At 41.8% G+C, this 265320-nt stretch overlaps 7 protein-coding genes and 2 long non-coding RNA genes across 18 annotated transcripts; 5 read left to right on the forward strand and 4 right to left on the reverse strand.

The window, feature by feature from the left end:
- Positions 1 to 5025: 5025 nt before the first annotated feature.
- KCTD14 (potassium channel tetramerization domain containing 14) lies at positions 5026 to 14434 on the forward strand. Of its 2 annotated transcripts, none has more exons than XM_027667112.1 (2): positions 5026 to 6519; positions 12658 to 14434. In XM_027667112.1, exons 1-2 carry the CDS (start codon positions 6505 to 6507, stop codon positions 13327 to 13329), a joined length of 687 nt encoding a protein of 228 aa, XP_027522913.1. In that variant the 5' UTR covers positions 5026 to 6504; the 3' UTR covers positions 13330 to 14434. The 2 variants fall into 2 exon arrangements, with proteins under 2 accessions (XP_027522913.1, XP_027522825.1); XM_027667024.1 differs by lacking the exon at positions 5026 to 6519 and adding an exon at positions 9527 to 10053.
- Positions 14435 to 16670: 2236 nt separating this feature from the next.
- INTS4 (integrator complex subunit 4) lies at positions 16671 to 49863 on the forward strand. Of its 2 annotated transcripts, none has more exons than XM_027666819.1 (23): positions 16671 to 16773; positions 17448 to 17642; positions 20011 to 20128; positions 20807 to 20913; positions 21120 to 21305; positions 23138 to 23188; positions 23843 to 23931; positions 24171 to 24291; positions 24797 to 24868; positions 25897 to 26071; positions 28203 to 28408; positions 30629 to 30771; positions 31548 to 31663; positions 33778 to 33911; positions 34718 to 34875; positions 38303 to 38396; positions 39967 to 40047; positions 41653 to 41783; positions 42692 to 42751; positions 44429 to 44588; positions 44901 to 45044; positions 45740 to 45860; positions 48195 to 49863. In XM_027666819.1, the coding sequence occupies exons 1-23, from the start codon at positions 16720 to 16722 to the stop codon at positions 48386 to 48388; spliced, it is 2910 nt and encodes a 969-aa protein (XP_027522620.1). In that variant the 5' UTR covers positions 16671 to 16719; the 3' UTR covers positions 48389 to 49863. The 2 variants fall into 2 exon arrangements, with proteins under 2 accessions (XP_027522620.1, XP_027522701.1); XM_027666900.1 differs by having other exon boundaries at positions 16674 to 16773; positions 17451 to 17642.
- Positions 49864 to 53408: 3545 nt separating this feature from the next.
- On the reverse strand, positions 53409 to 62883 carry AAMDC (adipogenesis associated Mth938 domain containing). Of its 3 annotated transcripts, none has more exons than XM_027667418.1 (4): positions 62832 to 62883; positions 59050 to 59200; positions 55796 to 55891; positions 53409 to 55056 (listed from the first exon to the last, which is right to left on the reverse strand). In XM_027667418.1, the coding sequence occupies exons 2-4, from the start codon at positions 59179 to 59181 to the stop codon at positions 54916 to 54918; spliced, it is 369 nt and encodes a 122-aa protein (XP_027523219.1). In that variant the 5' UTR covers positions 59182 to 59200; positions 62832 to 62883; the 3' UTR covers positions 53409 to 54915. The 3 variants fall into 3 exon arrangements, with proteins under 3 accessions (XP_027523219.1, XP_027523303.1, XP_027523383.1); XM_027667502.1 differs by having other exon boundaries at positions 62747 to 62844; XM_027667582.1 differs by lacking the exon at positions 62832 to 62883 and adding an exon at positions 62711 to 62729.
- Positions 62884 to 63186: 303 nt separating this feature from the next.
- Positions 63187 to 122300, forward strand: RSF1 (remodeling and spacing factor 1). The gene is made up of 16 exons (XM_027667693.1): positions 63187 to 63400; positions 87270 to 87361; positions 91682 to 91774; positions 92427 to 92632; positions 94565 to 94722; positions 98552 to 100269; positions 103712 to 103909; positions 105114 to 105218; positions 106928 to 107007; positions 108897 to 108951; positions 110239 to 110348; positions 113320 to 113387; positions 114336 to 114543; positions 116152 to 116375; positions 118436 to 118627; positions 120369 to 122300. The coding sequence occupies exons 1-16, from the start codon at positions 63202 to 63204 to the stop codon at positions 120941 to 120943; spliced, it is 4281 nt and encodes a 1426-aa protein (XP_027523494.1). The 5' UTR covers positions 63187 to 63201; the 3' UTR covers positions 120944 to 122300.
- An 8037-nt stretch (positions 122301 to 130337) lies between these two features.
- Positions 130338 to 131302, reverse strand: LOC113959521. The gene is made up of 2 exons (XR_003531846.1): positions 131104 to 131302; positions 130338 to 130492 (listed from the first exon to the last, which is right to left on the reverse strand). It is a non-coding gene; the product is annotated as an uncharacterized LOC113959521 (long non-coding RNA).
- Positions 131303 to 131317: 15 nt separating this feature from the next.
- Positions 131318 to 143472, forward strand: CLNS1A (chloride nucleotide-sensitive channel 1A). The gene is made up of 7 exons (XM_027668451.1): positions 131318 to 131481; positions 133606 to 133742; positions 136027 to 136134; positions 136885 to 136995; positions 137421 to 137594; positions 140017 to 140101; positions 142678 to 143472. The coding sequence occupies exons 1-6, from the start codon at positions 131333 to 131335 to the stop codon at positions 140082 to 140084; spliced, it is 747 nt and encodes a 248-aa protein (XP_027524252.1). The 5' UTR covers positions 131318 to 131332; the 3' UTR covers positions 140085 to 140101; positions 142678 to 143472.
- A 2735-nt stretch (positions 143473 to 146207) lies between these two features.
- Positions 146208 to 159930, reverse strand: AQP11 (aquaporin 11). Its single transcript, XM_027668323.1, is given in 5 exon segments — positions 146208 to 147069; positions 147071 to 147099; positions 153947 to 154063; positions 158916 to 159560; positions 159662 to 159930. Coding segments are annotated over 4 exon segments (852 nt in total). The 5' UTR covers positions 159511 to 159560; positions 159662 to 159930; the 3' UTR covers positions 146208 to 146958.
- A 21070-nt stretch (positions 159931 to 181000) lies between these two features.
- On the reverse strand, positions 181001 to 186507 carry LOC113959471. Its single transcript, XR_003531827.1, has 3 exons — positions 185883 to 186507; positions 184687 to 184804; positions 181001 to 182295 (listed from the first exon to the last, which is right to left on the reverse strand). It is a non-coding gene; the product is annotated as an uncharacterized LOC113959471 (long non-coding RNA).
- A 1406-nt stretch (positions 186508 to 187913) lies between these two features.
- Positions 187914 to 265057, forward strand: PAK1 (p21 (RAC1) activated kinase 1). 6 transcript variants are annotated; one of them, XM_027668137.1, is made up of 15 exons: positions 187914 to 187986; positions 231333 to 231543; positions 236808 to 236908; positions 238342 to 238489; positions 239605 to 239642; positions 241498 to 241614; positions 241929 to 242103; positions 245110 to 245173; positions 246080 to 246128; positions 248652 to 248764; positions 253956 to 254073; positions 254517 to 254616; positions 256407 to 256603; positions 258123 to 258260; positions 259756 to 265057. In XM_027668137.1, the coding sequence occupies exons 2-15, from the start codon at positions 231354 to 231356 to the stop codon at positions 259840 to 259842; spliced, it is 1635 nt and encodes a 544-aa protein (XP_027523938.1). In that variant the 5' UTR covers positions 187914 to 187986; positions 231333 to 231353; the 3' UTR covers positions 259843 to 265057. The 6 variants fall into 6 exon arrangements, with proteins under 6 accessions (XP_027523938.1, XP_027523625.1, XP_027523863.1 ...); XM_027667824.1 differs by lacking the exon at positions 187914 to 187986 and adding an exon at positions 188001 to 188346; XM_027668062.1 differs by lacking the exon at positions 187914 to 187986 and adding an exon at positions 188001 to 188343 and having other exon boundaries at positions 231331 to 231543.
- Positions 265058 to 265320: the final 263 nt, after the last annotated feature.

The raw sequence follows: 265320 nt of genomic DNA on the forward strand, positions 1-265320 counted from the left end.
AGAGAAAACAGAGCATGAGGGGGATACTGGGAGAGACCTAGGCCATTCCCACTGCAATGCCACCTCCAGGTGGGGCATGATGGAGCACTGCCTTTGGAGTTCCTCTGCCCCCAGGATGATTGCAGAGCCGGATGATGAACCATAAGAAATGGATGGACACTGGTTCCCAGTGAGGGGAGGCCAACAAAGGATGCTATGTCCCTCTGGTGGTCTACCTGTCTGGAGCTCAAGTGTGGGGATCTGTGTCTCCTGGAGAACAAGGCCAGTTGTGCTGGTTTTGCTGGGGTAGAGTTAATTTTCTTCACCGTAGTTGGTATGGAACTATGTTTTGGATTTGTGTTGAACACACAGTTGATAATATAACAATTGTTATCGCTGACATTGCTTGCACGGCGCCCAGGCCTTTTCTGTATTTTGTACTGCCATGCTGATGAGGAGGCTGGAGGTGCATGGGAATCTGGGAGAAGACACAACAGGGACAGTTGTGTGGTGATCCCAGCTGACCCAATGGATATTCCATACCATATGACATCGTGCTCGGTATGTAAAGTGGGAGGAGGAAGAAAGAAAGGGGGGATTTTTGGAGTGATTGTGTTTGTCTTTACAGGTCACTTTTACCTGTGATGGAGCTCTGCTGTCCTGGAGATGGCTAAATCCCTGCCTGCCCATGGGAAGTGGTGAATGAATTTCTTGTTTTGCTGTGTTTGCAGGATGGCTTTTGCTTTCCCTATTAAACTGCCTTTATGTCAATCCATGTGTTTTCTCACTTTCACCCTCATCCCACTCGTAGTGGGGTGAGTGAGCAGCTCTTGGTGGTTCTGGTGCCTGGTTGGGGTTAAACCACAACAGTGCCACAGCGAGGAAGGCCTGCAGTCACCTCCAGCAGTGGCTTTGGGCTCAGGCAGCATGCTCAGCAGCTGGAGAGGCTCGTGGTGCTCCAGTGAAGTGTCATACCAGGAATAGGATGAAGCACTCCCCATCACTGTTGAACACGACCAATGACAGACGCAAGATGTTCCCAGAAAAGGTCTGTGCCCTGGCACAGCTGGAAGGGTTTGCTGACGTCTTCTGCGCCACTTGCAACCCCCCAGGACTTGTGGGTCTGTCTCTAAGAGCCACTGTCTGTCCAGCTGGCCCTGACCCCGGTGTGTCACAGGAACCTTCTGCCTGCTGGGATTGCAGGGCATTGCGTCACACTGCTCCAGGGATGCGTCAAGCCCTCACGATGCCCTGCTGCTGCTGAACACCCCTGCTGGCCACAGCTGATAAGAGATGTTAGATGGTCACAGGAAAGGTCTTTGTCCTGGAAAAACCCAGCGCTGGTCCCAGCGGGACCTTTGCAGACGGGGCAGATCAGGTCGTCTCTGGCCTGGCCGGGGGTGCTGGCTCTGCGCTGCCCTGGGCAGGCTCCCGGGGCACCCGCACTGTTGCCATCCACCACGGGGAAATATGTTTTCTGTTCATATCATTGAAGCAAATCAGGATGGCAGCACTTCCTTTAAATCTGTTAAGGGGCATCAAAGCCAGCAGAGAGCAGTGACCTGGGCACAGAGGCTCAGTGTCAGGAAGACAAGAGAGAAAGTACAGCTTTGACCCAAAATGTCAAAAGAACAAGAAACCCCAAATTCCCTTCTCTAACCAGGCCCAAGAAGTCCTAATCACACAACTACCCACCCCCATGGATAGGGGGCTGCCAGCATCCCCACCCCTCCCGCAGGGCAGGTTTCCCATCTGCACACCCCTGCCTTTCAATTTGGGGTGCTCTGGTCTCGGCTGTACCTCCTGCTGCTGCCTATTGCCTGCTCAGGGAGATGCTGGAGGAAAGAACCTCACAAATTCACACTTGGGCCCCCCAGGTCTGGCTCTGCTGTCAGCTGAGTTGGCTGTGAGCCAGCAAGGTGTCCTCAGGGGAAAGACAGTGGAGGGAGGGGATCCTTCCCTTCTGCTCAGCCCTGGTGAGGCCTCACCTGGAAGTGTTGTGTCCAGTTCTGGGCTCTCCGTACAAGAGAGACACGGATGTACTGGAGGAGGTCCAGTGAATGGTCGTAAAAGCGATAGAGGAGCTGGACCATATTCCACATGAAAGGCTGAGACAGCTAGGAGTGTTCAGACTGGATAAGAGAAGGCTCAGGGGGATCCAGTCAGTGTTTATGATGAAGGTGGAGAAGATGCAGCCAGAGAAGATGGAGCCAGGTTGTTCCCAGTGGTGTCCAGTGACAGGATGGTAAAGGGTACAAACCAAAACACAGGACATCCCATCTAAATGTGAGGAAAACTTCTTTTTGTTCCTAAAACTGAAGATAATAAACATTGTCACAGGCTGCCCAGAGAGATGGCAGAGTCTCCATCCTCAGAGATATCTGATTTCCAACCTCTCCAGTCGCTGACCCTGCTTTAGTAGTGTTTGGAGCAGATCAGCTCCAGAGGTGTCTTCCAGCCTCTTCAGCGCTGACTCTGGTCCTGTCCCTGCTCAGGAGCTGGCTGCAGGCTGCTCACATCCTCCAACAGGGAGGATGCTCTGCCAGGCCTGCTTGGAGTCTGGGATACCAGCACGGCTGCTTTGGATTGGGTTCAACAGGCTTTGACTCTTGTCCAAGGACCTTCCCTCACACTTGGAACTTTCATGCTTCTCCTCTGGCTGACATCCTCTCAATTTTAAGTCTTTTTTCTCATTCTCTGGTCACCATTTAATCCTGATGGTCATATTACTCCTTAAATAACCAGTTTGGGGAAAATACCCTTCAGACAAGTATCACCTGTTCATTATCACCTTCCTCTTTTAGCAGGGGTTGTTCTCAAGGCCAGATGCCATGGTTGGGCTGGGTGAGATGCCCAGACCAGCCCTGAAGAAGTTGGATTGCCAGGCAGGGCACATAGGGAACTCCCCCTCTCTGGATAAACCCATCACTTTTTCTCCTTCCCCCCTCCTCAGAACTGTTCAAATCAAGGCAGCTTTGCCTAAAGCCTGCCTGCACTGGGGGAAGGTGCTGGACTCACTGTCCCAGGCCTCCAGGAGTGGCAAGGATAGTGGTTACAGGAAAGGATGAGACAGTATATGAGAGACCCCAGGCACCTCCTCTTCTCACTGTCCTGGTCACAGCATGGGGATGCAGTGGGACCCCTGGCCAACTTGGGTGAAGGCCACGGGGAGGCTGGGCCAGGAGAGATTGCACAGAACCAGGGACACAGTGTAGCCAAGTCCCAGCTGGGGTGGAGCCAAGCCTGTCCCTGCAGCCATCCAGCCTGGATGGGGCTGGCAGGGGAGGACAGCATTGGACAGCAGAGGAGGGATGTGCCCCGGCACTGCATAAAAAGCCCCCATCGGGGACGGGGAGCAGGAGGCACCCTGAGAAGAGCCCAGAGCAGCGCTGTCAGAGCTGTAGGAGAGGGGCCATGGAGCAGTACTTCTCAGCCACCCAGAAGATGGAGCAGGAGGTGATGTTCCCCAGCTTGCTCCGAGGGGTCTTCCCGCAAGAGGAGGGGGCGGCCCCGGCTGCAGGCAGCCACACAGACCTCTATGAGCGCTACCAGCTGCTCAAGGCCATCAAGCCCATGGTGGAGAAAGGCCTGGCCTCCGTCAACGACCAGAGCCCGACTGGCACTGATGCTGAAAAAGCTTTAGATGAGGGTGCAGACAGCAATCTGGAGGAGCGCCTCTCCCATCATGTCAACGGCTTGCAGCAAGTTCTGACAGACCTCACCAAAAACACCAACGCCCTTACCCGGAGGTACAGCCAGATCCTGGAGCAGATCAACCTCAGTGAAGATCAGTCCAGCTCTTGAGCCCGCACTCCCTGCCTCTGAGGTAAGAGCTTGGGGACACAGATTGCCAAGGAGGAGCTGGCTGAGGGGTAACATACTCTTCCTTATGCCCCGTCAGCTGTGTGGCTTTTCAATGTTTGCATCACATCCCCAAATCCCAGGAGTTCTGAGTCTGCACTTCACTGTCAACAGATACATTCTCCTGGATTTGTCTTTCTCAACTGCCCACTAATGCGAAATGCGCCACTGAACAAAGGCCACTCTGTGAGCTCCACATTGTTCCCAAGACTCCCCAGTTTACAGCATAGGCAATATCTTGCTGCTTCTGGGCAAACACAAAAGGTCCCAGGGACAAAAGGGATGTGTGATTGGTGGACCCTGAACTCTGGACTGCAGGAGCTGCCAGGCACTGTTGCTCCATCTGTTTCTCTTTTTTCTCTAATTGAAAATGTAACAGAGTTGTTTTTTGGGAGGAATTTGGCACTTTCAGGTCTCCAAATATCTAATTTTGATACAGCATCTGCAAACAGCTTAGACACTTCAATCTTATCCCAGCCGAAAAAGCAAACCCATTCTCCATGCTGGTGGGACTTTCATCCCTGAGACCCCTTGGGTAGACATCCTTGTGCTCCATCAGAGACAGGGCTATGGCCAAGATCCTTGTAGTGAAATGGAGAGTGTAGAAAGGTGACAGCAACAACAGAGGACATTAACAGGACTTTACAGTGTTAACCCTTGCTTAGGAGGAAACACAGCCAGGAATGAGGACATCATGACCAAACCATGTGCATTATCCCCACAGGGCGATCTGTTGTCTGCAGCCCAGTGGCACTTTTTCTCCTGTGCCAGGTCCCACTAAGGAACGCCTTTTGTGAGGAGCACAGAGCTTGGCCGTCTACCCGCCGAGCACTGCCCGTACCATCCGATTCGTCCTGTGGCTGATCCTGCCGGCAAGCCTGCTGCTTCATTTCACTCCTGTCCCAGGGGGATTTCTGCAGAGCGGAAATGAGTGTTTTGTGTTGTTGGTTTGTGGAAGGCAGCTGTAACTTTGAAGAGATGCCTTTTTCTGTGTGTGCCTAATCCTGCCCCCCCGCAACTGGTCTCTCTGATAATGTAAATGAAATGCAAAGCCTTGTGCACATGTGTCCTGTGTTTCCTACCAGCTGTCACTTCTGTATAGCTACTGTCCCCCAGCCCATGAGGGTGACAGGACCTTGGCCACCAAGGCCAGGGTGCAGTGCAGGGAGGTGAGCTGGGTTTCTCTGTCAGAGAGTGGGACTTGTATTTGCCTCGGGATGGATGTTCCCCCAGCCCTCTGTTTCTCACACCTTGTAAAACCTAGGTGTAATCCTGCCACCACCCTGTGCTCTGTGCTGGGATCCCAACCTGCTCCCCAGCATCCTTCATTCCCTTCCCTAACATCCTCTTCTCTCCTGGATCCCCAACTTCTCATCTTCCCAGTACAATCAGTGACTGCACATCCCTTCCCTTGGCCTATACTCATCCAGCTCCTCATACCCAGCACCATCTTCACTACACACAGTCCTGTGGACAGTCTGTCTCAATCCTCATTGGCCCCAGAAAAACCCAGGGTCCAATTCTGCCTTCTCCCTGCTTGTCCATGACACACTCTGGAGCCAGGAGTAGAGGAGGAGGTGGGGATGCTCAGCTGGGGTAAGTGGGAAGGCAGGGTTTTGCTCATCTTCAGTCCCTGTGAGCTGTGGGGAGACCAGGGGCAAAGCCCTCGCTGGGTGGGTGGGCAGGAGCTCCAAGCTCTTCACAGGCAAGTTGGAGCCTTCAGTACAGACTGGGTCCCACCTCCAGGTGACTCCTCTCCCAGACACCACCCTTGGGAAGTTCTGCCGAGCTGGACACTAGAGGGAGGTGTTCCCTTGCCTGTTCAGGACATTTTAAAACAAATTCAAGTCTTGAAATAGCACTGCTTTGGCTGAACAAACACTGGTCCTCCAGCAACCTTCCACTTTTGATTAAAAAAATGGAGATCTCTGAGGATCTATGGTGAGAGGATGGTTGTGACCATGTCCTGTGCTGCAGGCTCCAGTTGTTGTTGCGTGTTGCTAACATACTCTCTGAATCTGCCATATCACGAGTGAAATAACATCCTTCATACTGAAATGAGAGACTCATCAGCTCTAAAAGTCTCCATCTAAAATTAACAGATGTTCTGCAGATGGTAGCCTGTTTCCTCTGATCTCCTGGAAGCAGCTCCATGCCTTGATCACCTGTTCATGTTCATGTTAACCCCTTTAGTGGGGCTCTGATTGCTGAGCAGCAACTGAAAGTCCACAGCACTGTAAAGAATGAGAAAAGTAGGAACTCCATCCCTTGCTTTTATTTTAGTGAAGATCTAATTGCACAGAAAATAACAGAGAAAATTTCCCCAAAGAGAATAAGGCATTTCTGAAAGAGTGTGAACATCGGGAAATGCCCTGCGAGCTAAGCTGAACATGATATAAACATGGGAAAGAAGTCAATGAATATGAGTATAAGGAGAATAATTTAGTTTCTTGGGAATGTGGGCACTGATGGTCTTGTTGGGTTGTTTTAACAAATGGCAATATGAATGGTTAAATCTGTATCCCAGGGGTGCCTCCCCCCATTCATTCATTGGAGATGGAGCACACACTTAGTTGGCCAGCAGACATTTTGTTTCCTTGGCTTCTGATGGTGTCCTAGGGCCTGTCCAAAGCCAGCTCAGATCTCAGATACAAGCCATCAACCATGCATTCTGAGAAGGTGGGTGGAGCTGATAAAAGTCTGGAAGGCCTCAGGTAGGAATGTCTACAGTGTTTGTACAGAACATGGTGTTTGATTTAGGAGTGGCTCCTGAACTGCAGTCACCAGCCCAGCTGCAATTCCTGAGCAGATCTAAATCAAACTGCTGATGGTTTTGCTTTACAGTAAAATTTTCACAAATTGTGCAGGCTGGCCACAGGTCACCAGAGCAACCCAGCAGTTTTCAGGAATCGTAGAATATCCTAAGTTTGAAGGGACCCACAAGAATCAACGAGTCCAACTTGTGATCCTACACAGAACAACCCAAAAAATCACTCCATGTGCCTGAGACCATTATCCAAACACTTCTTGAACTCAGACAGGATTGGTGCCATGACCACTTCCCTGGGGAGCCTGTTCCAGTGCTCAGCCACCCTCTGGGCGAAAAACCTTCTCCTGATATCCAACCTACTACCCAAGCCACAACTTCTCTGGGCAACCTGTGCTGGTGCCTCATTACCCTCTGAGTAAATGTATGTACCAGCATAGAGATGTTCCAGCTCATTGTTATCTACAGATTTATAAAATTATGTTATGCACAATTTATACAATTTTACAAACTTGGTAACTTAAATCATATCCTTCATGAAAAGGGGGGAAAAAATCCAGCAGTGGGTAATTTGTAAAGCAGGACTGAAAAATGTCATCTTAAAGCAAGTCATCCAGTTGGTGGGATTAAATAGTAAAAGTCAGACTTTTCACATACATAGTAACTTCTAGTCAAAACACTTTACAGACTTTATGGGACATTCTTTGTCCCATAATGTGCCAGAAAAAGTGGCCAAGTTATAAAAAAGGAGCAAAAGAGCGGGGAGACCGGACCAGCATGTTCATCACACTGAAGGACAAGCCATGGTTGGTCTAGCTGTAGAAAAGAGTTGTGGACATCAGCTAACAAATATTCTTTCACTGAAGTGCTAAGGATCTCTGTAGTAGCATTGAAGGTTTGGCCTCAAATGCCATTAGCCACCCTTGATTCTGATTTGGGGAAACCTTTCAGATGAGCTTTTGAACAAAGTAAACTAATTTCCTGCTCTTTACCCTTCCCTAGTGAAAAGTTTGAGTGAGGAGAGAGGTGAGGGTCCACCTGTCTATCCAGTTCTGTAGCTGCAGAAGGAAAGGTTATGACCTCCATCATCAAAGATGTGATGGACGTGAACTCTGTCAGGATATTTTCTGAAGCACCTACATTAACCAGCCTGAAGAATAGGATTTGCCGGAATCAAAGGCCCAGAACATGTGGATCTTCCAGCTCTCCCTCTTTTCCATAAGCCAATTGATTCCAATTGATTTTTTAAAATTTATTACAAGTCACAAAACCTGGGCTCCCAAGCAGACCTCATTAGTGGATCCAGTACTATCACTTCTGCTGGTCTGGCAAATGGAAAATTCAAACCTTTCTATTCAAAGCAGCCAAGATACCTCAGACATAGGTTATTACTGGGGATTCCTTAGGATTTGGGTTCAATGGCAGGTTCACCCAAATGCACAAAACATTGAAAAGAGTCTGGGTCCAGCTTTGCTGGAGCCCTTGGTGAGGACAGACTTTATTCTCAAGGTGAGTGAATCAGTGCAAATTCTAACTCTTTTTTCTCCGTTCCTCAACCTCCTGCTCACCTTAATGCTGTCTTCTGGGAGGATACAGACCCAGCAAAATTCCAGGAGAACTCAAAACAACAAAGCTGGTGTCCATGAGCACGATGAAGATTTTGTGCCAATTATTTCCTTGTATATCACACTGTTGATTTTCATGAATAATATCTCCCCCTGGAAGATTTTTAGGAAGCACTCTATTTGTCTGAGATTTTCCCTTTTGTTGCTGGTACCAAGAAGCAGCTTGAAATGAAAGACAGTGAGGCAAGGTTGGTAGAGGAGGTAACACCTTTTATTAGACCAACAGAAACTGAAAAAAAAAAAATTGAAAAAAACCCAAGCAAGGTGAAACAGAACCTGACAGACCTAAGAAACAGTCCTGAGAATGGCTCATGTGCCCTAACGCCTGGATGGTTTTATCCATCTGTGTCAGCTGATCTAATAAAAGATGTTGTCTCTCATTACAAACATTAAGTTACATCTATACCACCATAATGAAGTAAAGACACAGAAGTGATGAGTGGCCTGAAGACAAACTTGAAAGCACCAGTGCACTTGGAAACACCTAGAATAAAACAAAGGAGATTCTGAAGGCCTGTGGTCTAATTCTGGAGAGGTTATTTAGGCTCACTCTGATTTGATACTCTGCATTTGATAAATTAACAAAGACATAGATTCATCATAGAATCACAGAATGGGTTGGGCTGGGAAGGAACCTTAAAGATCATCTAGTTCCAAACCTCCCTGCCATGGGCAGGAACACCTTCCACTAGACCAGGTTGCTCAAAGCCCCATCCAATCTGGCCTTGAACACTTCCAGGTATGGGGCAACCACAGCTTCTCCTGGCAACCTGGCCCAGTATCTCATCACCCTCACAGTAAAGAATTTCTTTTTACATCTGATCTAAATCACTCCTCTTTTAGTTTAAAACTGCTCCTCCTTGTCCTGTCATTTTCTACCCAAGTAAAAAGTCATTCTCCCTCTTTTTTATATGCCCCCCTTTAAGCATTTACAAGCCCACTTGCAGTACATCCTTGTGAGTGTTTTGATGTTGTAACAAATAGTTTCATTATCACTAAATCTACGGTGCTGTTCACATTCTATATTTGGTAGACATAGGATATTAGAAAACACTGTCATGCAAAGATAATAATCAAATATTTATGACCAGTTGAAAAGAATAGTTCAGGCTCAAGTAGAGATTTCAGTTTGGTTTTATTTACCTTGCCAAAATTACTCAGTGCCCAGTGACTGTATGGGTGAGAAAGAAAATGCCACCACCTTGGACAGGTTGTAGACACCCTGATCTGTCGTCAATGGGAATGACAAATGGGATCAATGAAATGGTTTGGGATAAATAGCAGCTCATGGAGGATAAAAAGCTGCAAAAATGTTTACTGGGAAATGCCAGGTTTGAGACAACCAGTTGTCGAGGCAGAGGCAGACACACAGGCACACATTGTGGGGCTCCTTGTTTGGAATGGATTGTTTGGCACTTAGTCACCACACCGATAGCATTGCAGGAGGTGTGCACTGGCAGCCAGCCCAAGTCCACCCTGCACCTTGCTGGCTGCCAGAAAACTAATGAGCAAATACTTCCGCTTTCAAGCTGTTCCCTCCCCTCTCCCTACACCTGCAACTAGTACCAGGGCTGTGGCCAGAGCTAACTGGAGCCTGCGGGGCAGCAGCTGGGTTGGGAGTGTGGAAAAGCTGACCCAACAGAGAAAGACCAAGTGAAAGAGGCTTGGAGCACAGCTGGGAGACACCCTGCGTGTAGGGTAGGACCCTAGCACTGAGCAGCAGGTTTTCCCAAACAGCTGAGCCCTCAGCTCCTGGGGAAGATGAGTATTTCGTCAGAGCACAAGCCCCTTGGGAAGCAGGTCACTGGCAGCTTGCATACGGTGAGTAAGGTACAGGCTTAAGGGCACAATCTCTTCATGCGGGATCAAAGCACCCTCTTTGGGCTACATTTGAGTGTTTTTTTCCCCCACCTGTTATCCTGAAGACACCAGGATTTGCCAGATGTATGACTAAGAAGATCCTAGTTAAACAGCTGTGTCTGACTCTGGCATCTTCGCACTTGTTTGCTTACAGAAGTAAGCAAACAAGTCCCTCACAGGTATACAAGGTCTGGCAAAGCAAACAACCAGATTGGTTCTTCTTCTCCTTAAACAAGAAGTGGAATTCAATTAATAGGAACTTTAATTGGTCAGATCCCTAAATAAAGGTCTGCTGTGGGTTTGGGGGTTTTCAACAATTCTTAAGAGTCTCTAATGATGCAAAAGCTGTCCTGTGTTGTTAACATGCAGAATCATCAGGTGGGAGCAGTAGTTTTTCTACCTATTAAGAGAATTAGTGGCAATCTCAGACAAGCAGAATATTACTAGTCAGCAATCATTGATGAGATGATTTCTTTTTCCTCTCCTCTGCCCTCAGTCTGTTGCTAACCAGTTTGTCTTCTCTGCTATAGTTATACAGTCTCTCCTTCAGACCTCTCTGCCTTTAAAAACCCAACCTTCTTGTGCTGAGCTTTTCAGGTGTAGGCTATAAAACTTTCCCCAGGGAGGTAACTGTTTTACAGATTAATAAACTGGGCAAAAATAGGGGAATGACTTTCCTAAGAGTCACCTTGCTGGCTGGTTACAGAACTGGAAATCAGCTGGTGCCATCTCTCCCAGCCTGCTGGGAACCAGTTTGGTGCCAGGTCAAAACCATTAATTATGTGAACATAAAGTTAGTCGGGCTACTGTATTAATGAAGAACATGTTATCCATTTGTATTAGTGACAAACAGCATGAAAAAACCAACCTGCCATCTGAAAAAGGAGTAAAGGCTCAAAAGCATGAGACCCTTCTGTCAAATGATCCCTGCTGGGAAGAGCTGTTAGTATCACTTGGACTAATGGCAAATCTCCTAATGACAGACTTTGCTACAGAAACAGCTTTGGGCTGTGTTCTTCAGCGCATGGTAATCACAAGACAGTCTCAGACAGAACAATATTAGTCATTGACCCCCAGGTAAATGATTGCCCTTGAGACAAAGCCACCAAACTAGTCCAAAGCAATATTCCAGCTGGGTCTTTGGCCTCAATCTTCTATTGCTTCTCTAGGTTGCTTAGGCTGTGAGCAAATTTCTGCTAAATCTTGGAGTTTGCTGCTGTTCAAAGGGAAGGTTTCCCCCTGCACCAGGTTATCTGTTCCTAGTTCCTTCCTTTTGTCAGCTCTGTTACTTGCTAAATCGTCTGTGAGCCAATCCAGCTCACTAAGATGAAAGAGAAGCAGAGCTGGCACGAGATGAGGAACAGAAGCACATAGGTAGGTACAAGGACAGAAACAGAAGAGGGCAGCAGGAGCCCCCCCTTCTCTTGACATGAGCTGTGAGATGAGCTCACGTCACCCCATGGGTTTGTACCTGTGGGATCCAGCTAAGCACTTAAGTACACACTTCACTTGAGGCATGTGACTAGCAGCACTGAGGCAGATCCTTGCATGATCGGATCCAAGAAAGCGCAGGTGAGCTCCTGGAAAATAGGGTTGTTTATTGACTCACGCCTTCCCAATGGCAGGTGTGGCCCTGGCCAGGCTTGTGACTTGCATTACAGCAGTGAGGGTGGGGGGAAAAAGAGCTGCCTTCTTTCTTCCCTCTTCTTTTCATCTGCTGAGAATTATGTGAAATGACCAAGTGCAAAGGGAGACTATTAAAATTCTTCACCACTGAACTGTCAGGAAGGTCAGACTAGACACTAGGTCCAGCTTTCCAGGCCTTCAGACCTCCTCCAATTCAGAAAATGGTGTTAATGCATAGGGAGAAAAAAAAATCCAAACAAATTCACAAACTTTACATTCTTCCCTCTTAAATCCACGTCAGTTTCATGAATTATTTCCTTTACTTCCTAGCTAAAGCTATCATATATTTTTTAGGTGCTTTGCTAAACAGCTTCTGTCCAGCACCTCTGATGTGCTGGATTTTTTTCAGCATTTGTAACTTTAGTTTTTAGTGTTTGTAGCTTTAGTTCCTCCTTTGAAGAGAAAAAAACAGCTTAGGTGGTAAGAATGAAGTGGCACAACTTTGGGTTCTATCCCTGTTCCTCTGCACACGGGGAGGATGAGGGCTCACATATTGCTCTTGCTGTAAGGACAATGGCCCACAGGGACAATGCTTGTGTGGGACTTAGGAGATCAGTGTTGAATCCTGTAGTCACTCACAGCTTCCCTGGGCAGGGTACTTCTTTTCCCTCTTCCCCCTTGGGAAAACAACATTTTCCTACGTCCCAAGATGTGGCAAAGACTTATCCATTTAGAAATGTCCAAGTCTCTGCTGCTCTGGTTGCAAGGGCTGTATAAGCATCCTGCATCTGCTTTTAATAATAAATGGGGTGGATGCTCCCATCTGATCCCCAAGAGATGGGAGCTCATACCGCTTTTCACACAATCATTCCAACTCCCATGCTGATGGCCTCAGACTAGTAATGCACATGGCTTTTTGTCCCTTTGTGATACTTGCAGTTGTCACCAATCGTGGAATTAAATGTTGGTGGGGAGATGTACACGACAACACTGAGCACCTTAAAGAAACACCCTGGATCCAAGCTGGCAGAGATGTTCACTGGCCAGCCCAAACTCAGGACTGACTCTGAAGGGAGGTTCTTCATTGACAGGCCAGGCACCTACTTCAAATACATCCTGGAGTACCTGCGCAGTAACCAAGTGCCCACCCAATGCATCCAGGATGTCTACAAGGAGGCATTGTTCTATGACATAGAACCTCTAATCAAGCAGCTAGAGGACTCCCCACAGATCTTTGGGGAGCTTGTGGCAAGGAAGCAGTTTCTGGCTCGTGTGCCCAACTATAGTGAGAACATTGAGCTGATGATCCGCATTGCAAGGGCGGAAGCGGTTGCATCCCGCCGGTCCAGCGTCATCGTATGTGTGGTCAGAACTGAGGAGGACGCGGCCAGGTGTCAGGATGCCCTGAACAGTTTGGACATGGATAAAAAGTCTGTGGTGAAATTTGGCCCCTGGAAGGCTGCACCAAGTATTTCTGATCTTCTGGACTGCATTCAAATGGATGTTGAAGCCAAAGGGTATAAAGTATCCTTTCAGCCCCACATTGCTGAAAAAGGTTTTCGCTTCAAATCACATGACTTCTTCTACAAGTTCCTGTTCACCTGGTGGTAGCAAAATGCCATCATTGGTGGGGAATGGAAGGAAGCAATTATTAAAACAAATTGGCCTGGGCCATAGAGACTAAGCCATAAACTACCAGAGAGACAGGAAGAAATGCATGGGTCAATGAAAGGATATCCTTTGGCTGTTTGCCAAATTAAATTAAGCACTTAACAGTTACTATTTTCTTGGGCTTTAGGGGATAGCTTTCTAGGGGATTTAAAAAGTACCAGGAAAAGGAAGAATTTCACTCTTTCAGTGTTGCTGACTATTCGTTAAATTCAGAGAGATGGATCTGTGGATCGAACCAACCTCACTCAACCTGAGAGAAATGAATAATCCCAAATGTGTCTCATGGATATGTAGAGTTGGTCTCTTGGTGCAAATGGGAACAGGTCACACGTGAAAATCCTGATGGAAATAGTGACATCAACACATGTTCAAATTAAATTTGGCTTCTTAATGAGAAGGCAGAAGCTCTTCTTCTCCCTGCTTTCCACACCAGAACCTGGGTTAAAAAGAAGGATTCAGTGTCTATGATCTCTTCTTATTCCTTCAGTAGACAGCCTGCTCTCTAATTGATGTATTTATTACCACTAATTATTATTTATTCTGAAGGAAAGATAGAGAACCTCAGTTCCAGGATCAACAAAAGGCAAAAATACCATCACTTATATGAGAAGTTTATAATCTAAGGACATGTACTCATCTCTCAGGCCACCCAATTTTAATTTTTTCTTATGACATTCATTATTATTATTATTATTATTATTATTATTATTATTATTATTATACTATTTCTAAATATATATCCTTCTGGAAGAATTGGGAAAATCCACCCTGATTTGATGGGAAGGAAGTGTTACTGAAGCAGTAGCCTGAAAATTCTCTTTTTTTATAGAACACAAGTTGGGTCCTAAATTGTGTTTTAAAAATCTTAGAATTTGAAAGTTTATTTTTATACTGGATATGTCTTGGTTTTAATCACTCTGAAAATCATAATGGCTAATTTGATAATGATTGTATTTCCTTCACTTCTTAGAAGATGGATTTCTTCCAGTTAAGGACAATAATCATAGAATCATAGGATGGTCCCTGAGATGTTAAATAAATAACTTTTAAAAGCTTTTTGAGTGATGCAGAAGTGCTTTATTTGTTTTTATTTACTTTATTTACTAACAGGTTCCAAAGTCCTGAAATTTTTTCTTTATGGCAATGGATTTGAATCATTCCTAATTAAGCTGAGTTTCAGATGTGCTCATCCTAGCACAGATTCCTTGACAGTGACAGTCATGAGTCGTGCCACTGACTGCATGGCAGTTCTGCTGTATGTGTGAGGAGATTCTCTGAGATCTCTCACATTCCTAACCTTGGTAAGAACAGACACAGTCAGTGTCTGAGATGACAAAAAACATTAGAAAATTGGATCTTTTGATCCTAACCAAGTGATTAGAAGAAGAGAGATTGAGGAGGCCTCCCAGTAGACAAAAGGCTGCTTTAAAGAGATCTGTTACACTTTGTACATACCAAAGGTCAGAAAACCAGCTGAAGTCACAACACAGGAGATGAATATTAGGAGAAAACCTTCTGATTATAGGGTAGCTAAAGTATCAAACCAACCAACCTCCTAAGTCTACAGGACTGCTGCCATGAGAAACTTTAATTTGCACATACTCAAATCCTATGTTCAGTTTTGGGCCTTTCTTGATAAGACAGACATTGAGGTGCTGGATTGTGCTCAGAAAAGGGCAATTGAGATGAGGAAGGGCTGGAGCACAAATCTGATGAGGTCTGGATGAGGGAGCTGGAGATGCTTAGTCTGGAGACAAGCAGGCTCAGAGGGGACTTTCTCCTTCTCTACGAGTCCCTGAAAGGAGGTTGTGGCCAGGTGGAGGTTGATGTGTTCTCCCAAGTGACAAGTGTCAGCAAAAGAGGAAATTACCTCAAGTTGTGCCAGGAAGAATCAGGAAAAATGTATTCACTGAAAGGGTGGTTAGGCATTGGAACAGGCTGCCCAGGGAAATGGGAGTCACCATCCCTGGAAGTGTTCAGAATATGTGCGGATGTCGCACTTGGGGAAATGGTTTACTGGTAGGTTTGACAGTGCTGTGTTAATGGTTGGACTCGATTACTTTAGAGGTATTTTCCAACCTTAATGATTCTATGATTCTAATAGCTTCATCAAGGATGGTCTAATAAAACAGCACAGGCTTGAAGAGACATCAAAGGATCATCTGGTAGAGCCTCTGCTGGGAAAGGGAGCCTGAATGAGATTGTTGAGCATCCTGTCCTGTCATATAGCGATATGGACTCCACCATGTCCCTGGGGAGGTTCTTCCACCGAATGATGGTTCTTACTGTATAAAATATATTTCTTATATTGAGAAGAAAATTCTCTTGGTGTAACTTGCCCCTGTGGCCCCTTGTCTCATCTACACTGCTCCTCGTGAAGAGAGAGATGCCATACATCTTTGTGGATGTCCTTTAAGTACAGAGAACACTATGCTGAGGTCTCCCCAGGGAGAAGAGACACAGCTCCTTCAGTCTTCCCTCTAAGGCAGTTTCTCCAGACCTATGATTGCCTCCCTGGCCCTCCTTTGGACCCATCAAACAAGAGGATGAAAGGACAGTTTTAAGCTACGCCAGGACAGGTTTAGGTTGGATATTGGAGGAATTTCCTCACAGAAAGGGGGATTAAACATTGGAAAGGACTGCCCAGGGAGGTAGTGGAGTCACTGATCCTGGAGGTGTTTAAGGAAAGATTGGACATGGCACTTAGCGTCATGGTCTAGTTGACAAGGTGATGTTCAGTCATAGGTTGGAACTGATAATCTCAGAGGTCTTTTCCAGCCTTACTGATTATGCATTTCTGTGATCCAGCCCTTTCCCAAATCCTCTTGTCCCAAGGATGTGACCGAACTGTGGCCATCTCTGGCTACCTCTGGTGACACGGTGTCACAGACACAGCTGCTGCCAGTGTCTCCTGTCATCTAACTAGACACATGTCTGCCGGGCAGCTCCTCAGTGCCAGGGCCTCCTTCCCCTCTCCTCCAAGGAGACGTGTGAAGGCACACACGCTTCCACGTGTGTCTAATGCAACATCAAGTCACGTCACTGATACATATATATTTTATACTTTTATTTATATTGTTATATGGTCCCTATATGGTCTAAAATCCAGTACTAGCGAAACCAGTGGGTATTCTGGAGGAAAGCTGCGCGGGGCCGACGCCCCGGGCAGCAGCGCTGACTACGCTGACCAGACCGCGGCCGCCGTGTCCGCCCCGCGTTCCCAAGGTAACAGGAGGCTGTTTGACCATAGAGCGCGGCCTCCGGCCGGAAGGAGAGGGGGCGTCTCACGGCCCGCTCGATGGTTCCCCTTCCGGGTCGCTGTCCGGCGCCATGGCGGCGCACCTGAAGAAGCGGGTGTACGAGGAGTTCACCAAGGTGGTCCAGGTGGGTCTGGACGGGCCGGGCCGGGCCGGGCCGGCCCCGCCCCGCCCCGAGCTCTGCCGTGCGGCGGGAGGTGCCGGCGGGTGATGCGGAGCTGCGGGGGAACCCGCCGGCTGAGCCCGGGGCCCAGCCTGGGAGCGCCGCCCGCCCGCTGTGCCTCGTAGGGGGGTGTCCCGAATGGGGCTGGGGAGGAGCGGGGCGGGGCGGCTCCGAGTTTTGGGAGGCTAGAGCTACCTGGAGGGGAGGGGGCTGCGGGAGGGGGACGGTGCTCCCTTTAGGAGCGAACTGGGGAGGGGCGCGACTGCTGCGGGAGGGACGCGGCTCCCCCCAGCCTGGGCCTGGGGAAGGAACTACAGCGAGTTCCTGGGCTGCTCTAGGCCGGTGGGCAGAGGAGAAATCGTGTTTGTCCTGGGTTGGTTGTTTGGCGTTGGAAGCAGAAGGGTTTGTCCCAGGCTGGGGTGGGGAGAGGCCATGTGTCCCGGGGATGGGGGTATCCGGACAGGACAGGAGCAGCCGCAGGGGTCTGAGCAGAGGTCTGAGGTTCCTTCCTGAGACAGATGAGGGAGAGGCCAGTGACTGCCATGGGACATGGGAGCTTCCTCAGGCTTCCCTATGTTCAATCTGGGCAGGAGTGGGGCAGGATTTGCTGTTTCTGAGCCGTGTCCCTGTGTGCACAGCAGCAGCACGAGGACCTATCCACCAAGAAGCTGCGTCTGACCAAGCCCAGCAAATCGGCAGCACTCCATGTTGACCTGTGCAAAGCCACCTCACCTGCAGATGCCCTACAGTACCTGCTCCAGTTTGCCAGGAAGCCCGTGGAAGTGGAGAGCGTGGAAGGGGTTGTCAGGATCCTGCTGGAGCATTATTACAAGGTGGTGAAACTGGGAGCCAAGCATGCTTGCTTCTTCTGGTCTTCTTGTCTTGGTGTGGGACGTGGAACAGGGAGTCTCAGGCTCCTATATTGCTGACTGAGTTACCAGCTGGACTGTTGGGTACCCTGTGTGAGGAGACTGAACAACTGCAGCCCCTTACCCAAGTGATTTCTGATCACTTAGTTGCTTTGCTGATGGTTTCAGGAGCCTGTGACAAGGATGTGGCAGTGTTATCCCTGACCATGGCCTGCGTGGTTAGTCATAACTTGACAAAGGACAAAAGACATGTCAAGTTTTCCAGGGAGCCTGACTGTCTAGAGCTGTTTCAGCTTTATCTGAATCCTTCCTGACTGATGTTTCTTTCCTATGCTCCTAATTTCCTCTAGCTAAAAACATTTTAGTTATTGCTTCTGCTGTGAAAAGGGACACTTTTAGAATCATAGAATCATGGAATGGCTTGGGTTAAAAGGACCTTAAAGATCATCCAGTTCCAATCCCCTGCCATGGGCAGGGACACCTTCCACTAGACCAGGTTTCTCAGAGCCCCATCCAGCCTGGCCTTGAACACTTCCAGGGATGGGACATTCACAGCTTCTCCTGGCAACCTGTGCCAGTGTCTCACCACCCTCACAGCAAAGAACCTCCTCCTAACATCTGGTCTAAACCCACTCTCTTTACGTTTAAATCCATTCCCCCTTGTCCTGTCACTCCGTGCCCTTGTGAAAAGTCTTCCTCCATCTTTCCTTTAGGCTCCCTTCAGGTACTGCAAGGCCATGGTTAGGTCACCCCTAAATTGTCTCTTCCAGGCGGAACAACCCCAATTCTCTCAGTCTTTCCTTGTAGGAGAGGTGCTCCATTCCATGGGTAATAGATGATAAAATGATGCTTCTGAAAAACTTTTCAAGTGGTGTGTGGGGGAAAGGTGGGGGATAGGACATTGTGAGCTGGTGTTGCTGTAAGTGATGGTGTGTCTTCAAACAGTGGCCTGAGGTGATCCTGAAAGTCCTTTCCTGATTTCTGAGGGTGATTCTGATGAAGGGTTTGAGGTACCTTCACTTACCAGTGTTTTGGTTGTGGAGACAGTGATCAAACCTGCAAAGTAAAAGGAGAGCTTTCACTGATTTCCTGCCCATGAGCCGGTAGGAGGAAAAATTGTCCGCTGAAGTGGAGGGCTGCTTATAACTCGATGTGGTGGTTTAGTCTGGGCCTTCTTTGGTGACCAGTTTGTAACCAAGGAAGTGCCCAGATTTACCCGGTATTCCCTACGGTTTTTACATAAGCCAGGGTATAAGGAGAAAGGAGGAGAGGCCTTCGCCCCTCTTTTCCTTCTGGCAGGTTTGGAGGTTCGGGTTCCCTGCTGTTGAGTCTGCCGTGTTGGAGAGTGAGGCCTGGTAAAGGTTGGCCGACCTTGGGAGACGGAGGTTGCTGGCGATCGTTCCAGAGTGACTTTCTGTTGTCCCAAGGAGAGTAGTAAGATTTTCTTTTGCTAATTCTTTTAGTTGCTAGATCTTGGGCTATTGATCGTGTTTATTTTATTTTGGTTTTGTTCTTTTTTTTCCTTCCCCCTTCCCTTTCCCTTTTCCTTTTGAGATTGTACATATGTTTCAATTGTATATAAATGTAATATAAGTGTAAATATATTTATATATATTGCTTTAGCTCCCTCTCTTGTTTGGGTTCTCTTGGTTTTTTTTTTCTCTTCTCCCTTGGTTTTGGGGGGAAGCTCTTGTGGTGAGGTTTGGAGACTTGGCAGGAAGCCAGCTTCAAACCACCTCACTTGATTATAACACTGCAGACATTATTCGTAAGGCTATTAAAAGTGTCTTTATAAATGCCTTTCCTAAATCACTGATTTCATTTGTACTCATAAAGGGGCTTGTCCTTTAATGAAAAGAACGTAATGGAGAACAAACACCAGATGTGTAAATAGCCCCATACTGTGGAAATCCATGAAACCTACCACTGATGTGAGCAGTCTGATGGCAGTACTTTTTGTTCAAGCACATAACTTTGACCCTGAAAAGAGAAAATGCTTCTCAGGTCAGTTGAGAAAGGAGCTACTCCCGTGGGTGTCACGTTTGACAACCCTTTAATTTAAGAAAACTTTAAGTTTTTGAACAGTATGAAGGTAATTTTGAGGAATTATGAGTAAAAGAATAATTTTGAAATGTACTGAAAGCTGCCATGCAAACATTCTGGCATAGTTGATTTTCTGTGAGGTGTGCTGTGGACATAGGGAGGAGGAAATAGTCTGACAGTAAGATTGAGACCTTCGTGTGCTGAATTATGTGTTGGTTCTGCCCTTGTGTAGCGTTGTATGTTCTTCAAACATGTAAAATGAATAAGGGTGTGTGTTGTTTCCTTCCAGGAGAATGACGCCTCGGTAAGATTGAAGATTGCATCCTTGCTGGGCTTGTTGTCTAAAACTGCAGGATTTTCCCCAGACTGCATTATGGATGATGCCATCAACACACTTCAAAATGAGAGTAAGTCTCCCTTTTCAGGTGGTGCTTGAGGTCAAGGCAGAATCGTCCCAAAGCATTTGGGACAGTGGCAAGGCCTTACATCTGAGGTGAATGATATGGAATTGCTGCTCAGGGTATTTATTTTCTGCTTTTGTGAATGATGACAGAGAAGCACATGTTCTGAGGAGAAGAAAAATGTTCCTCAGAACTGCCTGCTGTATATCTTTGTTGTAAGGGAATGCAAAGTTTGCTTTTGCATCTCCATGTGAGAGCTATTGCTTCTGAAGTTCTCCTTTCTACGGGACTGTCTTGTTTGAAGAGGAATCCTGTTTGAAGAGGAGGTTTTTTGGTACCATGCTGCAGGACAGCTCATCAGGTTGTATCAACATGAGTGTAGCCAGCAGGTCAAGGGAGAGGATTATTCCCTTTAGCTCAGCCACATCTTCAATATTGTATCCACTTTTGGGCTCCTCGGTGCCAGATTAGCGTTGGTAAAGTTGAGTGAGTTCAACAGAACCACTGAGGTGGTTGAAGACTGGAGTACGTGATGTGCAAGGAAGAGCTGAGGGAGCTGGGCTTGTCCAGGCCTTGAAAGGAGAAAGTTTCAGGATGACCTTCCAGCCTGGGTCAGTCTGTGATCCTGTAGCTGGTAGGAGCTCAGTAAAGTGGTATTTAGCATTTCACTGTTTTGTTTTGCAGAGTCTCACCAAGTCCTCGCTCAGCTGCTGGACACCCTGTTAGTGATCGGCACAAAACTCCCTGAGAATCCATCTATCAGGATGAGGCTGGTAGAGGTAGCCTGCAAGGTAAGATGGCCTCCAAGAAAAACTGCCACAAGAAAAAAAGAAAGGTAGTCAGTATTTAAATTGTTCTCATTTTTCTCAACCGTTACAGTAACTGCTTTTTTTTTTGCATTTTTTGACTGCTGGGGAACTTAATGTGATAAATTGTTTCAGAGGGGTGAGAGAACAATAAGAATCCAGTTACATCTGCTCTTTGCTTTTTTTCCCAGCATCTGACAGATTCTTCTCATGGTGTAAGAAATAAGTGTCTTCAGTTAATTGGCTGTCTTGGACCAGTGGAAAAAGGCGTTGCAAAAGAAGCTGAAAGCCAGGCTGCCAAAGATGTCCAGAAGATAATAGGAGATCATTTTAATGACCAGGACCCTCGTGTTAGGACTGCAGCTATAAAAGCCATGGTAAGTGTTGCTGGTACAGTGGAAGAAACAGTTTGAAGTTGTATAAGGAAGCTGGTGGGGGCTGCAAACTAATCCAGAGGTCTGGGTTAGAGATTATTTAATTAACTTCGTAAAAGTGCATTGAGTGTATTAAAATTACCTGGAAAAATAAACTGGATCTCAAAATGTGAGAGTGATATGAGATCTCAGAGGGCATTTGAGTGATTCATAATAACTTCTGTTTCAGCTATAGCTGAAGGAGCTTTTCTATTTGTTGACTCTTTTGAGTGTATGTAGGCTCTTTCTTTTAGTGATAAATCTGTATTTCTTGATTTAGCATTGACTTCCAGAACTATAATAAGCCACTAGTGTTTCAACATACAGTAGGTGGCTGGTTATGACAGGAAACCTGTGTGATAAGTCCAGAAAGAATTTCAGTTTGTTGTTTTAAAACAACATTTACATTTTGCCCTGTGGTCACATTCATTAGTGTTCTCTAACTGTTTGTGAGGTTTACTGTTGTTTTGTGTGGGAGCCCTTCAGAAGTTTTTATCTTTGCAGAAATGCAAGCTAAGACCATGCATTTGAAAATGTTGCTTAACGCGAGTTGCCTGTGAGTTGTGTGGGCATACAGAAGTTGCTCTATTACCCTTAAAGCTTATAACAATATCCCATCTAAAGTGATGGTCAACAAGGGTATTTGAATTAATGATATTAAACTCCAAAGAAGGAAGAAGGATGTATTTAAAGAGATCAGATTGCACTTTAACCTCTGTGGGATCTCCCTCTGCTGAAGGTTACACTTACTCTTCACAGAATCATAGAATCTTTTAGATTAGAAAAGAGCTCTGAGATCATTGAGTGCAACCCTTAATGTAGCACTGCAAAGTCCACCACTAAACCACGTCCCTAAAAGCCACATCTGCATGTCTTTGAAATCCCTTCGGGGTTGGTGACTCCACCACTGGCCGGGGCAGCCTCTTCCAGTGCTTGTCAACCCTTTCTGTGAAGAAATTTTTCCTAATACCCAATATAAACCTCCAATTTTTGTCAATACAATTTTTTTAAAGTAATTTACATGACTTTTGTGATGGTGTTCAATCAAATCCATAGCAAGATTTATGACCTTGAATTTATAATCACAGCACAGAGAAAACTGACTTTCTGTTGTCTGAAGCATGGAACATCCTGAGTGAATGCAGGGTCACTAACTACTTCTAGGATTCTTGATCGTAGTTTCCCTTGCTACTGTGTGTGGTTTTTTTTTTAATTTTGTGTTGTAGTTTGAAGAAGTGGATATAGAGATGAAAATGTTTCTTGTTGACTGTGTTCAACCAAATATTATCCCTTTGTTTATAAGTCAGATTCATGATACTGCCTTATTCCAGAGAGAAGCAAATGTTTAGTAGGACTTTTTTGCTGTTCCTCTGGTGTGGTAATTGAAAGATTTACAAGGCATGAAAACTCTTTGAGAATGCTACTATTGGATCCATGTTTCAGGAATGGGAATAAACTAATTATTTTGAGGGTTCCTACATCTGTTTTAATTGTTGTTGAATATGACTAACACTAAACAATTTTTTGACGGTTGAGAGAATGGACAGACAGTGTATTTAGATAAATTGTATTTTCCTAATCAAAGTATGAATGGCTCTGAAGTTGAAAAAAATTACACCGAAGTCAAGGATATTATTTAAAATAGTACTCTTGATAATGCCATATTTTAATTATAGCAGCAATCAAGAAATGCAAACAGCTAAGTTTACCCAAAGAGGAAAAAACTGGCGGAAATTTGGTCTGTGTCACTTAAACCTATAGTTACACTTTCTTATGGCTTTTTTTTTCCCCCATAGCTGCAGCTTCATGAAAGGGGATTAAAACTACAGCAGGCTATTTACAGTCAGGTAAAACCTTGTATTGCTTTGTATTTGTTTTGTGCTTGTTTGCATATCTTTGTTTTTAAGTTCTGTGACAGTGTGCTTTGAGAGGAGGAGGGCACTGAGCAGAGGAGGATTATTTTGCACTTAGGTTGCTGATACTCCTTCTTGTCCTATGACAGTGAAAATAAAAGTCTGTTTTGCATCCATTGTGCTTAAATGCACAAAAGCACTATATACTTGGGGGAGATAATCATGGGAAGGGCAAGGCATGATGTAATCATTACTGTCATTTGACAGCAATAGTCTTGAAGTCTTAAATAGTCTTGAAGTCTTAAACCCTTGTTCATTGGAGAGTACCCATGAAGCCTGTATTTGTTATGTCAGTAAGACTGTGCAGCTGCAGCCTGTATCAAATTAGTTGTGTTACAGACATTTAATCCTCCCTGCACAGTACAGGCAATTCTGGAGTTCTCCAGCATGTGCCTGATTGACTTTATTAGTACTAATCTACCTGATCGAACTTGGAAATACTAGGGAGTAGAAGGGAAGATTGAATTCATCCTGATTTTTAATCTGTCTTTAGTGGTTCATGGTAAGGGTGCTGACTGGACTGTGGGAAGTGAATGATAGCTCAGATGGAGACGTTTCAGGTGTATTGGACTGTGACTCTTCTTTCAGGCCTGCAAGCTGTTGGCAGATGATTATGAGCAAGTGCGTAGTGCAGCAGTTCAGCTAATTTGGGTCCTCAGTCAGCTTTACCCTGAAAGGTATGTGCTACATGCAAAGTACTCAAAGTATTGGCAAAGTAATCACCCTAATCCTGAGAGTTTTGTGCTAGTCTGAGGAGTAGCTGTTAGGAAGCTGATTTGAACAAATTGCTGATGCCTGATAAGAGTGCACTGGTGCAGTGAAGTTTTGCTTCCTGGTATTTGTTGTATATCCATAAGAATTAGGCCATCCAGTATGGAATACAATCAACAAACTGATATGTGTTTCTCTCTGTTAGCATTGTCCCAATTCCTTCTTCTAATGAAGAAATTCGCTTGGTTGATGATGCCTTTGGAAAAATTTGTCACATGGTTAGTGATGGTTCCTGGGTTGTTAGAGTACAAGCTGCTAAGTTATTGGTAAGTTGCATTCTTTTCCTCTCTAGCTGAGAGTAGTTCCTCTTTAAGTTGCTTTACTTTTCGTATATATTTGAAAAGAAATGGGAGGATGTTTAAAAACTGTATAGGTAAATTTCTGGAGATGAAAGAAATGAGAGAGGTTGAGGAAACCCAAAAGTTTCTCAGCTGAACTAGACAGTGATTCTTTCCTTGAGGGTAGATGGTTGAGTATCAAAGAAAAAAACAAGCACTTTTCATAATTCCCTACCCCTACTTCTCCACCACAGGACATGTAAACCAACTGAACTCAAGAAAAGCCATATTAACCTCAGTAGGCAAAGGTGATGTTCTGATTGTTTTAAGTACAGTTCTTTAGACTCTGATGTATGGTAGTGTCAGGCATTGCAGAAAACTGTTGGAATGAATGGGTAAGATTGAATGCTGTGTTGGGATAAGTCAGGAAATTAAATGGTGCAATTTTTAGAATGATCCTGTTTGTTTTGTTTTGTTTTGTTTTTTCCTGTAGGGTTCTATGCAACAAGTTAGCTCCCATTTCTTAGAGCAGACCCTTGACAAGAAGCTCATGTCAGATCTGAGGGTACGTAAATGTTTGTTTTTCTGTCTGTAGGTACTGAAATTGCACAAGAGGAATGTTAATGTTGAGTGTGTTTGTTTACCTTGTCCTTGCCTCAGGGCTGCTGAGAGTTAATTGATGGTGACAGGTTTTCTTTTAGATTAAAATCAATGAAGCAATTGCTAATTTTAGATTTCATTAGTATAGCATGTAATAAACAGCTCTAGGCTATCCAGGTTTTGCAACAGCTGAAAGGGAAACGTTTGTGGTTTTGTGATAGTCTTTGGGCTAAAAACTTTATTTATTGCATATGGAAAGACTGTATCCTAGTTTTAGGAGCGAGCTGAGGAAACCTCCTGCAAGATCTGACCACTAGACCTGGACATTTCAAGAGACATGAGTAGCTAAAGGCTACTGAGCCCTATGAGCAAATTTTTTAGTAAAGCTCCTTCCTTAAGCAACATGCTTGAGGTTATTATGCTCAGGTTTTTTCTGTCTGCAAAAGAATGGTGAAGCTAGAGTTGCTAGTTTTGGTGGGCTGCTTTGTAAAGGCTGTTAAAAAAAGTGCTGCACAGCTTTATTTACAGTGTTGGGGGAAGGAGATGAACTAGCAAGCATGCTGAATGAATATCCCATTTTACACACTGCTGAACTCTGGATAGCATTGATAGTCATTAAAGTATTTAATTGCAGTTTAACAAGTTGAACTGCAAAGTGATAGCATTTTTGCAGATCAGTTATTGGCTTCTTAACTAGATGAGCATTTGTTCTGACCCAATTTGGCTGTTTTTACAATGGATGTCTAAGAATATGTTGATTAAAATATATTCATTATTATCCTTTTCCAACATCAAAAGTACAAAAAGTTACTGGCAATTAGAAATAGCCATAGAAGAGAAAGTACTGCTTGCTTATCTTAGCATTTGCATGTCTTTCTATGTCTGCATCTATCCAGCTACCTTGATTTTTCAGATCCAGTAAAGCCATTTAATATTTTATTTGGTCATCTTTTAAAGTTTACATGGTTGTAACTGAAAAACTTGTTTGGACAGAGGAAGCGCACTGCGCATGAACGAGCCAAGGAACTCTACAGCTCTGGCGAGTTTTCAAGTGGCAGAAAGTGGGGAGATGATGCTCCCAAAGAAGAAATCGATACTGGTGCTGTGAACTTGATTGAGTCAGGAGCTTGTGGGGCTTTTGTTCATGGCCTGGAGGATGAGATGTACGGTATGTGTTAACTTACTATGGAATAGCTAAAGGAGATGTGTGCTGGCTAATAAGCTTTGGGTTTTAGTTGGGTTTTTTTTTGGTCAAAAGAGATCACTTGACCATTGTGTCCAGGTTTTTATAGCAAATTGTGGACTTCGGGATAATGAACTAATAGACAGGTTTCATTTTGTCAGAGGTCTTTTAGTCTCTGTTGCTATAAAAGGTTTTCTCTTGGCTCACTAGAATGCATTATTAAAAATCAGGGGCTGGATCTGTATGTTTTCAGGTACTTAAATTTCAGGTGAGATCTTGCTTACATTTCAAACCCTACCATGTTATCGGTAGGGGTTTTTGTCATAGAAATACCTGTGTCTTGAGGTCACATTTACCTGTTCCATAGGGCTGTTGTATTTGTCTCCCGTGGTCTTCCTATGATGGACTTGAAGGCCATAGTCTCTTTCCAGTAGGTTATATCTGTTATTTTAAAGAGATGAATTGTGAGTGTCAAACTGGAACACAGATGTTCTTGAGCTTCTAGATTTGGCTGTGACATTGACCAGGCTGATGGCCTCAGGGAATTCTGAGTCTCTCAGCTCAAGTTTTCCATAGATGAAGTTTTATATTTCTTAAGGCTATTGACTGTGGCTGATATTTGCATAGAATCATGAAAACTTCAAGCTCTGATTGTTATTCCTGAATTTGCCTTTAATGTTACTGGAAGGATGAGGTTAAATTAGAAAGTACAAAACCACCATAACAAAAATATTGCTGTATATTGTGTTGTAAAAGTTGGTTTATTGTTCCATGACTCCTGCAAATATAAAAGCACCTTTTCTTAATTGCTGAACTAAAGCTTGAAAGTGCAGCTTTTTTTTTTTCCTGACAAACAGTAAAAAAACTTTCACCAGTTCAGTCCACTGACCTTTGAAACATTCTCCAGTTTCTTATGCCATAGGTCTTGTGGCAGTATGGTGCTGTTGAGGGACATGGATAAAAATGGACAGATATGGACTATATACAGATCTTTGAATAATGTAGGTCTCTCCCTCTACTGCAGCATTTTTAAATACTGCTGAACTCTCCTTGACTTGCAATGCTACTTCGTTTCTTGAATTCCACATTGTAACTTAAATCTGAATTAGTATGTCAGCTTATGAGACCAATATTGGCAAAATACCCACAGAGACTTGTAGTTGTGACAAAAGCTTTGTTCCTGAGTAAGCAGGGGTCTTGCTGCATGTGCGTTTTTTTGCTTAATCAGAATCTTGAGGAGTCAAACATGTTCTTTAAGAACAATAGGCCTAAGAGCTACACACGAGTTTTAACTAAATGTTGTCAAGGTGAGCTGATTTGAATTAAAAATAGAATTATTTTTAAAACAATGTTTTAAGACATCAGATTAATTATCATTTTTATGATCCCACACATAAATGTTATGGAAGCTAAGGAGGATGGCTGTAGGAAAGAGAATCTCATATCTGCTTAAGCTTGTTATATTTGGGTATTCTTCAAATTCCTTCAATGTTTTACAGCATAAATATACTCTGGATGCTTTCTGATGCTTTTTTACTTAAATTTGAGTAATTTTATTAGGTGGCACCTTTTTTCTTTCTTTTGAGGAATCTGAAGTCACGAAGCAGAGGAATTTCATTCTGTTCACTGCCAAAATGTTGATTCTCTGGGGCTTTTCAGCAATTCATAAAGTGCTACATAGCAAGTTAAAAGTGCAGTGAAAGCTCCAAGCAATTAAAATGTCAGGAAGAATAAACCAACCAGAGTTTAATTAACTAAATGAGTTTGCTTAAGATACCAGGGTTAATGCTACACTTGCAAAACACACTGTGAGATACGTCATATTTATTGCTGGGTCGGAGACCTATTTTTCACCTGCAGGTCCCTGTTGCAGATGCTTACAACAGCAGCACAGGCTGTATTAGAGCTGAGACTTTCGATTTGAAGACTTGCCTATGAAAAGGTCCCCAATATCGTGGGTCCCCGCTTAGGCTTCATTGTCTTCAGCTTTTCTTTAGCATCTCTTGACCTTAGCCCAATCCTTGAATAATAGAAGACCTGGCCGTTGGGTGTATGGCCTTTTAAACAGGACAGTTTTAATTAATTTACAATTAATTCCCTCCCTCTCATTTAACAGAGGTTCGAATTGCTGCGGTGGAAGCCCTCTGTATGTTGGCTCAGTCCTCACCTTCTTTTGCGGAGAAGTGCCTGGATTTTCTGGTTGACATGTTTAACGATGAAATCGAGGAGGTGAGATTGCAGTCAATTCACACAATGAGAAAAATTTCCCACAATATCACGCTGCGGGAAGACCAGCTGGATACTGTGTTAGCTGTCTTGGAGGTAAGAAGTTCTAGAGGAGGGAAAACATTGCATTCCTGCTTGCTTTGAGGTGCTTAAATATGTACTGCTAATCAGTCCCTTCCTCCGAGAGCAAGCCCACCTTTTTTTTTGGTTTTTTTGCTCTTCTTTGAACAATCCCAACAGCTCCTAAGCTCTAGTAGCTTGTAATCCCCAGGACAACAGAATACTTGTGAATTAGATGAATTTTAGATTAAAACTCTTCCCTTGATTACTGTGCTGTTGCCTCACACGAGGTTCCTTCAGTCTTGTGTTGTAGTTCAGCACTCTGCACCACTTCATGTTGAGTGCAACTTCATTTTCTTTCTGTTTCCTTTGCTCAGCTGTTTTGTCTGCACCTTTGTTTACCAAAAGATCTCTCTTCTGGCTGTTTCAGAGAGTTTGCTAGCGTGCTCTTCAGTGTAATTTTGGGTTTTCCCAACCAGCATCCTCCTAGTTTGTGCTCAGCCAGGATTCAGGGAACAGCATGAGTCAGCTGCTGTTCCTGGTTGATGAGATTGATCCAGAAAGAGAGATTTTGGCTGTATAAATGGTGATGTGTTACACTGCTTCCCCTCAGACCTGATTTATTTGCTGAGCTCTAGCCTCTGAGGCATGTTTTCTTGAATCTGCTGCATGTGGTAGGCAAGTTTCTCCTTCTTTTGGGAAGTGTCCTAGGTTTGGGCAGTGCTGCAAATCCACTGTTTGTCTCTTCAGATGCTGTTTGCTTGGTCCAGGGCAGTAGTGGCTTCTTTCAGTTGTGCCCCAGGAAGAAGTAAACTAACTAAACATATTTTATCATTCTGTAACAAATGCTGTGGAACATGATCTGATTTTGCAAACACAGCAATGAGCTTTAGGTGCTTCACATTTTTATGTTGTTATTTACATTTGTTTAAGCTGGGGACATGTGCATCAAGGTATAAAAATGTGCTGATTAGACTGGGTTCTTCTGTGCTGACTTATTATATATGATAAATCCTACATGTATTATGGTTTATATTGTCATCATTATTATCAGGTATTAGGATAGATCAAGTCAAGGGAATTATTAACATTTTAATGGATTTGTCTGATTCTGAAAGGTGCTTGCTCACTTTCTGTAAAATCCATCTTCTAGTACCAAAATAAAGGATGTAGAAAATAGTATTGACTTTGGTGCCTAAATTTGTTCAAATAGTGTAAATATGGAACAGTTTGGTGCAGGGGTAACTTATGTTTTCAGCCCACTGCTTTGACTTTGTCTGAATAACTCTGCCAGCTACTCTTTGTCTTTCTGACCAGACTTTGGATTTTGCTTTCCCTGTTGTCCTTGATCTCAGTTTCTTGAGCTGTGCTCATTTCTGTCCCTTCATGGTCTTCTGCCTCGTTTGTCTCTGTAATTCCCTTCCAATGGGCTGTATTAGTGGTCTGGAGTATTTTATGTCCATGGTCATTTCATTCCAGTCCCTAGAAATTGTCTTCTCTTTGATCATAGTCTGTCTTCAACCTAGGAGAGGCTGAGCAACCCTTCTGGGTTTTCCCCCTTTGATCATTTTTGTGTGTTGACCATCATTTAAGAGCCTTTGCAAGAGGATTGCTCTTTCTTCTTTTGTGTAAGACAGTGATGAATGAGCTGTTGATACTTAGCAAATTAAAATGTAAAAAAAATAAAATCCACCATTGAAAAGCATCCAGTTCTTGTATCCTATTAAATTTTCACATTGTGTCCAGCAGTGCCATGCAAATGTTGATAGCAAGGAAGTACAATGTGTCGATATGAAATGTCAATATGGTTTTTGGCTGAAAGAATGTAATTAATTAAGGTGGAGTTCAGCCACAGCAATCCTAAAAATATTCTAGTCTGTCCAGCCATTGACATATCCTCAACACTTACTCACAGCCCCTGGAGGCTGGTGGCTGGGCTAAAGGCTTGTGGAATTGAGCTCCCTGTGTTGAACAATTAAAGGCTTCTCTGAAGACGATAAAACAACCTTTGGTGATTGTTTTGCTGCGTTACCCAGCAGCTTCCTTTTCTGTTACTGTCTATTCCTAAGGGAACAACATCACCCAAACTGAATAGTGATTTTTGCTCTGCTTGAGAAAGTCAGCAGTGAAGGATTCCCATTCATTCCAGTAATTGAAGAACGTGGGGGGGATGAGACCAGGAGACCCTGCAGCATTTACTATGCAGGCATATCTCTCTCAGCACTCAATAGTGTCTGGGTTGGGTTTTTATTTTAGGATTCTTCAAGGGACATTCGGGAAGCACTTCATGAACTGTTGTGTTGCACCAATGTTTCAACTAAAGAAGGCATCCATCTTGCACTGGTGGAGCTCCTGAAAAACCTGACCAAGTATCCTACAGACAGAGAATCCATATGGAAGTGAGTGGTGTTCAACGTCCTTGTGTGTCTACTTTTTTTCCTATTCTTTTTAGAAAGTGAGGTGCTAGGAAATACTGAGGTTGCTAAGGAGAAAACAGGCATTGCAGGTATAGAATCCTGTTATTCTATAAATATGTACATATTCATGATGGGTGTGGAAACTGTGTTGTTTTTGTTTGTTGATACTTGTACTGGGAATCCAGAACTACTGACCACTCCTGGAAATATCCCTCTGTTACAAGCTAATTATGAATTGGCCATATGGCATTGTGCTGTTGGAGAGAATTTTTCTGTCTAAGCAAAAAGAAAACCTTAGTGTGGGACACATGGTTTGAGATGGAATTCCTAGGTATTATTGGAAACACTTATTTTAGCCTGCTTTGATTTCCAGTGTACTTTTACATTGTTTTGGAATTTGGTGGAGTTTGGGGATTTGGGGGTTTTACCTCCTCACTCCCCTATTTCCGAAGAAAAAAATACTCATTTGTTAGCATCTAGTATAAAAGCTTTTCCTGTGTTCTATAACTCCAGGTGTTAAGTATTTCATGGACAGTTTAAATAAACCATTTTTATTACTGCTTGTCCTTTCAGTTTTCTTGGATCCTATCAAATATTAATGCAAATAGTTGTGAAGAAACAGTAGGCTTGGACAGCAGGATTTTCTTGCTGACCAGCTTCTCAAAATGCTGCTGCAACATAAAGTAATAAAGCTTTAAAATACTGTGTTTTGAAATGTATATGTTTACTAAGAAATATTTCAATCTGTGTATTTTCAGATGCTTGAAGTTCTTGGGAAGCAGGCATCCCACCTTGGTGCTTCCATTAGTCCCAGAGCTGCTGAGCACGCATCCATTCTTTGACACTCCAGAACCAGACATGGATGACCCAGCCTGTATCTTTTTCATGAAGCCTGTTGATCACTTTGACTGTAGTAAATTTTATTCGTATTTTCCTGATGCTCACATTTCTTAAAACCTGTCAAACTGTAGCAGACAAACAACCCTTTAGCTATTTCTGAATCCCTTTCCACTTAGGTTTTTTTACTCAGCAAGTAATGGAATAACTATTTGTTGGAACCATCTTCATAAATACCAGTGGACTATAATTGGCCTTTTTTTATGCTGTGATGAATAAACAAACAATTTGTCAAGGTTTACGCTTTGCAGATGAGTCCTTTGATGTGAAAACATATGTCTAGTTTGCACTAATTTTGAAGGTGCTTTAGCTTTTAAATAAGAAGAGTGGTTTTTCATGTTTGTTTTCTTTCTAGGTAAAACTTCTGTTATCCTCACTGTTGTGCAGTGTGTAGAAGAGCACTGTCTCTTAGTACAGCAGTACCTGAATCCCTGTAATGCTTTGAATGTGTCATTTTTTTTAAATAGCTCAATATCAGAAGTCCTTCTATTAATATTATCTCTTCTAGTAGTTTAGAATACAAACTATTATTGTTATAACAGTATCCTCAATAACAGGAGATGCCTTGGAAATGCATTTTTCCATTGTTATTCTCCTTGCTTCCCTTCTTTGCAATTGCAGAACGTAGCGTTATTTTTGATGCATGCTGAGACACATTGGACTGAAACCTTCCTCTAGAAGCTGCTCCTTATTTTTCTCATCAGTCACCCGCCATCAACCAGAAATTCTATACAAATTAAGTAAACACCTTGTGAGAATTAAAAAGTATTTGAATCGGGTGGAGAGAAAGATGAATCCATAATTAGGTGGTTTAGTAATAATTTGGGTGAAGTTGTCCTGCGAGTTGAGAATTGAAGGAACACTGCAGGGGAAAAAAGCCCGTTGTTTAACTCAATGCACCTTCCTGTCCTGAATCACAGAATATTATTTTAGAGAATGTTTTGGAGGTAACTTAGCACCAAATTTTACTGAAACATATTACGTGAAGACAGGCTTGCAAGCCAGAAGGCTACAAGGTAGACCTGAATGGTATGTTTCCAGTGCAAACTGATAATTAAAACCATGGTTTTGTTTGATTCAAAGCACTTAGCAAATTTGAATCAGGTTAGCTGAATAGCTTTAGCTGAAAATTTGTAAGGTGTTTTGAGTAAAGAGGAGAAATTGGTTTGTCAAGTGAAAACCTTTTCACTTGGCAGCCCATGGATGCAGAAGATTTTTCACAAGGTGAAACTGTAGGTTCAGTCCCTTCTGTGGCTGAACCTGCTTCTTCCCTCAGTGTCCAGTAGGGAAGTACCCTCCATGCCCAAATGATTGTAAGCTTTGCATTGGGATCCTTTCATGCTCTCCTGTTAGGGAGCTTATGCTTGGGATCAGCCCAGTTGCAGGTGTCAACCTTTGGACTGTGAAAGCCTTTGGACTGTGAAAGCCTTTGGCTGCTCTATATTTCTGAGGCTCTCCAACTGTGAAAATGTGGTTTTTATTCCAGAAAAATTTTTCTATGTTTGATTTTTTTGAGTTGCTTAAAGTCTGTATAGAGGGATGTTTTTCAGGGCACCCTGGGAAATGCAGCAATTTTCAAAGACTTGGCAGTAAATGTATAATTTTAGATTTGTTTGGGTAACAAACAACCTGAGCAACCTGCTCTAGTGGAAAGGGTCCCTGCCTGTGGCAAGGGGGTTGGAATTAGATGGTCTTTAAGGTCTTTTCCAACCCAAACCATTTTCTGATTCTGTGATTCAAACTGGTAGGCACAGTGTAAGCTTTGAGGAAGAGTGCAACTCCATCTAATGAGTATGTTCTGCATTTATGATCCCTGGCTCCTTTCCTTGTGTTGCTTTTGAGCCATTCCACATTGTTGGTAACATCCTTCCTCCAGTATGGCTCATCCTGTATTGTTTACTCTTTGTACTTGGTTTTCATCTGCTCAGACAACCATTTCTTTGGGTTTTGCTGAGTATTTTCCAACTATAAAGAACTTCATAGACAAATCCTAAGCAAAGAAAGAGTTGTTGAGTTGTTGTTTTAACTTTGCATCCCCGAGGAGCTCTTCTTGCCATTGTTTATTTTTCTTTAACAGTCCATTTTCAATAGATATTGCTGTTCTGGTTCTGATTTTTAATGCTGCTAAAAGTTGCCCAACAATGCCTGCCCTGTTCTCTGATCATACATTCAGACATTACGCGTATCTTCGGGACAGTCTCTCTCATCTGGTCCCTCCATTAAGAGTAAGTTGAACAACTTTATTTTGCACTTTGCCACTCTTATGAATGTTGCTGGTCTCTTCCGTGTCTGTGTGTAACACTTCCATTCTAAAAGTTTTTTTCTCTCAGGCACCACAGGAATTAATATTGAAATGTGCATTACGGCAGGACAGACAAATGTTAGATTGTTACAGTATGGATTTTGTAATATTTTGGGGAGAATAATAACATTATTGCTCTCAAATGAGGATAGCACATTGTTTACTGGTTAGGAAAGAATACTGGGAGAGCAGTATTCCTGAGAGCTTTCTGTAGCTCTGACTGTGTGTGGGAAAGGGGAGCTTAGCTTTTGTAGGTCTTCCAACATTTGACTTGTATCCTACCTAAATGGTTTACTTGTGGGTGAGATGTGTTCCCTGATGCTTTGAAAGATGTTTTCCTGCCTGGTACTACAGGTGGGATGGAAGTTGGTCCTAGATCTTGTCACAGCTTATAAAATGAATGGTGGTTTATGTGGTCTCGGACTTCCTTTGGCTTCACAGTGTCAAAGTTAATAAATGAGGAAGGTTTTTCCCTCAAAGAAATGTTGAAATTTAACCTGAGGATCTCTAGCTGAGAGTGGATTGTAAAATGTGTTGTATTAGCTAACAAAGATGCAGGCTTGAAAGGCTTGATACAAATTTTGAGTTTGAGAAATTAATTGGAGCTCTCAGTTGGTCACTGATAAATAATATGGCAGCATTTTACTATGTTATTACTTGTGTTAGACTTTTACCTTTTTGTGTTAGACTTTTATCTTTTTTTGTTTATGTATGTTCCTTCTTGTGTAGTTGCCAGGTAGAAAGCTGGTGTCCTCCCCTGTCTCTCCCAGTATTACCCCACATGAGGATCCTTCCCAGCAGTTCCTACATCAGAGTCTGGAGAGGGTTTACAACCTACAACACCTCGACCCTCAGGGCATACAGGAGCTGCTGGAATTTACCATCCGGTAAGATTGCAAACTGACCTGTTTATGGGAGGATGGCTTAGGATTTCCAGTTTTTCTGACACAGGTTCTCTGCTTCTGCATATGTACTTTGATGTCAGGCACTTAACTTAAGCCTTCTTCTAGAGAGTGTTGTGATTAAAGACTTCTTCTAGAGACTGTTGTGAGCCTTCTTCTAGAGACTGTGTGTGGCCTATTTAAATTAAAATGATGGTCTCAGGTCTGGCACTACCCCAGTGTGTGTTTTGGGGTCGCATCTTTTCAGAGCATGGGATAAGAGTCAGGTAAGGGTGTTCTTCTTGGACTGCTCACTTGTGGTTAAAATAAACTCTCAGTTTTTATAGGGTCATCAGCTGATGGGGGTCCTGGGATCCTGGAGGTCCCCCTTCTCTGTGCTCCCTATTTTGGCTCTCCCAGGCTACCAGGGGTCACCTTTCTCTGGGCTCCCCGTTTCATGGTCTGCGGTACCCAAGAGGATGACAGCCTTGTGTGTCATTCTTAGTTTTGTATCCCTATAAGAGTCCCTCGTTTTGATCATATTATTTGTGATGTACATGCATGAGGGTTTTTTGTTTTGTTTTTGTGAGGGGAGAGAGCTTGTCCCCTTTGGTCTTCCATTTTCCAGGTCCTGTGGCCTTTCATTCTGCAGGAGAGGACCTGCTTCTGGTGCTTTGTTGGATTGTCATTGCCAGTCCCACTTATAAAGTACTTCGGCATTCTTCATCAGTTGCAAATTAGGGAGTTTTTCTTGGAATAAACACTGTTACTGCATGCTGCTGTCTGCTGCTGTATAGATAAGGGTGTGTGGTATTGTTCTCGGTGTGTTTTATGTTGCCTCTTGCATTTCATCTCTAGACTGATTTACACAAACAAAACACTTGAAAAGGATCCTTTCAGTGTGATTCCTCTGGTTGAAAAGAGGAAAAGAGCCTTATTTTGAGAGAGAGAAAAACAATCCAAAATACTTTGTTTAGAATATGGAATTCCAAAAACGTGTTATTCTTTTTCTTCCTCCAAAATAGCTGCCTTTTCTTCTGTGGGTAGCTGTGAATCCCTTGCACACCCATCTGCAGCAGAGAATAAACAGTGAAAACCCAGCTATGGAAACTGTATGGTTTGTCCTCAGCTGTTTTGCAGCTACTGTGCACCACCTAAAATATGGTCTCAGAGGATTTAATGCACTAAAACACTTGAAACAGGTGATCTCTTGGCAGAGCATTCAGAGTTTTATAGGCATGGGATTGGGGGTCTGGGAACCTTGCAGGCTGTGATTGTTTTTGATTTTTGAGTTGATGGAAATTATTGTCTTGGCTTTTTTCCTGCTGGGATTGCCCCCCATGAAACCATACTAAACCAGCTGCTGTTTTCTGTCCTTAAGAGAAGGGAGGATTTGGACAAAACAAAAAAAAAAATGTTAATGGTTATTCTGTAGAGAGCAAGAGTTCCCTGCACCAACAATTTGGTTGCTGAGAGAAGAGGCATAAAAACAGCTCACAGCAGTGGATTCTGCCATGGGACTTAACTCCCTCCTCCTTTATCATTATTGTCATCCAAGGAAATAACACAGACCTTGTGGAGCTGGTGTCTACTTGGGACTTACAGTTTCAGCTGCAGAGCCTGGAGGGGGAATGCCAGTCTGCAGTGTGGGTAGAAATGTAAGACAGGCTTTTCAGCAAATTCGTCTGTGTGGTTTGGTTTCTCCATCTATACAACAGGAATTTTTTTGTCTTGTAGGGATGTCGAAATCTGTTTAAAATTTGTAAGGAAATAGAATTTGTGGAATTGGGAACTGTAGAAGAGTGGAAAATGGAATATCTTCCTAGCTGTTAGCTGAGAGATGACATCCTGTTCCCCATTCGTGTGTTGTGATGGATTATGACATGGGAATTAAACACCCAGGAGCTTCCTCTTCATTCTGCTCTCTGGAAAAAGATGAAATGGGGTTGCTGTGTAAGGCTGAGGCTGGCTTGAATGTTGTTGCATTGGAGGAGAGCACAACCCCTCACTACAAGAAAGACATTGAGGTGCTGGAATGTGCCCAGAGCAGGGCCACGGAGCTGGGAAGGGTGTGGAGAACAAGTCTGATGAGGAGCGGCTGAGGGAGCTGAGGTTGTTTAACCTGGAGAAAAGGAGGCTCAGGGGGACCTTCTTGCTACAACTCCCTGAAAGGAGGTTGTAGCCAGGTGGGGGTTGGTCTGTTCTTCTGAGTAACAAGCAAGAGGGTAAGAGTTAATGGCCTCAAGTTGTGCCAGGGAGGTTTAGATTGGATATTAGGGAAAATTTCTTCATGGAAGGGATTGTCAAGCTCTGAAACAGGTTGCCCCAGGAAGTGGTGGCGTCACCATGCCAGGAGGGATTTAAAAGATGTGTAGATGTGGCACTTGGGGGCATGGTTTAGTGGTGGGCTTGGCAGTACTGGATTAATGGTTGGACATGATGATCTTAGAGGTCTTTTCCAACATAAATGATTATATGATCCTCTGCTTAGGAGGGATTTTCTTTGGCTGCATATTATACAGATAATCTCATGGCTTTTTGTGAATGTCTCAGGGCTCAGCAACCTTCTGGTTTGGCAGAGCCAAAGTTTCAGAATTGCATCCTAAATGCAAAGATAAATCTAAAATAAACAAAAGGAAACGATCATCTGAAAAAGCATACTGTAATAACACAGTAGGAAACATGGAAGTAAAGTGACAATCTTAGTAGACTTTGGAGCAAAGCAAAATGCAAAGAACAGAGACAGTGAAACCACATCATCCAGCCTATTTTCATTTCTGTAACAAAAATCAGTTTTGTTCTCTTAAAGCACGCTTTTGATTTTAAAACATGCCTAACAGTAGAGAACTAAAGCCTTTTTGGGTTCCATTAGCTGACACTTTTTTTTCCTATCAAGTTAAAAGCTGCTGTATGATTTACAAGAAATACCAGACATAACACACCATATAGTTGGGCAAATATCGGTGCATCAGATTCCAGCTTGACTTGAAAAGGCAGCCCTATTTCAGATACCCTTGGTTAGGTGAACCTGACACATTCCAAACAACCTTTCCTAGCCAACATGAATAGTTTGATTTCCCAGCAGTGTAACACAAATCGGTCGTTAGCTGCTGTGGAAGGCTGAAGTGTTTTCAGTGAAATCTGGAACTGCCATGCTCTATGGTTCCCACGGGGCTGCAGAGTAATGTGGCTGCCAGACTTAGTGCTTCCACTGCTCTGCTGGTGTCAGCCTCCTGGAAGAATGGACATGCCAATTCCCAAGGTGCAAACTGGTTTGTAGTGTGTGTTTTGCTACTGTTTCTGGTGCTCTTTCTAATAAAAGCAGGAGGCAAGAAATAGCTGGTTTCATTGTTGCTGTGTTCTGAGTGTGTTTAGATTAAACTGTTCACTGTCTCAATGTTATTTTTTCTTTTTATTTTTTCACATGCTTCAGTGATCTTCAGAGGCTTGGAGAACTGCAGTCAGAATTGGCAGGGATGGCAGATTTCACTGCGACTTACCTTCAGTGTCAGCTGCTCCTCATCAAGGTTTGACTTCATCTGGGTTTTTCGGGCTGTTCCTCAGAAGTGCCCCCAGTCCATCACAGTGGTGTACTTTTGTGTTTTGATGTTCGTGCGGAAAACTGATGTACAATGAAAGCACAGGTTCCATGAATTTCTGCTAATCCTGCTTCCCTCCTGTAGCACATAATTTATGCAGTACCTTATGCCAGTGCAGATCTCTGCTGCTGTACCTAAGGCTTATGTTGGTCCATGTGTATTTTGTCTGTGCAGAGTTTATTTATCTGACAGAAATCACAATGAGAGCAATTATTCTGTAGCCTTTTTGTTATGAGAGTAACTTTTCCCTGCTAGTCGTCACTGTTTGCTAAAGTGCTGCTGTGAGTGGAGTTTTCATTAGACGATTATTTGCAGACAGTTTTTTTGACACCAATGCCAAGGAGTTCTTAAGAATTGATTGAGCAAAATATCAGTCATGCTTTCCTTTACAATGTTGCAATGATTATCTCTCTGGTATTAGCAGGTGAAGTGGTTACTTCAACACCCTGGCAGCAGCCCTTTTCAAAAGCCCTTTTCGAAGTCAGCTTCTTGCTGTAAACAGGAACTAGTTTTTTGCTTCATAGAAAAGCTTGGGTTGGAAGGGACTATCTAGTTCTAAGCCTCTACCATTGTCAGGGATTCCACATCATCAGGTTGCTCAGGGCTGTCAGCTGGCAATAGTATTTGAGTTAGTCTCCTGGCATTCTTTAGTGTTTGACTGTAGCTTATACATATGTAAAGCAAGAACTAAAGCAAGCAACAAACAGGTTTCCAGAAGGGACTCAATAAAAGCTTTGTTATGTAAAACAAGGGAGGGGTTTTAGTTGCTTTCCTAAATGCAGAGCTGCCAGTTGGCCAGGCCTCAAGTCCTTGGAATATGTTTATCACCTAAAGAAGGTATTTTAGATGAGCAGTTCAGTACAATCCCAGCTGAATCCAAAATGAAACGTGCTGTCCAGGCAGAGGACCAGCATTTGGAGATGGCTTTGTTCCCTTCTCCAGGGTTTGACTGGACTGAACCAGATGTTTTTTGTATCTGGCAGAGGAGTGCTCTGTTTGGAAGAAGGGGGTAAAAGCTGCATCAGCCGTTCTTGGCTTAAGTTGTAGAACAGTCAATAGATCCGTGATGCAGAGGAGTCAGTAATGTGCATGGAATGAAAAGTAACTCATAATACCATGGAATCACAGAATGGTTTGGGTTGGAAAGGACCTTGAGGATCATCTAATTCTAGCCCCTCTGCCACAGGCAGGGACACCTTCCACTGATATGATGTGATTAGAAATTCTGATGCTGCAGAGAGAATCCAAATGTCAGAGCAGCCCTTTTCACTACATTTCTTTCCCGTTGCTTCTACAAAAAAGCTGTGGGGGGAAAAAGTATCTTCATTTCCCAGCTTCTCAAGGCTCAAAGGGTTCCAGACCTTTAAAGGCTCTACACACCCTGTGATTTTGGGGGTAGTTAACTGGGATTCTGGGACCAGCCTGGGTGAAGGATATAAAGCTTGAGCTTTGGCTCCAGTTTTCTTCTTGTCATCATTTTATGGTTTTCTTCTTGTAGGCCTTGCAGGAGAAGCTGTGGAACGTGGCAGCTCCTCTGTACCTGAAACAGAATGCATTAGCATCTGCTGCAGCAAAACAGGTGAGGTGGAAGCAGCAGAGTCTGCATGGAGGCAAATCCTTGGGTATGAGTCCTTCCTTGGCCATGCAACAGTAATACACTTCTGTCCTTCCACTGCTATAGTCTGTCCAAGTAAATCTTAGCTCCCCAAAGTGGAGTAATTTCTCTTATCTTCAAAAGATGAATGGTGAGGAAGGGAGGTTCATGAGAACTGTAAAAAGGCAAGCATTTCACCCATCTTCCAGAAGAGCAAGAAAGATCCAGCAAATGGTGAGCTGCTTGTCCTCACCTCATAAGGAGAGGCTGAGGTCAAGCCTAGAGAAGGGTGGATTTACTACTGTCTACCCCTGTCTCATTGTAGGACAGAGCCAGACTGCTCTGGACAAGGGGCAGTGGGCAAATGATGAGATATGTCAATTAAATGTAAAGGGAAAATTTACTGTAAGGATGGTTAAATAGTGTAATAGGTTGCCCAAGGAGATGGGGGGAATCTCTGTCCCTGGAAGTGTTTGTAGTTTTATGTGTCTCTGCGTATCAGAATTTAATTAGACCTGCTCTGAGCAGGGGACCAGCCTAGATGACCTCTGGAGGTCCCACCCAGTCTGAGTTAGTCTGATTCTGTGATGTATAGATGATCTGATCCTGAAAAAACTGAAGCTAAGCCCTAAGAAAAAGAAGCAAGCAAGCTATTAAATAATCTGGAAACAAATCTAGGGTAAAAGCAAGTTCATGGATCTGCTGGGAAACTCTACTGACATTTTGAGTCTTCAGGTAATTAAGATGTAATAGGCAGGTACCACTGTGTGTCAAAGCCTTCTCTGCTGTTGATGAGTAGAAACAAAAGACTTCAGCTTTTGAAATCTTTTCTGATTGAACTGTCTGTCTTGGGTGCCCTTCTCAGTTGCATGTGAACCCCCTGGGAAGTTTTATCTATTGTGATGGTAAATGTAGATCACTTCCCATCAATGCAAGGTGAGGGAATATTTCCTGTTAGATAACTTGCAATTTCTTGGCTTGTGTACAGTCATACTGAACTCAACTGTATTAATTTGAGCACTTCCTCTTGTCTACTTAGCCCACCTATTCAACAGTTAAAGTATGATGAGTAAAACTGTGCAATGTCCTGTCTAAGCTTCTAACTACATACCTAAAGTAACCCAAGGTGATACTTATCTTGTGATAGTTCCCATCTTCATCTGCAGTACATGAAGTGTTGTAGAATGTAAAGTTGTTTGCAGGAGAACTTGTCAGATCTGGCTCCAGAAATGTAAACCTGAGTGGGACCATTGAGGTTGCTCTGTTGAGCTGCTCATGTTTGCATTCCAGAGTAGCCAGTGAGACTCATTGAGTGCTTTACACCTAGAAATTTAAAATGCAGTATCAAAAGACTGCTGGTGGAGGGAGTGTTTGATTCCAGGCCAAGTTTCATGAATTGTTTCTTTAATATAGCCAAGATAACCTTTTAATATGAGGTACCACTTTACACCATGAAGAATTTCACCAAAAGAATGAGACTCATGTGTTAATGTTTTTCTTGATACGAGGGAAAATACCAGACTGTGATCGTGCTTGTACCAGAGTTTAGCAGTCTGATGGTTTTTTATCCCTGTGGTGTCTGTCTGACAGATCTTGGAAGAAACCTACAAAATGGAGTTCATGTACAGCGGAGTGGAAAGTAGACAAGTGGTCATTATTCACCACATGAGACTGCAAGCAAAGGCCTTGCAGCTTATTGTGACTGCACGTACCACTAGAGGGTAAGGATGACCTGGTCAAAGGGTCTTCTTAGGGTTAGCTGTAAGCTTAGTTTCCTTAAGCTTTGTTTAAAAAACCAGCAAGGGTAAATTAGACACAAAACATGACAACATGCCAATAACCATTTGCTAAAGTAATTCAGGGTGAAGAGCCTTCTTTTGCCTTTGGTATAACTGGACAGTGACACAGTCATAAATTAAATGACAAAATTAGGAAGATGAGTTTTGGGGGTTGAGTTCTCTCAGCAGTGAGCATATAAATAGATTAAAAATGTTGTAGAATTGATACTTGGAACCTATTTAAATGAGAAAAAGTCAGGTATCAGAATAATGCACTAATCATGTTTGCTTCATTAAGTATTAGTTGCTGAATTTTTAGCATCAGAAAAGCATCGTCTTCTTGACTGATCTGCAACTAATGTGTGTGTGACTCAGACACAAACTGCTCCTGTGCATGCTTAGGTACACAGGAGGCTGTGAACCATTCGTTTTGGCTGCTGAAAATGAAGTGACACATGGTTTTTGGTGGCTGTAGAATTAGAACTGCATTTGGTGGAATTAGACCAAAGTAGTTGGTGTCCTAAATTGTTTGCTTTGTTTTGAGTTTTTTGCCATCAATTTACTGTGTTACCACAGAGGTCCATAATATACTTGCCTTTTAAATGCTTGTTTTATAGTTGGAAATATTTTCTAACAGTGGTTTTGGGAACTTAATTAGTGCCTTATGCAAAAAGGTTTTGTTGTGAGAGGGGGGGGATATAGATGTGAGGAACACTTTTCTGGCCTAGAAATGTTAAGATCTTTCTGGGTTTAGGAGCTTTAATAGGTTTCCAAATCATTTAAATGCTTATAGCCAGAGAGCAGTTTTTCTTTCTTTAAAACTAAACCAAGGAATATTATTTTCGTTACAGAGTTGAACCCCTTTTTGGGATGTGTGAAAAATTTCTGCAAGAAGTGGATTCCTTCCAGAGGTGACAAACTCCATTGCTTCTTCACTTTATGTTAGAAAGTTCTATCACCATTGTCAACAGTAGATATTCTGTTTGTTTTTCATCTCTTTGCATCTGCCTTCCCTGCTGTCCTACATTGGGAATTATCATGGGATAATAATAAAGCAAGAAGAAGCTTTGTAGTTGAAATACTTAACATCAGGATATTATGCTGGTACTTCAGGAACATGAATTAATTTTTTATAGAAAAACTGATTTTTTTTCTTGTATTTATAAGGATTTGTCTACCTTAAGTGGATGCTGTTGTGATACATACTTCACTTTTATTTATTACTCTGTTTTCGAGAGTCCTGATGCACTTTGACCTTTCAAGGATTAATAAAAAACCTGATTACTCTTGACATACTCTACATGTAGCAGTAAGTCAGACAAGAATTCTGCAGTATCTTTCCTGGCCCTGTCTCCTACTTTTGCCACCTCTTATTAGTCACCTTTACTTTCAGGGAGAATAAATGTATTAAATGTCAATTTTCATGAATAGATTGATTCTAGTGGAAGGTGTCCTGCCCATGGGAAGGGAGTTGGAACTAGATGATCTTTTAGGTCCCTTCCAACCCAAACTATTCTGTGGTTCTGTGATTCTATGAAATAGTGATGTGTTCTGCTGATCCCGAGACTTGATGCAAGGAAAAGATGTAAAGCAAATGAACAGTTCTGTTCTTCAGCTATCAAATGAGATAGACATTAGGGTATGGGTGAATTCAGTCCCCTTTTCTCACTAGCCACAACTGCCAAGCATATGGAATACAAATAAATGTGAATTTTATCGGAAATAGAGATTTTGCTGAGGATACCTGTGTCTCTACACTACCTATCCAAGTCCCTTCTGAGTCATAAAATCATAGAATCACAGAATGGTTTGTGTTGGAAGGGACAATAAAGATAATCTGAGTCCAATTCCCTTGCCATGGGCAAGGACACCTTCCCCTAGACCAGATTTCTCAGAGCCCCATCCAGCCTGACGTTGAACACTTCAGGAATAAGGCATCCACAGCTTTTCTGGGCAACCTGTTCCAGTGCCTCACCCCCCTCACAGTGAAGAATTTCCTTCTAAAATCTGATCTAAATCTCTCCTCTTGTAGTTTAAAATGGTTCTCCCTTGTCCTGTCACTGTCTGTCTGTGTAAAAAGTTGTTCTCCCTCTTCTTTTTAAGTCCTCTCTAAGTACTGAAAATTTGCACTGAAGTCTCCTCAGAGCCTTCTCTTCTCCAGGCTGAACAATGCCAACTCTCTCAGCCTGTCTCCATAGCAGAGATGCTCCAGTTCTCTGAGAATGTTAGTGGCCTCCTCTGAAGTTGCTCCAGTGGGTCCATGTCCCTCTTACATTGGGGGCCCCAGAGCTGGACAAAGTACTCCAAGTAGGGTCTCATGAGGGCAAAGTAGAGGGGGAGAATCACCTCCTTCAACCTGCTGGCCACACCACATAGCCCTTGATGTCAGTTTGAGCACACAGCACGGTCCCAACACAATTAGCCAAAATAATTTCTCATATATGTGAGAAGCACATCACAAGAGGAATGTATGTGTCTAATTCTGTCAGTATAACAAAATATAAGGATTAAGTAGCTAGACTGAAAATAACAGTACTGTAGAAAAAGTTGAAAAAAAGCATTTGATTTTTAATTTATTCCTAACACAGATGTTTCATCTCTGAGCTCCCACATATGCAAGGCAGTTTTGTAGATAAATTGCTGGACTTAATGCCCAGACTTGTGACGTCTAAGCCTTCAGAAGTGGTCAAGATTCTTCAGACAACACTGCGACAAAGTACCTTTCTCCACCTTCCTCTTCCAGAGCAGGTTGGTTTAACACAGAGAATTAGAATGCAATATCCTTGTGGACTGTCACAGCATCTGACTAGTTCCTAATATACCATGAAGTTTTTAGAATTCAGGTTCTTGGTCAGTTACAAGTGTTATTTCTTCAAAGACTTCATCTTCTTACTCAGCACTACTGCTAAAATTATGCAAAACTTAACAATTCGTGGCAGTATCTAAAAAAAATTGCAAGGTTCATGCACTTCTCTGTTAAGGACAGCAGTAATTACATACTTCTTTTCTTTCCTCTTTCCCCTACCTCCTTATTTTTGCCAATCACTTTGCCCCTAACAGCTCCATAGAGCTACTGCAAATATCATTGAGCCTACTGGTGAATCTGATAATCCCCTGAGGTTTACATCGGGGTTGGTTGTGGCACTGGATGTTGATGCAACTCTGGAACATGTGCAAGATCCCCAAGGAACTGTTAAAGTTCAGGTAAGAAGTCACTTGACATAAATACAAACAAGATTGTGTCTTGGGGGGAGTTTCTTTAAGGATGTCAATTCTTTTAAATTGCAAATAATTATGTGCTTTATTAGTAACAATGTTGGATTCCTGTGTTTTGACCACATGTTCAGAAACTGGCTTGTCTACAGGGTGCTCAGGTGACTTGGGTGCAGTTCCTGAGAGGTTGCTTTGAGCACTTTGATGTCATTGTGTGCTTCCACGTGCACTGGGCATGTTCCAGACATGAACACAAACAAATGCTGGTGAACTTCCAGCTGATGTAGTGGGAGAAGGAGGAGCAAAAGATGCTGTTCCAAACAGCACAGAAATATGCAGGCTCTAGTCTGTTTGTCTTCCAGCTTTTCTCCTTGCTGCTGGATCACTAGTTTCAAATGCAGCTGAGGAGGTAGGCATGGTAATATCTAAGTAAAACATGCAACATCACCACATAACAAAGGGATTAAAACCTCAGTTATGATGCAGAGGAAGAAGCTGATGTCAATGTGGGTTTTTTTCCCCCTGTACTGTGTTTCTGAATGGCTGGCATGTGGCTGTTCTGTCATGGCTCCAAGCTAAAACCCACCTCCTTGCCTTCCCAACTCAAAACAGAAACTACCTAAGTAGTCCACGTGGTGAGATCCCCAGTACAATTGTCATTCAGTTGTTTCTTTTTTTTTTGTTAGGTGTTGTATCCAGATGGACAAGCACAGCTAATCCATCCTAAACCAGCTGATTTCCGAAATCCTGGCCCTGGAAGGCACAGGCTGATAACTCAGGTTTACCTCTCACACACAGCCTGGACAGGTAATGTAAATGATACAAGTTCCTGTGTTTGTGTGGCTGCACTTTTCTAAGACAGGAGCGTGTCTTGCTTCATCCCAGTCCCTGGCACATAAGATGTACATGCCCACAGTCTTGGGGGCTCTGAGGATCCTAGAGTCTAAGCTGTGGTTGATGCTGCAATTAGTGTTGATCAGGTTTGTGCTCTCAGAGTCTTTGAGCAGTTAGGTCTCCCTGGTTGACAGGGCACTGCTGCTCCAGAGATGACTGGAGGGGCTGCTCTCTTGGGAGAGTCCTGGGAGCCTTTGCACAGCCATGTTCAAGGTGAGTTCACCTGTTTCTGTACGGAGCAGGATCAGCTGCAGGAGCCAGGTCTGCATCCTCCTGTAAAGGCAAGGAGTCATGGTAAACTGACTCCTTGGAATTAATTGTTTCAGATTTGACATGTATTTGAGCATGGCAGAGAACCTTTGGAACTGTATGTACGCAGCAGTACAATTGCACTGCTGATTAAACTTTCACCCTTTTAGTGCCCTAAAAACCCACCCTTTAGCTCTGATGAAATATGTGAATCCAACATTCATGTTCAGTCTCAGTTGGCATTCACACTTCCTCATGGAAGCACTTCAGTAATTGCCTTGTGGACTTGAAACAAAAGCAGAGTATTTCATTCACAGCTCCCTTTGTCCTGTCTTTGTTTAATCCCTTCGCGTTTATTCAAATGGGGGGGGGTCTCTGAGCATTTTTTTTTCTGAGCAGTTTTTAATTGCATTTGGTGATCTTTTCTTTTAAAACAACAGAATTTTATTTATTGCCATGTTTCCTCACATACTCCTTTTTATATAGCACTGCCATGGTGTACTTACTCATGCTGCTGTCTTTGTTTTGTTTTGGAAAAGAAAACATGGTATTGTTTCTTTGACTGGAAGTATCTGTGTTTAAAGGTTGATCCTGTACCAGAGGGAGCTGAATGAAGTCCTTATTTTTACTTCTGCAGCATCCACTGGAAGGGCATTTTAAGTATGGCCCTAAGGGATTCTGTTCTGGTGTCTCCTCTAGCCATTATTTTAATGATTAACTTTGACACTGGCACTTAAGCATATAAAACAGGGAGGACACTGAGCTGGGAGGGGCTCAGGAAACAGGGTCAGAATTCAAAGTGGAGAAATTGCCTTAATTCAAGACAATGAAACTCATTAAAGGCCAGTAGAAAGGGTGTGCTTTCCTAAGCCAAGGAGAATGCCCAGGTGCAAAGCATGGGTTAATAACTGCCAGGGTGTAGAGCAGAAGTGACAGAGGTGACTGCAAGCTGCACATAACAGAAGAGTTGGTGATGTGAAAGGTGAGCTCAGGGAGGTGTTTGCTGAACTGTGGGGTAACTGTGAAAGAGGGTCATTTCTTGTGTTCTGTCTGGTGCTGATGATGTCTCGGCTGGAGTTCCACTGCATGTGACTTAAAATCCTGTGGGCTTCAGTAGTTTCATTAACGTATTCCTGTTGTAGGTTATCCCTGGTATACAGTTAAGCCCTGCAAACCATGTGGTGCTCACTCCCCAGTGGGACAGGGAAGAGAATCAGAAGGGCAACATGAGAAAACTCATGGGTATTACACTAATCAGCAATAGCTACAAGATCCCTGTGCTGTTGGCACCATTTTGGTCACAAATCCAAAACATGTCACCATGCAAGCTTCTATGAAGGAAAATTAACTTTACCACAGCCAAAACTAGTACAAGTCCATCAAGAAAACCTAAAAGAATCTCTTTTTCAGTCTAGAAAGGAAAAGTCCAGCAGGCTGCTGAGAGTAACACTGTGTAGACTAAAATCCTGATTTGGTTGTGACCACTGTGAGAAGAGTAAAGTGAAATCATCCTATGTACAGGATTAGGAATATCCTATATGCCTAGCTGCACTTGGTGAAAGAGGGAGAGGCTGTCTTGCAGTGCAAAAGCCTCCAACAGAAGAGAATCTTCAAGTTACCTCCTGTGCCACAAGTCTTATCAGACGTCATCTGGATTGATCCTGCCATAAATCCAGTGAGCAGGCCCTGCAAGTTCTGTGGGGATTTTAATGATTTTATTATTTGGTTGGAGTTACAAATTGCAACTTTTAAAAATAACTTAAAAGTAAGTTGAGATTTTTTAAGTGATGGCAAAGAAGGCAGGGGATCCTGAAACAGTACTTAGTTTTGCTGTGCCGAAAGTAATGGCAAAGTTGTGTTTTCAGACACCAGACTGGATTCTGGGCAGACCAGAATGGCTCTACACTTACCCAGCATATGTGGTATAAAATCCATTCAGTGTTGGTTTGCTGTGCAATGACAGTCATGTTTGGGTTGTTCTGTTCTTTTTCTCTGCAGAGCCATGCCAGATCGAAGTGAGGTTGCTACTGGCTTACAATTCCAACAGGAGCAAGGCATCTGCTAGAATTCCTAAATCTACCTGGAGCGAGAGCTTGGAGACTCTCCCACCATCTGAAAATGGCATAGAGGGGACCATACCATTCAGCAAACCTGTCAAGGTGTATATAATGCCCAAACCTGCCAGGCGGTGAAGTCTATCACTAAAAGAAACCTATTTATGGGATTGCTGGGTTGGGTTACAAGAAAACAAGATGCTCTGTCCAAGAGAGCAAACCAAGCCAAAACAGACATCAAAATAAAGTTGCTGAAGAACAGTTGGTCTCCTCAGCAGCAGACAAATACAGGAGTTACTCAGCTAGTTAAGAGTGATTTCAAGAAAATGCAGGTCTTTTTACATTGACTTAACAAAAACAGGACAGTTCTCAATCAGCATTGCAGTAGTAATTTCACTGGGCTATATCTTCAGTTTTTATGTATCAAAAATTTCTCTCCAAGGCCTGTACATTCTCTGCTATGTATTTATTATGTAAATGCTTGTGCACAGAAATCAATGTTATTTTTACAGTACTCTTAAGTGAAGCTGAGGAGTTCAGGGTTTTGTGGGGGTTTGTTTGTTTGGATTTGGTCTTTTTTGTTTGTTTGTTTTGTGGAGGTTTTTTGTTTTGTTTTGTTTTTTTAGTGTCTAAAACTTGCATTTGTGCACTGGTACCTAATTTCTTAGTTAAAAAGCATATTCTAAAGTACTATTGTTCTTGTGTGGGAACTGCACCTCCGAGGGAAATTGCCAATTGCCATAGGCTAAATCTGGAGCTGGTTTACATCTTCTATAGCTGAACTGAAGCTCGTACAGCTTTGGGGAGGGCACAGGTTGTTCATGGTGCAGGAGGAGAAGGAACCTGTTTGTGCCAGCAGCAGAACTTCGGTCAGCAGGACATGGAATTTAGCTGAGTTACAGGAACAGAGCAGTTTGTTATGGCTTTTGTTCGTTTATGTGAAATGGAGTCAAACAATCTCCATCCCTGAGATGTAACTCAGCTCTCCTATTGCACATTTGTACATCTTAAAGAACAACATGATCAAGTACCAGTAGGAAAATTCCTAACGAGGTCGCACTAAGCTTTACAGGATCTGCTTCCATGTGGTGATCCGGGCCTGAACCAATACTTAGCAGGATGAGAAAAATCTACGTTTTTCAATTCAGCAGTACTTTTGGCACTCAAAGGCTTTCTGATCAGCTGAAGTACCTGAACATGCTCCCAATTAAGCAGCAGTCAAGCAACTTTTCAGTGTTCCCTTCTGGAGGTGAGCTGGGACTATGGAGGAACAAGAACTTAGTTAAAACGTGATCCATCTGGCATTCCTGTCGGGAAGTGTGTCTGTGCATCACTTCTGTGTGCCAGGCTTAGTGGACTGAGGAACCTCCTATGATTTGTAGCAATCCTTTGGTATGATTTTCTAGGGAGACTTAATGTGTGAAACATTCTAGTGCAGCAGCCAAATGCTACCTGTGTTCATAAATCAGTTGTTTTTTTGGTTTTTTTTTTTAAAGATGTATTTTTAGCAAGTAAACAAAGCTGTGAAGAACTACTTTCCGGTTATGCAGAGATTAGTGTAAATAATAACCCCTTATGTGCTTTCCTGCAATAAAATTTGAAAACTCGTGCTATTTTGTTTCCTCTTTATTATATGACTGAACATGGATGCCTGCATAGTACTTGGCTAATACAATTACTGCACATTTTTTGTGATTTTAATTTTTTAGCACTGACGTTGTGGCGCAAAGGCTCATAGCCATTAAACTTTGCTGCTGCTTTAGATATTCTTGAATTAAATATCCTTTCTTAGTGCTTCTGCTCTTACAAACTAGTTTTTGGTGTTTCACCTTCACTGTTTTGAAAATCTTCTGCACCCCTGACAGCTGAGTTGTTATTGTCTGACTTGGCTTTGGCATCCTCAGTTCAGTTCCCAGCAGGCAGGGTTGATGTATCTCTGTGTCTGGGTGGATACTTGACGAGTTGAGTGAGCTCATTATGGACTTTTTTTTCTTCCTCTCATTTTTGCACTTCACGAGTATTTCTGCAGTTTGTCGTCCCAGTAAAGTTTCTAATTTAAATGGTGTCCATATGCTCCAGGCCATAATGGATGCTGTGGTAGGCACAGCACATATTTTCAATATCAGAATTTTGGCATCTTTCTCTCTTTTTCTAAGCGCTGGATCAAATTTCTACCATTTTTCCCCTTCATGCTGTCCTTGAGCTCCTTCCATGCAACATATTAGGCAAAGATCAATTGCCTTCTGTATTACCAATGGGAATCCAATACTGAAGGGCTGTGGAAAAGAGCTGCTGTCAATCCCTTCTCCACCCAGCCTGTATTTGTGCTTGGGACTGACCGTTTCACACCATGTTCCAATATATGGGCAGTCTGAAAGGAAATTTGTATAAAAAGCACGTGTTACTGTAGTTGTTTAAATCTGGATGTTGGCTCTTTCTTCCCATCCCCAGGTTTTTCTGCTCTCAAAAATACCAGAGTTCACGCTCTTTGTGGAGCTGCAGGACCTTGTGTCATCTCAGAAGTATTTCTACCCATTCACCAGTTGCCATTTATTTTGGATAATTTTTGGGCTTCTGCCCTGCAATAGCCTATAAGATGATTGATCTCAGAATGAAAAGAAAAACAAAGGGCTGTACTCATGCTCAAAGATAATTTGCATCTTTCATCTCTGTTGAAGAGGGAACAGAGGACTTCAGATCACAATCAGCCAAGTACAGGGAGATTCTGTTCTCTCAGATGGCTCCAAGGGTAGGAACTCGGTGCCAGTACAGCTGCTGCCACAGGGAGATTGAGCAATCTACAAAGGAAGGGCAAATAATTTGCTAAAAACTAACCATGTTCAAACAGCCCTCACCTCTGCACTGTACCTCCTAGTTAGAGGTAAGGGAAGAGGGTCAAGAATCTGGCAGAGTAAGGAAAAGGCTGACCTCATGTGAAAGAGGTGTAGCTTAGTGGTGTGAAAATGTGTTGCCCTGTTTACCATTAACTTTCTGGATTTAATTACATATGGCATCTGTGTGTGGGGAAGCCCAACTCTGAATACATTTAATGGGAAATTCCTATTTAGATTGCTCAAGTCCACCAAAATTCATTAGGCCAATTTGCAAGTAAATAATGCAATTATGGAGTCAAGAGCTCTTAAAACAATGCATAAATGTATTGGGAACAAAGTTGAAGCCTATGAGACATTAACTTGGACCTGCTGTAGCTTTCACCTCCCTTATTTTAAAAAGTACAAAAGACCTAAGTGGGCAGGTACACTCCGTGCAAAAAGTACAAAGCAAGTTCTTGGGAAGACAGAAGAACAGGGCATGCATTTAAATCGGACTGTATGACATCATTGAATCATTTGCATTGGAAAAGACTGCTAAGATCATCGAGTCCAACCATTAACCCAGCACTGCCAAGCCCACCTTTAAGCCATGTCCCCAAATGCCACATCCACACGTCTTTTGAACACTTCCAGGGGTGGCAACTCCATTGATTTCCTGGGCAGCCTGTTCCAATGCTTGACACAACTCTTCTGGGGAAGAAATTTTTCCTAATTTCGAGTCTAAAACTCCTCTGGTGTGACTTGAGGCTGCTTCCTCTCATCCTGTCCCTTGCTACCTGGGAGAAGAGACTGACCCCCCCACAGGCTACAACCTCCTTTCAGGCTCTTGTAGAGAGAGATAGGGTCCCCCCTGAGCCTCCTCCAGCCTGAACACTCCCAGCTTCCTCAGCTGCTCTTCACAAGACTTGCACTCTGCACGGTACTGTGCAGGTCATCTTAGGTTCCAGCTGACAGAAATGGATTTATTGTGGAATCCTGTTTCACTTGTCTGAGTTACAATCACTTTTTTCGTTTTATTTCACTTGCATCTTCCATTTTATTCTTAGTAGCAGGCACCAGGAATGCAGAAAGGCTGTCTTTTTACTTTACAGTTTGCTAATGCCATATTAGTGGGACTCCAAAACAAAGTTGAAGGCTCTTGGATGCCACGCTTTGCACAAATCCTGCCTGATGTCCCTTAAGAATGCTGGTCGTGTTGCATTCGGTGTGTCAGTGAGCCTCTTTACAGCCTGTTTGTCCTGGCTGCCAGCTCGCACATGCTGCTGCACAAAGATAAGGGCTGGGGACTGACCCGCTGGGCGGCGGAGCAGCCAGGGTGGAATCTTCCTGGCTCCCAGCCCAGCCGCAGCTCGGCTTTAATTTCAGTGTCAGGGTGGGAGTTCACTGCCTACTGGGACATAGTTTTCCTGGTGGGAGGCAGAGCAATGGTGTATGTGAGAAATCCTGCACTATAAAACTGCATTCCCATGATTTGGGAGATGAGCCCGTAATTTTAATGAATTATTTATGGCTCTAGCTGAAAGCAGCAATTTAACAAAGACACTGGTTTGAGCTCTGGTGGAATTTTTTGATGAATCAGTCCCAGCTGTTTCCACCATGTAGCAAAGCGATTTCAGGCACCAAGAAGGAAATTGGGCTTTCAGGGATTGGAGCAGCCCAAGTGGAGCAGACGCTTTTTGGGAACTGACAATGCTGACTCAGGAAGCTGTGACGAGAGCAGCAATAGAAGACAAGGATGGAAAAGACTCGCAGCAGATAATCTCCTTGTTGACACTGAAATTTTGTACTGGTGGTGGTGAAACTTAGCAGTTTGCCTTTAAAAACAGAAATCCACTTCTTTGCACACTGCAGCTCCCTGTTTTGGAAGTGGAATCTTCTGTATCCTACAAATTGCCAGATGAAGGGAAGAATAAAGAGGCTGCAGCACAAAGCTGGGTAGGGCTCACCTCTGAAAGTCACCTAGCAATGCAATATGGGCTCTGCTCCTCACATGCCTTTTGGGAGGATGAATCGTGTAGCAGCAGCAGTGTGAGGAACCCACAGTTTTTCTCAAATGCAGAACCTGGGCTGAGCGGTTTTGGTGAAAGTGGCATCACCATTAATGTGCCACATTAACATGAAAATATGTTTTTAAAAAAATAACCTGGAGGAGAAAGATAAGGTGTTTGCTCAAGTTCTAAGTGTAATTCACATTCCAGTTTTTTAAGTACTGCACTGTCCTCTCAGCCAAAGCCTTACAAAGCCTCTTCCTATTTGAGGCTGCCTTAAGGCCCAAAGGCCGACAAAATAACGCAAATATATGACCACAATCAAGAGTCAAACCATTTTCACTGTAAGACAACAACATTTAATGCAAAAAGCCTTCACACTCTGTGATTTGGTAGGAACTCGTTCTGCTGGCATTCCCTTGGGATGACCACAGTCTTCTAGGTCAGTGGTTCACCTTCTACTTCACGCCAGGCAAGTTATTCAGAAAAATATCACAGTAGCTACAATGAGCATTTTACCAGCTGCTGCATCACAGAACACAGATGCAGCTGGAAAGGCAGTTCCTGCTGGGTTAGATAAGATTTTGCCTCAAATATAGCTACACTAACAGAAAACATTGCTGTAATTAGGAGATTGCATGATAAAACTTTCAAGTACTCACTTTCCCTTTACTTTTACACCACATTGTTTTTTATCAGATAAAAGGTTTTAAATGATTACTACACCAAATAAACAGAAAAAGAACATAGTATTTGGGGGGAGTCATTGTGTTCTCATATCAATCTAAGCCTCTCTGCTACTGCCTGAGTAGCACCAACTGCCTCAGGGCTTGTACAGCCTCATCTCTGTACTTTCATTAACACATACAAAATCAATATGCACAGAACAAGAAATAGTGACCCTGGTGGGAAAAAAGATCTACTTAATAGAAGCCCACCAAGAACAACAACCAAGAGAACTTTTTAAATTTTCAGTGTAATAATATACTTGTTGGTGCAGCATTTAAAGCATCAGATTATGACAACCAGCAATAATTCTCACAACCATCCCCAGCTTGCCAGCAGCACCTTGCTAGCAGCAATTTCTACTGATTTCCTAAGGATCAACATTTTATGCTGCTGCAAACTCTGATTTTGTAACGCATCTTTCAGATGATTTTAAGCATTTCTGAATAGATATGTATTGGACAACTCAATCCTCAGAACTGGCAATTAATAAGAACATTCTTTAGGGCCCATATTTTATGTCTATACCCTGTAGATGTTTTCCTCTTTGTCAGGTTCAATAAAAAATTCAGAAGTGTTACATTATGTGATGTTCACGAATTAGCAAATATCCTGACTGAAGTCACCAGCAGGACGCAAAGTTGCATATTCTGAGTTTACTTTTTAATTTTGTTTTATTTTTAACTACTTTATCCAGTGGTGGCAAAGTGCTTCCTTACTGCTTCAGATCTACCACTTGACTGTGCTCATCAGCTAATTTATGGCTGCATTCCAATAGCCAATAACGTAATTTTGGGACATTTTCTAATAAAAGCATTCAGAACATAACCTTCTGATTTAGTCAACAGGTGAAAAGTTAAGTAACCAGACTACGGACAGCCTTCAGAGGAAGGTTAGGCCAATCTTAAGAATATACAGAAATTATTCTGTAATTAAATAATTTCATTCCCAGCTCCATTTTGTGAGCCCTCAATTTGTTTAAATCCTGAACTAATAAACCGTCAGCGCACAAATGCCTTGGCACCTGAGTTCACACTCTGTTGACTGTAATTTGATTCAGCAGAGGTGTGTCCGTGATTTGGCTGCAGTCAGGGGAGGTGGGATGAGCTGTAATGCTTCAGCAGGTTGAGTGGAAGACTCCCCCCACTCTGACCCCCTGAGCAGCCAGGGTGTTGTACTCTGCCACAGCCTTCTCCGTTTGCAAGACCAACACATCAATCCCGTTCTTCTTCAGATAGTCCACGGTGGATACTGGAACCTCAGAAGAGAAGAGGAAATGGGAAAAGCAAGTGTTAGATTCTTTTCCCCTTACACTGGAAGGCTTGAAGAACACTCATGCCATTTGTTAAGCACCACTTAAGTAACTGCTAATAGCCAAAATGATAATATGCTCCGATATTTCTAAGATTGATTTAATTTTTTTCTCTTCAATAAAGCTACTTTTATATCTACACCTCATATATCTCTTTAGCACACTTTAAAATGCAGTCCTTTCTTGCAAAGATAAATAGAATTGGAGCTAAAGGTATTTAATCTAAATAAAGTATTACTCATCCCACCAGAAAGCTAAAGAGTTGTTTCTAATGAAGTAAAGTCAGCACTTCTGAGCTTTCTGTAGCTAGTTTATCTGCTGAAATGACACCCTGGCAACATTAGTAACAAAAATGCCGAATTATCAAAGTATTCATAGCAGGCTAGAGAGCCAGTTTATCATCTATTGCAAGAGGAGAGGACTAATGACATACTGAAAAATTCTCCTTGTTTCAGTTGCTCCTGTAGCAAGACATAAACCTGTTTACTGCTTGACATTGACACTAATACAGAGGAACTCAAATATTTTTTCTTTCAGAGGGACCCCTGACAGGAGCTCAGTCATGCTAATCCTGAATTTCTTCCCTCTTAGTAGAGCATCTTCAGTTTAATTTTTTTTTTCCCTAATCAGAGGGAGAGGAAAAAAACCAGTGCTAGTTTATGCTTCTCACAGAACAAAAACCTACCTGCAAAGCCTCATTCATTCCACGGCCAATCACCACAGTTTTAACACCCTTCTTGACGACTTCTTCAAGGTCAGCGGGCTGCACTCCTGGAGAATGCTAAGTGTCAGGGAAGGAAAATAATAGTCTGTATACTGACAGCATCAACCAGGAAAGCTGGGTCTGTGTGTTCTGAAACTGTTCACAGAGCAGCAGGGTAAATTAGCCACACCAAAATGTAACACAACCCTCTTTTCTGCGTACACAGAGGAGGTAACACTAGAAACTGAAAAAGGTATTTTATATGCAGATGAAGGATGACAGTTAATCTATTGATGGTTATATTATAATTCCTTATTAAACAGTCAAAAAAAAAGATACATTACACATTTCTAAGACATTTATGTCTAACTACTGGCATTTTATAAATATTAACAGTTAAAGTGAAATCAATAAATGGCAACATGCTGCTGTTTGATTTCAAATTAACAAAATCTTTTTGTAAGAAAGATTGTGGCAAGCCAAAGTTTACTCACTTTAAATACAAAGAGCTCCTCAAATAATTAAAATGATTAAATTATTTTCTTGTTTACTTTGCAAATCTCATTTACCAAAGAGGACTGAAATGTATTGGGTAGCTTCATTTCAGTTAACAGCTTCCATTTCTGCACTATTCTTTATTTTGAGAAAGGAATATTTGAAACCAAACCCCTCCAAGAAGGAAAGAACTTTCATAATACATTAACTGAGTTTTTAAAGAAGCACACTCATTTATTCTTAGCACACTTTAAACATATGAATCCATAAATACACCTTCAATAGTAAAATAAAATATTATTATGTCACACTAACTCTCCTGGATTCAGTTTCTCTGTACAACCTGTGGCTAGAATTTGCCCCCTCTTTGGTGTGCACTTCTATTTTTAAACCATAAACACTATTTCTCCCCCCTTTTTTAGTAGAATTCTGAAGCTTTTTAGAGGTCTGAGATGTTTCTCTACTTCAAGTGAGAGAAAGTCAAGTAAGTAAGCAAGTAAGGCTTCTCAAGCTGAAACAAATGATCTCCTGAAGCCTTCCATGGTAGAGTGCAACTTCCAATGAGTGCATTAAACTTATTCCACAAGAAAGTCTTTAGCCTGGCTGGTATCTGAAGTTTCAGTAACAGAGGTGATTCACCTCTGTGGTTCTCCAAGTTCACAGAATCACAGAATACCTCAAGTTGGAAGGGATCCATGAGAATCATTCACAGGACTACCTTAAACTAAACCATATGGACCATTAGTCTAATATGGCTATTAGTGCTTAGCTACAGAACCCTGCAGGGCCAGTTACACAATTTTCCTGATGAAAGAATGCCATATGAGACAGCAGTGTGACAGCAGAGAAGGAGAGGATGCAATTTATTTCCAACTAGAGTGTGGGACATGACCAGCACTGCTTGTTTCCCAAACTTCAGTTCCATCTACCTCAGGAAAAACACGCTCAAAGAAAGTAGGCCACTGTAGTACACCATAAAAAACCACGCAGAAAATGCACCTGTTGAATCCCACTGAGCAATTTTTTTACACTTCTTCTCAAGTTGGAGATGCAATCTAGGAAAGCTTAGTTCTATTCTTAATATCTGTTGTCTGCTATTTGTTTTAAAAGCAAATCACCTATCTCCTTATAGCTGCAAGGATAGGACTGACCTACAGCAGGAGCTTTACAGGCAACAAACCCTAAATAGATATTTTTTTACTTCCTGATTATATAAAAAGGATGGCAGAAAACCTACATCTCCAAAGAACCCAACCATATTTTTTCTCCTGCAAATTTAATTTAACATAGACTTGTTTATTCTTGTTTCATTTGCAGAACTCCTCTAAAATTTATGGATTTAAAGATTTTATCTGTGACATTAAGATATCAGTTGCTAGAAACTTCCAAAAGAAAGCACAACTTCTTAATGTCAATAAATGCTTATAATTTGAAACTGAAGTTTTTCAGTGGTTGGAATGAATATCGATATGTGACTGACCTGGAAACTAGTTGGGAACTTTTCAGCTACCCTATATGTTCTGCTTCTCAGGTCCTGTGCATATAAACCAGGAAAACAATACTGTCAAACAAACAGTGACTCTCACCACATGACCCAGCCCTTTGAACAGCCAGTCAAAACTTAGTTTTTTATAATCAGACCATAAAGGAAATACATTTTAAAAGGTTACATATACAGGTACCTTTCTCTCTGCAAGGTGCAGATATGTTTGCACGACAGCACCACCTTTCTCTTGGCATAAACTTACTCTGCATAAATTGAGCTCTGATGGCTTAAAAAAGTTCTGTTCCCCCAAATACTACAGTTGAAGTTCTGAAACCAAAGGTTCTGCACTTCAGTTGTGTCAAAATGAATTCAACAGTTGTATCCTCTGCATGGATACAGCTGCAGGTGCTGGGTCTAAGCCCTGGTCAGTACACAGTTCTTCTGTGCTTTAACTTTTGCTTTGAAAGCATGGAACTTTTTTTTTTCTAGCCAATCATCTATGCCAGTGCAAGCTCTAATACGGGGAGAATTATCAACATTGAGTTCCTAACGCAATAGATTCAATACTGCTTCTAAGTCTGGAACACCAACACTGTTCCATGCACTTTTATACAATTCTGACTGCATTTACAGATAAACTTTAAAAATTACAAGGGCAAGCACTTAGTATAAGGCTTCCAAGAGAAGTTACTGTGTGGTTAGCCAGGCTGAGCTTTTCACACAGAAACTAGTGCATGACACTGCATCTGCATATTTTTCCTCTGAAATAAGTACAAGAGACCCCAAGGAAAAGGATATAAACTAAACCACATGCATTGTTGTCTTCCAAACATGTAAGGTCAGTGACTCTTGATTTTTTTACTTCTCATAATTTCTTTTCCTATCTCACTCAAGACAACTTTTGTTTAGATGGTCTGAAGAGAGGTTGCTACTGGTATCTTATGACAATTGCCCTCTTAGCCAGATGCAGGATGTTGTTTGAAAGCTCTAAGGTGTGTGATTGTTATTTGGTCAGGATAGCTGTGAGGACTGATGGCAACAGCTGCTACATCCCTGTTGCATGTAGGACACTGTGCATCTGCAGCCCTCTGACCTCTCCACAGTCACCTCCGAAATGTACATTCAGTTCTTACCAGGAAAAGTCTAATGGCTAGATGAAAGAAAAAGGCAACTCGCTGAATTTCTGGCTGGAACTGTTCTCTGGACCATTCTCAGAGCCCTGTTTTAAACGCAGGGTAGTAAACAGTGAACTTACATTAGTCCCAGTTTCTCGCCAATCCCACGTCCGGCTTCCTCCCGGCCATACTTTGCAGTCCTTATATGTTGTAGAGCAGCCTTTCACCTTCATCTGACCCCAAGAAAGGGAAGCAATTTCAGGGGAAGACATCACAAAGTTGAAACAAAGTCTGGAAAAAGGATATTTAATATATAACATCAGGCCAACATATGCAGCACGTTAATAAAAACGGAAAATTCTGTCCTTGCCCCAAGGAGCTAGGAAGGAAACACTATTACAGACTTCATCCATGTGACTTTGTGACAACAGACTTGAACTGAGGATCAGCAGATTTGTTGAATTACCAGTCCTCTTCGGGATTTTGTGCAGGATTTTGGGCAAATCATTTTATGTGCTAAATCTGTACAAGTACTGGGTGTTCAACTTTAAAAACTATCAACAGGGATCAAGTGCCAGAATATCCTCTCACATCTGGGTTTTAATCTTCTCCCTAAAATGTACAATGAAGATGATAATAATTTCCTAAAATATCTGAGATCTACACTATTACCTTGGTTGCTTCACTAAAGTGGCAAATGAGGCTAAAAAGAAATCCCAAACAAACAAACCTAACAGAAAAGCCATGAACCAAACAGTGGCACTGCCATATTGCTACAGCAAACAAGACTTCCAGGGGTGTAAAGGGGTCAAACCTTCTTTCCCCCATCCCTCCTGACAGAGGGCAAGTCTCCCACAATAGTTATACATCCAAATAGCAACTTGTCTAATTGTTTGACCTCAATCTTCATTGTTTCAACTTAAACCCATTGTTTCTGAATTTTTCTGTTGGGGACAAGTAGAACAGCTTAATTTTTGTCCTTTTCACCATTTTTTTTTGTTTTCTTGAGGATTTCACTCAGGTTTTTTTCCTCTTCATTTGGATCAAATAAACTTCCCTTCGGTCATGTTTTCTAAATCTCTGCTTATTTCCTCCTTTTTTTCTGTGGCATCCAGCAACTGGCATGCATCTTTCTTTGAGGTCTATTGCCTGGAACTAGACAGAGCCTTATTGGTGCCGCTACAGACCAACTGCTTTTTGGTGTGTGCCGCAGCAATGTTTGGATCTGCTGTCACAGGCACTGCTGGGCACCACCAGGGCAGGGGCTCTGCCTCACAAAGTACCGTGTTATCTAATCGTGTTATCTCACCACCGAAGCTTTCACCCTCCTCACAGTCCCTCATGTTACTGCAGTCTGATTGCTGGTGTGATTGGGGCAGCAGAGGAAAAGAGAGGAATCACAGGGTGATGATATACGCTGGAAGTGTGTTAGACTAGCGTGGCAGTCCACTGACACATCTCAGGGGGAGAGTCACCTCTCCGCCCTTCCAGTTCGCCTGGTCTGAAATCCGCATTATGAAGAAAACTGGCTGTTTCTGCAGTAAAAAGAGGCTCCACCTCTGGCTAATCCAGAAAATCTCTGTGGTGGATCCTTCCAGATACACAGATTTTCATCCTTTACCTTTTAGTTGTTGAAATTTACCAGGAATTGAATTGTGTAAATTCATCATAGGAACCCTGCTGGCAGAGATTAAAGGCACTGCCCTTGCAAAAGAGGAATCTTTGGATGACCAGGCTTCCAGTCCTCCTGGAAGCCTCCCTTCCCATCTTGCACGTGTTACAACAGACACAGCACAGCTAGATGGGACATGCTCTCCTCAGATTGCCAGGAGCAGGTCTCAGTATCCGCCTAAAACATTGCATGAAGGAAAAAAGGCATTACTTTGGATCCAGCATAGGACTGAGTTTGCCAGAGGTGCTTCTCACACAGGATAGTGGGGCGATTCTTTTCCTTCTCACTACTGTGTGATGTTTGTGGCACATATGTCCTGCTGAACAGGAAGCCAGGCAAGAAGCTACAGGGGACTGGAGCTTGCTTGGATTCATATATCCTAGATTCTCTCATCACACAACCACGATGCAAGGGATTCAAACAAAGGCCTGTATGACTCTTTTTCCAAAAGTCTGCCTGAAGGGAGATTGTAGTTGAAGAAATAACCAGCAGTAGTCCCAACAAAATGAAATTGAAGAGTAAAGGTGGAACAAACCTCCCAGAACCTGGCTCTGAAGAATGAAGACAATTTTTGAGTGTACTACTTTTGAGAGGAAATGGTGGAATTAGACCTGGAGGTTGGACAGAGGTGAATGAACGATAAAATGATCAGGAATATCAGCTTCCCTAATCCAAACAGTACTACAAGACTGGAACTGTGCAATCAAACAGGCACAAACTGCAAATGGGAGAGCAAGGATTCCATGCTATCTTTTCCAAAGAGCACAGAAACAAGTAAGTAGCAGAAACGAAGAAACAAAATTTACATGGCATAAATACAAATTGGTAATCTAAAACTATTTCCCGTAATACTGCCAGAGAATATCAGTAAGGGCAGGCTATTTGAATAAATATGAGTATCTTAGACTAGAGTAAATAAGAATGAACTTATTGACAAGAACTTTGGACATTCTTTGATGAGGGGCATGGTCCAATCACCAAGGAGTAGGAAAACAGTTCTCGGACAAATTATTTTTTTAAATTACTGACTGTGAGAAATGTACAGTATGAAAACATATAGTAACACTTAAAATAAAAGAGACCTTGAACTAAATGACTTGAAAGTACAACCTAAAATAGCAATTTCTGTAAACTGTGGTAGTCGAAACACAAAGAGAAAAGGAGAAGAAATGGTTCGGGGCTCTGTAAGCAAAGTCATGAAAGTTTAAAAACATCAGAAATAAAGGAAGCAGAACTTGAAACAAGGCAAAATCCAAGTTTATGCCAGGAGACTATAGGGAAAGAGAGAAATGAAGCAGTGGCTAAGGATGGCAGAAGACAAAAGTAGCTGAGAACGAAATGGAAGAAACTTGAGACTGAAGTGCAGTTGTGCAAGCAGGTGGATTTTGAGATTGCCAGCACACCTGTCTTCTGTTCCAGAGCAGCACCCACCAATGACAAATAGAATAAAAGAGGTGAACAAGGGCAGTGCACCTGATAATATTTTATCAAGACACTGCAGAAGGAAAGAAATGTTTCATAAAATCCAAAGGGCAACCCGAGACCAAGGAAGAAAAAAGTGAAAGAGAAAACTGGTGTATGTGAAATTTGGGGCAGAACAAACTCCTGTAAGGGATCAGAAGACAATGTGGTTCTCCAGTACTGCCTGGGAACAGGGTCAGGAGGTGGAGGTGAGAGACTTCCCATTCCGGGGGACACAGCAGCTGGAGAGGCAGGTCAGGATTAAAAACAGACAGCAGAAAGGCAAGCAGAAAGGCCGGGAGAAATTTAAGCGAGCTGTGTAGGGAGGGGGAAGATCTCAAGTTTATAAAGGAGAAAAACATATTTTGGGAATTCGGCAATCCCACTTGGCCGGGGAGCCTGGTCAAGACGAATTAATCGGGGAGGTCACGGTGGAAGGGGGTCGCTGGTAAGAGAAGGAGGGGACAGCACTTTGGGAACAAAGTGGGGAGAAGAAGGAGGCGAGGACAGAGAACCCAGGGAAGCACCACGGGATGGGAGTGGGAAAAGGGAGAAGGGAAAGTACAGCTCTGGAACCCCTCGAAACATGGACTTGCGTGACGGGGCACAAGGACCGGGACCAGGACCCCGATCAGGACCAGGATCGGGGCTGGGATCAGGACCAGTACCCTTACCAAGACGGGGACTGGGATGAGGACCGGTTCCGTGACAAGGCCCAGGCTCGGCCCAGGACCGGAGTCTCCCTCCCCGCCGCCCCTCACGCCGAGCTCCCCGACGCGCCGCACTCACCGCCCCGCGCGCGCGGACCCTTTGCCCCGGCGCGCCCCGCCTCCACCCCGCCCCCGCGGGGTAGGGGCGGGGCCTCCCAGCTACCGCCCTCTCGTTGGCCAGCGCTCCCCACCCTCCCCGCCTCCGCCCGCTCCGATTGGCCAGCCCTGCGGTCCGTCCCCGCCCCGCTCCGCCCCAGCCCCGCCTTGTTTTCATTCCCCCGCGCCGCGCGCGGCGGAGGGGAGCTGGCTCGCGCCGCTCTGGCCGCCGCCCCCTGCCCTCCCCTGCCTTCGCCGTGCCCCCGGTGCATTGTGGGATAGTGGCGGCCCGGCCCGGCAGCGCCCCCTCCTCCCTCCCCCTCCCCAGCTCCTTCTCCATCCCCAGGTCCAAGATGGCGGCGGCGGCGGCTCCTCCGGCCCCATCCCCGCCGCCCCCTGCCCCGGCGGGCCCGCGGTGCCCGGGCTCCTGGCCCAACTTTGCCGTCGTCTGCTCCTTCCTCGAGCGCTACGGGGCCCTGCTGGACCTGCCCGAGCTGCCCTTCCCCGAGCTGGAGCGCGTCCTGCAACCGCCGCAGGAGCCCGGAGACCAGGGTGAGCGACCCCGACACGTCCCCCCGCCCGCCCGGGCCGGGCCGGCCGGCTGAGGGGGGCCCAGGGGGTGGAGGGGGGGGGCCGGGGCTGTTCCCCCCCCGCCTCCTCCCGGCCCCGGGGGTGGAGCGCGCCGAGGGAGAGGAGGGGCCTGGGATTCCCGGGGGGAGGGGAGCCCTCGCTCCCTGCTTTTTTTAGGGGGGAGCAGCTATTTGTTGGGGGGGGCGGTTTATGGCAGGGCACCAGAAGGAGTAGGGGCACCTCGCCCGTCCCCTCTCCTCGCTCTCAGTGCCGCCTGTGACCCCCCTCCGTCCCTCCCCCCCCCCCCCCGACGTTTCCCTGGGTTCGTTCTCGAGCTCTGTGCGGGTGGGACTCCTTGCAGAAAGGAGGGATAAGCTGAAATAACTATTTTCGTTCAGCTGGGCGCCGGCAGCCGCTCTCTCTTCCATCTCCTCCCTTCCCCCCAGCTTGGGGGTCGCTTCACAAGCCCCCTCCCCCCCATATATCTTATATATTTAATGTATCTGTCTGTTTTTGCTTGTCGGCCGAAACAAGGAGGGAACACACGAGGGAATGTCCTGATCCCCACTGACCTCCCCCCCACCCGCCCCTTTCCTCTCTGTGTATGTGGGATGAGGAATGGGGGGCGCGGGGAGGCCCCGAGCCCCCCCCCCCCCCCTGCTGTTGTGGGCCGTCTCCTCCCCACAGACACAGCCAGCCATTGTGTGCCACCTCCATCCCTCTCCTCTCCCCCCTCCTCCCTCATCCCCTCTGTAGTTGCGGGGGGGATAAGCTGTGGCTGCTCCCCCGCCGCCACCTGAGACGTGCGAGGTGGAGGGATGGGTTGTGCACTCCGCCGTTCGCTTTCGAGCTGCTCCTCCTCTCCCCTCCTCTCTCCAGAAGCAGGTTTGGTTGCCTGACTCTCTTTAATTCCAGCTCCCCGCGATGGATGCGGGAGGGCCTGGGCCGAGAGATCGGCCCGGCGAGGGAGGGCTGTGTTGGAGGCAGCCGTAGGAAGACGGAGGGGAGGGAGCTTGTTGCTCTTGATCTCTTGTCTCTGTTATTCGCTTGGTTGTTGCCTCTGCACTCTTGCCACATAGGGAGACCATGGAGCCCACGGCGCATGCCCGGCAAGGCCCCTTGGAAACTTCCTGCTGCTGGAGAAGCCCAGCTCGGGGCTGTTTTTGGTCCAACAGACCCTGCTTTTCCCCCAGAAGGCACCCGCTCTCGCCTCCTTCCCCCCAAACCCACCCTATCTGGGGCGTGTGCCATTAAATCGGCGTGTAGGTGTTTCCTCTCGTAAAGGAAGTTGCTTTCTGCCAAGTGCAGATGTCCTGCCTGTGGGTTCACAGCATCAGCTGCTGAAATAGGATGAAATAAGGTTAATGTATTTTCTCCTCGTGTCGTCTGGTGCCTAGTCAATATGAAAAAAAAAAAAAAAAGACAGCTGAAATCTGCAAACTTCTTAAAACAGGGTTAACTTTCTGGAAAGTATGTATTTATATTCAGTTCCCCACCACTCCTGTACTTTTTATGTTATATAAAGGACTCATTAGAAAAAACGTTGTTTTGTCAAACTGTTGCAAAACGTAATTGAAAAAATCACCAACACACTTAAAAGTTTGAATTTTTAACAAAAATAATCGTTTTAAAGTAACATCTATAAAGAAAACTAATGCTTTTACTGTGACACAATGTCAGTGGGTGTGCAATAGTAATTTTCTTGTGTGAAATGCAGAAAAAATTAAAAGGAAAGGATGAGATAGTAACCTGTGCTCTTGAGTGTATATACCTTTGATTAAACAAAAAATAAATTCCTGATGACTTTTAATTGCATGATGGGTGGGAGGGGTTGTCAGTAGGATAATGTTTACTGCATAACTCTCTTCCGAAAAGATTTTGAATTATTTGTGGAGTTTGCATTATGGATTGATTTGGTAGTTGCCAAGTTTTTAAACTTTTCCCTGTTTGTTTTTTCCCTTCCTGTTTGGCAGAGGGTGGGTTATTCCCCCTTCCCACCCCCCCCTCCAAAATGGGAGGAGATGCAGCTTCTGAAAATATACTCTCTGAAGTGCTGGGTTTTTTTACTTGTGTCTGGTGTAGATGATGTGTTTGGTTGCATTTTCTCATCTGTAAGAAAGAAAGTGTGGAGGTGTGAAAAACAAACTTGTATGATTCTTGATACTTTGTGTGGTGACTGGTGTGACAGGGGTTTTCTTTTCCTTTGATACGACCCGCTCCTTGGGCTTGGTCTGTGGTGCTGGTACCTGTTACCTGGAGTATTTTGTGCTCTTGCAAAAACAGCTGCAGTTACTAGATTTTTCTACGTGATTTTTACTTCAAGGTGGTGTTTTTAAGGGTACAAGTCATAAAGTTGCTAAACCTAGACTGAAAATTGAAGTGGCTTTTTTATTTCCGAACATCTCTTATTTACCAACTGTATGTAGTTTTCTTTGAAATGCAAAAGGGATTTTGATTTCAGTTATATACAGTTAGTTTCACTTTTGATACCAGCATTGCTTGACAGTAGATTTACAATGGCAGTAACACGTAACAAAATCTAAGGATATAACTACACAATGCCAAAGTATTGGGTTTTTTTCCTGAATTTCTTAAAAACTGGAGCAAGCTTTAAATCTCAACTGCCACATAACAGCTATTTGTAACTCCTCTCCATATTAATTTTGCAATCAAGAAAAGGAATCAGTAGCCTAGGGGTTTTTTTAGTTCTCTTTAAAACTGTTCTGATTCTCAGCAGTTGTAATTTTAATTATTTTTTTTTAAGTTTTGTTTGTGGTTTGTTTTTTTTTTTATCTTTTAAACATGGCCTATATTGTCTTGTCTGAAGAGTTTCTCTTGGGAGATGCCAGCAGAAGTTATTTCCTTTATATTAGGAGCCCCAAGGAGAACTCAGGGATTAAGTTTGAATGTTGTTCAGTAGTTGTATAACAGTCATATTTTCTTCCCTGTTAATAATTAGAACAAAGAACTTGTTCCTTATTAAGGCAACAAGCTACAACCTTCCCTCACAGGAAGGGATGCTGAGCAGATGTTGACAGCTAGGAAGCTATCAGTTATTTCTTAGAGGGATTTTAGATTTTTTTTTTTAGTGCTTGGACAGCACTTAAACTTTGCTGTATTGCCTCTCCTAGCTGAGAATTTCAAGACAGCAGCGCTTGGGTATGAATAGTTTTCAATAGTAGTCTGACTAGTTTAGATACCAAATTAGCCTGCTACTAATTCAGGTTAGATGTTTTAACCATGCGTACACAGGTATGGTCTTAAAGTGTACAGACCAATTAAAAATGTTCTTTGGGATTTAGTGGGTAACATAAAACATACTTGAATAGGAAAGTAAGAATGTGTGGTGTTGATTTCACCCATTGCTTTTTAATAGTGGGATAAACTGGTAGCCCTGGAAATAGTCTTCTTACAAAGGCTGTATGATAAAACAGCTCAAATTCTCCAGCTGGTGGCTCATTTGAAAGTTGTAACTATTCAAACAAAGTAATAAGACCTGTAGTTATCTGATGAAGATTTTATTTTATGAGGAATAATTATCTTGCCTTTATGAATGCTTAGTTTTAAGTACAATGTCATGACTTGGGTTGGAATTATGACAAACGTCTTGGGAAGGAGTGAAGTTGAGTGTCTGTCAAGATGGTTAACAGTGTTAACTCACAAAATTCGCTAGTTTACGTGCCTCAAAAACTAAATGGATTCTTGTAGGTTTTATTAAAAAGCTGTGTTTTAACCCCAGTCAGCAACTCAGCCCCACTCGGCTGCTTGTTGACTCCCCTGGTGGGATGGGGGAGAGAATTAGAAGGGTGAAAGTGAGAAAACCAGTGGGCTGAGATAAAGACAGTTTAATACGGAAACCAATATGAGGAATTTATTCACCCCAGCCCACTGGCAGGCAGGTGTTCAGCCATCTCCAAGACAGCAGGGCTACATCATGTGTAAGGGTGACTTAGGAAGACCAATGCCATCACTCCCAGTGTTGCTGTCTTCCTTGTTCTTCCCTCAGCTTTTATTGCTGAGGATGACTCCATATCTATCATCTGGGATATCCCTTGGGTCAGTTGGGGTCAGTTGTCCTGACTGTGTCCCCTCCCAGCTCCTTGTACGCATCCAGCCTCCTTGATGGCGGGGAGGGACAAGGAGCAGAAAAGGCCTTGTCTCTATGTAAGCTCAGCAATAACAAAAGCATCCTGGTGTTCACTGGTGCAGGTTCCCCAGAGAAGCTGTGGCTGCCCCATCCTTAGAAGTGTTCAAGGCCAGGTTGGATGGGGCTATGAACGTCTGGTCTAGTGGAAGGTGTCCCTGCCCATGTCAGAGGGGTTGGAACAAGGTGATCCTTAAGGCTTCTTCCAGCCCAAACCGTTCTAGGATTATCAACACTGTTGTGAGCACAGATTCAAAGCACAGCCCCATACTGGCTACTATGAAGAAAATTAACTCTATCCCCTCAAAATCTAGCACAGCAACCCAAAATGTGATCTTAACTGGAACTTCTGAGGGCTGGGAGATGTCATTACAACCATATTACTGTACTTCCAGGTGCAAAACTGAGGTAACGATGTAGACCATCCTGCAGTGTACCATGGTGTTGCATCTCCTTTGAGTCTGCTTGCTTCCAAAGGCAAAGCTGCAAACTGGAACAAATCATCACAGAAAACCAATACTTGTTCTCCTTGTTCTAACAAATATACTCTCTCTGTTTTATTTTTCTTCCCCTGAGAGTTTTTACTTGCAGCAGAAGAGCAATTGCAAATTTAAATGGTAAATATATGGTAGAGGGGAGCAAGAACTATATCTGTATTTGGGACTGTGTTTAAGGAACCATAATATCAAGTCACAACCTCCTTTGTGTTGGTAAATAGCTTGAGAATCAGTATAAATGTTAATTAAGCACTTGGTCTCTTGTGAATGAAAATATTAGTAGAATGTTAGCTTGCACAACAGAGATCTAATTTTACACATGACTACGCAAAACACTCACTGGTTTGCCAGGTTCCCTGGTGTATGAATGGGGGAACCTCTCCCGGAGGTAAATGGCATCTTCCAAAGTGTGCTAGACTGCATTAGCTCATTGATTTTTTTGCAGGCTTTTCTTAGCAGAGTGGAGTTTGGTTTCTTCTTCATTGAAATGGTAGCAAGTACACATGCTTTGTGTATTCTGTCAGCAAAATTGCATCAGAATCTTGCTGGTAAAGATCATGCTAAAGGTGGTCTTGAAAACAGCGTGTGTTTGGTGTGGATTTCCAGTCTGGAGCATTCTCCTGTATTCTTACTGCAGCTCAAACTTCTTTATCACCTTTGATGCCTGGCAGTCACTCCGATAGACTGACCCAACCTAGAAGTTTGTTGCTTAAATACAGCATGGATGTGTTGTGTTTGTTTGGAGTCTGATAATAAGAACAGTCTTCACATGCTGGCTGGGTTTTAAGTGATGTAAGGAAAGACATGGTGAGGTGCAGATGCCTGGTAGGAGGTTCATTTTTCTAAATCTTTTCTCCTCTTTTCTGTCTTTATAGTGGGAGTCAAGGTTAATGGCAGGCAGCTTATGGAGAATCTCTGCAAACCATTTAAAGTTTCTTTAATTTTTTTTTTTTTCAGTAGAGAATACCTGATACTACAGTGTAGACCTGAAAAAAAAGTCTTTGGAGCTACCATGCTTCAAAGCAGTAAGTTATATTTTATAAGCTGCTATATTTTTCCTAAATCTTCTAGATACATAACACCTTTATTCAAATTAATTTCGATGCTGAATTAATTTGTTTTCAGTAGGTTATGCCTGGTTGGTTTTTTATTGTCATTCCAGTTCCTCTGGAGAGCTGTACAACATTCAGCTTAAGAGTTCTTACCATTGTCTGAAGAAATTAACAATTAATGTTCGCTTAAACTGCTGTTGAATATCTGTATGGGAGAAAGATACCTGAAACTTTGTAGCTGTTTAAATACAGCAAGCAAAAGCTAAATATATCTAATGACAAGGAATTTGTGACAGACTTTCAAGCTCAAGATTAGGTATGTTCCTAATGGAAAAGGTAGTGAAATGGTGCTCTGTTAATGTGATTGATTTTTCTTGTATTTAGTGTTTGATATCAAGCATGTTTGTGTACTGTTGATCGGAAGTTATGGGGTTTGATGTGACTCTCAGGTAAAGTCAGGATACATTGCAGTAACTTGTAATATCCGCAGTAGATGGGTTAGTATTGAAAGTAGGTGATAAATGTGATATGGAAGTACTGTCAAACACTGCTTCACTTAAAATTTAATAATTCATACATGAGACTTGTACATGAGACTTATTATCTGATTTCAATGTAGACAGATTAGTTCATGTGATGTCCTCTTAGGTAAATGACCAAATTATGGCACATAACATTGGTTGTGTCTGTAATGCTGAATGAGTTGAGTTTATTCACACAACATATATTGCTCCATCTTCTTCATTAAGCATATTAAGTGTGTGGCTATATTGACATTATAAGGCTGCTTCTGCCATAAAGCTGTATCAGCTAGTCAGAGGTAGCACTTTTTCATCTGCTCTGCAGGTCTGAGTGTTCATGTGTTTTCACACCCTTTTCTTTGTGAGTAAGAAATTCAACTGCTGTTTCGAGTCAGTCAGGTAGTTACCACCTGAACAGAGGCTGACCTGACTGTGTATGTGTGCAATATAAGTAGATCTTTGCTTTTCTGCTGCACCTGGGGACTGAACCAAAACAGTTATATCAAAGCCATTAATCCACCACCTGTTAGTAAAATGCTGCATCTTTAACTTAGGAACTAACTATAGGAAAATAAAAGCATAGCTAGTAAACTTTAGAACTTGACGTATTACTTCTGTGCTGGTTTCATTTTTGAGTCTGATAGAAGTTCTACAGTCGTGTTTCTACCATCAAATTGACTCATTTTTTGAAGATAGACTCCAGTGACTTGGAGCTGATGTTCTCTAACAGCATAATGGGGTTAAATTCTGAGAAAATAAGTAGCAGGGGATCATTCTTGACTGAGTTCATGGCAAGTAAGTCTTTAATGCAGAATTAACTCTTCTTGTCTACACTTTAGTCATGGTAGATTAATCTGACTTTAAGGTCAGCATGCTGTATCCACGTATACTTTTCAGTTATTCATTTAGGAAGTTAAGTTTACCTTGGAATTAATTTCATAATAAGAGTATGGATGCATATCTTTGTTTTACCTATTGCTGTTTTGTTAGTTTTTCCATGGGGAGACTTCATACCTTTGTGTATTGAGCTGGCATGTCAGCTCATCCAAGTGTGCTCTCATATTTAAGTTGTCAGTGCCAGTTTTAACTAGACTCCACATCTTGTGATCCAACGTAGAAGACAAGAAAACACTACTTCTGGGAGAGAAGCAGTTCTGTCTCTTTCCAGTAACACTGCCCTTCTGAAAGAGATGGCAGAATGCCATATGGAATGGAAAAGAAGGAACTTGGGACTCTGCTCTCCAGGTACCTATGAGCCACAAGATATCTGAAGCCCCCTCCCAAAACTCAGCCTTCCTTGAGATTGTGCAGGTTCTGTTGGACCATGTGTCTCCAAGGAAGAGCAGTATGCTTTCAGTAGGCAGCCTTATTGAACTCCAGCACAGTTTGGATGGTACAGAACTGGAGGAAAAGCTGCTGATATTACTTCCAAGTCAGAGTCTTAAGACTTATTTCAGGACAAGTGTATAAGAACCAGGAATATTGATGGAAATTCTTCTGACCAGTCCAATATGATGTTCAGTGAAAGAAGCCCCATGGCAATGCTGTACTGTGGTATATTTGTATGGAAGAACTCTTCATGGAATAAACATCAAGTGAGTTGTGAGTTGACACCGTCATCACATGTAAGCTGGAAGTTATGTTTTGTCCAGTGATCCATCCGCTCTGTACCTTGTTCTTGGCCCTGGCCAACTTCAGAGGTCTGCAGAAGCTGTAAGCATTCCTTAGAATACTCTCCCTGCACCCATGTTTGTAATTCAGGGACTTCCTGAGTTTTCTTTGCTTACCATGAACTTTTTTCTCTTGTTTGGGATTACTTCAAGTTAGTATTGTCTAGTGTAAGAACAGTTAGCTGAACACATGTGCAATTATTACTGCTCACTGCTAGATGCCCACACTTCTCAGCTCATCCTAAAGCTGACATTTATATTGCAGAACCAGAGAATGGATATGGTTGGAAGGGACCACAGTGGGTCATCTCATCCAACTTCTCTGCTAAAAGGAGTTAATCCTAGAGCATATGGCACAGGATTGCATCCAGACAGTTCCTGAGTATCTCCAGTGAGGGAGATTCCACAACCTCTCTGGGCAGTCTGTTCCATTGTGTTCCACCACAGTAAAGAAGTTCTTCCTTATGCACAGGTGGAACTTCTGTGCATCAATTTCTGCCTGTTGCCTCTTGTTCTGTTGGTCAGCACCACAGAACCTGGACTCATCCTCTTGCACCCTCCCTTTGGATACTTATTTACATGAATGAAATCCCCTGTGAGTTGTCTCTTCCTGAGGCTGAACAGGCCCAGCTCCCTCAGCCTTACCTTGTAACGGAGATGCTCCAGTCACCCAGTCATCCTTGTTGCCCTCCACTGGGCCCCTTCCAGGAGCTCCATGTCTGTCCTTACTGAGGAGTCCAGGACTGAACTGGCAAGAAGAGGCAGATGATAAGATAAGTAGCTATGCTGATGAAGAATATTTTGGCTGTGTGCTCACCGCTGCCTCAAAGCCAGTTGTCTTGCAGTTCTTTGAAAGTGTCCATTTTATCATCAAGATCTCTCTCTGGACTGGAGCACTTCCTAGTAGTACAGCTGTGTTCCTTCAGGTTTATGGCTGTTGGGAGTGGATAGAGGTATTCAGGACTTCATGTCTATCTGCCCTAGTTGGGACAAGTGTCCTCTGGTATCCTCTCAGGACAGTCTCTGCAGTGTTCCTCTGGGAAGAAATGCAGGTGTATGGCTGGGGAGAGAGCTGAACTTGTGTTCTGGGAGTATTTTCTGGTGTAGGCAGTCTGCACTGGGACTGCAGTATGCACTGTGGAGATGGCCCATCCCACAGCAGGGGAACTGCCAGGCGGGCTGCAGCAGAGCAGAGCCACTCTTGTGCTGCAGCCTCTTCATCACTCCCGACTTAAGCAATGATGGGGCAGAGCAGTACCTTGATAGCTTTGGCTGTCAGTGTTCAGTGGCTGGCTGTTGATGTTTTTTTGAGTTTGGTAAAGTCATCTGCTTGGTTCCAGATGTTTAAACCATTGAGCAATAATAAAACTCATAAAAGGTGTGTATATTTGTTTTGTTTAGCCCAGCCTTGCATTTGTGGAATAGCAATGTCTGTGGCTGTTCATAACACTAAGGTGATCTTTCCACCCTATTTCATTGCTCTTTCTTTTCTCCCCAAATCAATGAACTTTCCTTTGCTGCAACTGGTCTACAAACCTCGACGAACATTTTAGCATTAACCAGTATTTCTTAGTAGCCTCTAGCATTTGTCAGTCTGTCATATGCAGTTTGCTGTCATCCTGGTACAGTTATTTCTCTCCCCAAGAACCAAACAAAGCTCTTAAATCTCAAGCAGCAGAGAATTTCTCAGAACTACAGTAGAAATTGTGACCATGTTGGTGTCTGTAGTGGTCTGGGGAAAACAAACAATTTCTGTAAGTGAGCAAAGGCCTGTTTCTCAAGACTTGTGTTCCAACAGCTGTGTTTTAGTATTCAATTTCTTTCCATTATGATCATTTAGATCTTCTAATACATTGGAGAAAAATGCCACTTATCCTTGAACTCAAAGGCTTGGTTGATATTTGAAGAATGGATAGCAAGTAGGTTGTACCTCACCTTGAAAATCCTCTTTTCCAGGAAAATAGTGGTTATCAGCATGAAGCTCTGCAGTTTTTTTGATTGTCTAGGGCTGTACCATTTTCCTTTTCTAGCAGTTGTCCTGAACCAGTAGTATGCTCAGTGAAGCTGGTTGTTTAAGTTTGTGTGTGACTAAACACTTTATTTCCTATTCCACTTAGTGTCCCTCTGGTACTGCCCTGGCTATTTTCCAACTTCTCTACAGCTATCTAGGAGCACAAGTGCCAGGGCATGTTTATTGCCTCTTAGTATTAATGACTACCAGGATTATAAAGGTTTCCTCCTGAGAACGAACTGCAATAGTTCACAAAAGCTGTATTAATTACTGGATGATAAAGTGTGGAAATTTTAGTTTGATCCCAGAGCTTTCGGTGTGGTGTTCTTGTAGTTATCAACAATACATTGCAGTAAAGCATCCAAGGTAGAGAGCTGTGTGATGGGGTGCAACAACAACAACAACAAAACCCACCTAAAACCCCTCCTGTGTTGCCTAGAGGTGGTGGTTGAAAGGGAACTGGCTTAAGCTGGCCTGAAGTGGCCACCTGAATGCCCTAGTTCACAAGAGATACTTCCATTAAGGGGCAAAAGTATCCCTTGAAATGTGTATTTGAGCTTAGACAAATTCTGTAGTGGACAGCATTAGCTGACCTCCTAAATAACATGTTTGCAATCTGTGTGAAAGTTAACAAAGTGTAACAGTAGGTAAGAAAAATTGATACTGCAACAAGGAAGCTTTGGGAAGACCTAACCTTTATAAGGGAGACCAGAAGGAATAGTCATAAGTCAAGGCATAAAAACACTGTGTCCTAGATGGAGCATGTTTCTAAGCTGGTAAAGGTCTGTGAACTCATATTTATCTGACAAATGGGAGTAGAGTGGCAAAGATAAGCCTGAGGGCTAAGTGTCCAAGTGGAGGGCTAATTGTTTGAAAGGTGGAAATCTAGCCCTACTGAAGTACAGGAGGAGAATGTACTCATAGCTGGCAGTAGAATGATGGAAGCTAAAAAGTTCAAGGTGGATTTACAGAGCATTGTGGTCCGAGAAGCATCTTACATAAAAAGAAAAAATCTGGGAAACATGGCTAAAATCATCAGTTACAATGCAATGATTAAGAGAGAGAACTGAGAACTTGCTGAGAACTTAAATAACCTCTTTGCATAAGGTGTGATTATTAGGCTAATTTGTGATGTCTTCGTTCTATTGCCTTTCTGGCAATAAAAATGAAATATGATAAAACTGACATGTTAGGAAATGATGTGGAACATGCTAATAATGTGGAAGCATACTGAGTTGCTGGGATTAGACATTAGTTAGGCTTTCTGAAAAAATTCAGAAATACAGCTGGTAAAAAAGTATACAGACATATCTTTGAGTACAGAAGTGGAAAACAGGGAGTAACACATTTTGAAGAGTTTAGCAAAGATTTAGGAAATCAAAAGCAAGGAACTTTTACATCTGTTTTTGAGAAACTTTATGAAATTGTAATTTCATAGTTCTGATAGTTGTAGTAGTAATTCTCCAAAGAAAAATACTCTGTTTTCTTTTGAAATCATGGGTAATTCTTCTGAAGCATAGATAAGATGGCTCATGCTCCACAGATGCAAAGTCTTTTAAGGAGGTCACTGATTAAAGTGGTTCACTTGGGTTCCAGAGTGGCCTTACCTGCCATGACCCAAATAGTAACTCTCGTGCCCAACCCTTTCTTTGATGTTATTCTTTGTGGCAGGAGGTATCCGGTGAGCCATGGAGTATGTTTTTAGCCATTGCAGGCTACAGCCAGCATGTTAATGCAAACTGATGTTGCCAGTGGTCTGTGTTCATGCTGTCGATTTTAAGTTAGGGCTAGCTGGGGCTTTGCTTTCTCTTCATCCCTGATAACCCTCCCTGGCAGAGGGTTGGAAGAACATGAGGGATTGCATCACTCGAGCCGAGTCAACCAGTGAACGTGAGTCAGCATCCAAGTGGTCATCGGTTCAGAAGGAAAACATCATCATAAACCTTAAACTGATTAAACAACTGGAAGTTGGTTAGAAAAAGAGTTGGGTTTTTTTTTTTTTTTGGTCACTGTAGTATAACTAAAGTAGAATTCCTAATTTAATTTATTTTTTTAGTATCATGGGCAATTAATCTCATTTACCAAGAAAACAGAAGGAGATGAGTTGTTTTTAAATAGATCAAGGTGTAAGATGGCTAATCCAGCCTAAGGGGAAACACTGCTGTGGATAAAATAGTATTGCAAATGGGCAACAAAACTGCAAATGAAGGAGACTTATAAGTATGTGTTAGAAGGGTAAATGTTTAGAACTAATACATCCCAGAATATTAAAATTAGCTGTTAGCTCAACAAAATACTCTAGGTAGTATTGTAGGTCAGAGGAAAGCACACCTATTAACATGGAGCTGGAGTTGTAAAATTAACAAAATACCAGATAACACAAAGAATGGGCTGAGAATCTTGGGGAACATAATATTTTGAGTATCTGTACCTACCTCTTGTTTTGTCATTTGCTTATTTGCCTGTATCTTGATTTTAGTGCTCAACTATGGCAGCTTCATCTTGAGAGACAATGCAAAAGTAAAGAGGACTGTATGAAGGCTTGTACTATGAACTCCAGAGGAGATTTTTTAAAAGTATTCAAAGCAAGGCTCCTAGAGTTTTGCATTCTTTTTATATTGTAAAACCAGAAAAATAGTGCACTGAATGAAATTCAAAAGTATTTCGCATTTAAACACCTTTTACATGTTCTGTAATTGCAATTGATTACTGCAAATTATTACTGAGGTCAGAGCTCAGAATGATTTAGACACTGATGAATATTGAGTTGTAATGAAAATATTTAAAAATAAAGCTAATAGCATGAACTTTCTTGCTTTTAAGTTCAGCCAAGCTCTGTGTAAAAAGATGGTTTAAAGCTAACCTAGGGGCAGGTAATTTTGTACGTGTGCTGTGGGTTTTCGTTACCCAAATTCTGAAACAGCAGCTGGTGGTCACTGTCAGATCGAGTGATGGATTACACGCGCTGTGGCTCATCATCTTCCTTTCCAAGTGTTGTGCATAAACATGCCCAGCTTTCTTCACCTTCATTTCTGTCTGTTTTGTTCTATATGGGAAGGGAAGGATTTGGTGTCAGAAGTTTTGTGTTTTTTGGATAGTGTTTTTGGGAAGCGGGTTCAGTGGAAAGATTCGGCTGTGGGTTACTTTGTGGCACTTTCCTTCCGTCTGCCAAGCGAGCTGCCAGGCTCTTCCTGATTGTGATAGCATCTATGAGTGGTTGTGTAGGTTGGAGGGTTTGTGTCACAAACATGAGGACTGAGCGATGGCAACATGGAAACAGCAGCTGGAAACTGAGCATCCCTTCGGGCTGTTACCCTTGTCTTACTTGGTAGCTCAGATTAAAGTTGTGTAAGAGGTGGTTGGCAGCAACACAGCCCAAGTTACAGAGTCACGGAGAGGTAACAGCGCTGCCAGTATGGCAAAGGACTGTGGCTTTAAGGCTGCCTAGACAGACAGGAGATAATGTGGACCCAAAGCTAACAGTCTTGGCTCCCTTCAGAAGCTGCAGCAGCCCCACAGTTATAACCATTCCTTGCAATTAAAAGAATCATGTTATGGAGGTAAATATTTTAATAGCGTTGACAGGTCAAAACATGAGTTTGCTCATAGAAATTTGGAATAAAGAGTTGGTTGTTTCAAGGAATTAAACTTCTGTGAATCTTCACTTTGTATGAGATTCAGTTATCAGCTCGCAAGAGGACATAAGTCGTTTGCTTTTTCTGTAAGTCCAAATAAGTCTTTATTTTAGATCTAGACTTGAGGAAGTTGGTGAAAAACCACACCGTGTTTTTATGTACTACTAGCGCTTTGTCAGGCAATTGTCTTGGACAGTTTTGCTTCTTAGATTTCTATTCTCACTTCCTTAAGTCATAATGGAAAAAAAGTTGCTACTAGCTGTGAAACCATTTAAAAGAAGCCTCAAATTCTGTTTTAATTGGATTGAAGTTATAAAATTGTTCGTTTGTGATCATGAATTCATCTGTAGAATGACTTTCATCCAGCTGTATGACTGCCACCTTTCATGGAAATCTTTGTCAGCTGCTAGAAATATTGCTTCCTTAAGACTGTTTTGCCCAAGTCTCTGAGATGGGAGGTGTCTCATTCTAGATACTGGATATTTTTTAAAACTATTTTCAATTTTCACTTGCACTGCTGATAGACTAATGAACCGATATTGCCTTAGAGCAGAACAAACATGCAGTTACTTATTCCCATCTGATGGGGAAGTGTGTTATGCATTGCAGAATGACTTGTGTTGGCTTTACCTTCAAAGTTTGCTTGTGCTGATCCTTAAAAAAACCTCATGTTCACATAATGCTGCTGTTTGTCAAATACCAAATGCTTACTGGGTAGTACTCAAATTTTTCTACATGAGTTATTAACTGCTGGATGTTTTGAAAAATAGAAAATATACATCTTTGTAACATGATTATATTCTTGCACTTCTTTAGGGTCCAGTAAATGAAAAATACTTATTATTAAAAATATTAACAGTTTGCAAGACTAGGTTTTCAAGAAAAAATGTCTGCAATATTTAACAGTTACAGAGAAAGTACTAAGAAATATTTATCGGTTGCTATTGTTCAGTAAAGTTGTTGGCAAATGCAAGATGAAATGGTGAATGGCAGAGTATAAGTGAGACTTACTTGAAGTGCAGGTTGGATCGCCAGTGACCAGAGAAAAAACATACTATTTGGCAAATTAGACCTGGAAAAGGACAGAAATGTCTTTGCAGTAGATCTCATCTGATACATGAAAGAAGATAAGTATTTGTGGAGGGGTTTTTTGTTTCGGTTGGTTGGTTGGGTTTTTTTCCCTGCTGAAGACTGAAGAATGATAACTTCAGCATTGGTAATGAAACTTGTTTTAGAAAAGCAGTTTTTATGCAACCTGCTCTGAATTTTTTAGTATTGCCTTTTTATTCAAGTGAGAGATGTGAAAGAAAGTGATTTTTTGAGTGTAATTAGTATCCTCCTTTTGTTAATGCTGTTAATGTTAACACTCAGATAGTACCTGGGAAATTTAGCAAAATTGACATCAGATTGGTGTTTCTAGCAACTAAACAAAGTAAGAGTTTAAAAAAATAAGCATTTACATTTGTCCTTGTTTTTGTATAATGAACTAAAAAAGGACTTTCATTCACTTGTCCTGTAACAGAACACATTAAAAGAAGCTTGTTATATTTGTTAGGTGAATAAAGCTAAATAAAGCTGAAGGCTTCTTAACTACTGATGTATACAACTTCATGTGTTTAGTCTTGACTTTCACTTAGTGCACTAAGGATACTTTACTTTAACATAGCAGGATATAAGCTCTTTCATCTGAAGTTAAATGCTGCCGTGCTTAGACGTTTGATTTTTGTCTGCCAGAAATGTCTGTGCATGGGTAAACTGTATGAAATAAGGTGAGGTCTGCAATGGTAATTCTGTGTCTAACAGGGAGCAAGAGAGTTTAGATAAGGGTACCCCTTCTGTAACTGGTAACACTCCTATATCTCCACCACCTTCCTCCAAGACCTTGCATACGTGGGTTTTCACTGGACAAAGTTGCCAGACACTTTACAACAGAATTAATCTCTCTAAATGTATTTAACAGAGCTCAGATGTTTTACTTTAGGATGAGCTGATTCTTCCTGAAAGTGTATTTCTCTCTGTGGGCTATAAATGGATTATATGGAATTAGCTCAGGTGTAAATATCTACATTTGCTTAGATGAAACCCACTGCTATACTGCTGCCCTTTTCTAGCTTTTTAATGGAAAAATACCTAAAAGATTCCAGGAGCTCAATGTAGGGACAAAAGCTTAGGCTCCTCTTCTCCATTCTTTGAACCCTTGAATTTTATTTCTTTTTGAGGGTGTTGTAATTTCGATCCTTCTAAGAGTGAATAAAGACACTAAATTAAATTTTACCACTTTGTGAACAGCTGTGTAACTACTTACTGTTAGATCAGAAGCTGAACGAGGTGAGCACTGCTGTCTCAACTTCTTTTGCTTACATCCTTTCTGGCAAGTGTGAGCTTCTATTATTGTAGTGGCCAGTAAGTGTCTCAATCTAGACTCAGGTCTGGATGTAAATCCTCCTTTTGCTACCAGTATTTCTGGGGGGTTGTTGCACATCCGAATATGTGCCTCTTCAGCATTTCTTATTACAGAGCTGGACCAACCCTTCTGATCAACCTGCTTCTTTTTTTTCTTAGGGCTCCTAACGTTGCTTGTGCTTTCTGTAAGACACCTTGGTGCCTAACACAGACAAAACAGGTCACCTTACATCTTTTTGCTTCTCTGCAGGGTTAGCATTCTGCAAGATGCTCCAAAGGCTGGCTCCCAGTGCCTGAACTGGGCATAATGATGCCACCCACTGCAGCTTGTCCCTGCCTGTGTTGTCTTCCAGTGGGGAAAAAACCAAGCTACTAATATTTCTCTGAAGTGGATTTATCCCAGTGTATCGTATAGCCGTGGAGATACATAGTTGCACTCAGGAGCTGTGAAGCACTCCAGAGTCCACTGTTAAAGTGTAGTCTTCCTGATTACTTTTCACCTTTGTCAAATCTGCTCTTTATTTGAGAATTATAATTACACAATTTAGGGCCAAGGAAGGAAATGAGGAGGATTTTTTGTTCATGGTCTAAAAGTCTTGGTTGTTTTGGAGACTGGAATGCCTCAGCAGGCAAGAGTCCTGGAGTCATTTTAGAAGATCTTATTTCCTGGTTTACACTGTTGAGAATGAAAGATACCTGTTCGGCCGCGTCGTTGCTTTTATAGGCTGTGGTCCCAGCAGTCTCAGAGGCAGGTGTTTGCATATGCACAAATAAAGGATCAGCAGGTCAGGTGCTCTTGATTTTAGGTAGTCAAATGCATGGTGTGGTCACTGCTGTGATTTAACTGTGAACAATGGCAATCAGTGACAACTTCAGATGTTTTCATTTCAAACAGTACCTGTTTCTCCTTTGCACATTGCTACAACCACCTGATTTTTCTCAGTTGCTCTTCACATGTCCTGAGTTTGTGGACTGGACCCCATTTTTTATTCAGTACATTTTTTGAGGCAGTAAACTGGGCTTTTATTTACAGTCTTTCCTGGGATATTTCCAGTTTCTAAAATAGACCATGTGCTATTTTTTCCTGCATTGTTTTCAAAGTAATTTTTTTCCTGTCTCAGTTTCTTCTTCATTGCACAGTACAACATGCTTTTCTTCCTGAATTTTATGCTTTATTCTAACATCAGTGTTGCTTTTTTTAACCTCTCCGCTGTTGCTTAATATATTAGTTTAAAAAGTCCCCAACATTCCTAGGAACTTAATAGCCAGAGAATGAAACAGAGGGGACTTGTGAAAGATTAAACCATCTTCTAACTACTGAAAGGCTGCTGAAAAACAACTCTCTGGAGATTTTGTTTATGTTGGTATGGTCTTTAACTCCAGCTTCAAGAGTTATGCCTATGACAATGGAAATGACTGTTTTAATCTCAGCTTTAGATATACTGAGAAAGTGACTGATGGTAGTGTGGGCATTAGAGAGCACAAACATAATCAGATTGAATTGTGGACAAGGGAAGATGATAAAGAAAAAATGGGAGGAAAGGGTACTCAATGCAATGCTGTGGTTTTTGGGAAGAGTGGCTGGGAAAGCTCCTTGGTGGGAAGGGTCCTGGGCATGCTGGTTGACAGCAGCTGAACACAAGCCAGCAGTGTGTACAGGTGGCCAAGAAGGCCAGTGGCATCGTGGCCTGTATCAACAATAGCGTGGCCAGCAGGACCAGGGCAGTGATTGTCCCTCTGTACGTGGCACTGGTGAGGCCACACCTTGAGTACTGTGTTCAGTTTTGGGCCCTGTACTATAAGAAAGACTTTGAGGTGCTGGATGAGGTGCTGCCTAGAGAAGGGCAGTGGAGCTGGGGAAGGATCTGGAGCACAAGTCTGATGAGGAGAGGCTGAGGGAGCTGGGGGTATTTACTCTGGAGAAAGGGAGTCTCAGGGGGGACCTTCTTGCTCTTTACAACTACCTGAAAGGAAGTTGAAGCCAGGTGGATGTTGGTCTCTTCTCCCACGTAGTAACAAGTGACAGGAAAAGAGGAAATGACCTCAAGTTGTACCAGGGGAAGTTTAGATTTGATATTAGGAAAAATATTAGGTTTGTCAAGCATTGGAACAGGCTGTCCAGGTAAGTGGTGGAATCACCCTCATGGAAGTGTTCAGAAATCATGTGTATATGGCACTTAAGGACTTGGCTTAGTGGTGGACTTGGCGGTGCTGGATTAATGATTGGACTAATGCAGTGAAATCAGAGTACAGCTCTGATAGCAAGGTCTATTGTGCTGGTGACACAACTTTCTAAAAGAACTGGGAAAGGAGAAAGCATTTTGGTCCCGGTTCAAAGCACTGTGTGTGTTGGTCACAATTAATTTGCAAACGGCAGTGAAAGAGGTGGTGTGCTGGGATCCTCACATGGGAAGGGGTGGAAATGGATTTATCAGCAAGATAAAAACCTTAACTTTGCTGAGTAGTGTTAGAGTGACCTGTGCTCCAAATAGTCCAGGTAAGTGGGGAGTCTTCTGATAGGTATTTGTACAGATAAGAGAGATAAAGGTACTGGGATATTTGTATGAAAATGATCTAGTTGCTGAGCATCCAGATTTCAAAGTACTTTCCTAGGATAACAGTGTCACTTTAATGTGAGCATGGTTTGTTTGTTTGTAATGCCTGCCAACAATCTTTCTAGGAACAGGATATAAAACTGCTACTTGGTGACTTGTTCATTCTGTTTTGATCTGCAGTTTAATTACAGCATGTTTAATTGCTCTTTTCATTCACTCAGGAGGCAGAGCAGTTGTATTTTTTTCCCCTTTCCTGCATGTCTTTTTTTGTGGGCATACAACTTGTTAGGATAATACTCATCAAGTGACTCATAAAAAATAGGGTCTTTAGATTGTCCTTTGGAACAGGAACTACTGCTTTTTCATGTTGGGAATCATTACAGAGTTCACGTGCTTCCAATTTATTTTTTTATACCAAACTTGCTGCATGAAGATGGAGCTCCTTATTGCCACAGTTTTTTGTCAGAAGTTCACTGTAATTCCTTGCCTAGTTCAAACTAGAGATTTTGTCCTTTCATTTATTTATCATGCCAAGTTCGTACCAAGGCTGTCATTTTTCTCTGTGATGTGTAAAGTTCTAAACACATACCAATGACAAGGTTCTCCCATTTTGTTTTTACTAAGAGTTAAGAAACAAGTTAGATAGTTCTTTGAGAAGAAAATTTATGTTATCATAAACCAGTGCTGATGCCGAAGGGGAGATACTATTCCCTTTCTTTTCCTCAGTTTGCTAGTTGTGTAATGAAAGAGATGAGGAACTTCTCTTTGGTTGAAACTAATCTAGAAGACAAAGTGTTTGCTGCTTCAGGGTGCTCCTGGAACTTCAGACTTCACAAAGAAATGAAGGAAAATATTAAAGATGCTGGAAATATGGTCACTTGTCTATTAAGGACTCTTGTGCCTTTTGTAGGGGATGAAGCCAACTGGTTTTAAGAAAATTTATGCTTAAAGGCCTGTCTGTAAAGGGAATTATCTGCATGGCTAGTGTGTGATGGGCTAAGTGGTAAATTATTATAGAACGGTTTGGGTTAGAAGGGATCTTAAAGATCATCTAATTCCAACACTCCTGCCATAGTCAGGGACACCACCCACTACACCAGGCTGCTCCAAACCCCCCCCCCCCAACCTGGCCTGAACACTTCAGGGGTGCTTCTCTGGGCAACCTATTCCACACTGAGCATGTACTAACTCTTCACTGATGTCTGAGTGGATGCTCTTGCCTTTGGGTTTACCTCCAGGACGACTCCCTCCAACATTCACAGCAGAGGGACTTGAACACTTGTTTGCATGTTTTTATTTGACAGTGAAGTCATAGCATGCAGAGCTAATTTTGGTCAAGGCAGAAAGATGAAAAAGAACATACAGTTAATGGAAATATTTGCCATGTATGTCTTATGAGTCATTTTTTTTTTCTTCCACTTGCCAAAACAAGTTAGCATGGAAAATGACTTTACTAGTGTAGCTGGGAGGACCTGTTTGTGTTCATGAAGCATGGAAACTGCCAGCAGGCTTTGCATCCCACAGTTTTACTTTTTGTTCCCTTCTCCTAAAATCCCCTCAGCATGAAGGGTTCAGAGATTTCTTCTGCTATCCCTGGAGGAGGACAGGAGGCACCAGCTTTGCAATCCACATCAGTACTAGGTGCTCTGCATACATCGTGGTTTTGATCTTCCTCTCTGTGTCCAGCACTCAAGATCTGCTCTGATATGAAGGGGTTTTATTTGTAATAATTGTCCAAATAACAGATTCCCCCTGTCCTCGCTCTAGACTTTGTCATGTACGTTTTCTGTTTTCCTCATCTGTTTCAGGGTTTTTTTAGGTGAGCTGTGATTCATTTTGGCAGGGAAATTAAGTAGGGGTGAAATGGGGTTATGGTTACATGGGAAGGTGTTAATGGGTACCCACGACTAGGTCTTTAATCTGCGGTTGTGCAGGTGTTTGAAAGTTACGGCTTTTCTAACCAGATTAAGGGGTTTTCTCATGTTCATACATTTTCTCTTCCATTTCAATTTTCGTTCCCAAATTTATTAGAAATGTGTTACTGATGTATGGGATGATCCCTGGAATGCTGGAGTAGACAGAATAGTGTTCAAAGAATATTGTGTAAGACCAGACAAGCGCCTGCCCTCCAGGAAAAAGTGCAGGACTTAACAAACGAACTGAACTCCACCAGAAGCCTTATAATTGTATATACAGTGACTCATTCTTCCTGGCTCATGACTTCTTCCTATGAAAAGTCTATATTTTTTAATATCTAGCAGATGGCACCGTGGTTTAATTATACTCGATTTTTTGAAACAGTTCTTCTTTTACAATAGTGCTCTACAAATTCTACTAGCCCTGTGTAGAGTCCTGGTGTTTTCTTCACTGCTTAAGTATATTTTATGAAGGTTTTAGAGAGCTCCTGTATTACTTTACAGAGAGATCAAAGTTTCATGAAAGACTGAGAAATTCATTCAGATTTAGGGGGTTTTTTTGTGTGTGTTCCATCACACTTTTTTGGCCAGAACTTTACACAGAATGGCAATTATGCAAGAAAGATGGTAGGTATTGTTCCTTCCCTTATGTGAAATTTTAACAAATGCAAAACGTTTTTATGCAAGCTCATGAAATGGGTGATGCAGGTCCCGCTTGAATGGAGATGAAATTTTTCAAAGGAGGTGATAGTCTACTGTTATTTACCAAAACCAGCCAACAACACAACCCAAAATAATTGCATCTCATGTTCATTCTCTTTGGTGTGTTACATGTAGGACAGCACAGTGTTGTAAAAATGATCCTTACTGATGTCCCGTACAAGTTCAATGAACTCTTGTCAAGAATTCTCTCTGTATTCTGAACAGAAGTAAGTGTTTAAAGTTATGCAGGTTCAATGCATTTCTGAGAGGACTGAATTGTTAGCTGTGTTTACTAGTGCACTTCTATTCCTTGCCAGGGAAAGGAGGGATTTTCCACCACTCTTTAGCCTTCTTACATGAGCTCCCTTAGCTGGTATTTCTGGACAAGTCAGGTGTACACTGCTGCGTGTGATCCATGTAGTATTTACATTTACTTTGGTTTGAATATAGAGTTTGTTTCTCAGTCCTGCAGGCTTCTGCTCCTGTGGTAGTTCAGGCACCCTGGCTGGTCAGGCTGCACTTCTCATGCTCTAGACAGCAGTTTCCTCCCACCTCCTTCCTTAAACCAGGAGGATAGGATGTGATTCCTTTAAGTGCTTAGTAAGGACCTGGTGAAAAGCCAGCTGAGAAATCCGGTCATTAATATTGTGTGATATGTGAAAAGCATCTTGAAAGGGTAATAAATAGAGAATGGGTTTGAAGTGTTTTGTGAAGTTTGCAAAAGTAACCACATCTGTACATCATGAAGGTCCTAGAAATGCAAGAGCTGAAATGCTGAATCTGGAAAAAGAAGTGAGATTTCTTTAGGTACTAACACAACTCACAGGAAGTGCTGACCTCCAAGGGTGTGCAAATTACTCAGGTTTTGTAATTTTTAGTGTTCTCCATTTTCTCTAAGGCAAATGCTCTAGCAGGGATTTTTTTGGTGACTAGGCATTGGATCATTTGAAATAAATCACCTGTACTTCTTTAAACTAGAGTTCCTATCAGTATGTACTCATAAAAAAGAGATCTGGTTAAAAACAAAAAAGATGCAGAACAAAAACTTTGATTCAGCAAGATTTTGAATACTCTGGGTCATTTCCATGTCACACAAGCACAAACTGATGCTTAGCTGTATGAGTTAACTTTGACAAAATTGCTCATGTGTATAAAGCGCTTTGTCCTTAATTTTGTTAGTGCCCAGTGCTTGACACTTACTGGGGTTAAGTCCTTTGATCTTGTTCTGTTCAAAATTATGAAAAGCATCAGTTTTCAGGAAAAGCAAGGAGAATATGTGCTAGGTGTCTTCAGTGTGCAATTGCAGTGGAAATATTAAATATAAATGGAATAAAAGAGAAAAACAGGGCTAGTTTAGAATTGGATATGAATTATCTGCATTGAAAAGAGGTCTCTTTTGGGGAACCAGGCTGATACTTCCTGTATTTATTTATTGAAGGAGTTTGTGTATAAAATTTCTAGAGCAGTGATGATTTATTTCTGAAACAACACAAGCATTTTCATCAGTCTAGTATTTTACCAACTCAGTATATTCACCTGAAAATAGAGGCATATAGTTGAAAGACAGAGGTTAGGTGAAGCCAAGCTCAGTACTGAGAAGATACATACAGGTATTCAAATGTTGTATAGGTGAGTAAAAGAAAGAACGTTTCAGTCATGTTCAAATTTTGAACAAACACATCTGGTGTCCCAGCTGTTTATCCTGTGTCAAATAATGCTATTGGACCAGCTGAAAAACCATAATCATAACCATAATCATAAATTACAATAATAAAAGTTCTTGGATTTAAAGGTTTTAATGTGTGTGTGCATAGAGTAATGAAAATGCATTTAGAACATAAAATTGTACGCAAAGAGTAGAGAAATAAAAATACTTGACAAGTTAATTCTTAAGTTTTTCTCAAAAAATTAGAAATGAGAAAGTTAACGTCATGTAGAGTTGGATTAATAATCATCAGTTACATATTTTTTTTAAAGTTTTGCTACTCACTATCTTATAAAATTAGCATTCTGCAAATTTGCCACTTGGTGGTGCCACATTGATTTATAAATCACAGATGTGAGCTAAGATGAGCTGTTGAAGTTGTTTCTGAGGAGTGTACACTAAGAGATGTATAAATTTGGTTGGAAAACTTTGATTCTGTGACAGTGGCGGTGCAGCTGCGTTCAGCAGCAGTTCTGGCCTCCATTCCTCAAGCCCCATATCTAGAGTCCTCCTCTGTCCCTCCAGTACAAAAGACAGTAAGTACATAACAAAGCTACATCTATGAGGATGGAGTTTCTGGAACGTTTCTCCCATACCTTGCATCCAGCCAAAAATAGATTGGATTCAGTGATATTCCAGAAATAGTGCGGAATATGGCTTTGGGGTCTCTGGGGGCAGCTGCAGGTGTGCTGCAAGGGGTAGTATTTTTGTAGGTGTTTGACTAAAGTACTTCTTGTCCAGTTATGGTTTTAACACTGCCAAAATTTTTACGTATTTATCACTGAGGTCTGTTTCCTTGAATTGAAGGAAGGGCAATGATTATCCTAAATGTAAATATAAACAAAAAGACTCATGCAATTAAATTTTCCTCCATCTCTCAGTTGCCGGGCTGCTCTTCAGCAGGCTTGAAGTTCCTGTGTTTTATTAAAATTTCTGAATTTGTCACAGTGTTTCAGTGTTACCAGTGATTGGCATTGAAGAATGTTTGCACCAGACTTAACAACTTTTTTTTTTTTTCTTTTTCTCTCTTAATACTGCAGTTCCAAAAGAATTGGTGGAGCTTCACTTGAAACTGATGAGAAAGATTGGGAAGTCTGTCACAGCAGACAGATGGGAAAAATATTTGATCAAGGTACAATATGCACATTGTATTATCCTGCAATGCTGGAATATGGTTATGATGAGTAGTTGTGTGAGCAATCCCTGGTATGAATTATAGTGAGCCTTGGGCTGTGCTGTGGCCAGCACTGATGTGTGTGCCCAGACTGTAGTTGCATCAGATCCCAGCTTAACTTTCAGTCTGCCTAGGCTTGTGTAAAAAAATATCTGAAAATAGGCATTATCTTCTGCATGTAAAAGAGTATCCACCTTCATACTTGGTAGGAAAAATACTTTTTTGAGCATTAAGACACTAAATAAAGAAGATTTAGTAGCTTATAAGTGGGCTAAATCAAGCAGAGAGATTTACACAGTAACAATTCATTTGTATATCAATCGTGGATATAATTTAATGTGATTTGGTTGGTATTCATACAGGAACTAACCATATAGAGGTCTTTTAGCACATGTTAATAATAAAAGAAGGTATTGCAGTGATTTATATCTGCATGCTCAGAATGGCACAGCTAAGATGAAAATGTAGTTATGCATCAGTAAAAACAGAGCATCCTGTTGTTTTACATAATTCTGTCTTGGTATTTTAATTGCTGCTGTGCCATTGTTGACACTTCACATGCAAATAGTTTTCAGTTTAAGTAATTTACACTTCTTCAGAATATCAAAATATATGGATAGTCAAAATTAATAGGTTACCATTTCCCCGCTGGATATGTTCCACGTGTCTTTCCATCCACAGAATGGCAATCTTATTATTGTCTGTACAGCCACAATCACATCTTGCTTAGAAATACAGCATCGTGGTAATAGCAACCATACAAATAATGGCATTTGGCAAATCCAGTTGCAGTTTGCCTCCTCAAGTGCTATGTATAAGCTTTACAGAGACAGGAAATTTTCTTGAGGTTTGTGTAGCCTTAAGATGACAAAGTTTTTAGGACTGGGAATATGTTGGGGAATAACCTGGTGAAGAACCTTAAATTAACTCTAATCCCTTACCCAGTTGTAAAGTATTGATGATATTTTTAAAAAATAATTATGTAATAATTTATGTAACTTCTGTATACTTTCTGTATTACCAAGTACTGTGGTTATTGAATTATGTTAAATTCCCTAATAAACCCAAAAACCATTGCAGCAAACTGAGAAAACCCAACTCTGAGTCGAGAACTTATGTACCCCATTGAAACCACTTATCAGTTGTGTTGTGAGGAGAAAGCAGAGGGATAAAACAAGTTTATGAGGGAGTAGTTTGGAAAATCTTCTTCAGCAGGCATTAAAAAGATGGGGAAGCAGTAAGGAAACCTTCCCTTACACCCCTGTTAAGACCAAGTAAGTGTTAATTAATTCGACTTCATTTAACAGTCTCCAGAGCTAACTTGAAGTTTATTCTGGACAGCGGTTCAAAGTAACCTTGAAGAACAAAGGAATTTGACTATAACTAATTAGAAAGGCATGCTAATATTGTCCTGATTTCGAAGGAGTATAATTAATTTAGAAAAACAAGTAAGAGCATTGGGAAATGTCACAAAAGCCAGGAAAAACTGAAAAGATGTGAGACCACTGAGAGCATTCTTCCCTGATACCAGCAGTATTGTTCTACATATTATTGATACACTCTAAGAGGCAAAGTTGACCTGTTTTCCCTTTGTTAGGAACTACTAATGTGTTTCTTTGCTAAAACAGGGTTTGACATTTTCTACATGTGACCATGTTCTTACTTAGGCAGAAACTTTTTGTGGAGAACTTACATGCACAAATATTAAGAATATGTATGTATTACTATGTTTTGTTTATATACCAACTATTTATAAAATGTATTTCATTTGACTGTTGTGCTTATAAAGAGTATGATAAAAATTGTCTCTAAGATATGGCTGATATTTTGACAGATGAATATATTTTGGGATAGGAAGTGAACATGGTAGTTGAGAGTTCTTTCCCTTCCCTCTTCTGTGGGTGAACAACCCAAGTCACCAGCATGCTCACTAGTCTTTTTCTGGCAGAAAATGGCTGTAGGGCTCCAGGAATCTGACTTTTCTCCTCTGTATAGGGAATGTATGTGGTCATGTATGACTGACATAAAGAAATGGCTTGTCCTAAACATTCCAAAAACTACAAGGAACTGTCTATCTTAGCTGTTCTTTGAGAAACAAGTAGTTAAGTCACACTGAATTGTCTCCTGACAAAATGCTCTATTTGACTATTGTCAAACATATTTTGCATTTTTATACAGATAAGATTTCTCTGGACTGGTCCATTTGGAACCTTCAATCCGAAATCAGCGTGTTCTGGATACACTTGTCTTTTCCAATTATTAGAATTCAGGCATCTGTAGTCCCACCCAAACAGGCTCCTCTGCTATGTCTTTCACCTTCCTATTTTTGTTGTTTAAAGTGACCATTTTGAACATGCCAATAGTAAGTGTCGGGTGCCATCGTAGCTTCTTTGGAAATATTTGAGAGAGTGAGCTGTTCCAGCATCTCTTGCAGGGTGGGAAGGTGCTGACCACCCTTAAGCCTGCAGAAGCCAGCTGCTCCTGCAAGCAGCAGGTTTTTGATCAGTGTGAAACATACCCTCAGTGAAGGCAAAGACAAGATTTCAGCAGAGCCTAAATCAATGAGATGTGTAGTTCAGGGTTGTGACAGTACTTGTCAGGAGAAAGCACAATTATCTGGGTTTTAATTGTCAAAACGTAGTCATTTCAGTTTGAACAGATACTTCCTCAGCTGTGGTGTCTCATAGCTCTTGCTTTGACAGTCACACACTTCCATAGCACATACTTATTGCTTTCATACTTACTGAGTAAGTAATGAACGGCAACTGGCATATGCCCTGAGCAAGGGTTTTGATGTATAGTTTCCCAGTGTTCTTCACATTGCATAGTTGAATATGAGAGAGAAAGTAGAGTAACCTCGTTCTGTGAGTGGGCAGCATTTGTCTCCTGCTGTGAGCTTTGGCTTTGCATCAGAGAAGTCCCTGTGTAGTGTTCCTTAACCTCAGAGCAAGAAAATCTGCTCTTCAGCAGGATCCCTTGTGACCAGAGTGCTCTTTGGTGTTCTCTGTAGGTTGTAGTTTAAAGTCACAGTATGATTTGTGGTGGCTGAGGTGATCTAACTGCAGTCTTACCCTTGGACCACTTAAGAACTGGTGTTAGTACTAGGGATTGTAGAGGGTCAGTAATATGGCCCAGGCGATAGTGGAGGGGTAGCAACCCCTTTTTTTGGTTGGAGTCCAGGCAGATCTGCTAATCTGTGCTTCTGGTGGGTAAAATGTAGGGTTATTTTTGCTGCTGTTTCCGGAGAAAGCTGCTTTCAGATGTGATTGACAGGTTTCTAAGTAGCTTGGTGACTATATCTTGTTTTTAATAATAATTTGGTGATTAGGAGACTATGCTGTTTTGATTGAGTCCATCCTTGCAGACTGAAGGGCAGCAGCACCTCATGTGTTGATTTGGACAATTGTGATTCAGCAGTGACACTTCAAAATAATCTCAGCTGGTAGTGTAGCTGTGATCAGCTTTCACCTCCTCATGGATATTTCCACTGGAATAGCCTCACTGTCTGGAGATCCTGCCATGTGTCCTCAGCTGATGAGTAGCTTGTCTCCGATCATGAGAGATGTCTTAAACTTGTCTGAGTTGTTTAGGAGGAGAGGGAATTCCTTCTTCACCTTTATTATTGGAGCTCATGCTAATTCAATCTATTTATCCTCTATGGCCACTTCTTTTTGTGTTATTTTTTTCCCCCCTTATTAGTGTGGTTGAATTTATTTGCTCTAAGTAAATTGAAATTGGCTATACTTAAAATATTTTAAAATATCTATCAAACAGCTTAAAGCCCAAGGTATTTTCTGAAGAATAATAATTCTACCACGTGGAGTGAGTAGCAGTTGCATTTGTTATCTGCACTACAGTTGAAGGACTTAGGGGGCCCCAAGAGACCCTGGCAGCTTATGTGCTAAGTGCTGTAAGGAGATGTAATAAGAAATGCTGTCGACTTCTGAGAATTTATATTCTAAACAGACAGAAATAGCAAAATGTGAGATATTTTGCACAGCAAAGACAAGAATGCCTTCCCAATCCAGAGATGTGCTATCTAATTTAGGATGTTTGAAGAATGTGGTGGTCATCAGGGCCTTGATGATCTGCTCTTCCATGGAGGTGCACCAGTGCTTTCTAAGCTACCTCAGTTTTATTTTTTGTGTGAGGCTTTCTGACTGCAATCCCAAGGAGATTATGTATAATGAGTTACCACAGTAAAGTACTGTTAATAAAAAATTTTAAAGTTGCTTTTATCTCCTAACCCTGGAAATGTGCTTATTTTGTTTGTGACAGATATGCCAAGAATTCAACAGCACTTGGGCTTGGGAGATGGAAAAAAAAGGATACCTAGAAATGAGTGTTGAATGCAAACTGGGAATTCTGAAGGTACACATTCATCAGCTAAGATTCTAAATTACTTTTTTCTCGCTCAGGTATCTTGGAGATTTAGCTTCCTCACTCACTTAAATGTCTTGCAAATTCAACTTGATGGAACCATAAGTGCATATATTAAATAGAGAGCTGATCTTGGAACTGACATCATATTCATTATTGGAATAGACCCGAGCAGCATGTAACACTTTGGTTGCGTATTTTTCACACTTTGTATGGCAGTAGTTTTGTGCTTACTGTTTTTTCAACAGCTATTTGTCTTTGCAGTATACACTTCTAAAAATGTATGTTATCTCGCTGAATTCCAAAGGCAAAGATGGGACTTAATCCTTTTAAGTCTTGAGAAAACTGTCAGGGTTGGTTCCAAGTTATGTATGACTTTTAGTGTAGAATGAGAGCTTGTACTATGTAATAAAATTTAGAACAAGCTTTCTAAGCTGGCCAGAAAAAAACAAAACAAACCTTGTCTCTCATTTAAAAACGACATGGTCTGGAAAAAGCTGATAGCTACAGCTGACACACAGATCCAACAGGGAGAGGCCTAAAAAGAAGTTCCAAATTACACTGAAAGGAAGTGAGCTGATTTTCTTCTTTCTCTTTATGTTTTTGATATTTTAACAGTCTTTCTACTTTCTCACTTTTTCAGTATCTCTGTGAATGTCAGTTTGATGACAATCTCAAGTTTAAGAATATCATTAACGAGGAGGATGCTGATGCCATGCGTCTGCAGCCCATTGGTCGGGACAAGGATGGTCTGATGTACTGGTATCAGCTGGATCAAGAGCATAATGTCAGGATGTACATAGAAGAACAGGATGACCAGGATGGATCCACATGGAAGTGCATTGTTAGGTATTCTTTTTTTTTTTTCCTTTTTCTTGTAGGATTTTTAACTATTTGTGACTGGGACTCAGAAATGTATTTCAGTAACTCTTTGTTTCTCACAGAGTAGAACTCCTGACAGTGGAATTTTCTGCCTTCACACCTATGTTCTAGTGAAAAATCATATAGAGAAATAACTTGCTGATTTGTTGGTAACAGCTATCATATAATTTTTTTCCTGCTTAATTGAACTACAATGAATATATAGAAAGGGTACCAAGAGAAGACACTCTTAAGAATGACGGCTCCATATTGCTTACTGGCCAGCTAAATGTCTTAGAAAATAAAATACTCTTGCTTCTTTAACTTCGGTTTTATTCAGAAAGTAGCAAGTGGAAAGATGTGGTTTTGGGGTAATTATATTGCAATTACTCCTGTTGGAGGAAATCTGTAGTAGATCAAGGAGATGGTCAGAGAACCGGAGCCTCTCCTATGAAGACAGGCTGAGACAGTTGGGGTTGTCCAGCCTGGAGAAGAGAAGGATCCAGAGAGACCTCAGAGCCCCTTCCAAAACACAAAGGGGGTCAAGAAAGGTAGAGAAGAACTTTTTACAGAGTTGTGTACTGGTAAGACAAGGGGGAATGGCTTCAAAATGACAGAGGGCAGGTTTAGACTTGATATTAGGAGGAAATCCTTTACTGTGAGGGTGGTGAGGCACTGACACAGGCTGCCCAGAGAACTTGTGGCTACCCGACCCCAGGAAGTGTTCAAGACCAGGTTAGATGGGGCTTTGAGCAACCTGGTCTAGTGGAAGCAGTCGCTGCCCATGGCAGGGAAGTTGGAACTAGATGGTCTTTGAAAGTCCATTCCAACTCAAACCATCTGCAGGTTATTTACTGCCATAACTTTAGTTTAAACTTAATGTTTAAACCAGTATTTTAAACATTACTAGCATTACTTCTGGTTACATCTAGACAGCTGCTGTGGGTGAATAAAGTAAATGTATGTAAACAAACAGATCAGGAGCTGAGCGGTGTTAATCTCTTTTGTGCATTATAGACTCCAAAGATCATTGCCAAAAGTGGAAGAAATCAGGGTTCTACTCCACACTCACAGCAGAAAGCCACAGTAATGCACTGAGAAATCTGAAATGGTTTTAAAACGTGAGATTCCACATCTCAGGGTTGTTGCAAACCTCCTTTCTTTCTGTAAATCTGGAGACAACGAATTGCTGAACATTGACTTTGAAAAAGTAATGCGAGAGCCTTATTATTCTAGTCCATTATGAAAACAATGACTGTTCAATCATGGCTCAAATTTTTTATACATAAAGGTTTTTTTTAACAGTTAGATATGCAGCTTAAACAAGGAGTTACAGTGAACTGAGATTCACATTTATACAGATGTGCACCAACATTTTCTTGCTGTCATAACTCCAGTAACTGGAGGTTTCTAGACAACTTGGTGGTGCTTACTACGTGTACTTAGGATGCACACTTGCAAAAAGTATCTAAATTATTTTGCTAGTTGCTTTTGAAAATTTCACTTAAATGGTGTGGTTGCTTCTTTGGTGCATGAGCAGAAAGCTATAACTTCTCTGTTGAGAGAAAAAAGAAATAGCAAAGTAAAATCAGTGAGAATTGGCTGGAGGATAATGAATACAAGAATAATAGTAGCAACTTGGATTCAGACCCAACAGGAATTGAGTTGAGATAGATAAGTAGATAAGGTCCTTCCAAAAACATAATTTTATTTTGGTATGGATAAATGTGAAGGCTTCTGACTGCAAAGTTCCAGCCATTCTGGTTGGACGAGCATTTCACTGTGCTTGTGTTTTCATTATATAACTCTATAAGGTTTTCAGGGTAATGTTCATTTAAGGAGATAATGTTTGTTTATTTTTCATTAATCCTTTTGGGGTAAGTAAGTGGCTTATCAGGCTGTATGTTTTTTCACTTCTAGAAACCGCAATGAGCTTGCCGAGACCCTTGAGCTCTTGAAAGCACAAATTGATCCTGCCCTGTTGAAAAATAACAATTCTCAACAGGAGAACTCATCACGTGAAAGTCCAAGCATAGAAGATGAAGATGCCAAAAAGGGTGAAGAAGCAGCTACACAAGGTTTTCTGCCTTCTTATCTCAAATTTTAAATGTTGTGATGTGGCAATGTTAGACTTTTCAGCTTCATGAAAAGTTACTTTGTTAGATTAGGACTTTTTAAAAAAGAGAAAAAATGTTTCTGTTCGAAGTAAATCAAGTAAATATTGAATCCTTTGAAATTATAAATATTTTTTTTAGTTTTTTAGTGCATTTTTAAACTCAAGAATTTATTTATAAGAAGAGAGCTATGTACAAATTGTTTCCTAGGTAATTTTTTTTTTTATTTTTGCTGTACCCTTTGTATAATATTGTAAATACTCATCATTGTATGTTTTTGTGGGGCACTGAACTGTTGCCAAACTTTTCTTGTTCTAGCAACATTAAAATTTGAAAAAGAAAAAAATCTACTCGTGCAATGCCATGATTGAAATCAATATAGTATTGGGCGTGGTGTTTATTCTTGCTTTTGAGTTTGAATCAGACAAATATAGGTTATTTCCTCAAATGTTTCACAATCAGCATGATTTTTCAAGAAGACATGAGATTAAGTTAAAGCAATTAAAAATACTAAAATACTATAGAAGTGAAGCTGTCCTTACCTATCTCCACTGTATTGTTATTAGAATCATAGAATCATTTAGGTTGGAAAAGATCTCTAAGATCAAAGCAAAGAACTTTTTTCTTTCCTTATTATCATGTCATTGCACATAATCTACTAACTTGCTGACTTGTTGGTTTGTGCATTGGTTTTACTAGGTATCAGTTAGCTTGAAGTATTTTATGTTATAAGAATCTGATCTTTTTTCAGGTCATGAAAAAAGAGCTAAAAGCTTATTATTCCAAGTAATTTTACCCCAGTTTTACTACCTCGTATTATTATTTTGTTAAAATACAGACAAATATTTTCACAATCAGAAACAAGATTTAAGTATTACAGTGCGTTTGTAGGTGTTTTTTTCAAATGTGTATGATTTAATTGGATATATGGAATTAGTTGGGGCCTGTCTTGATTCTGAATACCAAAGAGAAAGACCTGGCATTTTATTCGCATTCTTTGTGCAACAAACAGTGTAGAACAGAAAAAATAAATGAAACATTTAGATAAATTTGGAGTTGTTGTGAAAGCATTAAAAGAAGATTGTAGAAATGGCAGTGAATTGTGACAATCACCAGCACAATTGTCTCTCAGTCTTAGACATTGCTAATGTCTAATTCCACATGTAAGTGCCAGCACAACCTGCACGGTTACTGACACTGCAGAATTAATTCCATGTATTGATTTTGCCTTTGTCTCAATCAAACTGAATCATCTAAATGACATCTCTTCTTCAGATACGATTTTACTTTACCTTGAATTCAGGAGCAGTCATTTGAAAACATTTCAATGAATGTCCACCTTGTAGATAATTCCCCAAATCCTGTGGCACACTCACCTGGCTCAGTGCTTGCATTAGGCTGAGTATTGGTGCAAAATCATCCCTAAGCACTAGTTGCAGAACCACAGAATAGTTTGGAATGGAAGGGACCTTTAAAGGCCGTTTAGTCAAACCTCCCTGCAATGAGCAGAGATGTCTTAAACTGTATCAGAGTTGCTCAGAACCCCGTCCAGGCTGACCTTGAATGTTTCCAGGAATGGGACAACCACCACCTCTCTGGGGAACCTCTGCCATTGTTTCACCTACCTAATTGTAAAAAACTTCTTCCTAATATCTAATCTAAACCTACCCTCTCTTAGTGTAAAACCATTCCCCCTTGTCCTGTCACTTCATGCACTTGTCAAAATTCCAGCTCTCTTGTAGCCCCTTTAGGTACTGGAAGGGGCTCTGAGGTCTCCACAGAGCCTTCTCTTCTGCAGCTTGAACAAGCCCAACTCTCTCAAGCCTATCTTCATAGCAGAGGTGCTCCAGCCCTCTGAGCATCTTTGTGATCTCCTCTGGACTCACTCCAGCAGGTCTCTGTCTCATATATGTAGTGAATAATGAAATTATTTACATTTGCAGTGATTGAAGTGCTGTCAGTGTATTCACAGAGCACTACTTAAAGTCTTTCAGTTGAGAAGCTGTAGTTTTTCTTCCTTGTAGTCTAAGGATTGCACTCAAAGCCCTACTAAGGTGCAGTGAAAACATATCAGAATATGTTGCTGTTTGCAACATATACTTGTTTGCTTTGGCCACTTTCCATGCAGCATTAAATTAGTTCATACAAAAATATGGTAAACTGACCCAGTGCTTACATATTTTCTACTGGCCTAATTGATTGACTCAAATAGCATTAAGAAAACTTGTGCTTTGACCGAGTAATTTTGTATACATATGAAATGCTTTATGAGAAGTTCACAGAGTTTACCTGTAGAACATCTGATGGTTTTCAGTATGGAGAAGTTTTGGGATTCTGGTGATCCTTAATGAAGTTTGGGAGGAAGCAGTAGGTGAAGGGAAGAAATGGTTGGACAAAGTTTAGACAGAAGTGTAGGGAAGCTGAAAGAATTCAGACATAGAAAAAAATATCTCATTTTCACTGTTAAAGATCTTTACAGAGGCAGCTTTTTCTTTTTTTACAAGGGCTCTGAGTGGGGATCACTTCTATGAAGGGGAAAAAACCAGTCTTGAGCCTTCAAAATGTTACCATTTCTGGTGCCTTATAGATGCATCTTTCACTGCTATACTAATGCTGAGATTTATATGGGTACATGCATTGTATTTGAAAATATTATAAAATCTGTGAATTCTTCCTCACTGCTCTTTTCTAGAATGCTTTTTTTCTTTGATGTAATTGTTAACTGTCATGTACTGTCCCATGTATATTTCTAACTACTTTGGAAAGCTCTCATCATGGAAAAAAAACTATACTAGCTTGGATTGAGAGGGGCAAGGTAGAAGGAAAAAAAATAATCTTTTTGTTTGCAGTTATGGCACACTCGCGAAAGCATCTTTCAGGTGGTAGGAGCTGCTGCTCTGGTGTATATATAGTGATACTGTATTTGCTTTTTCTAATTAGTTCTATTGCTGGCTGACACAAATCAGATAAAAAAACCTTAGGTATCAAGAGGCTATGGTAATGACAAATAACGAGTTTAAGCATATAATTACAGACTAACTCTATGGTTTATTCTGACTGCTGGAACTGTACTTCAGGCCCTAATAATCTAAAACTGAGTTAACAAAGTGGAATAACCTGATTGTTTAATCTCTGCAGGTTTTTCTAGCATATGCTTTATTCACTGCTTGTTTTAAAAAGAGTAGATGAACTGGGTGTAGAATATTGTCTGTATGTAAGAGATGTAGTCATTGCCCAAGAACCTGGATGAATTTTGCCATAAGCCATAATGCTGAATGTCTTTTCTCCGAACTGTTGAAGTACGATAGTTAAGAATATCTTGAAATAAAACCACGTACAAACAGGAGACTGACTTCTCTGAGGAATTTCACTTGAAGGCTACGGAATCCTAGACTGTGTTCTGTTTTCTGAAATAGTCCAGAAACTCAAGTGAGACTTCAGGTCTCTGCTAGGTTTTATTTATCCTCTGAAAGTATTGTGGTACAACTGAAGAAGGGGCTGGGATGTCTGTTGAAAGAAGCATAAATCTAGAGTTCTGCTGCTGGCTTCTGAAATTTAGGTTTATCTTGATATATAATTAAACTGAACAGTGATTCTACAGCTAAAAATTGTCAGCCCACTCGTTTAATGACAGTGTTAGACAAGCGAGATTTCAAGTAATTGAACAAGAGAAGATTCCTTTGTGTGAGACTTAGGGCTGTTGGTTTTTTTAGATATGCTTTTGTTTTGATGATGTTCTTTGTAATCCTGGAGGTCCCCTGGTTGTTTCATAGCTATTTTTCTCTGTCAACAGAAAATCAGTTAAAAATCAAAGAAGAAAAAGAGCAGGTGGAGGAACAGTCAGTGGAATCAGAAAGCCTTCCTCCTCCTGTGGTCAAAGAAGATGAAAATATGCTGAAAATTGAGAAAGTGGAAGAAAAGGAAATTATAAAATTGCCAGTAATAGTAAAATTAGAGAAACCTTCAGAACACAATGAAGAAAAGCAAACTGTCAAAGAAGAAAGTGACTCCTTTAAAGAAAATGTCAAGCCTGTTAAAGTAGAGGTAAAGGAAAACAAAACAGAACCCAAAGACCTAAAAGAAGTAAAAAGCTGTTCGGACAAAATAGCAGTTCATGAGCCAGAGAGGCTAGAATTTTGTGTTAATGTCAAAACTCCCCAAGAAATTATGGAGAAATCTGTGGAAGAAAGTGAAAAACTTAAAAATGACCAGCAGGCAAAAATACCACTTAAAAAGCGAGAGATCAAGCTGACGGATGACTATGACAGTCCGATAAAGGGGCCCCTGTGTAAATGTGTTACTCCAACAAAGGATGTCTTGAAGGAAGAAGGGAAACCAGAAGAAGAAGCTTTTAAGAGAGTCCCTACAATTACTGCTTTATGTCCTGATGGGAAAGTGCTAGTAAATGGAGAGGTTAGCTGTGAAAAAATAACCCCAAGCGTCATTCAAAACAATAAGTCAGAACACTCTGCTGGTGCAAAGGAAGACAGCAGCTCACTGAAAGAGAAAAATGGAAAAAGTGGGGAAAACCTATCAGACTCCCTAAACTCTATAAAAACGTGTGAGATTGAGAAAAATTCAGTAAGTGTGCTGAAAGAGACTGGAGCTGTGGTCTCTGAGGTTTCTAATCAGAAAGTGCCTTCAAAGGAGGAATCTAGTCCTGTGGAAAAAGAGTCCCTTGACAGCACAACTACTGAAACAGTAGCAGAAGAGTCTTCGAACTCTGAAGACTGTGCCAAAACAACTGAAGAGAAACCAGCAACCAATATCAAAGAGGACAACCCACTGCCTCCCAAAGAATGTTCAGAGAAGCTGGAGACGTCCCCAAGTGCATCTGCTCCTGAGGAACTGCCCACGCTTACACTGGCTGATGAAGACACTTTGGAAAGTAAAGGTGAGTCTGAGGAGAAAACCGATTCTCCAAAAGCTGCTGAGGTACCTCCTGCATCTGCTTCTCCTGTTACTGTGGAGAAACCTGTTTTGGAAAAGGAGGACTCTGATAGTAAAACGGCTCTACCTGAGGAGAGCAAAGTAGAAGAAAAATCCAGCCTTGAAAAACAAGAGGAAGAGCCAAATACCGCCAAAACAGAGCCAGATGGATTAGATGATGCTCATGCATCTAATCTACAGGACTCCTCAGAGAGCAAAAAGGAATCTCCACTACCTAAAAGCAAATTTAAATATAAGCTAGTTTCTGAAGAAGAAAGCTGTGCAACAGAGAACAAGGAAATAACTTCTGAAAGACAGAAAGAAGGAATTAAATTAACAATCAGGATCTCTAGTCGGAAGAAAAAGACAGAAACACCGCCAGAAGAGGTCAGCATTGGCCGCACATTAAGGCGCTCTCCAAGAATATCCAAGCCTACTCCAAAAGTTGCGGAGACTCGGGATCAGAAGACTGAGAAGAAGCGAACTGAAGAGGAAGAGGAGAAACCTACAGCAGCACAAAAAGCAGAACGAAAAGAAGATGCAAAAAAACAAGAGAAGGAGACAAATTCTAAGGTTAACAAGGTAATACAGTTTTATTACCTGGGAATAGAGAATACCGGCAGTCTTATCTATAAGGATATACACTTACATAGGAATATTGAAGAATATGTTCCTTTTGTCAGTTTTTGCAAGAAACTAGCTTTGCAATTCAGTTAGTGGACTCAACCAATTTTGCAACACCCCTGTAAGAGAGTGCTAATATCTGTTGACTTACCAGTTTGTAAAATCTGTCACTTGAACCAACCTAAGTAGACCAAATCAATTGGAGAGAATTCTAAAAACTGACATGATCAGACATGAGTCTGTCTGGCTGAGTGGCTGAATGGAGACTCGTAGCTCCTGTGGATTTACTAGATGGATACTTGTTGGTGTCTGGTTGGTCAGGATGATCATAAGCTAAAAAGGAACCAACAAATGGTAAAGAATAAAAATATTATCACTTCTATTTCTAGGTGAAGCCAAAGTTATTGTTGTGGTGAGCTCCTGATATAATTTAGCTTTTCTCATGTGGAATACCCATTTTAATTTGGGTGGAGGTATTTTTTTTCATGATTAACTTTCGTTTATGCAGCATAGATCTTTAAAAGTGCATCAGGGAAATATATCTGTGGCAGTTTGAGCCACATTAGAAAATCCAAAATCCAATTTCCAGGCTTCCCCACCCCTTCCCACAATTTATCCCAACACCGAAGAGAAAACTTTTAGGCCAGAGGCTTCTATAGGGGAAGGGGGAAGTATATACATTTATTTACACAAATAAATACTATACAAACTAAAGGCAACTATATATTTATTATTACACTTCTATCAGTCCTTTTAAACCCCTCCCTTTAACTTTAGTCCAGGAGAAACCTTTCAAGGCTGATATGTAACGCAGTCTTTCTCTTGTGGGAGTGTTCAAGGCCCCCTGAACACTCCCTCACCAACCTTCAGCTCTTTGCTACAGTCTTTTCTCCTCATGAAGTCCAAGAAGGTAGTTCTGAGTCCTTTCTCCTCGGTCCCATGTCAGTCTCTGCTGTGTCATTCTCTCTCTCTCAGTCTCATACCTTGGTTTGCTGCTGCTGTAGCTTATCACAGTAGGCGTTGGAATCTTCATTCTTCCAAGTCAGTTTTCGGCTGCCCCCGGTCAAAACCTCAGCTGGGCAACTCCCAAGCCCTTGGCCCATCTCCAGTTTCTTGCCTGGGATTCTTCTCCCTGGCGATCGAGCCTCCTCCGGCCCATTTCTTGGCTCAGCTTCAATACTAAGCCTTGCATCCACTCCCACTTAAACAGTGAGAGGGAAAAACAGCCCACTTCTGCAGCTTGGCTGCAAAGGGGGGGAAGGAGAGGGCCTGGCTGCAAGGCCTGCCTCTCTGTCCTCGCTTACCAGTTGTTTTGTGAGTTGTGTCCCTCACAAACACTCACTCACTCCAATGCTGTCTCTAACTTTGACCTAGGCAGAGTTGGGGGGCCGCAGGGTTCCCCTCTCTCCCCCGCATGGGGAAGAAGGAGCCCAGCCACCCCCTGGCCTTCTACACCTACACACAGCAGACACCAACAGAGAGATACTGCCAACAGCTTCCAGTGGCTGTGTATTATATGATTTTTTAGCAGAAGCGAACAAGATGAGTGGTGATTGGCTCTCCAGGGAACACTGCCCTGGCACCCAATCACCTCTGAACCCCCCAACTCCCGGGGGGGACATCTCAAACCATGACAATATCACAGAAAGTTAAACATACATTTGTATAGTGTGCTTCTGAGTCTGTGTATTTATAAACACCTTTTATTAATTTATTTTCTGTTTTTTCTGGATATGGAGTACAAAAGGGAAACAAGGAATAATGAGTTTGTATTTTTAAAGTGCCCTCTTTTTATATCAACTTGTAAAATCCTGTCACTTTTTCCAGTGCAGCACATTTTTGACTGATTTTGTAGTTTTACCAAAGCATTCACTCATTTAGCAAGTTTCTTTCACATACTGCTATGTTGAATAACCTTCATAAATGGAACAAACAGTTGATTTTTCAGTGAATGGTAGCATCTATACTGAAAAAAATCTGTCATAAAAAATTTTCCATTTAAATATTTTAATTAAAAAAAGAAAATAAACAAAAGTAACACTGATTGCAAGTCCTGTAAGTGGTTAGAATTTTGAAGTACTGTTGCTACAGGTGTTTTAACTTGATCTCTATTTTGAAAGATGAAGAGATCAGAAGATGCTTGCTTTTCTACAGAAGTTCTAAAATAATTATGATAGAGGAAGAAGTTTGAAGCTGTTAAGCTGTTATTTGATCAAGATAAAAAAATACCAAATTCTTTAATAGCCTATTTTATGTCCTTGGGTTACTTTTCTTTTTAAAGAAGGGTCTCTAAAAAACAGATTTGAAATGATGATGATGTATGATGAAGCCAAAATCTAAACTAATATTATAATAGATTTTAAATACTTTTGCTACTGAAGCTTATGGAACAGTAAAATCCCTTAAAGAGGTGGAAATTAATGTTAAGAACCTGAAACAAAATTTTACCAATATGACAATTTTACCAATATGCTGTGGTACAAGTTAATTCTGCAAGAGAAATAAAATATTTTGTATGTTTTAGTTTATTCAACTCATTCAAATCTATGAGTAGTTAAGTCAAAATTGAAAAAATGCTTTGAGTTGAAAAAGCTGGAAAAGTTATTTTCTTTTTTCAATATCTTTGAGGAGGGTGGAATTGTGAGAGAACGATGGCTGTAAGAAACAAGTCAGTCAACAGGAATAAAAGTTTCTTCTGTTTGGCATGTTGCTTTAAATCTAAAATACCTTAGTTGCACAAAGTATTTTTAATTCAAAATAGGCTTCTGAATTTTATTTGGAACCTGTTTTTCATTCAAAATATGGTAGTAAATATGATAGAAAGGGGGTAGAGGCTCTTTTGATTATCAAAAAAGAAGTATCAACTAAATCACTTTTCACTTAAGAAAAATAATGGAAAACTATAAATGTGAAAGAAGACCTAGATATAGGCTACGTCCTTAAAAGATGCAGTGATTTTATTTCAGAAACAAACATGTTTTCTGAAATAAATAATATAAAAGGCTTAAACTGTATGAGGGGACAGCGGGACAGAAAAAAGATCCTCTTTGAGTAGAGGCAAGCTATTGTCAGAAAGAAAGTTTAAATGTGGAATTTACCATGTTCACTACCGAGTTTACCTTGTCAAAATAGCTAAAAATGAGCTGAGTGAAAAAAATTACCTTCTTTTAAATCTCACTTGAAAATTTCTGTACATAGATGCAATTTTTTTCTCCCTTTATCCTGTTGCATTTTAAGGATCTTGGAAAGAGAATTTATTCATTGAAATACTCTGCTGTAAATTTACTGCAGCTGTTCTGACTGAAATGAGTCACTTTAGAGACAAATATTTTTTAAGATCCGGGAAGAAACTCTTCTGAGCTTCTTTCCTGTTTTTTCTTTGAAATGGTGTCTCTTACAGAAAAGCAAAGTTCGGTGGACTGGTACACGAACACGTGGCAGGTGGAAATACTCAAGTAATGAAGAAAGTGAGGACTCAGAGAGCGAAAAAAACTCTGATGAGGAGGAAGAAGAGGAAGAAGAGGAGGAAGAAGAAGTTGCACCTGCTGATGACGATGAGCCGTGCAAGAAGTGTGGCCTTCCCAATCACCCTGAGCTGGTAAGTTTTTGGGGAAAGCTTCTGTGGGCTGTTGTGTCAGACTTGGTGGATTGGCTTTGATGGTGTCTGAGGGCACATCAGCCTTTGGGATGGCTGTACATAGGAGAGTACTTTCTAGGTTTTAGCTGGTAAACTCACAAAAGCAGGTGAGTTACCTTTGATAAGGAGGGAAGGAAGTTATTTTTTCTGTTTTCCACCACAAAAATATCGTCTTTTATGAGGTATTAATGCAATTTAGCCCATTGAGAATTAATCTGGGTGAGGCTTTAGGTTGTGCCTGCAATTGCAATAAATACAGAGGAGACAGCATTAAAAAGAACCCCAACAGTGTCATGTCTGCTTTCCAGTGTCACATGACATGGCCACAGCTATGGTCATCCTCATTGGATGTAGCTGCACATCACCCTGAGGACTGAGTACAGCAAAATCCCAGACAGAAAGAGCACAGTGAGCTTTTACTATTTCTCATGGTTATGGTTCCTGTTCATCTGTGGTAGATACTATGGATTCCTGTTTATCTGGGAAACCATCATATGCAGTCCTGATATGAATCCACAAAGTAAGCCCACTCTAGGGTGTGTGACAGATATCCTGACATAGCTGAGGCAAAGTTTGACCTTTAGAATGTTAGAGATAAATATTTCAGTAAATACACACACAGCTTATGCCAGCTTTGTTCCTCAGTTTTAAGGAAAGGGATATCTCATATTTTACCCAACTAAGTATGAACTCTAATAGTTGCCTAGTTCTGGATGCCCCTGAGAGCCTGTAAGGCTTTGTCCCTACTGTCCGGGTCATAAAATCATCCTGACTGAGGAAAAAGGCCAGGTTTCCTGCACGAGGATATCAGTGCACAAGGAAAACAGCTCATACCCCATCTTGTTCAGATGGAGTTTTCCACTTAGTCTAGGATCTGGAAAGCGTTACCAGATTCTACACTAAGGGCACACAGTCTATGTAGTCCAGTAGTATTAAGTACTGAGAAGGCATAGTAAGAGGAAATCTGGTGTTAAAATGAAAAATCGTGATACATAAACTTCTCCATAAAAATCACTCTTGGCCCTGGAAATGCACTACAGAGGGTTTTTTTGTTTGTTTTGGCACAGTCCAAAGTATAAAGCGCTTCTGTGTTGGCTGGGGAAATAGTTCTGGAGCTTGTTACTTGTTGTGAATGCCAAAAGATACTTATGATGTATTTCCACAGATTTTGTTGTGTGACTCTTGTGACAGTGGATACCACACAGCCTGCCTTCGCCCTCCGTTGATGATAATCCCTGATGGAGAGTGGTTCTGCCCACCTTGCCAGCATGTAAGGTTCCTATGTGACTTCACTCTTCTCCTTTACAGCTTCGCTTGTGGTTGTGGAGATTTACTCGGACTCTTAACAAGTTCTTTCTATGATCTCTTTTTTTCCTGTTAACAGATAGACTGGGATGAGTGGTAGGACTGCTGATCTTCCCTCCTGTCCATTAGTAAAACTGAGTTTTGTGACCTGGTTTTCTCTTTTCTGCTAGTTTATGTTGCTGACTTGTAGATGGGAATCTTCAGCCACACTGATTATCTCCCATCTCTGGTTAAATCATCTCAAGACTAGTATAGATAGAATGTCTTATTTTTTCCCAAAAGAAACGTTTTCATCCTGGAGGCAGAAGCAGTAGACAGTGAGGGATGGATCAGTGGCCAGAGCAAGCAGCTGTTTCTTAAGTACTTACTCCTTTTTCAGAGACATATGCTCAGAAGCTGGTTACAGAAAGCTGCTATTTCAAATGAGTTTTGGTATAGTTTACTTCTGCTGGGAAGGCCAGGGTTGTTCTTGTCAGGTAATAGATGAGTATGAACACTTCAAGGTTGGAAGGTGCTTCTGCCAAAAAAAAATATCTGGGCATGTGTCCAATTTGGTTTAATGTACATCTAAAGTAGCAAGGTTTGCAGGCATGGCACATGGGAGGATAAGCAGAATGTGTGTGACACTGTTCTTGTTAAATTAAAGGGAAACCACTCATGCACATTTTCAGAATAATCTGCCTGATCCCAACCCCCTTCCTTGCTTTTAGAGAAATTCTTTGACGAAAGGGCTGTTGCCCTAAAATAAGCTAGTGACATTGGGCATGACATGACTGTATTTGTCATTGATTTTTAGTTATGTCTTCTGAGGAGTATTTTTAAGTACTGATGATCTTGAATATGTAAGAATGCTTTCTCTACAGTTGTAGTTAGAGCATCTCCTTGCTCTGTTGCTGTTAGGTACTCTTTAATATGAAAAATGACAGATTTGTAAAAGTGAGAAGATCATCCTTGGAAATAATATAATGAGACCATTAACATGTAATAAGGCACAGTTTATCCATTACAAGTAATTCTTACATATGGCTTCTTGAGTATTAGGTAGTGTTCTAAGATATGGAACATTTGGTAAGAAAATGATCCTGCTTTATGCTGCAGTGTCCACAACCTCATGTGTTCTCCAAAGATTAAGATAAGGGACAAACAGGATTCACTCTGTGTATGCACTCAGCTTTGTGTGTTCATACGATCTATGTCTGTGCAATCCTCAAATTTCTTTGAGACCAAGTTGTAAATACCAACAAAAACATGCTAATTTAGAAATATGTTTATTCTAAACATCATTAATATGATGTTTATGCACACTGCTTCCTGCATTAAATACCAGTTACTGGGAGGATGCATCTCTATTCCCATTCATAGAATCGTGGAATGGTTCAGTTTGGAAGGGACCTTAAAGATCATCTACTTCCAACCCCACTGCCATGGGTAGGTACACCTTCCATTAGACCCAGTTGCTCCAAGCCCCATCCAGCCTGGCCTTGATGGTGAAGCACATGTGTTTTAGGAAGACACTCTCTATTGTAAAACCTTGTTCACTGAAGAGGAGCCTCCAGCGTAGCGAGGCACTCACACTTCTTCCAGACAAATACATAGTGAATGAAGTGTCTGAACATTATTTCAATGTCAAAATAGTTCGTTATGAAAGAAACTTTTTGTGTTTGCTTCCTTTAGAAATTACTCTGTGAGAAATTAGAAGAACAATTACAAGATCTGGATGTCGTCTTAAAAAAGAAGGAACGTGCGGAACGCAGGTACTATTGTCTGGTACTGACTTTTCTCCAGAGGTCATCCACGTTAATGTAGGGTTTGAGTCTTGTGCTTTAGATTCTGTTAAACTTTGCCAAATTTACAAGATTCTGTAATTGGTGTAGTACAGCGAGTCAGCGAAGTTGCAGCTTTGAATGAAATTTTGTGTCCACTCCTGCCAATACTAAAGGCTAAATGCACACTGATTTAATGCATTTAGGAACAACAGCCTTAATATTTGGAACATCCTATCTGCAGTTTTCAGACCTGAAAAGGAGGAACATAAAACACAGTCTGCATAATTTATACCTTTTAGGACATATATTGAGTATTTTGCAGAATTTAATAACATCTGTATGCATTATTAAACAGAATTTTGCATGAGTTTTATCTTAAAAGGCAAATTTCAGCAGAAGGTGACACCCTTTTATAGAAAGTAATTGAGCAGCCTTATATTTGTGGCAGGTACTGTAATATTACGTGGGATGTAGTGAGTCAGTGCTGGGAAGAGCAAAGTACAGTCTGTGTCTACTTTCAGCTTCCTTCAAATCTGTTATTGCTGTTGCAGCAGCAACAAGGATAGTGACAGATCAGGTACCAACTGTTTCTAATGTCACTAATTCTGCTCAGACTGTATCTGGATCACACTGTGGTAAAATTATCCATGGCTTGCCAATTCTGCTGAATTTGTAGCTTTGGGAATGAAACTATTAGCTATTTTTATGAGTGAGCTCAGCTTACACACAGCCTCCATCTGTGCAGTAGTACAGGACACACAGGAACTGTGTCTGCTGCTTTGCTTTGTGGTGGGAATGCTCATTAGTAGTGAACAATATTTTTGGTCCTACTTTGGTAAACATTCTGCTGGCAAAAATTACATGGAATGCAAGCTTTTTCCAGTTTGTCCTGCTTTCTTGAAATCACCAGTGTTGCATAAAAACACAATGATCTAACAGGAGAGCATACAGTTGATATCATAGCAGTTTTCAGTGTCTGAAACAGATGTCTTACAACCATTTTGCAATTTGATCCTCGTACTAAATAAGGCGTTATGTTGTATATCATAAAATTGAGGTTCTATTTTTTAGAGTTTTCTATAAAGTTTCTTTAAAAGAGAAATGAGCTTGGGTTATAATAGACACTTTGATACAATAGTTGAATATTGAAGCCTTCCAACTTAATGATGGTGTATTTTAGCAAATAATAAGGTAAAAAAGGCTGAAGAATCATAATGTTAGAGGAAATTACAGTCTTTATAACAGCTCAGTGTATAAGTTAAAACAAATTGGTTGTTTGGGGCACAAAAATACTTGAATGCAGTGTTTCTGAAAACTCACAGTATGTGGTGTCTTTTTGGCAAAGAGAAGAAATCCAACTCTGTCATTATGGATCTGTCTACTTAATAGATTCTTTGAACCAGTTGGTTGTTCCTGCTCAGATCTAAGATCTGGCACTTATCCATTTTGGATCACATCCTGTCTTTACATAAATTTTCCAGGTGTGATTTGAATTCCTGTTTTATTTTTCAGCACCTCCAAGATTGGTGGTAGTTATGGATCTAACAGTGTAATCTTCATAATGTTAATATTTTTCAGTTGTTTTTTACTTGCTTTTTACACCCCAAGTTCAATCATTTCTGCAGTGCCCACAATCTTCAAATACTGTTGATTGTCAGAACTCTTTGGAGATCTCTTATATTATACATGCAGGAAAATGTAATCATATGAGAATTAGCACATAATCCCAGCTAAAACAACTGTTTTCTCTTGGAACATCCTCTTGAGATATTTCTGCCTAGTGATAGTAAGAGCTTCAAACGGTGCTAACTACAGCATTGTTGTAGATATATTCAGTCTTTCTGTAAGCTTATTTTCACTTTTTTTCTCTCCTAAAGAAAAGAGCGATTGGTGTATGTGGGTATCAGTATCGAGAACATCATTCCACCTCAGGTAAGTTACTGCCTCTATGTTGTATTATGGTTTTATTTTCCAATCTGCTCAGGGAAAAAGTTTCTCAGTGGTGTGTCAGAAGTGGTAGTAGCATCTTGGAAAGAAAAATCAATCTATATGCAGGTCAGAAATAATTCTAGACTCTTTTAGACTGAATATAGCAGAGAAACCATGGGAGCTTTATGGTGTTTATTAGAGCCAACTTATGCCACACACTCTGTCAGTAAGCAATCTCAGAATTGCCTTCCTACCCATTACAACTGGGTTTTGAATTGAGTGCTCCAATATTCAGTACTTTATAAAGGTGGGATTCAGTTATTTAACTCTGGTGTTTACTGTATAGTTATCTAGCTCTGAGATAATTGTCATAGCTTTCCTTTGGAACGGATGGCAACAAACACTTTTGGCTTATAATTCAGAGGGAATCTGTAGTATCTCTTAGCAGCATAGCATTTGCCTTCAACAAATGGATGTTACGGTCGCATGTGATTAAAAACTATAAACATTTATTGTTTCATTAACATATGCTTTTATATGGTTTCCCTTGACAGAAGAGGAAAAATACTTTTACTCACATGGAGAACAGCCTCTTCTCACTTCTTAAATACATTTTAAAGCCATTCTCTTGAAGTCTTAGCCAAATGCTTTCATCTAGAATGATATAATCTGTTGTATACAGTTTAGAATGAAACTTTAGTTTGTTTTAAACGTAGACTTTCCACACTGCCTGACTGTAACAAGGCCAACTTTCTCTCCCTGTCTCTGGATAACAGAAAAATGATAACAGATTTTACAAACTTGCCAAAGAGTCTATGCTTGGGAGAAAATATTTGAAAAATAAAGACTAGGGGTGGATTACTTTTCTTTTAAATTAATAACTTGGAAACAGTGTAATAAAACTAACCTACATGGAACCTTATTGAAAGTGCACCATGTAGAGGTGTCCCTGTGCTCAGTACATAGAGATGCTGGCCACAGTTGGCTCAGCTGACACATTTACTAGTCCTGGGAGTGTCACCCGAGGCAGGATCTCAGCGTTGCAGTGTGAGCACAGTGATACAGTAGGCTGAACCTTTAAACTCTGTGTTTGGGAAGTTATGTAGCCAGTAAGGGTGAGATGTGCAAGTGTTCACTTGAACTGCTGTAACAAGTTATTATATTAGAAGCCAAAATGTGCTGTGTTGGGCATATGAGCTTTCTAGATGGTATGAATATCTGAATCACATTACTTCAGTCATAATGAGTGCAAAGATATGTCTTTTTGACAATTCTGTCTTACCTGAACAGGAACCAGAAATACCTGAAGGTCAGGAAGAAAAGAAGAAAGATTCCAAAAAGCCCAAATCAAAACTGCTTGAAAGGAGATCTACCAGAACCCGAAAGTGCATAAGCTACAGGTCAGCAACTTGTTTAAATGGCTTGTACAGCAGAAGTCATACAAGTGCTTTCTTTCTGAGTCACCCCACCACTTCTCACACGCACTTTTACATTTAAAAGAAAAGTCCAACTAAAGTGTCTTTGTTTTTTCCTCTGAATACTAGTTATGCTTGGTGGTTGTGACAGCATGAGGTGGTATAGTGAAGGGATGATGCATAAAAAAAATAAAAATGTGTATGGTACTTTGTTCAGGAATACTGGAGAAGGTCTTGGCGTTACTGCAGTTTCTGGAGTGAATTAAAGCAGGTGAATCAAACCTCTTCTTTCTCTTGCAAGGGAGACTTATGCTTGTGTCTAAAGGTCTTCAGTTCCTTGCTTTCTTCCCCCTCCCCACCTTGCACATTCTTTTCATGAAAGGAGCATGAAACTTAAAATGTAATTATGAGACAGTACATCTAAAAATGGTCTGTAACTCTTTAGGGAAATTTTGATAAGAATGCAGTTAGTCAATGAAAACGCAAGATATTTAAATTCTGTGCATTCTGAAAGTATGACAGGTTACCTAAGGTTTCCAAAATTCAGCATGATCTTATTAATGTCTTTTGTTCCCAGTGTATTACCAATATTATTTTTATATAACTAAATAATACTTTTAAACACTCCGTATCTTCTTCAGTCCACCAGGCAAGTAGGATACCTTTGGGATTAGAAAAGAATGTGGTTGCCTGAGAGCTTGTGTTTTTTTGTCCCAGATGCATTAGGAAGATTTAAAAAATACTTTCCAGTACTTTATGCAGACCTTTATCATCAAAAATGAGAACATTACAATATTGGAACAATAAGCCTTCCAACAATAACCATCATTGAACTTAGTCTGGTTTTGCTGCTGAGGAGAGGCATTCCAGCCTGGCCAGAAAACCTGGCCTGACCTTGCTTAGTGATTGATTTTTGGTACCTTTTTACACGAACAGCAGAAGTCACACTAAAGAAAATGCCATTGCTGCTTTGGGAAATTAAATATTCCTGTAAGGAACATTATGCTACAGGCAAGATTATATAGATTTGCTGTTATGTTAATGACAGGTCAGGCAGCATCTGACCAAGAGAAAAAACCCCTTAACACTAGGGTATGTAGCACAACTGGAGCAGGACCCATGTTGTGCAAAGACAATATTTTTTATTGGAAGTAATGTTCTTGGAAAAATCAATCTTCTGATACAAAATGGTAAGAGTTTTTCTTACAGACTACGCCATACACATAACTTTGAGTGGGTGAAAATATTGCATGTATCAGTGTGTCAGATTTATATGTCCACAGTGAAGTCCCCACTGGTGTCTCTGAGAATTGTGTGTGCTTTCCCTCAGCAGGGGAAAATAAATGCTAAATGCCTTATTCTGCTTACAGACAGATCTGTACTGTGGAGCATCCTGGTTGTCTAAAGATCTGTAATCCCTTTGTATCACCCAAGTCATTTCTTGAGTCCTCCTGCGAGCAAGTTAGCAAAAACCTGCACCACGAATAAAGCAGCAGCAGAAGAAATTATGTTCCATTACACTTAATGGACAAGTGAGCTGTCAACTTGTGGCTGAGCTCAGGTTATTTGTTAGCAGTGATTTGACAGTGTTAAGTGATTTCTCACATTTTGAAGAGGTGGGATTTTTGGGGGTTTTTTGTAGCTTTGTGGAGAGAATATAGGGTTTGAGTAGAGTGGAACTAATCTTATTGATAGAATAATTTCAGAGTTATTTCCTTGCTGGGTAAAGCTGCTTTGAATGTGACATGCAGTTGTTCTGAGGGAATATAAAGATACCAGAAGTCCATCACCTTATTTTTAAAGGAGGAAGTGTTTTATGGTTACTATTGAATTACAGAGTATAGGATTAGATTTATTCTTTCCTTGTTCTGCTGGAGGTTCCTATGGAGGACCAAGATAAATATAACTGTAATCTTTCTTTCATGACTGAGAAATGGAATCTTTAATGAATGTATTGTCCAATTGTTAGCTGTTTGTACCAAAAACAAGCAAAAAAATTTACTTTTTAAAAAATGAGACAAAAAACTTGCATCTTAATGAAATGTTTTTCCTATATAGTTAATAAATTTTGTACTTTTGCATGATGGAACTCAAGGCATCTATTTGGTGGAACAGGTAACAATCCCTTTTTACAGAATTTGAATTCATAACTGAAAGCACAAACTGAGGTCGTCTGTTTGAAAGAATTGGATCCCTTTTCCTCCATTTGATGTTCCCTTTAAACGAGTTACTCAGGGTGCAGAGATTTATGCAGTTTTATAAAAGTTGCTGAAGGACAAACTCAAATATTTTGCTTTTGTTTGTCCTTTTTAGTTATGTAACATTGTATTACAGGTTATTTTTACAGAATCACAAGGAACTGTGTACAATATGTTTTGTTTTATCTGTTCAGCTTTGGATGTTGCAGATCCACAAAGTATGATTTTTGTGAGCTTTAAGAGGAGAAAGCAGCTATGTGAAATGAGTTTTGAAGGAAAATGTAGACAGAATGAATAGTTTTACCTTGACTTTAATAGATGCTTCTCAGAAAGTCTGTTTTGAAGATTGGTAGAACATATGTCATCTGATAAAAGGTGTGGAAAAAATTATTAATGCTTTACCTGAAAAATACCACTGAAACTATGTTAATGAACTTTCAGATTATATATTGTTTAATTCAGGGATATGTCACATAAAATGAAACCGCATTTCTGTTCACCTAAATCAATAGTAATACAGTCCAGCAATGATAAATATTCTCTTAGGAAATAGAAACAAGAAACACATCTTTTAAAAAATATCTATTTTATTATTAATCTAGCCCATTATCTTAGTTATTTTGTTATATATCCAGACCACTGTCTGTGCAGTGTGATTTCTTAAAGCAGGGTTATTTCTTTAGATTTTGAGGTATGTTTTCATAATATATTTAATTAGAGTTCATTTCAAAGTGGTAAATGAAAGCTGTTATTTTTAGGTTTGATGAATTTGATGAGGCAATTGATGAGGCAATTGAAGATGATATCAAGGAAGCTGATGGAGGAGGTATGTTTCTGATGTTAGTTGTTTTGCACTACAGTGGTGATAAGAAAATTGAGATGAATTTATTTTGATATGAGAAGCAACAAATATAATCCTTCCCCTTAAACTTTGTAGTTTATAGAGGTTTTTTGCTGCTGTATTTTTGAAAGTGAACTAAATAATTTCCATTAGGAATGGCCATCCCAGGCTGCCAAAAGATGTCAGAAAGTATTTAGCCTTGATAGTTAAATTCAACTTTGTTGAATGTTTTGTTATATGCAATGAATAAGCATGACAAGAAAACTCTTAAAATTATTTTGCTAAGTTTTGGATTTGAGATTGGAATGGCAGCAGTGCTATTGACATTTTCCCCTGTAAAAATAAGGCTTAAGTTGGTCTGCAGTTGGACCCTGTAAAGATGGGGTGTACAGAGTTGTTTTAACAATATTGATCCACCTCTGTAAACACTTCTCAGTTGAACATGAATAAAGTGAAATTCTGTTCTTTGTTGCCTGTTAGGGCAACACAGGGGACCAAAAGAGAGATCTTCAGCACTATCTGAGAGGTGGAGATGGATTTGTGCTTCTGCATCACCTTAACTTGCCTGGAGAAAACAACCATGAAAGGTTGTCCCTCAGTTGTTTGGCCTGTGGCATCTCCCTACAGACACCAGTTTTCAGAAGCTCATGAATGTACACAGACAATGTAAAAATCAGGTGTCTGGGTGTGTAACACAAGGCCCATACAATAAACGTAACCAAGGCCCAACCCTGTGCCTGGACCTCAGTATTTCCAAGCGGACACAACTGGACTTTGTGTGTCAGGAACAAGAGTCTGGACAGAGTCTTGCTTGACAAAAAAAAATACTCTGCTTTTACAGAAAATAAGCTGAAGCATGTAAGAAAGATCTGTAGCAAGTTAAGCAAGAAAATAAACTTGCTCTTTTTTACCCCTTTGTGTCACTGAATTCAGGCATTGGCAGGGGCAAAGACATGTCAAATATCACAGGTCACCGTGGAAAAGACATTTCCACAATCCTAGAGGAAGAAAGGAAGGAAAGCAAGCGACCACAAAGGGCTGCTGCAGCACGACGCAAGAAACGACGGCGACTAAATGACTTGGATAGTGACAGTAATCTGGATGAAGAAGAGAGTGAGGATGAATTCAAGATCAGTGATGGGTAGGTCTGCAATTTAACTTTCACAAGTCACTGACCACTACAGGCTTCTGTGACTCTGCAGTGCCCCTGAAATGATCATCAGGAGGACGTTCCCAGTGCTGGGATGGCATTGCACAGTGCCAGCAGAAGTCACAGAACGATAGAACAGTTTGGGTTGGAAGGGACCTTAAAGATCACCTAGTTCCAAACCCCCTGCCTTGGGGTCCTTCTGGCCTAGGGGAACGTCATCGTACTGGAAAAACTGCGCTCTAGATCCATGTGCTGAAATCATCCAATCTGTATTTTAAGCAAAACATGATCTGTAAATGTTACTGGGATGTTTGAGGCCTCACTAAAGAGTTCTGTTAGTGAAGGAGCCAGGTGGGCTCAGTTCTCTGGCTGATGTGACTGTTGAGCAGAAATCCTTAACCAATTTTTAGAAATTGGAAGAGAAAAATGTTCTTATTTAGAGCATACAGAACTTGACAGGTTCTGAAATGAGTTTTTGATTGCTGCTCTCTAGGAGATAGTTTGAACACAGCCAAAGAAGTGGTTTATACTATAGAAAACAAATAGGTGTCACGTGAAGCTTTACATGCCAAATGAATATTGCTCTGGCTAACTGAAACTCATTTTGCACAAAATTTCTCCTTGTTCAGTCCGTACAATTCCTGATGTTGAAAAATTTGATAATTTTAGATGAACTTTATGCCTCAATGAAGAAACAAAATGAAGCATGAGGCTGTAGGGTCTTTACCAGCGATATTTAAAGCTTTACGCCAGTCACTGAGTCTATTTACTAAGTGTATGGAAAATCTATACAAGACAGATGCAAATTTTGAGCTTTGTTTTTCACCTGTGGCCATGCTGAGGACATTTCAGTGGCACCCTGAATAACTGAGCTACATATGCTGGAAATTTTCAATCAATGAGTGTAGCATGTGGAAATCTGGCAGAGTTAATGGTGCATTGATCTATTGAAGTGTAGTCAGGCATTTTCAACTCCATCCTCTGCTGAGGGCCTTCTGGATGTTATATTGGAATTTAACACAAACGCAAGTGGCTGGTACCTTCTGTGCTTAATGGTTTTTAAAAAAGCCTTGGCTCACTTCTGAAATGATGGGAGTCTTATGAGCTGTTAAGGTTGTGAGGTGCATAAGAGCAATAGTTTTGTGTTAAGACACAATATTCTGATTCTCAGAAATTGCATAGTTAGTTGGTTTGTGAAGGGAAGGTCACCTCTCCTAGAACATGGTGGGTGTTTTCCCCCCCACAGTTATTTCTGTGCAGACATTACATTGCAGTGAACTACATGAACGCTTGAGAGTCTGTCATGTTAATGTCACTTGTGGTGCTGGTTTGACAGAGTTTTATATCCACCTGCTGTTCTAATCTGCTGTGTAATGTCATGCACTGTAGAGCTATATCCCAAATATACAGCTGAAACCTCATGTCAGTGCTGGCAGTCTGCTCTCTCAGGGTCTTCACTCCTCATGATAAGATTTGTGCCTTTTGTTTTTGTTTCTGTTTGTAAGAGAATACTTACCACTGACTTGTAAAACACAGGTACTATCTCAGTCCTTTGTTTTCAATACTGATCTCTGTTGTGTGTGGTTCTTCTTTGAACAGATCTCAGGATGAGTTTGTTATATCAGAGGAAAATCTGGATGAAAGTGAAGATGACCCACCATCGAACGAGGACAGTGATTCAGAGTTCTGTGCCCGCATATCCAGGCGACACCTCTCCAGGCCCATGAGGCAAAGCAGGAGGTTACGAAGGAAAACAGCCAAGAAAAAATACTCTGAAGATGATGAAGATGAAGATTCTGAGGAAAATTCAAGCAGAGAGTCTGGTGAGTATAAGCAGTTCTTAGATATATTAAATACTCTGTACTGGAGAGAGAAAGAATGCAAATCTCAGTTTCCTGTTGCAACTGACACTAACTTGTTCGCTTGCTTTGGTCAAGTCAGATGTGTCAGATCTTTGCTGTAAAGCACTTTGCTAATAGTTCTGCTGTCAATATTCTGCAGGGAACTGGTATTGAGCACTAGGTTCTTGGCATTTTCAGGTAATTATGTGTTTAAATGAGTGCTTATGCTATGATTCTAAAGGGCACCTTTGTGGATAGTTGGAGCTACCCCCATACGTTCCTGTTTGGCACATGATTGCAGGGAAGAGAAGGAATGGAGGCTTTATAGCTACTAGAAGAACTTCTGAACACTTTAGAAAAAGATTCTGAAAGGAACATTTTCCCTCACTTTGAATGCCATAAAACTTTTAGTTTTATGGCATTCTGTGTTTTCCAGTTGACTTGAAGGCAAACAATAACACCTTGCCTCTCTCTCTCCTACAATTATCCTTAAAATCTTTAGTAACTGAAGACTCTTGCATCACAGAAGAACATATTAATTCACTGTATTCTACTTGTCCTTCAACCAGTTCATTTTCTGTTGCCATGGTTTGAAGTGTGAGAATACTACCTTAAACCTTTTCATGATCAGTATCTTTCTCCGAAGACTGTTTCTGCTTCATTTGAGTCACAGACTAGAAAGTGCCATATACAGAAGCATTTGTTTTTACTTATTTTTATTGTGAATTTAAGGTACTAACTATACTGGAGTGTTAACTTATTGTAGTGTGTGTTATCTTTCCAGTGTTTTATCTGTCTTTCTACAATATAGAAGATGACCATGGTGGAGTAAGTTGCTTTGGAGTACTGGTTTCCAAAAGGAGGGTTTGTGCACAGACAGATGAAGACAGCTATATGCACGTGCAGTGGTTGCTGTCTCCCTGTCCTGAATACACCATTGCGCTAATCATAAGCTCTTAGATGAAGATACTGGCAGAAATATAAAGAGGTTGTTCATATATTTTGTAATGTACAAGAGCAACTTGTTTGTTTGCCAGTGGACACACACCTGTGATAAAATCAATTGATTCCAGTATCCTGCCATCTATATCTAAAAGTATAGCATTAACTATGTGTTTCTCTCTTTTACCCTCATTACTGTCCCTCAGGATCCTGCTTTAAGCCACTTTTGAGCTAAGGAAATCAGGTGCCCTGTGAGCAAGCTTTGTTTTCAGTCTCCAGAGATGGAATTTCTTTCTGAAAGTGTTTTTTCTTGCTGACTTGCTCTGATTCTTTCTCTAATATTTTAGGAAGTAAAGAGGATGCCACTTTGATCTGTGACTCATGTCAATCACTAAGTTAGGAACAGAGTATGAGACTTGTGTAGAAATGTATCTTGGGATAATTGTTCTGGCATAGCTCAGTGGAAAAGCAGCTAAAGTGATTCGAGGCTATTTTCATCTGATGTAAATAAATTTAGTTTTTGAAGACACTAGCTGCAGTAGACTGGTGGAGGAAAAACTGTGATTGATGGTAAGTTTCTTCTGTATGGTTTCTATTTTAAGCAAACCTGTGATTGAGAGAAACTGATTTTTGTTGTCAATTTAAATTCTATAACTCAGATCTTGGAGTTTCATCTTGTCAGTGGTTTTTCATCTACCCGTTCTTAAAAGTCTTCCAGTAGAGTACTATTTATTTAAATTTTAAAAGCAGAATGGACTTCCCAGTGTCAGTGGTAACGTGCACCATCAACTCTGATTCAGTTAGGTTGTTTTCACTGTCAGGAATTGTAGAGACATCTTGGGCGCCAGTAGAGATGAGGCAACAAAAACACTGAAGGAAACCTTCTGGAGGAGTTTGAGGGAGACAGGAAAAGGGTTTTTGAGAAGCTTTTAAAATCAAGCAATTCTACACTGGTGATAAATGAGGCACAATGACTGAGACTGTCTGTCCTGGAAGAGCACATGATTTTATTGGTGTTGGTCTAAAGCTTATATAAATTTTTTTATGTAAAGCAGTTTGCTTTGTTGGAATAATGCATGTCACTGTTTTCTTCTGTACAGAGAGTGGTGAGTACACAGATTACAGTGATGATGATTACCTGGAAACTAGGAGGAGAAGATCAAGACGGAATCAGAAGAGACAAGTTAATTACAAGGAAGATTCAGAAAGTGATGGCTCACAGAAGAGTGTCCGATATGGGAAGGAGTTAAGAAGAGTTCACAAGCGCAGGCTCTCCACTTCAGATAGTGAAGGTAAAATAAACAGTGCAGTGTTTGCAGGAGCTCGTATATTATCAGCATTACCATGAAGGGAAAACTGTATATAATTCCAAGAGTTCAGAGAATCGTCTTTCAGTTCCTTGATATTTCTCAGAAACTGTTTCTTTCTGAAACAGCCCACTGGTACTTCTTGGTGCACTGTTAACTGAGTCACTTCTCGAAAGTGTTTCATTGTCCCTAATCCTGACTTCCAGGTCTGAATTTACTGTATCTGGCACAGAATGCTGGGATTCTGAAATTTGCACTAATATAACTGTCTCACCACTTTTCTGTTAAGAGGTCATAAAGCTCCATCCCACGAACCTTCAAAGATTCTCTTTTATAAAAGAAAGGGTAGTGCCTCTGGTGCCCTGACTGTGTTTGTGCTGGTGGTTTAGACTCATTCCATCTCCTGTTTAAGGACCTGTGCTAAGTGTGGCAGAAGCCCCTCTTAGTAATGTCAATCACGCCATGAGTGACTGGTTTTTGATTTATAATTAATTAGCTTTTACAAAAGCAACCACTGACTTTGGGTGCCTTGGGTTCTGGGCACGCACCTTATGAGACCTTAGGTCCAGCTTTCCGAATGTTGAGCAGTGTGGGTTGCAATGGATGCCAGACTTGCTCAGAAAACAAGCCACACTTGACAGGCCAAGCACCTCAGTTTTGGAAGGGCTGCCCTGAAATTAGAGTGTTAGAGCACCCTCTCAGATGAGCGGAAACAAGTATGTGATGCAAGTGCGTGTAGTACCTCAAAAACATGATCATACACTTCAATTCAGCCTGTTCTCGAGAATTCACTATATGGTGGCTTTTTGCTGCCTGCACTTGCGATTTTAAACAGTGCCTGATTGACAGTGTCTTCTCTTCGTGAAATTCCATTTCCTCAGGTATTTTTGGTGCTGGCTTTCTGCGTATTAAAATCAGCAACATTAAGTACTATTCCAGCACTCTCCCACAGTTCCTGCATTATACCATAAAATATGTAACAACATTACTAGAATTGTATTACACTGAAAATAGAGGAGCGCTAACAGTCTCTATCAACTTGAACCTACATTAAACAATACCCTTTGAAATGGATTTCTAATGGAAATCACAAGGAGACAGTAAATTAAGTTTGCCATTTGATTTTTCATCCTCCTCCTTTTCTCATCAAAACCATCAAAGATCAGTGCAAAGGCTGTCAGTGTGTAGGCAATATTCCAGTTTGCCAGAGAAAAAAAAGCCTCCCATTAAAGGGCAGCAAAATTCAGATGGCAGTCAGGCAGCATTTATATGCTTTGAAAGAATTTGTATATAATTTGGGGGTGGCAGGGGTATAGTACAGTTCTCTGTGTCTGTGTGTGTGAATTTCATGATAGAGCAGCCATTATTTGGGTTCTCAGTTTCTGGCAGGCTGTAAATAAAGCATGTGCTATGAGATGAGGGATGCAGTTCTGTGTTATTTCCAGCATGGAGTTAGCAGTTCTAGAGGGCAACACAGCTACCTCCAAAGCCTCCTGTACTCCTCAGATTGGAAACAGAATATCAGCAAATTGTTGGTATTTTCTGCTTTAGGAGTTTATTTAAGAAGTAAAAAGGATGCAAGTGTTTTGACTTGGTTGGGGATCCTGGAGGAGGTGGAAGTGTGTGTGGTGAGAGATGGCTCGATAATGAGTGTGAAAGATGAAGAATAAAGTGTAAAGGTTGCACTAAGATTTGCTAATGTCTCTAAGTCTGCTGCTTATTCCAGAGAGCTACACATCTAAGAACTCTGAAGATGATGAATCCACAAAGGAGTCGAAGCGATTGATTCGAAAACGTCGGCGGAGCACAGACGACTATTCCGAGGAAGAAGGAGAGGACGAGGAGGAGGAAGGGAAGCCTGTCCGCAAACGGCTGAATCGAATCGAGACAGATGAGGAAGATAACTGCGAAAATGCCAACGAGGACACAGAAACCCCCGCTCCTGCAAACAAGCTGCCAGCAGCACAAGCTGCTCAAGACAACCCCAAGAAGCACTGCTACCGGATAGAAAGCGACGATGAAGATGACTTTGATAATGTAGGGAAAGTAGAGAGCCCTTTGGACTACAGCTTGGTGGACTTGCCTTCCACCAACGGACAGAGCCCAGGGAAAACCATTGAGAACTTGATTGGCAAGCCAAGCGAGAAGACCCAGGCCCCCAAGGACAGCACAGCCAGCGCCAGCCTGGCGCCCAACGGGACAGGGAGTGGGCAGGAGGCAGTAGGGCCAGAGGAAGATGAAGATGAACTTTTGAGAGTGACTGACCTTGTTGATTACGTCTGTAACAGTGAACAGTTATAAGACTTCCATTTTTGTGCTAATTTATTCCACGGTAGCTCATACCAGCGGGCCAGTTATTAAAAGCTGTTTTATTTTTCCTAGAAAATTCTCCACTACAGTATCACTTTCTAGAAGCAAGAATTTCACCAGTCCTGCAGTCTTTCTGTGAAGTGACCAGTTTTGAACTTTGAAGATTAATTGCTGTAAATTCCCTCTCATACCCCCCTTCTCCTTCCAAGTCCATGGTCCTGGGTAATTTCACTCACAAAAACCTTATAACAACAAGAGATTTGTATATTTTTGACTTTATATTTCCTGAGTGCATACAAATTTGTGGAAATGGGTGGCCTAAGAAAGCATTCCAAATCAGTCAGGGCCCAAACCGGAACTGGGGTGGGTTTGGCTCAAGGGGTGGGAGGATGGGAGGGGGGTGGTGCAGAAGCACTTGTGCTTTAGCTTTTTCATATGAGATATATATTATATTTAAATGTTCACAACTTAGATTACAACTTAACAGACAGTTAAAAGCAAAATTAATGTCTGTACTGTCGCATTTTGTGAGTTGTAGGTTAACATACCATAGCTCATTTTAGTAATCACCTTCATGGAAGCAGTTCGATTTTAATACTGGAGGCAAACAGAATTATTAGAGGCCAAGAAGGTACCATAAACAAGAACTCTGCTATCCATTATGACTTGCAGACTTTCCTAATAAACATCCTTTAAAGTGTTTGTACAGTGAAGTGTACTGTAATGAAGTTTTTGACAGTCGAAACACGCTAGCCATGAATTTCTAAAGCGATCTCATGCTCAGTTCATCAGGTAGTCTTCGATGCACAGTGTCTAGTGGGAGGACGTATCGATGTCAAGTTAGTCTGTAAGTTGGATGTCAAGTAAGTCTGTAAGTGCTGCAAACCTTTTACAGACAAAAGAACCCTGCGGTAGCTGCCCGGCCACACGAGTTTCACCATCCGTCGGAGTGTTCTGAACAAAATGTGTTTGTGCAAACGGCATTGACCACAGAGTGACAGTGCATCAGAGGATGGAGGGATTATCAAATAAACCATGACTGGTCCATTCATGCCCTTAATATCTACTTCAAATTGAAGTAATCAAATGGAACAGTTTTCCTTTTGGAGGTTTCTTGTCTGGGGTTTTGTGTGTGTTTTTGTTTTGATTTTACTTATCTGCCTGGATGTATTAGCAGGTTTTTGAATGTAGTTGTTGGCCTTTGGCCATTAGAATTTTCTTACATTTTAATAACTGTCATGTGACCAACTGATTTCAAGAAGGCAGTGTTTCTGAGAGAAAACGCTTGACTCCAAGACATCTCACCAACTTTTGAGCGGGCATGAAGTGATACGTGCTTTTATTCAAGAAAAAAAAAAGACAATGGAAGAAAAAAAAAAAAACAAACAAAAAAAACCCAACAAACCAATATGGGGCATATCAAGAGCATTCAGTTTTCTCTTTACTCTGATTAAGATGCAGGCTGTAGCATTTATACATGCTACAGCACACAGATAACTCAAACAGATCTGCCAAACATTGAAATCCAAAAAGGTCACATCTATTAATCCTTTTGCTCTGAGATTTGGATTTTTGACTGGTGTTTATGTCCATTGCCGGCAATGGATGCACCAAAACTGCTGCTGCCACCAAGGAGTGAGTTCTCCTTTCCTGCCCCACCTGATTCCCTTCCATTATATTGTATTTACTAGTCAGTCATTAAGCACTTCTTTTCTTGTAATAAAACCAGCATTAGGCCTTTACCGAATACCTCTCTAGAAAACCTAGATCCAAAAATTACCTGCTTTTTAGCCTTTAAAGTCTTGGTTTTGTTGCCCCACCTCTTTCTCCATGAGGTCTATCAGAACCACTCTATGACTCATTTGGGTTCTAGCAGTGCACATATCGTGCTAAAAAACTAGGATCAGGAAGATGCAAAAAGATGGAACTCGCTCTTTATCTGCTGTGCTAAGCAAGCTTGTGATTTAAGAAAAACAAACGAGAAATCACTCTCTAAATGAGAATTTAATTTCATCAAAGATTAAATATTTTCCTACCTTACTGATGTTAACAATTAACAGTTAAATGATTAAAACAGGGTAGTGAAAAGCCACAGAAACTTACAAGGAGTTCTTAAAAGCATATGTAGCGTTTTAAGCTACTGTAGTGCTTTGCTTTGCTTTGCTTAGGTGACCCATAAATGTAGTGCGTCTACATTTCTAATATACTTGTGTTTTAGAACAAGTAAGAACATACGGCTTCCACTTGTCCATGGTAGTAGCTCCTGAGCATTTTTAATACTTGCAGTGCAAACTGATTCACGTGCAGCAACAGCGTGCAACTGATGGTTTCTGATTTGTTTTGGCAGTGCCATATTGTTCTTTGCTGCCTGATGGAGCCTTTTAGTATCTGATCAGTGCTGTAGCAAACATTCTTGCTTGTAGAGTCAACCCTAAATGTTCAATACCCAGTGACCAAGTAATTGTGAATGTAGGAGAATGCAAAAGACTTACAGTACTAGATACACCAGTCGGGAAAAAAATTTGAGTACTGAGTTAGGGAGTGATGTAAAAGCAGGAAAGACTAGGAAACAGAATGGGAGCATTGAAGCTTGCATCAGGAGTGTCGTATTTTAAAAGTGACCAGTTGTTACCAAATTTTACTTTCTCTAGGTCACTCCTCAAAAACAACTTTTCTGTCTTCTAGAAGTCACCCTTCGTACCTGAGCTGGCTTCATCCCACAGGATCTAGAGTTCCTCCTTAGAAACTGCAAAAAATGCCCTGGAAAGTGTTACCATTTTAAAACATATTTGTCTCATTTCTAAGGCCTCCTGCTTGATGGAAAATGTACAGTCTCCTGTTTGGGAAGATGACATTTTCCGACATGAGGCCAGCTGACTGCCACAGAGGGTTCATTCTGTTACGGTACGTATATGTACCAGAGTGGAAATGTCTTCCTGGTGTCCTCACATTCCTGTGCCCTTCTGTGCTCCTTGTGAGATCAGAAATTAACTGCCTTTGAGGAGGGATCTTCAGGTGTAGCTTTGGGCTTAGAGAAGCTCAAACCATACGAGAAACAGGGAAAACAGGCCAGGGATTTTTTTAACATGATGGATTTAGAAGTACTAGAACAAGCAGCTATTGGCTAAACATACAAAGCATTTATTCAACAAACTTGTTTATTCCACACAGATTGTCACTAGAAGCTTTGTCTTTTTTAACTGCAAACTCTTCTGAGTATAACTGACTGGGAGAAGAATGAATGCCTAAGTAGCATTGCTGAGGGGAAGAACATATAAACTGAGTGGAAGATTGGACTCTTTTTGTGTCACCAGTATAGATGCTGGATATTTGCTTTCTTGCATGGGACTTGTGTGACTGTCAGCAACACAAAGCGCACAAGTAGCTCCACTGTGCAATTAACGAATGTGGTGCATTAATATAAGCAGAAGGGTGGTAGTGATAAGAACTGGGTTTCACCATGGTTGCTGTCTTCTAATTGTTGAGTCTGATAAACCTGAGCATTGTTTTGATTTAAAAATGGAAAATGACATCACCAAAACAACTCATAGCACTGAAATCTCGGAAGGTCAGTACTGAACAATCAACTTTTTGATAGTTTAATTTCCTACATGTTGAATTACATTATAAAATTACTGCATCTTCCTGATTATTTTTTGAATGAAAAGATTGCTCTGTTCTAGCAGCACTTGAGAGAAACAAGAGATGCTTTTTTCTAAATTGCTCATTTATGAAGTATGTCACCTTCAAGATTTCTTTGTATTAAGTGTCTCAGTTACTCTTCCTATCATAGGAGCTAATGACTTAGTTGGATTTGTTTTGTTTTCTGTTCACCTCTGTTTTCTAATTGCTGTGAGACCTTACTCAAAGAAACTCTAGGGGAAAAATGTATATTCACAAAAGAAAAATTGTATGGTAGTGGTACACTTGTTCTGATTTCTCTTCACATCTGTCATTTGAACTACATTGGTATCCAGATGCTGCAACCGTTTAATAATTCTAATCATTCATTGTCAGGGTGTCCATTTTATACTTCTCTTTTCAGGTGCTTATAACTTGGTTTTCAGTGTTCTTCAGCAGGAAATCCTGGTCTAAACTTTCCAATAATCCTTTCCAATCACATATTTTCAAAAACTTTTTTTACAAAAAGTAAATGAGGAATTTTTATAGCACCTGTTTTTTTAAATTCACTTTGTACACAGTGATTTAAATAAATCATGGCAGTAATGCTCGCCCCAAGAACTGGTCTGACAAAAGAGATTTGTATCATCTCATTCAAAATGGCAATGTATAGGCCTTGGAAATTGGTTTTGGTACGTGTGCAGTGGCTACTGTTCACAGGCTTGTAATATGGTTCTGATGTGCAGCGTGCACCCTTAGCTATGTATTTACATTTGATGTATGCTTCCGATTTGGTGGGTATATAAAATCCTTAAATACATATAAATATATATAGAAAAGGTCAAATACTTCAACCAAGACAGTAACTTTGGGAAAAACATTGTGTTGAGTATGGTGGGGGAAACTCTAGAAATGGAAGAGCAGAATTTTGCAATTCCTTAAGTGTTTAGAACGTACATACATATATAGAGCATTTAGGATATTGTCTGAAGTAAGGATTTACAGGATCAAGACCACATTTCCTGTTAGTTTCTTTTTCCTCCCCTTCCCTAACAGCTGGGATGGGAACTCTATCTCACTTGAAACACTGGAAGGCGGAAAGTAGAAAAAATCCAACAGACATGATCCTTTTCCTTCTGGTATATACTAATGTTAGAAAAATTCTGTGACTAATATTTGATGTTTTACAGTTGAGTTCCCAATCCGAGATCTAACAGAGAACTCTGAGGCTTCAGAAATATTTACCAGTTGGAAATTATTTCTGAATCTGGACACCCTGCAGTTGGGGTGTTGAGGATTGCCAGTCACTTCAGAAAGTCACATCACTTATTGAGCTCTTCTTTTAGATTAGGTGTAACTAACTGAGATAGTTCCTAACAAAAACGTGTGCTTGGGAATTGATTGTCCCAACACTTCAGAGTAATTTAATTTACTTTGTGTATTGCAAAAGATGTATATTGCTTAGTATGACACTTAAAAGAACAAAGAAAAGATTGTGTAGAGGTTCTGGGGAAAAGAACAGAACACTCTAAAGTAGGTAAGTTTTTATAATTGAATCTGTGGTGTAAAGCCTCCAGATTCAACTGCAATTAAAAACAAGGCCTACAACTTCGGGTTTTGACTATCATTTGGTAAATGCTGGCACCCCACACCTGAGCTGAGCAGCAGGAGAGGGGACAGTACTGCAGTTAGAGGGCGCATGTGTGCCTGTAAGTATCTACTATTGCTACATATAACCCCAAAGGTTGCTACCAAGGGCTGAACAACGGAGGGGCTCTGTTGTTCGGTTGGTTTACTTTGTGCACTTTGCAGCACTTTGTGTATAGTCGGTCTCACTGGTTCCCCAGGTGCAGACGGAGTCACTTGCTCCTGCTGTTTGGATGCTTGTTCAAATAGCAGAAGGAGATGGGGAATGGATGGAGGGAAGTGGAGCAGAAAAATGTGTATGCAAACCCATGCCATTTGCAAGACAGGCCTAAAAACTACTTGTGACTTGCCCTTTAAAGACTGTATTTCCAATGGAAGGTCTCCATTTAGGAGAAACATCCCAATTACCCTCCTTTTCTCATCCTGACCTTCAAAGTAACTGGAAAATATACTTGAGGTCTCCTTCCTTGAAGGAATAGATAATGTTCCATCAGTGCAATGTGGATGTGGAAAAAATCAGGATCAGTCTATAGAATATTATGACAATGTTTGCCTCTGGGGACGTTGGTCCGCACGGTTTGCTTTCTTGTTTGTTCCCTTTACTGTGTCCCACACAACTGAACTTAGATTAGTCTGTCAGAACTTGACTTAAATGATTCTACGGGGATAAAATCCTTCTATGAAAACATACGATAAGCCTAGTTATCAGTGCACTGTTTGTTAGTTAGATCAGTTAAAAGTCCTTAATAGATATTAATCTGCTACTCAGGGTAGTGGTAGAAAAGGAAATCAAATCATAAAACTGTAAGCCTTGTTTAGTTTGCCATTTTGTTATATGGACTCTAAAATCTTGTACAGTATCTTATTCCTATCCTATATTCATTCAAATGATACTCCCTCAAACTTGCATTAAATCGATGTGTTGTCAATGCCAATGCAGCTGCTCATTCCTGCCCATTTTCCACAGTCCTCCCGCTGCAGCCAGGAGAGGGATGTGACCGATTCAAACGCATAATGTCACCGTTCCCGCTATGCACAGCGGTTCTCACATGGGCACAGATCCTATACATTAGACAAACATCAGGTATTTTCAATGTCCTGGGTAACATAGAACAGGTCCCTTGCCAGCAGAATGGTTACCCTCCAATATTCTGTGAGAACTGGATCAAATCTGCCAGACAGGTCTCTTTAAGATACACTTTCATGAAATACAGTTTTGTCTTACTCCTGGGTGCTGTTTGTATGTTTGCAAAGAAATCTTGAGTTCCTTAAAAATGGTCTCCTTCACGGCTGGCCTAATTTTTTATTTTCTTTCTCTAAAGAATTTACACGGTGAAGTTCCACAAGCTGAGCTCTTTATGTAGAGTTTAACCCTTGCATTTCTTCAGTCTTGAACTTTGGTTTTCTTCAGTCTCTCTTCAATCATGACTTGCTACAATATCAAAGGGAAAGGACCGAGGGGACACACACTGTGTGTGTGGGAAGGGGGGGAGATATGTTGAAAAAACTGGAAGTGTTATTCTTGTTGCACATAAATTGGGTGGTGCTTTCACTGTCTTTTCCCTCCCACCGGTAATACCACGTGCATGTAAAACATGCTGCGTTTAAACTTTTTTAAATGGAAGTCATGGTGGCCTCAGTGCTCAAAGGGTTAACTGCAGTTTAATAACAGCTAATGTTTTTAGATTTGCAGTACACAACTGTTTAAATACTGTATTCCTTGTAAATGAAGTAAAAAAAAAAAAATGTTAAGGCTGGTGCCAATATTTTTGTTAATGAATTGTTCAGCGTTGTCTCTCACTACAGTCTGGTCAGAACTCTTTGTCTATAAGCTGGGCCTGAAGCCATTTTATAGCTTGTAGGCCTAATTGTGTAACTTTTCTTTCATAATGGTTTTGTTATAATATCTACTGTCATTTCTTTCATATAAATATGACATGTAAATTGTCATAATAAAAAAAAATTGAAATAACTTGATGTACAAAGTATAATGTGTATTGAAGATACAAGTGAATTTTAATGGGCACCACACATGCACATTTCTTTTTCAGCTTTAAAACAAACACAGAGTAATGGCTGCTGTGTATTGTTCCAGCCTGGAACAATGACACGTTCCAGCGTGTCATTCCCACTGTCTGCCTTGGGAACGGGCAGCTCATGGTTTATGTTGCTTTTTTTATGGCAGCTCAACTGACAGTCTTTCTTTCTTTCTTCGACCAGCTCTGGCTGATGGTGTGGAAGATCTGATGGACTGTTTTTGCAGTCACAGTGATTTTCTGCATGTATTCCATTTTCTACATAATTTTTATATCTCATTTCATAGTGATGTTGCAGTCACCTGACAAAACCCAGTATGCCTGCAGCCAGCACCGTACCCAGCTAGGCTGTTCCAGCAGACATCCATGAGGTTTCCACGTAGTGCTAATGAGACAGGAGACAGGTTCATTGATATAGGCTGAGATGTGTAAAATCTGGAAAAAATGGGGGGGGGGGGGGGGGGGGAAAGAAGCCTGCAGAGACGCACTGAAGAAGCAGATGTTCTGACATGTGGCAATGGCAGCGGACACTGATGATATTTCAGGACTTTAACAGGAGAAATTCAGGGAGAGAGAAATCAAAGAAGAGGGTGGCTTTTCTCTGTGTGAATCACTGAAGCCTTTTATTTTGAATGTGTTTGTGGTTGTAGTCAAGCCTACTGCTTGTTCCTGTAGTGATGAGAAATTGCGGTGAAAATCTTCCTCTTGCTCCAGATCCAATGCCAAAATTTTATATTTGCATTTTTTGATGGATTCTGGGTATTTTAAGTCTGAACTGGCCATCTTATGGCAGGCAGTGCTGTGGAGAGAAACAAGCTCCCTTGGATGGCAAGTTCTGCATTCTGCCCTAAGGTGACTCTTAACCCTGAGAAGGTACCTGCTGCTCTCCATTGCCTCTGAACATGGCCCTGTTGACTAAATCACTGTTGGACACCCAGTGTTCAGATATCAGTGTGGGGTTGGGTCCTCACTCACTTAAAGCTCTTACAGCTGAGGAAAAGCATTTTCAAATAGTACCATTCTGTTCCATTTGTAAACTTCCAGGAAATGTCTGCCTTCCTGCTCTAAAGTTCTGTTAGGTGCAGCACTCAGTACTGGGGTATGAAGTGTCTCGATTGTGTAAACAAGGAAGATGTGGATTTCTCCTCCTCCTTAATGCCTTGCTCTCAAAACCAACTTCCCTGCTTGGACTTAAACCATCCTTTTTTCCATTTTCTTTTGGAAGAGTGGTATGTGACAGAAGAAAGACTCGCATTTGCATCAGGAGGAGAAATGAACACTCTACTGCTCCACTGCAGTGGCTTAATTCAACCTCAACCACTCAGAAATCTTATAAATTAACAACCTAAAGGAGTTGCATGATTTGGAGTTAACTACAGGAGGTGATGAGGGCTCTCCGTGGCTGATATGACAGTCGTGTTAGGTAACAGGGAATGGACATGAGCAGGAATATTGATTTATAACCACAAAGTGTGGTGAATGGCGTTTCCATGCTTTTGCATCTCTTCCCACCAGCTGCCACAGCCTGATCTGTGTTCACGGATGAATTGTAATTTTTTGTTTCCAAATGAGCCCTTGTCTTGGTACTGCAAACTGGAAGATGGTTGTGACATTTCCTCATCTCCTGTTGCCTCTTTGTTTTTTTTCAAGCTATTCCAGTGGTGTTTAAATATCACTTCATTGTGAAATTTACTTACATTTCAGTCAAGGTGGTTATTTATATGAGTAATAATTATTTGCATAATTAGAATCCAAAATGGGTAGCCATGGTTGAGAAGCTTTCCAAAGCATTGTGAAAAGCTCAGCCTAGGAGAACCACATTATATTCTTGTTCCCTCTGATTTCTTTACACGCTTTCCTTTTCCAGAATGCAGTGCTTTGGCTCTCTGCTATTCAAGACTGTAACTAGGAAAGTCCAGAGAAGGGAAAGATGGTGACCTAATCCTGTTCATATTTAGTTTGTGTTTGTGAGAACCTGGGTTTGCACCCAGGTAGGTACATATCATAGTACTACTGGGCTCCTGATCCCAAGTCCATCAATGCTTAAGGAAATCAATTGAATACTCTTTAGGCAATTCAGGTACTTGTGACATTCTTTTTATTCTCTCTGTACATCTATCAGGCACTAGGTGCTGGTCATCCACCTAAAATTTCCTTTCCAGCATCTGAAAATGGCACTTGAAAAGCTGCTGTGTTTGTTTTTCCCTTTTTCACCTCTCCAACAGAGACTTACATGCTAAAATAGGTATGCCAGAGTTCAGTGTTTGTACAATGCTGTCAGACACATGGTGTGATTCTTTGGGTTGTCCTGTGCATGGCCAGGAGCTTAACTTGACCTTGTGGGTTTCTTCGAACTTAGGATATTCTATGATTTTAGGACTGGAGCCAGTACTGTCAACTATAGAATTGTAGAATCATGGAATGGCTTGGGTTGAAATGGACCTTCCACATCATCTCATTCCAACCCCCATGCCATGGGCAGGGACACCTTTCACTAGACCAGGTTGCTCAAATGCCCATCCTCCACCCTGGCCTTGAACAGTTCCAGGGATGGGGCATCCACAACTTCTCTGGGCAACCTATTCCAGGTGCCTCACCAATCTCATAGTAAAGAATTTCTTCCTAATATCTAATCTCACCCTGCCCTCTGTCACTTTAAAGCCATTAACCCTTGTCCTGTCACTCCATGCCCTTGTCAAAAGTCCCTCTCCCTGTGTCTTGTAGCCCTTTAGATACTGGAAGGGGCTCTAAGATGTCCTTGGAGCCTTCTTTCCTCCAGGCTGAACAAACCCAACAACTCTTTCAGCCCGTCTCCACAGCAGAGGTGCTCTGGCCCTCAATGATCACCTCAGCGCCTCCCCTTTGCTTCTCTTTTCCAGAAAATGAAAACTTCACTCCAAAAACTGCCAGAGATACTCCTGGAGCACAGCCCGCATCGCTCCGGACGTACATACGTCCGACCGTAAGGAACACTGCGGTTGCGAGGCGACAACCCGCCACCTCCCCCGCGGATCCACGATGACTGAGAGGGGGAATTGCATCATAGAGCAGCGCGGTTCCTGTTCCGGCGGCGGCGATGGTGGAGCAGGGAGGCGGCGGCGGCGCCATGAGTTTCCTCAAGCGGTTCCCGCCGCCGGCCGATGGCGTTCGGCACCAGCAGCCGGACACGGAGGCGCTGCTGGCGGGGCGCAGCCTGGGCGCCGGCACCCTCTACATCGCCGAGAGGTGCGGGGGAACACACGGCGCTGGGGACGCCTCGGGGGGCCGTGCTGTGAGGGGCTGCTCCTCCTGAGGGCGTCCTGGGGGGGCTGCGGGGTATCCTGAGGGGGCCGACGAGTGGGAGCCTTCCCTTGAGAGGCTCTCACCCCTGAGGGGCCTGTGGGGTCACCCCTGAGGGGACCTGCCCGAGGGGGGATGTGGGTGATTTGGATCAGGGTGTGGAGGAGGCCCTGGGGGGGGGGGGGCTGTGAGGGGCAGGGGTGTGTGTCCTGCTGTTCCTGCTCGAAACGGTGTTTTAAACAAGGCAAAAGGGAACAGCACGGCACGGGAGCCCGGCTGGTGGTGCATTCAGGGCCAGGCTGGATGGGGCTTGGAGCAAGCTGGTCTAGTGGAAGGTGTCCCTGCCCATGGCAGGGGCTTGGGACTAGATGATCATGAAGGTCCTTTTCAACCCAAACCATTCCATAATGAAAAACACGGCACCTCTCCTCTTTTGACAGGCAAGTGGATGGGGTTGTTGGGTTTCTGCTGTTATTAGCTACTATGTTGTTATTCATGTTGCGTTAGTCATGTGGAGACTGTATGTTCTTACTAGGCAGAAATCAGTCTGGTTATTCTGGAAGATGTTATCTGAGCTCTTTACAGTCTCCTTTAAATCCTCTCTGCATTGTATAGCTCAAGAAGACAGCTTAATGATTAAACCAACATAATTTTCTTGACCATGGAAAATACTCGTAATATATTCTGCACTAGAAGAGCATTGTTAGAAAAAAAATGTCATTTAGAATGTGCATGGAGGAGTAAATTGTCTTTTAAAACCTTTAGACTAGGAAACATTTATAAAATGGTCAATATTTTGCCTGAACTTGTTAGTGGTGTTGTGTTGGAGAAGAATCTCTTTGGAATTTTGTTTACTGTTTTGTTTAGTTTGGTCACAGATACTGAAGCTTTTGTTTGTGCAGCATCAGGTCTCAAGAGGTGTAATGTTGAGTTTCCTTGTAACTTGCTTTCTATAGGTTTTCGTGTGAGGCACAATACAAGGCTGCCACCTTCCTCTCAACATGTTTGGAGCACGTTGCAGAGGTTTTACCATAGTCACTTGCTGGTAATGAATAGAATACGCCAGTGTTTGCAGGAATGCCGTGGGAGAACTAGGCACCCAGGAGGACAGCGTGGCTCTGGATCTGTGTACTGATTCTCTATCAGCAGCTGTAAACATTGAGGACTGCTCAGTTGAGGCTAGGAAAGAAATTCTTTACTCCCACTGCACTAGTTCTTGCTCTCAACCAGATTTTCCAAAGCAAGGAGTCTTTTTGTGACTTTTCCATTGGTTCTATCCCTCCACAAAAGCTTATGAATGCTGAATTTTGCATGTGGTGGAGGTCTCGCTTTCTGCCTGTCAGTATTTCTGTTCCCTGTGTGACCTCACTGATCGCAGACACCCAAAACTGGCTTGAGTGTGATTTCTCGTGTGCTTAGAAAGATGTTGATCATTCTGATATGAAGGAGGCAGCGCCCAGTGGTGACAACCTGTGCTGTCTCTTGCTGTGGTTAGTTAGAGAGTGAAAATGGGGGGAAGCAGAGGTTATACAGATAAGTTGCAAGGGAAGGAATACTCATAACCTGGCTTTGTTAGCTCTGCTGATCACAGAACTGTTTGTTTTTATACACCCAGGCTATACTCACATCAGATCTATAATTCTCTAGAAATTGTGACACTGACTTTTCTTTCGGTGTTCTCCTTGAAAAACCACATTGAATAGTTTGAGTTATAAATCACACTCTGGAACCACTGTAGTTATCTTTGGAATGATAGGTACCTACAGGGAGGAGAAAATGAAGAGGTAAGGAGAGAAATTCAGCATTCAGTGCAAATGTGATAAAGCTGCAGTGTGTTTGGGGTGCTCAGCTTCACATTCTTTGAGAAGAGGTTTCTTTTACCTCAGCCAACAGTTAATGCCATTGCAAAGTCCTGTTTGGGCAGGTCCAGGTCTGTGTATGCCTGGAGAGTGCCTTGTCCAGAATTACTCTTTTGGGGTTGTTTTGCTTTTCTGCAGGCTTGAGTCAGGTACTGTGGATACCACTGTTAGTTTGTAACTTGTCTCTTTTTCCTCTGCCCCTCCTTGCTAGTCGCCTGTCTTGGTTGGAAAACTCTGGAGTTGGCTTCTCCTTGGATTATCCCACCATAAGCTTACATGCTGTGTCCAGGGACCTGAGCGCCTTCCCAAGGGAGCACTTGTATGTCATGGTGAACGCCAAATTTGAAGGTATGCCTGGAGTGTTCCTTAGTGCTCCCACACTGTCCTAACTGACATGATTTCTTCTTCAAAAAGAGTAAATGTTGGTTTTAAAAATTATATGTTTCATCTGAGTAACAGCTTGTATTTTCTTTTTCATTTTTGCAAAGTATAGTTGTCTTAAAAGTACAGCTTTGCACTCTTCTGGAGTGACTTCTGTACAGTTCTGCTCTCAGCATGTGACTGTGTACAGCTGGAGATGCTGAGAATCAGTTCCCTGCTCTGTTACACTGTTTTAAACAATTTAGTTCCTCTGCAGTCTCCCTCTGATTCCAGCTTGGATATAATTTTTTCTTTATTGAATTTATATTAATGTTGCTGCCCTCTCCAGGCTTTATGGATTCCTGCTGTTTCACAGCAGCCTGGAAATTTTCTCCCACAGCTTACTTAAAAACAAAAAAAGACAATAGGTCATGTGACCAGGCTTTAATGGATCTTTGTAGATTGCCCACAAAACCAACCTCTTTGACTGTTCTTGCTTTGATATCAAGAAAACAAACTTTCTGTTTCATTGGCTTTTTTTGATATAATAATTTTTTTTCTTATGGTAGACCTGTTAATATTTTAAGTGTGTCATAAACTGCCATCTCAATTGAAGAGTAATGGGTGTTAGGTGTTGGGCAGGTCTTCTTTCCCCTTCGTGCCTACTGGTCATAATAGTTAAAGGTTAAAATCTGGCATTTAATTTTTTTTTTTAATGTATCCAGAAAGTAATGACAGGACTCTGAGGAGGCAGAGCCGTTTCTAAGCTATTAATGCTCTTCATTATTTCCTTCTCTCAAGTTACTAATAATCTCTGACAGTCTATCACTACAAATAATAAGAGAATATGCATCCTCCTCTTGGTTCTTCTTCCTCATTTTCCTTTAACGAGTTATTTTGAAGTAAACTGGGCTTCGTCTGAAGAAAGAGACTGTTTCTAGCTTTTAATTCGTTCTGATCATGGTGTTTAAAAATACAGATATCCTGTGTTAATTCTTATCTAGAAATCATTAATAGACTGATTTTTGCGGTATTTCCTCCGTGTGTGTAAACTTTCTTTTATATATATGTACTCTGCCTACAGTAAATCTTCTACAGCAGGTAGATTTTAGTTTTCAAGTCTAGCCCTGATCTGCAGTTTTAACTGCTAAATAGTGTTAAACTCAAACCTTTCCGCTTTCTTGGCTGCAGGAGTCTTCATTCTCAGTTGGGCAGAGAACATTTTGTTCTTCTCTGAAAGTTTTTGTTGTGCTCTCTATGAGTGTGTGCCTTGTCCTCACCCCTTTTTCAGAAAAAGGCACTCAGAGGTTGACTCTGTTGAAAACGAAGAGCTGGACTCAACAGTAACAAGCTGTGCCTGCGGGTGTGAGTTGGAAAAGGATTGGGTAGCTTCCTTTGCACACTACATTTTTGGGGGCAGCTGGCTGGCAGCTTCTTGGCATCTTCATATTCTTGGTGGTGCCAGTTTTGTATGTGATAAAAGCCACTCTCAGTGGAACAGCCTCTTCTTCTGTAGAAAATAGTTATGCACTTTTGAGGCTGTCAGTGCAGTGTCCCCAGCCACAAAGTGATGAACTGCAGCCATCTCTGTGGTTTTTTATATTCACAGAAAGTAAAACACTGTGCTGTTGCTTATTTATTCATGCACAGAAGCCAGGAAGTGCCGTCTTGCCCGCAGTTGTCACTGGCTCTGGGTGTACTTTCTACCTCTGACATCTCGCTGGCTAGCTAGGAATACTGGAAATGGAGTAGAGATCCTCTGTAAATGTCAGAGTCCCCTGTGAGGGGCCACACTGGAAGGTGGCTGATTTCATGACAGTAACGTTAAGGATCTGTAAAATTCATGTGATTTTAAAAAAAGACATGTAGTGTTCTGCAAGTAAGTGGCAACAGCTGTGAATTAGGGGCAGGGGATGAGCACAGTTGTTTTTAATAAGGATCAGGCAATTTTCCTCAGGTTCATGAATACGTTGTGTGACCATTACAGAAATCTTAAATCATAAAATTATAAATAGAGAAGTTTTTGTGTGCGTTGCAAGTGCTGTCAAGGTGCTGTGAGAGGACCTCATATGTCTGTGTGAGTCCTGGAATCTCCTGGAGTTTTCTGGGAGAACAGAGTGGGGTTTTTTGTGCCTCTGTCGGGTTGTGTCCAGGTTTCTGATTTGATTACATGTGTGTTCCTGAAAGAATAAATAAATGTGACTTCTTTTTTTTTAATTTTTTTTTTCAACTAAATAAACGCATTTCTCTTAAATATTTCAATTTCCTAAAGAGGAGACAAAAGAGGCTCCCATGGCTGAAGGGGAGGAGGAGGACGACAGCGATGACGATGTTGAACCGATTGCAGAATTCCGATTTGTACCTAATGACAAATCAGCCTGTAAGTGAGGGGGAAGTTGTGTCTTAATTTAAAGTCCTGGCTATATGTGGAAGACAGTGGGATACAGAGATGCAAATGCCATGAGTTTTGAGTGCCCTTTTAATTCCTTGATTCCTGTGTGCTGAAAATAACAAAGCAAATTTTTTTTATCTGGCCTGAAGCTGGAATATTTCAAGCAGCTGTTTCTTAAGGAAAATTCTAATGCTTTAAAATAGAGACTGTTGAGTATAAATACGTGAGATGAACAGTCTCACTTATATACATTTGGAGAGAACATGTATGGGAAACGTCTTTTAAATTACTAATTCAGTGATGTTTGAGTCAGCGACAGTTTCATTAGGAAAATGTTAATACCCAGACACTACCACTGGAAAGCAGTCATATCCCATCTGGTGTGGAGCTTACAGTTGGATTCAAGTTTTAAGAATCTGATGAATGAGATCCTGCAAGGATTCCTGTAGTGGGTAACCACAGGTGGAATTGTCCATAGTCCATTTCACCTTTATCATCAGTGAAATTACGGAGAAGTGCTGTTAAGAGGATAAAGCACCAGGCTGGGATCTACACGATTTGTTTCCTGCATGGCTGCTGACTTGTGAGATGATGTTTTCAAGTATGAATTCAGTGGTGGTTCTGCTATAAAGGAATATTCTTAATCTCTTTGATCACTCAGTCCAGGGTTTCTTGCCTGTTGTTTTGGGGTATTGGTGTAGAAACAAGGGAGGTTTGCATTCACTTGTGTTCCTGCAGTGGAAGCCATGTTTTCAGCCATGTGTGAGTGCCAAGCTCTGCACCCAGACCCGGATGATGACGATTCAGACAACGATTACGAAGGGGACGAGTACGATGTTGAGGCCCGTGGTTGGTAACAGTTGCTTCTTTTGAAATACCTGTCAGCACTTAGACACCTGGTATCTGTTTACTACTCGTCTTGCCAAAACATTCTTTTTGTCACAGGCACAGTGTAGAAACACATAACTCTGCAGGGAATATGTAGTTTAGCAGTCACAAATCACAGGGATTCAGCAAAAGCATTGTTCTGGTTCTCAAAAGGCCACAGATGCAAACAGCAGGCTCTCCTGTGCCCAGTGGCTGTGCTAGCCCAGGTTCAGTGCCCGTGCTGCAGTGTGGTCAGTTCACTGTGTACATTCTGTACCTCATGTAAGTAGCTTTATCTCAGTCAGTTAATCTGAGCGTAACTTGCCTAGCTGATGTCCTACTCCTCCACCCCTGCATGTTTTAGGCTCCTAAACTTAGGTCTGATAAACACAAACTTGTTTTTGCAGAGCTAGAACAAGGTGACATCCCGAGCTTTTACACGTACGAAGAAGGATTGTCACATTTAACTGCAGAAGGTCAGGCCACGCTGGAGAGGTTAGAAGGCATGTTAGCCCAGTCTGTCAGCACTCAGTACAACATGGCTGGAGTGAGAACAGAGGACTCGATAAGGGAGTTTGAAGGTAAGAAATGCTTTTGTTTTACTAAAGAATATCTTCATCAGTGACATAGCCAGTGGGATCGACTGCACCCTCAGCAAGCTTGCAGATGACACCAAGCTGAGGGGTGCAGTTGATATTCCTGAAGGATGGGATGCCATCCAGAAGGACCTGGACAGACTTGAGGAGTGGGCCCATGGGAACTTCTTGAGGTTCAACAAGGCCAAGTCCGAAGTGCTGCACGTGAATTGGGGCAACTCCTGGTATTGATGCAAGCTGGGAGATGAAGGGATTAAGAGCAGCCCTGTCAAAAAGGACTTGGGGGTGCTGGAGGATCAAAAGTTGGACATGAGCTAGCAATGTGGGCTCCCAGCCCAGAAAACCATATTCCTGGCTGCATCAAAAGCAGCGTGGCCAGCAGGTTGAGGGAGGTGATTCTGCCCCTCTATTCCCTCTGGTGAGGCCCCACCCAGAGTACTGCATCCAGCTCTGGGGTCCCGAGCATAAGAAGGACATGGACCTACTGGAGCGAGTCCAGAGGAGGTCATGAAGATGATCAGGGGGCTGGAGCACCTCTCCTATGGGGACAGATTGAGACAGTTGGGGTTGTTCAGCCTGGAGAAGGCTCTGGGTACATGTTATTGAGGCCTTTCAGTACTTTAAGATAGGGACAGACTTTTTGGTAAGGCTGGTTGCCATAGGACAAGGGGAATCACTTCAAACCAAAAGAGGAGAGATTCAGATGGTAAAAGATTTTTTACCATGAGGGGGGTGAGGCACTGACACAGGTTACCCAGAGAAGCTGTGAAAGCCCCATCCCTGGAAGTGTTCAATACCAGGTTGAATGGGGCTTTGAGAAACCCCGTCTAGTGGAAGGTGTCCCTGCACATGGCTGCACGGTCCCTTCAGCCTAAACCATTCTGTGATTCTGTGATATGAAAGCAGTGGTTCTCCAATCTGGCTAATCCATAAACACAAGGACAGAGCAAGTATGATGGTGTGAGTCAGACTTCACTGCAAAAGGTATCACCCACATGCCTGTGGCCCTACAAGGCAGAGTGTTGCCAGCTGTGTATTGAGGGCTGCTCTGTTAGAGAGTGAGCACTGCTGAGTTAAGAATGCTTGATTCTTCCCAGTATAATTTCTTGGAATAGTGGTAGTGTGAAGTGGATTTAGGATTAAAAAAAAAGTTAAACTTGTCAGTCTACACTGGGATTAGGAAGCAATTTCTACTCTAGACGAGTTGTAGTTTTTGTTTGGTTTTTTTAATACTCTAAATTGTAAGTTAATAATTGTCTTAACAGAGTTCAGGGTGAATTCAGAAATAATGAAAGATACTGAAAGAGATGTAAAAAAAAGATCTGGTTTCCTGAAGGATTCTGTCTTTTAATTCTACTGATTGTTCAAATATGTATTTAAGGAGTAAAATCTCTTTCTGCTGGGTGAAAAAAAAACCGGATCTCTCAGACTTTGCCTTTTCTGCATCTTGTTTTCAGTGGAGCAATATATTACTTGGGAGAAGAACAGGGAAGTAGTTTAATAGCATTGCTTTTTTTAATCTTTATAAATTTCAGTGCTTTTAATATGCCCTGATGTTTTTGAAAGATGGAGAATGATGCAGCAGTTGTGGATTTCTAGCTATCAGCTTGTGTAGAACGGTCAACAAAATAATAACTAACTTGTTCTCCTCCACAGGGAGGATTTTTTTAATCTTATCTGTTTTGTTTGTTGTTTACAGGTTCTCTTTGTTCTGCAACTTCAAATAAATTTATGTAATGTAAAGACAACCTTAGGTGATACACTCCTGTTTTAGCAGTGCCCTTTGTTTGAAAATTTAGTCAGGTTTCTGAACCCCAAAATTTTGAAAATTAATATAATTTGAACAGCAAGTATGTCACATGTCTCAGAGTCATCTTCATCAGATTTGTTTATTTTCCTAATCTTATTTGCTATGGTACTGCTGCTTGGTTTTCTGCAATTATAAATCTCCCCAGGGCTGCTCAGTTTCAGAATTACATTAATGTTTGACATTGTGGCATAGAGCAATTGTTCTTGTTTTCAACTTGATGATTGTTGAGACTGGTTTCAGAACAGGATCTAACCTCTTTTTGCTAGAGCATGATTAGAGGTATTCAAAGGAATTGTTACACCATTTGTTACGCTGAAACTTCATTTAAAACATGAAATAGTTTTAATCCAGTGTTTAAGTCTTTCAATAAGACAGGGTGAGGTGAGGTTGTAGGAAGCAGTGACATCTTTAAGTGACCAACCAGTAGAGCTGGAACAAACCCAGAAACTTGCGAGCACATCAGTGTTTCCTTAAGCCTCTTTCAGGAGTTCAGAGGAGTTTTCTGTCCTTGCCACGTCTTGTCAGCAGAGGGCATCTGCACTCTTTCCCGTGAAAACATCATCCACTTGGTTACAGAGCACTGGCTGTTTCTTTCAGATGGGATGGAGGTGGATGTAGCACCAGTAGTCGCCGGGCAGTTTGAAGACGCAGAAGTCGATCACTGAGGAGGACCTACACTGCTGTAAGTTCCTCTGACTTCCAGCAGCAATGCTTTTCAGTCCTGCAGAGCCTTCCCTCTCAGTAATGTGTGTAATGTATGTGATCCCAGATCTCCTTCGGGAAATGTTTCATGGTCATATCAGTATGATGATGATTTAGAGGATGGAAAAGGTAGCTGTAGTTAGCACAAGTGTGGAAAGATGTTCAGTGATCTGTCCAAAATGCCTACTGGCATCACCCTGCAGAGGCAACCTGTGTGGATATGCCTGTTTGGAAGACAGGTCAGCCCTTTAGTTGATTTAAGAATTGTCCAATCCTAAAGGCTCTTAGATGCTGGTATACGAATGCTGGAGCCATCCCTGGGAAGTTACTGTCCTTAGTATGTTTTGCCCTTAGTGTGCAGGATTTCACAGGCCATTTAGGGAGGCAGGACAGTTCACAGTGCTGAAAGTCCATCTCTTCCTTCACCGTAAGCGGAGCAGGAACGGTTCCTGGTAACGTAACTGTGAAGTTCCTGGTAAAGTTACTGTGCAATCTGGATGGGATTGCTCTCAGGACTGCACAGCTTACAGGCAACACCCTGCTCAGGTGGTTGTGCCAGTGTGCCCTCTTGCCTGCCATCACCTGTGCTGCTTTCTCCTGTTATTAGTGTTACAAGATGTGCCAGTGTTTCCTTGCTGGTGCTGGGTGCGAGAGGAAGAGCAGCTTTTTCTGGGAGTGTCTGTGGAAATGCACAGGCACAGCGGGGGGTGTGATCACTACTGCACAGACTGCACGAGGTGCTCCAGTGGTGCTGCAAGGTCCCAGTTCTTCTGCCTCTTTCGTAAGCGAGACTGACAGCCCTTACCCTAAAGTGAGTGTCACACTATCCCACTTGAAACGCCAGAGAAAACAGTTGTGGAGCAGACAGCCAGAAGCTTGGAGGAGGAAGGAGGAAAGGGCCACAAATAGGAAGATGACACACTGAAAAAAGTCAGTGGAAAGTAGTTAATTAAGGCTTACAGTGTCACTGAGAAAGAGGCCACAGTCCCCGAGTAAGGCTGTTGTGGAGAGGTGATGCACAGCTGCTTTCCTCCTCTGTTGCTTTTCTTTGTTGTTGCAGTTCAGAAAGTCTCAGAGTAGTTCTGTGTTCTCTTACCTCAACCACTGCCAGTGGTGCTGAATTGGTATTTATCGTGTAAGAGCTCAAACTTTTCTGCAGTCACACTTCTACCCTGGGAAGGACTTCGCAGAACAGAGACGAGTTCTTCCAAAAAAGTCCAGATACTGGTTGTCCTGCCACTGGATGGTTACCCAGTTTGGTAAAGGACAGACTTTAAAATTAAAGGAAAGCCTTTAGATGTAGACCAAGTACCTCTTAGAGAGTGAATGGAAAGTTTGGCTCTGATGACTCCATCTCCAAGATTACTCTGGCCCGTGGTTTATTAAAAAAAAAAAATCGTGCTGTGGAAAAATTCAGATTTGAGTGCTTTATTATCCGGGTTTAAACTTGAGCTGGATTAAGGAGAGTTAGTGGCTCATAGCAGATCTCTAAGGAGTCTGAAAGTGCTGCTGGAAGTGCTGTAGACTGATCTTCTAGCAAAGCGCAAAATCCACCCAGTAAGAAGTAGTTTTGGTCATGGAATTCTTCCTGCTGCTTACTCCATGCCTTCCATGGTGCGGCACATACCTGTCAGAGATTAATGCTGTGAGAGGTAACTGGACAGGGATTCTTTCTGTCTTTTGCTTGTGCTGATCAGAGCTGAGGAGCTGATCCCTGTCCGAGCAGATAAGTGACCTGCATGTGCAGTGTCAGGTGTTGGCAGTGACGTTGCTCCAGGTGGCAGTTCGGGAGCCAAGAACGCAGTGGCCCTTTTAAGTAACCGCCAGCCTGAGTGTGTTGGTGTAATTTAATTAAGTTCAGAAATCTAGGATCTAAGGCAGCAGTATACAACTGAAGGTGCAAAGTGACAAGGACACTCTTGGAGCTCTGTGCTAATGACCCTGCTAACAAGTTTGAGCATGAGGGTGCCTTGGCTCTGCACTCCGAAAATAAGGACAGAGAGGGAGCCTGCTGTGATCTTATGGGTACTCCATGGAACAGCTCAGCCCTTTAACCTCCTGAACTGCAAAACGATCTGCACAAACATCTTGTTGGTTAGCGCAGTGCTCTGCCTCTAAAGCTCTGCCCCTGTGGGACGCTCACGTTGTGTGTCACTGCTCATTACTCAAATGGGATGTGACAGTCTCCTGCTGAAGCTCCTGGAAGACTTGCTGATGGTCGATGCAGGACATTTCCACTGTTCTTGCAAGAAGCAGTGTTTGTCTGCTGCATCACGAGGCTGCAGTAATTGTTCCTAAGCAACTGATGTGTCTGTGTGTGGCGGTGCAGCGGGGTCTGCCAGGGCACCCTAGTACATGCTGTAAGCACATGCTGTCCTTAGCTGACCTCAGTTTGGAGCTGCTGCCAAAGGCAAAGATGCTCAGCCCTTCTGAAAAGTAGTGGGTTTGCAGTAAAGTGCTGCCCTCTGACTGCAAACAACAGAGGGTTACTACTCTGTAAAGGTTAATATTCTTTTAATGCCAATTATGTAAACTTGGGTGTCTTGTGTCTTTCAGATTCCTCTTGTGGCACTTCCAGAATAAGCTGTAAAACCGAAGGCATTGCAGTGACTATCGGGAGTTAACCTTTTTTTTAAATGACCTAAGCTTAGACATCTAGGTCAATAAATGCTTTTAGAGTTGTTTAAAACGGGGTTTGACATTTGTGACCACTATGGGGTTATTTAAAAAAACAAAACAAACAAAAACAATAAAACCTCTTGCATCTAACACTTGAATGGGGCTAATCAGGGTCATTTCATAGTATCACAGAATGATTTGGGTTGGAACATCCCAGTTAAAGATCATCTAGTTCCAATCCCCCTTGCCATGGGCAGGGATGCCATTCAGTAGATCAGGTTGCTCAGGACCTCATCCCAACCTGGCTGTGGAACACTTCCAGGGATGGGTTCACTCTCTGAGCAACCTCTCTGGCCTTTTAAAGAAGCCTTTGTAGGAATTCTAGGACTTGAGAAATAAAACTGTAAGTAGAACAGAATTTTAGATTGTCCTGGAATTTTCCATATTTTTTTACCTGTTCATTGACTCCATGGTGTAGAATGGAAATAGAAGTGTGACAGCTAAAAGGAAATAGGGTTGGTCAAGGATTAAAAGCAAAGCTAAATTAAAAGCCCCACAAGTAACTGGCTTTATCATTTCAGTGCTATCCCTTTCATTTCTCTGAGAAGCAGAGTTTGGGCGTTGAGGAGATGGAATAAAGTCTGTAATGTCCAGAGAAAGAGAACTGTTTTGTGTCTTTATATTAAATGTTAACATTGTTAAATAAACTAAGATTTTTGTATCTCACAACCAGCTCTGTGTTGTAGTTCTCAGTCCTTTTCTTCGGCAACAGCTTCAGCCCTTGAGTTTCAGCACTCTCTTCTGTAACAAAAAACCTCCAGTGAAGCCATTTTCATCATTTACCCAGATGTGAGGATAAAAGGGTGGAATATTTGCAGAGCATGCCTGTGATAGAATTAGTCTGACACACCCCAAACTGAGGAACCTGGCCTTAGATTGCCAAGATCTTGGTCCTGCTGCAGCTTTTCCTGTTTCATGTCTCTGTGGGGTGGTGTTTTTGCCATGGGGCAACGTCAGCAAATTCAGGTTGTTCCCACTTCCCCCCAGTATTGAAAGTCTGATAACAAATTTCTGTTTTCCTTTGATTTGAAGTTGACTTGTGATTGTTTTTTGGGGGATATTGTAGTGCTGGTATATGAACAGTTTACTGGCTCTACACTCTTGGAATTGTATTGAGTGGTCCTGCCCTGCTTAGCACATTAGGATGTGATCTGGTTTCAAGGTACCTGTAATTATAACCACCCTTTGTTGAATATTCATTAGGAATGCCAGTCAAATGAGGGATGTCTTAATAGTGTTGTGAACCATAGCTGAATAAATGAGGTATTTAGCATGTTACACAACAAGACACTCTACAAGAATGTCTGTACTAGCCCCTACATATGCATATGTATATATGTGTTTATGTAAATATGTGCATGATTTTGTTAGGGATACAGAGCAACAAAGGAGGGTACTGAGTGATGTGTTGATTTTTGCACTGGGATTTGGAGAACCTTAGCATGGTAAAACTGTACCAGCACCATAGTTTAGGCAAAAGGCTCATTCCACTCTGACTCAGCAGTCACTGTTAAAACATACTGGTGGGTTTTTCTGTGTGTGTGTAAATCTGAGTTGCAGTGTGGTCTTTCTGTTCTTTTCCACACTAAACTGCAGACTGTTACATACCCTGGCATTTGGGCACAGTTAACCACAGGGCAGCTGGACTGTACACAGCTCCTCTCAGCACTCTCACTACATCTGAGCACTAGGAAGCTCCAAAGGGAGAATTTCTGTTGTACTAACGTGGAGCTCCAGGAACAGACATCTTGTCTTCCAGCCCAGTCAGTGGAGCAAAATTAATTTTGGTGAGGTGGAAACAAACCTGGATGAGCCCTGAAGGGTAGCACTGAGCAATGTCTTGTGTGAACTGATGAGTTTTATTTCCAATAAAACTTTGCATTTAGGCTATGTGTAAGTGTTGTGTACTTCATAAGCATTCATTGCTTTGAATGTTAAATACTCATTTTTGTCTGTCCTACCAAAAATAGTTAAATTCTTCAGTTCCTAACTTGGGTTTATTTTTCATTGTTTCTGCTACTTTTTGTTTTGTGGGGTTTTTTGTTTGCTTGTTTTGTGTTAATTTAGTCAATTTAAGGCTTGTCTATTTCTTAGTGATTTTTATTTCTATTTTATATTCTACTTCTAGTGGCTATAAATAGAGCAACTACTTGTTAATCACCCAGGTTTGTACCAACTTCTTCTAAACTATATGTTATGCCAAAATAAACAGTACAGATGTGGAGAAGTCATATCTGCTATGACCTTTTCAGTTTATGGACTTTGCTTTTGCAGGCCTTCAGAAATGACACGGAAGTAGGGTCTCTAATCTAACAAATCTTGGCTGCCCTGTAGGTTTGTCTCTCTGTTTTCTCTTTTCCCTGTCTGTTTTTATGCTCTTTGAGGTTTATTTTTGAGACCTTTACCCTGTGGGCTTCATGGGCTCAGAGGAAACATCAAATCATGTAAATTATGGAAGGTTCGTTTCCATAAGAAATGAGGCTGAAAAGTGGGGGAAAAAAATCTGTAAGGCATAGAACACTTTAAAAATAGGTAAAAGGTATAAAAAGCAGTAAAGCAAGGAAAGGAAGTTAGAACCCCCCCAAAGTATCTGTTTTAGAAGCAGAACATGGTATAAAAGTAAATATTTTTTCTGAGGATCACCTCTTACCAGGCTCAGTGTGCCCGTGTGTGGTCCTTGCCATGAATAGTTTTACCAGAGACAATTTCCATTAGCAGGCCAACACACGAGTGTCCATGAGCTGCTGAATGATAACCCAGTTATCTAGTTCACTGTATTAACAGGTTAATTTTTTTTAATTATTATTTTAATGACTGAATACAGGGTCGTGGTTAGGAACTCTTGTATGTAAAGCATGTTCAAACCATTGATTTCATTTTGCAATATAATCTTAAAGGTACCTTGGAAAATATAAGTGAGAAAAGATTTTATTGCAACAAGTTGGAAATTACATGAAAATATTTACTTCCCAAACTCTTGCAAAAAAGATAGCTGGCAATAGTACCTGTTAAATACTTGGTTCATAATTTTACTGTGAAAAAAACCTCATCTGATTCCCTTTTTCTTAGAACATGGTTTGTAAGGTGACTTGGATGCTGAGTTTGGTGGCATGCTACTGAGATCTTTGTAGAACTTGTTAACCATCTCTCCTTTTAAACCTAGTAACTATAAAGTGAAAAACTGAATTTACTCCTAAATTTGAAAAAATTATTTTGGCATATTTAAAAATTAAGCTGCATCCAGAAGAAGAAACTTCATGCTATAAGCAGAGCTTCCAAGGGTGGTACCTGTCGGTGGTGCTTGCCTTAGCTGAGGCTATAAAGGGCATGTTTGTGCCAGTTTGTGTCTGGAGCTTTCCTGTGGTTTAGCTCTGTTATTTATTCTCCTATATTGCAGATTCATTTAAAAAAAAAAAATCGGTAAAAGCTGCATAAAATCAAGGACAAATTGAATACCCCATGACTCATCCCTATATACTGTGTCTATCTGAAGAGGCAGCAGTAATCTCTGATACAAAGTAGGGGCGGTTGCCTAAAGTACCCTTTTACTTGTGTGTCTACAGAATTTTATGGTACTTTACTACTGCTTTTTCCAACCAAGGTAAACATTCGACAATCTACAGTGGGCCAGGATGCAGCAGAGCCTTCCCGACAGGAAGTGAGAGGTTACTTACCTGCACTCAGGTATTACTAAAACAATGCTGGTCCTACAGACTTTCAATTTTGGTGTAGGGTGCCTCTAGAATAGAGCTGTGGAGACTCTTCTAGGGAGTAGTGTAGCCTCTCTTCCTCTCAGAGATACATATATGGCAAGTAGGAATATGATGATGTCAATATAAGAGATCTTCAGCTCCTTTTTTGCAGGTGCCTTCTATGGGAAAAAATCCAATAAATTCAAACCTCGAAAGGACTGGGTATTTCTCTAAAATTAGTTTTGCATGCTGTTGTAATAAAGGTCAGCAAATGGCACTTATGGCTAAAGTGACAAAGTTTCAGTATTTTAACAGTCCTTCACATTCATATGGCTTAACTGAAAATGGTGGCAGATATTCCCAGAATCCCAATATGCACTTACAAAATTAGTATTTGAATACAAAGTGATAAGTTAATACTTCAAACATGAAATCTGAAAATGCAATTGAAAGGTGATGTGGAAGTCTATGTCAACAATTCTTTGAAAGCTTCATGTCTGCAGATGTTGAAAATAATTTTAATGTACTTCTGCCAGATTTCAGGATTTGATGTCTCAGGATATCCGAGGAAAGATTTCATCCCATATAAAAGCCACAAGTATTGTACCTGAAATGAGAAGATAGAGAAAGGACCTTTATTTAAATGTATTTGAGCAGGACACAGTACTGGTATTGAAAATAAACATTATGTTCAAGTATTTGCGTGTCTAACATGCAATACAGCACAGATTGCAGAAAAATTGAATTTTCTGTCAAAAGGGTTAGAGGCAGTCAGCACTTTTTCCAAACACAATTTTTTTTCACAAAGAAAGCTTCAACAACCATGCAAGTGGTCCTTATGAGTTCATAATCCTGTTTTTCTTAGTATATTTAATGTTTTAACTCTGCTCTGTATGTGCCAAGCCAAAGTCAGAGCAGTTTGACTAGGTGAATCCAACACATGCACCTTCCTGTTGCTGTATCGGGGCTCCTTTCTTTGTAGCTGGATGTATAAATGACTGAACCAGCAGCTTAACTTCCATTTCTCAGCTGAGTTTGTTAGCAGTGTCTGTTTTGGTGCTGCCAAATCATGCTGCTGATCATTTTTAGGTGCTGCCAAGTGGCTATAGGATAATGGGTGTTTTTTTTTGAAGATCATTCTGATTAAGGGTTTATTCTGAAGCAGAAAAAAAGTGAAGTTAGAGACTGTATTTTCTTCATGAGCATCATACAGTGTCTCAAGTTGGAAGGGGCCCATAAGGGCCATTGAGTCCAAAGGGCATCCAAATACAGTTTATTATGACCATTTTTTTTTTTCCTGGGAAAAAAATCAGCATATTCTCTTTCAGAAATGAAGAGGATCCTGGTTGACAGTGTTGCTCATACAGTGTAGCTTGTATTTTATGAAGCTTCTTAGATCACAAAAAAAAAAGCTTATTGGAAGGAATTCTCTCTAGTCCAGTCTCCCACTCGATGCAGGACTTTGCCTATGCTAGACGGGTCAGTGAGGCTTTCCCTAGCTGAGTCCCTAACACCTCCATGCACTGTAGCACTTCTCCAAATAACTAGTTTCAATGTTGCTTCTGAAGGTTTTCTTGAAGACTGATCTGAACTTCCCATGCCACAATTTGGGGCGTTGCTGTTACTTGTTGCCAACAAGAACAGTTAATCTCTGGCATCCTTTTATGTCAACTTTGGACATAAAAGTTGGCTGTTCTTAAAACATATTTTCATCTTATTTCTGCAGCCTAAACAAGTCCAGTTCCCTCAGCATCCCCTTCATGTATCAGGTACTCTAGGCCCTTCACCATTTTGGTAGTCCTCCACTGACTGGATCCTGTTTTGTCCACATAGCTCTTGAACTGGGGGACTCCAGACAGCCACGTTCCAGACGCCAGCTCTCAAGCATTGAGCAGAGGGGGGTGATAATGTCCCATGATGATCCCAATTTGCTGAATCGTGTGCTTTGTCTTACTTACAGAGAGAACAAACTGTCGTGAACAAACTTTAATTCAGGTCACTGAATTAAATATGTTAAATATACGAAATATATTAAATATACTGAGGAATATGAAGTCCCAGTACTGACACCAGTACACTCTGCATGTTATTGGCCCTCAGCCAGGTGTCAAACCATTGATTGTTACATTTTGACGTCAGTGGTTTAGCCTGTTTTTATTCCATTTAAGAGTCTTCATGTGTGACCCCACTACTTTAAATTTGGATCAAGAATCCTGTGGGAGCTGGTATCAAAAGCCTTACTAAAGTGAAGGTATACTACATCCCTGCTCCCCCCTCATTCCCACATGCATTCATCATGGAAGGCAACCAAGCTGGTCAGGCACGGATTACCCTCACTACATCTGCGCTGATTGTTCCTGTGATTACCTTTGTGCTGTTTACAGGGTTGGAAATGGATTCCAAGACTAGGTACTCCACCATCTTCCCACTGGCTGAGGTGAGACCAACTAGCTTAGAGTTCCCGGGCTTCTCTCTCCGCCGCCTTAAAAGCTGGCATAGTATTAGCACATTTCCCATTGGCAGGAACCTCCTCCAACTGCTGTAACTTTTCATAAATGAAGGACAATCCTAACATCGGCCAACTCTACCTGCATTTCTAGGTGAATCCTAGTAGAGTCAATGGATTCACGATCATTGAGCTTATCCATTCCTACCCCGTTGCTCCCTCACTATTTATTGCCTCCTTTCCAAAACCTTACTGATTTACACAGAGGTGTGGAAGCAAAATTTTCTTGGGAAGACTCAATGGTTAAAAAAAGACATACAGTACCTCAGCCTTTTCCATGCCATCCATCACTAAGTTGTCTCCCCCATCCGCCAATGGACCTGAGTTTTCTCTGGAATTTTTTTCTGGTTAATATATTTGTAACTTTGCATGTCCCTAGTCTTAGTTCCAGCTGAGCTCTGACCTTCCTGATTTCGTTTCTAAGTGCAAAACTCTTATACTCCTCCTTTGCTGCCCAACCCTGTTTCAATTTCTAACATGCTGTCCTTCATTCATAGGGAAGCTCTTTGTCTAGCAAACAGGGAAAGGCTTTCTGTCAAAATTCCTAGTCTAACTATGTGACAGATTCTCCTGCACATGTAAATCTACTACAGAGTTCTCAGTGAGCTTTTTTGAAAAATCACCTTTCCATGGTATACTTTTGTCATTTATGGCAGCTTCCAAGGGAATTCTTACTGACTTAGCAATTCCCTACACAAGCAAAATATTGTTTTGAAGTCCGAAGTCTAAACAGCTCTGCTGTTTACCTTCCCAGTCTCCTTCTGGACCCTGAACTCTTGTAAGGACTAGAAACCAAGTGGCCACACTCACCACACTCACCACACTCACCATCCACCAGGCCAAGTACAGGATTACCACTCACCAGCCCTTTAGTATTTGAATTAGACTTAATTAGTGACAGTTTTCTAGGAACTTCATGGATTGCATTCACTCACTGCATATGAGTTTTGCTGTCAGATGATTTCTGCAGAGCTGAAAACCCTTAGGAGATCAGGGTGAGGGAATAGGAGACTTCCTATTGAAGTTGAAACTCTCCTTTAGAGAGTTTTGTATGGCACACAGACTTGAAATTCTTGTTTCTTTGCTAAGTTCCATGCTTCAGTGTTCTGAACATGCTGGAGGGCTCTGAATATCCTGTATTCTGAGCAGAAAGGTGAAAGTCTAACCTCTTGCCTTCTCCCTTGCTTACCTCCTCCATTTACTTCTACTGCTAAGTAACTTTTTTGGCACTTATTTCCCCTCCTGGTCAGGAAAAAACTTTTTCAACTAAGGAATAGTCTTTCTAGTAAAACTGATCTAAAGAAGTGGGTCTTGATTCTGGTTTTTTAGTGTTAGAAACCTAGCAGAATGCTAGACCAGGTTGGATGGGGCCTTGAGCAACTTGGGCCTAGTGGAAGGTGTCCCTGCCCCTGGGCTGTGGAACTAGATGGTCTTTAAGGTCCCTTTCAACCCAAACCATTCTACAACACAATTTTATGATATGCTAAGATGGCACCTGTCCAGGAAAGAGCATCTCATTTTACTGACCTCATGACTATGTTACCAACTCTTCCCTTCAAAGCTTCCATTTCCCTGGTACTGAAAGTGCATCATTAGCTCAGTCCCCATCATTACTAATAATGCCTGGACAACTAATGTGAATTCCTTTGGCAGTGAAACAGAAACTATCTTTGTTCCACTCATACTTATTGTGTCTATGTTCACAGTGCAGAACTTAGGCCTGCCTGTGCTAAGTCATAAACACTTGCTGACATTCATACTTATTACAGGAATTAGCTGTTTAAAGCTGCAGGACAATCACCTCACCAAAACGTCAGTGAAGCCATTTTGAAAAATAAGTAATTAACTACAGTTTCAAGATTATATTCCTGAAAGACCATAAACCACTAGTTGGTTTGTTTATCCTAAAACAGAACTTCCATTTCATCTTCCTCTTGTGAAGGTGACAATCAATCTTCCTCTTGTTCCAAGTGTCCTTTCTACGAAAATTGTTCCGAAGCTGATGGTTAAGAACTTGCTTACAGCTAGATCAGGGTATCAGTTACATACTGAACACTCTCCAATCTCCTTAGCCTTGTGGGTTTTTGCTCTGGCCATAAATGAGAACATACTGCACTTTGCACTGGCAATTTCAAGTTTCACGGTATGCTAGTCCATGGTTCTGCATGAGGTAATTATTACAGAAAATCACAAAAAAAAGTAATAGACTCCTAAAAGAATTCCCCAAAGGAAGAACAAAGTAACTTAACCACCTAAGATGCTGATGCTGTGAAAAGTAAGGCATCAAGTTAGCATATCACTACAACTCTGCCAGTTTCTAGGAAGTTTGAAACAGTATTTCTGCTGACACGTGGATTCTGAAAGTAATTTTTACAACTAAGTTTAATTCCCCCATCATCTACTTCTATGATTCTGCTTAGAAGTTCTTTTCAAAACAATTTTATTTATCATCTTAACAGGTCATTTTCCCAGATGCCTCATCATTTGGTCCAACTGTGGAAGAAAAAACTCTATTCCTATTATTTTCTTATTTTCAAAAAGTGTAAGAAAGAAAATCACTTCATGTTAGCTTTGCAGATCTGCATTCCCGTATTCACCAATTCAGTTTTCAAATGCAGCAACCTCCTCTATCCTTCCACCTCAGACAGGTGTTCACAGCTCTTGGTCTGTAAGGTCTCTACACATCCATGAAGCACCCTTGTTTTGTAATAAGCTATTTATACCACCAATAGAGTCCTCCACCCTTCACCTGAGATCTGTAACTAAATGTTGGTTGCAGTAGCAACACTGCACAAGAAGTGATGTGTCCTGAGTATCCACATCCACAACTGTTCAGTCTGGAGCTTTTTTTTAATTTAAGAGACAGAATTCAATGCATTCTTCATGGATTTTCTAGATGTTAACTGATGACAAACCCCTATTTTCATAGAAATGTAACATTACTCCCTAATCACATTCTAAATTCCTCAAGTCACGGGTCCATTTGAGTTAACATCAGCTAATTTTCTTATGTCAAAATCATCTGAAGGCTTTCTAAAAAGCTGTTCTGCAGAACACCTCCTGGCAAATAAGCAGAACATGGGGTTTCAGAATGCCTCCTGTTTCTGCAGATCACTTGCCAAAATATTAAATCCCAAGTACTTACAACCTGGAAAATCTCTAAAAGGTTATCACATCGAAATCAGTTAATAAAACAGAAAGCTAAAGCTGAATGGTGAGAAATATTATGTGTTCTGTAAGGACCCGAGTGATGCTGATCAGCTTTGCCGAAGACATTTCATTAACTACTAACTGAACAGTTATCAAGCTTACTCTACTGTTCAGTCATCCTGTTTGGAGATCTAATTTAACAAAATTATATTAAAGTAAATTTTAGATAGACTAAAACTTCTATCTTCATTTCTGACTGACTGAGAGTCAAGGCAAGTAGAACACGCACAGGTGTGAACTCAAGAAGAGGAAGTTTTTTGTTATAATGGGAGCCCTTTGTTATGTTTCCTGTGTATATTTTACATCCTGTTGTGCCTTCATCACTGTTGTACCTTCTAATAGGATTAACAGTCATGAAAGAATTTAGGATTAGCAAACTGCTTCTCTATATACCCTCTAAGCAGAAAGCTCACGAGTTGTAAGGACTAACTAGCTGTAAACAAACAGCATGAAGTATCACATGCAGCATTCTCATCTGCACACAACTAGAAGTTAAAATCAATAGCTTCCAAATTAAAACCATAATTTAACTTAGAAAAAAATCTAGTTGCTAACATTCCTAATTCTTAAAGTAATAACAGATTGTTTCCATAAGTGACTGGAACTGGAACACAGAATGAGAACTGCAAAGTTTAGACACTATGGAGAGAAAAAAGATTTGATATTATAAAAGTAGTAATCGAGAAAGCATATTTACAGACTTGTCCTAATATCTGTGGGTGTTTTTTAATTTATCACCCCCATGTTCTTGGATACTGTCACAAAACAAGACAGAAACCAGTGCTAACCAGTATGTTTCTCTTTTTGAAGTTAATCACGCTCATATTTACTTTCAGGTATCTTCTTTTCCTGTTTAGTATTCTGCTAGAATCTACAAGTGGGCCTCTGGTCAGTGTGATACCTCAAACAGGCTGGATTTTAATACCAGAGCATAAAGTCCCAAACAATAGGCAGTTTCAAATGTATCAAGCTCCAGAGTAAACAGCTGTTGATTTATAACTAACTAGTTAAGCCTAACCTAAACACCAAACTTTTTTCATCTAGAATTGTGCTGTTGTGGGTGGTTCTTTGATAGGTACATTTTCTTGCTCAAAGTATCCCAAAAGTACTTAGACTTTGAACATGACATCTGGACTAAACAATTGTACTGCATAATATGGCTGTTTCTTAAAATAATTAAAACAGTAGATATTATTTTGTTAATAAAACTGGTGTTTAAAACTCAGATACTTGATTGATGGGACAAGGGGTAATGGTTTAAACTAAAACTGGGCAGATTTAGACTAGATTTAAGGAAGTAGTTTTTTACAATGAGAGAGTGAAACACTGGTTGCCCAAAGAGGTGGTAGGTGCCCCATCCCTGGAAACATTCAAGGCTAGGTCAGATGGGGCTCTGAGTGACCTGCTCTAGTTGAAGATGCCCCTGCCCATTGCAAGGGGGTCAGACTAGATGCTCTTTAAAGGTCCCTCCCAAGCCAAGCCATTCTATGATTCACAAAACAAGTGTCACAGGCACTCTACATGGAGCACTGAACAAGAGTAAAATACACAGCCTGCATTTGCAAAATGAAACCATGATTCTGAATGATTTTTACACATACATTACAATTTACTATTTTCTGGATTTTATTTAAAGCAGAAAATGAGCACACTATCAAATAAAGAATAGCTATTTCCTGATTTTTGAACCATGTACTAAATAACACTTTCTCAAATACATAAAGTATTAAGAACTTACCTAAGGCTGGTGCTATCCAGTATACTAGTGAGTAACTCAAAAATTTGTCATAGAAACAATCTGCATGTAATGAAAATGCCAGTGCTGGGTTAAATATTGCTCCTGTGAGATTTCCACCTGCAATAAGATGTAAATAATGTAAACAACATGAAATCAAACCATCTTTCTTATTATTAAATTAATATTGAAATGCACACACAATATTACAAGAAATGTGCACCCAGCAATAAAATGAATTAGCAGAAACAGTTTGAACAGATAACTTCAGAAGAGTTTATTTACCTGGTGACATGGTTAACAGTTTAACTGTTTCTTAATAGGCTTTAAAACATCTGAAGGGCAGACTATAACTTCCTTTATCTCTTTGTAGCAAATATTCTTTAAAGAGATAAGTTTGGCCAATACTGAATGTTTCTATTGATAAAACTAGAAGCTGTTTTACTAACAGTCTTGTAGAAGCAGGAATTACACAAATATTAGTAAAGAAGTACTGAGCCCTCATTACATTTCCATGTCACATGAAACACATATGCAAGAGAATAGAAAAATATCTGTCAAGCACTGACAGATATACTGACAGTTGACCTCTGTACTTTATTATAAGAACACTAATATCACCAATGTATAGAACGTTATCATATGGTATAATAACTGTGGCAAAAGCCTTCACAATCATTCTCTATGCTGTCTGAAGAAAATAAAAGCAAATGCCACCCCATGTCTTGTAAAAGGAAGCCAAGCATCTTTCCTTGCCTCTGATTTCAGATGTAAATGAACTTGCCTAAACATATTCTAAATAACTAGATCCAAACACATTACACTGTGAAGATTAAACTGTAATTTCACTGCAGATGAACCTGGAGCTAAGTGTGCTTAATTCTGATGTATGTTGTTCCTCTCATTCCAATCCTGCAGAAATAGCATTACTCACAGCAAAATTATCTGTATTTCTGTACTATAAGTTACTAACCACCCCATATCTCTTTTATCTATTAATCTATTCCCATAAAATATAATTGTGTCTATTTAATTCTTTAGAGCTTATTCTTGATTTTTCCCCAAATAAGCTAGTATGAGCTTTGAACTTACCCTTTGTACAAGTACCATGCTGCTGCAATCCTTGTTTGCCATGAGCATGCAATCATTTATCCAAAGTTTTAGTACAGTCTTTGTCATTGTCTTCTTCTGTTTTCTCTTTCTATATTCTCCTTATTATTTCTTTTACTGTTATTACAGTTCAGGAAAGTTTTTTTACCTACTCAGTTGACTGTGGTTTTACACTTGTTCTCAAGAGCATCTCAGGTTTGTTGTGCAGTCTGTTATTCTGCACAATGACACATTAGCAACGTCCATGGTTGCCAGGAAGCCCAGTTACAATAATTTACTTTGCTTTAATCTATTTATGAATTAACTGCTTCTGCTTTTATATCAACAAACACACAGTTGAAAGTAGAATTTCACTCTCAGGATGTGGTTGCTGAACACTGAACATTAGATAAGAGTTTTAACTGCTGTATTTCTTCAATATTCATTACTAATAACTATTGGAATATCAACCATAGGCCAGGGGCACTAGTATAATCTTATTTAAAATTATATATTAAGCACCTCAGTCTGTGTACCAGAAAAGACAAATTATTTTATGGCAAAAGAAATATAGCCTCTTTGATGTGGTACATATAAGAACTTTAAAAGGGGAAGGAATGTGTGCTCCACACAATGCATGAGAAAATATTGGAGCTTTTGTGTACAGTATGTACTGCTATAAAAATTTACTCTGTGTAAGACTAAATGTAGAAAAAAAATCCAAATGTTCTTAACTATGAAAAAGTGCAAGAAAAACCTAAAGAAACAGCTTGTAATTTTGATAATACTATATAACCTGATGTTATTTGTTGGAGTGAGCTGCATGGCATACCTAAGTACCTTGTATTGGTACACACAACACTGACCTACCAAAATTTGTTTTTTCCAATAGCTCCATTTATTCAACAATAAAAATACAATTTAATGTTTTTGAGCCTTGTCTCTGCATCAATACATTTAGAAGGATGTAAGCCACAGGGATGTGGCTATCCTCCAAAATTTTACCCAAACTAAATTGGAGTCCCTTCTTACAGTCCCTTTTCAGACAGCAATCATTCCCCATACAGGATACAGCTACCAAACTCAGAGCATAATTCAGGGAATGAAATACAATATACTATGTATAGGATGTTTTTTTCTAACGTTTCTGGTTCATTCATAACTGTAACAGACACAGGTCCTGAAGGCACAATGCACTTTGTTTTTACAATCACAGTATAAAAAGAAATCATTATCATAAATTTTATTTTGTAAATTTAATGCACCAGAATTGCTAGCTAGAACCCTCTATCTGCCAAATTAAGTTTAAAAAAATCATTATTCATTCAATACTCTATTTGATAGTTTTGTAGAAAAAAGGAAGAGTGTTACCAAGTTGCCTAAATTAGCATTGCTTTGCCTAAATTTGTGCTGGTTGCCTGGCCCTTTGGTGCTGGGTATGCAAGAAAGATCCATTCCTCTTAGAGAGGCACTCAAAGTCCTTAAATATATATTTATATATACATATACATATATTTAAATATATAAACAGTAAACAAAGAGGTGTAGAAGATTTCCTGAGAATTACAAGAATTACCCAGCCCAACCAAGTTTTGCATCTGTCTGCCTTCACAGCCTGTAAATGAGAACTTGGCCTGCTGGAGGCCACTGTCTGTGACACCTGATTTGTAAGTCACTCTTAATGCATGTAAGAAACTGAGGTGGAACAGACCTCTCTACGCCATGAGATCCACAGATTTACAGGATTTATGCACCAGACATTGTCCATGACTGCCCTTTGCTATTGCCCCAGTTACTTGCCATGCTGTCAGGATGCTGTGGGAAGGGGGTTCCAATGAGCAGCCCTCAAAATGGAGGAGTTAACCTTCCACTAGAAAAAAAGATCTGTTACAGTGCAAACCTCTGACTTCATCACAGTAAGAAATTAATAGCAGCAGCCTGCACCCTCACTTACTGTGTAATAGCTCAGTGATAGGAATCAGGGTTTATGCCTTCCTCTGCTTCAGAAAGCTTCAATCCACAACTTAGGAGTGGATAGTAAACACCAGGCTCATGCATGCCTGCTGCAGGGGGAAGATAACACTTCTCATCTTTCCTTTTGAACCTGAGTGTACAGCAAACATGCAAACCTTAGGAAGCTTGGAGCAGAGCGAACAAGAAAAAATTAGTTTTTCCACTAAGTATGGCATAAAACTAGGTTCAGGATCTATTCTCTGGAATACCCATGTATTTTTATAGTAGACTGGATTCCAGATTAAAAGAAATGCAAAGAAAAATGTCTAGGTAGCACAGGGTACAGACAGAAGGTGCAAAAGAAAGAGGTCTGGGTGCAGCAGGTCTGAGGCTTCCTAGAAGAACATGCAGATCAATTGCACTGGAGAGTTTAACAAGTCCAAGTTTATGACATGGAAGGGGAAGTGGTACACACCCTTCTCCTGCTGGAAAAAGAGAGAAGCCTGGCCAACAACACCGGGAATGAATTCTATGTTTGAACTAGGGAAGAGAAAGGCAATGTGATATATATTATGTTATATGAGTATTTTCTAAGCAGGAAAAGAATGTTAAGAATCAGGAATGCAGATTTCTGTGCTTGTAGAAGAGAGAGGATAATATTTGGCTATACTTTCACTGAGCAACTCAGAAATATATTTAATGTCCTCAAATGCACCTTGCTTCTGCCTTCAAAAGTTAATTTTGAAAAGTAGTTCAAATTGCTAAGTTAATTCTCAAAATTCCCCATGGACTTATTTTACCTGTTAGGCATTAGCTAATTTCAGCTAAAAATAATGAGTAAAGGTTTTTTCATTACTACATCTGAAAATTTGACTGTACATTGTTCCAGATGCTATTATGTTAAATAGCATAATAAGGTAAACCTTTTGGACACGACATCAATGACACCACGGATGTTTGCAGATAAGAGATCTCCCTCTCTCATAAAAGGATTTGATAATTCCCTAGATAACTTTTTGTGTGGTGGGGGCGATAGCACAATCAAGGAGTTCCGTAACTCACTCTCTCACCTCTTCAAACTGTGGAGTTCTTCTTGCCAGTAGGACTCAAGTGACCTAACAACTCTCGGCACTTCACTAGGGACAAAAGGGAGCATCAACAGCCGGAAGAAAGAAGTTCAGACTCACTCCCTTCACCTCTTCCCTCCCACTGCTCCAGAGAGGATGCGCAGGTGAGAGTGTCCCAGCTCTGGGAAGCATGAGGTGACAAACAAGTAGAGGCAAGGCTATGGACACACACGGTATTACAGACGCAGGAGGCTCTAATACAACACCTACTTTTTCTTTCTTTACATTTGGTTTCAGGAGGCATTACTTTATCATTTCTGTATGCAGTCTACAAATAACCATTCCCGTTTCTGATTTAAGGAAGTAGTTAATTAAACTGCACTGATATGAATTATGCATTATCTAAATACAGAGCTTCCCTACTGCCGGTCTGTACCCTGCTGTTGCACCATCAGCACTTTTTCCTGATACAAAGAGCGGTGCTCTCTCGCAATGCCACTTGGAAATCAGAGCACATAGTACGAAATCTCTCACGCTGTATAAATAGTCGGGTTATGAAACAATCCTTCACTGAGATATCTTAATACTTAACCATATTTACTTGTGCATTTGACATGTTTTTAAATTCATAACTCATTTTATTCTTAACCCTGCACCTGTCTGGAATGCAACCAGGTAAACTTTATATAAACTCCAAATGGACTCTGCATATGTAGGACAATAAACTTTCCTTGATGATATTTTTTTTTAATCTACGAAAAAGAATTTTGCTTCTTAACCTTTAAGAAAATAATAAAACCCCCTTCTATTACAACTTAATTGCAGGAACAGAGGAGAGAAAAAAAAAAAAAGAAAATACTAACCTGCATACACGAGCATGGTGATGAGAAGAGCAATCAAATGGACTCTGTATTTGGGATTAACACTTTCCGATCGCAGGACTGCCAGCTGGAAAACGACAGAAAAGAGCAGTTCTATGCAGAACGCCTGCATCTCTGTAGTCTGCATGGGGCTGCTGCAGCCCTGTGAGAGTGCTCCAAAATGTGGCTCTGCCATCTCTAGACTCCAAATAAAGTGCATGAACACCCTGGCAAGCACTGCAGCCACGAACTGAGCGGCAATCTTGAGTCCCCCCATCCTGAGGGATGTCCTGCCGCCCCACATGGGCTGCAGGGTCCCGCAGGGATTGCAGGTGCTGCCGGCCAGGGTGAGGCCGTGCAGGACGGTGAAGCCGTAGGTGAGGGTGAGGGCGGTGTGCGGCTTCGGCTCCACACTGCCGAGCAGGCTGAGCTCGTTCGTGCAGGCGCAGATCTGGAAGGTGCTGAACATCTCCACGAGGAAAGCGAAGAGGCGCGGGTGGGAGCGCAGCCGGCGGCGGGTCAGCCTCCTGCACAGCCCCACGGCCACCACCACGCCGGACATCAGCAGCAGGGAGCTCCCGAGCCCACCGACAGCCATGCCCGGAGCTTCACAGGCCCGAGGGCTCGCAGAAGGTCCAGCCCCACCACCTGCGGGGAGAAAGAAAGCAGGAGAGGGAGGGAAAATGCCCACCCTTGCCCTCCGAGGCAGGAGCCAGCTTCTGTCCCCACCTGCGAGGCGCCTGACTCACCCTCGGCTTGGCGGAGCAAAGGGCAGAGGTGAGGGCAAGGGGATCCCGCTTCCTGCCAAGGCAGAGGTTAGAAGAAGGAAGGTCCGTCCCTTCGGTAGAAAACCGCGGGGCGGGGAGGGGGCTCAGCTTCCCTTCAGCCCCTCCGCCGCGGGACGGACGGAACACTCCTCTCGCCCTCAGCCTGCCGCTGGGGAGGGCGGGCCGCCGCTCCCGCCCGCGGAGGGGACGGGAGGCGAGGCACTCCCGCGGCGGGCTCTGTGGCGCGGCCCCTCCGGGGCTGCGAGCGCCGCTCCAGCACCAGCCCCGCGCCGGCCGCGGGCTCCGGGCGCGCCGCCCCCTCCGGCGGGCGCTGCGGCACCACCGCGCATGCGGGCGGGCGGGCGGGCATGGGGCAGGGGCGCTGAGGGGGGGGCGGCGGGGGAGCGCCGCGGGTGGGAAAGCTGCGGTGTCACCGCCAGCTCTGCGGGCCCCAGCTCGGGCTGTCCGCGAAAGTCGTATTGCTTACCCCGCTCTGTGCGACAAGCCAATAATTACACGCTCGGGAGAGAGAGAGACGGATTGATTATTTCAGAGTTGCACAAGCCCGGGTGCCGGTGGCGTTCCACAAACAAGCACGCCAGCTATCAAAACTTTTCTTAGTATTTATACATTTTAGCAAACAAAGGCATTACAGAATCACAGAATCGATTAAGTTAGAAAATACCTCTGAGATCGTCGAGTCCGACCTATGACCAAACACCACCATGTGAACTAGACCATGCACGAAGTGCCACGTCCAGTCTTTCCTTAAACACCTCAGGGGACGGTGACTCCACCACCCCCTGGGCAGCCCGTTCCAATGTCTAACTACCCTTTCAGGGTAATTAGCAACAAGGCTGGTGAAGGGACTGGAGCACAAGTCCTATGAGGAGCAGCTGAGCTGCGGCTGTTTAGCTTGGAGAAGAGGAGTCTCAGGGCAGACCTCATCACCCTCTACCTGAAAGGAGGTTGTAGCCAGGTGGGTATCAGTCTCTTCTCCCAGGCAACCAGCAGTAGGACAAGAGGACACAGTCTTAAGCTGCACCAGGAGAGGTTTAGGTTGGACATTAGGAAGTAGTTCTTCACAGAAAGAGAGACTGGGCATTGGAACGGGCTGCCCAGGGAGGTGGTGGAGTCACCGTCCCCGGCGGCGTTTAAGAAAAGGCTGGACGTGACACTTAGTGCCATGGTCTAGTTGACAAGGTGGCGTTAGGTCATAGGTTGGACTCGATGATCTCAGCGGTGTTTTCCAGCTTAGTTGATTCTGTGATCCTCATGTCTCACCTAAACCTGCCCTGGCGCAGCTTAAGACTATGTCCTTTTGTCCTGTCACTTGTTACCTGGGAGAAGAGACCAACCCCCACCTGGCTAAAACCTCCTTTCAGATAGTTGTAGGGTGTGATAAGTTCCCCCCCAAGCCTCCTTTTCTCCAGGCTAAACACTCCGAGCTTCTTCAGCCACTCCTGCTAAGACTTGTTCATTGGCTACAGATTACATAGTTCCCTTATTAATTAGTACCCTATTTCTATTGGTTAATGATTCTCTCACTTCTCTTGCTAATTAGTCCTCATGCTCAGCCTTTCTCTTCTTTTGTGTCAGTGGGTTTCTTGGGGTGGTGGTCTGTGACTTGGTAATCATGATCTTCCTCTGCAGGAATTACTTTTTACTCAGTTGGAGCTGATTCAGCACAGTTGCCGAGTTGTCTTTATTAGTTTCTTCCTTATCTTGGGAGTTCTGTCAAATGTCCTTGTGGCCTGTAAATTTTGTGTTCTTTGTGTCCACTATCAGTGGTATATCCTTCTCGCCAAGCTTTGTTAACCTCCCCCTAGGTCTTAGGTCATTGAAACATGTCGAGCCCTAAATCCTTAACAATGTAATTCTACCCACAAGTAATTTGTTTTTCTAACCCCTGGACATTGCTTAGAGCTTGCTTGTTAGCTGCTCTCAGTTTCATGCATTAAATCTCCCTTGTTGTTGATTAGGCTTAAAAGTATACAAAGATGAAACATCAAAGAACACCCTTTCTTAAGAAAATGTTAACATTTTCCACATTTTGCAACAAGAGGGTTTTCTTTCCTGTGTTCTTGGGAACCTGGCATTGCAAAAAGTAGGTGTACAGGTTGCTTCAGTCTCTTCTTCCCACTCCCTCACTGGGAGAAGGCATTTGACAGAAAGCCCAGAAGAGGCAGGTGGTGATTCTTGGGCTTCTCCAGTGGAAGTGATGCTAAAAATAGGCATCTTCCTCATCCTGCAGCATGTGGTAATGCTGGCTTTCATAGCAGGTCCCAAATGGGACTCGGGACAGTCCTGGAAAAATAGGCATAGCCTCCTATAATTCTTTGAACCTGGTAGCTGAGAAGGGTGAGTCCAGCATGAGGTAATTGGGAAATGCTTCCTGTCCCATTAGGCTGGGGCTGAGTTTTCCTCAAGTCTCTCCCTGCAGTGCTATTTTGCAGTATTTGGAACAGGTTGTACCTCTCTCCAGAAAGTTTTTCTTGTGAGGAGAGAGAAATAAATGCCCAGGCTCTGAGCACATCAATGGTTGTGCCATGTGTCCCTGGGTGTACCACGTTCACCCTAATAAAATAAGAATAAATGTATTTTGTGGTACTTATTTTCCTACTTTTCATCCTCTTAGTCACTGACTGGTGATGTGTTTTTAGGAGTGCCCAAACCCTGATTTTAGGAACTCTAAAACTGCATCGCAGGGGCACCTGCAAGGAGGGGCAAATGCTGACTATTTTTCCAGAATTCCAGTATTTTTGCCACAAGGTGGCATCAATGACAGCTTATCAGACCTCGCAGGAATGACTTTTGCCTGGTCAAGGTCCGCGTATCAATCAATACAGTGTATTTCTTGTAAGGAGGCAATACACAAATATGCTTCCAAGCAACAAAAGCAAACCCTTACTTTTAGTTGAAGGTCAGGCTACCATAAAGATCAAAGTTGATAAACACAGAATTGTTCTCTAGGAGGGAGTAACGTGACAAGCTCTTCCTCATTTCGTTAAAGGTAGGACAATTGGGACAGCTGGGCTTAAGAAGTTTGTGGATAGAAGAATATTTGGAAGGCTCAGTTTCCCAGAGGATCATTTGGCTTTAAGAAATAGGGATAATTTAACAGAAGAGTGGAAAATCCAGGAGTTGAACAGTGATAATGTGAAGAGAAGAAAAGAGAAAATGACAGAGTGGTTAATATTTGGTTTTTATTGTTTGTAGAAGATTAGATGTCAAGAAATGTGAGTGAGGCAAGGCAGCAGCCATGACTGTGTTAAGTCATTACAAAAGTCCCAGTGCACCTCCATGAAAACCATGCATTGAAGCAATTGCTTTTCTCAGCAGAGGTGTTCTGTAGCTGTAATACAGGAGAAAAAAACTCAGTTATATCCTTAATGTATTTAAGATTTTGGGTGAAATTAAGGAATGTCCTGTTAGAAGTAAGTATCAGAATAAGAAAACTGGCTTTTAGTATATACAGAGAGAGACTCCTCTGTTTTGTTTGTTTATTTCTCTGAGCATAGGTTTATGCACTCAGTTTTGAATTCATTGGTGACCATGTACACAATTATGCATGTGGCCAGCACTAACTTAGAAAAATTATCTTCAATTTTTCTTTCCTACCAGTGGTATTGTGGTTTTTATTAAATTCTTGTATTAAGGTGACATGTAGAGACTACAGTGTGTTGGTCTAGGAGCTCTCTTGCACATGCTAAAAGTGAATCTCAGAAGAGCTTATTTTCCAAGGAGATAAAGCAGAAAAATGCTGGTAATAGCTTTACTTTTTATTTGGGAATTTAGTATTCCTTTACTTACACAGCTAAGCACAGCCATATGTGTTGTTCCTGTTCTTGCAGGTTGCCAGAGAACATACAAATTATTGCCAGTCTCTTTTTGAGCCTTGGACAGTTACTTGTGCGTGCGACCAGTCATGAATTTGTCATTTAAAAACAGACTAATTGTTTGATCCAAGAGCACACTCTTGATGTGGATTACTGAAGTGTGGATTGGAATTGATTGCCTTTTTTTTTTTTTTTTTTTTTAGTATAATTGGTGCCAATGACAGGAATAAAGTCAAAGAAGCTGTAGTTATCTGTATGACAAGCTGCAGATATATTACCTTCCTGGTGTACATATAACTGTATTTTTTGACCACCAGAGGGTAGTGTCATTCCAAACAGTTGCTTTTGGTTTGCTCCTATAGCAGGTTTTTTTTGTGTTTTGCCACTGAGAGGTGAGAATATAGATCTTCTATGTGCAAGTTCAAGCTCTTAATTTTGTAATTTGTAAGAATGAGTGTTCAAGCCTGAAGTGTCTCTTAAAATTTATTTTAGACTATAAAGTTTCTTGATACTGAATGAATTGGGATCATCAGTTTCTTCTTCCTTGTGGCATTGCTGTCTCTGTGCCTCATTTTAGGTTGTCCCTATGTCCCTCTGTGTACAAGATTCTCTCATGCTTCTGCCTGCTCTATACCAGGACATAGACAGTTTCCCTTTCCTGTGAAACATTCCATTTTCTTTTCTCCTCTCCTCATTTCAGAGTCCCTCCACATCTTTTTCTCCCATTTTCCCTTCCATGCATATCAGTCCTTGAATTTTCCTTCCTATTTGTGGGTACTCCTATTTTCCTTCTCTGCCCAAGCCCTTGTATTTCCTGCTTTTTCTGTATGCAGTTAACTGTTCTTAGCTCTGTATATGGTTTCAACCCCCTTCCTTCCTAAAATTCCCTCATCTACTTCCTTTTCCTATGGGAGGCTGAGTCATTCAGAGGGTATCAACATGCCAAGAATTCTTGGATGGGTTTTTCAGGGGTGAAATTGGGCATTATCATGCTGGAAAATACTGGGAAACACTTCCGTCTACATTAATGTTAATGAATAATTGCAGAGGAGCCAAATCCATAGTTTAAGTAATTATATACCAGGGAATAAATGTGTTCCTGTTTTCTCTGTTGTGGTTTAGTTGGTTTAGTAGATTTCCACTGACATTTAAATCTTTATTGGAAATTGATTAGATACAGAAAGTAGAAGTAGTCATAGTGCCTCCAAACAGAAAATCCTTGTTGAGCACAGGCCCAGGCAAGCTCAGGCACAGCTTCAGTAAAGCTTTTCTTAGCAAGCAGCTGCAGAGGCTTGGGACATTTCTTCTTTCTGGCTGCTTTTCACAGCAGTTGGAGGACAGTGCCAGGATTTGCACCAGAGGGCTGTTGGAAGCTCTGCTGTACCTGTACTGGTGTGCACACAGTAATCCCAGTGCATGGGTGATAGGAAAGAGCCAGGGATGATATCATCAGGGGAATTTCTCAGTACACACGAGTCTGAGCTCTTAGACAATACAGTGTCTGATTTTAGGGCAAGAAATGCCACTGCCTGTGCAGGCCATTGCCGTGAGGGCCTGGTGAGGGCATTAACTCAGATCAAAGCACAGAAAGTGTACAGACTCTTATAGCTCTGCTGGTCCCAGCAAATTAAACAGCATCAGGGATGTTCCTGAGCACCAGAACTCAGTTGCTTCTACTCTCATTAATCCTTATATGGTTTTAGCCTGGGCCAGTGTCCCAAAATATTCCAGAGTGAGGGCTCACGGATATGTCCTGCTGTCCCCGATATGCAGATTGTGTGCTTTCACTGACTTTTTGAGGCTTTCATAGAATGGATATTGGATGTCCTGTGCCAGCTGGCCTCAGGGGCAGAGACTGGTCCCAGACTTGTTTAATTTACTAATGTGAGGGTAATCACAGTGACTAGGCCCAGACACTGGACTGAAAATTTGTTTTTGCAAACCCTGTTTGGTTTAGGCAGCAGCAACTGAAGGGGGGTTAACCCCATCTCTTCCTACACTCTGTTACCAAATGTTACTGCCTTGTACAAAAGGGCCGGAAGGTTTATTTGCCCTTCAGTCATGACTGGCCACTTTGCACAGTAATTGAGTTAGACCACTAGTTTTTGTTTTCTGATCATGCTGTTAGCTTTGATGGGAAGGACTTCTCTTTTTTTCTAAAAATGTAACAAGCAATGTTATTTTATGAGGTGAATCATGAAGAAAATCTCTAAACCACCTGATGTTCACAATCTCTGAAGCAACAAGACATATACAAATTAACATAAATAAAATCACTATTCTGTAATAATAGATACAGCTTTCAACACTATATAAAATCAGATATGTTGTTGTAGAAACCTACCCATTATTACTGCAGTAGGGTGCATAGAATTAGGATTCTAAAAAACATTTTTAATATGACTGGAGCAAAAATAGATTAATTTTAAGTAATGATCATTTGAAGGCAGGTCCTGTTGGCAAAAGACCCTTGCATTAACTGATGCTTGATTTTCTTATGAGCAGTACAATATTTCTCTTTTTCCCCTGAGATCAAGATCCAGAATTCAAGTGAATCTGTCAGTTTTCTTTTAAAATCAGAAGGATCTAACTTTCCTGGTTTTGAAGACAAGCTCACAGGCATAATCCTAGAATCTTAGGATGGTTTGGTACAACAGTTTTCCCATATAAGGCAGGTTTAGTGCCACAGTTTGGGTTGAAAAGGACCTTAGGGATCATCTTGTTCGAACTCCCCTGCCATGGGCAAGGACACCTTCCTCTAAATCAGGTTTCTTAGGCCCTGTTCAGTCTGGCCTTGAAAGCTTCAAGGGGTGGAGCAGCCGCAGCTTTTTTGGGCAACCTGTTCCAGTGCCTTACCACCTTCACAGGGAAGAATTTCTTCCTAACATCTAATCTAAATGTACCCTCTGGCAGTTTAAAGACATTTCTCCTTATCCTGCATACAAAGTTCCTCCCCAGCTCTCTTGTAGCCCCTTCAGGTACTGGGAGCTGCTCAGTATCTCTCAGAGGTTTCCCTTTTCCAGGCTGAACAGCCCCAACTCTCTCAGCCTGCCTCCACAGCAGAGTTGCTCCAGCCCTCTGACTGTCTTTGTGGCCTCTGGACTCGCTCCAGTAGGTCCATGTTCTTCTTATGTTGAGGCCCCAGAACTGGATGCAGCACTCCAGGTGGGGACTCACCAGAGTGGAGTAGCAGGAGAAAATCCCCTCCCTTGACCTGCTGGCCATGCTGCTTCTGACATAGCCCAGAACCCGGTTGGTCTTCTGAGCTGCAAATGCATATTGCCAGATCCTGTTGGGCTTCTTGTCAACCAACACTCCCAAGTCCTTCTCCTCAGGGCTGCTCTCAATCCCTTCATCCCCCAGCCTCTCTCTGTGCTTGGGACTGCCCTGCCTCATATGCAGGACCTTGAACTTGGATTTGTTGAGCTTCATGAGGTTGGCACCAGCCCACTAAATCCACCCTAATAAAAAAGGCTAAAAGTTGAAACAAAAAAGCCAAAGGCAGAGAAAAAGCTTCACATTTTTTAAAGGCTTTTGTTTTTGAAGGCCATTTCTGGTCTTTTGTTTCAGGGGTTTTTTTCTCTCTTCTGGATTATGTAATATAAAATAATCCTTAGCTTTGCCTTTCTTAAGTGTTGATGCCACAGCCTCATTCATGATAGTAAAGTGACACTTGCTAACAAAAATTGCACAGTGTGCAGTCCTTCATCTTTTGTTCCCATCCTGTTGCTTTCCATCTGTTTGAAGCTTGTTCCAGAATCAAACTGCTTGCCTTAAAAAATTGTCCTATATTGAACTGGGAGTCTGTGATGTGAATGCTTACTGTCTCAATGTATCTGTTATACCCAACACTCAAAATATTTTTCAAGTTGCTTATGAACACACTTTACTTTATTATGTGAGGTAACATAGAACCATATTTCTAAGAACTGTAAATGCTGAAAAAACAGTAGAAGGCCTTGAGCAGAAATTACTCATTTAAAGGTATATTTAGGACAACTGACCCCAAAACAACCAACTGAATTCTCTGCTTCTGTTTATTGTGCATAGTGCCATAGATTAACAAAAATCATAATTGCTTTATTATTTTTTTACCTATGATTGTTTACAAGAAGAAAAAAATGTGTAAGAGGAAACACAACATTCTGCCGAACTTGTAAAAAAAGATACATTACTGAATTCCAGTTGCTCCCATTGATAATTAGGTTTCTCTCTATAAAGTGCCATGGAACAAAACAAACGAATTATTTGCCACTATGATTTAGAGTAGCTCCAATGAATATTTTTGTACAAATACAGTTTGAAGGCTAGAAAGAAGGTTAAGAGGGACTATATTGTCTCATGCTGCACTAAAATATGTTTAATATGTATTTGCGTTTTGCAGGTCTGGGTTAGAGACTTGGAATTCAGCAGTCTTTTAGCATGCTGTCTTTACACTCCGTGAAAACTTTTCAACCTCATTCACACTCAGTTTTGTCTTTCTTCTTCATGTATCTGGGTTGGAAGTGGCATTCACTGTACTGTGTGAACAGAAGGGCTTGTACTAGTTCCCTTTTGCACTTGCTACCAAAGCAGTGTTTTGGCCCAGGCAAAACAGTTCTTGAATTAAAGTTTGATTGTAGGTAAACTGTGTGTTCAAGTATAAATCATCTCACTGTATGATGATGGCACACACCTGCCAAGTGCCCTTCTGAACAAGTAATCACATTCACTTGACATGTATAAAAGCATTTATCAAAAAATACATGTTAGCAAGTGTGCCAGAAACTTCTCTGTGGGAAAGAAGTGAGTTCTTTTGTTGTCCCTCTTTCAATTGTTAGTGATAATGACTCAAGTGTTGCTTGTAGCCTCAAAAGTACAATAGCAGTAGTTCAGAAAGCAAATGGGAGCTCTGCTTTTCTTTATGAACAGGTGATGAAAGATTTCAAGAGAAGAAAGGAGACAGCCCATCTTAGAAGGATTTGAGTCAGACAGCTGCAGCAGCAAGCTTGACCAAAGGTGAGTGGAGAACCAGATATAAGGGGAACGATCACAACTTTTAGTTGGCTCTGATGTTGTCCAGCTCTGGTGTCAAAGAAAAGATTGTGGAACATGACTCTGATTTATGCCTGATTTTATGTTTGTACCTTGACTTTGAGCTGTACCATGCCTGTGTCCATTATGGTCTCCTTTGGAGAGAGCATTTTGTAAACTCATCTTTGCTGGGATACCTGTTGATAAGACGTATTTGTTCACTGTCTCTTCCTGATGCCATGAAACTGAAGCAAAGGAAAACTTCAGCGTCAAACAGGAAGATCAATTTGATTGAGTGGCTCCCTGTGGCAGAAATTTATGTTAGTGAAGTCGTTGCTTCTAGCACTAGGAGACATCTCATGCCTGTTTATCATTGCATTCACATAATTGCTTTGGAAGTTTAATAAGATTAAAGAAGCACAACTGTGTTTCTTTCATTTCACTCAAGCAGATACAGTACTTTTTCTATGGGGGGTTGTCACATCTTTTGTTTGCTTATATTTCGTACTTTAATATATGTATTTTTTCCAGTGTAAGAAGAGGTGTTGAGTGGATGACCCCTTATATAAAGGAATCATAATTTATTTGTGAGAGATGAGGTAATCTGGTAGCAAAGCATGTATGCTAGTCAAGAGAGGTGCAGTCTAATCCTTATTGCATAATCACGTATTGTAGACTTGTTTTGATTCCTGCTCTGTCTGTCTGCAGCCTTCTACTTGTCAATGGGCAGTGTCAACACTTGGGTGTATGTAATACAATACAATTAATTAGAAATAACAATTATATTGGAATATTATATGAACATTAAAAAGCATGTTTCACAGCACTGTTACAAGATGCAGTAAAATATTACTCATTTTACTGAGTAGTAAAACAACAGATAGTTTAAATGCTTTGTCTGTCAGGAAGGCTGTGGATTATGTGGAGCAGCATCTAGGCCTCTTGACTCCCAAGTTTGTACTGTGATCACAAAATCAAATTATTGACACCCCTGCCTCTGCCAGATACTCCCTCCAGCCACTTCAAGTTATTGGTAAACCTGAGAACTGGGATATCAGAAAGTGTAACGGAGCTCGTGTACGTAGAGACACAGTATGTGCTCAGGAGACTGGGCATGATTTTGTTGGTTTTTCTTTACCTTCAGCTGCTCCTCCTTGGGTATTCTGGGCCTAAAAGGTGAGCAATGGGTTTGCTATTTGCTGTGGACATGCTGGGTCCACACTGAATCAACTAGAGTTTTAAAAGTTTTCATGAGGGTGAGATGGGGGGACTGAGTACCAAGAGACTTTTTCTCCTTAGTAAGATGATAGGCAGCATTCTTCAAGGCAGATAATAGGAGGTAACTTGAAGGACAACATTGAGACACGAGATGTTAGAAACAAGTTCTGTGTCAAGCCTGCCAATTCTCAATTATTCTGTTTCTACCTTTGAATGAGTTTTAGCCTGCTGAGAAGTGGCACATTAAAGTATCTGAAGCCTGAACTTCCACATCAACTTTAAATAAAGACTGGTTTGGGGTCAGATTCAGCCAGCACATAACTAAAGAGAACTTCTAATTTTCTGTAAAGCAACTAGTTTCCCAGAATTGAAGCTTTTGTTATAAACACCCAGTTTCTTCAACCTTCTCTGGTTTCTAGCCTGCAGGATTTCAAAAAACAATTCAGGATGTGACTGAAATGAGTTTTCAGAAATATTTGGGAAGAATAATTCTGAGAAGCATGCATGGATGCCTTTCTTCTCAGTGGGTAATACTTCTGAACTTAACAAATGAAATCATTTCACTTTAGTTGGAATATCATTGAGGAATGTGCCATCACAATTTCCCAGTCTGCCTAGGGGCTGAGTAACCCTGAAAAATGACAATTTAAAAATTGATAGAAAAAGTGAAAGGAGCAGTAACAACTGTGCTGCTTAAATAACCACTTAGACCTAATAAAAAGAAATGTGTTTATAAGCTTGTCAAGAGAGCAGTAATACAGTACAAACATATGAAAACAATAAATAAACAATATTTTCAGGGCTAATTTTCAGGCAAGACAGATGACATAAAGTTGGAAGATAATATCAAAACAAAGAAGAACTGGAACATCATATAAGAAGCACTGGATAACCTTGAGGACTGGAGTAATAGAAATCACAATGTCATTTACTGCGGACTAAGAAAGAAAAAAATCTGATAGAAAAGAGGAGATTTGCAGAAAGAGTAGAGGTAAAACATCTGGATTCAGTTGTCAGCTGCCAGTGTACTGTGGACCAGCTGTAAGATGTGCCCAGATGAAGGCAAATGAAATCTTGAAATGTCTCTGGCTGCTTTTTCAAAATACATCGAAGAAGCTAATGCTCCACAGAGAAATGACCTGTTAAATTTAAAAGACAATATTGACACAAGAACAAATGGAAAGATATAAGTGTGAAATGCGAAGTAGGTGTACACTTCTAAGCCAAAAACTATGCACATTTATTTTAAGCTTTGATTCCCATTCTTCTACTAGCAGAGAACATGAATTCATGATTCAAGGATTCCTTTACAGTCGTATTATCAGTTATGTTCCTAGAATCACAGCGGAAAAAAGGGCAGGCTTATTTACTGTCAATAGTACTTTTCCCTGCTAAAATACAACAATCTCCAAGAAAACTAGGAAGTAATCTTACCAATTGTATCAGGGTTCACTAGTCTGTGTCAGAACACAACTGACACGGTGTAGTTTTTCTAAACAATGAACATAAGTGGGAAGTGGGGATTTTAATTAAGATGGGGATCAAACAGAGGATCTGTGATGCAATGTCTCTCCCAGTCTGCTCTCGGCAAATCTTCAGCCCAACCTCTGAAAGGTAAAATCGAACTCAAAAAAGACAGGGGAAAACTGACTTGCATGTCAGAGCAAAACTGAAACTGAAGGTCAGCAAAGGGAGAAAGATGCATGTTTTCTTTCAGAAGTAAATATACCTTGAAAAGACAGAACCTGATCCTTTTTTTATGAGCTAGGGCTTAAAAGAAATCTTGGTTATGGAAGATTTGCATCAGGGTTTGCAAGATTTCTCACTCCGGACCAATTCCACAATCTGAAACTGGTAAACCACCAATAACAAAGATAATAAATGCTTAAAATTCCAAGACACAGACTTATAATGAATCAATAGCTTGTTAATACTACCCAGAAGTTGAATCATGCTGGTTCTGATGAAAAGAGAGTGTGGAGAAAAAAAAAAATTAAAAGGTCACCTTTTTTATGCTAAAGGAATGCAATGCATTCAAAACATACTTAAAATACCTTCAAAACATAACAACGAGTTGCATGGATCCCCCTGGACGAGATATTCAGTAAGTATGTGTGAAAACCTAATTTCCTCTCTTAGTGCTTATAATCTGAGATGAATCTACTGAATGGATGGCAGGAGTCAGTAGATGATAAAAATCGAAAATTTCTTCTGAAATGTGACTGATATCCTACCAGAGTAACCATAGCTCATAACCGTAGCTCATAACCATAGCCATAAGCATAGCAGACCATGAAAAAGCATGTTTCAATAAAAATAATAATTTGCCTTTAATGAGTTGTAATGGGGCCTCTGTTTGAGACTACCTATTTAGTTTTAATTAACTCTAATGTTTTTGAGCCAAGGGTCTGTCTCGGGTTGTCTCATCTCTACGTCCCCTGAAATTTCACCCAGAGCTCTTCAGTCATTTCCCAGTATGAAAAGAGAAGAATAAGTTGTTCTTCAGTGTTAAAATAAGTTAGAAGTTTAGATCCTTTTGTGGTTTTATTTGGTTTGGTGTGTGGGGGGCTTTTTTTGTTGTGGGTTTTTTTCGTGTGTTTTGTTGTTGTTGTTGTTTTTTGTTTGGCAAGAAAATGGACTATGTGTCAGGACCATGCCTGTGAAAATTGACCTAAATTTGGCCAAGCCAGAAAGCTTTAGAAAAGAATCTCACTTCTCATGTTCTGGGGATATGTGTTGAACTTCAACAGTAAAATAAAACAGTAGGTGGGAGAATGACAGAGACTAGATGAGAAGATGATGGGAGAGATGGGACAAAAACTGGAAACTAGGACTGGCCTTATGAAGGTGTTGGATTGACTGTGGGGGAGTAGAGAAAGATTTATCTAAACAGTCTGGTGTGCGTGGGGACAAATATATTGGACAAACAAAATAGAAATGGCAGATGTATGGGAAGTGACAAGCTGAGACTGAGCAAGAGATGCTCCCTGTAGGACTGGAGAGGTTACTCCTTCACCTTCTAGGATATTATAAAAATAAGAAAGAAAAAATTAGGTTCTATTATGATGAAAATCATAGCAAATGATAGAATAAAGTAGTACTTCTGTCTTCAGGTTTGGCCAGTTTACAGTCAATATAACTTTGGAACATACATGAAATTAAGAGGAAAAAAATTGAGCTGCTGTTGCTTTAAATGGTGGGTTACTGACATATCCATGACATATCTAAATTATCTTTGTACATTCATCATGGTAAGATCTGTATTTCAAAAGGAGACTCAGTTTACTTAAGACTCAGATTACATAAACTTGGTGCATGAAGACAAATGACATCAACCTCCTCTTGAGTGAGTGTCGTTCTTTTTGTCAACCAAATGAGGAAGCAGGGATCTGTGGAAAAACATCACCAACTCAGATAATTAAAATCCATTATAAGGTATATATGCAAAGGGCAATAATTAAGGTGACACAGCTGGCATCCACTTTGGCATTTTGCAGCCTTCAAATGCTTAGACTTGCAAATTTCATTAGTGTTCTTTTTAGCCTTATTTTTGAGTGTTTAATTAATGTTGTGTATTGTTTGTATAGAGGTAGAGCTTAGAAGCCCTAGGAAAGGATTCTGAGGTTTTGCAGTTACAACACAGAATAGCTGTCAGAAGCCCAGATTCTTCAGTTACTACTGACTTGGACTACATTTGAAAAAAACTGAGATGTATGAATTTTGTCTGGGAACACAAATAACAGTGTGTAGTCCCTGACTTGCATATTTAGATTGTGTGCTTCTTCAGAACTGGAGATGCGTTATCCTTGTACAATTTCTACTATCCTTTGTTGCCACCTTAGGACTCAAAATTTTGTGCTGATAAAGATGGTGAGTACTAATTTGTAATATAAAACTTTTAAAATCCTTAAGCCTTGATGGTGCATGTCAGAGCTCCCCAGCTGGATGTTGCAGGCTGAGCGCTGTTAACAGACAATAGGGATTGTCATTTGGTTTTGTTGTAAATGCTTGTGGTTTTGAAGACATCCGTGCTTCTTCCCATAGAGCTTGAAGTGATTTGGGCATGCAGTAGTGACTGTGAAAGTTTCTGGCTTCTATGCATTTCTTACAGTATTAGACAAGCTGCTTGGTTTTGCAACACATGAACCAGCTAGAATCATCTTCCCTGAAAACGCTTCAGTGACTGTCACTCATCACCTCAGGCAGGCAGGCCAACAGGGACAGTCTGTCTGTCTTGTTCTTCATTCGGCAGTCCCCTCTGACTGAGCTAGGAGAAAAGGACTTTCTCAGGTCAGGAAACATGTCTGTGGAGCTAACTCCCCGTGGATGCCAGCCATTGCTCTGCTTTGGCTTTCAGGTCTCCAGCTGCAGATCTTGGAAGTCAGAACATTCTTTGGCAGCTGTGTCTCACCCTTCTTCTTTAAACTTATTTGGTATGTCTAATAAAGGGAGGTTGTGTGATACACTTAAGTTTCTGCAGTATCCTGGAAGCCTGGATAAAAGATTCAGTGAGAAACAAAAAAAAGATAACAGTAGGCTAAATTTGTTGTGGTCTGCTTGCATGGAAGTCTGTAGACTTACACCTGCAATGCCTCTGGTCTAATGTGTGTGGCAAACTTGTGACTGACAGGAGTATGTGGCTCAGATTGCAGGCACATGGATGAACTGCAGGATCAAAACTTTCCATTCCAATTCAAATAACAAGAAAAGTCATCTCACAAGCTCAGACAAACTTTGGTTTCATCAGCTGCCTTCTTTTGATCTGCACTAAGTACCAGTGATCACACTTTAAACGATTACTTTGTTATGTAAGGGAGAGGTGCTAGTGTAGATGTTCCTAATGACGTCCCCTCTCCCACAGAAGGTGACACCACAGCAAACAAAAGTAGTGGGCATAGCTAGCAAAACTGTTCTCTTACAATCAAAGTGTAAATAACACTTTGACATTATGACTTCACTGCTATATAATGCTTTCTTTGGGGTTGCATCGCAAGCAAAAAGGAAGATTACTTTAAAGAAAACCCAAATCTCTGTGGAGTAGAGGTCTCAAGTGTGCTACTTTATTGGCCATCCTCCAGAGCAACCAGCAAACTGCAGCTTAGCCAGTAAGTCTCTCAGGAGCGCTATCCGGCCTTGATGAAAGTGGAGGCTTTACAACAAATCTAGAGAGTTTAGAGGCAAGCGGAGATCAGGTAGAAAGTAAAAGGAGCTAACCAAAATAGATATAGACATCAAGGGCATAAATTTATTTTGTAAAATAACTTATTATTGACAAGGAAAATGGAATCTCTCAGGACTTCAGTGCAAGAGTTGATGTGTCGCCACAAAGAAAACTGAGTCAACCAGGTGAAAGTGAGGATTATGGCAAGAGTGGTGGCATAACCAGGTAGAGTCAAAGTTCCCTACTTATTTGGCTTTTGCATGATTATGTCCCATGAGCCCATGAAACTGGTTGTTTTGTGCCATGTTATCTATGTCAAACTAACAGGTTGTGAAGGAAAGACCCATGGAAAACACGCAGGTAAACAGCAAAAGGGGCAAAATGTATCCTGGTTATGCCAAGTTCTGTCTGGGTTGACAGCTAGCAGGTGTCAGGGTGTTGTCACTGTCTGTGTGTAGGTTGCACATGTTTTTTGAGGCCTGTGTGATTTGGATACGCCAAATTGTCTAAGAAGAGGCTGTGCTTCACATGGTCTACTGGTAAGTCCTGGGTAAGTACAAATTCTGCTCTATATACTGCCTGTAAGTCTACAAAAGAGAATTTTTCGAGTATTTTATGAAGTAGATCAAGACTTAAATACCTTGTTTGGGAAGTGGTTTGCAGAGTGCACTTAAAAGGGAAAACTCTCATTCCTCACACTGTGCAAAGCAGTAACTTCAGCTGCATTTCTGTTGTTTTTGTGATCTTCTTAGTCATCACATTACCTTACAGGTTTGGGAAAGAAAACAAGGAAAAGATATAGCCACTGGCAATCTCTGATCTGAATTTGTTTAATAATAGCACCCTGTTTACTTTTTTTTCATGTTTCCACACTCATCTTCTGCTCTGCAACTACTTATTAAGCCTGAGGACTGTCTGCTGAAGGAAACTTAGCTTCTGTAGTAGGAAGGAACCACGTGTAGTTCCTACCTAGGCTAATAAAAGCTTAAGCAGAATTACCAGTGGTGTGAATATAGTAGCATATACTCTGAAGATAATTTTTTTTAATAGCTCTAATTTCTATATGTACACATGGTGCAGAACAAAGTAGAGATTACAAAAAGAGGTGATGAAGCCTCGGTATCCTACTCCCTGGCATAACATAAATTACCATGAAGGATACTGAGCAGAGGAGGAATTGGCCTACTTATCTCTTTAGATCTTTTTCTTGGGTATGCTTATGATACCTGTTTGTTACAGAGATTAGTCATGTATCTGCAATGTTGCATGGTTTTTCTCCATTTGTACACAAGGATGTGCTGCTCCCAGTGGAAATAAATAAATAAACACAGTAACTCCTGCGTTTTTTCAGTACCAGTGTGTGGTTTGGATCTGTGTGTGTCACGATGGAGCTGTGAGTTTAGGCTTGGCACACTATTATTGGATCATTTAGGTTGGAAATTATTACTCATAATTAGCGCTAATAAGGTGGTGCCTTGCCATTGGGTGTACTGATAAAAACATCAGGTGGAAGCCTTGATCTTGGTCTATATAAGACGTGGTTCAGGTATGATTTTCATTTATGGGCATTTATTGGGATTTTAATAACTGTATGGCCTAGGCTGGTTGCAGCTTTTAAATCTGTTTAGCTTTTAAATCTGAAACGCATCAGCCAGAGATTGTGGCATCCCTGGTGACTATGCATGGCATACACAGGTTAAGAGCAGAAAGGCTGATTCCTGTCTTTTTTCTATTCATGAAGAGAGACAACACAATGAAAAAATAGGATGATTACTGAAATAAGCAGCATTTCCAGCATACCAACTGCTTCTTTGTGGCTGAGCATGAAGGCATCATCCTTAGCCTAAATTTCATTATGGAGGCTGCAATGCTATTCTTATGGATTTTGTAAAGTTCTCCTTGCCAAATGACAGCATGGGAGAAAACATCACTGTGCTTGAGGGAGTTCCAGCCTGATGAATAGCAAATGGTGATACCTGGCAGACTGCCTGCCTGCACTGTTCCAGATACACCACTATGCCCTGCCTCAGGACATTCAGTGAAGCTGGAGATGCTGCAGCTCCTAGAGAGAAATTTCTTTGATCCACTTGAACAAGAAAATGTGAGCACCATCCCACAGAGGTTATCTTTCTGTGACTGTAACTTTTTTAATTTGTTTTTTTGAGTAGCATATTCTCTGGCAGGAATATCTAAGGATCAAAATAATAATTTTTGAGCATTGTCCTATTGGTGTTTAGGTGTGTAGGTTCACAGCATGGCCCTTCAAAATCACCAGCGCAAGTGATTTCTTTCTGGCTGGCCAAGTTTCTTACCCTCTGAATTTTTCTTGGCAGTTTCAGCTCCTGTATTGCTCTTAATCCTGCTACCCACGATCCTCAGAGTAAGCATTCGTTTGTCTGCATCCACTGAAGGTTGTGGTCTGGAGGCTGTGCTCCAGGCACACCTGCCTCACAGGGGACAGCACTGACCTGAATACACATCACAGCACTCACAGCCACTTACATCAGGAAACAAGTAAATAAATAACTGCAGCATTGCAGTTAAGTAGTCAAGAGAGCTTGGACCAAGACTAGATCTACCTATCCCCTGGGGTGTATGCTAAGCCTTAGGCTCCTTCTTTTTGGCACAGTAATTTCTAAATAGTGTGTTGCACTGTGACAAAATTCCTGTTGAAATTTTTTGTCCCTATTTCCTTAGGTACTTTCATGATTATTCATGATTCTACTTTCATCTTCACTTCAGGCACTGCTGAATTGCCATGGCAGTTAAAGTTTGTTCTGCCTCTCTGGCGTTGACTACTGCTTCACATCACAGCTATCAGAATGAACAGGTGCTGAGGCTTCTACCTAACAACAAAGCCAAACAAGTAGATAGTCAATAAAGATGCATCTGAGGGAAGACACTTGGTTTGGGAGAGAAGCAGGCAAAATGCAGGCACATGTTTCCTTCTGCTGACTTTTCTAGAGGGATCAAGTGCACTCTCAGCAAGTTTGCAGATGACACAAAGCTGTTTGGTGCAGTTCACACACCTGAAGGATGGGATGCCATCCAGAGGGACCTGGACAAGCTTGAGGAGTGGGCCTGTGGGAGTTTCTTGAGGTTCAACGAGGCCAAGTGCAAAGTGCTGCATGTGGATCAGTTGGTTTCAATACAACAGCTGGTTTCAATACAGATGGGGGATGAATGGATTGAGAACAGCCCTGTGAAGAAGACTTGGGAGTGCTGGTGGATGAGAGGCTGAGCATGAGCTGACAATGTGCACTTGCAGCCCAGAAAGCCAGTCATATCTTGGGCCACATCAAGAGCAGTGTGGGCAGCAGGTCAAGGGAGGTGATTCTGCCTCTCTACTCTGCTCTGGTGAGACCCCACCTGGAGTGCCATGTCCAGTCATAAGTACAAAAAAGACATGGACCTGTTGGAGTGAGTCCAGAGTAGCGCCACAAAAACTATCAGAGGGTTGTAGCATCTCTGCTATGGAAATAGGCTGAGAGAGTTGGGGTTGTTCAGCCTCAAGAAGAGAAGGCTCTGGGTAAGACCATACAGTCTTCTAAAGGGGCACCTGTCAGTACGTAAAAGGGCTGCAACAGAGCTGGAGAGGGATTTTTGACAGGGACATGGAGTGACAGGACAAGAGGGAATGGCTTTAAACTGAAAGAGGATACTTTTAGATTAGATGTTAGGAAAAAATTCTTTCCTGTGAGAGTGGTAAGGCACCAGCTGTGGCTGCCCCATCCCTAGAATTGTTCAAGGCCAGGCTGGATGGGGCCCTGAGCAACATGGTCTAGTGGAAGGTACCCATGGCAGGGGGTTGGAATTAGATGATCTTACAGGTATTTCTAAACCAAACCGTTCTAAGGTTCTGTGGGAGCTCCAACTTGAGGTGACAGCTAACAGCTGCAGAATGGAAATGTCTTAAACTGATGCAGCTGTTGCTAAGTGACTGAGCCAAATTTAGCATTTTAATTTAGCAAATTTCACATATTAATGTAGCAAACAGGTGTTAATTTATTACATTAACTATAAATATATTTATGTTCCTTTTTTCCACTTTGCATTTGAGACTGCCTGGCAATAGTGTGAGGAAATTGATTTGAAACTCTAATATTGTCTGGTTTCACCATTCTTTCTTAGTTGATCTGGTTGTATGGTTTGTATCTTGCCATCTGACTCCTTAATTGTAGTTTGCAATGAAGAAAACCATATAATACTTGAATTGCAAGCTAATCTCTGTTATAAGCAAATGAAATAATTATTTGGAAAACTAATCAGGAAGCATTCAAATCTTCCTTGGTGATATGCCTACTTTAGTTGTACAGCTTGCTTCCTTCTAGATCGCAAGCATCAGCGTTAAGATTAGCCCAGCATTGGGAAAGCGCTTACTTGGCATTTCATGATCTGAATGAGTACTGCTGGATTTGTGACACCGCTCCTCTGCCAACGTCAAACGGATTTAGGCATAGCAGCCCTCGCATACTCGTGCTGAAACCTGGTCAGTCCTGAAACAGCATGTTAAAACAAGAGCTTACAGTTTGATGCATGGCTGAGAATTCAGAGACTGATACAGATACCTTGCAACTGGATACCCATGAGAATAAAAGAGCTGAACTGAAAGAGATTAAGCAGCTCTTTGTAAATTCTCCCCTGTGAAGTCCAAGGAACTGAGAGCTTCATTGTTTTGTAACCACTTGAAAATTAAAGGGGGAAAACAATTACTTCAGCATGGTCTTCTTGAATACAGTTTTATTAAATGTGCTCTTCCCAGAAATCTAGGCATACAGGCAAAAATAAAAAATCCTCAATACACAGATTTCACAACAGAGCATTGTCCACCATGGAACTTAAATGTTCCCAAACCCAGTTCTCTGTCAGCAAGCAGCTTTCCCACCCTGTTTCAAACACAGTCCCCATCCATCATCAGCTGACTCACTTTCTGCACTGTTTTTTGAAAATTATTTACCTCGGGCCTCTAGGCCCTTTTTCTCTATACAGCCATTTACACCTTCCTCTCTGGGTAGGATAAAGGCCACCGTCAACAGAGAATTAAGTTTCAGCATCCTGTTTTTCTGCAGGGCTGCTGTCTGCTAACACAAAGCTTTTGGACAGACACTGCCAATCTGATGCAAATGGGAAAATTAAATGTTTCTTCTCTATAGTTCACCTGCCTGTTGAAGATTAGTTCTCTGTATGACTGCAGAGCGGGGTCTCTTCCAGGAGGTTTATATTTGCTGCAATTGGAAGCATTCAGAAGCAACTTAAAGGATTGATCTAGCCTGAGAGCAGAACTGGGAGGTAGGAGCTCCTGAATTCAAAAGGCATTATTGCAGTAGTTTTGCTGCACAGCCTGAGGCTACAGGTTGAGCTTTTACCTCATTCTCCCCATCTGTGATACAGTTCATAGGAAGGTTTGGTGATTAATTTATGCTGATGAAGTTAATTACTTGGTCAGAATTTAATAATTTGATAAGAATTTCTATATATCCCAGGAAATGTGGCAAAAAGAAAAACAAAATAACCAGCCCTAAAACTGATAATTAACAAACCGAGACAAGATGGTGAAATTCAGGATAGAAACCTCATCAAAGATATTATGGCCAGTTCAGCCAGTGCAGCTTGACATTCCTCTGATTTCAGAGGCAGCTTGACAGAAATGTAAAGTTAGAGGATGGTATGTTCCTGAAACTTCAGTTTTACCCTGGCAGTTTTGGAAGTTCAATGTGGTGTGCTAAGGCAGCCAGTGAAAAAGTTCAGGGGATTGTATGTTGTTATTTAGTGGTTCTTGCAGGTATATACAAGGAAGCAATTGGAAAGGATTATGCAATGAAATTAATTTATTAAGATTTCCTGTGTCCTGCAGAACAATCTGTGACTCATAAGCGATTTGGACAGCACTGAGATGTACATCATATCAAAGGAATTCTGCAGGGCCAGCTCTCTTGGCAGGCTTGTTGTGATCTATATCTCCAGTGTAACTTTGGTTATAGTGTGACCAACCAGTATAATTAAATTACCAGTGTCACTGTCCTCAGCAAAATTGCCCCTTAGCCTGTATAGCTCCCTCTGTTGGACTAACTATTCAAGCTCTCTTTGCCCTGCAAAATGGGTGCTTCATCTCTCCCACTTTTTGATGAGTTAATAATTTGAATTATCTTGCTGTTTTTATGGTATTTTGTCTGCTCCAGGTTAGTTCAAATAATGTTGCTGAAGACCTTTACTTTGCACTTTGACAGAATTTAACTGCACTGATGTTTGAAGCTGCTATGAAATCTCTCAAATTTAACATAGTTTTTCCAAAACATTTGAAGTCAGCTACTCTATAATCTTTTTGTTATTATCCACTTAGTCCCCCTTGGATACAATGCAAACAGGTAGAAATGAAGGGTAGTGGTTTCATATTTTCATGGCTTGCTTGTGAAACATCTGAAATGCCTGGAGACCCCATGTCTGTCAGTGCTCTGCAGTTTTTGGTTGCTATTCATGTAACCCAGTGAGGCAGAAGAGCAGAGATAAGGGAAAGAACAGAGGAAGATTTCTCTCGGCAGTTTATTCTCCAGGGTTTTGTTCAGTCCACTTTTAAATGGCTCTGGCTGCTGAAGTGATTCAAGCTATGACATTTTGGCAGGGTGTGAAACAAAATCTGGCGGAGGTGCTACGACTGAAGGGCTGTTTTTGTTCTCTCTGAAATGTGTAGCAAATCTCTCACTGGCTTCAGTCAGAACAGGACCAGGTCCTCCGAGTCATTCAGTTTGAATAAGCTCCACAAAGCCAGGAAAAGAATCTAATTTTGTTGTACCATTACACTGTTAAAATCTCTTTCAGGCTCCCCCTCCTCTGTTTACAGTGTCCTCCCATGCAACTAAGACTTTCTGTGTAGAAAAAATGAGCTGGTTTTGTTAGGTTTTGAGCAACAAATAGCCCTGGATTAGTAGTCCCTGTCTGATGTCTCATTCAGACTGTCCCTTGTATTACCTAGCTTTGTTTTTAAGCCCTGATACTGGAAGTGGAAAATCTCCAGATGCATACTTTAAAAAAATCAATAAAGAGAGGAAAAGCTAATTGATTTTGAAATTATTTTTATTATTATTTTCTTTATAAGATAGCCCATTAAACTTGGGGAGTCCCTAATGAAAGGTAAGTTTGCTGCAGCCTTGTTTTTCCAGAGTCATCTCCCCTTGATGTTATAGCTTTCTTTTTTATTTCTCCCCACATATAGGTAAAAGGAAATTTTAAAAAATAACATAGTTCTGAATAATTTGGATTAATTTCAGAAGCGTTATTCTGGTTTTCTTACTGGTTTAGCAGGAGTTGTTGAACTCAAGTTACGAGTAAATCCATTTCCAATGTGTTACTCCACAGGCTCACAGAGGAGGATTTATCTCATCACAGATCTACAGTAAAACACAATAAAATAAATGGAAAAGTGATTCTGAGTGTCTGTTATAAAACCTTTTCAACTCTGTAAGCTGAATCCTGGAAGGAAAACCTGTCGCAGACGTGTCTGTTGGGAAACCTGTTCCAGGCAGCAAATTTATATTTTGAGCAATGTTATTTTTTTCTGAATTCTTTGTATTGAGGAGAGAAGCTTAGAGTCATGGTTCGGGTCCAGTCCAGAGAAGCTGTTCACACCTGAGGCCAGGACAGTCACTCAAACAGTTCTAAGAAGTCTCTGCCACACAATGTTCCAGGCCAGGACCACTTACTTGTACTGGTGGCTGAACAACAGCCAGCAACCATAGACAGTTCTGTGATTTCTGCAGGTATTTTGCCAGTCGGGAGACAGGCTCTCCTGTGCTTGAGATGTTTGTCTGCTGTTACTATGCTGCCTTCCACACTTCCTTCACTGTCAGCAATTCTTTCATGCTCCAAAGGCTCAAGTGAATAAGCAGTATTTATGACCTCTCCCTTCCCCCACACCTCTCAGCGGTGCCCCTCTCGCTCTCCCTGGGTGCCTCGTTCTTTGTCTGCAGCTGCCTGTATTTTGTAAAGTAGAGCTGCTGTCATGATTCTTCACGATGAGACTGGTGAGGCATTGGAATGGTTGCCCAGAGAAGCTGTGGATGCCCCAACCTTGGAAGTGTTCGAGGCCAGGTTGGATGGGGCTTTCAGCAACCTGGTCCCTGCCCATGGCAGGGGGTTGGAACTAGATCATCTTTAAGGTCCCTTCCTTTCTAAGATTCTATGATTTCCATTTGAGACGGAACACTGATCACTAAAGGAGTGTCTAGACCATATTTGTGTCCTCACCTTAGGTTGGCTGGTGGGATCAGGGAAGGAAGGGACTTTCAAAAGTGAAGTGAATGATTAAATAAGGCGGGGGGGTGGAAGGAAGGGGAAAGGAGAGGAAATAGGACTAGATGTTTCAAGAAACAGCTGGAGAAGAATAGGGGCAGGGATGCATAGGGGCTTTCTGGACTGCAGGCAGAGGGAAGTTCTGATGCGACTGGAGTTGGAGAAGGAAGGAGGAAATTTTGAGTCTAGTACCTGCTTTTTATATCTGAAAACAGACTTTTCTGTTATGGTACTCGTTTCCACAGAGTCTTGCACAACGTAGGATTAACATACATAATGGTCAGCCCCTGGACTTTGCATAGCTCCAGTGACTGACCCAATGTGTTTGAAACTTATACCCCCAACCACAAAAAGAGCTTCTGACATTTCAGTTTGTTTTTTACCTAAGACTACCAGTGGCTGGTCATATTTTTTTGAAAAACAAACTATTTGCATCATTGAGAAAACATACAAAACCAGGATCCTGTGGAGCTCCAAAGAAACCCACCCCATGTTTTTAAGCTTGAATTAGCAGCATGCCTCAAAACTCAGATATATGTGTTTAAATTCAGCTATTAGCTAATGAATCAAAGACTGACCTCACCGTTAAGCCATTGCCCATCTGTATTTTATGACTTCCAGAGATACACAAGGTTTCCAGAATCGAATAGTCATTTGCGGCTTCCCTAGTATTCCCCCGACTTGCTGACTGCTCACCAAAGCACTGAACGCTCTTAGCTGTCTCTGTGCAATTTCCTGGCTAAAGGAGATCTGGAATGTAAAAGTGTATTCATCATCAGAGGTTTTGCAAGATTCCAGGACTTCAGTGAAGCGGTAAGAGATGATTTAAAATTGGAATGGCATGAAGGTTCCTCTAAGTTTTCAGTCAACTATAGGGTAACTTAACCAACAAGAATGTAACCCTTAAGGAGAACCTGAATTATTTGGGATTTTAGTATCACAAAAATGTACCAGGTTGTAATAACTGTTATAGCTGTACCAGACAGATCCTGGCCCTCTACTGTGAGCCTCTCAGTACAGAAATGGAGGACTAAGTGGCAAGTGGGAACATGTACAGTATGACGCTCTAACCATTTATCTGGAGTGAAACAACTGCATAAAGCCAAATACTGAGAAATGGTAGCGCATAAGCTGGATTTTCGACTTCAGTGCTAAGATCAAACAAGAGTAACCCAGAGCTAGCTTTGCTAAAATGGTGACCCTGGTTCCTACTCCTGTATTTGAACTCATACTGGGCGGAGAAATCTTATCAAACCTTTCTCCATGATGTTAGGAGGTGCATGTCCATGTTAAATATGCATCAGATGTAATGTGCTTCTTGTATACATTTTGGAACTGATTTTAACTTCCGTTGTGATGGGTATTACACACTACCTAACATCAGGATATGTAAGATGGGAACCAGATGCTGTTCTTCACTAGTCAGGTGTTCTGGTCCTTTTGTTATTTTTTACTTTGCTTTTCTGGCACTAAAACACCCTAAAACTTACTGAGGAAATGAAAAATAACTGCTGACGTGCTTTTGTGTGTTTGTTCGGGAAAAGCATCGGTGCATCACAGATTTACGTCCAGAAACACATTCCTCACTGCTTTAGTCTGCTGTATTATCTGGACAAAATGAAAAGGAGTTAGTTTTGATTTGAAAGTGTTTTACATACATTTTGCAGAGGTGTACAAGCTTACATGATATGTAGGGCAGTGATGAATCATAGTGTGTCTTCTTCATCACTTCACACCACTATAACAACATTACTTTGCTGGATTGACTTCTGATTTACTGGGTGAGAAACCCCCAGGCAGTGGTATGCTGACCCACCATCACCTTCAATTTTGCTTGCTGGTGCTTGCTGTTTTCTGCATCTTTGCAGTGAGATCTCTGGCTGAGGAACTTTGAAACTGTGTATTGTATAACTGTAGGACCTCTTTTTTTCTTTTTGTCTTTTTCTTTTCCCAACTACTAAGACCTAGAGATTTGTAATTAGTTTTCGAGTCATTAATGAATTCTGGTTTCTTCCTTATAGGCTGCAGCCAATTTGTCTCTATTTGCTAGAGCAGATTAAAGGAGTGGACAGGTTATTGCAGGTGACTAAGCTGGTACATCCTAACAAGTTACTGTCCCTCAGCTAAGTTTTAGCATCTGTGATTACACATGTTCTTGTGTTCCCCCTGCATTGTGTCAGCCAAGATATATGGGGATTTGATTTGGCTGAAAAACATCCAGAAAAAATCTTGGGTGAATCAGTTCCTTGATCCCTTCCCTTACATAGCTGCACAAATAGCTGTGCTGGCACAGTGCAGGGAATAGCTCAGGAACAGAGATGCACAGCAGAGTAAGAACTATTGATACTGGTACTGCTGACAAAGAAGAAATCATCAGGCTATGCCCTACAGCAGTGGTAGTGCTCATTCTGCCGTGTGTCTGAAGGGGAGCAAAATACAGTTCTTATGTGATCACTATAAAACTGATTGTTCAACAGAGTTGGTCTTTGAGGCTGGGGTCTGGTGCCAGGCTTCTTCCCACAGAACACAGGAAACCCTTTGGAGGTGTAAGAAATTCCCTTTTTTGCCCACACTGGAAAAGAGCCATCTGACTTTAACCTGATTACAAGGCAGGATGGATCCTTTCCCTGAAAACCCCCTGAACACTTTGCTCTGAGTGCTTAGAAATGCAAATAAAATGATTTACATTTCACTCATTCCTTTCTCAAGTACCAAATTGTGGTTTGCAGTTGTAGCTTTATATCCCATTCTGGTGTTGTTCATGGACATCCTCCTCCTTTTGTTTTGGAACTCCCTCTGAAATATCCAGCAATAGTTTCAGACAAAGGAATCTCAAAATTTGGGTAAATTTAGAAAACTGTAAGTATTGTAATCCCAGAATATCCCTTCAGGAATCTTTAGGATTCCACATTACTGCAGAGTAGGATAATAGCAAAAGGTAAGAACACAGTTCTGAAAGTTTTGGTGAGATCCCTTGGCAGTAAATATACAAAGGGTTAATTGAAAGAATTTTTGAACTGAGTTAACCTGTGTATTGATTGTCTTTCCTCATTTTCAAGTGGCTTTAAAGCACCTATAATGGAAGTCCTGGTTATTTCATGCTTCTTTAAATACCTTTATACAGCTAGAGAATGGGCTCTTAGTGTCACAGAATCCAGAATGGCTAAAGTTGGAAGGGACCACAGTGGGTCACTTAGTCCAACCTCCCTATTCAAGTAGAGTCGTCCTCAAGCATGTTGCACAGAATTCCATCAGGATGGTTCTTGAATATCTCCAGTGAGGAAGACTCCACAACTTCTCTGGGCAATCTGCTACAGTGCGTGGTCACCTGCACAGTAAAGAAGTTCTTCCTCATATTCAGGTGGAACTTTCTGTGGATCGTTTTCTGTTTTCTCTTATTACTTGGCACACTGAAAAGAGTCTGGCTCCATACTCATGGCACTCTCCCTTCAGATACTTATAGACATTGATGAGGTCCCCTCTCGGTCATCTCTTCTCAAGGCTGAAGCTCCTGCAGCCTTTCCTCCTAAGAGAAATGCTCCAGTCCCTTAATCATCTTTGTAGTTCCCTGTGGACCCGCTCCAGAAGCTCCATGTGTCTCTTGTACTGAGGAGTGCAAAACTGGACACGGTACTCCGGATTCAGCCTCACTAAGGCTGAGTAGAGTGCAGTACACCAGGTATGTATGGACCAGGCCTTAGGTCAACCACTGCAATTACCTTACTCGTCCATTTTCCATGGGGTTGAACGGATGTATTTGGCAAAATAACTTGCCAAACAAGGCGTGGTTTTGCATATTCTCTCACCTGGCTTCAAAATTTATTTTTTAAAATTATCAGGGTGTATCCATATTTCTGAAAAGGCTTTGGGATTTCAAGTGTGGTACAAAAGGAAGTTAGTCTTCAGGTCTCAGTTCAGGGCTGAAGGGTAACTGTTGGGTTTTAACTCCACCTTTGATGGTGCCCCCCTTTATGGATCTGGCATTTAAGCTGAGCTGCCTGGTTTTCGCCTCAGTTCCCCGCCAGCAGCAATCCTGTAAGGTCCCATGTAACTGTGGGATTCTTGATACAGGCTGGTTTTGTGGCTGTCTTTGAAGCGAAGTTACTGATATACTACCCTGAACTGACACAAACGCCTTTATGTTGCAACCAGAGGACAGACTACGGCCAGACGGTGCTTGGGGGAGCTCATGCCTGTGTGTGTGTGAATTTGAATCCAATTTTAAACGTATCCAACAGAGGGAAGCGATTCCAAGTATTCAATTCCACAGCAGGTTCAGCTGATTGAAATCAGTTCTGTGGCAGTCCCACTCTATCAGTCCTAGACTCGCATTCTCACTTCCTCCATTTGTTTACTTTTGCAATGTTAATCTTCTGCTGGTTTAGCTCCCCAACAAACTTGTCACTGGAACTTGGAAATGTTGGTACAAGGGGGAAGGGGAAGACTGTGGCAGCGCCGTCTTAATCAGTCGTATATATGGGGAATGTTGTCTGGGCACAAAAGGCAGGTCTGGTGTCCTGTATTATTTGTCGCTCTTGCCTGTATCTATCTGCTTCACTCAACATTTCATTCTTGTACATCTAGAGAGCACGTCTGCAGAGCACAACCTCGCCATGCCCGTGCTCTGTTCTGGAGAGCAGTGCAGCTGTACGTGCAGTCAAATCCCTCCTCTTTTCCTCTCTCGGCAGAGCACACGCGCTGAGCTGAAAACTCCTGTTAACTAGGGTGACAAGTTTCCACCAAGCTTTAGATCACGGGGAGAGGGAACACCCGGATCCCGGCAATATAAGGTATAGACGCCTCGGCTTTTGCAACACAGCGGCAAGGCAGAGCCCTTTTTATTCTTGCCTTTTTTGGATCTGCACGCACACAGCGCTCAGCACAATGGAACCGGCTCAGCGATAGCACAGCGCGATACGGGGAGCAGAAATAAAGTCATTGCGGCGCCGCTCGCCAAGGGTGTGATTGCCGGCGATCCACTCCCCGCGTGGCGGCTCCGCCGATGGCGTGATCGCCAAAGACTTCTACGTCCCAGGCCGGCGCCGCTCCCGCCCTCTGCCCTGCGGAGCCGCGGGGCTCTGGGCAGCCGCCACTTCCCGAAGCAGCACTGGGGAACACAGTCCGGAGTCCCGATCTGCCGCACCCGGAAGGTACCACCCCCTCCCCCCCAAAAAAAACTTTCCGCCGCGGGCCCCTCGGCTGCGATGCCGCGCCCGGCGACCCGATCGGAGCGGGCAGGACCGGCCCCCCTGCCCGGGTGCCGCGGGCCCCGCTGCCCACCTTGGCGGCCGGGGGGCGGCGGGGCGGGCCCCCCGCAGCCAATGGCCGCGGCAAGGCGGGCAGGGTGCGGGAGGCGGTGCCGGGCCCACAATAGGGGCGGTGGGAGGGACGGCGGTGTCGGGAGCGGGGCCGGGCGCGGAGCCGCGGGAGAGCCGGGCAGCACCTTGCGGCGGGCGGAAGGTGAGTCCTGCCGCGCCGGGGAAGGGGATTTCCTCCCTTGTTTTGTAACCGGGAAGTTTGCACAGAGGTTGAGCGGCTGGCTTCTTTTTTCTCCCACTCCCCCCCCCACCTCCTTCTTTTTTTTCTCTTTTCTTTTAGGAGGGAGGTACGGAGCCTGCCTTCCCCCTCCGCTCTCCCCCGCCTCCTACCTCCCCGGCTCATTCATTTGATAAAGGGAGTTGTCCTCAGCCCCCGGGCTGTGCAAGCGGGGAGCCGCTCGGGGTCTCGGGGCAGAGGTTGGGGTGGGAATCGGGGCTCAGCCCAGAGTTTCTGCCGAGCACCCCGTCCAGGCTCCGATTGGAGAGGCGGGCGCTTTGGGCAAACACAAAGAATTGAGGAGCTGGACCCATGCTGGGCGATGGGGTGATGAAGCTCTAGGCTTTGTGTGGCTGGTGCGGAGGGATGGCGAGGTGGGAGCTTGTCTTTTAACCCCTCCGGCCGCGCGTGTGTACGAAACCGTGGCTTTTTGCTGCTGAAGTACTTAAAAGCAAAGCTGAACTTAGGATCGTGGGATGATTCAGATGGGAAGAGACCTCAGAAGGTCTCTAGTCCGGCGTCCTTCAAAGCAGGGGCTTCTGCCAGGGGAGTGGATAGCAGTGAAGGAACATCGGAGATGGGTGGCACCTCTGGGTGCTCTTGAGTGCTCCTGGGAGACCGAAGGAGAGGCAGCACCAGCAGGGCGAGTCTTCAGGGGCAGCAGCGCTTCTGTCTTCCACTGTGCATGGAAATGCCCTAATCCACAGCTCTTCCATGCCTGCAGTCCGTGTTCTTGATGCTTTTGTTATCCAGAGGGCTTAAAATTCATGATTGTTGGGAATAGCTGGCTCCATCCCGTATGTGTGTCACGGTGCATCTGCTCCTGCTGAGCATTACTTGAGCCTTATTCCGACATTGCCTCCAGGAGGTTTTTTCTTCAGGAACAAGATTTATAAATAGGTGTCAAAACCTGGCTCTTTGCTTGGGACCTGTTACCGGCTGTAAGGCTTGTACTTGATGTGGTAATTAAGTATGAGATACATGTGTGTGTGTGTAAGAACAATCGTAAAAGCTGTTTAGTTAGCCAAGATTTTAATTTTCAAAGTGAAAGCAGGTATTGTAGTTGGGTGAAATGGCTGTGTCGGGCTCAGACGGAAGAATGTTTGTTTTCTTTGCTTGCAATTACTCTTTGTACAGTGGCTTACTGATGCCTTTCACTGAACTACCTCCCCCTTTTCTTTACCTGGAGTTTCCTGGTGTTGCGCACATTCACTGGCCAAGCAGGGAGCATCTTCCTGTTTGCTGCTCTAATACTTCTTAGTGTGGGTGTGTTCATCTTGTTTGCAGCTTTTTAGGGTAAGGCTGGAAAAACTCCTTGTGGAACAGTTTGTGTGTGTGTCCAGTGGATGCTTGGAAATTGCTTTTCCCTGCGCGCTTTCTGTGGATAAGTCAGAAGTGAAACTCATTTCTGCACAGAGAACAGAAGGTATGGTGGGAATTTAAATATGTCTGCGTACTGATTCTGTTTAACTCTGGATTGCCTGTCTTGTGCCACGGGGAAGAATTTGTTCTCAGCTGTACTGTATAGCAAAGGTGGAGATTAAAACTGGAGGCTGATAAGACATTTTTTTTGTTTTTAGCCTTTTTGAGTCCCGTGGGGAGGAACCAACATCTTTAAATGGGATGATATAACTACCATTCTTTGATTTGAAAATGAAAACCAAAAATAAAATTGAAGACCAAAATGCTCTAGTATCATGACAGCAAGAATGCTTTTACTGGTTTTAGGAAATATTATGTGCTCTGGATGTTGCTCAGAAAAAAAGAATAAGGAGAAGTGAGGCTTTTAGTTCATACTTTTCTGTGCATCATGGGGATATTGGAAGAAATATGCGACAAGTTCAGTATAAGTGCCGCAAGTGAAAATATATTGTTTGTTGATTGTGTTTATGACTGCCTTACTTGTACTAAACTGAAAAGTGATGCTGGCTCTTTTTGCCTGAGAGGTCAAAGAATTGCTTGATTATCCTTTTCCAGGTCTATGGAGGGAGACTTTTTCTCTCAGCTTTGACTCCAATGCGTAAATTTCACCTAGTTTGCTAACTAGTGTTTTGTCTTTTTTTGAACATGAGTGAGCTGCAGTGTGACTTCTTTCCTTCTTTCTCCCTTTTGTACACCTGTCTCACTTCCTTGGTGTGGGAAGTTTTGTAGTTTCCAAAGCTAGTTTTTATGGTCCAGTTCCCTTACATTTGTAAGAGGGTACAGAACCACCTAGAGCTAAACCAGACTTTTCTCTGTAGCAAAATACAGAAGTGATCCAGAGCTCCACCCTTAAAGCGATCTGGTTTTACAGTTCATCCTGTCAACAGCAGATAACAGAAGCAAATAGACTTGTAAAGGAACTGATTGGTCTGGGTGAGGAGGTACAAGACATAGACTGAAACCAGGCAACTAAAAATAAGTCATATTTCTTTAACGCCTAGGCAGGCATTAGCTCTTTTACAGGTACAAGAATACCTCTTGTTGGCTTTTTACCTCTATGGGAAGGCAAAAGAATATTGTGTGCCAGAATTGTGTTGTGTGAAGGAGCCTTTTTCTATATCTGGCAAGAAGCTGAGCTGTTTTTCTCAGCCTGATGTCTTGGCCTGTATAGGAATTGGGGAGAATGTAGGCATGTTCTGCTTGATGCTGAGGGCTTGCTCTTATGGAGAAAATAGTCTAGTGTGTGACTCATGCACTTGTACAGCTCTGACCTGGGAGGAACTGCTTTGCACCCCTATTCCCAGAGGTGGGAATGGGTGGGTCCATTCCCTTTGGTGGCAGTGGAACTGGGGCTGTCAGCAGATGCTCACTTATGTGGCCTATAAGTCACTGGGATCAGATCTTCCCTTCTGAACTTAAGGCACATGGTGTTCTTTAGCAATGAATAGGTTAAAAGTACCTAATGCTGGTTGTGCTAACCAGGTTTTTACTCAAACTGAAGTTTGAGTTTGAAATTCTTGCACTTGGGTGCAGCTGTGCGCAGCATGTGTAGAAGTGGATGTTATGGCTGTGAGGGGTAACACTCAGTGCTGCCAGTGGTGATGACTGCTCCTGGCTTTGTGCAGGAGAGGGAGCTTACTTTTGTCCCATCCCTCCTCGGGCACATCCTCAGAACTGGGAGTGGGAGTCTGGGTCCTCCCATGATCTGTCTCTTTTCCAGCATGACAGTGGGGTGTGTGTCAAAGTTTCAGGGCCCTTCATGGGTTTCTCTTGATGAAAACATGGATGCTCAAAGCTGAACAAGTCTCCTCAGGCTTCCATTATGATCAGCAGAGAGAAAAAGGGCCTTTTAGGATGTGCTTTATATCATCCTCCAGTAGGCATATTCAAAATAGGTCAGAGAGGTGCAGTCTAAAAATGCTGATTCCTCCTGTAGTCACCCTGGTCTCCTCTGTCTCCCATGTGTTGTGTTATACATGGCAGCAGGTAGCTGAGAGGAGTTTCAGCTGCTCCCCTCACTGTGGGGATGCAGGCAGGTACCACTGCTAACAGATCCACCAGAAAAAGCACTGTTTTCACCAATTCCCTTCGTTTTAGCACTTGTTTGTTGGGATGGGGGAAGAGGAAACAAACAAACAAAAAGCTATCTGATTAGTGTATTTTTGGGGGAATTTGAAGAAAAAGTTGAAGTTCAGTTCTGGTTTGTGCACTAATATACATTTTCAGACTGGCAACCCAAGTGTTCCAGTTTCCACTTGTATACTATCAATCTCATGCATATAGTCTGAGAAGCAGGTTAAACAATAACTTCCCTTCCATGGTTTCTTTCCTTCTTGCAATCTGTACTCTTTGGACCTGCTATATAGGTAGTTTGTTTTCCTCTTAAGCTGGTGTAACTGCCTTAAAGCCATTCTGTTTCCTCCTTCCTGCCTAGAATCAGTGAAGTAAAGTGATGATGAATCTGGCATCCCTTTATCATCTTAGGTTTAAAAAAAAGGAGGAGGGAAAAAAGTTAATGGTGAAGAAAAATAGTCCTAATCTGGGAAAATCAGGACGAATCGTAAGACTGCAGAAGTAGTAGCTAAATGTACTTTCTGAAAAGAAGTAATTTCTACCAAAGTAGCCCTCTGTGATTTCAATTGCCACGTGAGAGACAGTGCATGTAATATATCGTGACTGCCTTGAAGTGTACGACATCTAGCTGCAAACAGTTCCTTGATCTAGGTGGGGCTGTAGCTGTGGGACTACGAGGAAGTCAAGTGGCAAGTACATGCTGCAGGCAGGTGGGTCTTAAAGCCTTGTTTCATGCCTTTTCTTATTTCTTTTCCCATTTTGTCTACCTGTAACCTAAAAGGAAAATGGTGGAGCAAAATAAATGCTATTCGTATTATGTGCGTTTTTGGGATGGAGGAGTCATACAAGTTTACCTTAAGGCATTGTCTCCTGCTCTTAAGACCTTGATGCATGTAGTTACAGTGTGTCTGCCTGTGGATTACAGTTGATGCCACTGGATGACTTTACAGATGGCAGCAGAGAGAAGGAAAATCAAATACAAAAGGTTACAACGCAGTTTGACAGACTGGCTTGCTAAGGTGTCGCAGCACCACTTTGAGTTACTTTCTCTAAACATCAGTAGGGCTTTGAACTATCAACTTGCTTAATGACTGTAATGGCACACAACTATTTTAGATGATGCTTCACTTAGAAGACAAAACCTGTTTCTCAGGGTTTATGTTGTATTCATGAAATAAGAGCTGGAGTGAGAAATATTTTTATTTGAACCAGGGACTTGTTTCAGGTGTTTTTTCTCCCCATTTACATATAGTGTAATGCGAAATACCTTATCACTTCTTTAGCATAAAGAAATTCCAAGATAGATTATTGTTTGTACCCACATGATCCCAAATGCACATTCTCTGCTGATCTACTTGGCCACTTAACACAGGCTCTTCTGTAGAAAGCATAGAGAAATGATTCCTTTTGTAAAACACTGATTTAATTTCCCCAGCTATCTGTAAGTGAACATTATGTTGTTTCACAAACAAGTTTTAACTTAAAGGTTTTGTGCTGGGATGATTCTATGATTTACCTTTAGTAGGTATTTCAAGAATGTCTTATTTGAACCATGCTTTGGAGAGGCTAGAAGTCACAGATGAAGGTGGAATTCATGTGTCTCCAGAGTTCAAACTTGTTTGGGATGAAGGAAAAGCTGATTTCCTTCAGCAGCAGAAGTGGGGAATATTCCAACCCCCCTTTCCCAGTTCTGTGTATACTACCCAAGCTGTTAGATTCATTCAGCTCAAGGCCCTGTGCTAACCTCTGTGTAAAGTGCAGCATGTGTCTGAGGCTGTTACTGAGCTCTCTAACACCAGCATTTAGGTAGAGGGGGGGAAAAAAATGAGGCCAGGCTCATAATATATCCTTTGCTTTCTTGTTAAACTGCTCACCTGAGTCCGAACTCTGGTGTCTCTTCACAGTAGAAGGTGGATTTGTCAGGTAACAGCTGCAAAGACCGGGGAGTTCGAAGCACAAAGAGGGATTAGCAGCAAATGGACACATCAGGATTTGAAATGCAGTATTGATTAGCTCATTAAAATTAATAAAACACTCAATTATAAGAGTCCCATTACATTTTGCAGTTCTTCTGGAAATAAAACAATTTATGTGTTCTCATCCTTTCAGGAATATCTCACTCAAGACGAATTTTAATGTCATTTTCCTTCTCGAACCACAGAATGTGTTAACTCTTAATGGACCCTAGGTTCGTTGTGTTTTATTTAGTAAAGCTTTGTTTTTAATAGGCTACTGTTTTTAAGACACTGGAAGATGTAGTCGTAGTATTATGTCCTAAAAGGTTGCTTGAAGAGAAAGTGATCCAAATAAGTGTGTAATTGGACTAATGTTGCTGTAGGTAGGGTCAAAAATCAAAAAGCAGATATTGGTATACTGGCCAGTTTTTAGCAAATTGGACAAGTCTGTTTCAAAACACAGCACACAGAGGGGAAAACCCCTTGATTCAAACTCAGGAACTGAAGGAAAAGTGTGTGAAAGGGAATGTTGTTCCTAAAAGGGAAAAGTGTCAAATTTTTCCTGATTCTTCAGAAATATGTATTTGGCCTTCATAATACATAAATGTGATTTTTCAGGCTACAGATCTAATTGCCTTGTGGAACTTTAAATGACTTAAAGCTAGATTTCCAATGTGGCTTCTATGCTTTACTAAGTATTGTGATTTTTTATTTTTAATAATATCTTTAATAAAGGCTTTGCTTGATAAGGTTTGAGCCACTTGACTCATGGCAATTCTCTCTGAAATGAGAAATTGCTCTAGGAATATTCAGTTTTCATGCAAGAGAGAGGCTGGAGGAAGATAAAGTCATAAAACGAAGATCCTGGAATGATTGTTAAGTGGAGGGCACTTCTTAGGGATGCAATCACTGCTATTTCTTTTTGCCACAGAAGTTTGATAGGATTTTCTTGCCACACTGCCCAGGAGCGCTGAATCTTCTTTTAACCACAAAATGCTAACCACAAGCTTATAATTCATATTCCTGTTTTGCCCTGCCATTGTTCTCCTCTTCAGTCCTGCTTTGGAATAAGATGTGCAATTCAACTCCAGTGTTGCTTCTCTGGCATCGTAATCAGAGATCAGAGATGATAACAGAAAAGCTTTGGGAGCCGAACTCAAAGGAGAGGCCTAGAAGTGAATTGTGGTAATGCCACAGAACCCTTCCTCAAAACTTTTCTTCATAATCCCCTCTCTGATAATCAAAGTCATTGGTAAGGTTCTTTGGTAAAATGTATACACGTTGTGGGTGTGTGTTAAGGTGTTTGATGCTTTCTGTTAAGCTCCAAGATTCTGGAGATGTGAAAGCTATGCAAAAATATGTGTCATATAAAAGAGACTTCTCCCACTCCTATCTGTAGAGCGAAATGACAGATTTTTATCCAAATGTGCCTTGAAGACTTAAATAATGAGATTTAGGCACGCAGAGGCTTTCGTTTGAGCCTCCAGTTCCTAATTTTGTGTGAGGAAGTGAGGGTATCTACTACATCTTAACAATAAGTTACTACCATTATAACTTCATTTTCTAGAATCACTGAAATCTTCACTGAGTAGCCTTAAAGAAAACCAGAGAAGTGAGGGGAAGAAGGACAGGGAATTGCAGCAGCAGTAAAAAGTATTGTCTCACAGTTACGTTAATCTAGTACAAAAATCTATATTTTAATTTCTAACTCATCAAATTTCTTGTTGTTGCATCAGCCTATGTGTCTTGGTAATAAAGTGTCTGGGAAAAATTGCAGTCTCTTACATTTGTATGTGCTATAAATTCTTCTGTGCAATTTTGACTCCCTTGGTAACAGAGAATGAGTAAAAATGCTGTACCAAATTCACAAAAAGCAGCAGGAGTCTCATCCACTACCTTAGGATGTGCCAAAAGACTCTGAAAAAGTGAGGCTGGAACTACTTTTCCAGGCCTGCTTTAATCTCTTAGTTATGTTCCTAAACCAGATTTTGAAGAGTATGAATAAAATTAAACTGACACTTTATCTTGATGAAGTTGTAATCTCCAGACTAGTGTCTCTTTTGCCATTTCTGGGAGCCCTGACAACCAAACTGAACTTAACTTGGGCTGTGTGTGGGGGAACTAACTTTTGTATTCTTCCTGTTTGTTTGGTTTCTTTTCTCTGTTTCCATTCCCTGGTTGTATCTCTTAAAACCTTGTTTGTTAGTTTGTTTGTTTTCCTTCTGCCTTTCTACAGAAACCTTGTTCATCAGCCTATCTTTACTTTCCCTGGCTGCTCCTAAGACTGATGAGAAACAGTACTCATACTTCTGTGATCCTGAAGATACTGGGCAAACACAGATGAATAGCAGGGAGGTAAAATATTTTGTCCTCCACCCCAGTAAGAAGTCTTCTTCAGGGCTTGGGAGGAGGATGAAGATTGAGTAGGGGAAGAAACCTTACATGCACTGCCTTCTTCTATCAAGCAGGTAGTTTTGGTAATGAGATATTTGGAAATATTTAAATGTGTAGATCTCCTTTAGAAAGATTGAGGAGGTGAGGGTAGGACTGGGAATGACGGAAGTGGGACTTCAGAAGAGAAAGCAAACAACTCCAGATTCCTTCAGGGCTCTGCTGCAAGCCAGAAAGTAGAACACAACAGTATATTTCCCTGTGTAGGCTGCCTTTAAATGGAGGCAGACGGTCACAGGCGGTGTTTGAATTCTAGGTTCAATAAAGGCACATCCTTTAGTTAGAGGAGGCAAAACAGTGTCACTTGTTAGAATTCAAAATCAGTCTCTAAATACCTCAATGACTTGTCATCAAGTGACTCACCGCACTGTCATACTAGGGCTTCTGGCTTTCACATCTAAGTTATACTTGCTGAAACAGTGTCCTGCCAGCTCATATTAACAGTCCTCCCTCCCAGTCTTGTCTCCAATTTACTCATGGTGGAGAGGGGATTTGGGGGGGACGGGGCAGGAGATGGCTGCAAGGGTAGATCAGAAATCTCATTACCTTGTAGACTTCAGAGTGCTGGCTTTTTCATTTGTTTTGTGTATTTCTGAGACAAGTCCTTGAGTTGCAAAAGAAAAACATTCAGAAATGATGAGCTGGAAGAATTTGTAAGAATTTAGTCATTTACTTGGTTTGACCAAAAATGTTTTTTCTTGTGTGTCTTCTTTTAAAGTTATTTGCTACTTTGGAAAAATGTCAACGTTGAGATGATCTCAGCTTGATTTCCTTTATCTTCTGTTCTTCATTGGGGGATCATCAGGATAATTTCTTTTCTTTCTTTAATTCACATTATCAATTTTATTCTAGATGACCTTTGTTTTTTTAAGAGCCGATCCTTTCTTACACTAGGTACATCCAATGGGAGCTTTCTGATCCAATATTTATTCATCCTGGGACCTAGTCCAAATGCCACCAACAATGTTTGTGTGGGCTTTTTTTGTCTGTTTCAGAAACATTTCGTCACATGCTGACTTGCGGCAGCAGTAAATGGGTAAATGTGCAGTTCAGGATGTAATGGTCGTGGAGATGAAAGGAATCATACTGGAGCAGCAGAATCTTACCTGCATTTAACATCATACCTGCTTCTGTTATCAAGCTTTAAATTTAGTATTACAGTGGATGCCTTGTGTTTCTGATGATGTTCAGTTGCTCTTTGAATCCCACCCTGTTATTTTGGCTCATATTGAGGAGCAGTGACTTCAACAGGATGATCTCATCCAATGTGTGGTGTAGTTGTGTTTGTTTTTGAAGGCTTGAGATTCTGTTCCATCTGCACTTCCTGTAGCTATAGGTAAATCATCTGAAGTCCGATAGGATGAGCGAGCATGTGTGATCTCTGTGGTCTGTCTTCCTCCTTTTTTATGAATTTATGTGCTTCCCTTCTGTGGTGGGGCTCTTGTGAGCCTTGTTATTCTTTTCAACGGGTGTGAATGAGGTGAGCAGTGAAAGGCTTCTCTATAAAGCATAACCTGTGCTAGTTTCAGCGTAAAGACTGTTTGACCACTCTATGAGGGCTCTGATCCTAAATTCCTAATGAACTAACTACAGATTTGCAAGGAAAGAATCTGTGGTTGACTTAGCATTCTTCTTGACTAACAGATGAGAAGCTTGTGTTTTGCTTTTTTTTCTCAAAACCAACCCCCACCCCCACCCCAAACTATAAATCAAGGATGTGGCTGTTGGCAGCTGTTTTCCTTGTGATGTGGTCAGCTCAAAATTAACATTAAAAGTATAATTCTGAACTTGCATTTTCTTGGAGACTGAATGCACGATGAAAGGACAGGAGGGATCTCTCTCCACCTGCTGGGAGTGTGCTCTTCTCTTGAGTCTTTTAGAAGCTGTGATTGGAGGATGAAGCTTGACACAGTTGAGCTCATCGTGGCACACAGCCATCCAAAGGCGAGGGTGCTTCTCCTTTTCAGCGCTTGGCTGCGAGCTGACCTGGCAGGAAACTTTGCAAAGCAGTATGAGTGAAGGTAGCTGTGGTGTAGTATTAAAGATCAAGGAGGTGCCTGTAGGTTTGAAAGCTGGAGGCAAAGGTTGTAAGACATATGGTGAGATCTAGTGACTTCTCAGAATTGCCCCTCAAGTAAGTGCCTTTTTACTCTGTCATTGTGATACCCGCTGTATACAGCTTTTTTTTGTTCTTACATTCCTCTGTCCCCAAGTTCTCTGAACCTCTAGCAACTGCTCAGTCAGCTCCTGCTAGATATGCTCCTGTATATCTGAAAGTCCTTGGTACAGAATGGATTTTATAGAATCATAGAGCCATAGAACAGTTTAGGTTGGAAGGGACCTTAAAGATCGTCTTGTTCCAATCCCCCTGCCATGGGCAGGGAACCTTCCATTAGACTAGCTTACTCAAAGCCTCATCCAACCTGGCCTTGAACACTTCCAGGGGTGGGGAGTTCACAACCTCTTTGGGCAACCTGTTTCAGTTCCTCAGCATCCTCCTAGTAAAGAATTTCTTCCTAATATCTAGTGCAAACCTACCCTCCTTCAGCTTAAGGTCTTTCCCCCTTGTCTTATCCCTACATGGCTTGTGAAAAGTCCCTCTCCAGTCTTTCTGCAGGCCTCCTTTAGGTCCTGAAAGGAACTCTAAGGTCTCCCCAGGCCTTCTCTTCTCCAGGTCGAAGAGCTTCAATTCTCTTAGCCTGTCGATTTTGACTCCTCTCTAGCTGGTTCTCTGTCTTTAGTAAATGTATTTGGGAGAAGGAGCCTGACAAAAAATGACAACATGTATGTCTCCCCACTCTTGTTATTGTGTTACTCTGTATTCTTTGATTCTTTATGGAGGCATAATGCTAGTAATCCCTGCCATGCTGTAGGGACTTCCATGCTTTGCCAAGTAGGTTCATTTGTTAGTGTATCAGAGCATTTTTGGGATTTTCCCATCACCAGCTGCATAATGTCTTGCGTTGTGTAACTGTTATATATATTTTTCAGTCTTGAAAAGATGGTTCAGAATTGAAAGAATGTTTTATCCAGCAGGTTATAAACTGGGCCCAAACTTCTTACTGGTGCCCAGCTGGACCTATAGTTTTAATCCAAGACAGAATTAAGTTGGTTCTGCTGCCAGTTGCACGAACTTTATTAAATAATCATCTCCTATAGGAATGTTTAGTGGCTTTTTCATGGAGGTGCTGAGATTCCTTGTCACTTTCCACCTAAACACTGCCCATAAAGGCTTATAGTGAGCTGTGATGGAAACAAAGTATGCTTAGCTCTGTCATGTGGTTGTCAAGGGCAAACAGAGAAGCAGTAGGCACAGGGGGGAAAAGGTAAACACATTTCTTGTGTAGCAAATGTCACTTTATTTCTGAATACCCTGAAATATATACAGAAAGACTTTCGGCAACATCTGTGCCTCAGAATTCATAGCCAAGATGAAAACAAAACTTTCATCTGGCAGGAACTGTGCAGCAGGTATTTGGTAAGATCTACTGGGCATGAAAGAACAAAAAAAAATTGTGGAGGTTTTTTTCTTTTTTTTTTTTTTCTTCCTCTTCTTTTTTCTTTTTCCTCCTGCCTAACCAGGGGACATAACTCTTAGTAGCCTATGGGTTTCAGTGGGAACATTCAGGGACTGTCTTAGCAGCACTTGAGAGCCTAACCTTGAGAACAAAAGTAGTGTTTCATGTGGTTACATACTGAAAGATGTGGGTAGGCATCTAGTGGGAATCCAGAAAGCGCGTGGGCGCTTGATTCCCTCGGAAACTGTTGGGATTTGGCACCTAAGCTGGTAAAGTATTTTTAAAAACTCTTAAATATCTTTCTGAAAATTGGGTCTGATGTTGCTAATCAGTGTGAGAGGTGGGGGGGATTTTTTTTTCTGATGTAATGGTGCCTTTGATCTTTGTTACTTTCTAGCAGATAAACAGGAGGAAATTAAAGGAAAGCAACACAACTGACTTTGGGATTGGAGGGATTGACGTAAAAGGAAGATAAAAGCTATATACTGGTGTAGTGTTCATGAAATGAGGAGGAGGGCAGGACTGCTATGGGTTTCTGAAGGGTATAAATGCCAAAGAATGGAGAGTGTGGAAGAAGGAAACTGTTGGAATCTCCAACCTTGAAGTGCCTGTACAGGCCGGCAGCTTCACATACAGCCTCATCCAAAAGGAGCATTTTTATTGAATCTCCTGAGTGTCACAGGGACGTGCTGGTGAGGGACAGAAACACTTTGTGTGGCAGCAAGGAAGATACCTGCTTTAGTACTTCAGTCAGGGCAGAACATTAAGATCTGCAGTTTTTTGCAACTTGGACTGTGTGACATCTATCAATGTCATCATACTGCACAAAAGTTACTTTCCATTTGTGCCAGCCTTTCTGGTCAGGAAGAGCCCAAACAGAAACTCTGCTTTAGGCCTCCTTAGCTCCTGTCCCAAACTTGCATTGTTAGTGCTTGGATCTCCATCCTTTGTTACAGCTGGCTGCCATGATGACACAGTTAAATCTCACTGATCTCTGGTGGTATCTGAAACCTTCATCAGGAAGAAAAAGCAGGGTGACAGCTGTGCCAGGGCACAGGCTGGTGTGAGTGGGACAGGAGGTAGGCACAACAGTCTGTCTTGGGACTGCTGTTCTGAGATGTTAGGACATCACTTTTTATAATCGCTTATTTTATGTCCTCATAAATACTATATACATGGGGATATAATCCATTAAGACTAGGGTATCTTGGGGAGTGTTTGATGTCAAAGTTGTAAAAAAGTTACTTAGACTTGATAAAGTATTAGCAGGGAATATCAAGTCTTAACTGCTGGAGGTATTGGAGGTATTGGGGACGTTCCCATGTCAAGGCACTTTTTGTAGCCAATAGATTGAGAAACTAATTTGAGATGATAAATACAAAAACAAAAAATTAGACCAAATAGATAAGTTAAATGTTAATAAGTCACCAGAGCTGGATGGCATTCAACCAAGAGTCCTGAGGAGTTTGAATGTGAAACTGCAGAACTGCTGGCCAAACTGTATAGTTTATCACTACAGATGGCTGCTGTGCCAGAGGACTGGGGAGCTGCCAATGTGATTCCCATCTATAAAAAAGGCTCTAGAGGGAATCCTGAGAACAGTATGCCAGAGTGTCATGCTACCAGGAATGGTCTGTAATAAGGATCTCTGAATCCACAGGTAAATGTTAACTGTTGGGAAACAGTTAGTGTGGCTTCTGAAAATGAAAATCCTGCTGCCCAATCCCATGAAGTTCTGTGGGGTGTCAGTAAGAAAGGGTTCAATGGATGTAATATATTTGGATTTTAAGAAAACTTCTGTCAAGATCTTAAGATCCTAGAAGTTTGGAGGAAAGGCTGTTTTGTGGTTTGAAAGCCACATGAATAACAGGGAGCAAAAAATTGGGGTTGATTTTTCACTTTTTAGGGTGGAGAGGGAAACATTACTGGAGCAGCAACTAAAAGAGCCACCATCCTCATCAGGAAAGGGATGAACAGTATAATTTTGCTTTGGTGCAAATGTTTGATGCACCCATATCTTGTGGATGATGTGCAGCTTTGGTCTCCACATCTCTTGCAGGCACTGTGGCCTTGCAGAAAGGCAGCTAAAAGGGTCAAAGAAATGGGCTGCCTTCCAAGAAGAAGCTAAAATTGTTGACTCTTCCTCATGGAAAGGAGGGGAGGAACACAAATTAGGTTTTTTTTCCTGAAGTCAGCAGGTAAAGCTAGGTATGAGACATCCATCAGCTCTCATGCTATTACAACCAGAGATCCATTCATCAGCTCTCATGCTTACAACTCTTGTTTAATAGATAGGCTTAGATTTTAAAATAGATGAAAGACCATACTAGTGCTGTGAAGAACTGGTTATTGTAGCCTCTGAATAGGTGGAATTTGGTGACAGGCTTTCAAGTGCTCACCCATGCAGGGCAAATCCAGCTTGCACTTTGCAAGTCTCTTGCCTTTGCAAGAGTCTCTGTGTGACCCTTCCTTTCCTCAGGGTTCTCTTCTGCAGCTTTTTATAGGAAGCAATTATCCAGGTGGCTGGCAAGTGTTCGACACTCCCTTGCGTACACAATGAGATTTTTTTTTTTTTAATTATAAGTGACTTATCCCTCATAGAAGTAATTTTTTTTTAATGCTGCCTTCAGCAGGGTGTGCATGTGAACTTTATTTTAATTAAGGGTGAGGAATCTTTTTTACATAACTATATCCTAGATTCTCATGAGAGAGTGAAAACAGCCCTGAGGGACTGATGAAGAGGCCAGCAAAATCAGTTGCCTCACCGATGGAGGCCTGATTCTGATCTCTTTTAGGTTCTGTCTACATGTGGGACTTGCTCCAGGCTGGCTGACAGTCAGAGGAATTGAACCAATGCAAAGGCACTGCCTCCTCACAGCTTTATTTTGGGCCACTAATTTGTTGTTCTGGGCAGATACAGGGGTGGCTGTTACAGCTCTGTCTGAGGTTGTTGTCCCTGTCGTGGGTATGGCCAACTGGGATGTGAATCTGCTTCCAAGCCCTTTCAGCCATGCCCTGATGCTGGCTCAGACAACTTCTGCCACTGTGCCTGGTGCCAGGATATTATTTTGCAACACTCAATTCACCCATCTCCTTGAAGTAGGGGAGCCTGTTGTAATGAAAATGTAGTCCCCACCAGCCAGATGAGTTGCTAATTTAATACTACTAATAATGTATTTATATACTATGTTTATTACTACTAATAATACATTAATACATTTAATACCAATGGAATTTGGTCAGGGTGGTTCTCTGAATCTTTGGGAAAGAAAACAAGTAGCACTGGAAGTCACAAATGAATGCTGTCAACTAAAATTTTATTTCAGTTATAAAACGTGGAAGGGACAGAGAGCAGATGAGTAAAATGTTTCTGTGCCATTAGGGAGGGAAAATCCAGGGTGTGTGCATGGCCTTTGCTTGTTTATTTTTCTCTTAAGAAGAAAGAAATGATAAAGGTGTTAAAACTCAATTGTTGCAGTGCTGGAAGCGTGGCGTACAAATAAAAGAAGATCTCTTTTACTGTGCGCAAAAAGAAATATGAAAAACAAACCACAAACTCTATAAAGAGGCTAATGAAGTTTGTGAGTCAGACCTGGTATGTCGTTAGCATCCACTGCTTGTTTGCAGTGACTGAGGAGACCATCCCTTTCAGAAAGTCTCATACTGGAGGTAGTTTTACTACCTGTTATCAGAACCTCTGTGGTGCTGAAGAAGCTGAACTGCTGACAGACAGCACAGTTGTGACCTTGGAGTGAACTGCTGAACCTGGTGGTGGCTAGCAATTATTTTTTCTGAAGCCAAAAGCCTAGAGAGGTTTGGCATGTCTTACCCTTCAGGGGGCAGATACCTTTCCTTTTTACTGTGTTAAGTCAGGCAAACACAGATGCCACTCCATGAGGGCTATGTTGCTTTTGTTTTGTTTCTGCTTCTGCCCCGAGAACTGTCTCTATAGAGTGTCTAGAAATTTGGCTGCTCTTATCAGAATAAGTAGTCATCCTAGATGAATCAAAGGAGGACTTTGATGCTTAACTCTTAATGTTTTATTGAAGTTCATGCTATCAATTTTAAAAGTGTTTAGGATGTAAAATTGATGGAAAGTAATTGGTGATGCAGGGCCTTTGCAGCCCCAGAGGGGCATCTACCATCAGCCTCCTATAAAGGGTGTAAACACTTTGTAGGAGCAGATCAGCAAGGAGGTGGGGCAAAGATAAGCCTGTTGGAATAGATGTCCTTCAGCTGTTCAGCAGAGCATTGTAAATGAGTGCACTTTAGACAGAAAGGAATCTGATGGTCATGTCACAGCTTGGATGTGCTGTGCTTTGGGCTGATTTTGTAGCTCGGAGCATGTGCTTCAAGTGGAGGTTGACTTGCCAGATGCAGCCTGGATGAATCAGTTAGATCGAGGGCAGTGGGAAACAAGGTCAGTGTTAGTCTTGTCAATCTGAAAGAATGTGCTGAAGGCTTTAAGCACCTCAGAGTGCAGAAACTATAGAGAAATTTCTGATGGTGAAGTGTTTTTTTAGAGAGTGAGGCCTGAACATTTCCATCATCTTAACAGGACAAGAGGAAGCGACCTCAAGAGATGCATCAGGGGAGGTTTAGATTAGATATTAGGAATATTTTTTCCATGGAAAGGGTTGTAAAGCATTAGAACAGACTGCCTAGGGAAGTGGTGGAATCACCACCCCCAGCAGTGTTCAAAAAACGTGGATATGGCACTTGAGGACATGGTTTAATGGTGAACAATGCAGTGGTGCTGGGTTGATGGTTTGACTTGATGATCTTAAAGGCCTTTTCCAACCTTACTGATTCTGTGATTCTGTGAAATGGAAATCCCATTCCCAGCATATGTGGTCAGAACAAGAACACTAAGCTGTGCCAGGAGCAGTAATCCAGATCTCTGCTTCGTGCCACTGGTGCCTGTAGGGAGTAGGGTAAAGTGTTGTAATCACTTGGTAGCTTGAACCAGGAACAAACCTGCGAGGCTCATTCAGGTGGAAAGGAAAAAGATAGCAAGCAGTGACAATGTCCCTGATTGGGGAATTTGCACAGGAGATGGATAAGGATGGCAGAGCGGTGCCAGTTCCTCCTGCTCTCTGAGCTCTTTCCATTCTGAGCGTGGTACCAGCCCCAGCAGCTTCTGCCTGGCAGCCTGCCCCAGCAGCAGATCCCAGCTCTGTGCCTTGCTCTGGATTGCTTGCAAAATTAGCAGGGGGTTGAGGGTGGAAACAGAAAATGCAGAACTAGAGCAGAACAGAAGTCTGGAAACCCACAGGAGGTGTTTCTCCACTGCTGTAAACTTGTGTGACCTTTCTCAACTCCCTTCAAGTGTGTCCTCAGTTTATACAAGGGTATTGTGCACTTTCAGATGTCCTGTGTTACCCAGCAGATGTTTTTCCTTCCCACAAATCAGTAATCTTTTATCACTGTGTTTATGGAGGAATGGTTTTCTGTACACTGCTTAAAATTCAGAAAAAATCCTGAAATTTTGTGAGCCTCTAGTGGAGGCAGAGTTGGCCAAGGGGGTGGGGGAATGAGGAGAATTATCTTTTTCTGCAGAAACTTGTGCTCATTTCCCCTTCCAAAACAGTTTCAGGCTGTTTCTTTATACCAAGCCTTCGGTAATTCATCTTACAATGAAACAGCAGATAGTTGGTTCTTTTTGAAAGCTGCACAGATTAGAAGATGCTTCAATATATGAACCATAAACACTGAAATAAGAGCATCCTAAGGAATAATATGAAGTGAGATACTTTCTGGGACTGCTACGCAGCTGCAAAGTGATGGGTAAAGTCAGATTTTGCCTACACAGATCTCCTAAGCCTCAGTTCTTTGAGTTTTACTTTGCTTGCTTTGGCTTCTGAGACAGCCAGTGTCTGGAGCTGAGACACTATAGTACTTTGCTTAGTGTCCCCAAAAGACCTGCAAACTTAGCCAAGGTTTTGGGCTTGAGAGGGATGAGCTGCGTAGCTTGAATTGCAACTGGGTGCCTCTAGTTCTGTGAGGCTGTAATGACTGCAACCTTTTGAAACCTTGTTCAAACTGTTTTTGTTGCACTCAGACAGGAATGTTATGTTCTTTGTTCTGCCTCCTAAAAGGCAAACCTTTTTGTGTAGGCCACTTGGTGGCTTTTATAGTTTGATATATATGGGTCAGGGGAGGAAGCAGACATAGACTGGTGGATGTTTTCAGTCTGCTGAAAAAGTCTTTTTCAGTACATGAAGTGAGTTTTAAGATCCCAGCTGAATTTTTGCAAATAACCTCTGTCTTGTTTAAGAACAGAAATAAGCCCCCAAATTTGAATTCCTTCCAACTTCCGTGCACACAAGTAAGCAGGCTGACTCTTCTCTGAGACGGACCTGTATGGTAAAGGGATACATGTTTAATTCTGAACTCCTCCTTCTCCTGAAAGGAAGCATACAATATCTCAGCTACCATTACTGAATTTCATTGTTTTTCAAGCAGAGTAAAAGTGTGCATTCAGTACTTAAAATGAAGGTAAGGTTTGCCATGGCTAGGCGTCGCGAATGAAGATTCGGGAGGTTTGCGTTTCCTCTTGAAACCATTGAAGGGATCTTCCTGGTGCCTGTACACCTTTAGGTATGTGTCTTCACAGAATCATAGACTGATTGAGATTGGAAGGGAACTCCAGAGGTCATCTGACCCAACCCACTGTGCTCAAGCAAAGCTGCCCGTTGCCAGATGCTCAGGACAGTGCTGAGACAGCTTTTGAGTATCTCCAAAGATGATGACTCCACCAACTTTCTGGGTAACCTGTGCCAGTGCTTGGTTACCCTCACAGTAAAAAAGTGTTTCCTGATGTTCAGAAGGTCACTCCCGTGTTTCAGTTCATGCCTATGGCCTCTGGTCCTATCACTGGGCACCACTGACAGGAACCTGAAAGTATTTACACTGATGAGATCCCCCTGAGCCTTCTCTCAGCTTAACAGTTCCAGCTCTGTCAACCTTTCATCATAGAAAAGATGCTCCAGTCCCCTCAGCGTCTTTGCAGTCCTTTGCTGGACTATCTCTGGTCCTTCTTTTTTAACTTCTTTTCCTCTCTCCATTGCCTGCTGACTTCAGCCCTCAATTAGTGCAAGAGGCTGTACACTTGCATGACAGGCCTATTGTGGGCTTTGCTTTCAACTTAAAGCCTACAGGTAATGTGGCTTTAAAGCCAAGACACCTCTTTTGCAAAGGTTCTCCTGCTGTATGATGCTTCTTCTGAGGTGGTGGTGGTGGCATACACGTACACAATTTGGTGTGTGTCTCCTGTGCAGTGCATTTTCTGTTTATGCCTGACTGAGGAAGGGAGTCTGCCACAAGGACTGACTGTGCAGCTTCAGCTCTAACTGCCTTAAGTCACACTATTTACTTTGGAAATTACAGTTTCAATTGCTGCTGATAACCCAGCTGATTGTTATGTTATACATTTAGCACTGTTTTTTTAGTTCTTTCCTTAATTACTTATGTAAATAGCTTTAGAAGACTTAGCATTAATTTTGGAGAAGCTGGCATATCAAAGGCTGTGAGGCTAGCAGCAGGTGCTGTAAGTAATCACTCTTCTAAATTAAGCAACGCTTTCCGAGGCAGTAGGTTAATTTCTGGGTAAGTAGCCTGCATACAGATTCTTGGAATCAGCTGGATTGTGACCCAGCAAGTGACTCAAGGCTTTGTATAGGTTTAACCACATGAAATATCTCACTGAAGCCCCTAATTTTTAGAGGAAACTGGGTCTGTGCTTGAACATCTGTTGAAATCGTGCTATCGCATTGAAATCTCTGTCACCTGGGTCTGTGCTTGTCTTTGTAGCTCAGTCTTTGCTACCATTAGGGGTGTATTTGGAGCACGGGCAGTGTCGTGGTTTAATCATGTCAAGCTGCTTGGAGGTCAGGGTATGTATCACAGAATCATAGAGTGGTTTGTGTTGGAAAGACCTTAAAGATCATCTCTTTCCAATCCCCCTGCTGTGGGCAGGGACACCTTCCACTAGAGCAGATTACTCAAAGCCCCATCCTACCTGGCCTTGAACACTGCCAGGGATGGGGCATCCAAAGTCTCTTTGAGCAACCTGTTCCAGTGTCTCACCACATTCACAGTAAAAAATTTCTTCCTGGTACCAAATCTAAACCTGCCCTCTTTCAGTTTGAAGCAATTCCCTCTTGTCCTATCACTACATGCCCTTGTAAACAGTTCCTCTCCAGACTGCTCTTAGGCACCATTCAGGTCCTGAAAGGCCACGGTGTATGTGAGTGGCTCATGTTTATGCCAAGGTCTGAGCTGCTGTGGGCTTCTCTAACTAGTACAAGAGCAAGCAAAGTAGCGCTTAAGAGCTACTCGATGGCTTGAGTGCCATTTCTTTCTCCACCTTTGTGTGCGTGAGTGGATTTCTGCAAAAATATTTCCTCTGATATCGCTAATGGAGTTCTCTTGGGATCTGTGAGCAGAAACTGTTGGCCTGTGGGACACATTCTGCTCAAGTGATGCCTGTTGCTTTTGCATTGTCACAGCTCTGGCCGGCAGTGTTCTTGCCCAAGGCTTGGAGGTCACCTGCAGAAGTGTGACCCGCTCTTCAGAAACTGCTCCAAGCCCATGAGGCTGATGAGGTCAGTGGCGTATGTGACTTGAAAACCTGAATTATTTTTATAGACTCTGCAGGGCTCTGAGAAAATTAATAAAATCTTAATTTCTGTCACTACATAGAGCATGACTTTGGAGCACTTCATCTCACTTGTAGAGTAGGAAGGTTCTTACAAACTTGAGCTGTGTTTAAAACCTGTCTTCCCGTGTGAGGATCATGCCAAAAAGTAAGGGGAAAGGGGGAATTTCTACTTACAGGAAATCCCATGCAAAGTGGAATAGAGCAGAAATAATGCCCTTCTCCAAGGATTCAAGAAGGGAGAGAACTTCAGAGAACTAGAGACAAAATGGGTTTTTGGTGACTCCAGTTGACTGTAGTCTGGGACTTGCAGAGCCTGTGGGTGTTGAACCTAGTTGTCCAGGTGGTTCTTGGAATCCTGTACCTGCTAAATAAATCTCAGGCCATTTTTCACACTCTTTACTTGATTTTTTGCTATGGTCAATCATCTTCAGACCAAAAGGCTCTTAGGCTTGAAGCTCAATGTTGAGATACAGCCTTTTCATGTTAAAAAAATTAATAATCCAAATGACAGGCTTCTGAAGGTTGAACTTGGTTCTTAATTGGTTAAGAGGTCTGTAATCTCTTTAATTAAATCTCTTATCTTCTCACTTTCTAGATTAAAACTTTACTCATTTATTACCTCTGTAGTCTTGAAGAGGCACAGTTCACATGTGCAGAGTCTAATAAACAATATTTTGCTATCTGCTCTATGATAGAAACAAGATGTATAAGCAACTTAGTTTTTTGACAGCTTAGCTTTACTTTGAAACCTGAATTCTCATGTAGCTCTGTGAGCAAATAGTCCTGTTTAAGGGACATTGCAATTCTATGGGAATTGGGACAAAAATATCTTTAAAAAAAATGGTGAAGAGGAAATCATAGACACTGACTCCTCACTGGATTTTCTGACAGTCATATCCTTGGGTGTTCAACAGGTGATCTGAATGCATATTGATGCACTCAGAATCCTCTCAGTGTATTCTCTGGGATGCTGTGAGATGACTGCAAGGCTTGGAAATGCAGAGAGGAACACTGGGCAAGAGCTGGGTGGGCAGAGAGTTGGTGACCGGAACATAGAAACATGGTAATCTTCGGCAGCCTTTTCAGAAGGGGTCAGGATTTGAACTCTTTTAAATACTGTGGGGTAGGAGGCAGGGAAATCTTTTTTCATAGATAATTTAGCTCTGTATGGGCTGAAAGATTGAAAGCATCAGGTAGTGCAGTGACCAGATACTCAACAAATGTCTTGAAGGCCAGCTTTCTGAATGGACTCCTGAAGAGAAGGCAGAGGACCAAACATTCTCTGCTCCGGATTTGTAGGTTTTGGGAAGTGTAGATAATGTAAGAATACTACTTTTCATCTTTCTCACTGACTACCTTAAATTCACTCTGTCCAAATATTTTTTCCAGGCTGCATGAAAAATTTGTAATGCTTTCTGTTATCAAAAGCAGAACTTGAAGGAATCCTGTCCCTTACTAAAGATATGAATGCTGTTTGGGAACTTGGACATATTAATAAAACCAAAATAATACTCTACCAGTCTGCCCTGTGAAATTAAACATGTCAAGCAAATTGCTGAAACATTAGACTGAAACTTGGCAATTATGTTTGTGTGGCAATTTGATTCTGTTCTCCTAAAATACCTCTGGATAACATCCAACTGTAGCTCCGCTCTGATCCCAAGACTACCCTGCGGATGCCCTGAACACAGACATATAAGCAGCAAGCTCTGATCTGTGTAGTTGCTTCAAAAAATCTTGTTTGTTCTCAGAGGGCTTTCCATTTGGGAAAGGGCAACTGATACCGTTCCAATTTTAACTCTTGAAGAGGAACGGAAAATAAAAAAGCTTTAGAGAAGCAAATTTTTGTCCAGACTGTGGAGCCAACTGGGTGTCTTATTCTGGCTTGTCAGGCTGCCTTCTCGTCTGGGGCTCTTTCTGAGTGGTTGACAACTGCATTAACTCTATGAAAATAAAAGCACTTTTGGGTGCGGCCTATGAACACTGTCTCCCATGACCATCCTCAGCCACAGTTGTCTCAATGAGTGCCTTACTGACCCGTATAAATCTACCTTCTCTTCTCTTTGTTCTTTCACAATCATTGTTTGAAAAGCTTTCCTCTACTTTTGCCTTAAAAATTACTTTTGAGGTAAAAGGTCCCTTTTATTTCATTGACTATAAAGTGTATGTGATAATTACAGGATAGTTGTTGTGTTAGCTGAGATACTACAGTATTTCTGTGGGACAAAACCCTGCTCCAAGCAGGAGCAGTTCAGCTTCTCTCACTCAAACCTCAAAGACCAGGACAAGGAATTCCCTAAGTTTTCTGCTCAGCAGTGACAGTAGTATCTGTGTGGATGCTATTTATTGCACTGTAAATAATAGTTTAATGGACTTGCATGTGATAAAATGCTATTTTGTGCTAGTGTGTGGTTTTCAGTAGTATGTCAGAGAATTACTTATGCCTTTTAATTTGCATAATTCAAGAAAGCAATATTTTACAAATGTGCTTATGATATCAAGGGTTTGTGAAGTAAAGGGCAGACAGGCTTTTGCTTGCTCTAAAGATTTCCTGTCTAGTGAATGTAAGTCATAAACATAACAACTATGGGATATTTTTTGCTGGTTTTTTTTTCTCCCTCCCCCTCCCCCTTGAGTCAGGCTTCTTTCCTTCTCCTGCATTTGGATCCTCTTAAAAATGATTAGTTTCAGGGCAAAAGGCAAGCATACCAACTAATCTGTGGAAGACTTGTCATTTGATAACTAAGTGCTGCTTTTAAAGTGAAACCTGTCTTGTCTTTTCAGCAGTGTCTGCTTAGTGGTACTCTTGTTCCAAAATGAGTCATGTTTCAATCCTTGAAAGCCCCACTGTCCTTGGCTATCTTTTAAACTTTTTTTTTTTTTAATTTGTTTGGGTTATTTTCTTTTGGTTGTTGTCAGGGAGCTGCTGGGATAGCTGAAGAAGCTCTACTTCTTACCTATTGTATCCCAGTTGCTGCACTAATTATTTACAGGGTTACTATCTGACTTGCACTGTAGGTGTTGATCCTGTTGTGTGAAAGCCCCTGGTGCCTCCAGGGATCCAAATAAAGGATCTTTTTAAGAGTTAGATGCCACAGACCCTATGCTGTTTGTGATAGCAGTGACTTCAGTTTGGGCAGGATCCAGGCCCCCCATTCAGAGCAACAATACTGTATGAAGCCTTTGGCTCATGGAATACATGAACTGGTTGTTGCTTGGCTCCCCACAGGATAAAAGTCAGATTGGGTTGAACAGAGCTCGTAGACATGTTTCCCCCAGGATTAATGCCCAGCTCTAGCATATACTTATCTGGTCAATATTTACCTGTTAAGAGTGTAGAAAAGGGATGGGGAAAGATCATCAACCAGTAGTACACTGGTTTCCTGAGCATTCATGCCATTGGATTTGGGCTCAAAGATGCTATGTGGGCAGCGATTGGCCTCTTGGACCTTGGTACTTCCTGACTGTAAACCTGTCCACCTTGTCCCAGGTCATGCTGGAGATGACAGTAGTTATTTTAGGGCAGTTCTGGAGGAATCTGTGGGAAAAGATGAGGATTTAGGTAGTGCTGGAAAGAGGTTCTAGAAAAGCATCTGGCTTATACCTATCTAATCATGAGTAACAACAGGGAACCAAAGGTGGGGGATTATTGCACAAGTTAAGTGATGTCCTGGATGTAACTGCTGCATGACTCCTTTGCTTTTAAAAGTCAGGTTTGTTTGGCACTGAGTAGCTTTAGGAGAGGTGTTTTTAGCTGCTGTACTTTTGAAATCAGCATGCTAAACCCCCTTGGAATTGCAAGAATATGTGCATATGCAGACAGGTATTGCTTAGATTCAATTGTTATAAAATACACCCTTGGAAACCTCATCTGTGATGGTGTTGGCATGTCCCTCACATTTTGTGAATTTTCAGAAGCTGTCAGGTATTGCTGTGTGGGAAGTGTTATAGGGCATTATGGGATAAATCCTGAAATCCTAATTTGGACCAAACTCCCACTGTTTTCAGTGGGTGGCTTGCTAGCATTAAGGCCAAGTACCCCTTGGTTATCGAAGGTGACCTTTCTGTCTTTTTAAAGTCAAGTAGACTGAGACTTGGTGTATATATCTTGTATTATAGATCAAACTGCAGGATTACAGCCCTTAAAATTTATACATGTGCTTAGGTTTGTGAACAAGAAGTTGGTTAACTAAAAACATATCCCGTAACTGTTCTTTAGATTCTTCAGATGCTGGTGAAATGCCAGAGGTCTGGAAACAGAAATTAGCTGGTGATTTAGAGCAGTGGATGAAGAAGACGCTCAATCTGTAGGAGAAACAGTGATGTTCCGAAAACTCTGCTTTTCATAAATGGAGAAAATATTACCTCTTTTATTTAAAAATGAAAACTTTAAGTTCTTTCGAAATATCAGCACAAATTTATTGAAACACTGTTTGCTCAAATAACTGGGTTTTTTTGGGTAGGAAAATGTTTCTATGAAATGCCTGCAACTTTTGTCAGCATATTGCCTTCCAGTAAAATTGAATTTAATGTATTTTACAAGTTAATAGTTTGAAATTAGGTACCTGAAGTTCTTGACTGTCACCAAGTAGTTGAGATCATACACTGTTCTGGCCTCTTCTGTCTGTGCAAGAAAGAGGGAAGATGTTGTATTTGTTTTGGGAACACTTAAGAAACCAAACAATATGCCAACAGTAAAAAAAGAAAAATGGGCCAAACCCCTTCAGAAAATGTTGCTGTGCAAACCTTGTCTGTCAGGAAGCTTTCTCAGCTGAAATAAGAGCCCCTTTCTTTCACCTCAGTGGAGCATCAGCATTAAAGTTTGACAGCCCATCTTGGTGTCAGCCTTGAATGTTGTGCCAGGGTAGCCTAAGAACTTGCTCAGCTGCAACTGAAGCGCTGAAGCCTACATGGTATTTTCTTCCTTCCGAGCATTTCTTGGATCACAGTGCAGCTGGGGGAGGGGGGAGGATACACTACCACATGCACTTCCCCTTAGATGGTCTCTGCCTTTTCGTATTTCAAGCTCAGGAGAACTCTTCTGTCCCATCATCTGGACTCTAAGGGGAAGGAAGGGTTTTTGCATTCCTCCATGCCCCCTTTACCTTCTGCCATTGAGTTTACCATCAGGATTGCATACACAGTTCTCTTTTTTCTTTTTTTTTTTTTTTTTTTTTACTGAGAATGTGTTTCTTGTGCTAACTGAAGAAGCAGAAGCACCTGGAAGGGATTTTTTTCATGCTCTGTGCTCTAAAACTACCTGAATTGCCTTTCCTTTAAAGAGGTTATTGACTGATTGAAGGAGGGCAGAGCAAACAAGAAGTACTTGCACTTTCCCCCTCCAAGATCACAAATGAGGTCTGTGTGAGATCTGGGACAAGAGCTTGCATCTCCCAAGTACCAGGACTGTACTCCACACATTAAAATTCATAAAGAGGGTGTTGTAGTACTGATCTCAACTCTTCTGTGGATTTTCTGCTCAAGGTTGTCACCACCTCTTTTGTCTTCGTCATCTATTGGGGCCTTGGATGCTGAGGAGTAAAAACGCTTGCTTCAGACAAGTATTTTGAATGATTTTATGTATCTCTTTCTTTTAAAGCCTCCGTTTTACTTTGTGTGGCTTGTAATTGCAGAATTGGTGAGGTTGGTAGGAACCTCTGTGGGTAGTCTAGTCCAACCCCCCACTTAAAGTGGTGGCAGCTGGAACAGTTTACTCAGGGTCATGTCTAGAGGGGTTTTGAGCATCCCCAAGGATGGAAACTCCATTATTTTTCTGGGCAACTTGTTCTGTAGTTTTGTGTCCATCTCTGCCCCACCTACACTGAAAAACAGTGTGTCTTTGTTGTGGGGTTTGTTGATCTTACATTTAAATGGATTTTCCTGTATTTCAGTTTGTACCCATTGACTCTTGTCCTGTTGCTGGATACCACCAAGAGGAGCCTGGTTCCATCTTCTTTACACCTCCATCAGGTATTTATGCTCGTTGATAAGATCCCTCTGAACTTTTTCTTCTGCAGGCTGAAGAGCTCTTTCAGCCTCTCCTCATATGCTGGATACTCCTGTCCCTTAATCATCCTTGTGGACCTTTACTGGACTCTCACCAGTATGTCCGTGTTTCTATTGTACAGGGGAGGCAAGCACTTGTCCCACCACTCCAGATGTGTCTCATCACCCCTGAGCAGAGGGGAAGGATCCCCTCCCTTGACCTGCTGGCATTTGTTTTTTCTAATGCAGCCCAGACAGATACTGTGCTAGTTTGACCTTGTTTGCTACAAAGGTGCTTTGGAGGCTGATGGTCAACCTGATGTCCACCGGAAATCTCAAGTCTTTCTCTACTCTTTCACTTAGTTTCTTCCAGTTGGTTCCCAGTCCATGCTCCCAAGCATCAGGGCTTTGCATTTTCCTTTACTGAAATTCACTAGGTTGTGTTGGCCCATTTCTCCACTATGTCCATATCCCTCTGAGTGGCAGCAGACCCATGTGGTCTGTCAGCCACTGCTTCCAATACTGTATCATCTTCAAGCTTCCTGAAAGTGCACTCTGTGCTGTCACCCGTAATCTTGCCTTTATGAAGAATCCAGGGCCCTGAGTGAAGTGTTTAATGAATCAAATCTTTCCACAGTTCTTGAAAGTACATTGCTGTTCACTTGGGAAAGTCAGACAGAGATGAGGTAGCTTCACTAGCACTAAAGGAACATTAAATACTCTGCCTTGTAGTGAAGGACTTCATTATTATTATTTAGGACTTTAATTCCTTGAATCTCTGATACTTCCTGCAGTACCAGCTCATGCCCTTTGCTAACACCATAGCAACCTGCTATAAATGTCCCTATATAATGTGGCTTGTTGGCCAAAAGCTGGACAAGGAATGCTTTCTAGGGTAGGAAATCCATGGGGTTGGTAAAAAAAGTGCAATAGAATGAGAGAAAAATCCTATTTTTAATTTAATAGTATGGCAAAGTGTTGTTTTTTTTTTTTCTCTCTCCAAAACTGTGCCCCAGAGGCAATAGGGGCATCAACTGAAATTCTCTCAGTGCTTTATCTATATCCCCCTCCCCCAAAACCTACATCCTAGGCACAGTCTAAACCTCTGGGCTAACAGATGGTGTTGAGAGGGGGAGGGAGGGGAAACAATTTACATCTAAATAGCTGAAATAAAAAAGGGTCATGTCCCACAGACCAGCCCCACTCACCTGCTGTTTAAATCCCCCTGAGAAATAGGAAAACGCGCTTAGTTTTTTAATGTCTGCGTCAGCTGTGCTTACTCTCTCAAGCTTTCTGCCCTAAAAAAAGCTGCAATCCTGTGCATCTTGCTGTATGGATTCTGTTCTGGCCCCAAAATGATGAACTCTTAAGGATTTGGTTCTTTGAATGCAGTTGACAGCTCTGTCACTATTGTTCGGCCCCCCATCAGAGTGACTGTACTGTTGGCTATTGTAATTAGCACAAGCACTAATGATACAGAGAAGGTTCAAACCAAATATTACCTCTTCGGTCAGCTTCCTACTCATATGGCTGCCTGAGTCTGTCTTTGGAGGTGCTCTTGCCATGTGGTCCTGTGGCCTCATGCCGCAATATTCTGCGCTGGGTTTGTGTGTATAAGTGGGATGGAGTTTGGACAGCCCTAGTGACCACCAAGCTGTAGCCCAGCAGTGATCCTGATCTTGCAGGACTGTGGCATGGCTTGGGGTTGGATGGCCGTGCTTAATCCTGTGGGCATGCAAAGCCAAGTTGTTGTGGCTTTCTGACTCTATCCTGTAAAAATTTGGCAGGTTCGACTAAGACCTTGCTGCTTTGGTAGTGATTTTGTTCTGGAGTGTAAAGGTCACTCACCCACCACTTCTACACATTCTGGGTCTACCCCTCTGTCCAAGCAGCAAGAAGTGAGCTTTTGTCTCCTCAGGCAAACTTTCTTAAGGCTATGGAAACCCTGTAATAAGGAAAATCTTCCCAGTTCTTCATAATCATGTGCATGTTCACCACATTCAGTCATCCTGCCTTGTCTCCCAATGATATTTGAAGGATGCAGGCAGTAGTAGTGGCAAGAGAGCTTCACAGCTGAAGTTTAGTCTTAGTATGAAACATTAAGATGAGCAAAACCTGTTTCTACCCACCAGTTCCTTCGACTTCTACACTCAAATGCTACAAATAAATAATGCGAAGATAGTCTAAGTGGTTCAGGAACTTTATTACTTTTGTCTGTTGACATCTTCTCCACCTCCCAATAAGCCAAAGGCATTGTTAGTTTCAGTTTGGCAGACTGGAAGGCTCAGCAGGATAAGGAGTGGTGAAGATGATGTCTGGGGACCCACCACTGTGTTCTGTGTGTTGACCTGGTAGAATAAAATGTCTGCAGAGGAGGATTTCTATTTCTGGAATTGCAAGACTTTGAATCTCTTCTTTCTTCAGCACAAGCCTGAGGGGAAACTGTGAGGTTAGCCTTTTCTGAGCTATCCAGCCTTCCCTCTCACAAGTGTCTTAGAAGAGGAAATGGGCTCAAGAAGTGTCTTTCTTTTCTTTTATTGTTTAATTCCCATGTGTATTTCAGTGAGTGGTAGTGGTTGAATACCCTGTGTGCATGAGGTCAACATGGATTTGGGCAACAACCTTGTTTATATGCCTCTAGGGAATTGGTTTATTTATTTTATAGTTTAATATAGATTGCAGTTAATAGAGACAAGATTTGGTGTGTGGATACTTACAGAAGTAATTGGGCAATGTGCAATACCAGATTAAACGAGTTCAGAGCTGTCTGTTGTACTTTATAACTTTTTACAATTTTTTTTTCTTCTTAGGACTTTATATCACTTGAGGATAATTATTTTTATAAATGATCATATGATACAGACTATTTGGGAGTAAACAAAATAAGTGAGTAACTTGGGTGGTGCAAATTGTCTACACGTGTGCACACATACACATGTGCACGCATATGTATGCACATGTGTATATGCATGTTTATACATCCACACTCTTCTGTACTACAGACCTCTACCCTACTCCTTCTCCCAGTTCAGTCATACAGGCAGGTAACTGGCTCTGGCAGCTGGGCTGCTACTGTTTCCTATGAATAAAATTCTTGTTATGCAACAGGGTCCCACAGACCGTGTAAGAGCGAAACCAGAAATGAGACTATGGTTGAAATATTTCTTTTCTGTGTTTTTAAAAACAAAACTATGTAAATTGTGCAGTTGTAGAAGAGCTGCATGTTACTTTTTAACAAAGGAGGCAAAAGGGGAAAATAGGAGGAAATAAGAAGTGCTTTCTGATGCGATGTTTGCAGGTAGTGGGGTCAAGAGTGGGAATACTGGATTTCATAGAATCCTAGAATGGTTTGTGTTGGAAGGGACCCTAAAGATCATCTAGTTTCAACCGCCTGTTGTGGAGACTGCCTTCCACTATATCAGGTTGCTCAAAGTCCCATCTACCCTGGCCTTGAACACTTTCAAGGATGGGGTATCCACAGCTTCTTGGGCAGCCTGTTTCAGTGCCTCTCCACCCTCATAGGAAAGGATTTCTTCCTAATATCTAATCTAAACTTGCTCTCCTTCAGCTTAAGGTCATTCCCCCTTGTCCTGTCACTCCATGCCCTTGTCAAAAGTCCCTCTCCAGCTCTCTTGTAGCCCCTTTAGGTACTGGAAGTAGCTCTAAGGCCACCCCGGAGTCTTTTCTTCTCCAGGCTGAACAAACACAACTGTCTCAGCTTGTCCATAGCAGAGGTGCTCCAGCCCTCTCAGCATCTTTGTGATCTCCTCTGGACTCACTCCAGCAGGTCCAAGTCCTTCTTATGCTGAGGAACCCCAGAGCTGGATGCAGCACTCTAGGTTGGGTCTCGCCAAAGTGGATCAGAGAGGGAAAATCACCTTCTTCCACCCGCTGGTCACACTGGCGGGTGACCATGTATGCTGCTTTTATTTTATCAGAATTTTTTTTATTTGTTTCTTTTACTAAGTGGCTTACTTTAAGTGGATGACTGACATTGGAACATTTATTTCTGTATCTTCCCAAGCTCTCTAACTGGGAGAAGAACTTGCTGTACAGAAAGGACCATTCTGGTAGTTTACACTGTTTTTTCGATCACTTTCTGTGTGTGGAACTAAAATATTAAAAAAAGATGTGCTGGATTGGAACCACACTTAAAGCAATCCTTAGCATAATAGGATTGTTTGACTGATTTTTAATTAAAATAGAATTCTAACTAGATTGTTTTCAGCATACATACAGCTCTGTTTTGTTGTTGTTGGTCTAATTACCTCCTAAATTAGAGATACCAATATTCTAATCCACCCTCTCCCTAAGGATACTTTCATTAAAAGAGGGTGTGAAATGCTATGTAAGTGATTTGCAGACATGCAGGATGGAAAATGGTCTTTAAAGACATTAGCCAAAACTTAGGTCTTCTCTTTACCTACAATGTTTTGACAGAGAGAATGATGAATTGTTATTTTTCTGTATTTATTTATTTCTCTGTCCTGACAGGTCTTTTAAGTGCTTAGAAAGGTAGACTGAGAAAAATGCCAATAATCTGAGCCTTTGAGGAAGGAGCAGTTAACGAATCTCCAGGGAAATACCTAGACTACAGATGCTCCATGGGGAAGAAAAGGTTAGGAGCCAGTGGAGCAGAGGTTGGAGACAATACATCATGTCAGATCTAAGATGGAAGCTGTCTGCTGATAACATAAGATACTAAAATGACAGAATTGTGGGCTTAATTGCTCAGGGCTGTTTTTTGAGAGCCCATTTCAAAAAGTCATGATTTGTGATTTGAGCACTTCTATTTAAGATATCTTAGTTCAGCTTTGTCAGAAATAAAGCATTTTTTTTTGCAGTTTTTTAATTGTCTCTAAGGATTGAAACCCTCAGGGGAAGTTTCACCTGTGGGTATGTAAATTCAAACTATGTTGAAAGTTTAAAGAATATGTATTAGGCTCAAATACAACTTCTATTTTTAAAGCTAAAAGGGAACTTACAAAGTAGCAGGCCACAAGTTTAGATGTGTGTTTTATAATATTTTAATAGAACAACAGAGACTGATAAAACTTTGAGGCTTTTGTCAAAGTAGAATATTTAAGCTCCTCAGATAAAACTAGATAAATATTGAAGAGTGTTCACAGAAGAGTTATTTCCAACCTGAAGAGACTTTTCTTAAAAATAAAAGCAGCCAAACATGCATATCTTGGGAGGCTATGAATCAACACCTGTAAATATCAGCAGTACAATAATAACCAGGAATGTAGGAAAAGGTTGGATGGGGCCCTGAGCAACCTGATCTAGTGGGTGGAATTGCTGCCCATGGCAGGGGAGTTGGAATTAGAGGATTTTTAAGGTCTTTTCCAACCCAAGCCTTTTCTGTGATTCTATGAAAACGCAAGTCAAAGGAAACAATTGGAAAGAAAAGTGAAAGAAGCCATACTTGTAAAGAAGACAGTTCACTTAAGCCAATAGGTCATGCTTTGTTCCTTTCCCACAACAAGTGTATGTCACTGCACTGCATCCCTCTGCAAGGAGTGTAAGAGCAGGAAATGGGGAGGTAGGGCATTGTGCCACAGTTTGTGTACAAATGTTAGTGTCAGTAAAAAGGAATGCAGCACTTCCATGAGGCAGGTGTAAATACCACAAAGTGGAGGGCACAGAATTGTTTTGAGAAGCGCAGCCCCCAAGCATTCCTCCTGGGTATGCTTAGGGACCACCCCTGAGATTTCAGAAAACTGACTGTCCTGTTGGTATCTTGAGTTTTTTAGCAAACAGATCTGTTACTGTAAAGGTGAGAGGTGAAATTATAGTGTGCTAGCTACAGAATGTAAATTATCTCATTTTACACTCTCTTACCTTGGATTTACAATAGGTGAGAGAGGTAATGTGGTCAGGTAACCAGAGGTGGGTGCTGAAATGAGAATTGTTTTGAGTGCCTGAACACTGAGGAAACTTTGGGGTTATGGGTAGGTAGCAGAGACCTCTATGAGAGTTTGCTGATGGTGAACATTGTTGAATCTTAATTATTGGAATTAGAGAAGGATGATCAGAAAACTGCATCTGGATTTGCTGCATGCTCTCCTAGGGAGGCTAATTCATACACTGATGATCTTAGTGGGAAGTAGCCATGAAACTTGAGCAAGCTGACTTCAGCAATGGGAGGGAGTACTATACTGAACAAAATACCTTGACTCCTATGGCTTCCTAGAACAACCAAAGATCCATCTTTGGTTGTCGTCTTCATTTTGGAAATCTGGTGAGTTTTGCCTAGCACTTAGCAGACATACAACGTTGTCTATAGAGGTTCTTGGCTTCTCAGTAGTGACCATAAAATGATTTTTAGCATTTTAAGTACACAGAGGATATGCAACCCACCTGACAAAGCAGTCTTGAGATGAATAAAACATGAAGACTGGCAATCCATCCATCACTGAAATCCGAATTCTGCTGAATTTGCAGTTCATATTGTTTCTAATTGTATGATGTAGATGCTTGTCCACTGGGAATTGGATTGAAAGAAGCAAGTCACTTGCTGCAGACGCTGACAGGGCTGTGTATGGGAGCTTGATCAGTCTACTGGGTTGGGTTTTGTGTCTGCAGACGATGTGGCTGCTTCCTGAGAAAGAATGAGTTTTAACTGGGTCTCAGTGAAGATCTGTGTGTCCTGCTTACAGTTGCTTGGGTCGTTATAGCAAGAACACAGGGTAAGAAGATCCATCTGCCAGAAAGACTTGCACAAAGATGTTGAGGAAACTCTTGCCTACTATATCTAGTCTTTTAATTAACTCCCATTCCTAATTACATGGTGCCTTAAAATGGGCCTGCCACTGTAATAAGTGATGGTGTAATATTTCCTTTTGTTCAGTGGTGTAAAAATAGTTCACTTGGCTCATGGGCTTTATTTAACTGAGCGCTAATGCAGACTTGGTTGTAATATATTGCAGAAACAGCAGTTCCTTTGTGCCAGTCCTATGGAGCTTTCTTTTCTCTACTGACATACAGTAAGTATGACTGGAATCTGAGTAAATGATGTGATAAAAGGCTTGATGGTGGTTCCTAAAAACAAACTGCTACTCATTAAATTAAGTGATCGTGATTCTTAATGGACCAGTGAATGCTCTGCAGTCCATTTGGTACAAGTAAGAAAGTCTAGGGACGTGAGGCCTTTCTACAGTGTACTCAATATGGGTACTCCTGTATGTTCTGGACTAATAAAGTAGGTAGAATAGGGCATTTTGCTAGGTAGCATATAATTATAAACACAGAGCTGATGTTCTACCAGCAAGGAAACTCTACTGTGAAAGTTCAATTAGGGGGGAACCCTAGGCTCTTTCATTTCGCCTTGTAACTGAACTACTCTTAAGAACACTACGTGTATCACACTTGAAGGAGTAATCATTGCAAACCTGAAGCAGATTTATGTGCAGTTCTCAAATTGCTTGTCTTTACTGATTGTAAATTAGCTTTTGCAGTTCTGGGTGTTTGATGGTGCTTTCCTTCTCTCTTAATTCAGTTTGTCTACTAGTGCAGAGGGAGGGCTCTTCATTTTTCCTCTTTCCCCAACATAGAAGAAGAACCAAAACTTTAATGAAGCATCGTGAAACTGAACCAATCTTTACGATTTCCTTTAATTGAAAACTACTGCCAGTATGAAAATCCTGGCTAGCAATTAAGGGAATGTGACAACTTTGCCAGTCATTACATAAATACTATGGAACACTGGGTTTCCTACTGTCATTAGCTGCAGTGAACACAATGAAGCTATACACAGGAGCGAGCACTACTCTGATGATAAATGTTTGCATTTCCAATTAGCGCTGAACTGTTGTGGCATTTTCCCTTCAATCTAATTGAGGCTTTTGGATGGCTTCATCCACTAATGATAATTGGGTTGTCTTCTTGCTCTTTACTTTCCCAGCCACAAAAGAGTTGAATGAGTTAGGAACATTGGTTTCCTCTTTGCAGCTCTCTGTCTTGATGTTTCTTCACCTCAGAAAAAAATCAGTTTTTAGAGGTTAATACAAACTTTCAGCTATTTACGTACTGTGGCTTTTTGCTAACCACTGCGTTGCAGTGTCCTCTGTGCCTATGGGATGTTGTTGACTTGATCTGACAATGTTCTAGTTTTCTGACATATTTCTTACCCCCACTCCCACTGCTAAATGGCAAATCTCTGCATTTAACAAGCTGCAGTTTTTGTAAATATGTACATGTATTTAAAATGTGAATACATTGTAGTGTGAATTATTCCACATTAGGTGATAGCAGGGCTTAATTCTGTGCCCTCTGCTCTACATTCATCTTCTGGATTGAAAACTTTTGAATGGAAGAATGATTAATGATTTGGCTGCCTACAGTTGCTGTTGCTGCTAATGTGTAGTTAGGACTCAGAGCCAAGTAACTTAGGTGCAAAGTAGTGGGGGTGTGTTTAACTGTGTGGATTAATATATTTTCTTTATGCTGCATCTGATCATTTCCTCTGGAACACAGATTTCCTCCAGGAAACCTCTTTATATGGGCTTTGGGTATACTTTAACATAAGAGGCCTTTATTTTTCCCTCCCTGCTTAGCAAGCTCTGACTCTAGCAACTACTTTGACTGGTGTGGTTGAAGCCCTGCCTTCTTGTGAGCTAAAGCAGAACTGGAGCCAAGGCTGCTCCGTACTGTGCTGGAAAAGGGAGCCTGTCCTGACATTTGCAACAGCACACTTGCTTGTCCAGTCATGTGGCTGGGGGAAGGGAGACAGCACTTCTGGGGATGAGGAAATAAGGAGAATGATTTGTGGGCTGAGAGCTTTTAAAAATGATACTCTTGGTTCTTTCTCTCTCAGCTTGGATTTTTTTTTTTCCTTAAATATGGATGCAATTTATTTCTCTTGGGCTGTTTAAAAGCACTGCTAGAAATGGGTAAATGCTCGGTCAAAATGAGGAGGCTGCTACCCAGGGATGGGATTGGCCGGGGCTGATCTCTGCAGCTTTCAAAGCTTGAGTAGCGGAGCACAAGTAACGTGAGTTCATTGTGTATTACAGGTACTTGGGCATAGCTGGCACTGATTGTGAAATGGTTATTGTCTGACACTGCCCATTTGTGAAGCAACCAAAGCTACGTTTTGACATGGCAGTTTAAGCTGGCATTGCCTCTGTGGTTTTGGATCCAAGCCTAATGTCATGGAAAGGGCTTGACCTGCCTCTGAGCTACTGAAACCCTCCGTACTGTAGGTTACTGTCACAGTGGACATGCATGGGCCCACACTGTAGAAACGGATGAACACTGGGCCTTGATTATTTAAAAAAAAACAGAAAGAAACTTCCTTAGCTTGAATGAAAGGAGAACTCTGTTGCTAGGAATCGAGTGGTTATAATTAGTCTGTTCTCTAGAAGCGTATCTGTGCAGTAAGATGGGTTAGCATGTATATCTGCCCAGGGAGAGATTTTACAGCTCTCCTGCCTGCTGCAGTGATGTCCATGTCCTCCTGCAAAATAGGGGTTAGGGAACCCCACCTGGAAGTTCTTGCATTTAGCCCAAACTGTTGGGGCTAAATTAAAGGCTAGTTTTTTTAAAGAATCCTCCAGGCTTTTGGATTTTAAAATTCCAACCCATGGAATCCTCCAGCCTTCCTGTTGAGTTGTAACTGGTCAGTCATCCTTTATTTCTAGCACTATGGAAATAATGCTGGCAGTGGAGCAAAACTGCAACTAGTAGTTCACCATCTGCCATGAGAGTATGTCTCCCTTCCCCCTCCTCACACCCACCCATAGGGCTATAGCAGTGGATACATTCTTTTCTAAATGTATACTGATGTTTAGTGATTATTTCATTTAATTTGGTGATTTCTTCTGCATCTTTAGGTGTTGGTAGCACCTGCAGTGGGCTAACAGGAGAGTTCTCAACAGACATCAGCAAACACTGCTGTTTTGTAATTATTTATTAGAACTTTATGAAAACCTGTAGTTTTGGGGTTTTGTCTTGTTTTAATTCACATGTAAATGCTGGGTCTGGGGTGATGCTTTGCTAGTCCTTGGGGTTTTTTTGTTTAATTGGCACACTGGCACAGTGCTCAGATGTGCAGTCCCTGGCTGGGGGAACAGCTACATGCTACAGTTTCTGAGGGTTTTTTTAATCACCTCTAAATTTGGTGATTGGTCTGTCCTCCCTCGGGGTGTGTATAATGCTGCTGCCTTTTTTGTGACAGCATGTGTTCCAGGTCCCATCTGCTGTCGGGTGGAAGAAGAGGACAACTCTTGCCTCTTTTTCAAGTGGAACATGTGGGGTGCCTTTCCTTCAGTGTGAGACTGGTGTTTGAGACTTAGTCCCACATAAAGTAATAAAAACCAAATGAGTGGCTTTTCATCCTGTGTCGAAACCCAGCTGGTAAACTCTGGTGTTACTTCTCTGCTGGGATTTGAATGAAAGTTTGACACACAGGGAGAAATCTGCTGCTTGCAATGTATTTGAACAGAGCAGGGGATGGTTTGTGCTCTTTCTCACCCGGGCACTGCAAAGGGGAAGAAGGAAATTTTAACTGTGTATGTGCACCAGCAATCTCTAGCCATGGGGTGGAAGGATGCAGGGATACTGGTGCAGAGGTAAAGTGCTTGTTCTGATCAGGATCTACTCAATTAAGACTTTCTGCCTTTTTTGTGGGAAAGACACCTTTTCCTCACCCTGCCATCAACAGAATAATAGCATCTTGGGAAAGTGTGAGATTTCCTTCTGTTAGTAGGCAGAGAGAGAAGAGCAGTTGCTGAGCATCTTCCTCTCCCCTCTCTTGTTTAATGTAGTTTATTCATCTGTAAGTTGTAGTAAGTAACTTACAAGTACTGCCTTGCCAGACTGCATGAATTATAGATGGCTCTTTTATGAGTTTCCATGTTGACTCCTGCAATTAGTGTGCATTGGACGTAGTTATCTTTATGGCATCTACTGTAGCATAGGTTTCAGCTTCTCTGACTTTTTAATTGCTTTCTGTTTTAGCCATCAGTCATCTGTCTGTCTTGCTAAGGAATGCAAAGAACACAACCAGCTTGATAGAAACTTATAGTTCAGTGTGGAGCAGCAGGTTTGAAATGGTGTAGTTAACTGGAAGGAAAAATGACATACACAGAGGATCTCTTTTCTCTCTCTTTTATTTTATTTGTGTGTGTGTGTTACACAGAGTAGTACCAGAATGTTTTTCATAGGCTGGGGTCCCACTCTGCTAGGTGAACATCTCAGGAGGCTGTCCCTATGTTAGGGGACTGTGCCTGTGTAACAGTTTACCCCTGTAGTTTAGGCATTAACTTCATTATTGACAAGATGTGTAGATGTGGTTCTTGAGAATATAGTTCAGTGGTTAACACAGTGGTTCTGGGTTAACGCTTGGACATGATGATTTTAGAGGTCTTTTCCAACTTTAATGATTCCGTGATCATCCTAATACAGATCTTTGCATGTGTGTGTACTCTGAACTGTTGGATGCCCCTGCTAGCACTTGTGGGTGCTGTCTTCTGTTCAGTACCTCTGCTTGCTCTGCCTTGAAATGCCAAGTGATTTCCTAAGTCTCTTGTCCCCTTGTGATGGTTGTCTGTTGCTCTTTCCTGTCTGCAGAAGTGTTTTGTAGGTGTGAAAGGAGAGTTTGTCAGGTTTGCTGTTGGACTCCGTTGAGGCTGGGGCAATCAGATTTAGCTAGTGGGCTTCAAAAGTTGATGGGGAGGGACAGGGAGCATTCGAAGGCCACCATAACTTGACTTACAGCAGTCACAGATTGCAGTATGTAATAAAACCTTCCCTAAGTACTATGTGCTGAAACAGCTTGAACTTTCAGTATTCCCAGATGTCTACAGAAACAATAGTCCTACATCATGGCTTTGCCTTGCTAGTGCTGTCTGCAGGGTTTGGTTTAAGTGCTGGTATTTTAATATATATATAGTAGTTGAGAATAATTGTGTCTGCAACTAAAATGTATTCCCTCGTCTGACTCTGGCTGAAAAGTTCATGTGCTGTTTCCTTGCTTCCACTGTTCACTTAATCATACTGTGGAAACATAAGATGGATTTCTCAAAGCAGAGTTGTGCTGGTGTGAAGAAGGAAATAACTCAGTCCAGTGATGCTTTGCATTCCTGTTGGGATGGACTGTGCCGAGCAGAGTGACTCATTTCACTGGCGTAGCGCTGATATTATGCCCGCTGGTGAAGCAGTTGCCTGGTGCTCTGAACTTGAGCAGCATCTACATGTGGGGAGGCTCTTTGAAACCTACTTACATGTGAATTGGCAGGAGATTATTTTTGGAAGAAGAGAATTTGCACAGCCAGCTAGGCTACAATGAAGGAGACTGCCACCTCTGTCACCACTTGGCATGGCTCTGGGCTCCAGGCTCTCAGTTCTGAGATGTGGGTATAATTCTGTCAGGAGAGGGTTTCAGCCACATACTTTGAAGTCAATAGAAGTTTAATGATGTTGCATTTGGGGATGGACTATGTCTCTCTCACAGTGGGAGGACTCACGTAAGCAGGTTTTTGGATTTCCCTTTAAATATGTAGTGGCACGAAGCTTTTGAGAGCCCTCTAGGATAGTGCTGCTATTACAGAGGAAAACTTCTGTGGCAACAGTCTCTTAATTTTGTGAGTCAAAGGATTCTTCTCACCCCTCCATCTCCAAACAGATTAAATAGCTCATGTAACTCCAAACATAAGACTTTGATGAAGAGAAAGGTCTGGGAGTTTGAGCAATGAGGGGGAAATGAGACCGTGTTCTATAGGCTTTGTCTATGCAAAAGTTGCAGTTATCAAATAGGTGTGAAACAATATTGTTTGTTAAACTATGTAACTTCTCAGCAGCTACTTGCTCATTCAGGGAATAATGTAAGATAAACAAGAGTTTGTACTGTCAGTGTTTCTAGCCCTGTGGTAACACCATAATTCACATATGTGCTATCCTTTCTGACTGAGGGATTTGAAAAAAATGCTCTTATATTGAGAAACTGAGAGCAGATGTCCCTTTGCACTCGTGGAACTGAGAGGGAGGATGCATGCCTTTCAGAGGTTTTTCTTAGTGTCCCTTTTTGGTTTTTTTGCTTATGTTCTTTTTCCTTTGCCCAGCACTAGGCCAGCCTCTACCTGTAATCTGGTTTCTGTTTTATATTTTTTTTATTCCTCACTTCTTTTTCTCCAGCCTGGAGCTACATACTGCTCTATTTCAGTCTCATGTTACATCCATTTCCCAACACAAACCTTGTAAACAAAGTAAACTTTACTCTGTCCCCTGCTTAGTTTTGTGCCTTTGACAGCATCAAGCATCAATTCTCACCTACTCACCTCTCTGTTCAGTGGGAGAGGGACCCAGAAATGAGTCAGTCTCCATCCGAGTTGTGCCTGCCGCTTAGTCTGACTGGTGGGAGAATCTTTGGATGCACCTTTATTCAAACCCCCGTGGGGGTAAATGAGAGTTTTAGAGCAGCAAATGTGGTGCTGCTCCTGGGGAGGGCTGTTTGGCAGGCACAGAGCTGCTAACATTCATTTTCCTTCTGCTTCCCTGCTTGCAGCATATTCCTAGCACCTTCCCAGCAATTCGCTTTCTCATAGTAAAATAAGATCAATGCAAAGAATGCATCTTTTTTGTGGCGCTGCTGGTTATGTCGTTTCAAATGGTTTAGTTTAGTTGTGCCAGTTCAGTTACGAGCACTGTGATGTGCAAAGCCCGTCAGCAAGGCCCAGTATCTTCATGTTGCACAAGATGCGTGAGCAGCAGTGACTGCCAAATTTGTCAGTTGGGTGTTAGTTTAGACTTTTTTCCACTGCTTAGACAGGGAGAGTATTCATTTGCACCAACCACTTAATGGCTGGCACTCCAGCTGTCACTTAGTTCTGCTCCGTTTTATACTGGAGAATGGCATGAGGCTGAAGCACGAGCAGTGGGGGACACGCAGGGCTCGTGCTAGAACACACCCAGACAAATGCACAGCTGATTTCCCACCACCGCTCCCAAATGCTGAAACTGTCCCACCATTAAAATCAATACTCCAAAAGCTACTCTGTCATCTAAAATTCCATTGCACAGTTATATTGGAAGGAAGGCAGGAGGGCTCTGCAGAGGGATCTGGATAGACTGGAGAGATGGGCTGACTCCAATGGAATGAAGTTCAACAAGGCCAAGTGCCGGGTCCTGCACTTTGGCCACAACAACCCCCTGCAGCGCTATAGGCTGGGCACAGAGTGGCTGGAGAGCAGCCAGGCGGAAAGGGACCTGGGGGTGCTGATCGACAGGAGGCTGAACATGAGCCAGCAGTGTGCCCAGGTGGCCAAGAAGGCCAATGGCATCCTGGCCTGCATCAAGAACAGTGTGGCCAGCAGGAGCAGGGAAGTGATCCTTCCCCTGTACTCTGCATTGGTGAGGCCACACCTGGAGTATTGTGTTCAGCTCTGGGCCCCTCAGTTCAGGAAGGATATTGAGGTGCTGGAGCGGGTCCAGAGAAGAGCAACGAGGCTGGTGAAGGGACTGGAGCACAAGTCCTATGAGGAGAGGCTGAGAGAGCTGGGGTTGTTCAGTCTGGAGAAGAGAAGGCTTAGAGGCGACCTCATCACTCTCTTCAACTACCTGAAGGGAGGTTATAGCCAGGTGGGGGTTGGTCTCTTCTCCCAGGCAACCAACAATAGGACAAGGGGACATGGGCTCAAGCTCTGCCAGGGGAGGTTTAGGTTAGATGTTAGGAAGAAATTCTTTACAGAGAGGGTTATCAGGCATTGGAACGGCCTACCCAGAGAGGTGATGGATTCACCATCCCTGGAGGTTTTTAAAAAGAGATTGGACGTGGCCCTTAGTGCCATGATATAGTAATTGGAGTTGGATCAGGGGTTGGACTTGATGATCTTGGAGGTCTTTTCCAACCCAATCTATTCTATGATTCTATGATTCTATGAAAGAGGTGGGGCCAAAGCTTTTAAAAAGTTCCCTGTGTGTGAAGGCTTGCTCAAAGCCTTACAGGCTGTACAACACTGCCGGCCCTCCTGTTGAGGAGTGTGAAGAAACTAGGAATCAACTAAGTGGAGGAGAAGGTGGAGCTGCAGACCAGCCCACAGTTACGGAAACTGCTTTCAGCAAAGTCTGACACACTGCTGCTGAGTGACTTCTGTGGGGTAGTGTTTGCCTTCCTTAACTCCCCACAGCGGTCAGAGCAGCATGTCTTGCCAGTTACAGTGAGCATCAGTAGCTTGACTGAAGAAGAGTTTGGCTGGGTGCTGTGTGGTCATAGGACTGTGTTGTGGTTGTAGGATTTGTTTGGTGTGTGACTCAGTGTGTTTCCTCCAAGCCCATCCTATGGAAAAGCAGCTCCCTGGAAGTCAGCAGTGACCTTGGCTTTGTAACTGGACTTCTCACCTGTGGAGAGCAAGCTGCTTCTGACTTTCTGCCACCCCATAATTCTCCCTGAGTGAAACATCTTCCCTTACTGCTTGTGAAATTGGTAAAGCTGTTAAACTGCTTTTTCCACCCATACAGAAACTGTTCCTGCTTTGTTCTGCAGTTAACTCCCAACTTACTATATGAAAATATAGTGCAGATGAATTGCAGTTTTCAGAAGGGTCCTGCTGCAGCCAGGCTGTGTCCGGAGTAATGCTGATCTCATTTGGGTGGAACAAGCTAGTTATTGCAGAATAATCTATTGCTGTTCCCAAGCTTCCGTCTTTAAATCTGCACAGCAGGGATTATTTACTTACGGATTTAAGTGTGTGTTGGGGATCTAGTTTTGTTTGACTCGCCCAACAGAACAAAATGCTGTCAACTTTCTGGCAATTTGAGTTGCCCCTGAAGTGTGCTGTTATTGCAGGAAGGCCAGGGCTGGCTTGAGACCAACAAGGGCCACGGCACTACATCTGAGGTGATGTGGGTACAGCTCACGGCTTCCCGACCGTCTCTACCTCTGAACCTGTTCAGCAGCTTTGTGGCAAAGGAGCCTGAGCAGCTGCATCAAGACTCTGGGTGTAAACTTCAGTCCCTCTGGATCGTGCTGTGCTGGAGACTGATGCAAACCTTTTGACATAGTTTTTAGGGGAACTGCAGTGGATCTAAGAGGTCTTATGAACTCATCAACTTGTTGACTCCTCTCGGGTATTCCTGCCCTTTGCTACCTTGTATTTACTGTTCTGCCTTCCCACCCTGCACTTCTGCTCCATGATTTGCTTGAGGATTGGCTGTATTCTGAAGCAGGCTTTTCTCAGTGATCTAAAATTCAAATGCTTGAACGTAGTCTTGTTAACAGAAAAAAACATTTGGAGCTTGAGTAGAATTTGTTGTGCTGGCACTGAGTTTGTGTTGATATCACCATTCCTGGAAGTGTTGAAATAGCATGTAGATGTGGCACTTGGGGATATGGTTTAGTGGGGAACACGGCAGTGCTGGTTTAATGGTTGGACTTGATGATCTTAGAGGTCTTTTCCAACCTTACAAAGTCTATGATTCTATGAGGTTACAGGTTAGGCTGCAAATACCTGCTTGTGATTTGACAGTGTGTGATTCTAGTTTACAGTAAATAAATAAATAAGGCTTCTAATTTATTTTCTTTTTGCAATTCCCAGTAACGGCCTCCTCAACTGAAGATGTCTAACAATGGTGTTGAAACGGAAGACAAACCACCTGCTCCTCCGATGAGAAATACCAGCACTATGATTGGATCGGGAAGCAAAGATCCTGGGACTTTAAACCATGGCTCAAAACCTTTGCCTCCCAACCCAGAAGAAAAGAAGAGGAAGGATCGATTTTACCGATCTATTTTACCAGGAGATAAAAGTACAGTACTTCATCTCTTCTAATAAAGCTTCTGTCTGAACGTTGCTCGGCTTGAATGTAGTCGAGCACTTGATGCTTGGTGATGGTTTAGGTTTTAGCAAATGTGGTGTATTTGTTTCCTGCACATCTGTCTTGGTTGTTTTGCAGTATATGAAGTGCTGGCTGTAGATTTGTTTTTTTCTAATAATTAATCCTGTCACATTTAATCCATCTCACTTTATTTTCATAAAATCGTAGAATCCTAGAATGGAATGGGTTGAAAGGGACCCTAAATATCATGTAGTTTCAACCCCCCTGCCGTGGACAGGGACACCTTCTGCTAGACCAGGTTGATCCAAGCCCCATCCAAGTGGCCTTGAACACTTTCAGGGATGGGGCAGCCACAGCTTCTCTGGGAAACCTATGCCAGTGCCTCACCACCCTCAGTAAAGACTTTCTTTCTAATATCTAATCTAGGCATGCCCTCTTTCACTTTGAAGCCATTCTCCCTTGTCCTATCACTCCATGCCCTTGTCAAAATCCCTCTCCAGGTCTCTTGGAGGCTGCTGTTTCCTGTAGGGGTTTTCCCATAAATTATTAGAACAGTGTCCCTGAAAACTGGGACTAACTCTGGGACTAGCTCTGCTACTTCTCGGCCTGACTTGTATGTAATGGTCTTGAAAATTATAAATTTTTGTGCCAATTACAAAGCTGACATTGGCATTTCCTTTGGTGAGGAGCAAAGGGAGGTCTTTTGCTTGTTTTGTTGTTTTAAACAGCAAATAATTTGAGTTATGCAAGAGTAACACACAGTCTCCTGCTAAACCTGTCATATTTTACTTCATGGCCATTTACCCTGTTCTAATGTTTGGGTCGGGCATTGTCTATTTGCTTTTAAGAATAATCTCTTACTGAAAATTCTTGCACATTTCTTGTGAACTGAAGGAATTTTTTCCCTGTTAAACGGACTGTAACAGATGGAAAAAGAGATAGGAGCTGTGAACTGTACATGAAATTATAATTTTTAAGATCGGGATATTTTAAAAACCCTCTCATGAATCTTTTGAAGTGATGTAAGAAAAGAAAAAAATCTCCATCTCCTAATATATGCTGGTTTCTTTTTATATCTGACCTATTTTTTTGGAGTTCTTCTTTCTAATACATCAGCTTTTTTTCTGTATTGCAATGATATCTGGGCACTGGGTAACTAAAGTCAAACCTTGATATCTTCAGCTTCTTGAGCATCAGGAGGGAGGCTGCCTCTTATTTTTATTAGTAAAAGACTAAGTGAAATGATAGTTTCACTAATTTAAATAAGCAAGATATAGGATCATTTGCTACAACATATTATGGCATTCATTATTATTATTATTATCTGATACTTTTGGCAACTCTGGATTGCTTTACAAATGTGGGTTTTTGAACCTGCAGTCCAGAAACCCACGAACTCAACTTAAAAGTCTGCTGGATTTTGGTTAGAACTTGCTATTATGAGTAAGAATCCTAAAAAACTGTAGGATTTTTGTGTTGGCTTACTTAAGGGAGTGGGGTTTTAAAATCTCTGGGATCAACTGTTTCAGAGAACAAAGAAATCACCTGAAATTTATAAAAGAGTGAAAGAAGTAGAACCTGAAATGCTAGTTTGAAATGGATTGTAAAGGAGAGCTGCAAAAGTGAATGTTTTGGGTGAAATCAGCAGACAGACTGCCACTGATCTGATGATGCCTACATTTACTGAAGATTGGCCAACATGGCAGATGCTTCAAGACATCAGAGATTTTCATTTAGCCAAGCCCAGCAGAGCCTTCTGTTGCAGTACACCTGCCTGAACGCGAGCGGTTGCTTCTGTCCTCTAATTCCTGTCAGAAAAAAATATCTGTAACACTGTCACCTTCACTCCAAATTGATTGATTTTCATCCTATGAAAACTTCTTCTAATCTCATGATGACAACTATATTCCCAGTGCCTCCTGCTGCTTAAATGTAATGAAATTCTTTGGTGTTCAGACACCTCTCTTTGGTTTGTACCAAAACCACTTTTGATGTTATGTGCTAGTTTGGCTGAACTAAAAGGGAAGTTGCTTTCTGTTCCGTTAAAGGAAAGTAGTTTTAAGCAAATCCATGACCTTTGGATCTTTAGCCAGGGAAGCCAGTGAGTTGTGTTTAGCCTCTGCTGGGGTTGCAAAGAGCCTGCGAAGATCTGAAAGGCTTGGCAGTTAATTTTGCTAGCAAAGCTGGCTTTTATGGGCTTTTATGTGGTAGTTGAGAGCTGCTGAAGTTGATGGTGCCAATCCCTTTGGAGAAGTGGTAGCTCTTTGCTCTGAGCAGGGAGTAATACTGGAGCGGGGAATTTATGAAGGTTGTGTGAGAAAGATGGTAAAGGGGTTGTGCTTTATGCAAAAGCGCAGCTCAAACATGTAGAGTCCTGCTGTGGATCAGGTGACAGACTTACTGAGAGCTTGTGGATCCAGATCAGAGGGGAGGCCAACAAGGAGGGACATCTTGAAGGCATCTCTTAGAGGTCGCTGGGTCAAGAAGAACAGTTCTACTCAAAGGCACTTTGGAAAGTGTCTCTTCCATTGTGCTACCCCTGCGTATAAGCAGAAGCATCATGTAAAGGACACATGGGGCATAAATCCAGGCCCTCATACATCTTTGCATACTTCTGTTGAGCTATACCCCTTGCTAGGCTGCTCTTGAAGTCTTATACTCTGCCTGCAAAATTCAGGATGTAATTTATAGTCTTGATTTCCTCTGTTCCAGCCTAAACTGCAAAACTCATATATAAAAAATATTGGTTTAATACTGGGTGGGTCCTGTCCAAACAGATGCAGGACTGGTGTGACTTGTTGCTTTCAACAGGAGTTGTGAACATCTGAAATTTCTTGGGCTCAGGAGGCTCATCAGTGCCTGGCTGAGGGCATGAAACTGGCTTGAATGGGGCATGTTTAGCTCCCTTGAGCTTTGCTGAGCTCAGCTGCAGCTTTGCTCAGAGGCAAGGCTTTACCCACAAGGTGACAGTTTGCAGCAACTGGGAGCCCTTTCTATGGTGATGGAGAGCACGTTACTCCACGTTACGAATGGAGTTACTCATCTCAGTATGGGCTCACTTCATGCTTCCTAGGTGTAGCTTAAGTTGCCAGAGCATCATAAGGGAACTTGAAGGGTGGGTCTTGTAACAGCATTGAACATAGGTTTTGAATGAGAAGGTGGTAAGGTGTTTGTGGTGGTAGGTAGGTCTTCTTAAATAGATATATAATTCCTTTTTTCTTTTTTTTTAAATTAAGATTCTTCAAGTCTTTTTAATTTATTGCAAGGATAATGCAACCACTTTAAAGGTGGATTAAATGTTTAGCAAGATTGGGAGTGCCTGTCTCTTTAGTTCTTTCTACCCTTATACCCCCTGCTATGACATAAATATCTGCTAAAAAAAAGCAATTGTTTTATTAATGGTTTAATATGTCTAGGCTTTTAGAGCTGTCAGATCTGTCCAAATGTAGAAATAAAAAAACACCTAAGACTTCTGTAAAACAACTTAATGCCCTTAAGCTTTTTTAGGAATATGTTCAAATTTACTGTGTCAGTCACCCTGGAATGGTCCAAATGTGGGTGTTTATCAGCCATGCAGTGCTCCTGAATAGTGCTGCTGGTAGAGATGCCCTTTTCTTCCTCACCTGAGCCATGGGCTTCTAGGCTGAGATGGCACCTTAGTCTTTGGCTTGGAGGAACGGACTGATCCTGTAGGCAGACCTCTGATGCCTCTCTTTTCCTCTTGCTTTCCATCCACCACTAGTGCATGTAGGCCTCTGTGCTGCAGATGCTCACCATCTGCTAATCAGCAGATGTTTCTGTCTCCTTCTAGCTCCCTTCTCCATGATGGCTCCTCCAGCATGGCTCCTTTTTCTTCTGCTTTCCCCCTGGCAACTCTGTTGCTCTTCTGTGATTCAGCTTCCCCCATCGCCTTTGTTTGAAAGTGGGATCAAAAACAATCTGTTCCATCTTCGTTTCCCAAGTGGAGCATCTGATCCTTTTCTTTCTCCAGAATTACTCTGTGCAACTGTAACTCTATAGTGATACAAAGAGCAATGCCAGAGCTGGCCCTGAAAGAAATGGGATTCAGTCCTTAGGGGCAAGCCCTGACCCACTCTGTGCAAGTAACCACAGCAGTGTCTTAAAGAATTGCTATATTGAGTATTAGCCTCAGAGGCTTCTGAAATACTGGGTTTGGCATTCATGTTGCCAGAAATGCACTGGGGAATGTCAGCCACAAAATAGATTCTGTTTGGCTTTGGATAAAAAAGGTAGCAGCTGGGAAACATAAGTGGTTTAGTCACCTTCTCCTGGCTCTGCTGATTTTATAACTGCAAGTAGCAGCAAAACTGAGTAGAATGTGCTTCTTCCTTAAAGTCATCTCAATTTTTTGAATACAATAAATATTAAAAGGAAAGTGGAATCCTTAATACATCGTGAATATGGATGAACTTAATCCAAAGCATAATGATAATCCTGTTTGAAGACCTAAGTTTAAAATTTGCAGGGTACATCTGCTTTGATATATTTCCTTTCCTGTTTCTTTTTGACTTCTGCTTCTCACCTGCTGGATTCTGCTGTCTTGCTCATGTCTTCAAAGCTTGTTATTAGAACCACCTTTGGTTCATTTTGTGAGCAGAAAATAGAAGTGGTTTTGCTCATATAAGATTTTGTAGCAGAAGCACACATGTTATATTTAGTTTTCTTCATAAACTCTGTTGTGAGGAAATAGGATGAAGGAAGCAATTTATAAGCGGTACTTGTAGTTAATTTTGTCCCTGGCTTTATATGAGAAGCAGGTGTATGTTTAACAGCACATAATATTTTTTTTAAAAAAGTTGCTTAAAACAATGAATAAAAAAATGTGTTCAAAACTGCCTGGCTTCCACTTACTGCCCCTGCAGAGCTTTTGACTCTGACCTGTATAAGTTCAAGTGAATATTTTAGGTAAATAGCTCTCATGCTATTGAGTCTAGACATACTAGTTGACACTTTACATACCCAAAATATCAGTTTCCTTCTTTATGCTTGTCCTGTGTTACAGGACTTTTATTTTTGTTGTTTGCTCACTGTGGCTGCTCTTAAGCGAGGAAACAAAGTTTTTAAACTTGCTATTTGTCTGCTCCAGATTGAAATCCTATGACTAGCAAAAGGTATGTGGGGGTGTGATTGTGTAGGTGAATTGGAAGCTATTGGAGATTTTAATTCTTGATGGATTTATGGATTTTTTTTTTTGTTGTTTTTGTCTCTTCCAGCCAATAAGAAGAAAGAGAAAGAGCGGCCGGAGATCTCCCTCCCTTCAGACTTTGAACACACAATTCATGTGGGGTTTGATGCAGTCACAGGAGAATTCACAGTGAGTGAATCTGGAGGAAAAGAGAACTATGTGGTTTAGCTTATTGCTGGGAGGAGCCAGGACCCATTAATCTTTTATACAGTAATGCTGGAAAGGCTATTACCATCGTCTAGTTTGATGTCCTTTGAAACACATCTGCAGAGGTTACCCGCTAATTCATGCTGAGAGACTGTCAAACTTGGCACATCCCCCAGAGCCCTGGCTGCCAGCAAACTTTTCCTTTCCTGTTTTTTTGGCTGTTGTGGTCAGCAAAACATGGTATATCTCTCCTCCCTTCCCCTCTCTTCCCCTCCCTTCCTCTTCTAGAGCTGAAATACTCTACTGAAAACTACAGCATAGCCTGTGTCCCCCAGGTGGGGATCTGAGAGTTTCCCTTTGGGAGACACACAGATGTTTATAACTACTTATGACAGAACATATATGTGCTAAATGTCAGATGCTTTTACGTGCCAAGTTGTTGTTTTTTTATTTTTAATTGTCATGCAAAATAATATAAAGACAGAGTCATATTTCCCCATATTATTATTCTTCTTATTTGGTTATGAGAGAGTATATCATAGCAGCAAAAGTTGTTTGTGAGCAAGGTGTTTTAAGCTGTCTGTAATGTGCTGCTTTTTCAGGGACTTTGCTCCCCTACCCTGAATCACAGGTACAGCTTTGTTTTGCATGGCAGCCTCTAGACTTGCCCAGGTTACCCTAGACGTGCCAGTGAGGCATGACCTGACTCTTGTATCCAGTCATCCTTCTGAACAGGGAGGATAACTTTACTGCTAAAGGATCCCAGTCCCTTGCCACTTTGTCTATACAAACTGTTATTCTTGCTAGCGATGGAAAGGCACAAGTCTGGTTGCACTGTAGGTGTATTTATTTTCTGGCTGAAATTACGCCCCTGTAATGAAATTCTGAATTTCAGATGTGAAGTTAACACCACTGCTTTCCCAGCTCTGGCTTACAAACTGCTGTTAGCAAAGAACTCTAGTGCTACAAGAAGACCCAAATGACTGTTGCATGTTCATTGTGCTAGAGGCTGCAGTGTATGCTACTTCTATAGTCTTTCTTGGGTATATATAAATAGGTATATACCTGTGCATAAAGGATTTGGTTTTTGTTTTATTTTTTTTTCCTGAGGCTCTTCCTGAACTCTCCAGCTTTTGAGTTTCAGTCTGCAAAGGACTTGGGACTCACCCAAAGCCCCATGAGCAGAGTGGCCTTTACCTGTCCATGTAAGGAATGCCTTGTAACACAGGCAGTGGCTAGGAGGGCATCCGTTCAGCACCTCTTTTTCTTTCCTCTCCTCTTCTGTCCTTTTTTCTCTCTGTTTCCCTCACACCTTTGTGTAACCCCAAAAGCTGGGGCAGAACTGTGTCAGTGGGCGTGTGTTCTGTGAACCACATCAGACCAGCTGTGAGCTAACGAGGTGCATCTCCCCACAGGGAATGCCAGAGCAATGGGCACGTTTACTGCAGACTTCCAACATCACCAAGTCAGAGCAGAAGAAGAACCCCCAAGCAGTGCTGGACGTGTTGGAGTTTTACAACTCCAAGAAGATCTCCAACAGCCAGAAGTACATGAGTTTCACAGGTACATGGTGATGGTCCCATATGGCTGCTTTGCCCAACCTCCCATTAGTCATTGCACGTGGGATTTCTTTTGTTTAAACAACAAGCAGATCTGTCTTTTCAAGGAAGATGTCAATGAGATTCTCTGGCTGCTCAAGTGCTCTTCTTCCTTTAAAATGCTGTTCTGTTAATCCTGATGCCCAGCGTAGCCACAAAAGAGGAGGTCAGTCAACTAGTGAAATCCCCAAAACATATACATTTTCTATGCTTGCAGTCAGCATCTGGAAAGCAGATCCCAGACTGCTGGTGCTGAGTTCCCAGTCATGAAAATCCCTGGAGTTAACAGGCAGCTAAATTTTGCACCAGTTTCAGTTTGCAGGGTGGGTGTGGATGTGTCTTCATACATGCCTGGGGAGAGGGTCTCTCTATTCCCATGTGCCATGATTGAGAGATATGCCTCAGCTGCCTGGGTGCTTGATAACTGCTTGCTAGATTCCTCTAAAAGTCAAAGCTGCCAAGGTTTTGTGCCTCTTTGTATGGATTGCCTGCCCTCTGAAGGACATCTGCAACCACCACTCCTTTTCCGTTTCAACTGCAACTCCTTTGCTTTCTAGATACTAACCCCTACTTTGGTTCTTTTAAGGGGATAGAACTACGTTACCAGAACTGGTATTAATTAGGAAGGCTCCAAGCAGGGATAAATCTTGCCCATATGTGCCTGGATAGTCAAATGAGAAGCCCACCAGTTGACCCATGTGGTCCTCTTGTGCTATTCCAGGAAGTTTAGATGACTGAGATTGAACATCTTGCAGGTCATGAGCTAGCTGCAGTGCCTCTGCTGGTGACTTAGCTCATTGATAATATTTTGTGTGTGTGGATGGAGGACAGTATTCATTCAGGTATTGCTCTGGGCAATTCCACCCTCCTGCAGCGGGGATTTGGGACCTGCATTTATTTACCCTCTATTTCTATATCTACCAGGGATCAGCTTTTTCTGGGGAGCTGGGCATAATGCCTAGGTTTGGGAGCAGCCTTTTTTCCTGCCCTTTCCGAAGCGAGCTTGTCCCTTTCTCGTCTCCCCCCTTGCTGCTGGGTTTATAACTCATTTATAACAGTGTTACTATCTGTCTCTTTCAGATAAATCAGCAGAGGATTACAATTCATCAAATACATTGGTAAGCCTTACATTCACATTCTGTCTTGAGTTTGGGGATTAAAAAACTTGCAAAAACTAGTTAACTACATGCAAACTCATAGACAGCTTAGTGTTTTAAAATCTGAACTATATATATTTGTATAGGGAATACTTGTACAGGTGTGTTCATTTCACTATTTTTGAACTGATGGAAAATAAAGTAGACAGAAGTAGTTTTTTTTAGGGAATTCATGAATGGAAATTAGTGAATTAATTAATAGAAAGATCTCTGTTTTGATAGAAATTGATCTGTTCCTGTACCTAGAATATGATAACCACTGGGCTGTCAGGTTTTATGTCTCCATAAACATCTGTGATATAACAAAGTTTATTTACTAACCTGCAAGGTCTGATTGACCAAAACTAATGCTGATTAACCAAACTAATCTCTAGCAGAACAGGAAATAAAAGGTTCTCCTCCTCTCCACTTGACCTTTACTCAGTCCTTACCAGGGCAGGTACCACTCCTATTTGCTTTGTAAGGAGACATGATAAGTTTCTGTATGTGCCTGTGAGATGGAAGAAGGAAGACTTTCAGCTTAAGATGGTTCCCTCATCTCTTGTTTTCTCATGGCCATGCCATTATCTAGAATTGGCTTGTTCTGCCCCCTTCCAGAGGCACTGTATTTGTATCTGATCATTTAAGACTTTGCAAAAAGAAAAGGAAAATGTTTCTGCTGTTGTTCATTATTACATGTGATTGTATGTTGATCCTCAGGAGATCAAATATCTAAGACAGTTGGATTTTAGAGTAAATCCTGAAAAAAGGAGTAGTTACCAATCTACTGAGATAGCATAGCGTAATGGATTTGGAGGATATTGGGTAACCTTTAGTTTTGTGGATACTCAGGAAAATCTCAGTACATGAGTATTTTTCTTCTTGTTTTTAACAAGCTAAGCTTTTGTGTTATGTCAAGTGCACTTTGGCAATTATTTGCTGGGATGGTGGTGACTTCAAGTATTTTAGGATCAGTGAAATACTGTATTGCTTTCCCCCTCTTTCTGAGAACTTTATTTTAATACTTTTCCCCCTGCCACTCTTAGAGAACTGATGATGCACAAACAGAATTGGTCTACTGGGTTGAGGACCTCACCCAGTATATTCTGAAATGCTTACAATATAAAGAATGCCATGAACTTCAGTTTCACATTTAAAGGGTTAAAAGTGACTTTGATTTCTAATCACAGTCTCGCAAAAAACTCCAGATAATTTTCCAACCACTATAAAACTTAAAAAAAAAAAGGATTGTTCCTATTTTTTCTATAAAATTTTATGTTAGAAAGTAATTTTAAGAGATCTGAAAAGATTTTACCAGATTCTGCTTCCAAAATCTCTCATTACTTGGTTCTCAGTCACAAGGTGATGTTGGCTTGACTTACCAACTTTTAGAGATCTTGATGTGAATTTATAGGATTTAAAGACTGAAATCTCCATACTGCTTGGTCAGAGTTTGAAGCAAGTGGAAAACCAAAAAAGAAATATAAATAGGGACAGATATTTCCAAACCCTGATGTTGTCTCCAGAGCTGCTAGATCTGCTGTGTGGGTGTTGGGAAGGCAGAGAGAGTGCCCAGGCGGGTCCTTGGGAAGAGGATTGCTGTTATGCAGGCAGGTGACGAGCTCTGTCTGAACGGTTGTCAGGCAGTGCTGGACTGCACATCCATTCCCCATGAAGCCTCAGGAACTTTGGGCTTTGAATTTTTCAGACAGTTGTAACTTGCCAGCCTGTTCTATTATTGTTCTTCTGCACTTACTTCAGTACAATCTCTGTTAGGCGCTTAATCCAATGTTTGTGATTTTGGTTTTATTTTTGCTATTTGTGTAACCATGTGCAGAATGTGAAAGCTGTCTCTGAGACCCCTGCAGTGCCCTCAGTGTCTGAAGATGAAGATGATGAAGATGATGCAGCTCCACCCCCCGTGATAGCTCCACGACCTGAACACACAAAATCTGTGAGCAGAAATACTTCCTTCAGGCTCCGCTGCTGCAGTCGAGTCTCGGCTGTGACTCTTCATCCATGCTGCATGGCATGGTGCTGAGCCCTTCTCGGGAGCAGGAGGGAGGCAGTGGGAGCCATTCTTTCTGACAGAGTATCTTTGTATTATCACCTACCTAGTTGTGGGGGAAAAAAGTCCTTGATTAGTGACATTGGTTGCTAACAAAGTAGCTATAGAAATGCATCCCTGACAACAACACGAACAATAACAAAATGAATAGAAGTGTTTAAATCTTCATTTGACTTGTATGTTTTTCTCAACAAAATTAGATATACACCCGCTCTGTGATAGACCCTCTTCCTCCTCCTACCAGAGATGTGGCCACTTCTCCTATTACTTCTCCCTCGGAAAACAGCACAACAGCGCCCGACATGCTGGTCAGGAACACGGAGAAACAAAAGAAAAAGCCAAAAATGTCAGATGAAGAGATACTGGAAAAATTAAGTATGTCCTTGTTCTTTAAAAATTAGATTCCAGGTCCTACTGTGTTGGTTTCTCAAAATCTTAATAAGCTGAAATGTTTTGACATTCCTATTTTGAGGTCCTTTACTGAAGACATTGACATACAGTCACAATGCAAAATTGGGGGCAGATGTAAGAGGGGAGCAAAAATATATGCTGAGCACCTGTGATGCTAACTGAAGTCCCCAGGGAGTTACGGATCCTCAGGCTCTGCAAAACAAGCCCTGAATAAATAACATCTACTTAACTATGAAATCTGAGATTGTTCCACACCTTGTTATTCTGTAGCTCTGAAGCGCGAATGATTATATTGCAGTGTTAGACACAAGGTGTCTAAAGGATGGAGAGAAAATTAATGCCTCCCCAGGTTTGCCTTCCACAGTATCATGGTGTAAATGAGTTGGTTATTTTTAAGTTCCTTAACGTTGTGTGGGTGCCCAAATTGGTGGTTTTCTTCTGAGAAAAATGTCATCAAGTCTCTCACTTGTGTCCTCGTGTCTTTAACAATTCCTACCTTCAGTGCAAGTGCTCCTCTGCTGCTTGATGTTTTAGGGTTATGCTGTGGCATATCCAATAGCTGAAACAGCTCTTTCATGCAATTGATTGCTATCCTTAGCCTGGTCCAGTTTTTATTAAGAGTAGAGCATTTCTCATTCTTTGAACTATTAATCCTGTATTAATTACGTCCACGTCTTGCTTGTCAGTTTATATAAGCTATGTTAGCACCTCTATGGCCAGGCTGGTCTCCTTGGTTTGAGGGTATGCCCCTAAAGGTCAGTATTTTAGGAAGCAAAGTCTAGTAGCTATATGAAGCAAAAATTAATCTGAAGGTATAAGTTAAAAAAAATTAAAATATTCAAATGGTATCTGAGTACCTCATTCTTCTAAATTAAACCTAAATTGAATTGATGGCATGTTAACTGGAACTGCTCACTGTTGGAAAACTCGCACCTACTGTTTCAGAACAGCAGCTTCAGTCACTGAATTAGCAGGATCTTTGTACCATTAAGGATTCAAGCCATTTTTGTGACCAGATACGGCAAGCAGCAACTGTGGCAGGAAAAAAGTGCTATTCTAATACAAATACACCCGCTTCTGTCATAAAGAGAAATGCAAGTGCTACTTGTAGGATTGTTGGGTAGCAAATGTACCTTCTGACACCTTGCTTGCTCGAGGTGTCAGTTTCTAGATGTGGGCTAGTCAGAAATACATGATGAAGTTTTAATCTTGTTGCAAGTTTGTTTTTCCACTTAGGGCTGTGGAGCTGTACTTGTGCAGACAAGCAACCTTTTCACGTTTTGGTTTGACATAAAATGTTTTGGTTGAATAAAATTACTAAAATTGGAAAGCAAAAATATATTTACACATACCAAAGGTGCGCTAAAGACGTGCAAAGGTTAAAAGGAAGCTGCTAAATCTCCACCTCTCTGCATTAATGCAGCATTGGTGCAAACACTAATGAATCCTCACCTGACTTTTTGAAAGGTTGGAAACATCTCCTCTTTTTACATTTAAGAGCATTAAACAGGGCAAAACTGGCAACTGCCTCTGGTCACCACAGCCGTCTGTCCTGTCCTTGCCTTGGGGAAAAATTTGACTATTTCACAGTCTGAACTTGCAGCCTGTGTTTGGCTTTGAGGGAAAGTTTATGAACATTTGTCCAGAAATACTGGTCCTCAGGGCAGACAGCAATACTTCTGTAATTGTACAATGGGTTTTATATAGCCAGATTTCTCTTCCTGCCCTCCTCTCCAAACACGGACCATGTTCCCTTCTTCTGCCTCTGTCTTCCCTAAACCCTCTGGGTTTGGCTACTCTCCAGTGGTGTCCAAAAATAGCCTGCTCTTGCTCTGCTTGCTACTGGATTTCTTGGCTTAATGACCATGAGCAGTTTCTTTGCCAGTATACATCTGTTAAGGCTCAGCCTGAGACCCTGTGAAAGCAGCACCATATGTTGGCAGCTTGAGTGACTTGCAAACACCAACTCAGACGCAGCTCTGCATCCCTTGATCCTATTAGCCACCCTGGTGCTGTTAGAGAGGAGACTTGCTCCCAGCTGAGCTCCACATATTATTGGCTGTGATTTCTTCAGCCTAAAAAGGGTGTGTTTCCTGCCTGCCGTAGGGGAGTTACGAATATCAGTTAAAGTTTACGGCCCCTCACAGCCCTGTACTGCAGAAGACCAGGCAAAGTGCTTTTCCCTTTGAGGGATGCAGTTAATACACTTTCTTCTGGCTGAACAGCCATGTTAGGGGAGAATGAGCTGAGATTGTCCCAGCTTGCTTTCCAAAACCAGAGCGATGCTGGTAACTGCTGCTAAAACCTGTGCTGACTGTTGGGTTCCTAGAAGAGCAGCTGAGCATTGCCTAGGCCAGGCCAGGGGAGGTTTGGCTCTGAAGGGTCTCTCCACCTTCCCCCCTGAGTCTTGCAACCCAGTCATTGAGTCAGTCATGGCTATGGCTGTGCCAGTATGAAAATGCCATAAATATGTTTTCCTGCTGCAAACTGTCATGGTATAGGGAAGTCTTTGACTAGTTTTGTAAAACACTGTTGGCTCCAAGACAATTGAGACCCTGGCCTCCAAATTTAGAGATGTTGCAGTGCAGGGGCATCTTAGATCATCTGATGTGTTGAATCTGGGGGTGACTTAAAGCTGTAGTTTTCCAGCAAATAATTTTATTTTCATGTGTGAGGGCTGTGTACCCCCATCCTGTGCCTAGCAGTGTGCAGACACTGACTAGTAGTGAAGATTAAATGTTCTTAATGTCTATGTCCCACCATTTCTGAAGGGAAGTTCCTAGAGGGGAATGCTGCAGCTGGTATATGTGTAAATAACTGAGGACTTCCTTGGTGTCTCTCTGTCTCTGGATTTCTGATAAGTGGTTCATGAGGCAGAGCCTGCTGTGGCCATGGAACTGCTCTTACAGTTGGGTCCTATGGTGTACGAAAAAGTATTTGAAGAAAATCAGCTTTTTTCTTTTTTTTTAGGAAGTATCGTGAGTGTGGGTGATCCAAAAAAGAAGTATACGAATTTTGAGAAGATTGGGCAAGGGTTAGTATATGCTTCTTCTCTGCCCTATACCTTTCTTTTCCATATGCTAAGAAGGAATCACTGTAACTAGGCTAAGTTAGTTTGCTGGAAAAGCTGTTGGTGATACTTTGGAAAGTTTATTTAGTTTGGTTGTTTATTTGTTTTCTTCTTTTTGTTTTTAATTTTGGTTGTTTTGCTGAATTCCACATCCCCCCTAGGTTTTCTCCATTTCCTGGCAAAGTCTCAGAGACTGGGTTTTTGTGTAATTGTGTTTTAATGTAAGAAAATACTTCACTAGAAGATCAGGTTGATAAATGCAACTACAAATGGGGAAGGAACTGCAAGACAGTCTTCAAATTTCAGATTTGCTTCTGAATCAGCTCTTCTCGAGCCACGTGCTGTGCCCCTCTAAGCAGGGTAGGGGGAAAGTAGGGGTTGTAGGAGAGAGGAGTGAGGCAAATCACTGCAAATCACTGGGATCTGCTGTCAGTTCCATGTGCTGAGGCTCAAACTCCCATTTCCCTCACTACAAATGCTACATTTCTTTACTTCAGCTGATCCTATGTGCTCCGTTATCATGTTGAGCATTCTGCAAGCCCAGGTAGTGCAGTCATGCCACTTAAAGTCCACATGCCACTCCCAGTCCTAGAAAATGTGCTAAGTTGCTGGTTTAGTAGCAAGGGTTTGGATGACCATAGTGACCCTTATTAGGAGCTTTATTCCCCATAAATTCCCTGGTTTCTGCTCCAACAGCAGTCTTGGCTCAGAAATATTTCAGATGATGTTTACCACTGGAATTATTGCATGTAAAAGAATAAGACTGAGAGCACTTCGGAGAGACAAGTGGGAACAGGCATGTGTTAAGCTCTCACTCTTACTATGAGGCACTAATAAGTGTGGGTTTTTTCTTTTCTCTGTTTTGTTTAGAGCCTCAGGTACAGTTTACACGGCAATAGATGTAGCTACAGGACAGGAGGTAAGTGCTGCCAGAATACCACAGCAGTGGATTTTGGATTGTGTCCTGAAAGTTCAAGTTGATGCTACAAAATAAAGACTGTCTTTCAGGGATTCATGTCATTTTATTTTTAATGAGGTCTTTATTTACTTACTAATGAGGCATGGTTGAGTGGTCTGAGCAGAGAACTGGAAAAAATGACTTCCCAAGTTTTGATTCCTGAATCTTTTCATATTTATAAAGATTCTTTCTGTGACCACAGTGGCCAGAAGCAAATGTTTGGACTGGGTAGGTCCTCAGAAGAAGTTTCTCTCTTCATCCCCCAAGATTGTTGCCTATCTCCACGTTAACTCTTTTATATGCCCTCTGCTCTTTTGCTTCTTATGTTTATACTAGTTGATTTGCATAGAAATAGTTCCTCTCCCACCTGTTGCCCACTTGCTTTCTGCCCTTGAATTGTGAGACAAGAGATATCTGTCTCTTTTTTCCCCCTCACAAATACTGAAAAGTTCCATGCTTAATGACTGCATAATAAACTAATAGTGCTGGTTATGCAGCATCTGTGGAAACCCTTATTGCTAGATGCAGGATTTTTTAAAAGATGTAAGTGTATGGATTATTCCAAATATATTTATGGAAGTCTTCAACAATATCTGTCTACTTTGCGTTTGTACAATGTCAGAGTTATCCACCAGTAAATTTCATAAATATGCTTTTTGCTGAAACTCCTTCACTCCCTTTTTCAGTTCCTGAAGAATTGATACTGTCTAATTGCAGCCTCTGAGGAAGGGATGATGTATTTACTTTGAAACAATGACAAATTTTATAGGAGGAACTCCTTTGATGGTTTTCTGCTTTCTTTATGGACCCCTTTGGCGACTCCCATGTGAAAATTTGACTCTTGTATTACAACAGACTTTTAAATCCTTCCCGTTACACTAGTGTGATCAGACCCTGGATTTTTAAATCTGCATTTGGGATTGCTGTAACCTTGTCATGCTGTTGATCTGTTCCTTTCTGCGAAATCCACTGAACTCAGGAGCTCATAGAATGGCACACATTTTGGAAATACTGGACGGAAAATCCTTTATTTTGCACTATACAGGAACCTTGGGCAGCTTCCAAGCTAAAGAATACTGAAGATTTTCACTGATGATGCCTATGTAGTGTAACTCCAGCTGTTTATTTTGTATCCTAATGTATGTGACAGATAATGAAAGTGCCCCCGTGTGCGCTTGGACTGTGTGTCTGCCTCTGAGCAAGAGTGAGGAAGTACAAGAGCCTCTCTGAAGCTCTCTCAGTATTTGACTGGGATTTCTTTATCTGCATAAAATGCCTTCCCTCACTTCTTCATCTTTCATTCTCCTTTCTGGTCGTGCATAAAGAGCAGCAGGGGGGTTTTGGTTTTGTCTTCTTTAACTAATGTTTGGCAGCCCTTGTGAATACTGTGGAAAACCAGCATGGTGTCTGTCTGCTCTTGCCTTTTCATGTATTGGGATTTTTCTATAGTCTCCCCTGCTACACTATCAAAATGCTAATTGTATCCACCTATATTGGCACTCTTGGCTTGTTTCTTTTAATCCTCATTTTTTGTGAGTTACTGGAGTTACTGGCTCCCATCCATTCACTGAGGCCTCTTTCTCTGGAAGTAGCTGTTCTGTAGAGGCATAATTGCATTTCCATCCCTTTGCCTAGATATTGTACCAGAGACAGTCGAGTTCATACATCTATGAAGTATTTCTGCCTCCAGCTGTGCTGAGTAGGCTTACTGATTTAAAGGCTTGTCTGAGGGCCAGGTGCTCTCACGAGGTACTGGTAGTGTGGAAACTTGAATACAAGAGTTGAAAACATGTTCTAACTTCCCTGCTCTCTGCATGTATACATGAAGAGCAGATATCCTGAAGCAGGCAGAAAGCTACTAAACCAAAGGGCTACAACTGACAAATCCATCCCTATTGCCCTTCAGTTATGACTGGAGATACAGCTGACTCCAATTCACTTATTTTCAGTCTTTTATCTAAACACTGGTACTTCTCTCACTCAGGTCTTACTGTGAAAAAAGAAATAGAATTACTACCTTGAAGTACTAAACTTAGGCTATGTTATTTACCTGCCCTACGGGAGATTTCTAGAAGTAGAAATTTGCAGGAGGGCAGAAAAAAACTACAAAAAAACCCCAGAAACATCCAATTAAAAATAATAAGAATCCTTTAAGAAATAAAAAATTTTTGACATATCATTCCGTACCAGAGTAAGTGGATCTCTTTCCTTGTTACCAAGAAGTTGGAGATGGCTATCCAACTGTGACAGGAAGGTCCAATATGAAAATGGTAATTTCCCTTGTCCTTTTTGGCATGAAATATCATCCAGCACGTGTGGAAATGGACTGGCTGCAGGAACTTGCAGAGTTACTAAATGGCTGAGCATCCCATGATGAAAAAGTGTTTTCCTCCTTCACCCAAATGTGGGACTAAATTGACTGGTACTGGCAAGTTTCTGGGGGACTCCTGTAATAACACATTACTTGGTGTCTCTTCACTGCAGGTTGCAATCAAACAGATGAATTTGCAGCAGCAACCCAAAAAAGAACTGATTATTAATGAAATCCTTGTGATGAGGGAAAACAAAAACTCCAACATTGTCAACTACTTGGACAGGTACGTCAGCATTTAAAGGGTTCACAGAGGGACTCCGGAGAACACTTTCTTGTCAGTGTCCTAAGTGTTCCAGGCTCAGCTTAATGCAACCTTGGGACATAATGCAACCTATAGGACAACCTTGCATTGATTAATGCACACATGTGGCTTTGTGGGGATGTGGGTGTCTTGGTGGTCTCTCTCCATAACTAGGAGAAACAGGAATTTGAATTGGTATTAATGGGGTGCCTAGGCTCTCTTTAGAGATGCTAGTAGCAAGGTACTAGCAGTATCCTGTCAGCAGTCCATTTTCCAGCTCTCTCCCTTGACAAAATATGACACAGTAAGCTGTTTCCTTCCTGCTCCCAGAGGAGAATTAGAAGTAGTTTGAATCATGTTATTTGTATTTGTTTTCCTCTTCTTCTTCTTTCCTCTTGCACTGAGCAGTGCTGACTGCTGGCAGAGGAGCAGACTGGTAGTCTTGTCCCTGTGACTGTCCATGGAGGTTTTTGTACAGTACCACAACAACAATGAGAGTGAATGATGTGACACATAACATGAGGTCTGGGGACACCTTATGTGGCCTTTCAGTACTTAAAGGGGGGTTTTTAAAAGGAGGGAGAGTGACATTTTATGCAGGCAGATAGTGACAGGACAAAGGGGAACAGTTTTAAACTAAAAGAGGGTAGATTCAAATTAGGTATAAGGAAGAAATTCCTTACTGTAAGGGTGGCGAGGCGCTAGAACAGGTCACCCAGAGAAGTTGTGGCTGTCCCATCCCTGGAAGTGTTCAAGGCCAGGTTGGATGGGGCTTTGAGCAACTTGGTCTAGCAGAAAATATCCCTGCCTATGGCAGGGGAAGTTGGAACAAGCTGATCTTTAGAGTCCCTTTGAACCCAAACCATTCTGTGATTTTATGATACTGAAAGCCCATCAGGCAAAGGCATTGCATGGTGACTGAATTTACCATCAACAGAACACTGATGCATTGTGTCAAGTCTATGTCATTCACTTTATAAAGATATAGCTAGACCTATTAGAGCTGCAGTAAGACTTCCAGTCTGGTACACTCAGCATCTGAATGTAGCAGTTCTAATGAACTGCAGGTTTGGCTTATTGTAGGATAAAAAATGCCTAGATAGATTGAGGTGCAGAATTCAATCTTGGCAGCTGGGGTTTTTTTGAAGATACAATGGAGAGATGTCACCTAGAATCTCTTATGGAAATCTGAGAGAGTATTTACACACTTGTTTGCTCTGCATGTATATCAACAGCTAATGAGCTGTTTTTTTAATAGATTTCTTTAGCAGGCTGTTAATGTCTGAGCCAAAAAAGTACTACTTATAAACTGCAACATCAGTAGAACTGCTGAATTTTCATGGTGCTATGTGTCCTATGCATAGCTGTAAAGAACTACTTTGTTGAAAGGACAGGAAGTCTGCTCCTGAAATACCGTGAAAGAGGTGTGTGTGCAGGGAAGTGATGCTGGGCAGACACCCTTTTCTTACAAAGAGCAGAAGAATGTTACCAGTGTAAAATGAAACAAGTGGTAAAAAAGAGTTAAGAATTGCATCTAGGCTGAAACTGTTATTTTCTCCTGACTGATTAGAGGCTTTGTTCCAAGAAAACTGTTTGGGAGGCAGGCTCTTCTCATTAGAGAGTATCACTGTGTATATGCCTTGTCTAGCCAGTGCATCGCTGCTGCAGGATAGCTGCACATCCTGCTGTCTTGTTCAAACTTCCAGCAACAAAAACTGCTGCTTTTGTCCTCCACTTTCACTAATCTTTTTCAGAGGGATTAGCTTTTGTTGAGTGCTGCACATGGACAGAACAGCAACTGGGATGAACATGGGGGTTCTTGCATCTATTATACTATTTCAGCTTTTCAACTGCAGGATACTGTAGCTAGGGAACTGTGTCACTTCTGCCTGGCCTCATGTGCCTGTTTGCTTCTCAAGTGCTGAATTAAGCTAATATTTGGATGCCACTTGCTGGCTTCTGCCTATTCCTGTCACTGAGGAAGTATAAGGAAGGACGTGCTTACCACTGGGATGTGGTTTCTGTTTTGTAGTTCTGTTACAGTGCCTCCCCTTCTGAGTCCCTAATGGGAGCTGCAAGATAGTCATTGGCATAAACCAGCTCTCTTGCTTTTCTTTTGCCTCAGCTCCTGCCCTTATGCAAGTGTTTCCTGTGCTTTGTCCTCTCTTACCTGCATGGCCTACTTGCCTGTGGTTAAGACAGTTTTTCTGCTGCAGTGTAAGTGGCCAGTGTTGCACACAGGTGTGCTGTGGCATTTAACCTAGAGCCATAGCCTAATTCAGCTATACTTGAGAGCTGAATTTAGAATCATCTGGTTCTGAAGACAGTGACACTAGTCTTCAGTGCAGACAAGCAGCCACTTGTGCTGAATTACCTGCTGGAGGTGCCAGTTTCTTTCTACTGTGTGAAAGAAGCCCTCAGAGGCTTGCTTCTAAATTTAGGTGTATAAACACAGGCATCAGATGCCCCGTGTTAGGGAAAGCAGACTCCTGCCCTTTAGTTTCTTTCAGAAGAACTTTCCTTAACTTAATAAACCCCATAAATAAGTGGTAGCCACTGTTACCCTCACCCCAACCCCAGACTGAAATAGGGATGGATGGTCAGTGAATAAAGCTGAAGATGTAAGACAGTCATGCTACAAGAAAACATTGTTTTCTTTCCAGGCTACCATGATGTTTGCATGTTGGAGGCATGTTACTGGTGCAAAGATTTGAAATTAATAAACTTGTGCTTCTGGGCAAAACCATATTTCATAAATTTTATCAGTAGAAAGAGGCTAAGACTGACTGGTGCGTACTTGTGATGTGAAAGGCTTGGTACTCCTAGGGTATCTAAGTGGAAGCTGAGGAATACCTCACAGGATCAGAAATTACCTGCTCTTTCAGAGATTAAGAGAAAGTGTAGATTGTCTCCTTCTTCCTCAAAGACTTTCACCAGGTTTTTTTTACTGCCAGCCTTGTTTTGGAAGGTGACTGTGAGTGACAAGGTGTAACACCATGCTATGCCTGATGTCACATGCAGAGCAGCATGTAGGTGTACAGACTTCCTGGTGGTGTCTCCAGAACTACTGAGAGAGTGGGTTTGAGTCATGACTACAGTGGGCAGCTCAGTGACTAAAACGGGCAAGGGAGTGGAAAGATCCATGCGACAGTACCACCCAGTCCCCTGAAATGACATTTTTTTGGTGGCAGCTGGCAGGGAGCCGCCGTTAATTCTACCTCTCTGTGTGTTATGTCAAATCCATCAAATTATTGAGTTGCCAGGGTCTTGGCACATGCCTGTGGCTGCTCATGGCACAGCTTTGGTTCACAGTGTGGTTCTTGGCTTGCTCCATCCCTTTTGGCTGCAGAGAGGTACCAGCTTGCTCCCAGCGTGTGGAACCTGAGATTGTCACGCAGGAGTGATGGAGCCTATTTTGCCCCCATCCTTACAATCAAGTAGATTTGGGATGCAGAGGGTACTGTTGGCAATGAAGGGAAGTGTTGAGATGTCTGGGGTGACCGATTTGTTGAGAGAGTGCTGATACAATCTGGAGAGAGCCTGGTTTGGCAGAAGTCATGAAGAAATAGCAATAGCATAGGGGCAGGAAGGAAGGGTGTGGATGGAGCAGCTTTCAGAGCCCAACAGAAGGTAAATGACCCACAGAGGTAGCAGAAGTGCTTCTGAAAGTAGTTCTGCTGCTCCTCTCTCACTCAGATGAGCTGCTGTGTAGGTGGTGCTGCTTTTTCTGGGGTCTGTAATGCCAGGGAGAAAAATTCCAGTGCATTAGCTTCTGTTCCATAGTGGAGTTGGAGACCTGTCTGCTCTGGGAGCATAGCCCTTTGCCCTTGGGCATTGTATCCTGGAAGAAACTTCAGACTGTACCTCCCCACATAGTCTTCAGCATCACCGAACCAAGATACTCTGTCTCTGATATTAAAAGCTCTCCATAACTGTAACAGTGCTGTCATCCAGGTGTAGCTCAGACTACAGTTATTTTTTGGAGGATTTTTTCATCAGCTTAGGTGTTGTCAGTGTGTCCTTTGGCGGTCAAGCCCACTGCTTGCTCACTCCGGTGCTGTCTCACTCACCTCTGTCTTTTACTTTCCACGCCAAGTTGGGCTTAACTTATTTCTCCTTCAGTGTTACTTTCTACCTAATTGTTCCCTAGAACCTATCCAGGTTTTTGCATTTGGCTCCTAGCAAATTCACTCTTCAGTAAGATCAGTTTTTTAGGGCAAAGCAAATGTATCCTTGATGAACTCTTAATGCCAGCTAAAGCTTTTAATTAGATTCTCTGCCCTCTCACTTGACTTATCTGTCCACTCACTTGAAAAATGAGAGGATAGGCTGAGAAGGTCTGTTTTCAAACTGATGATTCCTTCCTTCAGGAATGTGTCATCCTGATGTATCTGTCATGGAAGTTTGTGTTGATGTTCTTCCAGATGGGCTCAAAAAGGCAGAAATGGTTAGTGGTTTGGGTTTGGGCTTTTTGTCTTCAGAATTGATGTTTCATCCAGTTCTCCTTTTCTTCTGAAATTTTTAGACAAAATCACAAACTAGTTTGGTAGCACTAAAAAGATTGACGTGATTTTCAAATGCACACTACTTAAAAACGAAGTGTTCTTTCATGGTTGTTTGTAGGCAGCCATCCTTTGTGTCACCCAGGATTGTCTCTGTGCCTAGGCAAAGCAGGCAGTTGCTTAGAACAGCAGGATGCCAGGAGTAATGAAGCAGCCCCCAGCCACCTCTTCCAATGCAAGAGCCCTCAAAAGCCATGCTGTGTGCCAAATGTCCAGGCTGCATGCTTGGACCCCATCCTTGACTACTAGCTCTTATCTTTCTCTCCCAGCAGCAGCAGGAGTTGTAAAGTCAGGTCTCCATCTTAGCCTGTGTCCTTTCCATGGCAGAAAAATTCAACCTTGCTTTTATGGACAGGAAACTTGTAGCCAGCTCTCCCATTACATCTCTCCTCAACTTCTGCACTCACCCTTCGCTCTGGTCATTCAGGTTGTGATTGGATCCTCCCATGTACAGAAAGTACCACAAATACCTGGTTCCCCCAATAGTGTTAAATGTGACTCCTGGTTTCTCTGCACTTGGAGGACAGCTTTGAAACCGTATGCATTTTGGCCAGGTAAATGGTGACATGCTCATACGTGCTGATTTTTAAAATCTAGTTTTGGTTCTTCAGTTACCTTGTAGGAGAAGAGCTCTGGGTGGTCATGGAGTATTTGGCAGGAGGCTCCCTAACAGATGTTGTGACAGAGACCTGCATGGACGAGGGACAAATTGCAGCTGTGTGCCGGGAGGTAAAGCAAGACTTGCGCTTGGAGGGAGCTGTGGTTGGGAATGGGACACAGGCTTTGTATGATCTGTCACTAACTCCATGGGAATTTCTGTAAGGCAACAGTCATTCTTTCAGAGGATGGATTTCACCTGCAAGGTTGCAGCGTATGATTTTAATGCAAGCCTCATGTTTCACCCTAGAGGGAGGACTAGAGAGGGAAATGGGGTTGGAATCCTCCTGATAACATCTGTTCTTCAGGTCTTTAGGGAGTAACTTGTCTTCCTAGGACCTGCTGATCCCAGTGGGATATCTCTATAGTCCTGCACATACTGAATATATGAAAGGTCCTAAGACACAACGCCCTTACTACTGAAAATGCATGTTGTTTAAGTCCTTTAGTTGGCTAATTGTGACTGGTGAATAATTTCATGCACAGTAAAAATATCTCAAATATTTTTTTTTCAGTGTCTCCAAGCTCTGGAATTCCTGCATTCAAACCAAGTTATTCACAGAGACATCAAGAGTGACAACATCCTGCTGGGAATGGATGGCTCTGTCAAACTAAGTATGTAGGCAACATTACTGATGATGACTTGAGTTATCAGTCTGGGCCAGTTATCTGGTCTGGGCCAGGCATTTTAGGGAGATGGGAGTTTGAGTGGTGATGAACAGGCTGTAGAAATGCTCCTGGAGATATTTTTGTGGCATTGGTTTTAATGTAGATTGGCAAGCATGAATCCTTGTGAACTTATACCAGACTTGAAGTGAGGCTTGAATTTCATTTAGTTTTGGGCCATCTGTTTATGTGAACTAAAATAACAGTATTTTTATGCTACTCCAGTCTAGAGAGCTGGGTTGGAAGGTGTAGTGCCAGAAGTCTTTAATTGTGAACAATCTCTTCAGTCTGGAAAATACTACAGGTACTTGGGGCTCAGGGGAAGTGGAGGAGAATTGAAAACCACGTAACTTGCAATCATTTAATTTTACAATGTCAACCCAGACTGGACTCTAAATGTTGTTTCCTCCATGTGGTACCACCATCAATGAAGACCTTGAGGCTGATCTGCCCCCTGGGTACTAAGGTAGCTGTTGTGCTTGTCTCTGCCCATGCAGAGAGAAGTCTGGAAACTAGTCAATTATCATCTTCACCTATAGCTTTAAGAGAATTGTGCTCCTTTTCTCTTCCTCTCTGTTCTGTTGGCTAGCACCCAACAGGCATAAATAAATCTATTTTTGTAGGCAGTGGCAGCAGATATGACTCAAAATTCACACAGTGCAGATATGCTGAGTAAAAAGGTGGGGTTTTTTTTGCACATAATTGCTTTTAGACTAAAGCTGCACTTTGATACAGTCAGGCCTATGGAGTGTTAGCGATGAATAGCTGATGGGGGCCAAAGTGCTCTGTTCTTATGGAAAAATTTCTTTGAGCATAGTATGCAGGTACCAGGCTGTAGTTTAAAGTTAAAGAAGTCCCTGTGGATATGATGTAGTAACCTTCTGGATCTGAGCTGCTTATTGGCTCTGCTGGAAATTTGCCCTGTTTATGAACCATATGTCCTTTCCTGGTATTTACCCTTGATGAAAACTCAGCTAGGAATCTGTTTAATTTTCATCATTCTGCCTAAAATTAGACCTGTGATGCCATAGGATGCATGTTGGGCAGTGCATCTTGCTGTGTTGATTCTGCTGGGCTCACAAGAACAGAATGAGTTTTTTCTTTTGGTAAGTCAAATACAAATAAGATATAGGACCCAGCAATCTTTGTGTGAAGGCTCTCCCTCTTTGTCTCTATTCAAAGAAAATAATCAATATAAATTTAAGTACTTTAAATTTATTCTAAACACTCATTACTCTGTAAAGCAAATACTGTTTGAAGGATGATATATCTACTGGGGAACTAATATCTCTTGGACTGAAAATACCATCAAAGAATACAGTGTGTGGGTTGGGAAGTGTATCTAGATCGGACTGTGCATTAAATTCTATTTTCACATACCCAGGGATGGTCTTTAGGCCATATATGACACTGTGTATTACAGCTGCAGGATGCTGCAACACAGTTGAGTGTCTCAATATCTGTACATGAGTATTTACTGATCCCTATCTTTCACACAGTCAGGTCAGCAGCTCTATAATGCTCATGGCCTCAGAGACTCAGGTTTAGAAACTTAGCTCTAAACACCGTGCTCTGTGTTAGCCACAAAACCACCCCTCCTTTCACAGCAGCAACACCCCAGACAGCACAGCAAGGTAAAGTGTACTGCAGCTCTGATATCTCAGTAAGGGTTGTTTTCGGAGAAGTTTGCTGATTTCTCTGTCTGTTTCTTTCCCCTCCACCCCATTTTAATTTTCCAGCTGACTTTGGCTTCTGTGCTCAAATCACTCCTGAGCAGAGCAAGCGCAGCACCATGGTGGGGACTCCGTACTGGATGGCACCTGAAGTGGTGACGCGGAAGGCGTATGGGCCCAAAGTGGATATCTGGTCGCTGGGGATAATGGCCATCGAGATGATCGAAGGAGAGCCCCCCTACCTCAATGAGAACCCCCTGAGAGTAAGCAAGTACCTTTTCTCATCAGGTCTTTGCTAAGCCTGCTGCTCCTGTGACTCCTCCGGTGTGATTTCAACACCTGCAGCCCCATCTAATTCAAACTATTCTATGATTCTACGGTCTGCTTAGATGTCATGGTGAGAAGACTGAGATAGTTAAAGCCATAGTTTCCTCTGGATAGCAGAGGTGTGTGTTCTTCCTGCACAGACCCTTTGGTCAGCTCTGATGAGATAGATCATGCACACTTATAGTTTCCCACTTTCTGGAGATGCTGACAGAGGCAAAAAGAGTACTGGATGGCACCAAAGCAGTGATGTCTTGAAACCTTGTACCCTGTGAGTGTGAAAGAATTCTCCTTGAGTTAGGTCAGGCTGGATGGGGCTTTAAGCAGCCTGGGCTAGTGGAAGGGTGGTTGGAACTCGATGATCTTTAAGGTCCCTTCCAACCCAAACCATTTTATATTTCTATGATTCTATTCTATAAACGGAGCTTTTTCCTACTGAAAGATTGTTAAGCCTTTAGACAGGGCTTAAGCGCCCTGATGTCTTTCCCTTGTTTAATTTTTAACAAAAGGAGGGATGCTGTCAGTGTATAGGGGCATCACTGCTCTTAGTATAAGCCAGGTTTGTGGCTTCTCCCTCAGCTACACAGGTTGGAGGAATCTTGAAAAATTCTGTCCAACTTTTTTCTCCATCTCTTGCACTGGAAGTGATTTTTGGGAGAGAAGAACAGCAGCAAAGAAGAGTGTAAGGAATGAAATGGTTTTGAGTTAAAGTAACAGTACTTTGCCTCATTTAACTCAACTTATACCAATTCCCAGGCTATCAGACTGCTCCCATGGGATGTGTTGAGTGATGTGCTCAAAAGGCCTGCATATTAACAAGTCTCTGGCAGATTTCTGTTTCCTTTGAAAATTCATCCAGGAAGTTTCTCACATGAAATTCTGCAATGGATGAATTCTGAGTCCCTTGGGTTTGTGTGAATACTTCATCGCCAGGTAGTAGCAAAAGTAGTAGCAAAACTGCTTGTTTTTGCAGGACATTAAAAGCTGCTGAAGGGTCTGCTGGACATCTTTTGTGAGGAGCCAACTCCATCTTTATCAGGTTGACTTTTTAGGCTTGGTGCACTGAGGCAAAGTACTGACAGAAAAAAATCTTCTATTTAGTCAAGGTTACCTTTCCACGAGGATATAGTTATTACAGAAGCACTGGTAGAGTCATGCCAGTTAACTTCCCTATGTAAACAGGGTCTGGAATGTTGTTTTTGTCCTTGTAATCCCTTGAGAGGGCTGCAGGATCTAAACCCAGATTAAGAGGGTGAAACAATAAAGGATTGGATCCCATCCACAAAAAACCAGGGCTGGCAGCTATTCCGTTTGCTGAAACTTAGGCATTGGTTAGTCACCCTGATAAGGTGGGGTTTTTTTCCTCCCCATTGAACTGGGGAGAGGGAGAAGTGAAATGGGTATAATGCAGAGATGGAATCTAACCTCCTGTTTCTTTGGTGCTTGTTTTTGCATTAGGCCCTGTATCTCATTGCTACTAATGGGACTCCAGAACTGCAGAATCCAGAAAAGCTGTCACCCATATTCCGAGACTTCTTAAATCGCTGTCTTGAAATGGACGTGGAAAAGAGAGGTTCTGCAAAAGAGCTGCTACAGGTAGTTGATGGACAGCAAGACTGAACCAATATAATCACGTTACCCCGAGTGAGGCCAGGCTTAGGGTGAGATCTTGTTTGAGGTCTTAAATACTGTATCAGCTGAAGGCAGAAGCACAGCTAAGGTAACCTGCCAGAGAAAAAACAGCCAACCAAAAACAACAACCCCCAAACGTACATCTATAATAAAATGTTAACAGACTGCTCCCTTTTTATGCTGTACTGGCTACTAGCAGCAGCTGTACAGCATGTTCTGTGTCCAACCTGAAATAATAGCTATGCCCCAGGCCTGCCAAATGCTGAGCCCTTAATTCCCATGGTTTCCTCACACAGCCGGCCATGACATCTGTATATGTTGTCATGGTCTTGTCATGCTTCTCATTTGGACAGCAGGAAGGCTTCTAGCTATTCGATGTTCTGACTGTCTCCTTTCTGGTGGAGAGATCACAAAGCTCTTTGGAATGTGCATGGCTTGCTTTAACGGGAGCAGTATGGTGTTACCACATTTTGCCCAATACTACTCCTTACAGAGGTGATGGAACACAACTTGAGAGATATCTTAATCATAGAATGATTTGGGTTGGAAGGGACTTCTAAAGATCCTCTAGTTCCGCTCCCCCTGCCATGTGCAGAGATACCTTCCACTAGACTTGGTTGCACAAAGCCCCATCCAACCTGGCCTTGAACAATTCCAGAATTGGGACAGCCACAGCTTCTCTGAGCAACCTGTTCCAGTGCCTCACCGCCTTATAATCAGATATTTCACTGAAAACTTGGTATCTTAGTCTGAACTCCTGGTGCAAGTTGAGGGCCAAGCTACCTGGCTTTTTGCCAACATGGATGAGAGGAGTAGTTTGTGTGTTCTTTCTGTCAAATTTGCCATGAGGATGGAAGATGTAACTCTTTGTAAAATAAATCTGTGATCAGGAGCATTCAGATGTTAACTATGAGACAGTTCCCATTTTTGTTTTCCTTCCTCTCCACCAGTTTGTCTAGTGGGTTCAGACTTAAATGTGTTGTTGCCTTCTGAGACTGTAATGAAACTTTACTGACTGGCAGAATGGCAATAGTTGAAAGATCACTTTTTCTCATTGACTTTCCAGTCCTAAAATGTGAGAAATTGGTTATGTCCTGTTCCTTGGAGCAGGAGAACATTTTGACTGCAACACTTCTGCCTGTTTTTAAGTACCTTGCAACCTCTGGTTTTTTAGTTTTATTTTTTCCATCTCTGAAGCATGTTGCCTTAGGTGATGCTGAGTTTTGCTTGATCTTGAACATGTACAAACATTGGATAATTTAGCATGTGTTGGGTGCAAATCTCTTCATCGCTTCAGGCAAGCCCCGAAATTTTGTGGTGGTAACAGAGCTTCTGGTTTCACCTGTTCAGAGACTGAAGTAGGTTCTTAGACTTCATATGGGTCTAGGTTTAGAACAGCTGCAAGACTTCTGGGGCTGTTCTTAAAAATTTAACCCCTTTTCTTTTTGTTTCTTCCTAGCATCAGTTCCTGAAAATTGCAAAGCCTCTATCTAGTCTCACTCCTCTGATTATTGCAGCTAAAGAGGCAGCCAAGAACAACCATTAAAGTGGTGAAGTCAACACAGTCATCGTGTCAAGACTTTTAGATGTTCATTTCAGAGACTGAATTACCTGCCCCTCTCCCCTTCTGCTCCTTCTTCACAGAGGTGTTCTTAAAACTTTGACTGCCCTGAAGGGTGGCAGAGGTATTGTTCACTGAATGTGAAAGGGCACACAAGAGGGACATGGCTGATCTTATGTAGTGAACTGTCTTTCCATCCTCGTGATGGGGATGGGAGGGGAAGAATATTTTGTATGGTTGAGAAGATCTTTCTGAGAACGTCTGAACATGACCTACACATAGCGAAGCCAGTTTGTTTTCATATTTCTTATTGTGTTTATTTTTAAAAATAATGTGGAGCCTTAGACCATGTTTATCTTAATAAATTAAATCTTTCGCTGGCTGCACTTTTCCTGCTTCTGCCAAGCTGCTATTACACCACCAAGGCTGCTCTGTGCTTTGGATGACTTGAGGAGGGAAGGAAGCAGGCAGCAGGAATGTGAACAGCTGTAACAACTGAGAGGGGAACAGGGATGTGAAGGTGTATCTCTCTTGCAGCACTGTTGGATGTTTCGAGGGAGCATGGACAAAGCCTCTGTGTACTTTCTGCAGCCATTGGAGAACTTAATTCATGGATGATCTCTTTGCCAAGTTGTGTGAATTGGGCTCCCCCCACCTCCTCTTTAGTGTCAACTCAACTAATTAAACACATCTCAGAAATTTCTGTTTTAGAAGGTAAATCACAGGGAAAAAAATTGACAGAGAGCTCTTTTGAGGTTATTTTACTGTGCTGAGAGGCTTTTTAGAGACCCTTGCCCTGTATGCTAAAGCGAACCAAGCAATTACTGTTCTAAAGACAAGATTGGCCTGCAAAATATGTTGAAAACTCTTGTTTCTTAGAGCAAGTCCAATGGAAAACAAACTCATCATAGATGCTGCTTTCTTCTTGGAGATGTGGGGACATGAATTTTTTTAAAACGATGGTTTCTTTATGCTACTGATACCTTTGGTTGCTAATAGTTTGTAAAAATACCAGGAAACCTGGAACTACTAGAAGAGGGATTGGTTGTAAACACTGGGTTTATGTTCAACTATGTACTGAATTTTAATAAAACGACTGCTGTGTTTCTTAACTTGGGGCTGGGAGAGAACTGGAGAATTCCTGGCAAGTCTGTTGGAGGGGCTGTTGCTCGTAAGGTCAACGGGCACTTGAATGTTTTGGATGAAGTAATAGAACCTTGTTTCTTACTCCATCTTCTGTAGGCTTTTGGAATAGCAAGTGGCTCCCAAGGGAGTAACTTTACACACAGAAAAAAGGGATTAAAAAAATGTGTATTATAACTGGGGAACCTGCTTTCTATGTGCTGCTTTGGTCATGCATGGGGTGAGTTTAAACTATTCTGGAGTAACCTCTCATCTCTTTCCAAAGCACTTGTGTTGCACAAAAATTCATTCCTTCTTCTTGCTGAGACCTGCTGCTGGCTCAGCCCTTTCCTCCCTGCACCTGGGGTTTAATTAAATATATTTTTCCTATTGGCTCCACAGTACATGACAGCTCTTACATCATCTTTACTGGGTGTAGATAGTTTGTGAGCTCTTTTGCTTCTGAGGGGCCTTCTGCTTTGTGCTGCAAAGTGGTTACTGTTTGACATGAGGCTGAAGTGTGAAGTCTTGCCCCAGTCTGCAGCCTCTCTCCCTTTTGTGTATATGTATTTCATCTCCCTGTAATAGTAAGTTTCCTCTCACAAAGCTTGTATCCAAGGATGCATTCTTCTGACAAAACTAGAACTGCCAACCTGGAGAGGGATATGATGTATGGAAGAGCTTGACTGATTGGAGCTTAGGTGGAGATTGCAGAAGGAATGCTATTACCCTTAAATAATTCCCTTTGATAAGGACCTTTGCTTATATTTCCTCTGGAAGACTCAAGATGCCATGTGTGGGAAGAAAAGAATAAGTGGCTAGATATCTCTTGCTATAAAATCGCATAGGACTGGTCCTACAAATTTGGCAAATGAATTTTTTTCTGACAGCATTTGGTTAAATTTGATCCACAATGTGTTTATTTTCTCTGATTTCTCTTTAATTCCCTTCTCTACTCCATCCTCTGCATCCCACTGAGTTGAGAACCTAATGCCCATGTGCCCCACCTACAAGCATGCACTGGAGCTTATATTTCTGCAGTGAGATTTCTGCTAAATTTCCCTAAAGGTAGAGGAAGTTATTTGTGTTTTAATAATCTTCTGGATTCTCTATTGCACAATGGAAAGGGATCCACGTGAATGACTGTTTATGCTTCTTACACTGGTGATGTGCTTCTGTCTTGTTGGCTTCCACGTTGAATTGGTCCTGCCTGGTTTCTGTTAGCTGCTTGAGAGAGGGGTTGCTTAAAGCCTTTCTTTTTCCACCGTGAAGCTGCAAGAGTGTGATGGCCATGCATGTGTGTCATCATGTCCCAGGCTGTTTTTTCCCCACTCGTGATGGGTGGGTAGGTGGGAAGAGGAGGCGATTGCTACAGTGTGCCTGGACCTAGTTTCCAGTTAACAGACGCATCGTGTTTTGTTCTCAGAAAATGTTAAAAAATTTTTCTAGCTACCTTAATCTTAGGAAAATGGGATTATTTTTTCTATTTGTTCTGAAATGCATCCTTTCCTTCCCTCTCCCTTTACCTGTGAGTCGCTTGGCACCAGCACCTGTGTTAGCTTTTAGAGTCCCCTATGGCATGTTCCTTTCTACAGAGGGCTCTTAAATAGCAACTCTCTGACTTAAAAGTTAACCTCTGGGGCTTATTTTTCTGAGAATATCTTGTCTCTGCTGTTATTTGAAAGCAACTCCTACTGCACAACTTCTTTGGTGTTTTTGTTTGTTTCCCCCCCCCCCTTTCTTTATTAACTGATTCACCTGAGTTGAAACCATTTTTAATCACAGCCCTTAATTATTTATTTGCCTGCTAATATTGAAGTCTCTCTCCTCTATTAGAACATTAAATATTCAGTTGTCTGAGTGTCCTTTTGGAAAACTGGTTTCCTTTTTGAGGGATCTCAAGCAATCCTATACCAGAAATGATTTCACATTCTACAGTTTACAAAGGACTTGGTGAAGGGAAAGGCTAAAACTCATCTTCTTTTCCTAAATACAGTGATTGTCTTATTTAAGTATCAATTGGTAGCTTCAATAAGACTTTTCCTATATTTCAAAAATGGACATTGATTTTTATTACTTCAGCTTTAGGGTGTTTTTTTTTTTAAACAAACAACTGATTTGGAGTTCGCTTGTGGTCAAGAGTTTGTGTGTGAGGGGGGTATGGAGACCACGTGGGATGAAGGCAGTTTATTTGGACAACACTCTCAGGCACATGGGGTGATTCTTGGAGATGTCCTGTGCAGGGCCAGGAGCTGGACTCAGTGATCCTTGTGGGTCCCTTTCAACTCAAGATATTGTATGATTCAATGGGGCTGAGAGTGAAGAGGCAGGGCGGGGATGGAGAGGACAGCAGAACTAGCTAGTTGCAGCAGAACTAGCTAGTTGCAGCAGCAATAGCACACCTTTAGCCATCCTTAAAATGTCTTCATTGAATGGATGTGTTTTCAAAGGACATAAATCTGACTGATGAGTCGTTACAGGTTCTTCACTAGACAGGCATTATGCTCCTACCACACTGCCTTCCCCTTCTAAACAAAAGGGGTGCAGGGATTTCTCCAGCAAGGAGGTTCCTTGAGAAAAAAGGTTTCCATGGAGACACTTACTTGACTTAAAGTATCTGGTTAGGGCTCAAGAAGAAGCTTGGGGGGTAAACACCATCACCACAAAAGCCACTATTTTGCAAAGCAACTGCTGCAGTGTTTTGTTGCCAACTTGATGCCTCTTTTTAGGGGTTGGTTTTGAAAAAGTCCTGAGAATGTTGCCTGGTTAGGAATGTGAGGTGCGTAAAAGCCTGTCTCTTCTTAGCTGAGATCTCTGTCAGTATCCTAATCCATCTGTCTCACAAAATGCAGCAGGTTGGTGTAAGTAGGGCACATTTGCAGCAGGATACTGTGCAAGAATGGATTGCAATGGTCTCTAGTAGGTACTTGCTTCCTTAGAACTTGCACTCCTTGGCTGACAGCAAAATTGGTCCAGACCAGTTTCCAAGAATAATATTTGTTTAAACCCCATTCCTAATAAAGAGCTTGCATAGTCCATTTGTACAGTGAATGGCAACATCTTCAATGTTAAAATTGTTAAAAGTGAAGCCATTCTCCATTCATCTTCCCACCAAAAAAATGAAACTTTTTAATGGCTTCTTATTTCACCTGAGAGAGCCTGTAGATGTATTTTGGGGTTGAAAGCCCAACTGGATGAAGTGTATGCATAATGAATGCTCTAGGATCTCATAGTTTGTTGCTAATGACAACTCACAGTGGCAAAGATGGGATCTTGGGGAAGCAGCTGCCAACTTTGACAGGGAACAATCAACAATAACAGAACTGCAATACAGATGAGAGCTGGACAGAAACTTGCTGCCAAATGGAACCTGCAGGGAGCAATGGGAAGAAGATAGAGTTGGCCCAAGGGGTAGGATGAAGCAAGGTTTAAAACTTCAGTTACACAATTGCTGAGGAAATTCAGGGAGTGCCACAGCAACCTGCTGCATCTCAAGGCAGCAGCATCTTTGAAGGAGGAGAGCAGAAAGGAGCCTAGGAAAGGAAAAGATACTGGAAGTGGAGACAGGAACAGCAACATGGCTCTGAGTCACAGCCCGACAAAATTCAGCTGAAAAGGAAAAGTGGGAGGTAGAATGGAAGAGATGGCCTTGATGTGCCAAGGAACTGAAGAGAGAGGCCAGATTTCATGGGTATGTGAAATGGCAGAAATGAATTTAATTCAGGCTTCTGTGGATGACAAGCAGCTTGTTCCCTTCTGCCTTGCAGCATCGGCGCAGTGTCTTTTTGAGATCAGCACTGCTTTGGGATCGTGTCAGCAGCTGCCCAGCTTTGGTCTTGTGTTTGTAAAGAAGGCTTTTTGCTCTGACTGCAGCTTTCTGCTGTTGGTAGATGTCTTTGTGTCGTGTCCCATCTGGAAATAAGGGGTTGTTGCAGTTTTAAAATCTGCTGGATAATGTATTTCTCTTCATGCTGTCTTGGCGTAACTCTCCTGTGCTGCTGGGTTTGTTTAATGTGCCAGGTCAGCTCAGCCACTTTAAAAATAAAATTGAAACCTTAAATAAAACCTTAATTAATTACTCGGTTCTCCTTGACTTGCTGTTTTAATGCCCCTTGCAGTGATATTAGAAATGAGTGGAGATGCTTGAAGGAGGGGTTGTGTTTCTCTGACCTATTTTAGATTAATCAGATCTTACTTGATTGAGCAAAGTGACTACACTAAAAGCTGTTGCAGCAAGTGTGATTTTCACCAATTATTTTAACTTGTTTGGACACAGTTAATGCTCTGGAAAGCAGACTGGGAGCAGGATCTAGACCACAGCTTGAAGAGGAGGAATCTTGG

The sequence above is a fragment of the Corapipo altera genome, unplaced genomic scaffold (genome assembly GCF_003945725.1).
Source record: "Corapipo altera isolate COAL_440 unplaced genomic scaffold, ASM394572v1 0, whole genome shotgun sequence".
Classification (NCBI taxonomy): Eukaryota; Metazoa; Chordata; class Aves; order Passeriformes; family Pipridae; genus Corapipo; species Corapipo altera.

What these genes read in the sequence shown, in the direction of transcription:
- KCTD14 (XM_027667024.1), top strand. Translation starts at nt 9,994, where the DNA reads ATGAGTATTTCGTCAGAGCACAAGCCCCTTGGGAAGCAGGTCACTGGC. An exon ending in TCACTGGCAGCTTGCATACG is followed by an intron (nt 10,054 to 12,657) that starts GTGAGTAAGGTA and finishes TGATACTTGCAG; the next exon opens with TTGTCACCAATCGTGGAATT.
- INTS4 (XM_027666819.1), top strand. Translation starts at nt 16,720, where the DNA reads ATGGCGGCGCACCTGAAGAAGCGGGTGTACGAGGAGTTCACCAAGGTG. An exon ending in AGTTCACCAAGGTGGTCCAG is followed by an intron (nt 16,774 to 17,447) that starts GTGGGTCTGGAC and finishes CTGTGTGCACAG; the next exon opens with CAGCAGCACGAGGACCTATC. An exon ending in CTGTGTTAGCTGTCTTGGAG is followed by an intron (nt 28,409 to 30,628) that starts GTAAGAAGTTCT and finishes TTTTTATTTTAG; the next exon opens with GATTCTTCAAGGGACATTCG.
- AAMDC (XM_027667418.1), bottom strand. Translation starts at nt 59,181, where the DNA reads ATGTCTTCCCCTGAAATTGCTTCCCTTTCTTGGGGTCAGATGAAGGTG. An exon ending in GGCGAGAAACTGGGACTAAT is followed by an intron (nt 55,892 to 59,049) that starts GTAAGTTCACTG and finishes CCTGACACTTAG; the next exon opens with CATTCTCCAGGAGTGCAGCC. An exon ending in GAATGAATGAGGCTTTGCAG is followed by an intron (nt 55,057 to 55,795) that starts GTAGGTTTTTGT and finishes TTCTCTTCTGAG; the next exon opens with GTTCCAGTATCCACCGTGGA.
- RSF1 (XM_027667693.1), top strand. Translation starts at nt 63,202, where the DNA reads ATGGCGGCGGCGGCGGCTCCTCCGGCCCCATCCCCGCCGCCCCCTGCC. An exon ending in GAATTCAAGATCAGTGATGG is followed by an intron (nt 114,544 to 116,151) that starts GTAGGTCTGCAA and finishes TTCTTTGAACAG; the next exon opens with ATCTCAGGATGAGTTTGTTA. An exon ending in CTCCACTTCAGATAGTGAAG is followed by an intron (nt 118,628 to 120,368) that starts GTAAAATAAACA and finishes TGCTTATTCCAG; the next exon opens with AGAGCTACACATCTAAGAAC.
- CLNS1A (XM_027668451.1), top strand. Translation starts at nt 131,333, where the DNA reads ATGGTGGAGCAGGGAGGCGGCGGCGGCGCCATGAGTTTCCTCAAGCGG. An exon ending in GTACGATGTTGAGGCCCGTG is followed by an intron (nt 136,996 to 137,420) that starts GTTGGTAACAGT and finishes TTGTTTTTGCAG; the next exon opens with AGCTAGAACAAGGTGACATC. An exon ending in CTCGATAAGGGAGTTTGAAG is followed by an intron (nt 137,595 to 140,016) that starts GTAAGAAATGCT and finishes TGTTTCTTTCAG; the next exon opens with ATGGGATGGAGGTGGATGTA.
- PAK1 (XM_027668137.1), top strand. Translation starts at nt 231,354, where the DNA reads ATGTCTAACAATGGTGTTGAAACGGAAGACAAACCACCTGCTCCTCCG. An exon ending in TATTTTACCAGGAGATAAAA is followed by an intron (nt 231,544 to 236,807) that starts GTACAGTACTTC and finishes TGTCTCTTCCAG; the next exon opens with CCAATAAGAAGAAAGAGAAA. An exon ending in GAAGTACATGAGTTTCACAG is followed by an intron (nt 238,490 to 239,604) that starts GTACATGGTGAT and finishes TGTCTCTTTCAG; the next exon opens with ATAAATCAGCAGAGGATTAC.